Source organism: Drosophila persimilis, unplaced genomic scaffold, assembly GCF_003286085.1.
Source record: "Drosophila persimilis strain 14011-0111.01,24,50 unplaced genomic scaffold, DperRS2 tig00000000-arrow-pilon, whole genome shotgun sequence".
In the NCBI taxonomy this organism is placed as follows: domain Eukaryota; kingdom Metazoa; phylum Arthropoda; class Insecta; order Diptera; family Drosophilidae; genus Drosophila; species Drosophila persimilis.
The window spans coordinates 6,612,186-6,861,932 of NW_020825288.1; the positions used below are offsets into that span (position 1 = coordinate 6,612,186).

The 249,747-nt window shown below is 46.4% G+C and overlaps 39 protein-coding genes and 4 long non-coding RNA genes across 56 annotated transcripts; 20 read left to right on the top strand and 23 right to left on the bottom strand.

The window, feature by feature from the left end:
• Positions 1 to 8,619: 8,619 nt before the first annotated feature.
• On the bottom strand, positions 8,620 to 9,922 carry LOC113564922 (serine/threonine-protein kinase pakD). Its single transcript, XM_026984359.1, has 2 exons — positions 9,905 to 9,922; positions 8,620 to 9,840 (listed from the first exon to the last, which is right to left on the bottom strand). The coding sequence occupies exons 1-2, from the start codon at positions 9,920 to 9,922 to the stop codon at positions 8,620 to 8,622; spliced, it is 1,239 nt and encodes a 412-aa protein (XP_026840160.1).
• Positions 9,923 to 26,347: 16,425 nt separating this feature from the next.
• LOC6587386 lies at positions 26,348 to 27,151 on the top strand. Its single transcript, XM_002012702.2, has 2 exons — positions 26,348 to 26,564; positions 26,624 to 27,151. The coding sequence occupies exons 1-2, from the start codon at positions 26,370 to 26,372 to the stop codon at positions 26,747 to 26,749; spliced, it is 321 nt and encodes a 106-aa protein (XP_002012738.2). The 5' UTR covers positions 26,348 to 26,369; the 3' UTR covers positions 26,750 to 27,151.
• A 1,795-nt stretch (positions 27,152 to 28,946) lies between these two features.
• LOC6587791 (probable serine/threonine-protein kinase DDB_G0282963) lies at positions 28,947 to 57,801 on the bottom strand. 5 transcript variants are annotated; one of them, XM_026984114.1, is made up of 7 exons: positions 36,718 to 37,494; positions 33,741 to 34,579; positions 33,044 to 33,614; positions 32,790 to 32,985; positions 29,860 to 32,394; positions 29,412 to 29,762; positions 28,947 to 29,354 (listed from the first exon to the last, which is right to left on the bottom strand). In XM_026984114.1, the coding sequence occupies exons 1-7, from the start codon at positions 37,397 to 37,399 to the stop codon at positions 29,333 to 29,335; spliced, it is 5,196 nt and encodes a 1,731-aa protein (XP_026839915.1). In that variant the 5' UTR covers positions 37,400 to 37,494; the 3' UTR covers positions 28,947 to 29,332. The 5 variants fall into 5 exon arrangements, with proteins under 5 accessions (XP_026839915.1, XP_026839917.1, XP_026839914.1 ...); XM_026984116.1 differs by lacking the exon at positions 36,718 to 37,494 and adding an exon at positions 57,749 to 57,801 and having other exon boundaries at positions 33,044 to 34,579; XM_026984113.1 differs by having other exon boundaries at positions 33,044 to 34,579; positions 36,718 to 37,499.
• LOC6587856 (ubiquitin carboxyl-terminal hydrolase 12A) lies at positions 48,232 to 57,803 on the bottom strand. Its single transcript, XM_026984117.1, has 2 exons — positions 57,749 to 57,803; positions 48,232 to 49,899 (listed from the first exon to the last, which is right to left on the bottom strand). The coding sequence occupies exon 2, from the start codon at positions 49,678 to 49,680 to the stop codon at positions 48,379 to 48,381; it is 1,302 nt and encodes a 433-aa protein (XP_026839918.1). The 5' UTR covers positions 49,681 to 49,899; positions 57,749 to 57,803; the 3' UTR covers positions 48,232 to 48,378.
• LOC6587723 lies at positions 54,786 to 57,665 on the top strand. 3 transcript variants are annotated; one of them, XR_003408372.1, is made up of 5 exons: positions 54,786 to 54,892; positions 54,955 to 56,436; positions 56,489 to 56,568; positions 56,623 to 57,031; positions 57,283 to 57,665. XR_003408372.1 is itself a non-coding variant. In XM_026984119.1 (4 exons), exons 2-4 carry the CDS (start codon positions 56,419 to 56,421, stop codon positions 56,909 to 56,911), a joined length of 387 nt encoding a protein of 128 aa, XP_026839920.1. In that variant the 5' UTR covers positions 54,786 to 54,892; positions 54,955 to 56,418; the 3' UTR covers positions 56,912 to 57,133. The 3 variants fall into 3 exon arrangements, 2 of the variants coding, with proteins under 2 accessions (XP_026839920.1, XP_026839919.1); XM_026984119.1 differs by lacking the exon at positions 57,283 to 57,665 and having other exon boundaries at positions 56,623 to 57,133; XM_026984118.1 differs by lacking the exons at positions 56,489 to 56,568; positions 56,623 to 57,031; positions 57,283 to 57,665 and having other exon boundaries at positions 54,809 to 54,892; positions 54,955 to 56,054.
• A 520-nt stretch (positions 57,804 to 58,323) lies between the features above and the next one.
• LOC6587718 (phosphate-regulating neutral endopeptidase) lies at positions 58,324 to 60,542 on the top strand. Its single transcript, XM_002012706.2, has one exon. It carries the CDS (start codon positions 58,368 to 58,370, stop codon positions 60,438 to 60,440), a length of 2,073 nt encoding a protein of 690 aa, XP_002012742.2. The 5' UTR covers positions 58,324 to 58,367; the 3' UTR covers positions 60,441 to 60,542.
• Positions 60,543 to 60,679: 137 nt separating this feature from the next.
• Positions 60,680 to 63,118, top strand: LOC6587675 (neprilysin-1). Its single transcript, XM_002012707.2, has one exon. The coding sequence runs from the start codon at positions 60,688 to 60,690 to the stop codon at positions 62,764 to 62,766; it is 2,079 nt and encodes a 692-aa protein (XP_002012743.2). The 5' UTR covers positions 60,680 to 60,687; the 3' UTR covers positions 62,767 to 63,118.
• Positions 63,119 to 64,226: 1,108 nt separating this feature from the next.
• LOC6587267 (endothelin-converting enzyme homolog) lies at positions 64,227 to 66,930 on the top strand. The gene has a single exon (XM_002012708.2). It carries the CDS (start codon positions 64,275 to 64,277, stop codon positions 66,486 to 66,488), a length of 2,214 nt encoding a protein of 737 aa, XP_002012744.2. The 5' UTR covers positions 64,227 to 64,274; the 3' UTR covers positions 66,489 to 66,930.
• A 7,299-nt stretch (positions 66,931 to 74,229) lies between these two features.
• LOC6587843 (O-glucosyltransferase rumi) lies at positions 74,230 to 75,591 on the top strand. Its single transcript, XM_002012709.2, has 2 exons — positions 74,230 to 74,359; positions 74,424 to 75,591. Exons 1-2 carry the CDS (start codon positions 74,230 to 74,232, stop codon positions 75,521 to 75,523), a joined length of 1,230 nt encoding a protein of 409 aa, XP_002012745.1. The 3' UTR covers positions 75,524 to 75,591.
• Positions 75,592 to 75,612: 21 nt separating this feature from the next.
• Positions 75,613 to 76,951, top strand: LOC6587777 (O-glucosyltransferase rumi). Its single transcript, XM_002012710.2, has 2 exons — positions 75,613 to 75,731; positions 75,788 to 76,951. The coding sequence occupies exons 1-2, from the start codon at positions 75,626 to 75,628 to the stop codon at positions 76,939 to 76,941; spliced, it is 1,260 nt and encodes a 419-aa protein (XP_002012746.1). The 5' UTR covers positions 75,613 to 75,625; the 3' UTR covers positions 76,942 to 76,951.
• On the top strand, positions 76,931 to 78,067 carry LOC6587805 (mitochondrial GTPase 1). The gene is made up of 2 exons (XM_002012711.2): positions 76,931 to 77,188; positions 77,246 to 78,067. Exons 1-2 carry the CDS (start codon positions 76,990 to 76,992, stop codon positions 78,007 to 78,009), a joined length of 963 nt encoding a protein of 320 aa, XP_002012747.2. The 5' UTR covers positions 76,931 to 76,989; the 3' UTR covers positions 78,010 to 78,067.
• Positions 78,049 to 78,791, bottom strand: LOC6587731 (chromobox protein homolog 3). Its single transcript, XM_002012712.2, has one exon. It carries the CDS (start codon positions 78,764 to 78,766, stop codon positions 78,077 to 78,079), a length of 690 nt encoding a protein of 229 aa, XP_002012748.1. The 5' UTR covers positions 78,767 to 78,791; the 3' UTR covers positions 78,049 to 78,076.
• A 568-nt stretch (positions 78,792 to 79,359) lies between these two features.
• LOC6587717 (protein vreteno) lies at positions 79,360 to 81,922 on the top strand. The gene is made up of 6 exons (XM_026988858.1): positions 79,360 to 79,716; positions 79,776 to 80,216; positions 80,315 to 81,149; positions 81,209 to 81,393; positions 81,454 to 81,647; positions 81,712 to 81,922. The coding sequence occupies exons 1-6, from the start codon at positions 79,403 to 79,405 to the stop codon at positions 81,858 to 81,860; spliced, it is 2,118 nt and encodes a 705-aa protein (XP_026844659.1). The 5' UTR covers positions 79,360 to 79,402; the 3' UTR covers positions 81,861 to 81,922.
• Positions 81,923 to 81,979: 57 nt separating this feature from the next.
• LOC6587743 lies at positions 81,980 to 83,952 on the bottom strand. 2 transcript variants are annotated; one of them, XM_026988866.1, is made up of 4 exons: positions 83,184 to 83,952; positions 82,541 to 83,134; positions 82,297 to 82,368; positions 81,980 to 82,234 (listed from the first exon to the last, which is right to left on the bottom strand). In XM_026988866.1, the coding sequence occupies exons 1-4, from the start codon at positions 83,922 to 83,924 to the stop codon at positions 82,163 to 82,165; spliced, it is 1,479 nt and encodes a 492-aa protein (XP_026844667.1). In that variant the 5' UTR covers positions 83,925 to 83,952; the 3' UTR covers positions 81,980 to 82,162. The 2 variants fall into 2 exon arrangements, with proteins under 2 accessions (XP_026844667.1, XP_002012750.2); XM_002012714.2 differs by having other exon boundaries at positions 81,981 to 82,234; positions 82,297 to 82,350.
• Positions 83,953 to 85,908: 1,956 nt separating this feature from the next.
• On the top strand, positions 85,909 to 93,304 carry LOC6587702 (endoribonuclease Dcr-1). Its single transcript, XM_002012715.2, has 5 exons — positions 85,909 to 86,882; positions 86,937 to 88,798; positions 88,860 to 90,474; positions 90,531 to 92,668; positions 92,734 to 93,304. The coding sequence occupies exons 1-5, from the start codon at positions 86,072 to 86,074 to the stop codon at positions 93,142 to 93,144; spliced, it is 6,837 nt and encodes a 2,278-aa protein (XP_002012751.1). The 5' UTR covers positions 85,909 to 86,071; the 3' UTR covers positions 93,145 to 93,304.
• A 431-nt stretch (positions 93,305 to 93,735) lies between these two features.
• LOC6587679 (mitogen-activated protein kinase kinase kinase 7) lies at positions 93,736 to 95,106 on the top strand. Its single transcript, XM_002012716.2, has 5 exons — positions 93,736 to 94,005; positions 94,064 to 94,363; positions 94,418 to 94,597; positions 94,663 to 94,798; positions 94,859 to 95,106. Exons 1-5 carry the CDS (start codon positions 93,946 to 93,948, stop codon positions 95,062 to 95,064), a joined length of 882 nt encoding a protein of 293 aa, XP_002012752.1. The 5' UTR covers positions 93,736 to 93,945; the 3' UTR covers positions 95,065 to 95,106.
• A 2,207-nt stretch (positions 95,107 to 97,313) lies between these two features.
• On the bottom strand, positions 97,314 to 99,868 carry LOC6587706 (transmembrane protein 47). The gene is made up of 6 exons (XM_026991072.1): positions 99,372 to 99,868; positions 98,128 to 98,203; positions 97,879 to 98,065; positions 97,663 to 97,812; positions 97,537 to 97,599; positions 97,314 to 97,474 (listed from the first exon to the last, which is right to left on the bottom strand). Exons 1-6 carry the CDS (start codon positions 99,596 to 99,598, stop codon positions 97,314 to 97,316), a joined length of 864 nt encoding a protein of 287 aa, XP_026846873.1. The 5' UTR covers positions 99,599 to 99,868.
• A 427-nt stretch (positions 99,869 to 100,295) lies between these two features.
• Positions 100,296 to 101,761, top strand: LOC6587697 (E3 ubiquitin-protein ligase Rnf220). The gene has a single exon (XM_002012719.2). It carries the CDS (start codon positions 100,417 to 100,419, stop codon positions 101,566 to 101,568), a length of 1,152 nt encoding a protein of 383 aa, XP_002012755.1. The 5' UTR covers positions 100,296 to 100,416; the 3' UTR covers positions 101,569 to 101,761.
• Positions 101,762 to 103,848: 2,087 nt separating this feature from the next.
• Positions 103,849 to 107,020, top strand: LOC6587701 (cytoplasmic aconitate hydratase). The gene is made up of 7 exons (XM_002012720.2): positions 103,849 to 103,909; positions 103,965 to 104,057; positions 104,121 to 104,290; positions 104,348 to 105,074; positions 105,137 to 105,237; positions 105,309 to 106,080; positions 106,135 to 107,020. The coding sequence occupies exons 1-7, from the start codon at positions 103,897 to 103,899 to the stop codon at positions 106,965 to 106,967; spliced, it is 2,709 nt and encodes a 902-aa protein (XP_002012756.1). The 5' UTR covers positions 103,849 to 103,896; the 3' UTR covers positions 106,968 to 107,020.
• A 1,063-nt stretch (positions 107,021 to 108,083) lies between these two features.
• Positions 108,084 to 118,318, top strand: LOC6587714 (protein winged eye). 4 transcript variants are annotated; one of them, XM_026984517.1, is made up of 12 exons: positions 108,084 to 109,135; positions 109,226 to 109,365; positions 109,443 to 109,589; positions 111,784 to 111,897; positions 112,041 to 112,157; positions 112,442 to 114,716; positions 114,785 to 115,397; positions 115,454 to 115,739; positions 115,931 to 116,541; positions 116,606 to 116,785; positions 116,852 to 117,013; positions 117,080 to 118,318. In XM_026984517.1, the coding sequence occupies exons 1-12, from the start codon at positions 108,777 to 108,779 to the stop codon at positions 117,353 to 117,355; spliced, it is 5,280 nt and encodes a 1,759-aa protein (XP_026840318.1). In that variant the 5' UTR covers positions 108,084 to 108,776; the 3' UTR covers positions 117,356 to 118,318. The 4 variants fall into 4 exon arrangements, with proteins under 4 accessions (XP_026840318.1, XP_026840317.1, XP_026840315.1 ...); XM_026984516.1 differs by lacking the exon at positions 108,084 to 109,135 and having other exon boundaries at positions 109,141 to 109,365; positions 112,406 to 114,716; XM_026984514.1 differs by lacking the exon at positions 108,084 to 109,135 and having other exon boundaries at positions 109,201 to 109,365; positions 112,409 to 114,716.
• A 508-nt stretch (positions 118,319 to 118,826) lies between these two features.
• On the top strand, positions 118,827 to 121,649 carry LOC6587724. Its single transcript, XM_026984360.1, has 10 exons — positions 118,827 to 118,970; positions 119,020 to 119,220; positions 119,277 to 119,540; positions 119,598 to 119,952; positions 120,008 to 120,193; positions 120,250 to 120,419; positions 120,481 to 120,628; positions 120,687 to 120,928; positions 120,983 to 121,457; positions 121,519 to 121,649. Exons 1-10 carry the CDS (start codon positions 118,827 to 118,829, stop codon positions 121,647 to 121,649), a joined length of 2,316 nt encoding a protein of 771 aa, XP_026840161.1.
• A 2-nt stretch (positions 121,650 to 121,651) lies between these two features.
• Positions 121,652 to 123,892, bottom strand: LOC6587732. The gene is made up of 6 exons (XM_002012723.2): positions 123,631 to 123,892; positions 122,826 to 122,946; positions 122,423 to 122,761; positions 122,158 to 122,358; positions 121,984 to 122,097; positions 121,652 to 121,903 (listed from the first exon to the last, which is right to left on the bottom strand). The coding sequence occupies exons 2-6, from the start codon at positions 122,937 to 122,939 to the stop codon at positions 121,784 to 121,786; spliced, it is 888 nt and encodes a 295-aa protein (XP_002012759.1). The 5' UTR covers positions 122,940 to 122,946; positions 123,631 to 123,892; the 3' UTR covers positions 121,652 to 121,783.
• Positions 123,893 to 124,505: 613 nt separating this feature from the next.
• On the top strand, positions 124,506 to 125,550 carry LOC6587740 (cardioactive peptide). The gene is made up of 3 exons (XM_002012724.2): positions 124,506 to 124,616; positions 124,942 to 125,005; positions 125,072 to 125,550. The coding sequence occupies exons 1-3, from the start codon at positions 124,506 to 124,508 to the stop codon at positions 125,368 to 125,370; spliced, it is 474 nt and encodes a 157-aa protein (XP_002012760.1). The 3' UTR covers positions 125,371 to 125,550.
• Positions 125,551 to 126,385: 835 nt separating this feature from the next.
• Positions 126,386 to 128,325, bottom strand: LOC6587757 (probable cytochrome P450 6d4). The gene is made up of 3 exons (XM_002012725.2): positions 127,603 to 128,325; positions 127,336 to 127,538; positions 126,386 to 127,272 (listed from the first exon to the last, which is right to left on the bottom strand). The coding sequence occupies exons 1-3, from the start codon at positions 128,289 to 128,291 to the stop codon at positions 126,623 to 126,625; spliced, it is 1,542 nt and encodes a 513-aa protein (XP_002012761.1). The 5' UTR covers positions 128,292 to 128,325; the 3' UTR covers positions 126,386 to 126,622.
• A 232-nt stretch (positions 128,326 to 128,557) lies between these two features.
• Positions 128,558 to 135,722, bottom strand: LOC6587770 (activating signal cointegrator 1 complex subunit 3). The gene is made up of 6 exons (XM_002012726.2): positions 135,549 to 135,722; positions 133,814 to 135,489; positions 132,783 to 133,758; positions 132,314 to 132,722; positions 129,354 to 132,242; positions 128,558 to 129,294 (listed from the first exon to the last, which is right to left on the bottom strand). Exons 1-6 carry the CDS (start codon positions 135,677 to 135,679, stop codon positions 128,827 to 128,829), a joined length of 6,549 nt encoding a protein of 2,182 aa, XP_002012762.1. The 5' UTR covers positions 135,680 to 135,722; the 3' UTR covers positions 128,558 to 128,826.
• Positions 135,723 to 137,002: 1,280 nt separating this feature from the next.
• Positions 137,003 to 137,696, top strand: LOC6587787 (trissin). Its single transcript, XM_002012727.2, has 3 exons — positions 137,003 to 137,135; positions 137,189 to 137,279; positions 137,334 to 137,696. The coding sequence occupies exons 1-3, from the start codon at positions 137,099 to 137,101 to the stop codon at positions 137,518 to 137,520; spliced, it is 315 nt and encodes a 104-aa protein (XP_002012763.2). The 5' UTR covers positions 137,003 to 137,098; the 3' UTR covers positions 137,521 to 137,696.
• A 98-nt stretch (positions 137,697 to 137,794) lies between these two features.
• On the bottom strand, positions 137,795 to 139,287 carry LOC6587789 (opsin Rh6). Its single transcript, XM_002012728.2, has 3 exons — positions 138,455 to 139,287; positions 138,116 to 138,396; positions 137,795 to 138,057 (listed from the first exon to the last, which is right to left on the bottom strand). The coding sequence occupies exons 1-3, from the start codon at positions 139,160 to 139,162 to the stop codon at positions 137,937 to 137,939; spliced, it is 1,110 nt and encodes a 369-aa protein (XP_002012764.1). The 5' UTR covers positions 139,163 to 139,287; the 3' UTR covers positions 137,795 to 137,936.
• A 274-nt stretch (positions 139,288 to 139,561) lies between these two features.
• LOC6587806 (B9 domain-containing protein 1) lies at positions 139,562 to 140,600 on the bottom strand. The gene is made up of 3 exons (XM_002012729.2): positions 140,070 to 140,600; positions 139,763 to 140,008; positions 139,562 to 139,703 (listed from the first exon to the last, which is right to left on the bottom strand). Exons 1-3 carry the CDS (start codon positions 140,446 to 140,448, stop codon positions 139,612 to 139,614), a joined length of 717 nt encoding a protein of 238 aa, XP_002012765.1. The 5' UTR covers positions 140,449 to 140,600; the 3' UTR covers positions 139,562 to 139,611.
• A 5,399-nt stretch (positions 140,601 to 145,999) lies between these two features.
• LOC6587767 (A disintegrin and metalloproteinase with thrombospondin motifs 9) lies at positions 146,000 to 179,655 on the top strand. Of its 3 annotated transcripts, none has more exons than XM_026984426.1 (17): positions 146,000 to 147,268; positions 171,305 to 171,704; positions 171,761 to 172,080; positions 172,223 to 172,743; positions 172,808 to 172,957; positions 173,023 to 173,181; positions 173,240 to 173,820; positions 173,881 to 174,060; positions 174,132 to 174,260; positions 175,623 to 175,846; positions 175,914 to 176,197; positions 176,263 to 176,464; positions 176,528 to 176,692; positions 176,765 to 176,941; positions 176,998 to 177,366; positions 177,424 to 178,077; positions 178,149 to 179,655. In XM_026984426.1, the coding sequence occupies exons 1-17, from the start codon at positions 146,915 to 146,917 to the stop codon at positions 178,245 to 178,247; spliced, it is 4,968 nt and encodes a 1,655-aa protein (XP_026840227.1). In that variant the 5' UTR covers positions 146,000 to 146,914; the 3' UTR covers positions 178,248 to 179,655. The 3 variants fall into 3 exon arrangements, with proteins under 3 accessions (XP_026840227.1, XP_026840229.1, XP_026840228.1); XM_026984428.1 differs by lacking the exon at positions 146,000 to 147,268 and adding an exon at positions 159,867 to 159,916; XM_026984427.1 differs by lacking the exon at positions 146,000 to 147,268 and adding an exon at positions 168,431 to 168,456.
• A 63-nt stretch (positions 179,656 to 179,718) lies between these two features.
• On the bottom strand, positions 179,719 to 181,729 carry LOC6587745 (actin, indirect flight muscle). Its single transcript, XM_026984429.1, has 3 exons — positions 181,646 to 181,729; positions 180,397 to 181,337; positions 179,719 to 180,332 (listed from the first exon to the last, which is right to left on the bottom strand). Exons 2-3 carry the CDS (start codon positions 181,319 to 181,321, stop codon positions 180,127 to 180,129), a joined length of 1,131 nt encoding a protein of 376 aa, XP_026840230.1. The 5' UTR covers positions 181,322 to 181,337; positions 181,646 to 181,729; the 3' UTR covers positions 179,719 to 180,126.
• A 2,070-nt stretch (positions 181,730 to 183,799) lies between these two features.
• Positions 183,800 to 187,234, bottom strand: LOC6587782 (importin-4). The gene is made up of 3 exons (XM_002012732.2): positions 185,739 to 187,234; positions 184,612 to 185,680; positions 183,800 to 184,554 (listed from the first exon to the last, which is right to left on the bottom strand). The coding sequence occupies exons 1-3, from the start codon at positions 187,211 to 187,213 to the stop codon at positions 183,898 to 183,900; spliced, it is 3,201 nt and encodes a 1,066-aa protein (XP_002012768.2). The 5' UTR covers positions 187,214 to 187,234; the 3' UTR covers positions 183,800 to 183,897.
• Positions 187,235 to 187,768: 534 nt separating this feature from the next.
• Positions 187,769 to 189,918, bottom strand: LOC6587841 (fatty-acid amide hydrolase 2-A). The gene is made up of 4 exons (XM_026987200.1): positions 189,696 to 189,918; positions 189,188 to 189,622; positions 188,433 to 189,128; positions 187,769 to 188,363 (listed from the first exon to the last, which is right to left on the bottom strand). The coding sequence occupies exons 1-4, from the start codon at positions 189,873 to 189,875 to the stop codon at positions 188,073 to 188,075; spliced, it is 1,602 nt and encodes a 533-aa protein (XP_026843001.1). The 5' UTR covers positions 189,876 to 189,918; the 3' UTR covers positions 187,769 to 188,072.
• A 3,402-nt stretch (positions 189,919 to 193,320) lies between these two features.
• Positions 193,321 to 195,647, bottom strand: LOC6587814 (fatty-acid amide hydrolase 2-B). Its single transcript, XM_002012734.2, has 6 exons — positions 195,304 to 195,647; positions 194,994 to 195,219; positions 194,427 to 194,938; positions 194,244 to 194,369; positions 193,913 to 194,185; positions 193,321 to 193,843 (listed from the first exon to the last, which is right to left on the bottom strand). Exons 1-6 carry the CDS (start codon positions 195,472 to 195,474, stop codon positions 193,550 to 193,552), a joined length of 1,602 nt encoding a protein of 533 aa, XP_002012770.1. The 5' UTR covers positions 195,475 to 195,647; the 3' UTR covers positions 193,321 to 193,549.
• Positions 195,648 to 195,924: 277 nt separating this feature from the next.
• LOC6587815 lies at positions 195,925 to 200,489 on the bottom strand. The gene is made up of 3 exons (XM_002012736.2): positions 200,359 to 200,489; positions 199,859 to 200,298; positions 195,925 to 199,797 (listed from the first exon to the last, which is right to left on the bottom strand). The coding sequence occupies exons 1-3, from the start codon at positions 200,460 to 200,462 to the stop codon at positions 197,222 to 197,224; spliced, it is 3,120 nt and encodes a 1,039-aa protein (XP_002012772.2). The 5' UTR covers positions 200,463 to 200,489; the 3' UTR covers positions 195,925 to 197,221.
• A 31,425-nt stretch (positions 200,490 to 231,914) lies between these two features.
• LOC113567453 lies at positions 231,915 to 232,360 on the bottom strand. Its single transcript, XR_003409448.1, has 2 exons — positions 232,175 to 232,360; positions 231,915 to 232,101 (listed from the first exon to the last, which is right to left on the bottom strand). It is a non-coding gene; the product is annotated as an uncharacterized LOC113567453 (long non-coding RNA).
• Positions 232,361 to 235,680: 3,320 nt separating this feature from the next.
• LOC6587901 lies at positions 235,681 to 236,212 on the bottom strand. The gene is made up of 2 exons (XM_002012737.2): positions 236,017 to 236,212; positions 235,681 to 235,948 (listed from the first exon to the last, which is right to left on the bottom strand). Exons 1-2 carry the CDS (start codon positions 236,188 to 236,190, stop codon positions 235,811 to 235,813), a joined length of 312 nt encoding a protein of 103 aa, XP_002012773.1. The 5' UTR covers positions 236,191 to 236,212; the 3' UTR covers positions 235,681 to 235,810.
• A 1,238-nt stretch (positions 236,213 to 237,450) lies between these two features.
• Positions 237,451 to 238,153, bottom strand: LOC6587189. The gene is made up of 2 exons (XM_002012738.2): positions 237,947 to 238,153; positions 237,451 to 237,886 (listed from the first exon to the last, which is right to left on the bottom strand). Exons 1-2 carry the CDS (start codon positions 238,139 to 238,141, stop codon positions 237,764 to 237,766), a joined length of 318 nt encoding a protein of 105 aa, XP_002012774.2. The 5' UTR covers positions 238,142 to 238,153; the 3' UTR covers positions 237,451 to 237,763.
• Positions 238,154 to 238,278: 125 nt separating this feature from the next.
• On the bottom strand, positions 238,279 to 238,729 carry LOC6587851. Its single transcript, XM_026984147.1, has 2 exons — positions 238,669 to 238,729; positions 238,279 to 238,606 (listed from the first exon to the last, which is right to left on the bottom strand). Exons 1-2 carry the CDS (start codon positions 238,702 to 238,704, stop codon positions 238,337 to 238,339), a joined length of 306 nt encoding a protein of 101 aa, XP_026839948.1. The 5' UTR covers positions 238,705 to 238,729; the 3' UTR covers positions 238,279 to 238,336.
• A 683-nt stretch (positions 238,730 to 239,412) lies between these two features.
• On the bottom strand, positions 239,413 to 239,870 carry LOC113567448. Its single transcript, XR_003409443.1, has 3 exons — positions 239,858 to 239,870; positions 239,634 to 239,779; positions 239,413 to 239,569 (listed from the first exon to the last, which is right to left on the bottom strand). It is a non-coding gene; the product is annotated as an uncharacterized LOC113567448 (long non-coding RNA).
• A 1,569-nt stretch (positions 239,871 to 241,439) lies between these two features.
• Positions 241,440 to 241,772, bottom strand: LOC113566600. The gene is made up of 2 exons (XR_003409157.1): positions 241,666 to 241,772; positions 241,440 to 241,596 (listed from the first exon to the last, which is right to left on the bottom strand). It is a non-coding gene; the product is annotated as an uncharacterized LOC113566600 (long non-coding RNA).
• A 44-nt stretch (positions 241,773 to 241,816) lies between these two features.
• Positions 241,817 to 242,475, top strand: LOC113566601. Its single transcript, XR_003409158.1, has 2 exons — positions 241,817 to 242,115; positions 242,237 to 242,475. It is a non-coding gene; the product is annotated as an uncharacterized LOC113566601 (long non-coding RNA).
• Positions 242,370 to 244,152, bottom strand: LOC6587721. 2 transcript variants are annotated; one of them, XM_026992958.1, is made up of 4 exons: positions 243,889 to 244,152; positions 243,593 to 243,835; positions 242,632 to 243,524; positions 242,370 to 242,562 (listed from the first exon to the last, which is right to left on the bottom strand). In XM_026992958.1, the coding sequence occupies exons 1-3, from the start codon at positions 243,991 to 243,993 to the stop codon at positions 243,459 to 243,461; spliced, it is 414 nt and encodes a 137-aa protein (XP_026848759.1). In that variant the 5' UTR covers positions 243,994 to 244,152; the 3' UTR covers positions 242,370 to 242,562; positions 242,632 to 243,458. The 2 variants fall into 2 exon arrangements, 1 of the variants encoding a protein (XP_026848759.1); XR_003409156.1 differs by lacking the exons at positions 243,593 to 243,835; positions 243,889 to 244,152 and having other exon boundaries at positions 242,632 to 243,095; positions 243,148 to 243,213.
• Positions 244,153 to 245,022: 870 nt separating this feature from the next.
• On the top strand, positions 245,023 to 249,253 carry LOC6587866 (aminopeptidase N). Its single transcript, XM_002012741.2, has 6 exons — positions 245,023 to 245,589; positions 246,490 to 246,648; positions 246,710 to 247,184; positions 247,245 to 247,483; positions 247,557 to 248,811; positions 248,872 to 249,253. Exons 1-6 carry the CDS (start codon positions 245,093 to 245,095, stop codon positions 249,187 to 249,189), a joined length of 2,943 nt encoding a protein of 980 aa, XP_002012777.1. The 5' UTR covers positions 245,023 to 245,092; the 3' UTR covers positions 249,190 to 249,253.
• The last annotated feature ends 494 nt before the right edge of the window (positions 249,254 to 249,747 follow it).

The window sequence follows — 249,747 nt, forward strand, 5'->3', positions numbered from 1 at the left end:
TGAAAAAAGCTTTCATCCAATAAGCTATCTCTTTGCACCTACAGCTTATCATTACGAAAATATGAGGCTTTAAAAATCTAAATTTTAAATTTAATTGGAAAATTTTTAAAAAAAATTTAATTTTATAATCTGAAGAAAAGCCGAACAAATTTGTTGTTCTATTTGTAAATTTATTATTTTATAAACATTTTTATGTTAATCAACCAAAAGTTGTATTTGATACTCTTTTTTTAAGAAAGTTTTTTTTGTGTTTTATATTTTTTTTTTAATTTGTAATAAAATAAATATTTTCTACTTTTTTTTTGTTTACATTCTATTTTTTAAACTCAAGAATAGTCAAAAATATTATTTGTTGTGTGGTTTATATTTTACTTGTAAATTAATAATTTAAATTTACCAAAATTTGTATTTAAAAAATTATTTTATAAATTTTTTTAAGAAAAGTTGGAAAAAATGTATTTTTTTTGTGTGTTTATATCTTATTTGTAAATTTGTAATAAAAACATAATTTTATACTTTTTTTATTTGATTTTATAAACTCAAGAAAAGTCCAAAAAAATTATTAGTGTAAATTTAAAAAAAAATAATTTATTTAAGAAGTTTTTTCTTTTTTATGTGCATTATCCCATTTGTGGAAAAGACTACCTAAATGACTTGTGGTCCAGCAATTGCCAATTTCTAACCAATAATAACAATATTAATGTTATTTTTAACTATTCCATTCTTCTCCGATTGATTCGTGCCACTGGCCAAAAGGTGGCTCTGCCTCGGCGGCCAACAGAATCGTCCAGTCAGAATGCGCTCAAGTCACCGCCAGGTTTCGGTTTCAACTTCGTTTTCGTGTTTTTTGGTGGACACCAAATGACTTTATAATTTAGGAAATGACTCCACACTTTTGCGGCAGCGACAGCGGCGGGGGGGAGGGGGTAGAGGGGGCGGCAGCAGAGATAAACATTAAAAATTAATCAGCACTTTTACCTCCAAAAACTTTGATAATTGCCGGGCAGCAACGGGCTGGCATTAACTGGTTGAGATCTGTGGGGGGGAGGGGAGGGGGTAGAGGGGGAGGGGGTGCAGGGGTGGCCCGCTTGAAAAATGACAGTCCCGGCCAGCCATCAGTTAGCGCCCAGGAAACGCAAAACTTTTTGAACCCTTTTTTGGTGTTTTTTTTTGTTGGTGCGGCATAAAAATTTGCGACTCAGGTGGCAAGTTGTTATTTTTGATGTGGACTCAAAGGGAGTCCTTAAGAAAACAGTTGACGCCCTGCTTAATTGCCGAATGGCCAAAAGCACTTTCAAGAGCAGCGTGGAACGTGGCGTATGAGTGATATTCCATGTCTGAGAAAAGGTTGGAGGACCCTCTTTTACGATAACCATAAACTATTTACACACAACTTTAATAATCTGGTGCGTGCAGGCAGCAAGCAAAATGTTGCCAAGTATTTTATCCACTCCACTCGAAAGGATTTATGCGGCCAGGATCGTCTGCGGGGGGAGGATACGATGTATGTGGGTCTTGTTTGTCCTGCCTGAACGAAAGTTTGGTAACACAAACAACTGCTCGGGCGTATAATTGCCATTAAAGTGCGCTTAAAACGAGCTGAGAGACCCCTCCAAGGCGGGCTCTGGCCTCCTGCATAAGTATCAATATTTTACAACCTGCCTCCCCACCCCCCCAACTCCCGCTTCCGCCCCCGCCCCTGCGTTTGGGTGGCAATTAAGTGTTGCAACTTTTGGTCGCTCCAAAGCCGTTGGGATGGCCAAGTGCTCATCAAAAATGTCTCTAATTGAAGTCCACTGACGTGTGCTTGAATATCAGGCCCCAGCCTCTCTCTCTTTCTCTCTCTCCGAGACTTTTGATTGACAGCTTTTGCTGGGGAAAATGCAGGGATATGATTACCTTTGGCTAGATGCCTGGAATGTCATCAGAGAGACACACAATGCTCGGGAGAGAAACAGCCCCAGAGACAGCTTCAGTTGACAGAGCATTCAGTTGAGAAATGAAACTAAATATTGCCGTTGAAATGGCAGGCAGCATCCCAGCAGCGTCATCGGATCATATTTCAAGTCCAAAACTGTGAACAGACGGATAAGTTGCAGTTGCCAGGGGCATGCCCCTTCCTAAAGCACATAATGAGCGAAAATCAACAGGAAATCAAGAGCAACAAAGGCTACAATCGAGTGGCTCGACCATGGGATACCCGGTGTGTTTCGGTCTCCAGAATTCAGTAAAAAAAATACACTCAGAATCATAGGGGATGCTCTTTTAGCCAGAATTCAGCAGAGGGGGGCCAGAAAACCCTCTCAAACCATAATCATTCACATGGCATGTATGTGGTTTTTATTAAAAATTCTCTTTTAAAGCACTTATGCCACCGAAACCCGATCTAAGTGATGAAATTGATGACTATGCCAGGTGTGGAGAGCGGAGATCTGTAATTACTAGCCAGAAACACTCAACCAATATACGAGTAGGCCCAAAATACATGTCTCCATCCAGTAACCCTGTAACGAAGCCTCCTTTCCTTGGGTCTAGCGATAATAATGCAATACCAAATTGTATATAAATCTAGCCCTTTAAGAACAACACTTAAAAAATGTCTAGACCTTTCTTTAAAGCTCTAAACAAAATTATGCCCCTGACTGCTTGAAAGTTTCACATGATTGAGGTCAAGAACTAGTCGTATACTCTTTCTTTTTGGTTATGAAAACAATAACCAAATGTGCCGGCCAAAAAAGAGGGAGGGAGAGACAGGGGGTGCCGTTGACATGCTGACAGCACATTATTTACCCGGCATCCCCAGACAAGGCAAAAATTATAAACTCTGTGGCAATATGGCGGCCGTGCGATGAGCTGGAAACTCCTGGGCAAAATATAGCACAAAATCCTGCCTCATATATCCGTTTTTAATAAATTAGTTTTGCAATTTTGACACGCCCCGGGCCGAATCGAGTCGAGTCGAGAGCGCCAGAGTGCCAGAGTGCTGGCCAAAGTGGCAGCAACATAAGAAAGCGGCAGCAGCATTCACCTTCACACAAGCTTCTTCGAGTGCCATAAAAGCCAACTGCAGAGTGCAAGTACATAAGGCTTCTTCGCATGTATCGCATAGATACAGATACAGATACAGATACGGATACGGATACATACGGTTGCACTTCCGTTGCGCAACGCCCACAGCAGTCGTCCATCCCACTCGCTCATCCATTATTGGCCCAGGCAGGCCCGTTGTGGGTGATTCCTATGAAATGGCAGACAATTTTAAGCGATACTGAATGCAAAATTTAACACTAATCCACTTTCTTACATTCTCCTAATATTATGCTCAGTGTATTGTTCCCCCTTTCTTTGTCCTCTTCAGCATTCACCGTTTTGTTTGTCCACTGCCTGTCTCATTGCTGTGCATGTTTATTCTTGTCCACTTGCATGGTAGGTGTCAAAGAGAGAGACAACGCCTTGCTTAGAGAGGATCAAAAGTGACAATCAGAAGAGAGCGCGCGTTGAGCGTGGGTGTGGGTAAGAAAGAGCCAGCATTGCTCATAATTGCGTTGCACAAAATTAGTTTTTTCGAGGCTCGGTTGGGCATTTAAAGGCGTGCATATAAAACCAACTGTAAACCGACTATGGAAAATAGCTTTTGCATCTCTAGATGATCTACCAATAACCCAGCTTAGAACATCCTTTATGGCCAATCAAGGCTTAAACCTACTGCCAAAAAGCCAAAAACCTAAGCCTGTGATGCTGTGGCAATTTCCCAAAAAAAAATTCGCGTACAACAATGGCAAATTGGTAACTGCAGATGGCCGAATGCCGAAAGCCAGTCCATGTGCAGATAAGGAAACACAGACGATGTGTAAATCATTTGAGCAAAACGTAGACATAATCTCGGCGTACGAGGGGCCATTGCGGGCCTCTGCACACGTGCCACAAGGCTTTTATTGTCTGTCTGTCTGAGAGTCCTCTCTGCCTGTGAGTCCTCCCTTTTGTCCCTCTCCGCCTGTGAGTCCTCCCCCTCTGCCCGGGAGTACTTCTTTTGTCCCTCCCTAAGCAAAGACCCTAAAAAATTCATAACATGTAGCGCCGCATATCCACGAAAATCCACACCCGAAGACGCCAGCGACAATGTGTTTGTGTGTTTGTGTGAGTGCGCCCATCATCAGCCATCAGCCACTGAGCCACCGCCATATCGCTGAGTGGCCGCCTTACGTGGCAATGCCATCGAGTGGGAGTGGGCGGGGGAGGAAATAAAAGTATCATTGCTTTTAGAGAGAGTCCTTTTCGATGGGCTCCTCGACCACAATAAAAAATTCGTATACCCATTATATATTTTTGCTGTCTGGAGAGCCCCCTCAAGGGGCAAGAGCAATCAATAAAAAAAAACTTGCTTAAACGAAATAAAATTAAATCTTTTTAATATGCAAAAGTGAATTGTTTTGTGGGCGACACAAAGCCAAAGAGTTGTTCGGTGCATCATAAACACTTCACAAAAAACAAACCACAAAAAAAAATCATTTTTTAGCTAAACTTTTGCAAAAATATTTATATAAATAGCTAAAGTGAACCCGACATAACTTTCCGGGAATTATAAATATATTGCGTCTACAATTCGGAGAGAGAGAGAGCTGGAAAACTTTCATTATGCAAAAGTTTTTTAATAAAAGTGCAAACACAGTGGCAGCTGCCCTTCGAACCCCACCACCCCACCCCCCCGCACCACACACGCCACATATGGGCAGGGCAGGACCGTTCGTTTATTAAAAGCAACAGTTTTTTGTTTTCTACGAGTACTCCTTGAATGTCTGTCGAATGAGAAATCAGCTGCTTTTATTAATAAAGCAAACATTTCCCACAATTACTCCTAGAAGTGGCGAAAATTTCCCATAAAAGGTAAAACGAAAAATCCACTTTTTCAGATAGCCAAGTTTTTAAATGAATTACAATTATTTTTATGGTTAGTGTTTTTTTTTAAAGTAATTTATGGTAAAGTTAATTTTTTTAAAATAATTTGTGCAGATTTCAAGTGCTAGGGGCAACCACGCCTAGTTTTAAACCATTCTGAAAAGCTAATGAATGCCGTTATTAATTAGCTTTAAAAAAGTATAGCTTAAGTTTATCGTTTCGGATTTATTCTAGTTTCCAAATCAAATTTTATCATATTTTAAGGTATTTTTTAACAAAATTTTGATTTTAAAAACTCAGAAAAATTCCAATTAAATTAAATGCTTGGTTTTGCGTATTCTATAGGTATAGAAACAATAGTTAGTAGTCGTTTAAGGTATCGTTTATAAAGATCTATGGATCAGCTTATTTATAATTGTACATATTTATTGACCAGAATCAACACAGGGCTTATGAGATTATTTGATCCTACCCCTTTCAGATCTGACTCTTCACATCAGAATATTTTTTTACGATTCTGGGAAAAAGGCTATATCTTTGTAATTTTGATATAATTTTGAAATTTACTTATTCTTAAAGATTTTCAGGACACCCAAAATTAATTCATTTCGGTCTAAATCTGAGCTAAACAGCATTAAACAGCATAATATTTTATAATTCTGCAAGTGCTCAAGAAACTATAAATCGCCTTGCGGAACAATGTAGGAAATATAATTAAACAATAAAATCTACAATCGATAGAAATCGGTCTTGTAAAAAGGCACCGCAAAACGGTCTGAAAGGGCCTACATATCTTATTAAACCATCATTGCCCTGAATTTTCAAACCCCTTGCCAAAATTTTCACCCATTTTGGGGCGGGTGGCAAACAAATGCAAATAATTACATCCCCTACTTAGAGGATGTTCGGTTGTGTCATTGTCATTGTCAGCGTCGTTGTTGTCTGCCAGCCTCAAATTAAAATTAATTAATTTTGTGGCAAACTTTGCCAGAAACTAGAAATTCTGGCCCACACATTTTCACATAATCATTGCCATTTCTCGCACACAAAAATCTGCAGTTCATTAAATATTATATGGCATATGTTTATGTCAAAACCGAGCCAGAGAATTGGGCCCAATAAAGTGGGTAAATGAAAATCATAAAAATAATAACTAAAATGTTTAATTTTACATAAAAAGTATATGAAACATCTGCTCAAAGGCCACCGGAAGTGGAGTTGCCACCAATATTACGTATACGCATGCACAGGGGAGACGGCAAATACTTTTTTTTTTGTATGCAAAATAAAGTACTTGAAAAGTCACTTAAAGTGTGTCGTCGGTTGCCCCCACTCTCTCTCGCTCTCTCTCATAAAAAGCGTAAAAAATGTTAAATGATAAATAAAATTTACAACCGCAACAACAAAGACGACAACGGAGCTGCCGCGGAGCCATATGTGTGGCAAGCAAAGAGAGAAGTTTTCCTCGAGCGAGCGAGCGACATAATAAAATGCAATTTAGACATCAAAAATACACAGTAAATGGAGCAAGAGTAGCGGAGGCAACTCGAAAGTGGCAGGCAGCAGGCAGCAGGCACCAGCTCGAAGCGGAGGAGCCACAGACAGAGCCGCGTGACTGACAGGCGAAAGGACCACACATCCGCGCGAGCAAACAGTGTCGTGCCACATAGGGACAAAGGACAAGCCAGTCAGCCAGGGGGGGGCAGGGGTAGGGGTAGGGGCAGGGGAGTCTGTGCGTGGCAGAGTCAAGAAGGATTGCTGGCAAGCAACAAATTTACTGTATACGATATGTTACTGGTTGCTCTTCTTGGGGCAGCCACAAATATAACTGGTTTCGTAGGGTAGGCTTTGGTTGAAATTCCCACTAGATCTTTATAAGGGGAACCCATTTAGTTCTCTTCTCTGTTCTCCAAGAAATACCATCTGGAAATCAGTGCAGTACATGCCAGCACGTAGCGGAACAACAAAGGTGTGCACTTAATTTAATTAGACCTGGAAGGTCCTCCTCTCTCTCCTGGCCCCTTAGAAAGCGTCCGAACTGTCGATGTAATGGCCTGGAAATGGCATTTGGCAGAGAGAGAGAGAGAGAGAGACCGGAAGAGCCTTTTGTGAAGATGAATTTCATTTCATTTAACACAAATTTCATTGTGTTTTGTGCGCTTAAAGTGAAATTAAATAAATGTGCTTGGCAAAAGGGTTGGAGTTGGGAGTCGCCGGAGTTGGCGGTTCATGTCCATGATAAATGCACCGTAAAATCACTGCTAAACAAGTATGGGCTTTATGATGGGCGTTTCGGCTGTCAGATACCCGTTAGTCGGTTATTGTCCAATACAAAGTTTTTTATTCACTCGAGAAAGAGCTGGAAAGTGAGCATTTCGAGTGCACTTTTGGGAGCTACAACTTGGAAAGAGCTTGAAAGTTCTTTCTTCGGGCTGTATTTTGATTTTTGATGAATTTCTTTGGATCTGTATATTATAGAGCTCGCAAATAACACCCAATATTTTCAGGGTGTTCAGTGGACGAAAAAAGGAACATTCGATTCTGTTTTTGTTCAAAATACTCTGCTTCACAATTTTATCTATTCTGCGTCGCTTGTTCTTTTTGTCTGTCTTTCTTGATATTGACGGAATTGACGTTTTAAAATTAGAGATTTTTTTTATGATTTTCTTGTATTTTTATTAAATTTTAATCCATTGATCGGGAGTGTATTTGTTTTTGTTTTTGGCACCCACTTTCGTCGATCACTGGCTGCCAAAGGGGCTTGCTTGGGCTTGAGAGATAAGCTCTGCAAATAAAACGAACGACTTCTTTTCTCTCGTTCTTCCCCAAGCACCATACAACGCAAACATCAGCATAGCGGTGTCAGCTTTTTTTCCATTTTGCATCCCTTTTTCGCAGACACTTCTGTCGATCGGAGGCTGCCAAAGGTGTTTTTCTTTTGCTTTTTCTTACGAGATAAGCATTGTAAAGTGAGCGGTGCTTTTTCTGCCGCTCTCTCTCACAATGCACCGAAATGAGCCGCTTATTGTGTGAGACAGACGTGTTCAATCGTGCCCTACCGAAGGCAAGAAACAGAGCACACGAAGTGCAGGTAGAAAAGGTGTTCGGGTCTGTGGGCGATAGGAGCTCGGCTGTGCTTGGTTTCGTTCTCGATCTCGTTCGCAGATCACAAAAAAAACAACATTTATTTGCGTTTATTTGCTAGCTCTGCTGCTGCTGCTGCTGGCATCATAGAAGAGATCGGGCGTGCTTGGTTTTCTGCCGTGTATTTTTTCGCTTTGTATACGAGGCTCGCATAGCTACCTATTTATCTGCCTTTTACATGCTCTTGAATCAACACAAGGCACCCCTTGTACAGGGTATCCTTAGCATAAAAAAAGAGACCTTCCCCCGCGCCCGTCTCCTGCTTCGTGTGTATTTCTGTTTCTGTTTCGTTTCGTGTTTGTATTTTAATGCAAATTGTTGTAATGTTAAATGAGTCACAAAATTGTTGTACAACGCATCACCGAGGATTAAATGAATTTTAAAACTCAAAACGGCATTGAAAATGGAAAACGAATTGCAGTGCTCTGCTCTGCTGAAAGCTGCATAACGACGTTCGCTTCGCTTTGGTTGCTTGCCGAGGCAGGGGGGCGACGAGTGGGGGGGCTGCATAATGTGCTTATAATTATAACAAAATAAACGTGTGCGCTGAATACAAAATGAGAGAGAGAGAGAGAGACTCTACCACCAGCTCTTAACCTTGTGCAGGACTGTCTTGAAGACGGGCACCTTGACGGGAAACGGCTTGGGGACCTTGATGGGCACGTACTTGATCACCTCGTACGGCACATGCTTCTCGACGGGCACGGGTATGTGCTTCTCCACCGGCACACCCACCACCCGCTCCACCGGCACCTTCAGCTCCTTCTCGACGGGCACTTGGATGGTCTTGGTGATCGGTATGTGTATGGGCACGGGCTTGCGGACGGGTATGATCACCGCATGGGAAATGGGTATCTTGACGGGCTTCTCCACCGGCACATGCTGCTTCTTCACATGCTTCACGGGCACATAGTTGATGATGTCCACATGATGCGAGTGCTGGCCGTGTCCCTGACCACCGTGACCGCTTGGCGACTCGGCCAAGTAGTTGGAGCTCTGCTCCTGGCCATCTCCGGGATGCTCTTCATAGTCATCGGCTGCCGAACCGCTCGTTGCCGAGGATGCCGAGCCAGAGGCGGATGTCTCCCCGTGGGGGCTAAAGTAGGTGGAGTGCTGCTGCTCCTGCTGTCGCTGCTGCTGGTAGAGCTCCTCCTGCCGCTGCTGGTAGAGCTCCTCCTGCTTCTGGTAGTGCGCCTCCTGCTGCTGGTAGTTCGCCTCCTGCTGCTGGTAGTTCGCCTCCTGCTGCTGGTAGTGCGCCTCCTGCTGCTGATAGACCTGCTCCTGCTGATGCCCCTCATAGCCGGAATGTGGAAGGAAATTTCCCATTGAAATTTTCTCGTACGCATACGGTTGTTGTTCCTCCGGCGATGATAATCCCCATGATCCATAGCCCCCAAACGCGGGCAGGAATCCGCCACCACCACCACCACCCCCACCAGCTGGATAATTGTAAACAGTAGACTGGGGCTGGTGCTGGTCATGGGCCGTGGCTGCCACAGCCGCCACGGCGGCATCCTCGTTGTGCTCCTCGTAAATCGGTGTCTCCTGCTTGGTGGGCGCCACTGAACCGTAACCGTTGCTAATGTGTCCCAGGCCCGATAGATTTGTGAGCCCATTAAGCACGGCCGTCAGGCCGCGGCCACCCTGATGGCTGCGACGCTCTCCTGCCCCGTGGCGGTGCCATCGGTTGTCATACAATGATGCCACATTGTTCCCATAGCTGGCCGGACTCCGGGCCATGGCTGTGGCACCGACAATCGTCAATATGGTGGTGGCGGCTGCTGCAATGAGCGGAAACTGCTGTTCGAGAACAAAAAACTTAAGAATGTTTAGAGTTCTTTCCCCCTCTCGTCTTGGGACTCACCAAATAAACCTTTGCCATTTCAGAGGGGGGTCTTGGAGCTTCCTGGACGACTGCTCGACTGCAGCACTGGTGGCAATGTGGCTATGTTGGGTCGCTTGCCGCGTTTTTATATGGCCAATAGGACAATGGCCAGGCTAGACCCGGCTCCAGCTCCAGCTCCAAAAAAAAGTGAGTGTCTGACCTCTCACTCTCTACCTGTCTCTGTCCCGCTCTCCCTCTCTTATTTTTGCATTTATGAATTAAGTTACGCGATCAATCCAACAGGAAAATGTTATGGGGGAAAAACCGGCTGCACAATAAAGTTCAAAGTCATTTTCCATGACCAACAACAGCCAACAGCCCCCAAGTACCCAAGGAATTGGTTTGTGCCTGCCACGCGCCTCCATCTGTGGCAGCTTCATTATGATTTCGCCACGATCACGATCGCCGGCCTGTGCTTCGTTTAGCGTTCCGTTGCGGCCTTCACAACACAAATAAACAGCCAGCCTGGAAGTCCGAGTGCCGTCGAGTGCTCCAGGTCTCGTCCGCCTCTTTGAGTGGCGTTCAGTCGAGTGTTCCCGGCTGTCCAGCCTCATCAGTGTCTCCCAATCGAGTGGAGTGGAGTGGAGTTTTTCTTATTTGTGGCAAGTGGTCCAACCGCTTTCGAGCCCACTCAGAGCAGGCTGGCGGACAGAAGCTGGCTGCTAGAACTGGACGTCCACAGGCCTACCTGGGACTTTAGGTTCCCCCAATGGAATAGGAGACCCTCAAAGACGATCGCCAGAGAAAAATGGTCTGAAATTTTCATATTTGCGAGGGATTTTTTTTTTGTAATTTCTTTTATTTTTATCGAAACGGAAATTTTTATTTAGAATAAAAAACACAAAAGATCTGAATATACCAATACACTAAGAAAAATCTTCCCATCTTCACAAAAATATGAATTTTTTTTTGCGAGCCAAAAATTATTATTTTGAATAATAATTAATAATAACTCTTACAAATAAATATTATCTTTTTTCGGTGATAATAATTATTTTTTTTTGTATTATTGTATTCTTAAAGCTTAAAAATAATATTTATTGTGTGATTTTTAATAAAAAATTTTTTGTTTTTAAAATTTTGAATTATATTTCTTAAAAATTTCAAAGCGAGTCCAGGCTTTGAGTTTGGAAATGAATATTATTTTTTTTAATTATTTTAAAATATATATTTTATTAAAAAAAAATTACTTTCATATTTAGATTAAATATATTTTTTTATATTTGAATTGAATACTTTCATGTTTTGATTAAATATATTTTCCATAAATTGTATGTTGAATTCAATTATTTATTATTTTTTTTTATTATTTATTATATTATTATCGTATTATATAATATATATTATCTATTTATTTTATATTGTATTTTTATTATATTATATTTTAATTCTATTTATTTTTAAGTGTTTTATATTTAGTCTAAATACGGACCATATTCAAAAGACGTTTATATTTTATAATGTTATAATTAAATTGATATTAAAATATTTTCATATTAAGTTGGTGTTTAATAATATTTGATATATTTAATTTGATAATATGAAAATATTTTCATATTTAGATATACCTTTTCCATATTTATTTAACTCTGTATATTTTGCAAAAACTTAAAATTATATATATTTTTTTTTTAATTTTTTTTTTTTATTAAATATTCTATTATAAGATTCATTTCCAAACCAAGAATATTTTTTTTTAAATTAATTAAATTTCGGTGTACATATATCTTTGTATTAGGCCCCTTTTCTCTCAGTGCAGGGCATAGATTCAATCACTTTTCTCTTGGCGACTGAGCAAAGCTGGCATCTGTGTGACTCCGATTGCACTCCTTTTTTTTCTGGCGTTTTTCCATCGAACCTTAAACTTTTTCATTTTCCATTTTCCATTGTCTCTGAAGCCTGGGCCCCTGCCTTCCTCCCCGAGACCCTCCAACAAAAAAAAAGGTTAGTTTTAATTGTTTAAACAACTTGTCTATTTTTTTTTTGTGTTTTTTTTTGTTGGATCCATTGTTCGCCTTTGACTGCTCTCCTTTTTTGGGGCGTGGCACGGTGGGGGGGGCAAAAGTGAACGCCTTTTAAGTGCACCTGCAGACATGATGCTGCTGATTATATTTTTCTTGGCAAGCGTAACAGCTCGTTAGTATTTTCAAGTGATTTTCATTTAGGAAAATCCAAGTGGAAAGTCCAGCAAAGAAAACGAAGGCCAAGATGAAGGCCCAGACCGAGACCCAGGCCCAGGCCCAGGAAGGAAGTCTACTGGAGACTGGGTACTGGGTACTGGGGCACTGATTTGAAAGGAAACAAACATTTTGCTGGCCAGAGAGAGAGAGAGAGGCGGGCAGTCACTTTTTCCTGGCTCTGGTTTTAGCCCGTCTCCCCGCCTGGCTATTATTTTTTTTTTGAAATTTACGCTTACTTTATTTCAATTGCAATTACATGATGCCATTTCTCCGGTGGTGATGCAACGGCCAAGAGTCGGAGAGAGTGGCATGCCACTCGATGCCATAGAACACGTTTCAATCGCTTTTTAAATACTGGATTTTTTTTTTTGTTCCATTTTTTATATACATATTTTTTATTTGTTTTTTATTTTGTTTGTGGCACAGTTGCAGTTGCATATTCAGATATAGAAGAGAGCTACAAATAAATATTCAGATAGAGATACAGATACAGATACAAATACAGATACAGATACATCTGCATCTGATGCAAATGCATCAGAAAATAAATAAAAATATTTCATATTTTTGCTGGCAGCTCCCATGCCCCCCTCCCCCCCACCCCCCCTCTGCCCCTCTGCCACCTTTTAAAAACTGTTTCAAATGCCGTGTAATATTTTGAGAGCCCGTATATATATATTTTTGTTTTATTGAAATGCACAATCGAATGTGCGGATACTCCCTGACCCCCCCTTGCCCCCCTGCTCCCCTGCCGCCCCCTGCCCCGCCCCATAAATATGTGTGTTTACATTTGCATTGTGCACAATTTTATTATTGATTATTAAAACTTTTGCGGGAGTTTTGAAACAAAGGCCATGCAAATCTCTCTCTCTCTCTCTCTGTTCAAGTGAAAGTCCTAAAACAAAATGCCGGGGCGGGGGAATTGGGAAATAGAAAAGCCCATGACATGGAGGGGGGGAGAAGGCGGTGGGGGTACATGGAGTTTGGATCCTCCAAAACGCTGACTTTGATAAATGACGAGCAGCAGACACCCCTGCCACCCCTTCGCCACCCCCCTGCCATGCACGTGGGTGAAGGGGAGGAGCCCTGCCATGCAGGGGAGAAGGCGTGGACTCTCCCATACAAATACGTGCATTTGTTGGCATTTATTTTCGGGTTTATTGCATCTATCCCCCCCCCCCTCGCAATGCAATATTATACAAAATATTATACAATAACTAAATACCACAAAAGGCAGCTCATATTACAATTTTTGTATTTATTTTATACTTTTTATCCATGCCAGAGTAAAGCATTGTTAGGTTTTTTTATTTCCAAACATTTCAGAGAAAACAATAAATGTTTCATGTCTCTAAAACGGAGTCGGAACGAACGGATGGTCTGGCTGTTTCTTAAACTATTCAAATCTTATCTAAAACTATTTAAAATTGTAGCCAAAAGTAGCTGAAAATTTGGATTTTTATTGTGAGAAAATTCTGCCATAAAAACGTTTCACTTTTAAAGGAAATTCAATATTTTCAAGCCAAAAACTAGCGTTTATATTTGTCTTTCTTTCATTTTGATCAAGAATGCAAAGAATTGAAATAATTGTTGGGCCATGAAGCTATTTGATGGCTATGATATGATATGATGATATGACATGATATGATATTTGAAGCTTTGCTATCTATTTATTTAAAATGTGACGATTAACCGGTTTTATATACGTACGTACAGTGGCTCAAGGCCTAAATGAACCCGAGCACCTTTCACCTTTCACACTTAAAAGTGCTATAACTTCCAAATCATCTAATCTACAACTAAAAATTAAATGTATACTGATAGATACATATATATAGATATATAGATAGATATATATATATACATATAGATTTAACTTTAATCTAAACCAACCTCATATATTTTTCAACATTTTTGTAAACAAAAATACAGTCATTTTTCATTCCACAGCTTATATGAACCGAATTTCTTAAAAATCCTTTTTTTTTGTATTTATTTTATTTTTAAACTAAAAATTTTAGTTTTTTTTAAACCCTTTACAACCTATTCTGAATCGAGTCGACCGATTTTCCTGTGATTTATCACGTAATTTTCCCCCACTCCTCTGAAAGTGCTGTTTTTAAGAAATTTTTTACGTTTTCAGCCAAAAACTCTCAATTTCTTTTACATATATCCATATGTACATATGTATGTGTGAGTATATATTCCTGATCAGCATTCTGTCTATCTGTTCCTTGCCTGGCGAGGGGAAGCGAGATAGCAATATACACACATTCTGCCTGGGTAGCGGGTATTACGACGTTCCTGTTCGTTTCTGGTTGTTGTGTTTGTTGTCCTTGTCCGACAAGTCCTTGAGCGACCAAAGAGATTGGAGATTCCAACAAACACTCAATAGGAATGGAAGCCACTATATCATTGAGCACTCTTTGGGCTGCGGAGGAGCTGCGATCGATAATCCTCTTGGATTCCTGGTAGCCCTCTTCAGTGCTTCAAAACAGGAATGGAGGCCCTCCAAAAGGCTCTCGAATGGTGACTAAATGCTTGAATGACACCCGAATGTTGACGCTTTTTCCAGCCCTATGTCTATGTCTGCAGGGCTGCTCCCACCATCATCTCCCAATGGAGTCTCTAATCCCCCCAAAAACCCTTTGCTGCTGTGCCACATGGGGTATACTTAAAGGAAATTAGCTCCACCGCTAAATGTGCCTTCGGAGACCTCGACGACCGGGGGGGAAAGAGAGTGATAGAGAGAGAGAGAGAGAGCGAGGGAGAGAGAGCTGAAACTACAAAATTAACTATTACATGTTAAGTGCCATAATTTGTATAAGCTGCCACATGCCACATGCCACAGTGTGTGTGTGTGTGTGTAGCAAACGCACCCATGTCCATAGTGTGTATCCGCATTATTAAAAATGAAAAACCAACTCCTGTCCCTGTCTCTGCCCCTGCCCCATGGCGTGTCCCCTGAGTGCCTGCGTCTGGGTCGGGGGGCGGGGGGGCAGGGGGGTTCGTTCTATGCCACTAACTAATTAAGATAAGTGTGTCTGATTTTCATATTAATGGGGCACAAACGCAACCCATTGTGGCGCTCTTATCTTAAATGTTTGGGGCAAAAGCAAAAGGCAAGCCCCACTGCTTCTTCTTTTCACGAATCAGATTTTTGTGCCCCCCAGTCGAAAAAAAAAACAAAAACATGAAAGAGCCAGCAGCGTGTCGGTTTGTGGGGGCATGGAGGAGGAGTGGGGGCGGGGGGGCTCCTGTAACGGACGTGGCTTACATGAGCATGTGTTTTTAAGCCTCGTTGGGCACCAAACAATTAATATTGCCCACAGAAACCAGCAGGCCGCTCCACAGAGGCCCCTCTGCCGCCCCTCTACAGCAGGGGGTGGCGGATGGCGGGCGGTGGCTAAGCACAAATCAGCCTCCTGTGAAATGTGAAGCATAAAAGCGCGCACTGGCATCAACAGCAACAACCGGAAACGGAAGCGCACAACTCTTTGCGCGAATTAATCACACAGCCACTACAACAGCCAGGAACAGGAACAGGAACAGGCGGGAAAGGGTTGCAAGGGGGGCGGGGAGGGGGGCAAAGAGCAACTCCAAAACAGGGGCCAAGAACATAAGTAAGAACCAGCGGCGGGACAACATGAACATGGACACGCATATAAAATGGAGTCCTTCAAGGGAGGGGGGGTGGAGTGGGGGGTGTGGAGAGTGGAGAGTGGAGTGGGGGGTTCTTATAGCTCATATTCCATTTCATGAGGCACAGCAGAAGAGAAGGGGTACAGTGGAGACAAGCTAAGAAGGAGAATTGGGGCTGAAACGAGGCATAATTCGATGCGTATCTGAAGGTAAGTATCTTTGGAATGTATCTTTGGAACTTTTTATATCTAGTATGTAGTATCTAGTATATTTAGTATCTAGTATCTAGTAACTAGTATCTAGCATCTAGAATGTTTTATTTAGTATCTAATATTTAGTATGTAGTATATACTATCTAGTATCTGGTATCTAGTAACTAGTAACTAGTATCTAGTATCTAGTATCTAGCATATAGTAGTTAGTATCTAGTAACTAGTATCTGGTATCTAGTATCTAGTATCTGGTATCTAGCATCTAGTATCTAGTAACTAGTATCTAGTATCCAGTATCTAGTATCTGGTAGTTAGTATCTGGTATCTAGTATCTAGCATCTAGTATCTAGTTACTAGTATCTAGTATCTGGTAGCTAGTATCTAGTAGTTAGTATCTGGTACCTTGTATCTAGTATCTAGTAACTAGTATCTGGTATCTAGTATCTAGTATTTAGTATCTAGTAGCTAGTATCTGGTATCTAGTATCTAGTAGTTAGTATCTAGTATCTGGTATCTGGTATCTAGTATCTAGTATCTGGTATCTGGAATCTAGTATCTAGTATCTAGTATCTGGTATCTGGTATCTAGTATCTAGTATCTGGTATCTGGTATCTGGTATCTAGTATCTAGTATCTGGTATCTGGTATCTAGTATCTAGTATCTAGTATCCAGTATCTAGTATCTAGCATCTAGTATCTAGTAACTAGTATCTAGTTTCTAGTATCTAGTAGCTAGTATCAGTAACTAGTGTCTGGTATTTAGTATCTAGTAACTAGTATCTAGTATCTAGTACCTAGCATCTAGTATCTAGAATTTAGTATCTAGTAACTAGTATCTAGTATTTAGTATCTAGTATCTAGTTTCTAGTATATAGTAACCATCTATGAATCTATCTATCCATATATCTATCTATCTTTGAATCGATCTATCTATCCATATATCTTTTTATCTATCCATATATCTATTTATCTGTCCATAAATGTATCTATATATCTATCTATCTATCCATACAATCTTTTTATATATCTATCCATCTATGAATCCTTGTATCCTTGTATCCTTGACCCGCCTCATCGATTAACCTTTCAAATCAAATCTGCCTGGAAAAGGTATTCCCCTGGGTGGCGGTACTCACTGTGGCACAGTTCGAGTGCGGTCACTAAACTTATCCGCACACACCCTCCGACCCCGCCCCCTATCACCACTCCCCTACTCCCCTCTTGCCCCTCCCCCACCCCACCCTGGTGCATGGAGCTAATTAAATATGCGTGCTTTGCCTCAATGCCCCGTCCGCACTGGGGCCTTGCGTGCCCCACGGCGTGGCTCAGACCGTACCCACCACCACCCCACCACCCCCCCACCCCCCCACCACCACCACCTGTGTCCCGTACGGACGTTTTATGGCCGAGTAGCGCCTATTCCGAGGGGGGAGGGGGGGCGGCCATACATATTTGTTAATCATTTTACGTGCGCCTGTCACGCCCCCACCGACGCGGGGTTTATTGTTTTTTAAAACGTGGGCGTGGCCGGTCGGAGGTCGGGCGGAGGGGAATTTAACGAGCGGCGGCTGCGACGAGCCCGGGCCGCTTTTTGTGATGTAAATTAAATAAACATGATTTTTATATGATTTTCGCAGTGAATGCATTGCTCGCCCTCCGCCCTCCGCTCCCCACTCCTCCGCCACGTCCTTGAGCAAGTGTCCTGTCGTGCCAGTTGCTTCGGGTGTCAATTTTATGGGCCGTCAGTCATTTGGCCAAAAAAAAAACACACACTGAGCCAGAGCAACGCCTTCCTTCGAGTGTAATTTAATTGAATAATTAAAATTTTTATTGCCTCCGTGTGTGTGTGTGTGTGTGTGTGTGTGTGCTCTCCTCTCTCTCTGAGAGAGAGTGAATATGCAAAGCGTGTCATTTTAATTTACGAGCATGACGTTCGGCAACAGCCAGATAATAAACACGCTCGCCATTAAGTACACGTCGAGGGTGTAGGGGGTGGGGGGTGGGGGAGGGGCTGCATCCAATGCCGCCTTGACATCCCATCACGCAAACACCAAAGTTCAGCCGCACTTTACGGTAAAACTGCCAATTATTGTGCTCAAGGAATGATGATAATTCCAGTCATATAACTCTTAGAGCACACTTTATGCACAATTCTTTTGCAGGAATCGAAACAGTAGCCCCGCAGGCTTTTCCAAGAAACCCCTAGAAGACTGAGAGAACAGGGTGGGCGTCAATCAAGCCCGAGGCGAAATATTTCCCACGAAAAGCCTCCAGATCTGTTTCAATGCCATCCTCCTGCCCCGAGTCCACCCCACCCTGTCGCCCTGTCGCTGTGATTTCAAAGCTTTCTTCGCGTCTTCCAGCTGGTCGCACTTTGTTGGAACGTAACTAATTTCGATGAGAGCCGAGCCGTGTGGATCGTGAGAACACCGAACGAGAGGGAAACAGAGAGCGAAACCGAGAGCAAGCGGGAGCTATTAACAGTCCAAGAGCGGGAGCTGCTAGCAGTGCGCTGTTAATAAATAGAGGACGTCGCTAACAGTGCGCTATTAAGATATAGAGGGAGCTGCTAACAGTGCGCTGTTAAGAAATAGAGGGAGCTGCTAACAGTGCGCTGTTCAGAAATAGAGGGACCTGCTAACACTGCGCTGTTAAGATATAGAGGGAGCTGCTAGCAGTGCGCTGCTAATAAGATCGAAAGCTGTTAACAGTCGCTATCAACGATATCGAAAGCTGTTTATCGTCGCTGTCAACGATAGCAGAAGCTGCCAACAGTTCGTTGCTAAAAAGAGCAGGAGCTGATAACAGTACGCTGTTAACAAGATCGGGAGCTGCTAAAAAGAGCGTGAGCTGCTAACGGCAGCTGATAAAAGTCCGCTGTTAAGAAGAACGTGAGCTGCCAACGAAAACGTAAGCTGCTAAGAGCCCGCTGTTGACAAGATCGGGAGCTGTTAACAGTCGCTGTCAACGATAGTGGAGGTTATTAGCACGAGCGGCAGCTGCTAACAGAGCGCTGTTAAGAAGGGCCTGAGCTGCTAACATTGTGATGTTAAGAAAGAGCGGGAGCTGCTATCAGTGTCCGTTAACAGGAACGGAAGCTGCTAATAGTCATAACTTTCGCTGTTAACAAGAGCAGAGGCTGGTAACATTTCGCTGTTAACAAGAGCAGAGGCTGGTAACAGTGCGCTGTTCAAGCGTCAACAGGCCCTCTGGAGTGCTAACAGCTCTCTGTGGCCACGGAAGAGCTGCTGTACATACGGATACTGCTGTCTCCAAAAATATAAAGAGAACTGTCCCCAATAATGATCGTCAATAAATCAAACTCCTGATTCCCGTAGAATTCGGTGAAAAAAGGCACCTCTTGAGGATTTTAATGGAATTTTATCTTTGGTGGCGGCGAGGAGTGTATTTTGGGTAAGATTCCTTTGCAGGTAAAATTTTAAGCTATAAAATACACAAAATAAGACACACATACATACTATATTTATGTGCCCCAGCTATGGTCTCATATTAAACAATTTCCTTGGAAATTCCACCTATTTACAACCCGTTTTTGTGACGAACATTAAAGCCAAGAACAATGTCCTTTAGAGTGCCATTTTTGTGGGCCGGGTTAACAGCCAAACTCCCACTAAGTGTCCCCCCCTCTCCGAACCACCCCTGAAGTGGAGCTGATTATGTCTCCTGCAGGTCCTGCTGGGAGCGGAGTTCCTGGAAAATGCGAGCAACTAATTTAAAATGTAGTCGGCGGGGAGTCGTCGCTATTTATGGCCATTACCAGGAGGCATTCAACGCAGTCGTTAACTGTTTGCCTGAATGCATAAATTAGCAATTGATTTTTGCTGCATTAAATATTAAACATGCAGTGCCGAGGGGGGGGGGGACCCCTCCGACCCTCAAAGGGGGAGATAAAACGCTACAACTTTGGAGCAACCCTAAAAGAAAGTTGCAGCCCCTCCGACGTCCCCCTCAGAGCCACTTAAGCCAAGCAGTACGTACAATTTTTTATTGCCACAATGTGAGGGGGGGGGGGGCTGGGGTAATATCTATAAACGTAATTGGATATGTGGTTGCAGAGCTGGACTCGAGGGCGCTCTTCAGACACGTCTCTCTCTCTCTCTCTTGCCAAAGAATGGCGTTTGGGCCATAAAAAGTTTCTATGAAAATTTGGCTAAACGCGCGGCCAGAAATTAGGCAATCAATTCCCCAATTACCAGCGATGAGAGCACATGTTATGTGATAAGTGGAGACGCCCCTCCACACCACCCCCCGCCCCCCCAGAGTGTATCTTGTATCTGCCGCCTGTGGGGGTGGCCGCCTGTCAAACTTTCGACAACAGCTGCTGTTACGCTTGCCCCCCCCCCCCCTTCCCCCTCCCCCCTCCTGCTCAAAACTTTTTGGTAAATTTCCTGCGTTAAGCCTTTTGACAGCTGCACAAATTTCAAGTATTTTTCCTTAATTTTTTCCAATAAATTTTTGCTCTTTTGGTTTTTTTTTGCGGTGAAAAACTTGAAAGTAGGAAATGGTTTTTTCACTCTCCACAAAACTTTGGTTTAATGCTGGAGCATTTTATGTACAACCTGGTAGCAACAACTATTTTGCACTTAGTCGCAGTTGAAGCATAAAATTGATTTTTAATTGAAAATTGTTTGCATATTTTGCATTGGTCCGTCCGGCCACCAGACAGCCCGCCCACCCTGATGAAAGTGAGCCTCAGCACGTGAGAATTTACCCCAAAAATGGTCCAAAATTTAACAGGAAAAACGCCTCGACTAGGGAGATACCTGTAGGGTCTTCCTGGACCCCCTCCGAGCTGCCTTGCGCTTTTGTTTTAGTGGAAAATAGACCTCAGGCTCTGGTATTTCTCTGGGCCTCCATATTTCCGTTTGATATCCGATATTTCGTTTGTTTTCCACTGCCCGCTTCCACTTGCTCACAAGTTTCCATGGAAAGCCATTAAAATACACATTTCCTTGCAATTTTGTCTGGCTATTATTTTCGAAATTCATTGAAAATTTACTAAATTACTCATAATCAGCAATAACAGCAAAAGTAAATTTGTTTGGTATTTTTATGGTTATTTTTTTGTATTATTTGCCAAAAGTGTTTTTTCACAGTCTCTTTTAAATTTTAAAATTATCTAAAAATAATTACCAGAAAACTGGAAAAATCTGTTTTTTTTTATTTACCTAAAGAGTTCTTTCACAAAGTCTCCCTTAAATATTTAAATTGTCTAAAAATAAATACCAGAAAAATGGCACAATATCGTTTAGCGGCTTTTTTTAATTTTCATTAGCCAAATAATTTTAGACCCAAGCGAATAAAAATTAAAATAACGATTTAAAATTAAAATTCAATTAAAATTAAATACATTTTAAATTCTTACCTGGAGTCTCTAAAATCGTTGGAGTCGCTGTTTTTAGCTCCTGGGAATTGTGATTTGGGAATTCTTGTGATTTCTTGCAATTATCTGGAACAAAAATTCAAAAAAAATATCAACTTTTGCGGGGCAAAAAATGCGAATATAAATTTAAAAAGAAGTATGCATAAATTTAGGTTAAAATCAAAACCATAATAAATTAAAATTAAAATATCGAATTATCTGACAAAAAAATATTTTTAAATATCAACTTTTTCAGGGCAAATTAAGAGTTTTGTTTTAAACCTATTTTCAAAGTAAAAATGCGTTTTATTTCAACTTTTTCTTTCCCTTAAAAGTTTACAAATTATCTATGCCCACATGTACATGTCGTGTGCATGACTGAGGGCATATTGATACTCGACTGAGGTTCGACTCTAGTCTCACGGATAAAACAAGGAGTTCTTATTGTTCTTGGGAAAATAAGTGAGTAAAAAAGGTACTTGGTAGTCCCTCCTCTCGTTATTTCCCGCCCCAAAAAGACAGTAATAGAGCACATACCCCTGGCCTTTTGCAAGTACCAAAGGTATTAAACAAACAGTTTCTAAAATCAAGTGAAAATAGCCGGACTTGGCGGAGTCTTTGGCGGAGAGATGGATGGGGGGCAAGGCAAGACTTTAGTTTGATTGAAAGACCCAAGGAATCGCATAAAAACAACTGCCAGATGACAGGAAATTGAGTCCTCTCACCCAATTCATGTTTTGTTGTTGTTAAAGGGGGGTGGCGGCGGAGGGGGGGTAGTGGGGATGGGGAGGTCCATTAAAATTGTAAATCAAACAGCCACAACTCAAACACACGCCGGGCAGCCGGGTTGAACTAGGTCAGAGACCCACCACAGCCGAAAAGCGTTGAAAAATTTTCGCCACGCTTCCACTGGCCGTCCGTCGAGCATGCGCCGCCCGCCCCAAGCGATGGCTGCGGCGAATTCAGACAGCGGCAGCGGCAGTGGCAGCGGCAGCGGCAGTGGCAGAGAAACCAATTGTTGTTGGGTGTTTTGTGGAAGTGTTTCTTTTTGTATATCAATTGCATTTTATTTGATGGCCTTTTATTCGTTCGTTTCCCCCCCCGGTGCATCGCGTGTCCCTATGCCCAGGGCTAATGATGCCACTTGCCAGCGGCAGCAGTTACAAAGCAGGCGACCTGCCATGCCTCTCTGGCATTTGTCGTGTCGTGTCCTGGCACTGCCAAAAACCACAAAGACTAAATAAGTATGAGCTCCATTCATAATTTCGACTAAAAGATACCTAAAGTGTTTTTGTTTCTTCATTAAACGAGAGCCAGAGCAGCGCTGGCACTTCAATGTTAAACTGTTAGCGGCTGGAAGTTCACTGTTAGCCGCTGGCACTTCACTATTAACAGTTGGCACTTCTCTGTTAACAGCTGGCACTTCACTGTTAAGCTATTAGCAGCAGGCACTTCACTGTTCAGCTGTTAAGAGCTGGCACTTCACTGTAAATCTGTTAGCAGCTGGATCTTCTCTTTTAAGCTGTTAGCAGCTGGCACTCCACTGTTAAGCGGTTAACACCTGGCACTTCCCTGTTCAGCGGTTAACAGCGCTCTGTTGCCAGCTCACTCTCGCTCTCTTTTTTGCGCTCTCACAAACCACAAGGCGCTCACCATTGCGTTGCTGGCAAGCTAGATCCCGTTCCAACTTCCATTGTGATGATTTCTTCTTCCGACGGACTCATCTTGGATCTCCTGTCGCCCTATCTGTTCTTTCTTCTAACAATCACAAACCCCATATACCCCTTCGAATCCTCCATCGACTAATGGGTACACAAATGGGCTGGCTCATGCTGCGACCGCCTATCTCATGTCCTTGTTGTCGAGGCATGTCTTTAGTCATAACCCAAGCAGAGGATCCCCATGTTGTTGTTGTTTTTTTTTGTTGTGGGGGGGGGGGGGGGGGGGGGTCATGTGCATGTAATTATTTTTAGCACAAAATATGTGAATGCAAATATTGTAGGCCTCATTCTCAGGGCAGTGGTGCATATTTTATGCACTTTTGCTTTTCGCCTGACAGCAAAATTTATTTGACCGACTTATTTACCATGTTTTTTCTGTTGTTCTTAGCCCACCCCCGGCCACCCGGCCGCCCCCCGGGCCTTAAACGAGCACAGCGGCGTTGACAACAGCCGCAGGCATATTGCTCTCGAGAGCCACAGTCACACACACACACAAATATCCAACAGTTTAAACAAAACTTTTAATTACATTTCGAGGAACAGAAACAGAAACAGAAGCACAAACAGTCACTCACTCCCAAAAAAAAAAAAACAACAAAAAATCGGTGGCGCAATAATAAAATAAAAATACAAATAAAATTCCATATATGTACCAGAATTTATGCAAATTTTTGTTGGCAGCACTCGCAGAGACGCAAATGAGCAAACTTAATGGCCAACAAATCTCAATCAAAGACGCGGCCAAAAAAGGGGAAAGTGAAAATATTTGCTAAACAGCAGCCACTTTCCTTCTGCGCTGTGCTTATCCTTGGGATAAGCCATACGGTAGACGTTAAGACGCTCCAGAAGCCGAAAACTGGCACACGGCTAATGATAATTATCAAGCCAGCACACACACACACACACACACGTACCGCCATGCTTTGTAATAAATATTTGAAAATATTTCTGCGTAATTTTATTTTCCAATTTTAAGGCAAATGTGTGAAGAGCGTGTGGGTTAGCTCAAGCTTTGTGTACCCTGTATTTCTAAGAGTATAAAGGGTATGCTGCCAAAGGGGTAATATATGTAACCGGAAAGATCTATAGCCATGAAATCAATCGTACGCAAATCACAACCAAATGATAATCGGAGCCCTAGACACAACGAGCGACAACGAAGATCCCATCGGTAGAAGAACGACGAGAAACGAGCATCCCATCGCTAGGAAAACGACGAGCAGCGAAGAGGCCGTCCCAACGACGCTGAACGAAAGACGAAAATACCACGACGGTTCACAAAAAAACTTAACGAAATACAGTGAGTGTCACTGAAACTCGTACAGCAACCAAATATTCATTCTTTAGTGATTAAAACAATTTTAAAAAATGCATAAAAATATTTAAAAATTAGCCTGAGTTTATTGATATGTTTATTTCATATTCAAATAAAAAAAATAAAGAAAATTATGTAGAAAACATAAAGAAAAATATACTGCATCTTCAGATATAAAAAATCTTTTAAAAAACTAAGTTTTTAGTATATTTTTGGTCCCCTTTGGGCATTTCAGAGCATTCCAAAAAACTGGGAGTGGCAACACTGTTATATTTGTAAATTATTTAGCGCTACCTTTGCTTTAAGACATATTTTGAGGAAAAATATTGTTTACTTTAGAAATTATTAAGCAAATTGTAAATTCTCATTTGTTGTGCGATTTTCAGTGACACTCACTCTATTTATAACAAATTTATTAACTATTAAAGCTTAAATAAATCAAGAACCCCACATTATTAATAAAAAATGGTGGCTTTCCTTTGGCATCATCGAAGATCTCCCCCGTAAAGGGTATCTAGAATGCCTTACCTCCACATGCACCCTGCATATGTGTATATGGTGGTGGTGGGAAAAAGGGTTTTCACCATTCTTGGGTAACTTTTAGAGACGCACTTTCGCGCCTTTTGGCAACTTTTGCGTTTTCATTATTTTATTTAATTAGGTAAATGTATGCAAAGGCACCCAACACGTTCGAGCGCGAGTGTAGGTACGCGGGAGGGGGAGGGGGACGGGTGGGAAGGCGCAACATATGCTTTTGTAATTACAATTACTTTTAATAATGTTGCCAGCCTGTAAATGGGTAGCGGGTTTTGTGCTCATTTTCGTTCAAGGATTTGATGCCCAAAAAAGCTAAGCTTGAAAATTGGCTTTTATGGATAAAGGGGAATTTAATACTTTTGGTTTATAACTCGGCAAGAGGCTCATTAGGGATGACTAGGAAAAATGGCACAAAATTGGCGAATCTCTGTCTCGATATAAACAACCAGCAAATAGAGAAATCACCGCATAACAGAAAGCATAAAGGAGTGAAAATCAAAGAACGCCGCAAACGCACAACAAAGAAAAGCAAGAAAAGAAAAACGCTCTCCCTCTCACGCCCACGATATACGCACATTTTACGCAAGTGCATGTGCCTGCATTGAACGAAAGACAGAGAGAGAGAGAGCGATAAGATCTGTATTGTCTCACCTTAAATTGAGAGCACACTTGGACTTAGAGAGAGCGTGGACTCATTTTGGCCTCTCTTCTTCACTGCGCCGCTTGCATATGGGTGTGGGAAAGGGATAGAACTTGGCGCCTTTTTTGCACATTTTTCACAAACACAAAAAAAATCACCTCATGTGACCAAATGGAAATAAAAACGGGGCTCCGTTGAGCCCGTTTATAACGGCACATACAAAAAATATGAATTTATGGATAAAACAATAAGATATTTATCAAATTCTTATTTTACACTTCACTTTGACTTTTCCTTAGCCGATCAGCCTTTTTTTATGAAACTTTTTCTTCTGTGGCGACCGCGCACTTGGCACGGACACAGTTTCTTGCAAACACAATTGTTTTTCGATTTAATTTATACATATTTAATCACTACACTTCCCTGGACAGCTGCACGACACTTTTTCTCATTTAATTAACCGAATTTACCCGCTTTTCAGGGAGCCGACTGCGAAGCGCACTGAAAAAACAAAACAAATGGCGGCGTGCTGGAAGCTGGGAGAGAGAGCGTAAAGTAGAGAGAGCGGCGTAGGTGGCTCTCGCTCATTCCATTCTCATTCCATAACGGTGACTACCAGGAAAGCCTAGTTTTGGGTAAAGGTAGTGGGTTTTTTGTAATTCGAGCAACATTTGCCGCTGAACAAACAATAAAAAGGAATTGCGTCTGGTTTTGATTTTGTTCACCCTTAGAATGGAGCTGTATATAAAGAAAAGCGTGGGTCCAGTGGCTTTAGTCAAACGATCAACATGAATGCCACCGGTTTATTTTTGCTAATGGGACTGGCTTTGTGCCTGGAACTATTCCTCTTGGGACCTACGAGCTGTGCTCCCCTGTCCGAAGAGCTGGAAGCGCCTTCGCCGATCAAGGAGATAGGCGGCTTAGCGGCGTTTGCCTATTCCCGCAAAAAACTGCCCAAGAAACAAGGCCAGAAAAACCTTATAATGCCTCGTTCGAAAAATATGACACGGGTAAGAATGTAACGCCTATGTAAATCTGTATGAATGTAAATCTTTCACCTGATTATCAGCGCCAGCGTATGGAATATGCCGACAACTGCGAGCCGCTGGGAATGGTGTGCAAATTTGCCGAACAGTGCTGCACCAGAGTATGTATGGTGGCCACAAAGCGGTGTTCCTACGTCGGAAATTCATAGGAATATATGTACATATTTTGTTGTTAGCCATTAATCCATAGATTATAGCCAGAGGTGGAGCAGTTAACTAAATCCCTTTTATTGTACGTTGTTTGCAATGCCCACTGTATCACATTGTCATCTACATATGTACATCCATACATGTATGTATATACATACATATATTTGCTTGCTCACGGCAGCAGCCCTTGCAGCCGCTATCTCGATCTGTCGAGCTTTGGTTAAGCTTCGCTTGCATTAGCACACGTCTGTCCTTCGATAGTTGCATATCGTCGTGGAAAAGCTCTTCGATCCGACACCGTCTTGAATCTGACCCCGTCTTCAATCTGGCCCCGTCTTGAATCGAGCTATCAAACACACAATAAAGTTCGCACATTCTTAAATGAACAATCACCAACTAAATATATACATACATTTTTGTGATGAATAATACAACAGCTGTTGAAGTTGATTTGTTATATCGCATCCCAGTTACATATGTATACCTTATTGGCCTTTATATACTAATATTTTATGTACTGAATGGAATTCAAACCAGCTTAGAAAACATCTGTACATTTATTTCAAAGGGTTGGCCATGAATTTCTCAGAGTCCCCTACGCACCTGGAAACTTGGAAACTGCTGTGTTGTTGTTGGCTCCAAAATGGTGGTGTATATAAAGGCTACATATTCAAAAGCTCTCGCATGTGGCGCTAAAGTCGCTCATTTTCCTTCTCTTTCCCTCTACATGTATATTTACATGTAGAATGCCCATGAATGCGATGTAGATACTATGTATGTATATTACGTTGTAGTGTCAGGTAGATACGAAGTAATAGACATGCATACTTTTCGGTATTTGTTGAGGCAAAAATTGAACCGACGGTATATAATGGTATATTTTGTCAATTTCATCAAACTATTAAATTTTCTTTTCAACTTTATATAAAAATCCAATAAAAGCAAGTATTTAGAATAGGCCAGTCAAGTAGAAAATTGATTAATCAATCGTATAAAACTATGTGGGCATGGCTAAATGTTCTATATAGCTAGTAATATTCGACGGAATAAAGAAATTGAACAATTGGAACGATACTCGTTTGTTTATGCTACTGTTGTATGAGCAAAAGTGCCTTGTGCGTCTGCCTAGAGTGGCTTTAATTGATAGTATGTCCTGGTGTCACAGCGCACTCCCCAAAAACAGCCGCTGTTCCACGGCTATTCCGTGCTTTCCACCTTCTTCGTTGCAGTTGCGATGCCGAAACGACCAGCGGCGCCCTTTGGTGCAGTTGTGGCCCACTACTCCCTGCCTCAGCCCCCAGAAACGAATTTAATGTGCTGAAGTTCTGAAAAATCATCCTACCATATGAGATGTCTGTTACCTTGATTCTCTAAAGGACATTCTCAACAATATTCTGCTTAGACATAGGAATAACATTTCCAATTTCTTTTCGTAATACTTTTTTGCATGTTTATTAATATTTTTTATTGATTTTTGTATTTTTATACAATGTTTTGTTTTTGTTTTGTTTCTGTTGTTGTTGTTGTTTAATACATAATTATACTCCCGCATATCCCGCATTTGGTGATACTTTTTGAAAATCTATAATATGTGTGTGTGTGTGTGTGTTGAACCGCTCCGCACATAATACATAATAGTATATATAGTATATAAGAAATAGCTATACAATTAAGGATAGAAAAGTGTTTTGCTCTGCTCTGTTCTGTTCTGTTCTTACAAATTAGTTTGATGTCTTCCAGCAGTTAAATACAAAATTATATTTATGTCATAGAGATAGAGTGGTTACAGCGGTTAGAGCGCATAGATAGATAGGCTTTAAATAGTTACAAATGAAAGTAAGTGGTAAGTTTAATAGTAATCAATATATCGTACAATTTGAAATCACTTTGAGCGCAGCAAAGGGCTCGTTTCGTCTCGGCATAAAATAAAAGTCACGCAACCAAAAAATACTTGAGCCTGCGATTAAATCATAAATCAAGCTAAAGGCCGTCCGCAAATCCTCGATTATGTATTGTTCTATTGCATCCCGATGTATGCCTTTTTTGGCTGCTGGTCGATTATTTGCTATACGTATAGGCTGCCATTTTATAGAAAATATTTTATACAATTTCTTTATGTATTATGTATTCGCGTATCTTTTGAGTAGCTACTGTGGGGGGTTGGGGGGAAAAGCGTCTATGTATACATATGTTTATGTATATGCTTGTGTCTGTCTGTGTGTGTGTATATACATCAAAATATTTGTTTACGCGTACTTGGCATATGTATAGATTTTCAGTAGAAAATGAAAAATTCAGCTACTTTCCCGCAACAAAAAATATCAATATCAATCTGGAGGTACCTTAGTACTAGCACTGTCGGACCTTTCAATCTTCCCCTCGCTGCCCCTCCATCTCCCCATCTCCAACTCTCCTCTATATATCACTTTCCAGGGGTTTTAAGCAGTAGAGCCGCACGCACACAAAGCCTTAGTCTAGAATTTTACAATGTTTCATTGCGGTTTTTGTTTTTGTTGATTATGTTTTTTTGTTGTTGAGTAATCGCTGACTAATTGGGGTATGACTGGACCTGGTGTGGACGCTCAACGCACTCGCGAGGTGGGTCTGCAACAAAGGAAAGATTAGCATCTTGTGGCATGACTTTCTACACACATTACTCACCTGGGCGATGGGGCAGCTCCCGCCTGACGCTTTGGTGTATTGGGCGCCGTGACTGCCACTCGATTGGTGGGCGTGCGCGCCCTGACTGCTGCTGGGGGTGTGTGTGTCGGGGTGCCCGCCAGGCTGTACCGCTTCGGTTGCACTATGCGACTCGGGGATCGTGTGCTGCTGCCGCCGGCCTTGCCTGACCCATTGGCGGCATCCTGCTGGGCGCTGCTTAGTCTATTCAAACGCGGGGAGGACAAAAGAGACAGAGTTTTGTTGTGGCTTTTAGTGACAGTCTTGGGTGTTGTGGAGGGACTACTGGCCACCGCAGGGGCCGCTGTGCGCGTCGATGTGGGTGTGGAACTTCTGTATTAAAACGTAAAATCATGCAAAAAACGGATAAGAAACGAAAAGAAATCAAAAGTGCAAAAGAATCCTTTGAGACGAGCCTTTGAGTACTAACCTTCCTGCTGGATAGCTGACTGGTCGGGGTATCCTTGATCTTGGCGCCGAATTGGAGCCCGTCGAATTGGTGGATGTGGGCGTGGAGCCGCCACTCTTGGTCGCCGCCTCGCTGGCCAGCTCCTTGAGCATGCTCGAGTCTTTGCTCATCAGTTCCCATTGTATCTGCAGCCGCTTGAAGCGATTGCTCTCGATCTTCCGCTGCTCGAGCACGTCGAGGGTCTCGCGCCGCTGCAGGGCGGCCGCCATGGAAATGTTGGGCGAATTGGGCGGCGTCGAGAAGCGCTTGGCATCCCCAGCGAGGGCCGCCGTCAAGGTGGCCGCCTCATCGGTGAACGACACCTTCTTCTGCTGGCTGAGCACGCGACTCACCTCCTTCTTGAGGGCAGCCGCATCGTATTGCACCTGCTCGCCGGATGTCTCCAGAATGGAGGCAATCTCCGCATAATACTTCAGTTCGGAGCGTGGCAGGCTGGCCAGGAAGTTCTCGGCCCGTGCCCGGGCGTCCAGATCCTTGCGGGAGAGGCGCTGCTTCACGGCCGGTGCCTGGACCTGTGCCTGGCTATGCTCCTCCTCCTCGAACACATCGGCCAGCTCATCGGTGGAGCCCAGGGCGTAGTTGTAGGGCGGCTCCTGCAGGCTGCGTCGCTTCTCCAGCTTGGACATCTTCTGCGTCTGCTGGCCGCCCTCGATCATGGAATTGCGCTTGGTCCGTGCCTGGGCAGAGTTTGCCTTGCGCAAGATGCTCCTCGGCATGGGCTGCGGCGGCGTCGTGTGCTGCTGCTGCTGCTGCTGATCGTACTGGTAGACATACATTTGCTTGAGCGGATCCGCATCGGCGTCCAGCTCGGAGTCGGTTAGCAGCGTGGAAGAGCCCCGATAGCCGGAGCTGGGCGGCTGGCTGGACCCCGAGCTGGAGCCCTCGTCCAGCAGCGGCTGGGTGTGGCCCGTCTGCGTCTGCTGGAAGTACTTGGCACAATCGCAGATGTGTGTGCGGTTCCTGCGCAACGGCGGCGACATACAGAACAGCGGTCGCTGGGCGAGATCCGCATCCAGTTGTCGTACCAGCTGCTTCACCTCGGGAATGTGCTGCAGCCGCCGGCGATACTCCACCGGCAACAGGGTGGCCAGCGACTGCCAGTCGGCTATGTGCTTGTAGTCCAGCGTCTTGAGGAGCTCGTCCTCGTTGAGGCTCTGCCGGCTGCTGCAGCTGTTGCTGCTGCGCTGCTTCTTGAGCGATCCGCTGCTGCTGGCGGCTCCGTCCAGCGTCATCTTGTAGTTGAACGGCGAGAAGATCACGTCCGGGGTGGCCGCCGTGGTCTTTACAAAGCCCAAGTCGGGCAGCGCATAGTTCGGATAGATCACGTAGATGGGCGCCTGCCGCTGCTCCCCCAGGTTGTTCAGCTTCTCCAGGAAGGAGGGCGGCACGCATCGGTATCTCTCGCTCAGGCTGCTCCGGGTGGTGCTCAACGAACCGCAGGATGTCTGCATGGAGCGTGTTATCATCTCCGAACTGGAGGCACAGGACAGGGGGCGCGTGGACGCCGCCTCGGCGCCTGCTCGTCGCGGCACCTGCGTCAACTGCTCCTCGGTGCTGGCCTCCGACGACATCTGGCTGGCCGTCGAGGTCTGGGCTGCCGCCAGCTGATAGAGCTGTGGATTCCGCAACGGCATACTGCGGCGCCGATGGGCCGGCGAATTGGTGGCCGTCAGCGAGCCCGTGGAACTCGAGCTGGCCGCATCGTCATAGAACACCGCCTCGGAACGAGCGCGCAGCTGTCGCTGCTTGGGGGGCGTCTGTTGATCCGCATAGTGGTGGTGCTCCTCCTCCTCCTCGTCGTGACGACTGACCGCCGAACCCTTGCCCGAGTCGTTCATGCTCTTCTTGCGCAGACGCTGCTCCAGCGAGCCACTGCTCGAGCTGGCCGCATCGCTGGAGGGCCAACAGCCCGACGAGACATCCATACAGGTGTGTGCGCTGGCCTGGGCCATTAGCGGCTCCTCGTGGCCGCTGCTGGTGCTCTTCTGTTTGATGAAGAGCTTGACTAGATTGAAGGCCGGCGGATTGGAGGAGTTGCCCGAGGACACAGACCCCGAACAGAAGTTCTGACTCTCGTGGGAGCAACTGCAGCGATGATGCTTGTGACGGTGCTGCTGTTGCTGTTGCTGCTGCTGTTGCTGCTGCTGCAGCTCTGCCTGCTGTTGCAGTCTCTCCGATATGGAAACGCTTATGGATATGGGCATCTGGCACATGGGCAGCAGATTTCTCGATCGCGACTTGCACGACTCCATCGTCGAGGTGCTGATCGCCTGCGAGACATTCAAAGGTGCTCCCTGATCCACTCGCTGTGACTGTGGCTGTTGCTGCTGCTCCTCCTGCTCTGGCCTTGGCACTGCCTCTTCGCTCTGCAGATTCGGCAGACTGCTGCTCTTCCTGACGCTGCACTGCGGCAGATGTCGCGTGATGGTAATGGTCTCCGTGTTGTTGTTGCCCGACGGATATCTGCGTGCGGGCGAAACCAGAAACAACGAGCGTCTTTAGACGAGCGCATGGAAAATACAATTGAGTTTTTGTTGGCGGATTACAGGTAGGAAAGGAAGGAAGAATTGGTCGCCGGCTGGCGTCTAGAACGTCGGGAGTTTCCCGTTTATGAATGAGGTTTTGGTTTTCCTCAAGGATTAACTTCTAGGCCTGCGCCAGAGACACACAAAAACCCAAACAAAAATACCCCTTGACTGTGGAAATCTCCCCCAATTGTGGGGCATTCCGACAGACAGCAAATGAAACTAAATTAAACTCAATTGATGTGACCCCAGAGCTGGTCATACATCCGCCCTGTCAACGACTAGCGACTGCCCTCCCCTCTCTCTAGCTGGTACCAATCCTTCCTTGAGGCTTGTGTGCGTGTCGCGTGTGTCGTGTGGACCTACCGCTGCAGTTTGGCCGTGGCTCCTGCCGCTCCTGTTGCGCCCTTGGGCGACATGGTTGGACCCAGGGGCTGAAAGGCCTGGGCCGAGCGTGACATCGATACCTCCAGGGCCTTGTTGCGCTTCACAATATCCTCCAGATTGCTGTGCAAATTGATGCAGTTCTGTTTGCTCCTCCTCATGGCCATGTCATTGGGTTCTACGGAAAGTTCTAGGCTTTTTTAATTGGTTCTTCTCTGGGAAAACGATCTACTCACCATAGAAACTCTCGTCCGAGTAGAGTACGCTGCCCTCGAAGGCTATGGTATAGTTGTCCTTGTTGCAGGTGAGTATTATCTCGCCCTCATCGGGATACGCGTCCATGTCCAGCGAGTCCACGGAGATGTGCGACTCGCGGACGGGCGAGAACAGCAGCTCGGACTTGCAGAACGAGTTGTCGATCAACTCGTTGGTGGATGTCGTCGATGTCTGCGACATCATGTTGTGCGGCATCATCATCATTGTGTTGTTGCTGTTGCTGCTGTGCTCTAGCTGCTGCTGCTGCTGTTGCAAGTGCTGCTGCTGCTGCTGGTGTAGCAGCGACTGTTGCAGTCGACTATTCGCACCGCCCAGACTCTTGCAGTAGGCCGGCAGCTGTGACAACAGCGAATGTATGTCCTCGGCACGAAAGCTCTCCATATCGACCTCGGCCAGATTGGCGTCCAGATTCTTGGCCAGATCCTCGTAGTAGATGAGATCCCCCATGGCATTGTAGGAGGCCGAAAGGGAGCTGAGAACACTGCGCTGCATGCCGCTGCAGCCATCCCGATAGCCGTAGTCGAGGAACCACTGATAATCGGAATTGTCGTGAGTAAAGTCGTGCGAGGAGGCCAGCGAGCAGTTGCCACCGCCACCGTTAGAGTCCCGTATACCACCACCACCACCACCACCGCCACCACAAAGCGTTGCACCTACCCCAAGTTGTTGCTGTTGCTGTTGCTGATCGCTGCCACTCCTGCCCCCGGGCGTTGTGGCATTGCTGTTGTAGTCCGATTCCGGTGTGGCTGCCATCTTGCCCCACACGTTATGGTTGTTGTTGTTGTTGTTGTTGTTGCAACGCTGATTCGTATCGTTGTCGCAGCCAAAGAGCAGGCTGCTGCTGCTGTTGCTGTCGAGAAAGAGGCTGCTGCTGCCGCCGTCGCCACCGCCGAGGCTGCCACCACCACCGCCGCCGCCGCCGCTCACCTGCTCATTCAGTATTAAGCTGCGCAAAGCGTTGTTGTACCGATCCAGATTGCTCAGGACAATGGCCACATTCTGCTTGAGGCTCTCCTCGCTCAGTTCGTCCTTGGTGTCGTACTCCTCATCGCTGCCGCTGCCGCTGCCGCCGCCGCCGCCGCCACCCAGCGACTGCAATTGCTGTTGCTGGCAGTGTTGCAGATGTTGCTGCTGCAGCAGGCGATCGGTCAGCTGTTGCTGGTAGCGTTTACCCGCCGTATTGCCGGTGGGACTATTGAGGGGATTCCTATAGCCGAGCGGGGAATGTGGCGACGATCCTAGGCCAATGTGGGCAGCCGTGTTGCCGTTCTGTTGCTGGCCTTGGGGCAGGGTCTGCTGAAGAAACTGCTGCTGCTGTTGTTGCTGTTGGGCAAAGCGTTGAAGCGGTTGAGGATGATGATGATGCGGCTTGGGATTAGTCTGGTGAATGGGTGAATTCTGGAGCGGTTTCTGCTGAGATGCGGAGATGAAATGCGGTTGCTTGTGATCGTTGTTGGTTGAGAATTCGGTCATGCCACGTCGAAGTTTCAAGTTTCCTGCAAGAGAAAGAGAAAGGGAATTCCAGGCATTAGTACAGATCCACTATCCCATTAGCCCTGACACTGAATTGCCACTCCCCCCCAGCTAATGATCTGCTTGGCCATAAAACCTGACAGCGGCAGGGCCACGTTTCAATTAGTTTTTACGATCCCCAGGACTAGTCTAGCAAATGGTTAGCCATCGTTCGGATCTTATGGAGAAGTTGTAAAAATTATATTTATATGTCTGAGAGATTTTTACGAGTCGCCGGGTGCCAGGCACCGCCGTCGAAAATGTCACAAACTTGCCGACACATGCCACATGCCACATGCAAGCTGCAACCCCCAAAAGGCAATTAAAGGTACGCGAAGTTATTGCATGTCCAAAGATGGTTACTTTTCTCCCCTGCCGTGCCCCCATTTGCCGCATTTCAATCGATTGCTCCACGGCCCCAGCCGAATTTACATTTAAAATTAACTCGAAAAACAGATCCAATAAACAACTGGGGATCATCGGAGAGGGAGGAGCACCACCCAGCAAGTGCAGACATGAAAGATCTTTCCCTTCTTTCGACAAGTGGCAAAGCTGTCTCTCCAGCCCCACCCCCACCCCCGTCCCTGCTCTTCTCTGCTCTGCCCCATCATTCATTCCAAATCTCCCCCCAAACACACACAAAAAATATGAAATGACTTTCCATTTCATATTTGGGCCACAAATAAAAACTTTTAATGCATTTTGTGTGTAGATAAAAGAATGCAGATACATACAATATACACAAGCATACAGATGTACATATAAATATATACAGAATATATATAGTACAGTCCAACCTCCATATAACGAATCTCGGGGCACATTCTAGGGAAATTTCTTTAAATAAAATTCTTTGTTTTTAAGTTTATTTTGCCTTGAAACAAATCGTTTTCCTTCTCAACAAAGACTTTCAGGTCATTAAGGCAAAGAAATACATATATTTTCAGGCACATTTCACTTCGGGACTTCCCCAAATACGCTTCTACTTTTGTTTTGGTAGTAAAGCACAAGCAAAAATATGGCTCTCCTCCGCCAAACGGCGCGCACATTGCATGACGAAAAGTGTGTGTGAGAGCGAGACGGAAAGTGAGCCACGTGCCTGGCTGGGTTTTGCTTGATCTGTTTCTACTGGCTATAATAATAATCCGATCTGAACCAGATCTGGCAATCTAGTAGATATGGTCTTTATCTATGATTGTGTATCTTCAAAATTGTGGAAGCGAGTTATGGGGGCGAAATTTGGAACTACAGTGACATATCACAGAACTCTGGTTACAAATTGTCGTTGCTGTAGCTCTCATAGTCTCTGAGCACTACAAGCTCATAGGGATGGACGGACAGACAGACAGACATGGCTCTATTGATGTTGATCAAGAATATATATACCTAATAAGGTCGGAAAGGCTTCCTTCTGGACCTTACACACATCCATTTTGTACCACAAATCTAGGATATCGAATCGTGTATAAAGAAGTCCATTATAGGTAGATCAAAGTCGCATGAGGAGTCGAATTATGTGTACAGAAAAAAGGCCTAATAAAGAAATATTCCCCATAAAGAAAGTTGTTATAAGGAGAGCAAAACCTTCTAAAAATGGTACAAAAATTGCATGGTTCTGAAAACTTCGTTGCATGGAAGTTCGTTATGGCGAAGCTCGACTGTAGTGGGCATATATTGCATATTGTAGCTGTCTGCTGAGAGAGGGCAATGGCCATATGCCTGGAGCCACTTGACTCTCCATTAAACTTAATTGAAAATTACAAAAGCCACGTCTCGAGATGTCCCCAGAGCCAGTGCAACGCCAAATGTTGACTATGCTTTTTGCTGTGGCAAATGTTTAATCAAACTGGAACATATTTCCATTATAATAAGATGTTATATAGAAAATTGTTTCATTTGGGATAAACAATGGAAGGAGACGTGGGTTCTGAGGGTGCAACAATCCTCTAAGCGCTTCGTTTGGACGAATGAACAGCCCATCATTGTAAGGACTGATTTGGTGGTTAATTTTGGGTATGAGGAGAGCTCTTTCAAGTATAGTGCACCTGTCATTGCCCTCAGGGCCCTCGCTCGGGACTTTCTTTAAATCTAACATAAATCTAAGACTTAAATACATTCGCACCTTGACCTAGCATCGGATTACTGTTGCGATTGTTAATATTGTTGTTTAGATAGTCATGATCAATGTTGCTGTTGTCCAGATATCGTTGTTGCTGCTGCTGCAGCTGCTGTTGTTGCTGTTGCATCTGCTGTTGCTGTTGCTGCATTCTTTGCTGCCTCAAATACTGTTGATTGCAGGTCAAACCCGCTGTGGTTGTGGTGTGTTTGGCTGGCACACCCTGGTCCCTCAGTTGCTGCTGCAGGCGACGCCGTTGCAGTAGTTGTTGCTGCAACAGTTGCAATTGCTGCTGCTGCATGCGCTGATAGAAGCGTATCTGTTCTAGTTGCTGCGGTGTCACACCCAAATGTTGTTGTTGGTGTTGCAAATGTTGCTGTTGCTGCCTCTGATGTTGCTGTTGCTGCCGCTGGTGCTGCTGCTGCTGCTGTGGTGCATAGTAGTTCTCTTTGGAGGAGCTATTGCTGTCACAGCCGCTGCTGGTGCTGCTGCTGCTGTTGCTGTTGCTGTTGCTCTGGTTGCTGGTGGCAACATGTTGCCAGCAGGCCGCCGTCGCCGCATTGCCATTGGCATCGCTGTGCGCCATGTTGCTGCCGTGCTGGCAATCGATGCCGGCCCTGGAGCAGGCCGCACAGCGTTTGGAAATGTCTACGAATCGCATGATGAAGGCCAACAAGAGCAACAACATTTAGTTGCCGCCGTTGCCGGTGGATTTATTTCTGGTCTCTGGACCAACGCAGTGACGCTCGATGCTGCTGTTGCCAGATTCTGCTGCTTCTGATGATTTTCCTTATTTTTTTTTTGGTTATTTTTGGATATTGGCTTTGGTGATTTTTTAAGGGTTCAAAACTCCATTGATTGGTTACACATTTTGTTGGTATTTGCTGCTGCTGCTGCACTTTTCATTTTGATTTCTTTTGTTGTTTTTTCTTTCCACCGCTCTATTTATAAAAGTTTTTTCCTTCTATACGACATATGTGTTTGAAAAATTATATATATATATATAGATCTGTGTGCTGTACATTGGAAAAAGTTTTCCCCAAATAATTTACGAGTTTTCTGCGGAGTTTCGAAAATATCTAAAATTATCTTTTTGATAATAAACAAAGCTCGGGCGGGATTTATGGCCGCTGCAACCTGAAAACAAGCCTGTCTTTTGGGCCAAATTAACTGCATTCAGGCCGCGTTTAGAGGCTCGTTAGGAGCCGGCCTCGAGGCGGAGGTGCCCCGTGGCACCTAATTTATGCGCATAAATTTCCGGCCAAAGGAAATGTCAGGATGCCAGGGCCTTGGGGGCCCCGGGGTTTTAAATGTTGTCTAAATTTAAGATTTCTTTTCGACCGAATTTGTTAGCCAAGTTCAACAACTGCCTGAATGTGTCATCATAATGTTTGCTATTGAAATCTATCTTGTCGCTTGCCAACAAGACAGAGTGCCAGGTGTTCCACATAATATAGAAGAAATATGTGGCATAGTTGATGATTGACATCACCAAAGAGGTGGTCTTTGAGCATCTCTGGGGCTGAGGAAAAGTGCAATTTGGTTGCAAGAAACAACAGAAAGAAAAACCCCTTTGGACACGCCCAAAACAGATGGCTTCGATGGCAAGACTTTCAGACAAAGAGCCACAGTCGGGGTTTGGGGGCTTGAGGCAGGAGGCAAAGTCCTGTGGGGTGCTTGGGGCAAGAGTCGCAGTCCTGGTGGGTGCTTGGGACAGGAGTCGCAGTCCTGTGGGGTGCTTGAGGCAGGAATCGTAGTCTTGGGTGGTGCTTGGGGCAGGAATCGTAGTCCTGGCGGGGGCTTGGAGCAGGAATCGTAGTCCTGTGGGGTGCTTGGGGTAGGAATCGTAGTCCTGGGGGGTTCTTGGTGGCAGATACAACCGTATAAATGCGCAATAGTGGAAAAATACCCCAATATCGGAAAGAGAAAGTCCCTGCCACACAGCAACACCAACAAGAAACAACGTGAGCCCGGCATCGAGGAGTGCTCAGGCGCACCAAGGACCTGCTGCCGCTGGCAATCAGCCAAGGAGAACCCCCTCTTGCATCCCCCCTCTAAATACACTTAAAGAAAAGAAAAACATTCACGTGGCACCGCCCCCATCCACCGATAAGCATGCGGCATGTGGCACGTTGCATTTGTGCAACTCTTTTGGATTTCTCTTGGCACCTTGCAGCAGCAAATAAACAGTGCGTGCGGCAAGCGGCATGCGGCAAGTACAGTTTTCCCCCCAGTGCTTGAACTTTATTTCCCGGCTGTTTGTTTAGGTGTTTTCCTCAGGAAGAGAGAAGGACGCAACCTGACGTCAGCTTCTGGCACTGGCTGTGGCTGTGGCTGTGGCACTGGCTCCGTTCTGGCTTCTAGTTCAACGCACTTGTTGGCCTACATTGGTAATGGAAAATGCCTAGAAAACAGAGCCCACAATTAAATGAGCCAGCGAAAGGAAAAATGTATCTACAGAAGCACTCGCATTCGCATTCGCACTGGCTGTGGCTGTGGCACTTGCCGCTGCACCGCTGCACTGTCGATGTTGCTGTTGCAAATGCAATGGCAATTACGAAATCATCAAACGCATGTGTGCATGTCGATGCGGAAGTCGAAGAAGAAAAGGTCAAAGCTATTTTCAAAAAAGCTACTGAAAACAGATCCAAAGATACAGTAGCTGCCACTGCAAGATACAGTAGCTACAACTGCCAGATACATTAGCTACAACTGCCAGATACAGTAGCTTTCGGTGAGCATAGATACTATAGCTACGGTGGGGCAAGGGGGGAGATACATAAGCTACAGAAAGACTGAGATAGAGATACAGATACTATTCCTAGGCAAAGGCAGAGATACATTAGAAGAAGCCTGAGGAGAATGTTGAGATACAGCAGCTACTGCCAGGGAGAAGCAGAGGCAGAGATACAGTAGCTACCAATGGAAGATACAATGGGTTTTGGCAGGCAAAGATACATTAGCTACCACTGGAAGATACAATGGGTTTTGGCAGGCAGAGATACAGTGGCTTTCGCTGGAAGATACAGTGGCTTTTGGCAGGCAAAGATACAATGGCTATTACGATACAGATAGGTACAATAGATACTTCAAGGTGTAAATATTCAAAAGCAAGCTAAGATACAGATACAAATACTATAAAACCCACCCCAGGCTCACTCGCTTTACTCACTCGAGCCGATATGAGTAGAATATCATAAAAAGGGTAAAAACTTTTTTATATACGAAATGGGGGCTAATATTACAAGAATACTCAGATACAGATACAGATACAGGCCACTGTCTGATAGAGAAAGATTCAAAGATACCATTGCTAGTGCAGGGTGGATGCAGAGATACAGTAGCTACTGTGAAGCGGAGATACATTTTGTATATCAAGACATGTGCTTAGATACAGATACAAACACTATTGCCAGGCATATGCCGATCAGGAGATCAGGAGAATTCTCAGAGATACAGTAGCCACTGCCAGATTCAAAGATGCAGTATCTACTGCCAGATTCAGAGGTACAGTAGCCAGTAGCCAGATGCAAAGATACAGTATCTACTGCCAGATTCAGGGATACAGTAGCCACTGCTTAGTGGATATCTGGAGATACAGAAGCTTCTACAACGAAGGTTATGGGGAGATACAATAGCTAAATCAAAGCACACATTGAAATACTGTATCTACTATGGAGAAGAGCATCTAGATACAGTAAAAGCATCCTTGTATTTAGTAGCTACTCGAAATAGAATCAAAAACAACAGAAGAGCTGCTATTTTCTTGACGGCATTCTCTTATCAGCCTGTCAAATGCTCCGATTTGGCGTGAATAAACCCGTTTGGCATGCCCTATTACTTTTCACCTGAATATAGCGATAAGATAAGGCTACTTTTTGTGTGCAATCTTTGCGGGGGCACCGAGCCCAGCCCGATGCACAGTGCCACTGACTAGAGATGATCTCATTTCCTACTGCAGAAAACTCGTAAAAAAAAAACACACTATTATGTGTCGCCTGTTTGCTGAAAACAACCAATTTACCCATCCAATTTATAGTATTAGATAATCCAAATATTTGTGGTGTTCAAAGAGCATTCCCTTTGTCGCTTTGTTCGTTTAAAGATACACTGAGGCACAGACACAGAGGCACAGATACACAGATACACAGTGAGCGAGATACATATACGAATGCACTTGAGATAGTGGCCAATCTGTGGCGGATAATTCACTCAGGCATGGCTGCTGGCCCACGCACAATTAGTGCGGCTTCGATTTGGCTAAAGTATCTACAAGATTTCACACGATAGGCGGGCCAATGAGCGCGTAAACAAATTAAACGAAATGAAAATAATATACATATAAAAAAGGTCTCTATTTTCACAATCCACACGACGACGTAGACGACGATGCTCCGCACATTTTCACAGTTGCACAAGCCCAAGGAGACTGACTGACTGACGGGGAAAAAAAAGCGAGCGAGCGAGCCGACGACGGACGACGGACGACAACGGCAGCAACAAAGCAGCAGCGAGGCAACGACTACAAAGCGACGAGACTCTCCGGGTCTGGCTATGTGTGTGGTGTGGCGTGGTGTGGGGATAGGGCGCCGCCTCCCCCAGTATCTTCGGGTTGTATCTGTGAGCGAACCGAAAACGCACGAACTACGGGTACGGGTACGGGTACGGCTACGCCGTAGCCGTAGCCATAGCCTCGCATCGGAATACATTATACAATGTGCAGTCAAGATTTAACCCCAAAAAAAAAAAAAAAGAAGAAAGAAATGCTCGAGGGAAAAGTGAAAACGAGAGCGTACATAAGCGACAAACTTCATGGATACGCTGGCGGAGGAACAAGTGCAGTGTGGCTGTGTGTGCGCCTCATGCTGAGAGCGGTAGAGGCACGAGAGAGCCAAAGAGCTTTTAGACGAGACTTTTGATAGGAGATGGAAGATGATAGAATATACTTCTGATGGAAGATATATGTAATGGAAGATACTTTTGATGGAAGATACTTCTGTTGGAAGATAGTTCTGATAGAAGAAACTTGTAATGGAAGATGCTTCTGATTAAAGATACTTCTGATGGAAGATCATTTCTAAGGGAAGATACCTCGGATGAAAGATACTTCTGATAGAATATACTTCTGATGGAAGATACTTCTGATAGAAGATACTAGTAATGAAAGATACTTTTGATAAAAGATACTTCTGATGGAAGATACTTCTGATGGAAGATTCTTCTCATAGAAGTCACTTATGGTGGAAGATACTTCTGATAAAAAGATACTTTTGATGGAGGATACTTGTGATAGAAGATACTTCTGATGGAAGATACTTGTAGTGGAAGATACTTTTGATAAAAGATACTCCTGATGGAAGATTCTTCTCATAGAAGTCGCTTCTGGTGGAAGATACTTCTGATGGAAGATACTTCTGATAAAAGATACTTCTGTTGGAAGATTCTTCTCATAGAAGTCACTTCTGGTGGAAGATACTTCTGATAAAAGATACTTTTGATAGAGGATACTTGTGATAGAAGATACCTGTGATGGAAGATACTTGTAATGAAAGATACTTCTGATGGAAGATTCTTCTCATAGAAGTCACTTCTGATGGAAGACACTTCCAATGGAAGATCATTTCGGATGAAAGATACTTCTGATGGAAGATACTTCTGATAAAAGATACTTCTGTTGGAAGATTCTTCTCATAGAAGTCACTTATGGTGGAAGATACTTCTGATAAAAAGATACTTTTGATGGAGGATACTTGTGATAGAAGATACTTCTGATGGAAGATCATTTTTGATGGAAGATAACTCTGATAAAAGATACTTCTGTTGGAAGATACTCCTCATAGAAGACACTTCTGATGGAAGATCTTTCTAGTGGGAGATACTTCTGATGGATGATAATTTCTGATAGATCCATCTAATTGAAGATATTTCTGATATAAGATACTTCGGATACCAGAAACGTCTCACAAAAGATACTTTTGATGGAAGATACTACTCAAACAAGTTTTAAAATTAATTCTTTTAATCGAATTTGTTTTATTTAGTGTTCAATAAATCATTTGCCATGCTTTTACCATAAAAGATACTTTTCCAGAGAGCAGCAAAGTGCCGCAGATCATTCAGTTAGAACCAACGAGCTTAGCAGAGAGCACAGATATTATCATAAATCAAATATATACGAATACCAGCCACCGAACGACCATCTGGAAATGAAATCAACTGCAGATTTTGATTTATTCCCCAAGACTAATGAAGCAACTCGAGTGGAAAAGCAAGTGTGTACTCTGTCCGGAGGCAAACAAACACACCCGTCGAATCCCACAAGAGAGATCATCCGCACACTCGAAACTCTTCGAGGGTGGCAAAGGGAAAGATCTGTAGGGCTTCCGGCTTGGGAAGATCGAGTTCCATCGAGCCACCATCTTCGAGGGAGGGTGTGCACGTGCCGCAACAAACATCTGCCCCGACCTGAATGCCACTTGAAACCCAACACCAAAACATAAAATTATATCACAGTTGCCCCTCGATATTCGAGGGGGGGCGATAAAGGCACAAGTGCCTCATTAACAATTACAAGCAGACGATCGATCGGCCAGTCGATAGAGCGTGCAACATTTTTCCAATAAAACTATTAAAAATGCACATAAATTGTAGTTCCCTTTTTCCATTTTCGGAAATCTGTTTCGAATACAATGGAGCTGTGTATTAAATATGCACCCCACCCTGTGGCGGGGGACCCCTAGATTTTCACTCTTTCCAGACCAAAACTCATTCATCCAAGTGCTCTGCTTTACTGAATAAACAACAAACAAAACCGGAGACAACAATTGGCTTGTTTACACGTAGATACGTACGAGTATCTGCGAGATACACATATCATATATTTTTGCAAGCTCTGGCTTTTATTTTTCAATTAATTATTGTCGGTTTCAGACAGAGGAAGAGAGAGTGTGTGGGCGTTGAAGCCGAGTCGCCTGCTCTCATAATCCATAAATTTCAAATACCAAACAGAACAGCAAAGATCGTATAAAGAGAGAGGGAGAGATCTATAAAAGTGCATGAGAACCACTCAGAAACAGAGAGAGAGATAGAGAGAGATACAGCTATCGTTCAGAGCCACGGAGAGATACAGATACCGGACAGAACCAGGGAAAGATACAGCTACCGTTTAGAACCCAGGGAGAGATACAACTACCAGGCAGAACCCAGGGAGAGATACAGCTTCCAGGCAGAACCAGGGAAAGATACAGCTACCGTTTAGAACCCAGAGAGGGAGAGATACATCTACCGTTCAGAGCCCAGAGAGAGATACAGCTATCGTTCAGAACCCAAGGAGAGATACAGCTTCCAGGCAGATCCATAGAGAGATACAGATACCAAACAGAACCAGGGAGAGATACAGCTACCGTTGAGAACCCAGAGAGGGAGAGATACATCTACCGTTCAGAACCCAGGGCATACTTTTAGGTGGCGCCATAAAATGTCATTCAGTTATTGATTGGACTCTGAGTTTTAATTTAATTTAGTTTTATTTTTGCCAATGCAGTCACAGGAATGACTCATCTTTGGAGCCACCCCCCACCAGTCGGACTCGAATTAGCATTAAATCCACTCCCGACCTCCCACATCTTAATAGTCGCGCCACAAAAATAAAGTCGCCAAAGTAAACAAAAAACAAAGGCAGCGTCGGTTCTTTGCCTTGGCGGTGGGTCCATCTCCAGAAACGAGAGGTTGCACTTTGCTGCCTCCTGGGGCAAGGGGCACATCCCATCGCATCCCATGCTGCGCGAATATTTCTGCGCATAACCAAAGACGCAATAAAGAGATGACGCCGAGGAGGTGGGAGGGAGGGCTCTACAAATTTGTAAAACATTCAAAGGTTTCAGGTTACTTTTTTTTTTTTGTCTCGAGTAATTTATCATTTTCCCCAACGCAACGACAGCAAAATATTATTGAAGAACATTTAATGACATATTTAATTTCCTAACAGGCCGTAATTATGTCAGGGGCCGAACACAAAAGAAAGGGGGGCTGGGGGGGAGGGAAGGGGAACGGGTGCAGGCCACATGTGGCAAACGAGCTAATTAAAGACTTCGGGACGACTGTCGTTTTGTTTACTCAGACGCGGGAGAGGCTTCAGTTTTCCCATCCAGAGGGGAGTCCCAGGAGCAGGGGGCACCCGTGGCCCATATGAGATTTTAATGTTTTATTTATAAATATTTTTTGTTGTGGAAAATCTGCTTAAAGAACAGAGAAATTGGTTACAGATACTACTTAGCTTTTTGGGCAGAAAATAAGTCTAGATTTTGGGATACCCTTGATGGTACATCTTTACCATTGGAAGACTTTAGAAGAAGTTATGAATAGAATGGAATATGGTTCCTGCTTTTGGTCTCCTCATTACCAAAAATATCTACAAGATACGCTCGATTCAGTCCAAAAACGCGGTCTTAATTGTGACCCCTCTAGACATCTTCCTTCTTATGAGAGTCGTCTTAAGTATTAACATCCACTCTCTGGAAAGCCTTAGGATCTCCCATGGCATTCTTTTTCTCTACAAACTTCTCTCTGGTGATGTCGAATCCACTGTCCACATCAGTCTCACTGTCTCACGCCCACTATATCTTTCTAAATACTCTGCCGATTAATCATTCCGTACCCTTTGTCCTAAGGATGGTTCTTAACCCATTATTGTCGATCCATATCCAGCCTTATATATTTATATACATTCCCTGGCCAAAGATACTCCTTCTCTTCCTCGATTTTACATCTTTGCAAGAACAGATCCACATTTGATAAACTTTTGTGAGAAAACGTTAGTACCTATATGATATTTATTCCATTATGATCCATTATTGACGATCCATATCCACCTTTATATATTTATATCCATTCTATAGCCTTCTCTTCCCTGATTTATTATAGCAGATCATCTTTTGATGAACTTTTGTTAAAAAACGATGGTATTTAATCCATTATGATCCCTAAATTTCGTTCTCTATCAACCTTAATATATGTATACCCATTCGGTGGTCAAAGATCATCGTCTTTTCTCGATTTTACAAGAGCAGATCAACATTTGATGAACTTTAGTGAGAAAACGATAGTCTCTGTATGATATTTATCCCACTATGATCCATTATAGTCGATCTATATCCACCTTAATATATGTATATTCATTCTTTAGCCAAAGATACTACCTTTAATTCCCTGATTTACTATAGCAGATCACCTTTTGACGAACTTTTGTTAGAAAACGATGGTATTTAATCCATTATGATCCCTAAATTTCGTTCTCTATCAACCTTAATATATGTATGTCCATTCGATGGTCAAAGATCACCGTCTTTTCATCTATTTTACAAGAACAGATCAACATTTGATGAACTTCTGGGAGAAAACGATAGTATCTATATGACATTTATACCATTATAATCCAGTATTGTCGATCTATATCCACTTTAATGTATGTATATCCATTCTTTAGCCAAAGATACTACCTTTGGTTCCTTGATTTATTATAGCAGATCACCTTTTGACGAACTTTTGTTAGAAAACGATGGTATTTAATCCATTATGATCCCTAAATTTCGGTCTCTATTCACCTTAATATATGTATATCCACTCTATACTCAAAAACACTTGCGTTTCTCCATTGCCAGCATCTTCTCAAGCGCCCATTCCGTCCATATTGACAATTTCACAATCTGTGCCCCAGAAAAGCAGCAACCATATGTTTGGTGCGAGGAAAAAGGAAATGTTGCAACATGCCCTGACAACCGCACAGCGACATGTTCCTGCTGTGTTGCCGCCAGCGACAATATGTCAAATGTCGACTGGTATTTGGTCTCAGATCTCCCTCCGAATGGGAGAGATGAAACCGAAAACAAGCCAAAGCAAATACCAGGCATATTTCGATGTCGTGGCACGGGGGTTTTTCCTCTTTGCCACAAAAGTGAAAGTAGAAATCATGCGTAATTATGGCTCGCCATAAAATGCGGAATAGTCTAGCCGGACCATAAGATAAAACCGATCGATCAAGTGCGCCACAAGGCCTCCCCCCCCACCCCTCCAACCAAAGCCTACGCAGCCATCAAATGCGTGCAACTGCCACACGCTTCCAGTTCGATCCGTTCCGCCTCTCCGCTGTCTGGTGGCGGTTGTCAATGGCGTTTAACGCTTGTCTCCATCGTACAAATTGGTAAATCTTTCCAATGACATGCCACAGGGAAATACAGAGAGTGGATGGGAGAAAATTCAACTAAAGAGAAGCGAATTTTGTATGCCCTATAGGGGAGATGGGAGATGGTTTTTATGGCGGTAATTGTCTATGGGTTTTGTGGTGGAGTGGTAGATATTTCAGCTAGATGATGGGCAGTAGAATAAGAGACTCTTTAGGAGAGAGCAAGTCATAATAATGGCTCTTATTCGATGATTCTATGGCCTATAGTTTCGGTTATCTATAAGGACATATGATGCTGCTTTTTGCTGAACTCAGAAGTGCGAGAGTGAAGAGTTGGATCGTTTAGTTTTTCTTGAACACAGCTTTATTCCACCTTCAATCATTTCGAATGATCGAGCGTCGATCTACCTACTTTTTATGTGCCCGTATCCTCAGTATTTTTCTTAGAGTGGCCGTACATTTGTGGATTATTGATCGAAGCTCCTACCACAGAAGAGTTATAGTCCCTGAGATCTAGTAAACTTTTGGCTAATACTTTTGGCTATCTAGAAGACAGATGATCCTGTTTTCTTGTATCTAAAAGAAGAGCTATCAGAAGAGCTATAGTCCCTAAGATCTAGCACACTACCTGGCTTCCCTCTGCCTGTTCCCTATTACTCTTTACCCGCCATATAAATACCCTAACCAGCCCGTCTGCCTGCCTGTCTGTCCCATGTTAGACTTCATTAACAAAACCCATAATACACACACGTAAATCTGCCTTCAGGCTCTCTGTTCAGTTTCATTGAACCTGTTTTATTCATGGCATTTTCGCGGCATTGCCTAACGAGCCTTGATACCAAGCCAAACACAATATTCAGAGAGTTTTCTCTTGCATAATACCTGTAGGAAAAATAAAGGGAAACTACTGATGACACAACCGTAAACCCATTAGCTATGTGGCATGCAACCCACATGATGGATTCGGGGTAAACGATACTCAAACGATAACCGTTTAACGATTAACTAAGAAATGCCATAATTCCAGACAGATATAGAATATATCAAGATTCTCCCTCCTCTCAGTTATGTCACAACAGAATTTCGCAACTTTGGCTATAGGGAGTTGCACGTGCCCCGACGTGACTAACCAACGATGTATCGGCGGGCCACCATCCAAGGTATCGCCATATACAACACCTGTGCTTGGATGAGGTGTTTATGGGGGGGAGAATTCAATGGAATTATCGTAATCGTAAGCGCGACAGATAATTATAGGCTGCCGTTGCTCTGGGGAATCTCACAATTGTAGACGTCCATTAGCCCCTGACCTAGACCAAGAAATTCTTGTTTATCGTGCATGTTTTTTTGTTGTATTTATTGGTAAGCAAAGTTGGTGAATAGATAGATAGATAGATACTCGTAATAGTCTTTAAAATTTTGCTCTTAAAAGTAAAAACATAAACATGAAATAGGATGTGGGATGTAGGATCTATGATCTATGATCCCTAGGCGCAATCCCTTGACTGATAGAATAATATATAGCCCGTCTCCGAGGACTTGTGTATGTCCGAGGTGAGGCCGTAAAAGTCCTCGATGGTGGAGGCCTCAATCTTATCGACCATATCATCGTCGAACAGCAGCCAGAGGCCGTGACTCTTCACGATGCTGATGTAGTGGCCACGATTTGGGCCCGAACCGCAGTGTATGACCACGGCCGTTAGATCGTACAGTCGATCCGGATTGACGGCATCGTCGGAGGTGTTGAACAGCCGCAATTCGAGCGGAAAGACAACGCGATGCGAGACCTTGATGTGGCGATTGAATTGCTCCATGTACTTGAATCGCTTCAGGTGCAGGGCCAATATCATGGGCAGCTTCTTGACGCGCATCCGCTTCTGGGCCTCCTGGTAGCTGCAGCAGTTGTCGCACTTGAATTTGTTGTCCGAACAGAGGGTCTCCGTGTTGCTGAAGCACCGCAGACAGTGCGTGATCGATGTGTTCTGATCGACGTCCACCTGGAGATCAAAGAAGTTCTCGTCCTTGCTGCTCACCGTCTCGCAGTTGAGGCAACGCGTCTCGGACGTCAGAATGCCCTGAAAGATCTCGTGCACCCAGGTGGGCTCCGAATTGGCGCCGTTCGTCTGCACCAGGGGCGTGGTCGTGGCCGTCAGACCGCCGCTGGCATCCAGGACACTCGTGGTGGCGGCGGCGGCGCCGGCGGCGGCATTCAGGGAGCCCGTGGAGTTGCTGCTGTTCCCATTGGTTGTCGTCGAATTGGAGGTCGAATTGGAGTTCGAGTTCGAGTTGGACGTGGAGCTCGATTTGCTGGCCGTGCTGGTGGCCATTTGAGAGGTGCTGGCTCCGCCACCGCTCGACTTTCCATTGCCGTTGCCATTGCCATGCGAGGGTCCGGCGTTCCGTTCGGCCAGGATGATCTCGTTGATGTGATTGATCAGAAAGTTGAGAAACTCGTGGGCATCCTGCTGCATATAGTTGTCGAACTCCTCCTTCTCCTTGCGCAGCCGCGTGATGAACTTCTTGGGGGCAATGGAGCCGACCTTCTTCTTCTGCGTGGCAATGCTGTAGAAGAGATCCGCCAGGCAGGAGAGTAGCGTCTCCTTGGGCCGCTTGTTCTTCGCCTTGTACTCGAGCACCTTCTCGCGGAAGGGCTTGCAAAAGTACAGGGCCTGCAGCACCGAGTTGCTGTAGCAGGTGTTACCGAAGTTCACCAGCCCGAAGTAGTGCTCATTGGCCGGAAACAGATCCGAGCCGATCTCCCGCTCCAGCTGCGAGACGTTGGCGCCCATGCCAGCACCAGGGGCTGCCGTGGCACACCGGTACAGAAAACCCCACACCGTGGCAGGCTTTTTCTCGGATCCCGTCTATGGTTTATGGTTCTTTCATTTACGGTATCCCCTCCCTATATATATATATATATATATGTATCTTTTCTTTATATATTTCTGCTTTGTTTTCTGATCAATATTTTTTTTTGGGGGGGGGCGCAAAACACTTTTATTTTGTGTCTGAAAATAAATAATTTTGAAGAGGGGATACACGTGAGTTTGCTTCGCATAACACAAACAACAACAGAAAAATTATAACAAAATACTCTAAGATTTTCTTTGCTTTGTTCTCTTTTTTTTCTCTCTCTCTCTCTCTTTTGAGACACTAAAAACAAAGCAAAGAATTTTACAACTAAAATGCGCAACGCAAAAGCAAATGAAGAATCAGTTCTTCAAAATATTTTAACTCTTTTTTTTTGTTTTTTGTTTTTTTTTTTTAGCATCCCCTCTTTGAAAATTATTCATTCAAACAAAGTGTTTTTGGGAAAAGTGTTTATAGATACAATCAAAGGTCACATGTTAATAATATTCGAATTTTGGTTAGTTAAGAAATGCAAATGCCAGAGAGTTTGGGATATATATTTTCGGAAGGAAATTTATAACGAATTTATTTCCAAAAAAATGCAATGCTTTATTCGGCAAAAATAAATTAATTTTCCGTTTAACGAATTCCTCTTGAGATTATACTATTATTGTACGCTCAGGGGACTGCCCACTGTACCGAAAATATGGTGCCTGCACAGACACGCAGCCCAAGCTGTACCGTTCTTTCATTCTTGGTCTCGTGTGCCCGTGATTAAATTATACCTGGTGTTGTATTCGCTCTCTTTTCGCCAATCGCCCGCCCTCGTCTTTCGTTTTGCTTACATCTAAGCTCTCTCGCTCTAGCTCTAACGATCTCTAGCTTTCGTTTGACTTCGGCTAGCAGCAGCAGCTCAGCTTTCGGCTGGCAGCAGCAGCATCAGCAGGAGGTACTCCCCCTCCCACTCCCACATATGCGACGGAACGTATATTTTCATACGTTTGCAGTGCGTTTGTGTGCGTGGGCAGCAGGCGAAACGGAACAAGGGAAATGTGTTATATAGAACGCTTTCCTATGGACTGTCGCTGCCGGCGTCCGCTTTAGCAGCAGCTAGCAGAGTGCTCTGCCTCTCCCTCTCCCACTCTTTCAAAGCTTCGTTTTGCATTTAGTGCAGGCGTCGGCACGCATATTTTCACGTTGGTGTGGGTGGGCAGCAGGCAAAACGGAACAAGGGCTATGTGTTATACTGTTATACGTATCCTATGTCTGTCCTATGGACTGTCGCTGCCGGCGCCTGCTTTAGAGCTAGAGCTCCTCTGCCTTTGGAATACGATATTCTGCAACTGTCATCGTGACACTGCAACAAACAATACTGGAACCCTTTTTCTATCTATCTTTATAAATCCATAAATTAAACATATTTAAATCGAAACAATACCCCCCATTCATAAAAAAAACCAAAACAAACATCAGTTAACACATTGCCCATTGTTTTTTCCAGTGTCTCAAAGTCCAGCTGTGAATCAGCACGTACGCTCTCGTCTCAAATTCACATGTAATCCGAAAATTTCTGTTGCAAACCAACGAATTTGAATACCTGTCTTCGATTTCGTGATAGCCCCCATGGAGTTTTCATATCAAATTGTAGCGACAATTGACGAACTATCGGTGCGGTGTCACAGCTAAATATAGCTCCAATTTTATACCGATCGTTCGGTGATTTTTCTCACAACTGGTAATTGGCCGATATGGGGGAAAAATCCAGCCGCTTGGCGTGTGCCATGGGCAATGCACTAGAACAGACGGCAGACAGTATAAAAGCCACAGCGATCGCCACAGACAACTTACAGTTATCAAACGACAGCCAAGAGAAGACAAACAGCACATCGGAGAAGCAATTCAGTCGCCGTAGCAGTCCATAGCAGAAGCACCTAAGACCCCATCAAAGCCTATCCCTCAGGCGGTACCAGATTTAAGGAATCCAAAAGGCTTTCCAAAAGGGCTTTTTGGCAACATATTCGGCCTTTAGGCGCATTGGATAGTCATCTCATACTAGCATCGAACAACCCAAATGCAGGCGAAGGGACTGTGTCGGAACCAATAAACAATCTTTCAGCCAAGTTGCTGAAGATTTTAGCTAAGACTTAGTATATATCTAAGTATCTTAGTATAACTCTAAGTAGCACCAATTAATAGTGCTTTAAAAAATGTGTGGTAAAACGCTTTAATATTTAAAGCTTTTATTCCACAAAAATTATTTATAAGGAATGATATATCCAAAATCTGATACGATTAATAGTCGCGCTTATTTAAAGCACATTTGTACAGTTTATGAGTCTGTGATAATTAAAGTTTCAAACTAAAACAAATACAAATTCTTTTCACTGCGATTTAAATTAGATTACTGATTGATTTGGGGAATTTCCTCACAACGAATTGCGATTACGCTTCGGCTACACCCACTATGCTACACCACACATTTCCACTGCGAACCAAAACTACTTTTCCTGATCAATTTGGGACTTTAAAAAAACATTGCGTGTGCATGATGCAAACATGAATCCCTTACTTGAGTTTCGCTGATAAAGAATGTTTTTTTTTAGCTCCCAATACCCGATACTCAATCCGCCAGAGGGCGCACACATTGCACGACGAAGAGTGTGTGGGAGAGAGACTTTTCTGGCATTCTGGCTATAATAATAGTTCGATCTAATCCAGATTCGGCAATCTAGTAGATGTGGTCAATCTCTAAGATTCTGCGTTTTTGGTCTTCTTGTAACTTCCAAATTTTAGATGGCACAGACTTTACTTAATTCAGTGTGATATCACAAGAGTCTGGATACAAAATTTCTTTGCTCTAGCTCTTATAGTCGCTGAGGACTAGACAGACAGGGCTCAATCGACTCTTCTAATGATGGTGACCAAGAATATATATACTTTATGGGGTCGGAAAGGCTTCCTTCTGGGCACAAATCTAATATATCTACAGCCCTATACTCTCTTTGAGTCTCGGGTATAAAAATACTGCCCAATGCTGCTAAAGATCTTATTCTGATTATACGATAAGGGAATACAGAAAATTATAGATTTGGTTATGAAGTACCCTCAATCAATTAAGAACTGAAGACGTTCTAATGTACTGTTCAATATGAAATATTTAGCCATGGTTCTGCTGTATATTGATAGCATCGAAAGTAGGGGTTAAAGGTTTATAAAGCATTTAGATATTTGCTTAGCAACAAGCACAGTACAGGGAATATTTAATGACTGACACTTAAGTGATATATAATCCATGAATCATGGTCGCGTGCCAAGACCTAAGTATTGAGTTCAACTATGAAATAAAACATTAATTTATGCAAATATTTAGTGTACATCCGAATGAATCAGCAATTGGAATTGATACACTTTAAAAAACCAGAAAGCCCTGAGGGAATGACAGTGGAATCACGTTCTAAATATATAAATACGATATATAGATCAGGGAACCTACGAAAGAGCTCATTGATTTTCCCAATCTAAAAGCAAACGCCCAATGCGAAACTATAGCCCTATAGTCTGGGTAATTTTATGCATTTCCATTCCGACCCGAGGGAATATAAAAGCTCACTGGCAGGTGGGAAATCTAAACAGAACGCAACAGAAAATGCAATCGATTGTAAGTAGAGATCGTTAACGACCATCGCAGAGGATAATAATCGACACTTTTTTCACCATTACAGATTATAGTTTATTTCATTTTGATCAGCATCTTATTTTGGTTGAAGTTAAGTGGGAGTCTTGAGAGTATCAGTGGCCTGGAAACGAATACAGCTACACCTAGGGTACCATCACAGGATACTCCATCAGAGATCAACCACCCCAAATCACCAGCCACAAGAGTCTCAAAGCTATTGACTGTCCTGAAAGGATCTCCAGCTAGGGATAACCTCATTCCACCAACTACTACACCCGCCTTCAACGGCGAGGATACAACCTTCGACTGCTATTCCCTTTACGGAGATGATTGTTTCCTTGTGCCAGACTTTATCGGTCCAAGACTCAGTGCAAAGCTGTTGAAAATTCTCTCTTAGCCTTCCAGATTCCCCAATATGTTCCATCATTTGAATGTTATTTCCCAAAATATACTCAGAATTATTCAACAAACGTCAACGGTATGCATTTATTTAATGATCTTAACCCCCCGTTCCGATTGGCTGTCATTTAACGCCCATTCAGAAATAGGAGACCAGCAGCCCCGCCTGTCTGTCTGGCTGGGAATTTCATGGATTTTTAACGATCAATCGAAGCAAAAATATATAAAGTCTCTGACGTGAGGGAATTCTAAACAGAACTCAACGGAAAATGCAATCGAATGTAAGTACTGATCTGTTAGTACTGATAGTTAGTAGCTAAATAAACATTTTCCCATTTTAGAAGCGGGTAAATCTTCTCTTTCTGTGCAGCTTTGCCTGTTTGGCGGGGATCTATGCACATCCTGTAAGTTCTACAACACCCCGCTTTCAGATATCTACACTTAAGGATCAAAAAACAACTGAATCGACAGGGCGAAATGATTTAAAAACGAATGGATTAAAGGATATGCAAATAAATACAATATCATCTATACAAAAATCAACAAATCTCAAGGGAACAACAGAAAAAACTACACCAATCTACAGAGAAAAATCTACAATAATCTCCACAGAAAAATCAACACCAATTTCCACAGAAAAATTTACACCAATCTCCAAAGGAAAATCCTTACCAATCTCCAGAGAAAAATCTACACCAATCTTTACAGAAAAATCTACTCCAATCTCCACAGAAAAATCCACAATTATCACCACAGAATCCACCACTGAAGGACATGGGTATTCTCAACGAAATCCAGCTAAAATAGGACCAAGACTAAGTGCAACATTACTGAAAGTTCTCACCAAATAAAACACTCTAGAGCCCAGACTACACTCTCTAAAATCCCAGCAAATTCCAACCTACACTCAAAACTATTACAAAATACATTCAATAATTGATTGTGAGAGTATTATTCTCTCTTAACGAATCTTACGACCTGAACCCGTTTGCCCCACTACAACAATTCTATATAGATATAAAACCCAGCTGCAACTGAGATCAGGTCTCAGTGATCGAGTGAAAATGCAGCCGTCTGTAAGTAGAGAATGGCATTCCGCTAAATTTCGATTGAATAGCAATACATCTCGTACATTTAGATGATATTTATGCTACTTGGTGGGGTCACCATCACCAGTTCGTGTGCCATCCCAAATGCTGATCAAACAAAGAATTTCAATGGAAACCAACAGCAGACAAAGTTACCAGAAGTCTCTATAGATCATCCGAATCCGGAATCAAAGTCTCAGTTGAATGCAGAGGAAGATATCGAACTCTTTCGAATGGTACCACAAAGTACCACGATTCCTAGAGAAGATCTTGCGCCCACGCGCTCCACCATTTCAAATAGGGAGCAAAAGAAGACTTCTAATGGAAATAATGGCGAGAAAAACATACCAGAAGTCTCTACAGAGATCACAATATCGGAACCTAAGACCCAGTTGAATGCAGAGGAAGATATCGAACTCTTTCGAATGGTACCACAGCGTACAACCGTTCCTATAGAAGACCTTGCCTCTGAAAAGATTGTGCCTTTGCCCACACGTTCTCCAACGCCTCGAACTTACACCATTTTAAATGGTGAACAAAAAAAGACTTCTAATGGAGCTACAGAGATCACAATATCGGAACCTAAGATCCAGTTGAATGCAGAGGAAGATATTGAACTCTTTCGAATGGTACCACAAAGTACCACGATTCCTAGAGAAGATCTTGGCTCTGAAAAGGTTGTGCCTTTGCCCACCCGTTCTCCAACGCCTCAAACTTATACCATTCTAAATGGTGAACAAAAGAAGACTTCTTCTGAGGAGAATAAGTTACCAGAAGTTGCTACATCGGAACCTAAGACCCAGTTGAATGCAGAGGAAGATATCGAACTCTTTCGAAGCACTACGATTCCTAAAGTAGAAAAGATTGTGCCTTTACCTACTCGTTCACCCACTCCAGGGACTGCGATGATCACCTCCACTTCTCATGAAGAAAACCAAGGGACACAGACCACAGAAGTTATGCCAATAAATATTATGCCTTTACCAATGCCTGGCAATGTTTCGGTCAAGTGTGAGGTCGAGCCATATAGTTTTGGACCTCGTTTGAGTGCACAACTTTTGAAAATACTCACAAGATTGGGCTAAGAAAACAAAATGTAGTTTATATTTAAAAAGAATAAAGCATCAAACCCAACGTAATATCCCAAAAATGTATAGAATTCCCTGATATTTCCCCCACACACAGAGCTGTGATGACACAGCACCCCGCCATAGATCCACTCTCCAATCAACAGCAATTACTGTCAATCAACATGATCATGATCGTCACGTCGGTGTGTGGGGCCGATGCAATTATTAAATCTAGTCAATAATCATAGCCAGACTCGACAGATCTCGCTATATCTATCCTCTAACGGAGGAGAGTAAATGGTGCGGAGGAAAACTCTCAATTTGCAATGCTATCGACCGGTTAAACCTGTTCCGTAGTGCTCTATAGATTGCCGCAAATAAATAAATATCGTATACGAGACAGAAATTTCATTCATTCAGTGCTTTTTAGCATCGGGAACTAGAATGATCAGAACCACTGCAGTGAGTATTACACGATCTGTGAGCTCTTTAAATACAAAGTATGATCTTTCAGTGTCTGTGCGTGTCATTGTTATTGATCTGTCTGTCTATCGAAAGGAATGATGGCGCCACAAAAGTGCTCTACGAATTTCAGTGAGTCGTGCAGTATTTTATTCCCTTCCAATAACCCCAATGATCTGTCCTTAGCATTCGTGAGAGCACAGGCAATCGGGAGGAAAAGGGTGAGCTCAAAGGTAACTCAACTTCCGGTGAAAATGAATCCCGGGCGGAACCCGAACTGATCATCACAGGTAAACGCACTTCCTCTCTGATTCTGCCCGGCTGTGATCCCACCACTGGGGACTATGTCTACAAGGAGGATGCCACCTATGTGGCGGATAACAGCGGCTACCATGTCAAGTACAACTTCAGCATAGAACCCCTCGAGCTGGGCACACGTCTCAATGCGAAAACACTCAAAGTATCCGTCGGTTAGCCATAGGATTAGCATTAGAAGAACCTGAACTAAATATTTATTATAAATCGCCCACGCAGACAGAGCCCACAAATGCACAGAGAAACTGGGAATGGAATGTTTCCCACATTCTTCTGTAAGGTACGATGAAATCTATTGCATGTCGCGTGTTCGATTATATATTTTAAGAGCTTCAACATTGCGATTTTTAAAGTACAAATAATTTTAACCGATAAATGAATCAATTTTCTAAAAGATTAATAGATTTTTAATACAAATTTTGTATGCCTTATCTTGGGCAATTTTTTACAAGTATATTCTTCAATTATTGCAATGTTTTTTGTCACACATTTCACGAATTTTTGAACACAAATTTTCACTGTTTATTAAAGAAACAGAAGACACCAAGTCGAAGCCGGTTAACCGCTGTTCTCAGGCACAAAACCAAGCCCTCCTCCCGCCCAACCGACCGTAGGGCGCTTCCGATGTTAGACTAATATTCGAGGGAAATTACTATAAACTAAAGTTGCCAGATTGCAATAAATTAACAAAATTGTAGCCCATTCAAAAGTTTTTCTCCGCCACTTCTGCAGACCTCTTTTTTGTGTTAACAAGTTCTTTCCAAACTGTTATAAACAGCTGTTTAGCCACTGGCAGCGTTGCCACCTGATTTCTTTGCAAAGTGAAGTTGGTTGCGACTCACTTTTCTGTGTAAAATGTCAGCCTCTTGAGGAAATAATTTTGAAAAAAGGACCATCGTATATACAATGTTTGTCTTACAAGTAAAAATCGTATATATTCTATGAAAAACTAGTCTTGGCTCTGCCCCATTAATTGTAAAAAAGCAAAACCCCTTACCGTGTGTGAAGTTTCCTTTTGTCTGTCTAGTGATGATTGCTGCTGCGACTTCTAGTCAACACTTTCCAGTACTTAAGACGAAAACACAGTCGTCTTCTGGGAACTGTCTCAAGTAATGTGTGTTTATGAAAATGATTGTAGAAGAAAAGCTGTATATCTGCAATGAGAGGGTTGATTAAAGGAAATCATTAGATTAAGACGACAACAAGCCAACGATTAAGTGAGGATAAACAAATTTCAATTTAGAAACAACCTTGGGGAGGCCCGGAAAACTCATTAACAGCGAGTGGGAGGTGTGGAAGAGCAGAACGCCTGCTACCTTGTGGGTCAAGTGCGAGTAGAGCAAAGCGTAGAGAGGGGGAGAGAGAGAGGGTCAGCCAGCATTTTAGGTCAGAGTCGCGTAATTGAGCTGGTGAGCGAATAATATTCACTGCATCGGTTAATGAAACTAATTAACTAATCAAGCGGTCGGTCTCTGGAGGTTGGGGGGGCCCCATGACGATAAGACCCCAGACAGCATCCAGTCAAAAATCGACGCATCTCTCGATTTGAGCTCAGTTTCGTTTCGGCAATCATTCGGAGCACACACAGAACAGCAGACAGACTCTCTGAAGATCGAATGGAATACTCTGGAATGAGGCTGATGGTGCCTTTGCTGCTGCTGGCAGCCTTCTCTGTGGCTGGGGCTGCAGTGACGCATCCTTTTGCCACCAACTACACGAATGACATCCTGCGCCTGGCCAAGGCGGCCCACATCAAGGCCTACATGGGCGAAGATCCGGACAGGGCGTGCGATAACTTTTACGACTTTGCCTGCGGCAATTGGCCGCGTCTGCATCCGGCCAGGATCCACAACCACAAGACCAACTATCTGGAGGAGCTGCAGGAGCTGTACATCCGCAAGAGCGCCGATATGCTCAAGAGTTCGGCGCGCAGTGCCGACAGCAGTGCCGATCGCATCCTCAAGAACTTCTTCAACTCGTGCTGCCTGCAGGCGAACGACACACGGTCCGCCCTGACGGCCGTCCTGCTCGAGGCGACGGACTTCCGCGGCGGCTGGCCCGAGATTCGAGTGCCCTCGTGGTACCAGTACGAGTACGACTGGCTGAAGGTGGTGGCCACCCTGAAGCGGCAGCTGGGCGTGGACATATTCATCGGCCTGGACGTGATAGTCGACTACAAGGAGGAGCATATGCATCGCATCAAGCTGGGTGCCCCCGCATTGCCGCTGGGGCAGCGTCGCCACTATCTGGACGGGCGCTACCAGGGCACACGGGATCTCTACAGACGTTCGATACAGCAAAAACTGATGCTCTACTTTCCCGAACAGTCCAAGCAATGGCTGAAGGAGGTCTCGGAGCAGGTGCTCGGCATTGAGGAGCAGCTGGCCCAGGGCTTGCCCCACAATGCGGCGCTCACGCTCGAGCAGACGACGCGCCAGCGTACGGCGGCCGACATGAAGTCCGCCTACGGTAGCTATGTGGACATAAGCCGCTACCTGCAGCTGATCTTCAGCGACACTCTGTACGTGGACATCTACGAGACGCCCGAGGACTATCTGTCCAATCTGGTGGACGTGATCCGCGGCACGCCCAAGCTGCATCTGGCCAACTACACGATCTGGCGGACACTAGACTTTTTGGATGCGGCAAGGATACCGCAATCCGTGCAGCCCGATATCTGGTGCATCAAGCTCACGCAGCGTCACTTCCCCCAGCAGCTGGAGAGCCTGTTCCACCGGAACTACAACAACATGCAGATGATCAACGAACTGCAGTCGACGTGGACGGACATCAAGCGGGTCTTTCGCGAGGATCTGCAGGCTTCGGAGAGGCTGCACTGGCTCTCGCAGGAGACGCGCCAGAAGGCCATCTCGAAGCTGGAGTCGCTGCAGCTGCAGTTTCGATCGCACGACGATCAACAGCTGATCCGCAAGCTGCACGGCCTCCAGCTGCAGGCCAAACAGTTCTACCCGAATCTCCTGGCCGTGCTGCAGTGGGAGACACAGCGGCGGCTGGCCAAACTGATGCAGGATCCTGTGGCGGAGGATCGGGTGCTGCACAAGCTGCCGCACTACGAACTGAAGAGCAACAAGATCCAGGTGCCCATCACCTTTCTGCAGGCACGCTTCTTCTGGGATCCGGCCTATCCGAATGCCCTGAAGTACGGCACACTGGGCGTGCTCCTGGCCCGCCAAATGCTGCACGGTTTCGACGGTGAGGGCCGGCGTTACGACGCCCATGGCTATCAGAACAACTGGTGGGATTACACGTCGGAGAGCTCGTATGCGCGTCGGAGTCAGTGCTTCCAGGAGCAGTACGCCATCTTTGTGCAGTACCGGGAGAAACCGGTGCAGGATAAGCAGCTGCTGCGTCGCATTGTGGCCGACAATGGGGCCTTGGACATTGCCTATCGGGCGTACACCAAGTGGCTAAAGAACTCCGCGGAGACCATGGCCAGCTATCAGCGGGAGCGTCTCCCCCTGCTGGACTACTCGAACCTGCAGCTGTTTTACCTGGCCTATGCGCAGCTCTACTGCTCGGACTATCCGGATACCCTGGAGCGGTACGAGGAGCTGCCCGAACAGCTGCGCATCAATGCGGCTCTGTCCAACTCGCAGCAGTTCACGAATGCCTACAGCTGCCCCAGCGGTTCCGCGCTGAATGCTCGCTTCAAGTGTACCCTTTACTAGGAGGGTAAATCGATCTATCGATTCCATTTCCATTTCCATTTATGTATTTTACACAAGAGTTTTTGTTGTTCTATAAGTAAAGCACTTGCTGCTGCCCCTTTAGTTTGTGTTTTGATTTACTCTCGAAGGGAGATAACCCCCGGGGATGACCCTCGACAATCTCGACAGCTCTTTTTCGCTCTCAAAAGCGACTCTTGGTAGCTGGGAGGCTGCCTCTTTGTCAGTTGATAGCCAGAGCTCCGGCAGCATGTCGATGTTTCTTCTTGGACTCCTGCTCTTCCTCCTGCTCCAAAGGTGCTCCTCGGCGGCCACCGATGCAGCAGCCACACCGAGCGGCAGCAGCTTCCAGCGCATCTACCAAACCGAGCAGACCCTCCGCAATGCCAAGGGCAAGGAGATGTTTGGTTACCTGAATCTCAGTGCCGATCCCTGTACGGATTTCTACGAGTATGCCTGCGGTGGCTGGCAGGCGGCAGCCACACCCCAACTGCAGTTGGAGCAGCGCACGGACGGGGATCTACTGCGTTTGCTCGAGGAGAGCGCCCATCGGGAGGACAGCGGTGTGGCGCGGCAGGCCAAGGAGTTCTTCAAGTCCTGCCTGGTGGCCCAGACCCAGACCCAGCAGAGCCAGCAGCAGTTCCTCAGCGAGTTAATCCAACAGAATGGCGGCTTTCCCGCCGTGCCCGGCTCCAATTGGGAGGTGCATCATCACGACTACGACTGGCTAAGGGTCCTGGGGGAGCTGCGGCACCGCTTCGGTCTGGACATACTGATCGGCCTGAGGATCGGCTACAACTATGCCAATGTCCATGAGAACAGTCTGTACTTGAGCGAACCGAGCACCGTCATTCCCAGGGCTCTGTGCACCCACAACCGCCTGGATATACGCGACATGGCCTATGAGCCGCTGGAGCGGCGCGTGGCCTCCGAGCTGAAGGCCTGGCTGGCGCTCGACAATGAGGCAGCCGCCCGTCTGGCCGCCGATATCGTGAGCTTCGAGCACGAGCTGTGCGGCGGCATGCAGCAGGACTCTGAGGCGCCGTGGGATGCCGAACGGCAGCTGTACGCCGGAAACTGCACTCGCAAGACCCTCGCCGACTTCTCCAAGATCTACGGCCTCAATCTGGAGTCGTATGTGACCGCCAGCTATGGGCAGGTGATCTTCAAGCCCGTCTACATGGCCGCGCCGAAGTACTACCGCCAGCTGCAGCGCACGGTGGCCGCCCACAACGCCAGCCAAGTGGCCAACTACATCATGTATCGGGCAGTGTCCGCTCTGACCTTTCCCCTGGAGGATCGGCCGCATTTGAGGCGCAACGAGTGCCTGGGGCGCATCAAGCGGCACTTGCCCACGGCCTTGGGGGAGCTGTATGCCCGGCAGTTTGCCAGCGAGGATGCCCGCAAGGATCTGGAGGCACTCTACGGCCAACTGCAGGACGCCCTGAAGCAGAGCCTGAGCGCCGACTGGCTCGAGGAGGGCAGTCGCCGGGTGGCGCTGCGCAAGCTGGTGGATCTGAAGCTCCATTTGCCCCACTACGAGCGGCCGCTGGCCTACAAGCTGCAGCTGGAGCGGAACAACTACTGGTCGAATCTCCGGCAGCTGCTGGGCGCCGTGGAGGCGCAGCAAATGGGTCGCCTCTTCGAGGAGGAGCTGCCCGCGCCCAGTGATCCCGTGGAGGCGTACGAGGCACGGGTGCGGTACCGCCCCGTCCAGCGGCAGATCGACATGGGCCTGGCCCTGCTGCAGGCCCCCTTCTACGATACGCATTACGGCCAGTCGCTGCGCTACGCGACCCTGGGCGTGGCTGTGGCCCGCCAGATGGCCGCGGCCTTCGATGATCCACACTGGTCCCTGGACCTGCTGGAGCGCGACAGCTGGGACGGTTTGACGGCCTGGAGATATCACGATCGGAGCGAGTGCTTCAGCCGCCAGGTGGAGGAGTATCTGCACGCCAATGCCAGTGCCACGCGTCGGCTGATCTCAGACAGCGCCGCCCTCAATGTGGCCTTCGGGGCGTACCTCACGTGGCTGGGCTTCCAGGAGCCGAATAACGACTTCAATCGGCTCGCCAAGGAGACCCTGCCCGGCCTCAACTACTCCAACACGGCGCTCTTCTTTGTGGCCTACGCCCAGCAGCACTGCAGTCGCGAGGAGACGCGTCGTTGGTCGTCAGCCCGAGTGCCGCCTTACAGTGCCCTGCAGGATCACAGCTGGCCCCGAATGGCGGTCAATGGCCCGTTGAGGAATCTCGAGGAGTTTGCCAGGGAGTTTCATTGTCCCATGGGCTCGGCCATGAATCCGGCCACAAAGTGCCAAATCTACTAGGGAGTATTTCGAGGGGAAAACGCGGCCCCAAAGAATTGTATCCATAAGTGTTCAAAATTCACTTCCGCAATATTGTAGAATTTAATTGTGGTCCTATCGGAATGTCGATAACTTGTTGGGCATTCATCGTTTCCCTATCGAATCGCTCGGGGCGAATGGCATTTGCTGGTGTCCTTTTCGTTATGAGACATTTGTACAGTGAATCATATACAGTTATCGTACCGATATTTACTTTTTCTGGTAATTAATCGCATCCCAATTCATCGTTTTTCAATTTGCTCGTGGCGAATGGAATTTTTTGTTTTATTCGCAATAAATGTGTGCTTCCGAATAAAGGACATTTTATAAATATCGCCATATATCTGGTTATTAATCGTATACCAATCGAATCACCCGTGGCGAATGTTCTTTTTGTGTCCTTTCGCTTATGGGAAATTCCCAGAAATCATTTAAAGCACCAGAATTTTTCAAATCGAATTTTTGAAATTTTTTTATAAATATAATTTACTCAAATCGATAAGGAAATATATTCTTCATACTGGGCTTATGAAATCCATTCGGTATATTTTTTTCTTGCAGGAAAAATAATAGCTAGTCTATCAATATTATTTGGTCGTTAAGAAGGAGAAGCTCGCTTGTCTGTAAGGAGAATTTCATCTCTTCTGGACATCTACTCGGACTCGGAGTCTGTGGAACATCCAGGCTTGACTTCGATAATGTAAGGAACAAAATTGGAAAACTTTGTTGGCAATTTGTGTCTTTATAAAAGTAAAGAAGGTCTGAGGGGTTTTCTCAAGTCGAGGTCTCATTTAGAAGTTCCCAAAAACGGCATCGATATTTTCACAAAAGCCAAAGGATCGGTTCTATCGATAATGAAATCGATTGGTTTGAAGAAAGTGTTCTATTGGTAGAACAAATCAATTTCTTCTTCGTTCTTAAAAACCAAAAGAGTCTTTTGGAGGATCCACTACAGAAGAACTTCTCTACAACGAAGTTTTCTATAAATTGAATCTATTTCCAGAACACTTGAATGCTATATTCTCCAAAAATGAAATATTAAGAATTCCCTTTGAGATTGAGTTTTTTTTGTTAGTTTTTCTCAGTGCAGGGAACAGAGGAAACTATAAAACTTTAAGGGAAGGCAAGCCAACATAGACCTTCTCTCGATCGGCTTTGTGTTGTTTTGCTGTCACTGCCAAGATCTTGGCTTGCTGTCCAGCGAGGCCGTCTTTGTTTACGTCTCTCCCAGAGCCAGACACAGAGCCAAAGCCAGAGCCACAGCGCGATAACCCCTCAGGAACCGAGAGGAGAGACAAACTTGACCCAAAAATCGACCAAGTTCATGAGCACGAGTCCGGAGCAGTGCTTATCGCCCACCACGGGCCCGTAGTCTGTCGCTCAGTCGACTTTTCAACGCCAAGATGAAAGCTTCAAGAGCTGCCCGGTGGAATGTGCTAATCCTGCTGCTGCTTCTCGTCCACGTAGACGGGGTCCAGCGGCACAACGGCATGAACCGCATGCCTCTGCAGCAGCAGCAGCAGGGGCCCATGTACGGCGGAGGCCAGCTGCAGCAGATCCCTCCCCACCCGGACAGTCGCGAGGAGTTCAAAGTGCGCCAACTGATGGGCCTGGAGATGCAAAAGTACATGAATCTCAGTGCCGATCCGTGTGTGGATTTCTTCGAGTTTGCCTGCGGCCACTGGGGTGGCTACCACAAGCGCCAGCAGCGCCAGGGGGCAGCCGGGGCCGGTGCCCCACTCGTCACCGCCCAGCAGGTGGTGGAGGCGAAGATTGTGGATCAGCTGCAGCAGCTCCTGACGGCCCCACTGCCGCCGCAGCACCATCCGAACCAGTACAGTGGCGCGACGGCGGCCAATGTGCGGAAGGTGCGCTCCTTCTACGACTCCTGTGTGGCCGTGGAGGCGAATGCCGGCGAGCGACGCCGCTTCCTCATGAAGATCCTCAAGGACAACGGGGGGCTGCGGAACGTGGCCAACTCCAATTGGCAGCACAACCGCCACTGGCTGCAGACGCTCGCCGAGCTGCGCCGCAACTACGGCCTGGACATACTCCTCGGCCTGGAGATCGACCTCAATCTGCAGCAGCTGGGCGGCAACAGCATCTACCTGGGCGAGCCCCGGCTGACCATCATACCGGAGGAGCACTGCAATGTGGTCGCCACCAGGGGGGCCCATGTGCGCGATCTGGTCTACGAGCAGATCCAGCAGCAGGTGGCCGACAATCTGAGGGATTGGCTGGCCCTGGAGACGGGCGAGGCGGCACGCATTGCCGGCGACATCATCCGCTTCGAGTTCGAGCTGTGCAAGCACATGCGGGGGCAGCAGCTCCAGCAGCAGCCGCCGGCCCAGGAGGAGGATCTGCCGCCAGTGGCCTTGCCCTTTGGGGCACGATCGCGCATCGGACAGGATCGGTTGCACCGGCAGAAGGCCAGTGGCATTACGCTCACGGATCTCACCACCGAAATGGGCGGCTTCTTCGACTTCAAGCTGTACGTGGAGGTGATCCTCGAGAGCCTGTACACGAGCGTCGTCTATCTGCGGTCGCCGGACTACATCAAGCATCTGGTGCGCACGGCCAGGGCCAACAATCGGTACACGATCGCCGCCTACATCATGTACGTGGCCCTGAACGAGCTCAACCAGCCGCCGGAGGAGCATCCCTCCCGGAGGGCCCGCCAGTGCGTGCAGGTGATGCAGCGCCTGTTCCCCCAGGTCCTCGGCGAGATGTACCAGCGCCAGGTGCAGCGCGACGATGCCAAGGACGACCTGCAGCAGGTGTTCAGTGATCTGGTGAAGGCCTTCGAGCAGCAGCTGCGTGTCGACTGGCTGGACGACAACGATCGACGGGCGGCCAGGGCGCGTCTGGCCCAGTATCACACACTGCTGCCGGACTACCAGAATCTGGATCTCGCCGAGCTGCAGTTCCAGAAGTCCGACGACTACTGGCACAAGCTGGAGGTGGCCCTGCGCTTCAGGGCCCGCCAGCAGCTGAACGGCCTGCGTGGCAATGACTTTGGCCAGGAGCCCGAGGGCGGCCTGGTGGATGGTTTCGAGGTGCGTGCCGCTCTCGTGGCCCGCCAGCAGGCGGTGCTCGTGGGCTGGGGTCTGCTGCAGGCGCCCTACTACAACTACCACTATCCCAGGGCCCTCAAGTATGCGCAGCTCGGCCAGCGGCTGGCCAGTGCCCTCGTCCAGGCCTTCGATGACGAGGGCTGGAATCGTCATCCGCAGGCCACATCCCCGTGGAACGAGCTGACAATGTCCGGCTATCGGAATGTGACAGAGTGCCAGCGGGCACAGTACAGCAACTATCTGTACAATCAGCCCGCGGAGTTCCGCAATGCCACGCGGCTCAGGGAGATCATGGCCGACAGCAGCGGCCTGAATGTGGCCTTCAATGCGTACCTGGCCTGGCTGGAGCAGCAGGACAACAAGCCACGTCCGCTGCTCTACAAGGAGACCCTCCCGGAGCTGAACTTCACCAACACGCAGCTGTTTTTCCTGTACTTTGCCCAGACCCGCTGCTGGGCGAGATCCAACCAGGAGGCGGTGCCCTTCCTCGAGTCCATGCCGCTGATGCAGCACACGGCCGAGCGCTGGGATGTCAATGGGCCGTTGAGCAATTCCGTGGAGTTTGGACGCGAGTTTGGGTGTGCCCTGGGCACCCAGATGAACAGCGGGGACAAGTGTTTGGTTTACTGAGAGATGACGAGGCGTTAAAGTGGAGTCCGAGGTGCCTCGAAGGTTGCATTGCAGCACACAACAGATTTCTATAAATAATCCCCCAATCGTCAGTCAGGAACGTGCACGATGAGGGCTTTTCTCTGTATGGCTTTCTGTGTCAATCGAAGCACTTGAGCGTGGAGACGACACCCGCCCGACCGCCCGACCGCCGGACGAGACGTGGCCTGGACACAGCCACTCGAGCACGCAGCATGCGGCATGCGGCATGTAAGCGATAGGCCCGTGGCTGAGTATCACTCGGTTCGACCCTGAACCATTCGATCGATCAATATGTGTGGGGGCGATGCATGCCTCATGCCGCACGCATTTCCGCTTAATTTAAGACGAGGCTTACCTGCAACGACACAAGAAATTTTCATAGCATATAAGTATAAATTTTGTATAGGAAAAATAAATATAATTATATATAGAATAAAAACGACTAGAAGATACCCTTCTTACAGGGAGAAGAGTAACTAAAATATTCACGGTTTCTGCCACTGGAATGGTACATCCGACGTTCAAGTGTGACTGACAATTTTTTATTCATTTGAAAAAGACCCAACCCATTTTTTCTTTCCTTCCAAAAAGGTTTTACATCTACTGGCTGTATTTTTGTTCCCATAATATTGGAATATTTCCCTTCTAAACACATAAATATTTGAATTTAAGTCCAAAATGTTTCTTGCTGCCTCTTAAACAACGAATGATGACACTTTTTAGACTTTTACCACTAACAGTATATTATATATAGTATATACTGTATGGTTAGTGCTTTTACTAGTAATCGATATTTTTCGGTATTTGATCGTAAAACGAAAGCTGAGTCGTTCGTGACGAATGGTCACTACTGGTGGCATTTGCAAGGAAAATTACCGTTTGCTAATGGAAGGAACATTTTTACAGGTAATTAATTTGCACTAGTGGAGCGAGGGGTGTAAAAATGATCCCAAATCGATGAATTTTATTAAATTTATATAGACAATATTTATATATTTATAAGAAAGCAAAAGGAGACATATATTCATATGAAATCCCATTTTCTTAAACTAAATTTTCAGAATCTTAGTTTTTTTTTGTTATTTTTGATACATAACTGTACATCGGATAATGGCACTAAGAAAGCCAATTAAAAAAAAATAATAATAATAATACTGTATATAATTAATATATTAATTATGAAAATTCAATTTAAAAAAAAAAACACTAAAATAATTTTTGGAAAATATAAAAAAAAAAAATATGGTTTATATTAATTTTATTATAATTAAGATTTATGAAAATTATGAATTATGAAAATTCAAAAATTCAGTTTAAAAAAAAATACACTAAAAATATTTTTTATTATTATTATTTTTTTTTCATCTGATTTTATTATAGTTAGGATTGTATTTTATATTTTTGATTGCACAAAAAATAGTATCACTGATACAAATTATGTTTTTCAATGACAAAAAAAAAAAAAATAATAATTCTCCTACAGCCCCTGAAATCCAGGAGTTCCTACAGAAAAACCCAACGAATTTATAGAGGGTATTCCATTATCACATTACATACACTTCCACTCATAGGGCATACCCACTTCGTTACAAATTTCCTATTCAAAGGGTATACAAAATGTGCGCAAAATGTGAGACCGAATCTCACAGTCAAGCCCCTCCTCCTCCGGCATTGATTGCAAATGGAACGGAAGTGCCAGACCCCCCATCCCCCCCGCACACACACCACCCATGGCCACTGTAAAATTATTGTTTTAAACGCCGGCTTGATCATCAATTACAGTGGGGCCTCTGTATAAAGACAACGGATAATCACTTGGGATGAAAAACAGCTCGTTAATGAAGGTGTTTTTGAGGGGGGGAAGGGAAGTCAGTTTTATAATCACTTAAGAGAGACACCATCAAAAAGAGAAATATTTTGCATAAATTATAAGCAAACCAGAGAAAAAGATGCCAAGTGCCGCCTGTGGTCCATCATTTGGCGACGGCTCCCACACAGACACACACAATAAATGCTGGAGGAGGTGCTTGGGGCACTAAAATGATGCGGAATTCCAGGCAAACTCTTTCCCTCTCTCTCTGTGTCTCCTCTTTGGACCTTTTAACTATCACGCTTTCCCCATAATTACCAGACTCCCCGCCCGACTCTGACTGCCACACCAACAACAGGGTCTTCAAATCGATGTCGTGGCAAAGTCGTTGGACTTTTGTAGAGGAAACTAATCAGCAAAAGAGAGTAAGAGAGAAACGGAAGCTACAAAGAAGAAAGTCAATAACCATTCATTAAAAGATAATCCACAAAACGCTTAAGCGACTGACAGTGGAAAAGCAGAAGACACCCACGCGACTCCACCTCTTGTAAGCGGATTCCCGTAAGTCCTGAAAAGAGGCTTAAAGAAGGTATCTATATATCCCATGTATATATATTTCTAGAAACAAGACAGCCAGAAATAAACTCAACTGCACGAAACGAATTGATTAATCAACTTAACAAAGTCCCCAATAAATCAGACTGTAGGCGAGGGCATCCGAAGACAGATCTGGATCCCCAGACCCCGAAGACCCTACAGGCAAATGACCCAGTTTTCTATCTATCTATTTGTCTGTTTGTCTGCCTGTCTTTGAAGAGATACAGATAGAGAACTGTGGCTACCCCTTGGGGTATACATTTGTAACCCAAATTCGAAAATGTCTTTACAAAGTGCTTCTAAACACACATGTCGAGCAGCATTCTGAAACAAAATTGATCTTAAAGATGGTCCATTCTCTCTCTCTCCATCGATGAATGGCTAGCAGGTGTGTTGCATGCAACTAATGAGGAAATTCCTCTGTGAGGGGGGGGATGGCTCATATATCATATCAAATCTCTGGGCAAACAAAAACACAGACTTTTGTAACTCAAAACTGTTTACACTCCCCACAACAGAACCCAAGAAAAAAGCTTCAGTTAAAGTACACTCGACACATATTGCCTCTGACTCTGCCCCTGCCCCTGCCTCTGCCTCTCAGAGACTCTTTCTGTTGTGTGGGCGCTGCCTCTCGGGTACTGTCATATATGGCCTCCATTTATCCGCCGGTTTATAAATACTTTACATACGGCTTTGGCAAGCCATAAAGTAATGAAATATTTTTTTGATTTTTTTCGCATTCAATTGAATTTCTGTGGGCTCTGACTCAAAGGTGCGCCCCATATACGTAGGGGCTATACATTTATTGAATGGATCTGAAAAGAGCAATACAAATAATTTGTTGGAGAGGGGATAGTTCTTCCAGACAGAAACTGCATTAAATATATGAGGGGGCGCACTTTTCGCTATAGTTTTTGGGGTTGCAGCAAGTGCCACCCTCTACTGCTTCCGACAGCTGGCAGAATAGTATCTGGAAATCCGCCATAGAGGGGGGGGATACGTGTCAAGGAAACAGCTGAGAAGCGGAAAGAGAGCAACGGTTCTTGCTCTCACAGAAATCGATTTTTCCCCCCAAAACCAATAAGAAACCAATCTGGTGGATACATTTAAGTGGCTGAAAATACACCTTACCTGAATAAATGATATACAATATGTATTACGGGTATGTCTCCAAAATTAATCCGAAACCAAAGTATTCCCTAGCCGTATTCGTGTATAAACTTTTAATGGACTTTGCTGATAATTCTTTATGCTTGGAAGAACAGAACAGATAAAATGTAAAGCACTTGTTGTAAACCACATGGATTTTTCACATAAAAATCATTTCGAAATGCACTTCTTACGCACCAAATGGAAACGCAATACACACCATCGACAGAGAGAGAGGGAGGGAGAGAGAGAGAGAGAGAGAGTCCCGTTGGGGTTCGGGGTTGGGCGGTTGGAAGGGTGAATGGCTGGACGATTGGGTGTGGTGAATTTTCTCGAAAAGCGCGGCCTGCTTCTATCGATTTGGCAATTAGATGCGTGAAAAGTGCACAACACAAACACAACCACAAATTGTAAATTAAATCATAAGCCACAAATGATTTACGCACTTGATACACCAAAGAATTCTGGTAGATATATTTCCAGTACGGATATACACACACGATAAGGCCAGGCACGACCACACGAGCGAGCGAGCGAGCAACGAGAAACCACGTCCGACCGTCTATGTGTGGCGCTGCTGTGTAACTCTTGTGTGGGGCGCCGCTCTTGGGCCACTCACTCACTCCGCCTGCTATGCTGGCGCTGCCAGAGCATTGGCAGAGGCAGCGGCAGCGGCAGAGGCAGCAGCAGAGACTGCGCAGCCAGTGGGAGAACCGTCTTCCAGGCGCATGGATTGACCAACATAAATCACACCAAAAAATACAAAAACAAGTCTTTGGACAACGGGAATACCCTAACATTTGAAAAGTAGGCAATCGCTTTAATTCAGGGGTAGCACAAGGCATATAAATTATCTACAATATTTACATAATACTTTTACCCAAGCTGAAATTTTCTTACTCATATACGCATACCCTCGAAAAGAGTTACTTCCTTCCTCTGTCGCATAGTGTACGCCTAAGACCTTACCACCCATTGAGTGTAGAGTAGAGTGAGAGAGCGGGAGAGCGGTAGATCAGGAGAGTGCGAGTCTGCGTTTGCAAAGAGAGTGCAAATGCAGTGCCGATGGCAACGACGAACGGCATGACACACACAGCCCTAGTTATGGCTGCGTCTGTGTGTTTGTGTGTGTGTGCGTGCTGCTGATAAGCGAATCGTGGGCTCTCCGATCAATTACCAGAAAAACACAAGGAAACACACACACAACACAAAAAGAAAATAAAAACCGATCGGTCACGCATGCGCCCTCCGCCCCGCCCGCCAACGGCCTGTAGGAAACTGGTTTCGGGGGGATTTGACATTTTAAAGACGCTGCTTCCCCTTCCCCTCCTCCGCCGCCGCCACGGCACAACGCATTCTATGCAGATTAGTTAGTTTTGTAATCAAATCGACCGCAAGCTAAATGGCATGCAATTTTCCAATGACAGGCCGCTAGAACCCGTTGTTCCGAGGTTAATGACACGATCTTAATGGCCAGCCATTACGTATGCATTTCCAGTTCAAACCGATCTATTACCCAAGCTAGTAAGAGATAATGATATGGGGATCATGTACGTTTAGATAAGGCAACTGCTGCTGAGTGCAATGCGCAGCTAAATGGATTTTCATGGCAGGGCATTTATTATCACTCGAAAGAAAGTGTGGACAATCCGCACTAACAAGCCCCCAAGAAGTGAAAACTTTTTCGGGGAAATTATAAAATTTCTCAGCTCTCCAAAACGGTAGCGGTCCAACCCTAGCGTTTAGAGAACTCACCACAGCAGTGGCTTTCCAAAGCGCAGGCGCTCTATGCGCTCCAGGAAGTCCCCGTGAGAGAGAGAGAGAGAGAGCGAGCCAGAGTTGAATGAAAAATATGTGTTACAGGCCGAAGGTAAAAGGTAACCAAGAATCTACATAAACGCAGAGTTTGCAGAGTTTTGATGAATCATTTGGTTAGGTTAGGCCTGCCTGCCATTAGGGGGTGGTGGTGGCTGGGGGTTGAGTCACTGCCCAACGAAATACATAATTGATTCGGGACCAGACTGCGTGACTGCGCCTCCAAATGTCAGTAAACAGTAGAACTTTCATTGGCCCGAGGGGGGAGGGACAGTCGAAATGTAACCAATCAACCTATAAGAAGAATTAATGACCAAATTTTGTTGTTGGCCAACTTCCGGCATTACACGAAAGAAGAAACCCGAAAGAAGAACCTCATTCAAGGCAATCAAATGCAGGCGGTACTTCTTTCGTGCCATTGAAATGCAAATTACTACGGTGGGAAGGGGGGGGGCAGCACGCCCTGATAGATAGGAGGGCCCCCGAGCAATCCCATCGATACGTTTGAACGGGCAGCGATGGCACCCAAAGATTTACAAACGTGTGATTTCATCGAAAGCTTAATTATGATGCGATTTCCATAAACAAAGCGACAAAGCTTTTTGTTTTTTTTGTCAGTGCCAAGCTCGAATTATCGCGTATGTTTTTTTTGTATTTCGATATGGGGTCTGGTCTGAAACGAGTTTGAGGAAAAGACAAAACAACACACAGAGAGAGCGAGAGATTTCTTAGTCACTCGAAAAAACAGACCCGACCATATGCCAGAGCTAGAGGATAGAACTCCAAAGGCGCACCTCGCGCCGAGGCATTGGCGATGCGATAATTATCAAGTTAATTACTCGACGCTAATTAGTCGGCAGCGCGTGAGAGGCTGGCAGAGGTGGCCCACGGTGACCCTAGGTCGCGGCTGAAATTAAAACCATTTGCTTGCTGCTGAAAACGAAAGGTAAAATCCAAAAGATAACAGACCCGTGAGGAATGAATGATAAAGACAAATGGCATGCCGAAGCGCATGGGGGCATGGGAAAGACAATATCCAATTGGTACGGAAACTGGAGCTCGAAAGCAAGCCGAAGAGGAGAGCAAAAGCAGCAGCAGCAGCAATGGCAACTGCAAATCAACTTAATGACGACAGGCTGGCAACTTTTCAAACGGTTTTATCTGGTGAGATCGTGAGATGGAAGTGGAGCCGCCGTACCCTGCTCTGAAAGTGGAAATGAATTTAAGTTTGGTTTTATAATCAAACCCAATAAAACCAAATAACAATGGTGGTGGTTGGGGGGGGGTTGGACCCAGCCACACTTGCATGTAGGAAAAAAATCGATGAGTGCTCAATTAACTGTTATTTGCACACACATACACACAAACACACCTACGTGGAGCACGCCCGCACAAACATACTCTTGCAAAAACACCCATACATGCCTAAATGCAGATGAAGTTACCTTTTTCTTTTGAATATTTTTGTTGTTTTTGTTTTATTGGGCAATCTGATCCTCAACAAACATTGGTGGTGGTGTTGCAGCTGGTTCCGCCTGCGCCTCCAAGTGGATTGGCAAATACTGCCACTCCCACACTCCAATTGGCACTTGCAGATTTTTTTTAGGGCGCGTTAGGGCTCACACACACACACACACCTTTTTCGTTGCCAAAATTACTGTCCCCCGTTTCGCGAGTGTGTGGACCACCACTGTTTAATAATTTACTTTTTGCATTTATTAACAGTTATGTCAAGCTTTTTTTTGTTGTTGGCAGCGCGGCGTCTTCGATGCGTCGTCGCTGCTGATTTTTGTTGTTGCAAAATTTTCGTGTAAATTATGTACAATGGGGGTGGATTGTTGCAAGGTGGTCGAATTCACTCGCGTTCGTTGGGTTTTACGTGGTTTCGAATGCACTATGTGCCGCACGCATAATTTGCCCAATGGCAAATCGTCGATTTCGTTAGTAATTTGGCTAATTAATTCTTTTAACACGGAGAAAACTTTCGGTTGATTTTTTTGTTAATATTAGGGATCAGTGTGACCGCGGATTTATCGTCAAGATATACCGTCCGACCCTCAGAAAAATACCAAAATATACCATCTTATTTAAAAAGTATACCGTAAATATACTGACGAACTCAAGTTCAATTATACATATTCCTTGATTTTGAGGAATACTAGCTATCTAGACATGTTTATTAACGAAAAATATTAACTGCAATTGGTGCAAGCTTGGTGGATTGGTCTAACATAAAAACTGGTGAATATTTGGTTTGTGTGGTATGGCATTGTGAAAGCAGTGTTGCATTTCTGAACAAATCGATAAGCGCCGCCGCAATATAAACAAAAGAAATTGTTGTTTATTGAAATGCTTATAAATGTTGTATTAATTATATTGTTAGTGGGCTTGAACGGAAAAGCCAGTGGACAAAATCAAGGACTATGCAGCCCAGATGAAAATGCATCCGGCGCCGACAGCAGTGATACTCAGGATGAATGTAAGCCACTTGTTGCCGGCTCATTTAAACATTTAAATATATGTATGTATTTCCATACTTTTAGTTAGCTTCAATATTCTACGAAAGATAAAGAAGGCCTTGGCCAGCAATCAGCCGTGCAGCAGCGATGCCAATGATGCCAACTGCTCTTGCCACGCGGCGGTTATCAAGAGCGACCTGGCTCCCTACAAGGCAACAGGTGTCAGCCGCCAGATGATCGAGAGCTCCGCCCGGTACGGCACACGATACAAAATATACGAGAAGCGGCTGTACCGCGAAGAGAACTGCATGTTCCCAGCTCGCTGCCAGGGCATCGAACACTTTTTGTTGCCGCTGGTGGCCACGCTGCCCGACATGGATCTGGTGATCAATACGCGCGACTATCCCCAGATAAATATGGCCTGGGGCAATGGCGCACAGGGACCAATTCTCTCCTTCTCCAAGACGAAGGACCATCGTGACATCATGTATCCCGCGTGGACCTTTTGGGCAGGCGGCCCGGCCACCAAACTCCATCCCCGCGGTATTGGGCGGTGGGATCTGATGCGGGAAAAGCTGGAGAAACGGGCGGCAGCCATACCCTGGTCGCAGAAGCGCGAGCTTGGCTTCTTTCGCGGTTCCCGCACTTCAGACGAGCGTGATTCGTTGATCCTGCTGTCGCGGCGCAATCCCGAGCTGGTGGAAGCGCAGTACACAAAGAATCAGGGCTGGAAGTCGCCCAAGGACACGCTGGATGCCCCGCCCGCCGGCGAGGTGTCCTTCGAGGATCACTGCAAGTACAAGTATCTCTTCAATTTCCGTGGCGTGGCGGCCAGCTTTCGGCTGAAGCATTTGTTCCTGTGCCAGTCGCTGGTCTTCCACGTGGGCGACGAGTGGCAGGAGTTCTTCTACGACCAGCTCAAGCCCTGGGTGCACTATGTGCCCCTCAAGAATTACCCCAGCCAGCAGGAGTACGAGGAACTGCTCACGTTCTTCAGGAAAAACGATGCACTAGCCCAGGAGATAGCACAACGTGGCCGGGACTTTATCTGGCAGCATCTGCGCATGAAGGACATCAAGTGCTACTGGCGAAGGCTGCTCAAGAGCTACGTGAAGCTCCTTACCTACGAAGTGCAGCCAGAGGATCAGCTTATACACATTCAACCAGCCAAGGACGAGCTGTAGTTTCGTAATCAAATGAGATTCTTAGGGCTTAGGGCTCTACATGTCGAATATATTTATGTTTTAAGAAATTCTCTTTCGAAAAGTCATTTCAAAATTGTGTAAATGGGAGCTCTGGCTCTTCCCCTCGCCCTCCTGCTGCTGTGCGCGTTTCAGGTCTGCTCCGCATCTGAAGGCAAATGCTGTGCCAACCGTGTGGCGCCATGGAACTGTAAGCCACTGATCGCCGATGAATGACGAACTACTGACTCCCACTTATGTTTCCAGTCAGCTTAGACTTTGTTCCGCACATACTGCATGCCCTGGATCAGTACCGGCCATGCAGCAGCCAGCCAAGCGATCCAGACTGTGAATGCCATGCGCTGACCATCCGAAGGGACTTGGGGCCATATGCGGAAGCTGGAATAACGCGCTCTATGATGGCACAGTCACGACGTTTGGGGGTTGTGTACCAAGTTATTGATGGACGTATCTATCGCCAGCCGGAGGTCCCGCATCCGAAGCGCTGTGCCGATGTCGAGGACATGCTGCTGGGCATCGCCGGAGAGCTGCCGAACGTAGAGTTTATCCTGAATGTACGCGACTGGCCGCAGGTGCCATTTTTGTCGGGTTTCACGGGACCCGTCTTCTCGCACTCGGTCTCCCATCAGCATCTGGATATTATGTGTCCCGCCTGGTCCTTCTCGAGTGTCTCGGGTCCGCCATTGCAGAGATTTCCCCATGGCATTGGTCAGTGGGGCCACATGCGCCGGCACATGGCAGCGGCGGCAGCACAAGTTTCCTGGGAGCACAAGCAGCCCATCGGTTTCTTTCGCGGCACGCGTTCGTCCACCGAACGCGATACTCTTGTGCGGTTGTCAAGGCGATCCCCCGACCTGGTCGATGCCCAATACACGTCAAATGTGGGCGCTGAAACAGTCGACGAGGTGCCGTTCTCCGGCCACTGCCAATACAAATATTTGTTCAACTTTGGCGGCATCACCGCCAGCTTTCGGCTGCGCCACATTTTGCTCTGCAAATCGCTTGTTCTCCATGTGGGCGACCAGTGGCAGGAGTTTTTCTATTCCTCGCTAAAGCCATGGGTGCACTACGTCCCCGCGCCCAGTAATGCCACAGTGGAGAGCTTGGAGCAGCTGCTTGTGTACCTGCGCCTGCACGACGACCTGGCAGAGGAAATAGCCGAGCGGGGATTTCAGTTTGTGTGGCAACATTTGCGCCTGCAGGATGTCCAGTGCTATTGGCGAAACCTGCTGCAGGAATATGCCAAGTTGCTGAAATGTCGAGTGGAGCAGGAGCCGGAGTTCATCGAAGTGCGAAAGCAGACGAAAGCTCTGCAAAAATTTGAATTTCCCGGTCTGTGCCAGTGTGACCCTCTCTTGTCTGGTCAATTGTTACGTCACGAGCAAACAGCTGTTCCTTGAGATTGCCTCGATTTTCTGCGTTTTCCGACCTTTGCGCGGGTTCCTATCATGACAGCACAGTTGAATCCCTTTCGAAATGCTTTCCGGCTGCCAACGAAGCAGCGCATCAACTGGTTCCCCGGCCACATGAACAAGGGCATGCGCCAGATCCAACAGAAGCTACGAAATGTCGATTGCATTGTGGAAATACACGACTCGCGCATACCGCTGGCCGGTCGAAACTCTCAGTTCTTTGACACGATAACCGGTAGGTATGTGTGTGCAGGGAATATACCACCAAGATCTAATCCTTCCGATTCCTCAGGCAGCGGCGTAAAGCCGCATATACTTGTCCTGAACAAGGTTGATCTTCTGGGCCCCAAACAGCAGCGCAGCGTGCTCCAACAGCTCCGCAGGCAGCAGCCGGAACTGAAGAATATTTTGTTTACCAACTGCAAGGATCAGCGGAATCATGGGGTACTGGATATACTGCCTTTGGCCACGCGACTGGTGGGAGATAGCAGTCGCTACAATCGCGCCCAGAGCGCCGAGCACAACATCATGATCATCGGCGTGCCCAATGTGGGCAAGAGCTCCATTATCAATGTCCTGCGGAATGTGCATCTGAAGAAACGCAGTGCCGCTCGTGTCGGAGCAGAGGCTGGGGTGACGCGAGCTGTCGGGGAACGCATCAAGATCCAGGAGAAGCCAGCCGTCTACATGATCGACACGCCTGGCATTCTGCAGCCTTCGGTGACGGACGACGAGATGGGCATGAAGCTGGCCCTGGTTGGATGCCTACCCGATCACATTGTGGGGGAGGATTTGATTGCCGACTACCTGCTCTACTGGCTGAACAAGCACCGACGCTACGAGTATGTGGAAAAGCTCTCCCTCAGCTCCGGGCCCAGCGACAACATTAGCGCCGTACTGGCGGAATACGCCCAGACCCACGGCATGTTCCATCGCGTCAAGCAGTACGACGGGCAGGTGGAGGTGATGACAAATTTATTGGCTGCTGCGCGAAAGTTCATTCAATTCTTTCGCACCGGCCAGCTGGGGAGCATCAATCTGGACGAGCATGCATGAGACTTAGATTAAGGGATTACATGTTAATTGCTAGATAAGTAAATGTCAAACTGTTGAATCATTGGCTTTATTGGCCCTCAGTCATGGGTACATCAATGGCTATGTTGCCAACGCCAGGAACCGGAATGGAGTAGGAAACGTGGCCTAGATCGGCATCTTCGGCCATTTCCATGGGCACATGATCGGGGATGTGTTGGCTCTCCATGATGATGCCACTGGGTGCGGCTGCTGGCTCTGGCGGGGCCTCAATGGACGAACAACTGGCGACGGCGTAGCCCGTGCGGGCAGCCACCATTCGGAGCTCCTCTGGCACGCCCTTCATCCGCTTGGCAATGTTATTGGCGTAGGGGGCCATCTTTTGGTAGTACTCAATGAGCATCTGGGGATCCTTCTCCGCCACTTCGCTGCTGGACACCAAATCGAATTCGTCGCAGTATTGCCAACGGACCAAATACTTGATATCGCCGCTGACATCAGTGGTGCCCATGATCTCGGCCAGGTCGAGGCCGCGCTCGTAGCCGCGCGCCTTTTGGATTTCCTCGCACTTTGGCTTCTTTTCGCCGCGCTTTTTCGACTTGGCACGCGACTCCTCGAACCTTTGTATGAGGGCAGGACAATCGCAGTTTTCCTCGGGCTCCCATGTGTTATCCGTCGATGGATAGCCGCGCCATTTGATGAAATACTCTACCTTGCCATCGCTCGTTATTCGCTTGTCCACGATGCGCTCCACTACGAAATTGGGCTCGTTTTTCACCATTTTAACAGATTCGGTTCGCGTTGTTTACAAAATTTTATTATTTTTTTCAGATGCGACGATATATATCGCGATGAGATGCGATGGCGAAAACTTATCCAGTCGATAGTATCGAATTTATTCTACAAACTTACGTCTTATTCTTTGACCTTTTTCTGTTTAAACATGATTTTTTTAAAAATCAAAAAAAAAAGAGCACCTAAATTAGCCAATCTTGTAGAAAATTAATTCATCATTCGGATAAAATTATGTATTTAGGGCTAGGGGTAATGGCCAGCTAGTAATATGAAACCGAATATCAAAATCGAGAAATATGATTTCCGATCCTGTACGGAGAAGGCTTAACCCATTGTAGACCAGTGGGTATTAAAATACACTCCACGAAAATGATGAATCTTGAACAACAGTTCAGGTGAAAGATATCGTGTTCATTTTGTTTTTAGGGGAAAAAGTAAGGATGGATATTCCAGAATAATATCCAAACAGCAATATTTACCGCGGTCTTACTCAAGTGACCATCCTGTTTAAATAGAGGCGGGTTAAGTGGGTTAAGTTCGTCCACTGAACTTCTTCGATACCGACGCGTCTTTCGAAATTTAGCGCTTCCCAGGTTCAGGTTGTTTTTCTAATTTGTGAGCAATGGAGGAACTTGTAGAGGATTGGTCCAACTGGAATCCAATGGCCTTGGATTATAGCAACGAAAGCCTTAATAAATACATAGATGAGGCTGGGCAAAATTTTGTTGAAAAAGCACGGGCTCCCTTGAAGCCCAGCGAAATGCTTAAAAAAAATGCGGCAAAGAAAAACGCAACCGAATATCCGTACTTGATTCTAAAGAAGAAAGTGAATTTGATCACCTATTCGGTGGCAAATTTCTTTGGCCCGAAGCATGTCCACAAGATCGACCTTCGGCCCAATTCGGAACTATTCAAAGTTTTCTTCAAAGATTTGGGGTAAGTAGGAGTCGCGCAGTATGAGTGTTTTCTAAATACATACATATCTCTCGCTGCAGTTCCTTGGAGGCAGCACTCAGCCAACTGGAAGTTTTTCCGCATTTAATGGAGTTGCATAGAACACGTTTCGGTGGTCAGGAAAAGTCCAAGTCTGAATACATGCCCATGCGGAGGCCCGGCAACAAGATACCCGATTCACCTAAGCTTCCAGCAATTCTGCCAACAGCTCGTGGTCAAATTGATTTGAAATCACGCACTATATACTTTTCGGATAACACCAATAAGCATCCGGAGTTTCTAGTATTTCCGATTGTGGACTCTTCGTGCTATAAAAGCGGCTCTCTGTTGGCCATTCAAGATGTGAAGAAGCGCTACCTGAATGTGAAGTTCGAGTTTAATTTGGAGCGCCACGGGGCCTATGTACTCGAGAAACAATATGAAAAAGAAACGGGGGTGAAGCCGGTGATCCAGCAGCTGCGATGCGGAAGAATATTATATAGGTGAGAATCGATTCGGTTATGCAGGGCTCTAATACGAATGTTTCCGATACCTTAAACGTACGAATATATGGGATTTCAAACAATGTTCAATCTTCCAGGAACGCGGACGTAGATGATGAGGATGTGAATCTGTGTGAAGATGATGACAAGGAGATTCTTATGTCTGGATTCGAAAAATGCGTGAACTGCCAATCTTACACAATGATTGTGTGCAAAATTTGCGAAATGCCCTTTTGCGATGCCATGTGCTGGAGCATTCTCTCCGAGCAGCACGATCAGAAGTGCGGCACGGATCAGAAAGTGGAGTTTAAAGAGGAGAAATTTATGAAATTGTTTCCCAAGTCTGGTTTGCCGCCACGCCGTTCCATGGTCAAGATCACTGCCTTCGAGCAGTCGAATGTCCTGTATGTGCGTCCGGCCGATGTCGTTTCTGATGTGGCCTACCACCGCGTGCTCTCGGAGGTCTGGAAGCATAGCAAAAATGTACCCAAGCTTGACCAGCCGCCGGTCTGTGGCCAGATTGTACTTTACAAGTTCGAGGGACAAGTCGTTCGGGCCATGGTGCTGAATGTGGACAATCCGAAGGATATATGCGTTGTCTGCATTGATTTTGGCAGCGTTGAATACACTGATCCAGGTAAACTGTATCAATGCAGCGATTATTTGAGTAATTTGCCGCGCTACGCGACGCCTGTGAAGCTGCGCGGAGTCCCAACGCGCGCCTTGACCCCCCACCTGCGGGATGCCATGTATGAAGTTCAGACGGATATGGTTTTCGAAATAAGGTACCACAGTCGTGAGTACGATTATGGCAACCACATGCAGACGGCAGTGCTCATCCATCGGGAGAACCATAGAGCCTTAAATAGCTTTATCAAAAAAGTCATGGCCGCCGTGGAGCCCGACTTGCATAAACTTGGATTCAAAGAAGATGTAAGCATTACAGTTCTCTCAGAACGATGGCTGTTTAAAAACCCTATTTTTCTCCAAAGTTTCTGCCGCATGTGGCTGCGCCACCAGGGAAGAACATAGACCTGATTATCACGGACAATTCGTTCCTAAAGGTCGGCATCATTTACTGCACACCCGCGATTTTGGCTGTGGAAATCACGAAGATGCAGCGCACATTCCAAGACTATGGGGAAAACATAGCCAAAGCTGAGACCTACGCCGCTCCGTAAGGAGGACAGCTGGCCAAAAATTTCTTGATTCTAATCATATTCAATTGTATTTGCAGGAAGGGAGAATTGTGCATGGCCAAGTATATGGGAAAATGGTGTCGCGGTGTTTCCATGGAGCTAGTGGGTGATGGCTATCCCAGCATCTTGTTTCTGGACTATGGAAACATTGTTCCGATCCATGTGACGGATATACGTGCATATCCGGAGCAATTTACATACCCCGTATTGACTACGGAATATGTTTTGATGGGTAAGCGAGCGAGCGAGCGATTCAATGCAAGATTGTTTTTAATTTCTATTCGTCTCGTGTTTAGACCTGCCCAAAGAACTCACCGATGCGCAGACTAAACGTCTCGAGAAACACCTGGAAGTAGGTGCAATTGTGACCGTTGATGAGATTGTGAAGAACGAGGAAAACAATTACTCGCTGCGCATTGAGGGGTTGCAGAAACTTTTGTCGTAACGAGCTAACGAGCTTTTGTATGTACATAATGTAACGCGCCAACTTCAAATTAATTCGTATTTTTAGTAATATTTACATATTAATAAAAATATTTAAATTGTTAACCTTTATAAAGTAATTTAATCCTATATTCTATTAAGGGGCGTCAACAGACAACTATCATTATATTTTTACACGGCAAGGCAAGGCCCTACCTTCCATTATTTACAGAATATCTGTATTCAACCAAAACAATGCAGAAAGCATCCAAAAAGTTGTTCAACAACAACGTGAGTTCCCAAACTTCATGTTTTAAGTTTCATTTACTTTACATTTATGTTTTTCTTTATGAAAATGCGACTGAGGCTCTCTAGATTATTGCTGAGAGACGCATCCTGCAAAAGACAAATAAAAAGATTACAAAATTTACAAAAAAAAAATGTGGGTGCAGTGATACCTCGAGAAAGTCTTGGCTGTAAGGGGGCTCTACATTGGTCCAGTCGGCCAGTGCCTGCATGAAGGAAAATTTCTAGTTATAGCAAAGAGAATAGAACACACGATGCATCAGAAACAAGTTCCAAATTTTTTTGTTGCTTTCTTGGGACCGACTTTTGCTCGTCGTCAAAGACTAATTACGCCTTTTCTGCGCCCCACCAAAGACTGTGTATATTGTGGAATTACTAAAACCTCCAAGTACTCACATTCTTTGCTGTGTCATGAAGGTCGCCAAGCTGGTGATCTCCACCAGGGATTAACTGTAGGCTTCTGTGGAACTCCATTTCCTCTGGGCATCCTCCAGAGGTAATCAGTGTATAGACTTTTGTGTCCATTTCGTTTGCCGCCAATAGCTGTTCGGCCTTCGATTTGGCTTCATGATTGTAAATTATGAGATATTTACAGCGAAGCGAATGGATCTCTGTTAAACGACTGGCCAATACCAATGCAATCATTGGCGCCTGATCCTCCGTAGAGTTAAACGATGCCACATCGCAGGCTTTATCCAGCTGCATGTGCGAGATATCATAAGATCGACAGTAGCCTTTGATCAGCTCCAGACAGTCCTGACTGTTGGCCAGAACGCAGCATTTCTGGCCGCGTGCCACCGCCAAGTCATCCAGCATTAGATACACAAACTCAAATTTGGCCGAGTCGTAGAGTCCCATTTCCTGCCAGGGCGGCAGCTGGAGCAACAGCAACTGCACCGCCTTACAGTTTTGCAGCTCAAGAGCTCTGGTTTTCAGCAGCACAGGATGATCGCAAATGTGTTTGGCCATTTCAGCGATGACATCGATCTCCTAGAATATCAAAAGAGTTAGGACTGCCCTCTGACTGATGCTCTCTTACCATATCGGAGCTTTGGCTGAGCTCACAGAGGAACTGGAGAGCTTTATCTTGAAGTTCTGCGGGTTCCAGAAAGCAAATGTACTCAACTTGTGTGTGAGTGGCAGCTGGGGCATTGCCCCTCTTGAGTAGGGATGTCCTTATGGGTTTGGTGGGCTCAATATGGCCACTACCCCCGACTTGGGTAAACGTGGAAGCTGTGGATTCGGTGTTACTCGGCAGCGAGGCCCTGAAGGGTCTCCTGGCATCGCTGGGCACCGTAGGAGTGGCTACATGGCCGTTTAGTGCATCAATTTTTGCACACCAATTTGCAATTTCCAGTTTTCGATAGGCAATGCACTCCTCGATGGTCTTGAACTCATCTTGCAGCTCTACATCCTTGTTGCCAATCTGCAGCTGATCGTTTTCCTTGAAGTTTCTTTGTCGGAAGCATGTCATGCTGTCCACAACCTTTCCTGTATCATCTTTCAATGTGGCCTTCGATTCGGTTATCACCAGGGTACCATTGCCGGTCCAAATTTTGTGCTTTTTGTTGGTCTGATTCCGCCAGAGCACGTGAAAGATGCGGCTGTCCTTCAGTGGGTTTTCGCCGATTTTCAGCTCCCGCGGTCCCTGGCTTTCGTAGCCCTTGGCGGTGCCCCATTCCATGGTCGGTTCGGCGGCGGGCCAAGCAGCTGGCGGCTCCATTTCTTGATATCCGCGCTTGGCTGCCCTACGCACAGACGGAGCCTGCGAGCGTCGCATTTTATTCTTCAAAAATGTGAAATTTGCATAAAAATAAAAGAGTTGCGGGCTGTCTTGAACGATTGCTACGAAGTTGATCGATAACGATACTATCGCATTTGAATCGCTCTTCGAAAATAATCTGCAATATATTTATTTGTGAATAAAATGCACTTGCCATCAGTTACATTTTGGTAAAAGCTTAAATCAGTGAATATAACTGCTGCAAAATATTAACAGGAGCCTCCTCAAAAGTATGTGATTCGCATGTAAATTTCCGCGCGCTTGAACTATCACCGTTGATCGATAGCAATACTATCGAAAAAATGTTGTATCACTTAAATATTTTCCAGCTGTTATTTGCCATTCGCCCAGGAAGGCACGCAAAATCCATTAGCAAGGGATGGGGTGGGAAGCAGTGCTGGCGACTTTTTATTAGAAAAAAATGCTGGAAATTTAAAAAAAATCTAAAAAAAGTGTAAATAATGGTATTAACGTTATATTTTATAAGTATTTTATATACAGCTCTGTGGGGCTAGCTTCTAAATTGAACGACCATTCATGCTTTGGTAATTATGTGGACCTTCGTAGTCAAACCAGAATTCTCCAAGTCATAATAACCGCTGAATTTCCGAGTCTGACAACGGTATTGATAGAATTTCAAGTGCAACAGCTGCCAGGTCGAGAAATCAGAGGTTTTCACCAAAATCTTTATAGAAGTAAGCCTCACTCAAAAACCTAGAGCCACCCTGGCCTATCGTTCCCAGCTAGCTCACGGTGAAATCAGGGGTGTTTCCGACCTGATAAGCCAGGGGACGGATTGATCAAAACAAAAACAAAAAAAAACATACAAAAAAACAAATCTAATTTATAGGACAGACTTGTCCTCGTTGGAACTTTCGTCAGCGGGGATAGTTGGTTTCGTTATCCCTAGCAGGGTCCCACCCTTCCATGAGCGCCACCTTTTGAATTCGCTCCCTTTTCATATTCAGGGTCCCGCTCTTCTTCTCACTCTCGTCCCACCCAACTACCGTTTTCTATTCACTCATGACTCTTTTCAAATTTTCATTTTATATCAATAATATTTTCTTATTTATCTTCTTGATCATTATTAATTAATAATCTAGGTTTATATAAAGGAAACAAATACTCACACAAAAATACTAACAAAAAAAAATAAACCCTATTTCGGCCGAATTGGCAGCCCCCTTTGATAGAGGTTGTTGCTTCCTGATGCTTGCTGATGTTTTCGTTTAATCGTGGTGTTTTTTTGTATGATCGTGATATTTTGTTTAATTGTGGGTTGGTTGGTGTGTGGGGACCCAAACGTGTCTCCAGTCGGTGCTCCGCTGGATTCCTTGGTGCCGGTGCTCCGCTGACGGTTCTCGCACCAGTTTTCCGGCCTGGCCAGTACCGGGATGCTCCTGCCGATGTCCGCCGCTTCTGCTGATGTTGATGCCTGCCGTTGATGTCTTGGAGGGATCTTCGTCTCCACGATCACCAATTTTTTGTGGCCTCCTCTATTTTCTACCAGAAACTTCCTTTTCTTTCTTCCTCGCACCGTTTCCTTTTCTCCCACGCAACTCTGCCACTGCTTCCCAGGATCCACTATAGATGCCGCTGTCTCTTTCTTCTCCAGCCCTGATACCTATCGGTTCTCTCCAAAACCGCGCATAGCAAGCTGTAGCTAATATTTTCTCAATTTATTAAATTAATATAGCTATATTTGCACTCAATTTCGGAATATTTTTAACTTTAGGGTAATCAAAAATTTTGGCTAATTCCATTTTTCTTAGCGTACAAAATTTTGTTGAGGAAAAAGGTTTAGAAAAGGGAAGAATTTCAAAATTATTTTGGAAAATATCGCTAAAAAATAATGATGAACTGGCCACATTTTCTTAATTGTTTAACCAGTTGCAACATTAAAAACTTTAAAAATTATAAAAAATTCAGAACAGAAGTTCCCGCTTCCCGCCTTTGGTCTTCAAAAAGCCAGATATGACGGGAAAAGAGCGTAGTCGGCAGCACTGGTGGGAAGTGTGAGAGAACCAGAAGCATGGTATCGAGACGAGAACAAGCCGGCACTAGGAAGTCTGTTCCATATTAAGCATTCGTTTGAAACAGAGTATATAAAGGAATCACAGGCGTGGTGCAGGCCCACGCCCATTATGGCGTTCCATTGGTGCGACAACAATTTGCACACGACGGTGTTCACGCCGCGCGACTTCCAAGTGGAGCTGCTGGCAGCCGCGTACGAGCGGAACACCATCATCTGCCTGGGACACAGGAGCTCCAAGGAGTTCATTGCCCTGAAGCTACTCCAGGAGCTGTCCAGGCGGGGCCGCCGCCATGGCAAGGTTAGTGTATACCTCAGCTGTCAGGTGGGAATCGACAAGGAGCCAGCGTCCATTTACACGATGCTCACGCACCTGACCGACCTGCGAGTGTGGCAGGAGCAGCCAGACATGCAGACACCCTTTGCCCACAACTGGATGGACTATCATGTGTCCATTTTGCGGCCGGAGGGGTTTCTCTGCCTGCTAGTTTCGGGCGAGCTGCCGCTGACCAGCGTTGAGCTGATTGTTCTGGAAGACTGCCATGACAGCGCCGTCTATCAGCGGATACTGCCCATTTTCTTGGATCACATATTGCCGGCGAGGCCTGCGGACAGACCGAGAATCTTGGGCCTGGCCGGTCCCCTGCACAGCGCTGGCTGCGAGCTGCAGCAGCTGAGCGCCATGCTGGTGACCCTCGAGCAGAATGTCCTCTGTCGCATCGAGACGGCCAGCGACATTGTCACCGTGCTGAGGTACTGCTCGAAGCCCCACGAATACATCGTCCAGTGTGCGCCGTTCGAGATGGATGAGCTGTCGCTGGTTCTGGCGGACATACTGAACACGCACAAGTCCTTTCTGATGGATCATCGATACGATCCCTTCGAGATATACGGCATGGACCAGTTCATGGAGGATCTGAAAGGTAAGTGTGTGCGCGCTTTGGCAGACCTTTCCGGCTAAGTCTCTCCATTGGCAGATATACCCGATCCCAAGCTGGATCCACTGAATGTGATTGACTCCTTGCTGGTCGTTCTGCATGAGATGGGTCCCTGGTGCACGCAGCGGGCCGCCCACCATTTCTATCAGAGCAACGAGAAGCTGAAGGTGAAAACGCCACACGAACGGCACTACCTGCTGTACTGCCTCGTGAGCACGGCCCTCGTGCAGCTGCACTCCCTCTGCGATCACACATTCCAGAAGCAACTAGGAGGAGACCCACGGCAGACCATTGAGCGGTATTCCAGTCCCAAAGTGAAGCGCCTGCTGCAAACGCTGCGCTGCTTCAAGCCGGAGGAGGGTCATGGCCATGGCCATGGACATGGACATGGGCAAGCCGAAGTGCTGCGCAAGATGCGCCATCAAGTGGAGCAGGCGGATTTCAATAAGCTCTCGCATGCGCTGGAGACCAAGTGCCAGGTGGTGGATCAACTGGAGCCGCAGGCAACGGACGCGCGCACTCTGGTGGCCAATCTGGAGCACATGCTGCAGCATCCAGAGGGCAAACCCATGCCGAGGCGCAACAGCCATCGACCCCTGCCATCAGCAGCAACCACGGCTCAGGTGCAGTCGTCCCCAGCGAAGGGAAAGCACAGCTCCAACCCGCACAACCGTGTCCGGAGACGTGTGTACACGCGGCGCCACAACAGGGACCAGCACGATGGTGGGGATACTCTGTGTGCTTTGATCTACTGCAATCAGAACCACACGGCACGTGTGCTGTTCGAGCTGCTGGCGGAGATGGGCAAGCGGGATGCCGATTTGAAGTTCCTGCGCTGCCAGTACACCACAGATCGGGTGGCCGATCCCACCACAGAGCCCAAGGAGGCCGAGCTGGAGCACCGCAGGCAGGAGGAGGTGCTCAAGCGCTTTCGCATGCACGATTGCAATGTTCTGATCGGTACATCGGTCCTCGAGGAGGGCATCGATGTGCCCAAGTGCAATCTCGTTGTCCGCTGGGATCCGCCGACCACCTACCGCAGCTACGTCCAGTGCAAAGGGCGGGCCCGGGCCGCCCCAGCCTACCATGTCATTCTGGTGGCCCCCAGGTATACCAGTCCCGCGATTGGGGTCGTGCAATTGACGGACAAGAGTCATCGCTTTATCTGCGGCGCTGGAGGAGGAGCAGCCGACTCGACGGAAGTGGACAGCGATTCCGATGACTCGGCCATGCCGAATTCCCTTGGCTCCGATCCCTATACGTTTGGCACGGCACGTGGCACGGTAAAGATCCTCAATCCCGAGGTGTTTAGCAGTGTGCCGCCCATGGCATGCGAGATTAAAGAGATCCAGGACGAGACGCCAGCCATTGCCATGGACAGCAGCAATTCCAGCGACGAGGCCGTGAGTCTGAACAACACCCCGCCCAGTGAGAGCCAGTCCAGTGGTGATCCCAAGATCCCCAGGAAGCGCTTTCAATGTGAGGTCCCGCCCGCAGAGGGCGCTGAGGCCAAACCGGAAGCGAATACCTCGGCCGTGGATGGCCTGGCCAGCACCACAAAGGCATTAGTCCATCAGATGGCCCAGTATCGGGAGATCGAACAGATGCTGCTCTCAAAATGTGCCAACACCGAGCCGCCCGAGCAGGAGCAGCAGGAGGCGGAACGCTTCAACAGCTGCCTGGCTGCGTACCGGCCCAAGCCGCAGCTCCTCACGGGCGCCTCTGTAGACCTGAGCACGGCCATAGCGCTGGTCAACAAGTACTGCGCTCGATTGCCCAGCGATACGTTCACCAAGCTGACGGCCCTGTGGCGCTGTGCCCAGAGCGAACGCTCAGGCGTCACCCTCTATCAGTACACACTACGCCTGCCCATCAACTCACCGCTGAAACATGACATTGTGGTACGTAGCTGAGGCTGAGACGTCTTCCCATTGAGTTCTCATTTACCTTATTTTCTCGCAGGGTCTGCCGATGACCACGCAGACGTTGGCGCGACGTCTGGCTGCCCTGCAGGCCTGCGTGGAGCTGCATAAGATCGGCGAACTGGATGATCAACTGCAGCCCATTGGCAAGGAGGGTTTCCGTGCCCTGGAGCCCGACTGGGAATGCTTTGAGCTGGAGCCCGAGGACGAGCAGATCGTGCAGCTCAGCGACGAGCCGCGACCGGGTACGACAAAGCGACGACAGTACTACTACAAGCGCATCGCCTCCGAGTTCTGTGACTGTCGACCGGTGGCCGGGGCACCCTGCTACCTGTACTTCATCAAGCTGACGCTTCAGTGCCCCATACCCGAGGAGCAGAACACCCGGGGCAGGAAGATCTATCCGCCGGAAGATGCCCAGCAGGGCTTCGGCATACTCACCATGAAGCGGATACCCAAGCTGAGTGCCTTCTCGATTTTCACACGGTCCGGGGAGGTGAAGGTCTCGCTGGAGCTGGCCAAGGAGCGTGTGGTGCTGACGCCCGAACAGATTGGCTGCATCAATGTCTTCCTGAACTACACGTTCACCAATGTGCTGCGCCTGCAGAAGTTCCTCATGCTCTTCGATCCCGATTCCACCGAGAACTGTGTCTTCATTGTGCCCACCCTGAAGACGGGGTCGCCGCCGGAGGGCAGCAAAAAGATCGACTGGCAGTTCCTGGAGCTGATCCAAGCCAATGGTAACACCATGCCCAAATCGGTGCCCGACGAGGAGCGCCTGGCGCAGCCCTTCGATGCCCAGCGGTTTCAGGATGCCGTCGTGATGCCCTGGTACCGCAACCAGGACCAGCCGCAGTACTTCTACGTGGCCGAGATCTGTCCGCATCTGTCGCCGCTGAGCTGCTTCCCCGGCGACAACTATCGCACCTTCAAGCACTACTATTTCGTGAAATATGGCCTGACCATACAGAATGCCGCTCAGCCCCTGCTCGACGTCGATCACACGAGTGCGCGGCTCAACTTTCTCACGCCGCGGTATGTCAATCGGAAGGGCGTGGCCCTGCCCACCAGCTCCGAGGAGACGAAGCGCGCCAAGCGGGAGAATCTCGAACAGAAACAGATACTAGTGCCAGAGCTGTGCACCGTGCATCCGTTTCCCGCCTCTCTGTGGCGCACGGCTGTGTGTCTGCCCTGCATCCTGTATCGCATCAATGGGCTGCTCCTGGCGGATGACATACGGAAGCAGGTGTCCGCAGATCTGGGACTGGGTCGGCAGCAGATCGACGACGAGGAGTTTGAGTGGCCCATGCTGGACTTTGGCTGGAGTCTGTCGGAGGTGCTCAAGAAGTCGCGTGAGTCCAAGCAAAAGGATGCCGTCGTCAATGGCAAGGAGCAGGCGAAGGAGAAGGAAAGCGAACCGCCGCCAGTGGAAAGTGAACCCCCCTTAGTGGAGAAGTTGGCCGCCAAGAGCGCCAACGAACTGATCATCGAGGGGGAACAGAAGCTCCAGGATGAGGACGATGATTTCATTGAGATTGGGACTTGGTCGAACGACATGGCCGATGACATAGCCTCCTTCAACGATGACGAGGATGACGAAGACGAAGACGAGGAGTCCACCTATCTGCCCGTACTGCCAGCCAATGTAAAGTTCTGTAAGTTGAAACCGCAATCTCCGGGCGGACACGAGTGTAATAGATCCTTCTTTCAGGCGATCAGCACACCCGCTATGGGTCGCCCACCTTCTGGGACGTGAGCAACGCCGACGGGTCGCTAAAGCAGCCGAAAAACAAGGGCAACCAACAGCAGAGTTCCGCTGGCAAGGGCAAGGGGGCGGGCAAGCCCAGTTTCACCTTCTACGACTCGGACAACTCTTTGGGCTCCAGCTATGGGGACGATGATCACGGGATGCCGCTCAGCTATTTCCATGGCAACTATAGCTCGGATGAGGATGCTGTGGCGGATGATATCGATGCGGGACGCATTGAATTCACATCCAAAAACGAAGCGGAGACGATTGAGACGGCCCAGGATGTGGAGAAGCGACAGAAGCAGATCTCCATTATTCAGGCGACGAACGCGAACGAGCGACAGTACCAGCAGACGAAGAATCTGTTGATTGGCTTCAAATTCGAGGAGCAGCAGCAGCAACAGGAACAGCAGCAGGCGTCTGCAAAGCCCAGCGTGGACTACGAGCAGTCGATCCTCAAGCTGCAGTCGGAGATTGAGAGCTCTGGCATGCTAGTGCCTCACGATCAGCAGCTGGCCCTGAAGCGGGCCGATCCTGCCGAGGCCCATGTGACCCCCTACTCGATGATTGAGCTGCTGAAGCTGTTGCTGCCCTACGTCCCGGAGGACAAGCTGCTGCACAAATTGGGCGAACGGGCAGAGCTTCAGCTGTCGGATCTGATTGATCTAAATGCGGATTGGGTTAGCGGACACTCCGAGGAGGAGATCTACAGCGTATTGGGCTGTGGGGACAGCTTTGACAACTACAACGATCAGCACAGAATGGACCTTGGTGAGAAGCAGCTGCGATTGCAGTATGCTTCGAGGAAGATCAGTGCCGCCAGCCCCGTAAAGGACGCCCTGCCAATGATCCTGCCCGCGGGCTTCAGCTTTGATCTTCAGCCCGAGCTTGTGGGCCATCCCGGACCCAGTCCCAGTGTCATTCTGCAGGCGCTGACCATGTCGAATGCCAACGATGGCATCAATCTGGAGCGCCTGGAGACCATCGGTGACTCGTTCCTCAAGTATGCCATCACCACCTATCTGTACATCACGTACGAGAACGTCCACGAGGGCAAGCTGAGCCACCTGCGGTCCAAGCAGGTGGCCAACCTCAATCTGTACCGCCTGGGCCGGCGCAAGCGGCTGGGCGAATATATGATAGCCACCAAATTCGAGCCGCACGACAATTGGCTGCCGCCGTGCTACTACGTGCCCAAGGAGCTGGAGAAGGCCCTGATCGAGGCCAAGATACCCACCCACCACTGGAAGCTGGCCGATCTGCTGGACATCAAGAATCTGAGCAGCGTCCAGATATGCGAGATGGTGCGCGAGAAGGCCGAGGCCCTGGGACTCCCAGGAAGCGCAGAGCAGGCAACGCCACAGGCGACAACGGTTCCCCTGGACGAATCGAACGACAGCTGCAACGATTTCAGCTGCTTTATACCCTACAATCTGGTGTCGCAGCACAGCATACCGGACAAGTCCATTGCCGATTGTGTGGAGGCCCTGATTGGGGCCTACCTCATCGAGTGCGGACCCCGCGGAGCGCTACTCTTCATGGCCTGGCTGGGAGTGCGTGTGCTGCCGTATAGCCGCCAGCCGGCGCCTGCCAGCGATTCGGAAAGGACGCCCGGCAGCACCACACCCGATGCCAAGCAAATGGTGACGGTATATGGCTCTTGGCCAACGCCACGCAGTCCCCTGCTGCACTATGCCCCCAATGCGGAGAGGGAGCTGGAGCATCTGCTCAGCGGCTTCGAGGAGTTTGAGGCCAGCCTGGGATACAGGTTCCGCGATCGTTCCTACCTGCTGCAGGCCATGACGCACGCCAGCTACACGCCCAATCGGCTGACAGACTGCTACCAGCGGCTGGAATTCCTGGGCGATGCCGTCCTCGACTACTTGATCACACGCCACCTGTACGAGGATCCGCGCCAGCACTCGCCTGGGGCCCTCACCGATCTTCGTTCCGCGTTGGTGAACAACACAATCTTCGCCTCGCTGGCCGTGCGACACGGTTTCCACAAGTTCTTCCGTCATCTATCGCCTGGACTGAACGATGTCATCGATCGGTTTGTGCGCATCCAGCAGGAGAACGGCCACAGCATCAGCGAGGAGGTAACCAATGCCGTCATTTCCATTCAATATTTGAATTCTTGCTTACATTTTCCTCTCCATTTTAGTACTACTTGCTCTCCGAGGAGGAGTGTGACGATGCCGAGGACGTTGAGGTCCCCAAGGCCTTGGGCGATGTCTTCGAGTCGATAGCTGGGGCCATCTTTCTCGATTCGAACATGTCCCTGGATGTGGTCTGGCATGTCTACAGCAATATGATGAGCCCGGAAATCGAGCAGTTCAGCAACTCAGTGCCAAAGTCCCCCATACGGGAACTGCTCGAACTGGAGCCGGAGACGGCCAAATTTGGGAAGCCGGAGAAGCTGGCCGACGGACGCCGGGTGCGCGTCACCGTCGATGTCTTCTGCAAGGGCACCTTCCGTGGCATTGGACGCAACTACCGAATAGCCAAGTGTACGGCAGCCAAGTGCGCACTGCGGCAGCTCAAAAAGCAGGGTCTGATTGCCAAGAAAGACTAAACCCCCCCGCAGCCCAGGGCCAAGAAGCAGCGATGTGTGATGCCAGATTAGGCTTTAATAGATAGGCTACTTATAAACCGTTCAAAAACACATATGCAAGCAAATTAAAGAACATTTTTTCTAAAAAGTAAAAAGTACAAAAAAGTTATATGACAAAAAACTAGGCTGCAGTTGAGTAGATCCCAATGATTAACGATAACGTTATGGGAACGGGAACGGTAACGTTATGAATCTCTACATTTATACCCGATTCTCAGTCCGTCTTGCTTCACGCCTAGTTCTCAGGGACTATAAGAGATAGAGCAACGAAATTGTGTATCCAGACTCCTGTGATATCGCGCCCCCGCAAATCGTCTGTGGCATCCACAATTTTAAAGATACGAGAAACCCGTAAACGCAGATTCATAGAGAATGGACATATCTAGCAGATTGCCGAATCTATATCAGATCGGATTATTATTACAGCCAGAAGGAACAAATCAGTTTTCATGGGCTACGCAGCGCCGTCCACTCACACACTCTTCGTCGTGCAATGTGTGCGCTCTCTGACGGAGTGGCGTCATACTGACTGAGCATCGGGTATCAGAATGAGCGCGAGAGATTGCGAAAGCAGCTTAGATGCTGTTGAGCCAACAATAATGGAGACCTACTAGAAATCCTTTAGTCTTTACACCTGACGCAACCTTCTTTCGATTATACGACCCGTATTTATGGCTCCTCGACTCTTATCGGAATTGCAAAGGCAAAAACGCGAAGCGATGAAGCAGAGAACTTTAGTGATAGCTGGAAAAGAGGCGAAACATGACTGATTCGGCGACAGTACCTGAGATAATTCCATTTGAAGATATCGCACTGGGAGAGGTAAATTGCACACCATAGTAAATCTTTTTGTATGCCACTTGGGACAGTACACTTTTAGATCCTCGGAAGGGGCTACTATGGACAGGTCTATAAAGCAGTGTGGGGCGACCTGTCGATTGCCGTGAAGAGGATAAAAGAGGGCTTCGAGGACAAGGAATTCAAGAGGGAGGTAAACCAGCTGTCGAAGATCAGCCATGAAAATATCATAAAGCTCTATGGCGTCTCAATACACGAGAGAACAGTCCATCTACTCATAGAGTATGTCGATGGTGGATCTCTGCACAATTTCCTGCATGCCGAATGGAAGCCAAGCTATACGTTGGCTCATGCCATCAACTGGGGACTCCAGATCGCAAAGGTGTGTGTACATATCGACAGATAATAAAAGCATACTGATATATCTCTGCCCTAGGGTGTTGCTTATCTTCATGCCATGAAACCCAAAGCGGTGATACATCGCGACATAAAGGCCCTCAATTCACTGCTGGGGCAGAGGGGCCTCCATCTGAAAATCTGTGACTTTGGCACTGTTGTGGACATGACCAATTCGATGTCAACCGATCGAGGCACTGCCCTCTATATGGCACCCGAGGTTCGTCTCATTATTCGTTATATCTCAATCTGCAATCATTCGAATGAGCTTCTTACCCGCAAAAGGTATGCAGGGGCAAACACTACACCGAGAAGTGCGATGTACATAGCTGGGCCATGACCCTCTGGGAGATACTATCGCGTAGGCAGCCGTACGGAAATCTTATTACCCATTATCAGGTCACAATGGCCGTGATCACAGGTAAGAGAAAATACCTTATATAAGAATCCCAAGTAATTCGAATCCTTTTCAATCGACTAGGTGAACGGCCACCATTGGATCAGGTAAGGGTGGACTGTCCTGAGCACATAAAACTCTTGATGAGAGACTGTTGGGATATGGATCCCAGCAGAAGACACTCGATGCAGGATGTCGTCACGGTCTTGAAGGAGTTCATTACGAACAATGAGAATCAACTCAAGCCTTTGGAGTATGTATTCAGGAATCAGGAAGTGCTGCCCTTATAAACTGTATATTAAGGAATAAGAAATACAGAGATTTGTGTATAATTTCAAGAGGTTTTGAATGAATCGTTTCGTTTAGTTTTTAAAAAGGAACCAGCTTTAATTGATCTCTTTCGAACGATATACAAAATGGGGTTTATGTAGTTCTTGGTACGTTTTCATTGTTTTGAAATGACAAAACATAGTTATTGATTATATAAAATGTTGGTTTGTGTGTGTGTTTGTTAATTGTTCTGTAATTAATAAACAAATATTAAATGTGAACGTTAACGCTAATTTATTGTTACTGGAATATTTACATTGAAATGGTGGGTCGGGGGCTCTGAACAGATTATATGTGGATAAGGAGTCAGCGGGGGAAATACCTATTTAGTTTGTTATTCTCGTTAACTGCGGATATAGGAGGGTATGGTATGCTTAAGGAGTTTATAAAATACGATCTGTGCATACAATGTCTTGCAACATTTGGATCACTAGCAATTAACTCATTGAAAAAAAAAAATAGAATTAAATGTTAAAACCTTTTTAAATGTATGTATAAATATAGTTATATGTATATAAATATGTTTTCTTTTTTTGTTACTTAAAAGAAACTGAGCCTCGAATTCGAATCGAGTGTTAATTGTTGGATACTCGTTGGAAAACCTTAACGTAACGTAACGCTTCGTTTGTTGTGGAGTATAATTGCTTTTCCTTTTCGTTTTTTTGTTTACTTATAGATCCTACATATATCTATGTATAAATATGCGTGTATGCAAGCATAGTATGTATAATTAATTCAATTTGTTTGGTATAATTGTTTTTTTCTTTTTTTGTCTTACACTCGCTATTAATTGTGTTTTTTGTTTCGTTTTTTTTCCTTTTTTCACCGCACGTTCCTGCCTACGATTTGTTCCATGTCTTCTCATATATATATATATACTATACGATATATATATATATGGATGTTCAAGCATATATATTCCCTTTTTGTGTTGTTGTAATTTACGTCGCATTAAAAATTTGGTTGCATTTTGCTTCACTTAATTTCGGCTACAAAAACAAATACAGGGAACAAAAACCAAGACAAAAAATACCAAAAAAATAGATGATCAAATGAATGATTGACGGGCTTAAAAGAAAACTTCATTCCAGGCTTATTCTCAAATAAAATACAGAAACAAAAATGTCACTTACTCATACTCGCTCCATTCCAACAACTAAATACTAAGGACTTACATAAATATAGTGTATAGATCAAAATTGATATGGTTACATCCGTTAAACTGTGGTTAACAAAAGCTGTAAGAAACGTTTATTGTTTTGTCATTCGCAGGTGATATGTTTGGTTTTTTGTGTGTGTGGTAAAAACACAAATTAATAAATTATTAAACTATAAAATATTGATCGTTACAGAGAAGAGTACAACTTAAAAAATAATTGAACTGCTCGGGAGGGACATACATAGCGCGGATAGCTCTTGAGTTGAGTGCTGGTTAAACTATTTTACAACAGGGTAAACAGGTGATAAAAGCAACAAATATTCGAGTACACACACAAACAATATTCGATACAGAAAGAACACAAAAATACAACAAAATATACAAATAATTTTTGAAAGCTTAATCGGCGCGGAACAATGATTATGTTTATGTGTGTGGGGTGTCGTCTCCAAAGGCTGAAGCCATGTCCTATACCTAGACTTCTTTCGATTACGTATACATACATACAATTTCTAATTTGGATTCGGTTCACGATTAGTGGAGAGAGCGAGAGATTACATGATGGGAGTACGGGTTACAATTTGTTATGCGTGTGAGTATTTTTAGTGTCTCAATTTCAGGCTTGCCTTCGTCACGTTTCTACCACTAAAACATTGGTTACACTGGGGGCATGCATACAAGTGTTCTATGTATATGGAGGTTAATGCGATTAGCTTTCTCAGTTTTCTAGCTTTATATGTCATGATGTCATGTGTTTTATACCTTTATAACTTTCGAAACTAAATACTAAATCAACTAATTGGGGTTGGAGGGGTGTTGGATGGCTACGGATTTTTGTTTGATTTGAAATGGTTTCCATGATATACACAATCATAATTATAACAAATCTTGTTCTTCAGCTGCAAATTGCTTTTGTTTTTGAGTTCTTGACTTTCTGATTTGAATCGAAATCTATGTGTGTCTGTGTGTGTGTGTGTGTGTGTGTGTGTTGGTTGGTTGCTATATACTTAGAATCTAAAGAACGACGTCAGGCAGGTCGTGCGGCCTTGCCTAGGCGCGCATTTGGTTTTCATGTACGATCTTCCTCTCCTTGTAGTAGATCTCCTCCGATTCCTTGTCACAGAGCAGCAGGACCACGGCGCCAAACAGGAAGATGGCAGCACCCCAGCCCACGCCATAGGCCCAGCCAAACTCCCAAACTCGACGATTGGCTGTGAACGAAATAGAAATTGAAGCAAGTTCAACAAAAGAGGAGGTTTTTGCAGGGCCATACCCATGGTCAGCTCGCCGGCAAAGCACACAGGATACACGATCAAGGCGGACAGTACGGCCAGCACTGAAAAGTATGTAAAAATCGTCAGCTAAGGATTGCCTTGAGCCATTATTGAGCAGTACTTACAGGAAACAAGCATCACCAATACCGCTATGCGATAGAACTTATATTTTAGATTATGATTCTGTGTTTTTAGGCCCATGCCGGTCAGCACTGTGGCAATGACATCTGTTATCAATGTGATAATGCAGAGCGCAGCCGTGGCCTTAATGTAGCCTGTTCAACAAGGAAAATAGGGTTTATATATGCCCAAATCTCCAGACATTATCTATAACTTCTTACCTACGTCCCTGGTCCAGTAGCAACCTGGTGGATCCTGTATGTTAAACGGCAGCGGCGCCACCGAATCATCCTCAATGCAGTGTACAAAGAGGCCCTGCCGCCAGTCAGCGGCCATCAGCCAGTCTGTTGAGGCCAGGGCCATACACATGAGGGCCACCACAATGACGCCACAGATAAATGCAATCACCTGTGGAATACGAACAGTGTAAGGGTGAGAGTTGTAAGGGTGCCGGTGCTCCATACACATACCTTGAGTGGCCTCGTGATTGTGATGGTCTCAATCGTTGTTGTCGGCGCCATTTTCTCCGCTGGTGGACGTAGTACACTGTTCAAAAGTAAACCAGGGATTAGATGGAACGCATTCCGTGGCCCGTCCACGAGAGAACAACCAACTCACCTTAATATCTATGGATATGTATGCAGGCAATAGGCAGGCTGCCTGCAGCTACTAATTGGAATGCGTTTCAATGCGTTTGCTTGGTTAGTTTTTTTTGTTAGGCATGGGTTTTGTCTGGCAGTAACTCTGGCTAGCTATAACAATCTAACGTTTTAGAGTGTGTATCTATAATGTATGTTAATGCTTCAATTGGCTTTTTATTGCTTTTCGTTTGCGCGTTTTGCGGTTTTGGACTGCGACTATCAGTTTTCTGGCGACATCAGCCGTTTCAACATCTGTAGGACAACAAGGATTATTGTTAGTTTTGGGGGGGAGAGAGAGCGAGATATTACAGCATTCATTTGGGTACAGCGAAGCGGTTTCAGCAGCAGCCACATGCAACAAAACAATTTGACAACAACAGCGACAACAATTATAATTTTAAAAAAGTATCTACAGCGGACATTTGACTAAAGCTGTGCAGGTAAGAACAATACTTCTAGGGTCACGGAAGTTCCAAACACCGGAAGACGGAAGCACTGGTGGTGTTTTTTGGGGGCGAGCAGCAGCCGTACAACTGCACATCTCAATGGTTTCATCATTAATTATGCGATGGCGTGAATGAATCCATATGCATGCAGCCAGCTGGATGTCTAAGGAGCGGATGGTTAACTCTTTAATGTATTCGCGGAACTCAGCCCAAGCCATTCCCCCCCGCTAATTTGTAACATCTGCAAATACATTATATGTACATATCTGCGGACTCTTTTTGCTTGTCAGCGGAGAGCAAAATCTTGAAAATTTTGCGGGCCAGACAGAGATTATTTTGGGTTTATTTATAGCGCCTCAGTGGCGGGCTCTTATGAGCACAAAAACCACATTAATTTGCAGATGGATGAGTATGTGTGTGTGTGAGGGAGGGGGGGCGGGCATGGCAACAGGATCAGAATATTTAATGGCTATATAGGACGTAACAGAGCAGGCAGAATTGGGGCACACAACAACAATAACACGGGCAGCGTGATGATGGCGGGTTGGTTTGTGGGAGTGAAACGGAAGCAAAACAAAATGCAGAGCAAAATACAGAGATTGTATAATTCTGTGGGGTGGGGAATACCTCTCCTTGTAATAGTCCAATGTTACCGATTCGGAATCAAATTCTGAGTAATCGGGCAGGGATTCGGCATCAAAGGAGCTCATGCCACTCATCGTGTAATTGGGCAGTACGTTCATTTTGTTGTGGAAGCTACCAAGGCTGTTGTTTTGTGGCTGCTGCTGCTGTTGTTGTTGTTGTTGTTGCTGCTGCTTTTGTTGTGCCGTGAACTTTTCATCAAGTGGCGACATATTGGCTTTTGTTTATCCTAACAATATTGCACATATGTACACACGCATACGAACGCACCGAACAGACTGTGGTCTGTGGAAACTGCGCTACTTTTTCTCTATTCTCTTTTCGCTTTTTCTTTGGCTTTCCCGTCGCGTCGGGTCGGTCGACTGCTTTTCATACGCACGGAAATACACTTACAGTTTGCTAGAAACGCTCGTGGCACTCTGGTTCTCTTTCACATGGTTTTCAGAGCATTTTTCGACTATTTTAAACGCTTAAAACAAAATAAAAACGAGAAAAATAATAATGTTTTCTTCTCATCACAACAACTGAAAATTAGCGATGAGCGATACCTGTGTACCTGTTACTTGTCACGATTATTTTAGCATCATTGAATGCTGTGACCAAATGACGGCAGCAGATTTATTTTTGAATTATTCCTTAAGATGGAAGAATATGCAAGCATAGATAAAATTAATTATAGATTAGTTGTCTAGTTTCATTCTTTATATTATTTTAAAATCAATCCCAAAAATAATTTGCGGTCTGTCACAGTGATTTATAGCCGTGACAAATGCCATCACAGTTCAAAATCACAGATTGCCTTATAAATGCGGTGTATATCGATATATCGAAAGCGGACCATGTCGTGCAAATGGCGAAATCTCAAGTATAGTATGACCGTACTCAAAATATTATTAGGCCGCACCGAAGAACGTAACAAATTGGCGTCGCGTGGCTTTGTGAACAAAAACAATAGCAGACACTAAGGTCCAGGTGAAATTTCGCCAGCTAATTTCTGACAGAAAAGTGCCGCGGAAGGCCTCCAGACACCATGGCCACAGACACAGTGTCCAACGGCGAGAACTATCACCTGCCCAGCGACGACGATGTGATATGCCCCACATGTAATGTCAAAATCAAGCGCTGCCAGGTGGCTGACCACTGCCAGGTGGAAATGGAGCGCCTGCACACAGTGGTTCCACCCATAAGTACACCACCAACATCGACTCATACGACAACCACAACAACATCAACATCACAGTCTGGATCTGGCGGAAGGCAGCCGTGGAGTGTGTTCCAGCGTGTGCAGAAAAATCGCCAGACCCGACAGCGACAACGCACGCGAAAGCGTCCCTCCTCTCCGCCAGCGCCGGTGGCTGCCCCACCTGAACCATCCACCTCCGCCTGTCCCGTGTGCAACAAGAACTTCCCGCAGGGCCGCATCCAGGAGCACGCGAATGAGTGTCTGCGAAACAGTCGCAGAAACGGCCAGGCCAACGGTGAACGCCACTCCAGCGACGATACCGACGACAGCGAGGAGTACGAAGAGTACGAGTGGGCTGGCCAGAAACGCATTCGCGTGTCCACGCTCGTGCAGGGCGGCTATTCGGCCCTGAACATGGGCCAGACCATAAAGTACAATGGCAGCCAGCAGGCCAATGAAGACGAGGACGAGGATCTCAATGTGGATGAGGACGATACGCAGATCTACGGGCCCACACAGTACGGGGAAGCAGATGTGATTCCCACGGTGGACGGAGAATCCGGTGGCGATGTCTCGGAGGCAGATGTCACGAACTACGTCCGCAGACTGATTTCGTCCAACGAAGCACCCAAGTCGAATCATTCCAGCGATGCTACTGCCACTGTGGAGCTTGCCGTTGAGCAGCAGCCAGGGACTGAATCAGCAGCGGCATCCTCCAGGGAGGCGCCATCCACTTCTCGCTCCACACGGTCGGCCTCTCAGAACCAGCAACTGGTCATCGAGGCGCTAAGGGCCAAGCTGCGCCTCTACGAGAACCAGTCGCAGAGCAAGTTCAAGTGCCTGATCTGCCTCGACGACTACAAGAATCCCGCCATCTCTGTCTCCTGCTGGCATGTGCACTGCGAGCAGTGCTGGTTGCAGACGCTCGGTGCCCGCAAGCTATGCCCGCAGTGCAATTCGATCACGACACCGAAAGACCTGCGTCGGATTTACCTGTAGACAGCAAAAGACGTGCGCCGCATATGCCTACAGCACCGACTGGTTACCCCGGAGGCTGCGTCTTAGCTTATGCCGCGCCCTGGCTTTCTTTCTGCAGCAGCTCTAGTTTATAATCCTATACGTATATTATTTATAATAACTATCATACGTGACATAACAATAAGCAGCATTAAAATGTAACTATTACAATAAACCATTGAAAACCCAATGGTTTCCAGGAATTTCAAGGACTCGAGAGGAGGTCTTTCGTGGCATTACGAGAGTTTTCGAGCAGCACACCAGGAACTGATCAGCAATCTTGCGTCTTGGCCTTGAGTAGATTGCAAGAAATGAAACGTAGGTTGAAGCAGAACCTGGCCGCCAAGTGACTGATTGAAAATCCCCAAGGATTAGGCTTTGATTTCATTGGGAAATAGCCATCAATGGGTATTCAATCCATGGATTTTACTGAAAACGGTTTTCTCTGGAATGCTTAAGGAGTTAAGAGCTGACCCTAGCTGATGCGCCGATGCTCCGATGCTCTTCAATCAAACATATATTTTTAATTCAGAGTTCGTTGGTGTTCAACATTATTTTAATATATTTGTTTGTAAGCCTCCGGCACGGATATAGCCATCAAGTGGGGGCTTTTTAGTTGCGTGAAGATTGAGGGGGGCTCTGGAGTTGCGTGGTGATCGAATGGGGGCTCTGAAGTTGCGTGGAGATCGACTGGTGGCTTGTGGTGCGGGTCATGTTGCTGAATTCTGCAGGGGGATAGAACAATCCTTCTCGTCTTACCTTTGTGTTCTTTAGTTCCTTACTTCCCCTGCTATAGTTACTTATATAGTTACTTACATACTTATATATAGATACCTTAGTAGGGGATTTTTCTTCTATGGATTGCAGTGTGGGGTGAGATCTATCAAATCTGTGGGTCACAGTTGAATTCTTGCTATCTTCTTTGCCTCTTACCTTATTTTTTCATTTTCACATATAATACTATGGTTTTTCCCAATATTGGGTGGTCCGAAACCATGGACTTCACCGCAACATTGTCAATTTGTGATAGGATAGTGGCCTTTAACGCATTGCTTCTGCAGTAAATCAGTGGCGAGTGACTTGTGTTATATTTCCGCATGTATTTATATTCAAAGTCGTAGAGCGAGATCGGCTCATCTAACGATTGCAAAAGGCTTGTTGATCGATCGAAAAAATATGGGTCTTCAAGCAGAATTTTGTTCAGCTCATATATCATTTTGACCATTATCACTTTGAGGATAATTCCGTTTTGGGGAGGAGTTTATTCCGTTTTTAAAGATTATTTTGTTGTGCGTATTTTTAGAATCGAGCATAGATTGTGAAATCCGGAAAGTATGGTTTTGTAATAGTTCACTTTGATAAAAAAAATTTTTAACAATTTTTGAGAAATGATAATCAAAGTTTTAACCTTTTGGAACTTTTTTAAAGTTCTTTTGACCTTTTAGGATGAGATTTCAAATGTACTCCTAGAAAGTATCCAGGGAACTGTTCACAACGAGACCTGAACTCAGAGATGTCCTTAAAATAAAGCTACCCATCGTTTTTCTGTACATACCGTTTAGAGGTCCACTCATGCAGATATCAGTGTATGCACCATACCGTTACACGCTAGAAGAAGGCATTATCCTTGTTCTCACAGATCGCTAGAAAGAGAGAACAACAGAGCAATTAAGTCGCTAATTTACAAGTGGAGAGAGGGCTATAACAGACCGATAGTGGCGTATTGTTAGTGCTGATTTTTCTATTTTTTTCTCCGAGATCAGGGTGCGAGGCCTTCCTAGAAGTATCCATGACTCCTACTTGAACAACTTACAGAATTGTACAAAAAAAAAAGACAGCGACATCTGTTGTGTAACGGGACGAGGAGGAAGAAAAGGAGTTTCCGGTAGAAATAGAACTGGCCGCACGTGATCTGGGAGAAAGCTAAGACAAATTTGTGATCGTGGAGACGAAGATCCCTCCAATATATCAGCGGCAGGCATCAACATCAGCAGAAGCGGCACGGTACTGGCCAGGCCGGAAAACTGGTGCGAAGCACCCCTGACTTCCCCGAGAGCTAGCTGGAAACGATAGGCCGGAAAGAGGTCTATAAAAGGTCTATATATAAATATGTAACTATTTGTTTTTGGCCGTTTCCTCAGCCAATAAAAATATGTGCCGTATTTCTCAAAAACCACCGCGTGAAACGGTCTATTACTCGATAGCAACGATATCGATACAGCACCATATCGGCTAAACAGCTGACTTGGAAAAAAAAATTCATTTCAAGAGGTTTTCTGTTTTTGTCGAATTTCCACGACTTTCTTAGTCATGTCCAGCTCCGGTAGGCATTTCTTTGAGTACTCCAAACACTTGATAAAGCTCTAACTGCATTACAGGCGCCAATCCCTTCTCCCATTTCGAGGAATCCTTCACACAAGACGGCAACGTCTACAAGTATTTTGATCTGCCAAAAATTGACAACAAATATGGTAAGCATGGATCCTTTTAAGATCTCCTTGGATGGCAACAGCATTTCTTAATTTATTCGACAGATTCATTACCCTTCTCTATACGCATTCTGCTGGAGTCTGCGGTGCGGAACTGTGACAACTTCCAGGTGCTGGAAAGGGACGTGAAGAGTATTTTGGACTGGACGCCTGCCGTGAGGCAGGGGACCAACGATGTCGAGGTTTCCTTCAAGCCAGCGCGTGTCATACTCCAGGTAGAGAGGTTTCAAATGAGCGCATCAGTCAAATCTCATTACGTTTGATCTGTTCAGGACTTCACCGGAGTGCCGGCAGTGGTGGACTTTGCAGCAATGAGGGATACTGTCCTCGATTTGGGCGGCAATCCCGAGAAGATCAATCCCATCTGCCCCGCCGACCTGGTGGTCGATCATTCCGTTCAGGTTGACTTTGCTCGCGTCTCGGATGCCCTAGCGAAAAACCAATCGCTGGAGTTCGAGCGCAACAAGGAACGATTTACATTCCTCAAGTGGGGCGCCCGGGCGTTCAACAACATGCTGATTGTGCCCCCGGGCTCCGGCATTGTGCATCAGGTGAACTTGGAGTACTTGGCCCGCGTTGTCTTTGAGAACGATGCCACGGATGGCTCGAAGATCCTCTATCCCGACAGCGTCGTTGGCACCGACTCCCACACGACCATGATCAATGGTCTGGGCGTGCTCGGTTGGGGTGTGGGCGGCATTGAGGCGGAGGCCGTGATGTTGGGACAGTCGATCTCCATGCTACTGCCCGAAGTCATTGGCTACAAGCTGGTCGGAAAGCTCGGTCCCCTGGCCACCTCAACCGATTTGGTGCTGACCATTACCAAGCATCTGCGTCAGCTGGGCGTCGTTGGCAAGTTCGTGGAGTTCTATGGTCCCGGTGTGGCTGAGCTGAGCATCGCCGATCGTGCGACCATCAGCAACATGTGCCCCGAGTATGGAGCCACCGTTGGCTACTTCCCCATCGACGAGAACACGCTCAGCTACATGCGGCAGACGAGTCAGTATTGAAAGCAATCGTATAGAAGGAATATACACATATTAATCTGATATCCACTGCAGATCGATCTGAGAAGAAAATCGATATCATTCGGGAGTATCTGAAGGCCACGCGACAGTTGCGAGATTACTCTCTGGAAGATCAGGATCCCACGTACACAGAGGTAGGTGTCCTTTCTGTTTTGTGCGTTTTTTGTTTCTGACTAACCCTTAAATGTGTCGCTATCGTTTGCAGACTGTTACCTTGGATCTTTCCACAGTGGTCACATCGGTTTCGGGCCCCAAACGGCCGCACGATCGCGTCTCCGTTTCGAGCATGTTTGAGGATTTCAAAGCGTGCCTCACCAGTCCCGTGGGCTTTAAGGGATTCGCTATATCGCCAGATGCTTTGGCCGCCAGCGGAGAGTTCCAATGGGATGATGGGAAAACCTACAAGATACGTCATGGGTCCGTGGTCATTGCAGCGATTACTTCCTGTACGAACACATCGAATCCATCCGTGATGCTGGGCGCCGGTCTGCTGGCTAAGAATGCCGTGGAGAAGGGGCTCAGCATTTTGCCGTACATCAAGACATCGCTGTCGCCGGGATCTGGTGTGGTTACCTATTACCTGAAGGAGTCGGGCGTCATTCCATACCTGGAGCAGCTGGGCTTCGACATTGTCGGCTATGGCTGCATGACCTGCATTGGCAACTCGGGACCGCTGGAGGAGAATGTGGTAAACACCATCGAGAAGAACGGTCTCGTTTGCTGCGGTGTTCTGTCCGGCAATAGGAATTTCGAGGGTCGCATACATCCCAACACGCGGGCCAACTATCTGGCCAGTCCCCTGCTGGTGATTGCCTATGCCATAGCTGGACGCGTGGACATTGACTTTGAGACGCAGCCACTGGGCGTGGATAGCAGCGGGAAGAGTGTGTTCCTGCGTGATATTTGGCCGACACGCAGCCAGATTCATGAGGTGGAGCGCAAACACGTCATTCCGGCCATGTTCCAGGAGGTCTACAGTGAGTGTGAGAGATTCAATAAATTATATTCTTTAAACTTCGGTTTTTTCCAAGGCAAAATCGAACTTGGCTCTGAGGATTGGCAAACCCTTGAGGTCTCCGATAGCAACCTGTATCCCTGGAGCGGAGCGTCCACTTATATCAAACGACCTCCCTTCTTTGAGGGCATGACCAGGCAACTGCCGAAGCTGGGTAGCATTGAGAGAGCGCGCTGCCTGCTCTTCCTGGGCGACTCTGTGACCACTGATCACATTTCGCCAGCGGGCTCCATTGCCAGAAATTCTCCGGCTGCGCGCTATTTGGCCGAACGCAATCTTACACCTCGGGACTTCAACTCGTATGGTTCGCGACGCGGCAACGATGCGGTGATGGCCCGTGGAACCTTCGCCAACATACGCCTGGTGAACAAACTGGCCTCAAAGACCGGGCCGCGAACAGTGCACATACCCAGCCAGCAGGAGATGGATATTTTCGATGCCGCCGATCGATATCGGGAGGAGGGAACGCCCTTGGTGTTGGTTGTCGGCAAGGATTACGGCAGTGGCAGCTCCCGCGACTGGGCCGCCAAAGGTCCGTTTCTCCTGGGCATAAAGGCTGTCATTGCGGAGTCGTACGAGCGTATACATCGATCGAATTTGGTCGGCATGGGTATCATTCCCCTGCAGTTCCTGCCGGGCCAAGGCGCAGAGTCCTTGAACCTGACCGGTCGGGAGCTGTATAACATTGCCCTCCCCGAGAGCGGAGAATTGAAGCCGGGCCAGAGAGTTCAAGTCGAGGCCGATGGTATTGTTTTCGAGACGACGCTGCGCTTCGACACCGAGGTGGACATTACGTACTACAAGAATGGCGGTATTCTAAACTACATGATACGAAAGATGCTGGACTAGATCATATTTGTATCTTTTTTTTTTATATTCCAAGTGCATTTCTAACAAAAATATTTTTGTACTATGTGACGTAATAAAATTTAAAATTTTATATGGGCGCGACTGGGACTGCCAATCGGTTTTACTTTGCGTTAGTGAACAGGTATGCAGCAGTGAGAAACGAACTAACGCGTCGGCAGCCAACCGATGTTTTCATAACAAGAAATCGATACACCATCGAAAATTTAAAAATCTTCCGAAATTTCGTTTTTTATATATTGTACCAAAATTCCGAAGGGGATTCCCCAGTCGAGCATGGCAAGAAAAGGATATCAGTATACAGTTTCCTGTTTCTCAGTTTTTTACAGAGAGCTAACCATAAAAGTACTACGTATATCGAGATCGGGATCGAGATACGCAGATATACAGAAAAGAAATCAAATGAATATGAAAAGATAGTATCCTAATATTAAGTTAGCGAAATAGAGTATACAAAAGTTCATACAACCGTTTGACAAGCAACAAGTGTTCAAATAACATCAACATGTACGAAATGACGTGACATTCAATACTCACTACGTTACTTTTCATACCAACTGACGTTTTATGCTTTGACTTCATTTGTTTAAACCTTATTTTAGACACAATCCAAATAAGGGAGTCTTTGAAATCAACCAATTTTGTAGAAAATTGATTCATCATTTGGATAAAATTATGTCTTCAGCACTGAATATCCTAGCCAGCTAGTAATACTAAACCGAATATCAAAATCGAAGAATATGATTTCCGGTCATGGAAAGAGAACGATTAGCCCATTGTCGACCAGTTGGTATTAAAATACACTCCACGAAAGTTATGAATTTTGAAAATTTTAGCGCAGTTTAGGTGAACGATATCGTAGTCGTTCTTCAAGCAAAGATGAAGGATAGGGTGGTCCTAAAAGAGAAATGATTATTATAATTATTCGTATTGTTTTGCGCGGTTTAACTCAAGTAGTTATCCTGTTTAAATAAAGGGGCTTGAGTGGGCTAAGTTCGTTTCTTCATCGGTATATTTCGGTATTTTTCTGAGGGTTAGACGGTATATTTTTATTGATAAGTCCTCTGTCACAGACTTTTTCCAGGGATTTCTAATTCGCAGAAACAATAAAAATAAATAAAAAACCGCGCGGTCGTAAACAGTGTGCCATCTTGTAGATGGAATCCCGTTGGGAATACGTTGAACGCGCCACGACCTATGGAAATATCGCGCTGTCCACACAGCACAACGTCGCGCCTCCACCTTCGCCCGTGCCGTCGCCACCTCCGACTCGACTCGACTCTGCCCAGTGCTTGTGCTTGGGGGACTCTAGCAGCAGAGAGCACACAGGTCCAGTTTTGAACACATAGATATATATTGCAAGTTGCATACGTCGCGTCGTGTGGATTATGTCATTTATTTATAAAAACACAAAGGTACAAAACCGTTGAATGTTGCACCAAAAAGCAGAGAAAACCTGTAAAAATGTAGACTGTGTGTCCGTCTCTCTGCGTGTGTGTGTGCGTGTGTGTGAGTGAGTGTGTGCCGCAGATAATGGATGTTTTAGTTGTGGCCGTTTAAATATATACATAGATATAGAGAGATATATGTACATAGAATAGTCCGTACGCAAAGTATATGCGTCTCAGCACGTCGCCGATTCTGCGAGCCCAAGACCGAGCCTGACCCCAAGTGTCCCCTCCCCGGAGTCCCCAGGGGCCATTGCGCGCGAGCAATGCCGCTGCCCCTCCTCCAAACTAGCAACAGCTCAAAGAATCCAACAATTTTGGAGTAACTAAAAAATATCAACAAATGGCCACATTCAATGGGAACGCCACCAGCAATGCCGCGGATGTCCTGAGTTCCTCGGTGGCCGCTGCCACAGCAACAGCCACATTTCTAGTGCCCACCACAACGACCCAATCAGCAGGAGCCCACATAGGAGTGCCGCCATCGTTGCATCTTGATCAGTTTGGGGGCTATATGAGCACGGGGGCTGTCACGCCGCTCCATCACCACCAGCAGACCAACTCCTCCTACACCTTTGTGCAGATCAAACGCGAGCCTTGCCAGGTATCCGAGATTAGTTCCAACAATTGCCATCAGCAGCAGCATCAGCATCAGCAGAACCACCAGCCGCTAAACCACCACCAGCACCACCACCACCACCAGCAGCAGCAGCAACAGCACCACCACCAGCAGCAGCAGCAGCAGCATCATCATCTTCAATCATCATCTGCATCGCTCACAGCCGCTGGCCTGGGCACAGTGTCCTCTTCTGTAACCGCATCAGCCACTTCCAAGACCATGTCTTCGTCCACACTAACGACTCTCGTTAAGATCGAGGCACCATCCCCCAAAGTGTCCGATCTAGAAAAGTCAAATGGCAATGGCAGCACAAGTAGGTTTCCCCTCATCTTCCCCTCCTCCCCCTTGGTCTCCTCTCAACGCCATTTATTTCGTTATTTTTATGCTTAGGCAATTCCGTGCCCATTGGTATTGCCGTGGCCCGGAAACGGCCGCAGGAAGCCCTGGTGTCGGCACTGACCAACCCGGCAGCGTTGCCTCTGCAGCAACCACTCAGCAAGGACATGAACTGCTTCGGCATACGCGTCGCTGACTTGAGTAAGTGTTGGACGGGGCCTCATCGGCAGCATCTAATTTAATTTAAGAGCTCCAGATTTGTCTGTGTGTGTATGTGTGTGTGTGAGAACCTCTAATGAGCGCTGGCCAGCCGACCCGTCCCCAAGGGCATCGTTATGATGCTTATAAAGCGAGCGACCAGGACACGGCCGTCGTTCAATTATAACGCTAATAAGATTTCAACAAACATTGAAAAATTCCTTCAGTCCGTCCGTCCCTCGCTCCAGTTCTTGAGTTGAGGGTGTCTCCGTGTCGCCGTAAACACCCCGTCAGAGTTGAGAGGGCAGAAATCATATGATGTGAGATGATGGCCGCCTGCTGTGTGGCTGTCGTTGTTGTGACAGCGGCTGACTCGCTGCGACCCACCCCTCACGAATTCTTTAATATTAAAACGTAGATATTGTATATGAAATATATAAGGAAACCGGTGGTAAATCATACGAACTTCTAAAGCGGAAATAAAACGAAAGTGAAACACACATTTTGCGAAACCAAAGAGAGGTCATCATGGACTTGCGAATGCTCTACGAAGGCATTTGCTATTGAGAAACGACAATCAAAACAGATTTGCCTTCTAATATCATTCTATTACAGTCGAAATTCCATATAGCGAATCTCAAGGAGAATTCGTTATAACGAAAATTCGTAATATAGAGTTCAGTTTTCCGGAATATAGCATTACAAGGTTCTGGAAATAAATTCGTTGTACGGAATAGAGACTGTACCATCTTTTCTAACTTTATAAATTCAGTTTTACAAATTTAGATTCTCTTTAGATTCCAATATCATTCATATATCTAAAAAAAAAAACAAAAGACTAACGTAATTTCAGGCGCTTAAGCATTTCTTGGGACCGAGTCGTGTCTTGAGCCTCGTTCCAGCATTCCACTTGTACTTGGGGGTGTCTCTAAAGACTGTGTATTTTGTTATTAGCTTCTGGGCTCCGACTCAGCTGCCCTAGGCATAGAGCAAACCGACGAACCATAGAGGCGAAACGGAGGCAACATAGGCGGAGGAAAATCGCCGCCATATAACCAGCTTTTAGGTGCGTCATGCAACATCTTGGCCATTGCATAGTCATTGGTTTAAAGAACCTTCAGCTAAGCTATAGACCAGCGGCGGCCAGGGTCCCAGCAGTCCAATAGCAGTACAAATAAGCCATTTTGTTGCATCATGCACATGCAATGTATGTAGTTTCTGTAATGTTCTTCCTCTAGCAGCATTCGCTTGAGCATCTCGGTGTAGAGGATCAACAGATCACCCATACAGGGGATCCATAAGTGGATGTACGCTCTCTTTGAACTATCCGACTCCCGAGAAACAGTCTATATAAAGTATAGAAGAATATATGTACAAAGTTTAGGGCACCAATAGATTCGGTGATGGCTTGTACGCTTCAAAAAAACCCGGTCTCGTGTGTGTGAGCGTGGGCGGAGAAGGGCATCGAAGCGCGAATCTAAAGACGGATTACTCATAGGCAGTGCTCTCGGGTGGGTGTTTTCCGACAACTTAGCGACGGCGGCTGCGGCCCCGAGAACAAGAAGAAGAAGGTGGTTGTCGAGGGGAAATGCCACAAGGGATGCTCAAGCTGTGTAGAGTGAACATTGACTGGTTGCTGGCAGGAGCAGGAGCATGGATCCAGGAACACGACACGATGAAAGTGGTTTGGGTAACATGACCATATGGCAATGGTCCCTGGCCGTGGTGCCCTTCCGTACGGATTCTATTTATATCCACTTTTGGTGGGTAGTTTCCAAGACACAGGCTTACGGGCTGACAGGCTGCCCAAAAGATGGAGTCACTTGTCAAATAATGTAGCAGTAATTGCGTTTTTCAAATGGGATCCGAAGGGGAATACAGACACACCCGTGTATCTGTGTGGCTGTCATTATTTAGATGGTTTTTAATAGCTCTCTTGTAATGTAATGCAATTAGAGAGCGGCAGGATGTACGCTTTAATCGAATTGCTTGTGGAATTATTCAGCCACAGGCCATAAAGGGGGTGGGCTCTGGGGGCGGCTGTACTGCATAGTTCAAGGACATTGCAATATTTTCCGTATACATACGAAACAGGACAGGCTGTTCTTGAAGTCCTGCCGGAGTGGAAAAGATAATTGAATTTTTGGACACGAATTATGTATAATCGAATTTGTGTGTGCTTGTGTGTGTGTTGCAGGTGCCACCAGTTGCGGCAATCTGTACTTCACGGGCAACGGCGACCTGATGACCACCGGCACGGCCACAGCGGAGGATCTGAACCGTACCCCATCGACATTCTGGCAATACCCGAGTGAGTAAAGCACCCCTTAACCCCACCCAGAGCACACAAATGCCACATATCCTGCCGATATCCCCCGTATCGTGATTCTCTATCTATCTCCTCCTCTATTTGGGTTCTTTTTCTCTATTCCTTTTTCGTTGCGTTTTTTGTAGATGCATTACCCATTGAATCAGTGATTTCCATGTCCCCCGCCACGGTGGGCCTGCAATATACGCGGGAGGCCAACCGCGGACAGGTGGTGCTGCTGCCGGCCGCACCAGCAGCGCTCGGTAAGTCCTTGTGCCCCATACAGCATACGACATACGACATTCTGCACTCCACATTGCATGCACGGAATTTCCTAGAATTTCTAGAATTTGATTTCGAAAACTGTATCGCCAAAAAGCCAAAACAAAACAAAACTAATTCATGCTTTTATAACTACGCTTCTCTCCTCCTCTCCTCCTCCCCTCCGACGTGTCCTGTATCCGAAATTCAAATCCAAATCCAAATCCAAAAAATGTCTCCATGCACACAGCAGGCATATCAAATTTTCCCCTCTTAACGCCCACAGATCCGTTCCAGCAGGCCGCGGCGGCTGCGGCTGCCACAGCCTTTGTCTGGCCCTCCTACATACCCCAGGCGACAGCTCCAGGCGGCTCTGCGGCCGCTGCCGCAGCGGCTGCTGCTGCTGCCGCCCTCCAGCCGCCGCCCAACTTGTTCTTCAACTCGATGGGCATGGGTGGCCACTCGACGCTGGGCCCCACGCCGTCGTACGCCTCCACGCTGCAGCTGTACCTGGCCGCGGCGGCCAATGCGTCGGGCAGCTCGACCCTGTGCCAGCACAGCAGCAATCAGCAGACGAGCAGCACCACCACCACCAACTCCACGATCAACCTGAGCCTGGCAGCGGCTGTGGCGGCCAGCGCGGGGGTCACGAGCAGCACCAGCAGCCTCAGTTCGAGCAGTTCGCGATTTCTCAGCCTGGCGGCTGCGGCTCAGTCGACGCCCATTGGATCGCTGCTGTGGCCGCCGCAGGGCATGAAAGTGGAGGACTATTCGACGCACCCTCCACTGCCGCTGGCCCTGCCGCCGCTGGTGCCGCTGGAGACGACGACGACGCGCGACAAGGAGCAGGCTCTGAATCTGATGCGTCTGCCCACGCCCCCCACCTCGGCCACCATGGATGGGGCCACGGCTGCTGCGATGGGAACGGGCCATCCGATGCATCATCAAATGTTTCAGTCGATGCCCGGCCACTCCGCCGCAGCCACGCCGGCGCTGCTGAATCTGTCCATGCATGGCGCCGCCAGTGAAATGTCTGCTGCCGGCACACCCATGCCTGGTGGTGCATGCGATGAGGCGGCGGCGGCGGCTGCGCTCAACTTTAAGCTGCACGCGCCCCTGACGCCGCAGACGCCGCCCCGTCTGCCGGAGGTGGCAATGCCACTGTCGCAGGGATCCCTTCTGCCGCAGATGCAGGATGTCAACATCCAAACGGACACGCCCGTGTGCAGCGAGGACGAGAGCTTGAGCTACCCCTGTCCACCCCTGACCAGGACGGGAGTCAATGAGCCAATGACAGAGGAAGCCCTGACGATTTCCCTGGTCCAGCCACTGGAACTGACCAAACCCAGTGAAGTGCCAACCGAGTGCCATACCCAGACCCAAACCCATGCCCATACCCAATCCCAGACCCAGACACAGACCCAGAACCAGACCAATCCAGTGTCCAGTGACATTCAACCCAGTGCCAGTCATGATTCGGCGGAACAGATCCCTCCACCGCCGGCCATGGAAACACCACAGACAGCGCCCGAAGATCTGACGGGGCTGGAGCTGCTCTCGAACATCAGTACCAATAGCACACCGTTTGTGCGTGTGAAACAGGAGCCGATGGAGCACATCGAGCACACTGCACACTCGGTGGCGCCTCCGCCTCCGCCTTCAATGCCGCTGCAGCCCGTGGTGCCGCCGCAGCCAATGATGGAATTGGAGACGACTCCGCAGGAGCCGTTGGGCGGCCTGAAGCTGCTGTGCGCCTTGGCCGAGCAGCGTATCCAGGAAGAGGTGGTGCAGGGCAGCAGCCTCTTTGCCACGCCCTATTCGCGTACGCCCAGTCCCACGCCGACGCCGCCAGCATCAGCGCCGGGCACGCCCACGCCCACGCAGAAGCACATGCACACGCACACGACTGGCGGTGGGCCAGAGGGAAATTCCTGCTTTGGTTTTGTGCCACCACCAGCAGCAGGAGGAGGAGGAGGAGGAGGATCGGTGTTCTCCTCATCATCTTCCTTTCAAATGCCATTAAGCTCGCCAGCATTTCCATCCATGCAAGGCATTGAGCTGCCCACCACGTCGCTGCAGTCCGTCGATCCGAGCCCCCCGAAGCGCAAGAAGCACAAACATTCCAAGTCCTCGTCCACCGAGAGCCGCAAGTCGGCGCGTTGCAGCAAGAAGAGCAAAAAGAAGCATCGGCGGAGCAACAGCCGCCAGCAGCAGTTTGAGCAGCCGTCGCCGATGGATCTCGAAGACGCTGACATCCACCTGCACGACGAGGAGCTGCAGTCGGAGCTAAAGAACGCCCTGCAGACTATGCATCCCTCTTATGCGCAGCGCTTTGGCCACGAGGTGTTCAACATAATGGACAGCAGCATGCGGATGCGTTTGGCCAACGTATCGCGTCAGTATCGCAAGACGAAGAAGAAGCTGGACGAGATATCCAAGCTGAAGAAGAAGCGAAAGGCTCACAAGTTGCAGCAGCAGCAACAGCAGCCAGTCCAGCCAATCCAATCGCCGCTGCAACAGCCACAGCTGACGCTCAGCTCAACGCTGTCCAGTGTCCTGGGGTAAGTGCGGAGGGTTCCAAGTCCAAGCAAGGCATTAATTAAACCCTATCCCCCTTTCAACCCTTTAGAACTTCATCACCGCTGCGCGATTACAAATTCCCGAAATTCTCAAGCAGCAACCTGCAAGCGTCGAGCTTCCTGCGCTTCCCGGAGAAGACGACACACTCGTTTCCGCCACCGCCGCCGCCCCAGCAGCCACAGACAGAGCCCAGTCCCTTGCCGAACAGTGGCTCAACAATTACCTCATCGTTTGTACGCCTCGAGCCCTCGGCGCTAGACGCGGCCGTTGCACCGATTGCCCCCATAGCTACCTCCATATCCTCCTCCACATCCTCCTCGCCGTCGGCTGCGGCGCACAAGCAATCGTCGTCCGCATCTCTGGTGCGCAGGAAGCGGAAGCTAAAGGCGAGCGACTCTGGTGGCGGCGACAGCGGAAACGGCAACGGCCCAACGGCCCCCACAGAGACCAAGCGAAGGGCCAGCGCCACGGATCGCGAGCTGCAGCTGACCAGCGAGCATCTGTACCGCGACGAGACGCGCGTTCTCACCGACATGGGCGGGCTCTTCTATGCGGGCGTGATGAAGCCGCTGCGACCGCCAGATGTCTATGCCATCACGCTGGACGGAGAGCGCGGCAACAAGTCGCATGTGATGTCGCGCGAGGATATACTCAAGGATACGGTGAGTGCGAGTGTTCATCTCTGTTCAGACAATCAATCAATCAATCTTTGTGGCAGATCCTGGAGCTGGCGCCCAAGAGCGTGGAGTGTGTGCCGGTGGGCACGCGTCTGTGTGCCTATTGGAGTCAGCAGTACCGATGCCTTTATCCGGGCCGTGCCATTGAGTCGGAGACAGCTGTGGAGGGAGTCCCGACGGCGGCAGCAGGGGCAGGGGCAGGGGCAGGTGCAGCCAGCACGCCGACCCATACGCCGGACTTTGTCAGCGTGGAGTTCGATGACGGGGACAGCGGCAGGATCCGCTTGCAGAATATACGGCTGCTACTCAGCGACTATCCCATAGCAGGTGTGTATGCAGGGGGTACTACCAGGGGGCATTGCGGGCCATCCATTCTGCCATCTTTCCTGTCATTTGGTTTCTCGTCCACGCGTGCTGTGTGTTATAGTGGTTGTCTTTGTTCGTGCCTTTATTTACTTCTTTGTTATTTTCGTTGATCCTCCCGCCTTTTGCCCCACATCCAACCCACATGGAACCAGAGTACAACGATAATCCCCTCTACTCAGTAGGCAAGCAGAAGCGCGGCGCTCTGCGCAGTGGGGAGATTGGTGGACTTCGCTGCACTTCGCAGGAGCCTGCCCACATTTCCGGCTGCGAGGACTCGCACAGCCATCACAGTGCGGTCATGAATAGTGATAACACCACCTCACTGGCTGCCACCATGGAGCTGTTCACGCAGCGCAGCGAGAAGAAGCGTCTGAAGAAGAGCCTCAAGAAGATTTCGAGGGCACAGAATGGCGCCGGCGGCGCCAGTTCCCGGGCAGTGGCTGCCGCCTCGAACGAAGGCATAGCCGATCTAGCCGCATCTGGCGATGCTGGAGGCGGCGTCGATGAGGCCGCCGGTCGTAAGCACCATAAGCACAAGAAACGCAAGAAGCACAAGAAACATCACCGCAAGAATGGCAGCGAGGAGCCGGAACAACAGCAGGACTTTTCAACGACAGCGGAGGATGTTCCTGAGCCGACGGCGGCGGCGGCTGTCCCTGCGTCAAATACAAACCGTGTCAAGATGGAGGTTAAAGTGAAGACGGAACATTTGGATATGGAAGAGGAGAGTGCCTCCAATCTGATGTCTGAGATATCCGATGAGGTAACTTTCTTAACACAGTATCCAATATCTGCTTCACTTACTCCCCTCCTTTTTTCGCCTGCAGGCCAAGGGCGAGGATCTGGTCGAGCATAACAACTCCAAGGGTAGCAGCAAGATAGCCGCCTTTCTGCCGGAGCGGCAGCTGTGGGGTTGGAATGGCGTTGCCTACCGCAAGGGGGGCGTCAAGGGCCGAGCCAGAAAGCAATTTTACAAAACAATCAAAAGGGGCAAAGAGACCATCACGGTAGGTCCCTGAATTCGGTTCAGTTTCAGTTCAAAGATTGATTCGAATTTTGCGCGGTTCATTTAGGTCGGGGACAGTGCAGTATTTCTATCGACGGGCAGACCGGATCGTCCCTATATCGGACGCATTGAGTCCATGTGGGAGACCAGCACAGGCAATAAGGTGGTGCGAGTGGCGTGGTTCTATCATCCGGAGGAAACGACTGGCTGCCCAAAGTTGAAGTATCCGGTAAGAGTCTTCTTATTTTCAATGAAAGGTAATCAATTCTAATCCACTATTCCTTCCATTTTATAGGGTGCTCTGTTCGAATCGTCGCACGATGATGAGAACGATGTGCAGACCATTTCGCACCGGTGCGAAGTGCTGCAGTTTGGGCACTACTTTGAGAAATTCGGTGCCGATTCGAAGCAATATCAATCCATATACGATAACAATGATACATATTATTTAGCGGGGCACTATAACCCAAGGTTACAAGTGCTAAAACTACAAGACGATATTCCAACTCTCGAAGAGCTGCAGGATACAAATACTACTACTACAACTACAACTACAACTATTGAGGATTAAGCAGAGTGGACGATGAATCATGGCTAGGCATGGCATGATTAGGCATAGTGCATACAAAACTATATATATACAATATATATACACACATTATACATTATATTTTACTATACGCGCGGAACAGCAGAAAAGAGAAAGCATATATATACCTATATGTATACAAATATTATGTACTTCTATATATATTTTAAATGTATTATGTAGTTCAACAAAAAAAAAACAACAAAAACTCGGAAAAAAACAAACAAAAAAAGGACATTTAGCAGCGAAAGTAAACGAGAGAGTTAGAGAGAGAGAGAACAAGGTACTAAGCAACAACCACTAAAATTTATGTGTAGTTACGAGAAGCGCAAGCAATTTTAAGTATAATTTTTTGTATAAAGATGCTGTAAAACGCGCCAGAGAACGACGACGACGACGACGACGACAAAAGAAGATTCACTGAATGTTCATAAATGTTTACAACAACAAAAAGAAAACGATATGTGTGCTCCTGACTTCCTTACATACAACACCCAACACCCAACCCACACAAAACACAACACCCAACATAATACAATTTACAGCTCCAAAAACGGATACGAATACGGGATACGGAATACGGAAATACACTTGTTAACGAATGCGTGTGTATACCGACATGTTTCAGATGAAATTTAAAACGTGTTTTAATGATTTTAAGCAGGCAACATGCAGCAGCAGCAACTACTACTATAAATGTAACAATTCAATGTGATAGCAAAAGAAAACCAGATGATGTTGATGTGTACAGAGGAGGAGAGAGTATAGGCATAGGTTGATTAATTTAGAGAACAGCCAGGCAGAGAGGGTGTACGTGTACCACTCGTATGTATGTGCGGAATATTTACAGCTCGTTTATTCAAAAAGAATCAGCAACAGCAACAGCAACCATCAAATCAAACACCTATCTATAATTATATCAATAAACTTGCCGGATATACTGAACTAGCTACTGTCTGTCTCTGTCTCTGTGGGCCAACTAAATCCTTTCGCTGGGGGTTTTCCCCAGGAATTTGGCAGGTAAAATGGAACCAATGACGACTGCCGTATACCCAACGGGGATCTCTCTATATAGAATGGACTATATAAATGAATGTACCCGTTTTGCCGGAAGCGTAGGAATGACAAATGCGTGTCTGTCGATTCAAAGAGCCATGAATCGAAGCCCCGGCCTGCCCCAGGTGCCCTCCACCCACTGTCAAATGCGTGCGTTGCCTGGCTGCGGGGGTCACGAGTCACGAGTGTGTCCTGGCATCGATCAAACAATAGGAAAATTTGCATTTTGGCCAGTGCCTGGGCCCCAGGCTATTGGAAATAGGATAGACGGTGGAACGACGGATGCGTGCCTGCGAGACACAATAATTAAAAAGCGATTTGTTTAGGGCCAGGCGCAGGCAATCGGTTGTCTTGTGTCAGGGGGTTGCCGCCGCCGGCCAGGCCCCCCACCGAAAAAATGAGCACCACTCCGAAATGGTACTGCCGCAACAAATCCCAGCCGATGCACACGTTCGCGGAAATCGGCAAATTGGGCCTGGAGCTACGCCGGATTAGCAAACGGATCGTGATCGATGTCAATTCAGCGATATTCAGCGAGCATGTAAGTGGATCTCTGAGCTGCGATCACACGAGACTCAAGGCTTTGTTAGGATACCATTTTGGAGGAGTGCGAGCGCGTGGTGGAGCAGTACTGGAACCTGAAGGATGAGACCAAGAACGCCGACTTTCAGTCGCTCTCCAAGAAGATCAAGCGCAGTCCCTACAACCAGCTGCTGATGAAGAAGTTCCATCTGGTGATGGAGCTGAACGACAGGCGCTTCTGTCAGCTGACCTTTGTGCTCAAGCGAACGGTGGGTCCAGCTTTCTGTCTCCTGATCTGAGTGATGATTCCGTTGATCCGTTTCAGTTGAGTTTACTGCTCCGCAAGTCCATGCAGTCGGAGATGTGGCTCAACTGGGCGCTTCACATCACCCAGCTGTACAACAAGTGTCGCAAAGTGGAGAAGCCCCTGTTGCAGCCAGAAGTGGAGCTGGTCGAGGACGATTCGGACGATGGAGAGCCCAAGCTGAGCGGCAAACGGAAGGAGGAGATGCATGCAAATGTGTGCAGCAACATGTTTCCGGGGCTACTACTCACGCTCAAGCCAATCGATTTTGGCTACGTTCTGCAGGTGGGCTTCGCTCTAGACCTATGACCTTTTAGATTGTGTTTTTGGTTTTCCTTGCAGCTTGTTGCCCAGACTCGTGTGGAGCAGAATGCTCTGGATCTGGTGTTCGGTCTGTTTAACATGGGCGAGCAGGATGCCTGGCGAGAGCAGCAGAACCACGAGTCCACTTCCTCCAGCCTGGAGATCTTGCGCACTCTCAACATCTCCTTTGCCGCTGGCGACTATCCGCCGTACTGTGACTCTGCCCAGGACTGCAAGGCCATGCAGATTGCCGATGGCAATCTACAGCTTCAGGATGCCGACCAAGATCACCAGAGTCTGCGCTGCAAGCATACCGAGAGCTTTCTGCAGAAGGAGCGTGTGTTCATAGCCCAGCTGATAGCCAAGGCAACGGAGATAAGTCCGACCATCTTCGGTGGGTAATCACAATAATTCAGAGTATACATCTATATGCCTATAATCCCCAACAGACAATGGCAAGGGCGGCACTGTGGACATGAACGTGTACATTGTGAAGGGATTGCGCTTGCTCTGGTCCTATGTGGGCATCATATTGGACCACATACTCCTCTGGTGGATAGACACGCCGGTATCCTGCTACAGTCTCACCCACATAGACTCCATTCGGAGCTGGCTCTATCATCAGAATGTGCATGGTAAGGCACACCGAAACAAAAAGTCATCTATTTTGAGCTGCATTTCCTTCCATCAGATATACCGGAACCAGTATTCTCTACGCTGCGCGGCATTGGCGAGATCCTGACTGGCTTTGTTTGCAATAACATTTGGGATCAGCTCTTCCGCCTGACTCTCATATCATCGAACGACTCGAAGCGCCTGGTGGATGCGGTTGTGGAACAGTACCGCGATTACCCCAAGAATGTGAGTGTCTGCCATACCCTATACTTTTTTCCCCCTTTGTAACTGTCTATACTGTATACAGGCTTCTGGAACCCCCACTGGCACTGTGTGGATCAGCATATTCGCGAATCTCGTGAATTTGAGCAATCAGTATTTCTCCAACTTGGAGGCCCACAACAACTCCAGCCTGCTGCCAGTGGCCGAGCAGATACCCATATTGCATAGGCTGGGTATTAACGAGAGGTACTCTAGAGGAGATCTGTCACTTATGTGTACGAACAATTTCAGATCACTCTGTCCACTCGATGCGTCTGTGGGTCACCGAACAGGCCAAGCTGCTGTGCTGCGAGTGGCAAATGGATCGCTTCTTCCAGATTTTGGAGCACGATGTGAAGCTCTGCCTGAATGTATTCATCACCTTTAAACTGCCGAAACTCACTGCCGATCTAAGCGATATCCTCATGCTGGTCTGTGTGGCACTGCGGACCAAGCTGATAGCCGAAGTCAATGCCAATATAGACAAGTTAAAGGTACGGCTAGATATCAATCTGTTTCTTTTCTATCATTCTGTTTGTGCTCCATAGAAAACCACCGATGAGTGTGTTCAGATATTGTCAGCGGTCTGTCGAGTCCTTAGTCTGGCCAATTTTACGCTCTGCTTTCCCTCAGCCAACTTTTGGCAGCGCGAGATCTACAACAACGAGGAGAAGAGCCTGTATGTGGGCTATGTGCTGGACGAGATCTACCTGCCCACCATACGTGCCACCAAGGACATTGTCATACTGAAGCTCATCCTGAAGCTGATCTGCGAGGCCTGGCTGGACTTTATCTTCCAGAAGCGCATTCGTTTCAGCATCAATGGAGCCGTGCGACTGCTCAACGACTTTGACGATGTCCGCGAATGGATCTTGGCCTGCACTTTGCTGGACGAACAGCAGCTGGAGAAGCTGAGCAATCACGAGGTGCTGCGCATGTGCAAGGGTGTGGGCAAGATACTCCTGCGAAAGCCAGAGGATGTCATCTCCATTAGCCAATCGCCCAAGTACGACAAGAAGGCGCGTAAGTTAAGTTAAGGTCTTCGGTTTACCTGTTGGCTGATACCCCATTTGCTCCTTTACAGAGGACGCTGCCGGCCAGGACACCCAGCTGCCATCGGAGATGTTCGTCTCCAATCAGAAGCACTGGCTCCAGCTGCGTGCCAGCGGCGGCAGTGGCTTCCCCTTCCTGAAACTGTGCTGCGGCGATCTCTAGGATTGTCTGGGCATACAAATGTGTTTATTGTGTTGCGCAAAATGCTTTACAAAAAGAGAAAGATCTAAAATATACGAGTATATAGAAAAGGGATGTGTTGGGTAGGGGGTGGGTGGGTTCTTGGAAGGATCCGCCTAGGCGGGCACTTTGCGACTAATGATCTTTACTAGCTCATCGACACGCTCGCTCTTGCCGGTAAATTGTTTTGGATGCGGTCCAATCATCTGAATGATCATTGGTACGTCTTGCGAGACCTAAAAACAAAACGAAGAATAATGAAAAATATGCCAATTGTTGACAGCTGTCAACGCGAAATGGGTATATGGGTCAATACCTCGATGAAGCGTGCGAGGGCCTTCAATGTGCGGTAGATCTGATCTTCGTTGGGACTGCTCTGGAAGAACTGCAGAATGGCCATGGCCAGCTCCACGGCGATGTCATCAAAGACCTAATAAAACCCGATCAGATATTAGTAGAGTACTTCTGACGCTGGGGCTTCCTTTCATACCACAGTCTTCACTTCCTTGATGGCAATATTGTAGAGGATCATGCTGCCAATGTTTTTCAACTGCGGGCAATTGGAGAGGATGCAGTGGACGGCCACCTTGGTGGTGACACGTATATTGGAGGTTGTCTGGCCATTGTATTCCCACTCGGAAATGTAGAGCAGCCATTCGGAGGGACCAACGTTCTCAAAGAGGTTGCACATCTATTGAACAGATCATAAATATGTATATGGGATAGAAAATGGTTGCTTTTTGCCCTCTACTCACAAACATGGCCCAGGCCTGCTGCTCCTCGGGTGTGTGCTTGTCAATGTCCTGGGCAAAGTTCATCAGCGTATGATCCCGGCGATCCTGGTGCAAAATAATGATCACATCGTCCTTGAGGGCCGCATAGGCCAATGTCCGTATCAGATGTATCCGTGTGTCTGGGGAAAAGGCCTGAGTATCGCGCAGTACTCGCTGCACGAAGACCAGAAAATTGTCACCCAGTGCCCAGGAGCCATCGTCCTCGATCAAATACTGATGCAGCTCCTCCATGGCCACCTCCTCCTCTTTGTAGATCTTGCCATCCAGCAGTTTCACTAGGCTTTCTAGTTCAGTCTTTATCTGAGACGAAACGATACCAATACCATTTCAAATCCCTTTCCTTCTTCTATTTTAAATGACTTACATCGATGTCTTTGCAGACCAGCGCCGGTTCGCGCGGTATCTCTTTCTCCTCCGTGGACTTGGAGCGCTCCTTGCCATTTTGCGGCTGCTGTTGTTGGGCTGCGGGCTCTGACATCTTTTGTCTATAAATAGGCGAGTGAGGAAATTAATAAAATAAATTTCTGTATTTAAAAATAAGTATCTACATATGTGGATGGGAGAGGGGCCTGCAGCAGAACAGGCCATACGCCATTATGGCCATTAATTGTACTGCTTTTCACCTTTTTATGATGTATGCTTATTTTTTTACGATCCGCACGGCCTCTTCTTTCCATCTCAATGTTGTAATTTAAAGTCCAATTATCGTGCGATCGTGCCGAAATGTTTACAATTTCGACACAAGAAAATATGCGAGGAATTCCCATTTTTCATATGGTAAACAAAGAGGCGGAAAAACTCTCAATGTTGCAAAAATGAACAACGATTTGGGCAATGGGTAAACGGGGAAAATGGCAAAAGCCGGCGGCGACAGCAATTGGTAGAGACAAAACAGGACAGAGAAAACGTTGTCAAACCGAAGTGTGACAGTAAAACTGAGAAAAACTCAAAATAGCCGCGGTATTTATAGGTCTTTTACTTTACGTAGACAAAAAGCCAAATAACAAGGTACAGAAAATTCGAACAGGCAACAGGAAAAACCTATGCAATGCGATACAGAAGGGCCATGGTATGGCATCTCTACTGCACTTATGGATACTCATAATCGTATTATGCATTCGAATTACGTCAATTAATTAGCTTAACTTATACTTTTCCAAATTACTCACATGCTATTTTAGTAGAAGTGACACAGAAATTCCTTCACTTTCGACACCGATTCCGGTCACGGAAAACCGAACAAAAAAACACACACAAAAGGCCAAATCGGAACGTGGCACAGAGTTGCGATTTGTTTATACGAAATTTTACAATATTAATTTATTTTTCCAGATAAAATTTATTTCTATGCTGCTGGGGGCTGTTGCGCTTGTTGCAACTTTTTCTGAGGAGTACGCGAACCGAACCGTTCCCACAGAGAATCGATTCGAAATTGCCTCTGTTTTAGCCGAAAAATCCCGTGAAAGTCTCTGCTGGTGTGGAAATCTTTTCGGAAAATGCACACTTGGCCACGAGAACGTGTGTGATGTACATAGGCATCGGTGAGTATGTTTTCGTTTGCTTCGCATCGGGTTTTTTATAAATAGACGGTCGGTTCTCTCAAATGTGTTCTGCCTATGCAGCTACACTGCTCGAAAATCAGTGGAGATGCTTATGCTCTTTAAGAATTTCAATTTAAATACCCCCCCTGTATGTTGAACCCTTGGCAAGGGCAAGGACCAAGCGCCAAACACCAAGGACCGCAAACGTCAATGCAATGTCGTTCGACTGGGGAATGGGGGATGGAGGGGGGCCATCGTAGAGCTGGGTAAGGTCGGGAAAAACACAAAAAGCTATTAACTGGCAACCAAAATACATTCAACGCTCCGCAGGACGTCCTGTCACACGCTGAAAGCAACAAGTCTCACATTGCGTATCCGACATGTTGACCGAGGCCCAAGCCAGCGCTCCATTCATTTGGCTCTCGAGTGTTAAGCGAATCGGGCGTTGCTCAAACTATAAACGGATCCTAATAATTCACAATATTTTTCATTCTGTCATCATCATGAAGAGTTCTCTTAAAATGTGCCTGGGCCTGGTGGTGCTCCTGATTTGCATGCTCTCGGGCAATGCATCGCTGGAGAGGGAAAACAATGAAGTGAATAACTTGGCGAATGTGAGTTCAACACACTATCAGGATGTGTCTTAGTTCGTTTATTTAGGGAGTTAAACAATGAATAATGCGTATAAGATATGGATCAAATGAAGCGTCCCTGAACTTCACAATCTAAGCTGATAGCACAAAATATTTCATCACCGCTTGTCTATAAGTGAAATTGCACAGTTGTGATAATATTTCGTTGGGTTTGATGGCATTCCATAAAAGAAAATCCCCTGCCGCGGTGTCAGAATTTCACAAAAAACCATTAAACATAAGTGCAGCTTTTAAAAATGACTCAATTGCAGTCCCATTCAAATCGTTTATGTTTTTCTTTGCACAGCACAAACTCAGCGGAGTTATACAGTGGAAGTACGAGAAGCGACCCTTTTGCAATGCCTTCACAGGTAACATTCCCAAGAGTCCCAGATTTCCAGGTGCATTTCATCCCATTCCCATTCCAATATCTGCAGGATGTGGACGCAAGCGTACTTCGTATCCCTCGTATCCGCCCTTTTCGCTGATAAAACGCAACGAGCTTGAAGAAAAGCCCTATAACAATGAGTATTTGTCGGAGGGACTGAGTGATCTGATCGATATCAATGCCGAGCCAGCTGTGGAGAATGTGCAGAAGCAAATAATGTCCCAGGCGAAGATCTTCGAGGCCATCAAGGAGGCCAGCAAGGAGATCTTCAGACAGAAGAGCAACAGACAGAAAATGCTGGAGAACGGACAGCGGCTACAAATGCAGGAGGAGCGTGAGAATATTTAAAGGCCAACGAACTGACGACCCCCCCACGCCAACCCGCCACGACACCACATCGATAGTTATCACAACGGTTCTGTTATTGTATATAATACATACATACATACACTATATATCTATATATTTGACCCTGAATTAAGAGAGAGATTCTACATTGAAAGCATCCAATAAAAATTGTTGACTTGATGTGGACTGTGTTTTGAGTGTTTTTTTAATGGTCCGGAATAAACCTTTGAGAGAATCTAAATGGTGATGGCACAGTGTTAGAAAATGAGAACTTTATAAGAGATACAATTAGTTTATAGGGCCTGGTTGAGTAGGTCTTATAACCACCTTCTGAACTGGTAAAGCAAAAACTTTAATAATAATTCAAAAGCCGTTTTTGGGTGAGTTTTTGCACGGTATATACGATATTATATATATATGATATGTACCGCGCCGATACTGACAAATACTTATGGATCAAAAACAGAAAGATCGGGCCATTCATGTGATGTAAAACTAGGTTTCCACAAAAAGGTTTCCATTCAAACAAAACTGGAAATTTCCTGCCATTTTTTTAAAGGTTTTCCAACTTTGCAATATCTTTATAATATCTTTTTGCAGGGTAAGATATTTTTTTAATATTTTATTTCATTAGGGGCGTTAGTTACAAACCAAATAAGCTACTAATCATTAAAATTGTTCAAAGACTGATAAAGTTATTATATTTTTAGTAAATCAACTTGTGTTGATACTTTCCAAAACTTGATAAATCCAAATCTCGTATAAAAGTAACACAAGAATTCCCTGTTTCATTCAGGAAGCCCAGACCTAAGTCCTACAATAGCTATGTACATACGTGTACCATTCTTGCAAATACAGACTACCATTTACAGAACGTGTACCAATGGAACCGTTTCTCGAAAAGCCCCCACCCTGCAGACCCCACAGCCGGAGCTGTTTGAATATCATTATAATGAAATGATTGGATAGTTATCACAAAGATTTTATTACATTAGTACATAATACAAGTAAATAGTACGTATATAAATATAATTAGAAATAATTTAGTTGGCAGGCACACTACTGACATTGATATTTTTTTTGTTTTTTGTTTGATAATGCTTATCGGTAGTCGCTTTGGGAACCAGAACCGTTGATAATGATAAGACCACCTAATCATTTCACTGCTATCTTAATCTGAATAATCAAAGCAAATCGATAGACTGGCGCACTGGCACTGGTGTAGAATTTCATAATTATGCATAATTTTGGTTCACTTGGGCAGTCTCTTGGACAGACGCACCTTGACCCCATTCTTGGGCAGAAGGGCAATGCCGCTGTTCTCGAACTCGAGCTGGCGTTTGCTCATCACTTCGACGTTGAAGTTCTTGAGGACATTGATAATGGCCAGCTTGGCATTCACGAGTCCCATGCGCTGGGCTATGCAGATCCTGGGTCCTTCGCCGAAGGGCATGAAGGCCGTGGGACTGAAGTTGCGATTCTCCTCCGAGTAGCGATCGGGATCGTACGTTTCGGGCTCCGGGAAGTATTCGGCGTCGTGGTGTATGCCATAGAGAGAGATGACCACCGGAGTGCCCTTCGGGATGACATGATCGGTGTCCGGTACGGTGTAGTCCTGGGTGCATTCGCGATTCAGCATGGGAAGGCCCGGATACTTGCGCAGCGACTCCTGCACGCACAGATCAAGGAACTCCATCTTTTGCAGCGCATCGTAGGTGATGTGTCCATCGTTCTTGGCCAGTGTCTCGTCCACCTCGGTCTGCAGGCGCTCCAGCAGTTCCGGATACTGGGCCAGCTCGAACAGAACGAAGGCAGCCGTGGATCCGGTAGTCTCCTGCCCGGCAATGTAGAATATGAAAGCCTGAGCCGTGATGGCCTCCAAGGAAATGCACTTGATTTGGTCTGAGATCAAAAAGAAACTGCTTCACACAACTGTGTTATGGGAGACGATGGTCAGGCACTCACCGGTAGCGGACTTCTGTATTTTCCATATGTTCTCATCGCTCTCGTCGACTGCGCCTGTATTCCTCAGCTCCATGAGCAGCTGGAGCAAGTCCTTGCGCACAATACCATGCTTTTCGCGGTACTCGATGGTCTCCTTGACAATTTCCAGCATTGCCAGGGCCACCTGGTTCTTGAATCCCAATGAGAACAGGAATTTTGCCACACTGCAAATAAACAAACAGCTCTTTAGCCCTGACTCGGACTGGGATGGGATTGGCATGGACTTACGATGGCACTAGGAATATCATCATTCCAAACATCGTCGTGAAGCGAGTGTTGCGGCGTGCGATTGTCACCAGATTCCGGAACTTGTTGTCCGGTGTCAGGTAGCTGTTCATTTCCAGGCCAAAGATGGTCGACGCAATTATGTCGATGGCATAGGTTTGCATCACGGTCTTCAGATCAACCTCCTGGGAGCCCTGTTCCGGTAGAGTCTTCTGCAAATGGTTGACCATATTGTTGGCGATCTCCTCGGAGGTGCTGAACATTCCCTTGAGCTTGCCGGACGTAAAGCAGGGGGACAGCTTGTGGCGCATGGAACGCCAGCTCTGGCCACGTAGGGCAAATATCGAGCCGGACAACGGATCGTTGACTTCATCGACATACACGCCCCGATCATGGAAGCTGGCGAAATCCTGAGCCAGCACACGTCGTGCCAGGGCCGCATCGCGAACTAAAACAGCCGGACGGAAGAGCAAGTAAATGCCCAGAAAGCGTTCCTTGCTCTTCTGATATGCATCGTAGATGGCCATGCCCATGCCCTTCTCCCGCCGCCAGACACTGTCCAGACATCCGAATGGTATAGTGGAATGCCTATCGAAGGGAAAGCCGCGCCGCTCCCAGTACTGGTAATGGTGCTTCAAATAGAACCAACCCAACGCCAAGAGGGTGCCCGCCAGCACAATGAGGGAAAACATATTGCAACTGAATCTGATTCTTTCTGTATTCTCCAATGCGACGTAACTCGAAGCCCGTTTATAGTCAACTGAAGCGTTGCTCAGACGACTCTTCATTTATAGAGGGAGCGATTCCGTGCCTTAATCGACTCTGTCGGGGCAGGGCAGCGTTCTCTTTTCATAGATAAGCTTTGTAAAGAGCGATAGGTGTGGCGAAATTAAATAAGAGAACCTGTTTGCTGTTCGGAGTAGAGCTGCGTGGCCTTTGAGTATAAAACAAATCTGTATTTCAATTGATCGCTACTTAAACGAAAACCTTTATTCCACAATTTCTACGATTCGGCTGCTCCGTTGCGGAGATAGAAATGTCTTGAGGGATCACACAATAATACAAAAGTTTCATTTCGACTAAAACACTTCAGGGGGATACATTTCTAGCATGTATAAACGGTAGAAAATATTCATCCATCAACAATAGCACTTAACTAATAGAAAAGCCTCGAAACTACAGAATGCTACGTAATTTTTTTAGATATAAATACTCCTCTGGGTCAAACTACAGCACTTTCGCATCGATAATCTCAAATTTGAGGTCGAACTGCTGATCAAAGCCCATCAGACAGTCGGACATCATATACAATGTGAGCTGCAGTCGGCCACGTCGCGGAGTGGCCTGAAAGGAAATGCGATTGGTGGTGCGCTGTCCGCGCACCGTGAGGCGCTTCATTGCCAGAAGCTCGTCGTTGGCCTGTGAGCCCAGTGTCAGGAACCAGGCCTCGTTCTTCGGCTTGGGATACTTTGGACAGTGAACCGTATAGCTGCCTTGTCCGCCGGCTCGACGATGCCCGCTTCCGCTGACATTCAGACGCTGCAGATCAATCCTGAGGACATAGTCCTCGTTCGCATGCAGCTGCATCCATGTGTTGGTCTCCTCAAAGGGCAGCGGTCGCTTGGCGTACTCCTCTTCCATAAAGCGACCTTCCACGGATATTTTTAGCGCTATCTCAGGCAGATCTTGGATGACCTGAAATGGTAAAGGTTTAGAGAAAAAATCTATGGTGGAAGGTGACAACCAATGCATACCTTGTACATCTGCTCAATCTCGTGCTCTTCAAAGGCATCACGCAGCGGTGCAGCCAGCACAGCATACTCTTTCCTGCACAGCTCTTTCAGAACAGGGAGCGTCAAATAGTCGTGCTCCGCATGTGTGATGTTCAAGAAGGCATCCACATTATCCTCATTTACATTGGGTAACGTGAGGAATTCGCTGGCATCGAACCAGCGCGCCTGGATTACACTCTGCATTAGCTGTTGCACCACCAATGTGGTCGAGAGCCAGCCACGCTCCGCCGTGTAGTCCACCATGGCCTGCATCACACGAGTGGCGTTGTCCAGAGCGGACTTTGTGTCCGTCAGGTAGTCCGAATTGGGCAGCGAGTGCCGCGAGAAGTGAGCCTGCAGCAGTAGGAACGTCTTGGTGTAGGGCGAGTCCCAGGTGCCTGACGGCGGCCTGTAGCGACTCGTTTCGGCCATCTGCTCGTTGTACTTGTCCTCGTTGTGACGCACTGGCTGCTGGTCAAATTCGTAGGAGTCGGCTATGGCCAGGAGCACCTCCTTGGTGCCCATTCCTGGCTGGAGATCTTCCAGGAAGTGCTTCATTGTGCGGTACGACAGATAGTAGTAGGAGCTGATTCGCCCCAAGAATGTTGGCACCAGGAAACCGTCGCGCTCCACTAAACAGGCGGCATTCGACAGCTCGTAGATCACTTTCTCCACCAGACTCGACATGAATGCATTCACATTCTCGGGCTCCACGCCCTCCAGTTGGTAGTACGATGGATTCCGCAGCAATCGCCTGAAGAAGTACGTCCACGTAAGATAGTCCAAGGCTCCCTGCTTCGTCTGCACCGTGCCAGCCACGATCTCGGCGTTAATGTGCTCTGGCAGTACGCCCAGCAGACTGGACTCCACGGGGAATGGATCGTAGAGGAATTTCTTGTAGAAGTTTTTCTTCTCGTCATGCACTAGGACAACGGCAACGCCCTCGTTGTCGAACTGTGGCCGTCCGGCACGTCCCATCATCTGCAGGACATCCGTAATGGGCATGTCCACGTACTTCTTCACCTTGCCATCAAAGTACTCGGTGCCCTTGATGACGACCAGATGGGCGGGCAGATTAACGCCCCAGGCGAGCGTGGCGGTGGCTACCAGCACCTGGATCTTGCGGTTCAGGAACAGCTCTTCCACACACTTGCGATCCTGCTCTTGGAGGCCAGCATGATGCAGTCCGATGCCAAAGGCCAGGCAGAATTTCAGGTTCTGATCGCGAATGTTCTGAAGTATCAGCTCCATTGCGTACTCCTTGATGTGCAGGTACTGCTTGGGATTGACGTCGCCGGCCACAAAGGTGATGAGATCCAGGGCCGTGAGGCGGGTCTGCCTGCGCGAGGAGACGAACACAATTGTTGGCTCGCATGGCGAGTAGGTGCGAATGGCCTGGAAGGTGGGTCGGTTCATGGTGGCCATGCGCGGGCAGTAATGTTTGCCCGGGAAGCCATTTATGTGCACTTGCAGTGGCACCGGCCGCACCGACGGTTTGAAGTTGTACAGGCCCATTTTGGTGATGCCCAGCCAATTGGCCAGATCCTGGGCATTGGCCAGGGCCGTGGACAGGCCCACTATGCGAATTTCGCGCCCCGTGTGGGAGCGGATGAAGTTTGTGCGCGAGACAATTACCTCGATGACCGGACCACGATCCTCGCCCAGCAAATGGATCTCATCGATCACAATTAGTGAGACATGCTGCACGTACTCGCGCGTCTGCCAGGACCGACTGATGCCGTCCCATTTCTCCGGTGTGGTAACAATTAGTTGGGACTCCCGTATGGCCTGGATATCCGGCGTGACGTCGCCCGTCAGCTCCACTACCTTGAGGCCAAGCGAGGAGCGGTGGAAGCGCTTCTCCCAGTCGCCTATCCGCTCCTTAACCAAGGCCTTCAGGGGCGCTATGTAGACCACCTTGCATTTGGGGTTCTCGTTTAGTGCCCGGAATATGGCCAGCTCCGCCACGATGGTCTTGCCACTGCCAGTGGGGGCGCCCAAGAGCACGTTGTTGTCCGTGTGGTAGAGGCAGTGGAATATCTGCGTCTGTATGGGGTTGAAGTGCGTGAATCCGTAGAGCGACTCGTACAGTGCGTTGTCCAGAGCGCTAACAGGCAACGGGCGCAAAGGCAGCAGTTCCGTCAACGGCGGATGGTGTTCCGGCAGCACCAGGTGCTGGAACGACAGGGGCACACAGGTGGTGCTGCCCAACCAGCTGTCGCTGGACACTCGAATGTAGTACTGCGGCGGCAGCGGCTCCTTCAGTGGAATGGTCATCACCAGCTGTTGCGGCTGGCCGCTGAACACAAACTTGCGACTCAGCTGGAACAGCTCCGAGTGGTAAATGTAATTGGATTCGGGGTCCTCGATCCACAGCCAGAAGCTCTGGCACGTCTTGCCGTGCACGCGATCGTTCCACGTGAAATTCGCCCAGATATCCACCTTGATGCGCAGCACTGTGCGGGTAATGGGCTGCAGACTGGCCTCCACATCCAGCATTGGGAGCTCTTGGGCCGAGCGAATGACCAGCTCTGCATAGCGATCGCTGCGCAGCCATTCCTTCAACTCGCGTTGATCCATGTCGCGCAATCGATAGACGCTCAGGCCGCGACGCTCCAGCTTGTCTATGGTCTCGTGATTGATCGCCGGGAACTGGCGCAGATGGCAATCGAAGTCCCATTGCCGTCGCTCGAACATCTTGCAGAGCTGCAGCAGGCGGCCCGACAGCACGGCATTATTCTGTCGCAGCACAATGGAGAACAGTGCTCGCGTGATCCTGCCAATGTTCGTTGTAATGTACGACATGTCCGAGCTCAGCGAAAAGGACTTTACATAGCCATTGGAGAGATATGTCTGAATGAGAATGTTGACCTGCCCAGAACAAAGAAGAATGCCTTTAGTGAGGAAAAAGGAAAAGGGGAAGAACTCTTGTGTTTGGCTACCTTTCCGCAGACATTCTCGCTGCCACCGAATGGCTTCAGCTTGCAGTAGTCGGTCCTCAGTTCATCCAGCTCCTCGAGCTCGTCGTCGCGCACTTTTAGCTGCTGGAACTCCTGGGCCTGGGATATCATGGCCAAGATCTCGGCTTCGTTCATGAAGGGTTTCATCAGCTCGTTGAATATCTCCACGGTGTCGTATTTTATGTAGAAATGCGAGGCCGTACGCCCCAAGTCGGTGATGTTCATGTCCATGGTGCGCTGATTGAAACGCATCATTCGCGCCTTGTCCAGACTCATCGATGCGGACATTATGAGAGCCCGGCGACGAGCCTCCAGCGTGGGATCCTTCTGTAGTTCCGCATACTCGATGCCATACACATGGGGATTGATGCGCATTCGCACAAATAAGTACCTTTAAACGGGGGAAAGCAACGATAATTCTATCCCATTTTGTGTGAATTGTTAAACTCACGTGTAACTGAGCCACTCAATGGCCTCCTCCACGTTGGTAATGGTGCCCAGGCCGATCTCCGCATTCAGATTATCGGCCAGACATTGCACAAAGTTCGACTCGATGGGGAATTGATTCGTTAGCAGCGACAGGTAATGATTGAGCTTGTCATAGGCGGTGATAATGGTGCCCACACCGCTCTTGTCGAACTGCGGGCGTCCAGCTCGACCAAAGATCTGCAGCACATCCAGAATGCCCAGGTCCACGAAGCTGCCGTGCTTGGCATCGTAGATGTCTGTGCCCCGTATGATAACCGCGTGCGCCGGCAAATTGACGCCCCACGCCAGAGTGGCAGTGCAGACGAGTACCGAGATGTGGCCCTCGACGAAGTATTTCTCGACCATTTGGCGGTCGGCTCGCAGCATGCCCGCATGATGCATGGCCAGGCCGCAGGAGAATAAGTCCACCAGCTGCTTGTTGCGGCTCTTCTGGACCGAGCGATTGGCCAGGCCAAACGCATTCGAGTCCTTGGGCAGGAAGGCAGCGCTGGTGTTGTTTTGTTGGGCCAGCTCGCGAATAACATTCGCCGTTCGCACGGTGGCATTGCGGGCGTGGACAAAGACCATCACCTGGTGTCCCTGCTGGACCATCTCCACACATTTCTGGTAGCAGCACTGGTCCATGTCGGCGATTTGTTGCAGCGGCTTCACCGACTTGATGCCAATGAAGTTGGTGTCCAGCGGCACAGGTCTGAAGCGGGAGTCGAAGTAGAAGAGTCCCTTCATGGGGTTCACGCGTAGAAAATGCGCCACATCCACGTAGTTGGGCAGCGTGGCGGACAGGCCAACGATGCGTATCATCGACTGGGAGGACTCCACGAGGCGCAGAGTTCGCGCAACGAGTGCCTCCACCACAGGCCCCCGCTCGCCGTGCAGCAGATGCACTTCGTCGATGATGAGCAGCTTGACCAGGCTGATCAAGGCCACATCGCCGCTACCTGCAATGGGATTCCATGAGCAAACGGCTCTTGTGATTAGAAAGTTAATGCTTACCCTTTCTGGTGACCACATCCCACTTCTCTGGCGTGGTCACCAATATCTGGGTGGCTGCCATTTCCGCCTTGGTCAGCTGCATGTCGCCCGTCAGCTCGCGCACCACTATTTGCAAGGACTTCAGCCGCTTGGAGAAGTTCTCAACCATTTCGGCGGCCAGCGCTTTCATTGGGGCTATATAGACGATCTTAAACTCGTCCCGATTGATCACACCCTGCTCCAAATGGCAGCGAATCGTGTGCACAATGCTCAGCATGGCCACGTTGGTCTTGCCGGCACCAGTGGGGGCGCACACCAGCATATTCTCGTTGCTGTGATAGGCCACCGGATAGACCACGGACTGGATGCGGTTCAGCTCCTTGCAGTTGGCAAAGGCCAGCCTTCCGACATCGTCCAGTTCGTCGATTTGGATGCGCTTGTTTCCCACTGTGAGCGGCGGAGGTTCGCTGGCTGGGATCTTGACCTCCTCCCACTGTTTATTGTCGATGCGCTGGGCGTTGTCTGGCAGGGTTATGCGGCTGCCGCCGATAAAGCCAGCGTGCTGTTTCGCCGCCAACTGGCTGTCGAAGACATAGGGATAACGGATGGGGGGCGCCTGGTAGTCCGCCTTAACGGCCTTGGTCGTCAGCAGGAGCGGCTCTCGCTGGGCATTTTCCAGCAGCATTCGCTGGTGCTGCACACGTAGTTGCATGGCGGGAATGGACACGGCACAGCCGGGGTCGTCTTGGTCCTCGTCATCCTTGATGTTGCGCATTATGCGCTGCAGTTTCTTCTCCTCCCGTCGCTGTATTTTTCCAAGCTGTTTCTCCTGTGCGGACTGAACCACCACGGCACTGGCTACAGTGGGTCGTATTTCAGGTCCTCCTCCTCCAGTGGCTGCTGTCTGGAGACGTTTTTGCTTGACCTCCTTGACGCGACGCGTTCTCGTGGCAAACTGTTCCAAATGCTGTCCAATCTTGGCTCTGTCCTGCAGCAGTTTTCCCACCAGCTCGAAGTAGTCAAAGCCCAGCAGTTCCATTAGCTCGTTCTGCAGCTCCTCGCTGCTGCGCTTCGAGCCTAGTATGTCCCCCACGCGTCCCAGCAGATTTTCATCCTCCAGCTTCTCGGCTATGTCCACCAATGACTGCAGCTCTGGACTCAGCTTGGCTCCGTCCGTGCGCTTAATCACTGGCGCTGGTGCGGCCTTCGATTTGTACTTCATGGAGAACTTGTTGACGGTGCGATTCTTCAGCAGAGCATCGGGTGCCAGATTGGTCAACAGGCTGGTGTCCAGCCACACGGCTGGCGTGCATTTAACGTCAATCTCTTCGCCCCAGAGCCGTGCCACATTGTGCGGCTTTCGTTGGGCCTGCTGCCAGCGTTTGAGTTCCATGCGCTCGTGCTCCTCCAGCGAGTGTTCCACAGCCAGGACACATTCGTGAATTTGCGTCATCTTCCGATCGAAGGTCTTGCCAAACATCCCGTGCAACCGATTGGTGGTGGCCACCAGCACTACTCGCTGCTCGTGCAGCAGCCAGAACAGAAAGAGAGCCGCATGCTCTACCACCTGTGGCTGTTCCTCGTAGCCCATACATTCCTGGACCAGATTGCGCAGCTTCTGCATGTGCACCTTGGCGGCGGGCTGTTTCTCGGAAGGCAGCTGTGCCAGCAGCTTGCCTATGGTCTGCTCCTCCTTCCTGTGCAGGCATTGCCATTATCAGTGATATTTCATTAGTGGCGAAATCTCTTGACTTACTCATACGAATTTGTCGTCGTGGATGATGCGTTGGCGGTCCTGGCTTGCCGCTGGCCATTGAAGCGGCGGCTCTTGGCCTCCAACTCGGTTTTGGCACGTAGCGATGCACTTAGTCGAGGCGGCTCCCACATTCTCGTTTGTCCTATGTAAATCCTGCAGAAATTTCATATTTTTTTAAATTCCTCGATCTTGATATTCCGTCGAATATTACTAGCTGTATGGAACATTTAGCCATGCCCACATAATTTTATCCGATTAGTGAATCTATTTTCTAATTGACTGGCTTATCTTAAATACTTGCTTTATTGGATTTCTATACGTTGAAAATAAAATTGGATTGTGCAAAAAAACAAAACAAGAGAACAGCTGATAAAATATACCGTCTGACCCTCAAAATATACCAAAATATACCGTAAATATACTGACGAATTCAAATTCTATTTTACATATTCCTCGTTTTTGATATTCCGTCGAATATTACTAGCTATATAGAGCATTTAGTCATGCCCACATAATTTTATACGATTGATTAATCTTTTTTCTACTTAACTGACTTTTTTAAATCTTGCTTTTATTGGATTTCTAAACGTTGAAGATAAAATTGGATTGTGCAAAAAAAAACAAAACAAGAGAACAGCTGATAAAATATACCGTCTGACCCCTCAAAATATACCGTAAATATACTGACGAATTCCAGTTATAAATATCGATGCTGTTCTTGATTATAAAATTTATATCGATGCTGTTATTGATTATAAAATTGATATCGATGCTGTTATCGATGTTGTTATTGCCGGGGCTGCCACGTCGATGAATAAAGGGTGGTTTATCGTAAAAGATACGTTAACAGGTTAAAGGAATTTAAAAATCAGTTTGAAAATTTATACACCAATTTTTACATGCGATCCATTTAAGGCAGCTGTTATTGAAAAAGTCATGTTATGCGCTTAAACGAATTAAAAATCAAGCTAGAAATTTAAATTTGCATTTGAAATTTGTACACATTTAAGTGAATAATTACATATTTTTTAGAAATTTCCAATTGGCTAATGTCTCAAATGTTTCCATTCTCCATTGTCGATGTTTTCCAGGAATTTTCTTAAGAAAATTAATGCCTTTCGTATGCACAACTTGTCACAGGCAAAACTTTTCAAACCTGATGTTGGTTCCACCACCCCCACATCCTCTCAACCCACCCCAAAAGATAAACTTCCTATAAACTTGTTGCGCAAGCTGCAATTGTCTTCTGCTCTGAGACCCTTGCTTGTATTTATTATGCAGCTCATGTTCACATACTTGGATGAATCCTGTCCGCAACATGCTTCATTGACCACTTTCAAAATGTACATGCCATCCCATTTGGGGGTGTGATGGATATGAATATGGTTATGGATAGGGCTATCCTGGGCGGTATATAAGCCCGGCAACCAGTTGCTCCATCCTTTCAGTTGCGCTTTCTCTGGGACTCGACACAGGCCACAAGACAATTGCAGCTCCTATGAGCGCCATCACCTGTTGAGCAGCATTTCCACGACGACCACAAGACAAGGATGCATTGGCTAGCACATTTTCAGATCATTTTGCTATGTGAGTAGATGGCCAAGGATATATGCAGTTTGAGTTCTACTTTCCTTCCGCAGGCATATGGTTAATGTCCTGCAGCTCAAATGCCATGCCATGCGACTCCTGTGGCAAAGAGTGTGCCAACGCCTGCGGCACTAAGCATTTTCGGTAGGTTTTTGTTTTCTTTTTTTGGAAATATACTTCACTTCACTTCTTCATTAGAACCTGCTGCTTTAACTATCTACGCAAACGCAATGATCCGGATGAGCTGCGTCGCAGCTCCGATCGGAGACTGATTGACTTCATATTGCTGCAGGGCAGGGCCCTGTACACCCAGGAGCTGCGCGAGAGACACCACAATGGCACCCTGATAGACGGCACCCTCGGCCTACAGACCTACTATAACTGAAGACCCCCCCTCACACTGACAATGATACGGATACCCCCCTGATACTGACTCCTCCACGATTCACATGACGATCCACGGCTGAATGCTTGAAATGTTTGAGATGTTAATTTTCCAATAAAGGCGCAAACTTCTTTGGGGCAATATGCTTTATAAAGCATTCTACTAACTCTACTAAACCCAAGTATTCCATTTATTCATTAGGAACTCCGATTAGACTTTGATTTTGTATCAATTGCAGTTTGTATATTTTATCATATTCTATTTTTTTTTTACATTTTTTCATTGCCAACTTTTTTTGTGTGTTTTTGTTTGTTCCTTGGGCTATATGCAAGATAGTCTAAGTCTGAGCCGTGTTTGTAGTACTCTAAAGCTGTCAGTTCCTGTCTGCTGCAGTCGTCGTCTCCTCTTTAATGGGTTTATGCCTGGGATTCGCTGATCTCCGTCGTGGCCTGAGTCCTGGAGTCAGAGGGCAGCTCGTCCTTGCCACAGGCCAAGCACGGTATCTTCTCCTTGAGCACCTGCTTGTACTTGGGGTGGCTGGAAAAAAGACACAAAGATGCCATAATGGACTTCATTTGGGGCAAGATCGACCCACCTCAAGCCGTAGACAATGGGATTGCATACGGCATTGGCTTTGGCAAATACGGATCCGCAAATGGTGCTGAGCGGACTCAGGTGCATGGACTCGAAGATGCCCGCATAGTTGATGATGGTGTAGGGGGTCCAGGCGAAGAACCACAGCGAAATGGTGGTCAGAGCCACCTTGGCCAACTTGATTTCGATGGCCTTGCTCTTGTCGGCCTCGCTGTTGCGGAGCGAAGCCACGTTCATCTTCTTGGCCTGCTCCCTCATGGCCTTTTCATGGGCCGCCACCGCCTGCAAGCAAAGAGAAACACTTGTCGCAGTCTGTAGTCTCATCTGGAGCCGATCCTACCTTCATGATGTGCCAGTAGGAGAATATAATCGTCAGCAGTGGGGTGAGGTACACCCACAGCGAGTAGACAATGATGTAGGAGCGATTCCACCAGTCCTTGGCAAAGTAGTCAGTGCCGCAGGCAGTCATATTGCCCTCGGGCACATACCTGTTCCACCCAAACATCGGCATCAGGGCCCACGCTCCGCAGATGGTCCACACGACCATGAGACGGATCACCGCTGATGTGGTCGTTAGAGGTTTCCTGGCCATGCCCTTGACAATCACACAGTAGCGGTCGTAGGCGATCAGCGTCATCGACCAGATGGAGACACAGCCGAAGAGGGATCCGAACAGGCCGTACAGCTCGCAAAGGAAGGGACCCATGATCCAGGTGCCGTAGAAACCGTTGAGCACCACCGGGGGGAACATCGTGAACATCATCATGAAGTCGGAGAAGGCGAGATTCACCACGAACATGTTGGAGGGCGTGCGCAGACCCTTCGACGAGGTGAAGATGTACATCACGATGAAGTTGCCCGCCAGGGACATGGTACCGAGGATGGCAATCACAAAGCCGATGATTCCGAACCACATGGGCTCGAGGGGGGGCCATTGGTACCAGTAGGGATCCACCATGTGCATGATCTCGGCGGGCACGCTCTCGGCCAGACTGAGATTGCGGCCATCCCGCATGTAAGCGTAGGTCGGCGGATTCAGGCTCAACATGACTCCGCTGGAAAGGCTTCCGGCTTCGGACTTCGGTGGTGGCTTCGTTTGAACTGTGGGTACTCTGCTGTGGCAACTATTTGCTGTCCATAGCAGAATGGCTGACTCTTCTTTGGCGCTGGACTCGGCGCGAATGCCTTGGGCGTAACCGCGGGCCCAGCCTTATATCGGCCACTTGAGTCCAGCCAATCTTAGCCTAATTGCCCTAATCCAATTAGGATGCACTTGGCCAATCCAAAAGCTTTTGGATTTCCACTTGGGCTTTCGATTGCTGCAAATTTGCCGCGTCGGATTAGGCGGTTGGTCGCGTCATTTCCCTGCTGTCTTAGCCGCAAGGCAAGGTCAAGTTTGAGGCAACCACCCACCGGCCAATTAGATTAAGACAAAACGCTTCCCTGATTCGATAAGTTCACGTTTTATTGACACACATCCACGGGCCTGCCACCTGCTCAGGCATGCCACTTGTAGCCCAGTTTGCGGGCTCCCCTCATCATCGTGTGCAGCTGGAACTTCAGGCTGCCGTAGGACTCCATGGAGAGCCCTAGAATAGAGACACAAATGACACACCCACTATCCGGAGAGCTATGTGTGAGGGCTTACCTTTGCACTTCATGCAGTTTAGCAGGACCTTGGGGTCCTTTAGTTCTGGCTCTCGACGCAGCAACCAACTGGTCACATCGGCTATCATGTTTGGGCACTTGGGCAGCAGGATGGAAGCTTCCCGCTCGCAGCTCTCGTCAGTGGCAGGACGACTACCGAACACTGGGAGATGTATGTGGGCATAGCCCAGCAGGACCTCCCGTCCCATGCCACTGCGGCCGAACACGCTCACCAGCAGCTGGGGCCCTGCAACACGTAATAATGTGAGTAAAATGCACGAAAAATCAGTGAAGATATGACTCCTTACAGCCAAAGGGACTTGTGCTCTTGTAGGTCACCTCGATGGGCATATTGAAGACAATCGGTTCGTTGAAGTGTCCATGCTTGTTCGTGGCCAGCTGCGTGAGTCCATGCTGCGGCCCAGAGACCAGTTGCCAGTCGGGCCCGGCCACCAGTTCGTAGCGCAGGAAGACGAACTCCTTGTCGGGGCCCAGTGGAAATGTGGCGGACACTATCTGACCCGTGATGCTGAGACTGAAGTAACTGGCAGTGGCCTTCGAGTCCATCGTCTCCTTGGCACATTTTAATTCTTTCTTTATTTTCTTTGGCTTTTGTTTGGGTTTTTCTTGTTTCGAGCCTGTGGACTGGTTGCCCAGGATACTGTTCCCTGCGCCGTAACCGCTCATTGTTGTTACCGACACGAACACGACACTCGCAAAGGGTGAGTTTTCCACTCCAAATGAATATATTTTCTTTATGACAGGTACCAGCTATCGTTGCATAGTGTTGGAAAGGGTTGGCAATACACAAAAGAGTGTTGGAAAGGGCGAAACAGCTTTAAATCTGAAAAATATATTTTCTAAATTGTATTTGGGTGTAAGAACTAATAAAATTACTATTTTAGTATCAGGGGAGTAATGCTAGAAAGCGCACCAACAAAGAGTGTTGCAAAACCACATTTATATCAATGTTACTGCAATTTCTGCTTACAGCCATAAATTATTGTATTGTTTATAGATAGTATATGGCTTGTTCGTATTTAATTATAGTTAAGATAGGTCTTAAATCGTAATTCTCGCTGATTTAATGATAGAAGCCGGAAAATGCATATCCATAAATCAATTTAATGACATTTTTAGAAAACGATGTGCCTGGGAAGAACATTCACTGGGCAAAGTAGTGGCTGGGCTTTGTCTTATAAATTTAGTTAATATATTGAGGAGACAAACTTATGACTTATGACTCGACTGATAAGCTCTAGGCATGTCGGGCCACGTCGACGCCATGGTAATTTAATACCTTCCACTGCATTACATGCACGTTACATGGACATGGCTTGTGGCTGATTTTCTTGCCCTGGTTCTGCTTTGCATATGTGGATACGACTCAGAGTGGAAGACTTATGTGCGAACGATTAATACGTGACAATTTACATGATATTTATACGTTTTCTGAGTCCGGACACTGGGACACTGGGGCACTGGGCGTGTGCTGGCTGTTCTCGCTGTCGTGGCAAAAGGTCAATTACGATGGACAATGGCCCACACTCCTACGACGAGTCTGTGGATTGTTGGGGGGTTCTTTAGCCGTTGCTGTAACTAATTTTGTAATGGCTATTAGGTAATTTATTGCTGTCAGTGCTGCATGTTTATAAATCATTATGACAATTGTCGGCGCTACCGAAACGGGAAGTAGCGCCTCCGATAACCAGCTTCGGCTGCCGCTGCCACTCCCTCCCGGCATTATGCAACAGCGAGGGCTGAGCTGGTCAACAGCACAGACATTCAGTGTTCAGTGTTCAGTATTTCCATATTACACACAGCCGTAATTAAAACGCGCCACAATAATGTCAATAGTTCAAGGCGACTCCAGCTGCCGGCGGCTGCCGTGGTGGTGGGAGGGGGGTAAACTCCTGTGTCTTCTCGAAGAACAGCACCACGCAAATGAGCTTGTCATGGCAGCTGTGTGTCTGTGCATGGATTCTGCGAAGGTGACTGGTGCAACAGCTGGCCCGAACCTGCACCAAGTGGCATGCCGCAATCGCTGCCTGCCGCCGATCGAGTGGCGTGTACTCGTATTCGTATGTTCTGTGGCATGTGCAGTTCTACGGAATGAGTCCATTTCCAGAGGCGTAAACAAAAGCTTAGGCTTAGCAGCAGCGGGCCATCAGTCGAAAGCCATAAGCCGCTCATGTCAGTTCGTTCTCTTTTGCAATTGGAGATCGGAGAGAGCTGCTGACGCGGCAGCCGTCGACTCGACATAATTTCGGATCAAGTTGTGCGGCAATATGCTAATTTGTCTGCATTTTGGACAGTTTTTCCACATCTAATACGCCCCTGGGGCATTGCACACAAGCAAATATCGCACATACTCGTATGTACATTCTGATGCATTCAATTACGTTTTCGGAATCAATGAGCCAACGAATTATTCAGAAAGATATATACATTTCATTCTTTTATTTTGTGATGTGCTCTTCGCGCTCCTCCCGTATCGAGTTAATGCCTTATATAAAACCGATTCATATCCATTGAATGATTTCAGCCAAAAGCTCGTACGATTTTCAATTGAAGTCTTTCCGTGGCAGTGCATTGCCCAGCGCCAGCAGGAGTGGGGTTGGTTGGGTTGGTTTCCACATTACAGAAATCCGAGAGGTATTCATGTCGACTGCTGCACATGGGCTATGGCATGGTATGGTATGGTATGGTATTTCTGGAACAGTTCAATGTCTTTGGTAAGGCCGGAACCATCTGCAGATGCCTAATGTCTTTCTCCAGCTTGCCGGAGAGTTCAAAGAGCACAAGTGATACGCGTTTATCTAGTTGAATTTTAGTCGATTTTTATGATCTTGCCTTTCAGCGGGCACTCATCTTTTACGATATAGCGGTACTTCCCATTGTACTTTCATATTCAAAAATGTTTTCAATTCCATCCAAAATTCAAGTACTTTCCATATGATACTCATAAATATTTGCAAGCATAGTGGATACAGTTTTTGCATGCTCGAACGTCTCAATCTCTATCTCAAGGAATAGACATACTCGTTCGAGTCTATATAGTCGCGCAGTCGTACGAGTATATACATATGTATGTCTGTATATAAATCTATATATAAACCACTATATTAGTTTATATTTTGCGCATTGCGTGGGCGTTGGTCTCAGGGTCAACGCACGTTGGCCATCTCCCGGTTCCCGGCTCCCAGCTCCATCCCATCCCCCATTTAGATCGCCATCTGTGCGGCTGCTGTCATAGTGACTGGCCAGGCTGCTTGGCTGCTCGGCAGCTCTATGCTGCTCTATGCTGTAGTTGAATGGATGATATATACCATACAGTTAAGTGAAATGTATCTTCGAGATACGCCACGGAACTATGGGAGTACAACAAACGCTTCTTACGCATGTCTCTCTCTCTCTCTCTCTCTGTAGCTTTCGTTTGTCGATTCCGATTCCTGCCGCTGATTGACAGCGCACGTAATTGAGTTTGATTTTTGCGAATTTCCAGAATTTAGACATCACCCATCTGAGGCACAGTTCTTCGATCCGTCCGATCATGTCCATGGCGGCGGCCCAGAGGGGCTGCTGCGGGGACTCTAAAAAAGGTTTCTGTTTAGTTAGCCCAAATATTTGATTCGATTTGATTGAGCAGCTGTCAGAGGAACTTAAAAACCTGAGCTCTTAATAATTTCAGTGGCCTTTGGATCTCTTGCAAGCTCTCCATCATTCAATCAGGATCAATATTTATCAATCAAGTGTGTGGGTGAGCAAAAAAAACGTAGAAAAAAGAATCGCTTGGAGCTGAAATGAAAACGCGCCGAAACTATGGAACAACGCACATACAAAAAAAAAAGAAACTCACACCCATACACACTGCCTCCCATATGTATACGGACGCACGCGGGGAATTGACTAAGAGGCCTGCGCGTGTTGGACGCACGGACGGATAAACAGACAGGGCGTCTGACATACGAAATCTAAAGATTTGATATTGATCCACCGTCTATGGCCCTTCTTTCATTCGTTTTTCCTGTGTGATCTTCAAGTTGCCTTGGAAACCAACCCTCTGCCGATCAAAAATCTATGGGATCTCAGCCAACGAAATTGCATATGCAAGATACTCGTACTGTAGCCGAATATGGGGCGGCTGCGATCTGCTCCATGCCCACCATCGTACTCGTATCTATGCTATTTTGGCATTTACTTTACTGCTAAACAAAAGTTTATGGCTGCGCGTGCTGTCGGCCGGCTAATGATCAAAATGCGTTAATTATTAAGATGATACAATGCGATACAGATCTGGATAGATACCATACATGGATAGATACAGCGTGGTGGCTTGTGGTCTGTGGTCAGCATCGGCATCAGATGGTTCCGCATTGAGTTCTATCCAACTCTTTGAGGAGTCGCTAATCTCATCCATTCATTCGAGTGGATTCGAGGGTATTCGAGTGTTCGGTAAACTGAAAATGATTCTCTCTTGTCTGTGATGTACTTTCCCCACAATTTTATGGTTGTTTTGTAACATTTACATCTTCGGGTGCTGTTTTATGTTGGCTGCCCGGTCTGCCGGCCGTTTGTTGTTAATTACAAAACAAGCGTGGCATAGCTGCTGCCACGATGCAACGCCCTGTTGCCGATCAGTTTTCCCGGAATCTTCGCCTCTGTCGAAGGCTGTTTTTCATTAGCCAAACGCCTCCTCTTCCACCATCCGCACAATTCTACATCATATTTGCTGAGGGTATTTCGATATAATTGCTCCCCGAGGCTGCAGCGGAGAAAATAGCAACAGCGAAATGGATTTTTAATTTCCAACTATACTTTAATTTGGCAAACGAGCTCTCGTCTTTTAATTGATTAATTCTTACTGCTGCGCTTGATTAAAGAAAATATTTAATATACAACAGGGTCAATTGCTACATATGGTAATTTGCCATACAAGACATTTATGTGGAAGAGTTCTCGACGCGATCGAGCAACTATTTTTGTCCACTGACGCGATCAGTAGACGCAGTACGTACGTAGATTGCTCTTGACCGACATCGAATGGTTGTATGACTATATATATGAGAATCCAGCTGTACGATATCATCCTTTTCTTCTTAAGTAACGATAACTCCTGAGACACTTCCTATAGGATTGGTCATGGCTTGACAGTTTTTCAGAAGCATTCATCGTGTCATTGGAGTACGTAGATTGCTCTTAACCGACATCGAATGGTTATGTCCGAATGTATGACTCTTAAGTACGTGAATAGCGGGTAAATCCAGCTCTACGATATCCTCCTTTTCTCCTTAAGTAACTATATCTCTTAATCCTATAGGATTGGTCTTAGTATGATAGTTTTTCAGAAGCATTCATCGTGTCATCTGGGTTTTTTATGCTCACTTATTTATTAGATAGAAAAAGTCATCGCTGATGTACAGTCCTTGGAAAAAGCCAAATTATTTTGATTTTGACCAGTATTACCCTAGAAACCTACTACCCTGGATAGTCTTTCCCATCACTACCAAAACATACCATACTGCAGTCTACCAGATCACATCTCTGCGGTTACTAGGTGAGACTACCTTAAGATATCTGCGTTTATCTTGAGATATACATAGATAACACTTTCAAAAAGGGAAAGTCATTTGCTTGAGAGGTTATAGAACTCTCTGTATGTATGCCTACATGTGCGCAAAGAATCGCCAAAGATTTTGGCTACTTACCCAGATTAAAGCTCTCTTACGCTCTCTCTCTCTCTCTTTAAGCCCCCAAACCGCTGCGAGACTCTCATTGTGTGTCTCTCTCTCTCCCGACTTGGTTCGGCTCGGTTTGCTTCGGGTGGTTCGGGTTTAAGTTTTGTGTTATTCGGGACTACGTGTTCTTGTGGCATTTCAGCTATGCCCAGGTCTTGGACAATCCTGGGCACATGGCACGTTTACCCACAGCACTTCCCTTCTGGCGGGAACACTGTGTAAGATCCCAGTAGCGGGCTATGCCGCGGCTATGTATGTGCCTGTACATACATGTATATTTCATTCATATCAGGGGCTGAGAGAGCAACTTTTTAGTCTTAATGCTGTTGCTTTTGCTGTTGCTGTTGCTGTTGCTGCTGCTTCTGCTGTTTGGGGCTGTGGGTGTATTGGTGATCTTGCCGGCCTGGCCCCGACCGACTGCGTCGAGCTGTCGCTTTTTACTGCGGCACCAGTCCGAAGCGGTATCTCGAGCGAGCCGAAACGCAAACGCTAGAAACACTTTTGTCTGGCGTACGTACATATATTAATTTTTGTTGTCTTCGGTGGCGTTTGTTTATTTTCGCGCGTGTGGCCAGCCTATACCGATCTCGATCTCGATCTCGATCACGGTTCCGATAGCGATTCCATCCGATTCCAGTTCCGACTCTGCTACTCCTCCTCCTGACAACAATGCCAAGAATGCTCGGACTATACGATAATGCCATTGCCATGTGTGTGTATAGATCTCTGTGCGGATGGGTGTGTGTGTCGGCGTGGTCTGGTTAACTTTGACATGGTGTTGTGCAGCTCTGGGACAACCTTCACCGGCACCGAGCAAAAAGAGCCAAAAAACCGACTCGACTCAGAATGTTCAAGTAAATAAATACGGGGTACACGGAATAGCTAAGTGAATGCATCTAAAGCGTCAGAAGTATTTTGCACATAAGAATAAAATGAAATGTGAAATGGAGTAACATTGGAGAATTTCGCGATTCGGCATAAAAGATTTCAGACGAAGGCGACGATGCAGACCACGACCACATAACATAGTGTCTTCATAAACGTTTTATCTAAGCTAATCACTGCCATAGTCATAGCCATGTGCTTGTTCTAAATCTACATTATACGAACTACCACCTCAATGTTGATCTTCGCCCAAGAGGCGGGTGCGTGAGTGCGCGTGCGGCGTCGACGTCAACAGCAACAGCAACAGCAACAACAGCAACGTTAACGGTCTGGAACGGAACGGAACGGAACTGTCGCAATTCAATTAGCAAAATAAGCAAAGCCCCCAGGCCCAAATACATACGTATATACTACGATACTTACCCACACACATACGCAACGTGCGTGGCAACGAACCTGAGCCCGATTTCGCGCGCATTTTTGCACGTGCTGCCACCGATCGATATCTAGATAGCTCTTCCGCATCCAACATGCCGATGACAAGTGCGACAGAGCCCGAGCGATGCGTATCGCTGCTGAACGGTCGCGCAGGCGCCCTGGACGACTATGCGCACGACTGTGGGAGCGCCACTCTCCGATCGACGACATCGGGCCGCAGCAACCGGACGAACAGCACCACGATCTGCGACTCGCCGGAGACGGAGGCGGGTCCGGAGGAGGAGCTGTTCGAAGATGCGAACGATGTCGAGAGCTGTCTGCGTGGGACCCTGCCACCGAACGACCTTGAGGATGCCGGCCTGCGGTACTCCTACAAAGGCATACCGCCGGAGCTCTACTCGCCCAAGAAGGATTTCATTTACAAGCGGCCGCTGGTGGACAGACAGGTAAAGGTTTCTTCTTTTTTTTTTTGTTTTGGGCTGCTCGGCAACGGCAACGGCAACCTGGCCAAATTCTGGTCATATTTCATGGCGTGATGTGGAGCTCGGATTCGGATTCGGGCTCGGGCTCGGAATGGGCTTCCACCGGTTGGCCCGCTGGGCCTTTTGTTTTACGATATTTCATTTATTTCTTCTTGTGTTTTTCCCTCTGTTTGTTTTTTTTTTTGGTTTATTTTTATTTTTATCGAAATCGGCTGGCAAAGCGAAAACCAAATTCAAGTTAATTTATTGCATTGATTCCACAATCGATTTGTCGAGTTCTTTCTTTTCTTTTATAATTTTCGGTTGATTTGTCGCTATTTTTGTGTGCTCGTCTCGTTTTTTGTATTCCACGGTCTGTGTGTGTTTTTTTTTCTGCTCCTCTCTTTTTCGATTTTTGATTAAATACCGAAGAGACACAAAGAAAGCGTCGTCGCTGCGGGGCCATCGCATTTGAATACACACGCTCCATTGCACACCCGGCAACAAGACCTACAAAATGCCCAAAAAAAGAAGGAGAGTAAATTAGCAACATAAACGACATCGCAACAAACCAACAATGCGATGCCAGTGGCAAATAGTTGGATTTTATATTCTGCGACCACACCGGACAGTGGCTGCCGAAAGACTGCAACGGGTAGATGACTTCCTACCTGCTCTGAGAGCATTTCTATACGCGATAACCAAAGAGTTAAGGGGTATATTCGATTTGAGGTGTGTAACACCCAGAAGGAAGCGTTTCGGACCCCATAAAGTATATGTATTCTTCATCAGCATGAATAGTCGAGTCGTTATAGCCATGTCTGTCTGTCCGTCTTACTATAACAGCTAGAGCAACCAAATGGGTGTAGAGACTCTTGTCATATCACACTATATGAAGTTTTCCGCCTGCACAAAAGAAATTAAGTACCTACCAGATCATTACTATAGCCAGAAGATCATTCTCTCTCTATCTCTCACACGCTCTTCGTCGTGCAGTGTGCGCGGGAGCGTTATAGTAACACACATATTGACTGAGTGTGTAGAGCCGCGGCCCTTGCCGCATTTGCTTTCTACTTTGCCCAAGTGAAGGTGATTTTAGAACCCATTATTCTTAGTCAGTAAGGCAAACACATGTATGTAAATTTTGGCAACAATAAGGGCAAAGCTGCCACTGAGTCACTAGCTAGAATGATTTTCACTTGCGTCAAGACTTGCTCCACTGCTGTTTTCTGGACATGTGTTTCCGGAACGCTACGCTTATCATCTTTAAGACAAAAACCTCATTCGCAGAATTGTATCATTGTTGTATCTGCAATAGATGATAAAGATTATCTTTGCCGGCCCAACAGTAGGTGCCAGAGTGATAAAAAATAGTTCTAAAATCATATAAAAAGTGCCCGATCGCATAAGGTGTCTGGACCTCAGCATAGTCAGTGGCAGTGCCTCTAAAAATGCAAATGCAGTCGAGGCCTTCGGGAAATGCCAAGCCACAATAGCAGCTACACGACCTGTGTGAAAAGTGAAGATAATTAAGTTTTAGCTCAGGCCCAACAAGGTGTGAAAAGCGGCTGGACGAGACGTGACAATAACAAAAACGAGTACAATAGTCTGTAGGAAAAAAAAACATGGCTTACAAGTCGTTCAATTAGAATTTTATCAACGTTCGCTTGGAGCGGGGGACAGTGCAAAGTGTCGCAAAAAACACGAACAAATGCACGGTACGTAGGAGTTCATGAATAAATAATGTTGGGGTTGGGTGCGTATTAGGAAGTCGGGGAGCTGTAAGCTCGCCCCGAACTGATAACGATTCGCTGCCATGGCCATGTGAAACGTAACCCCCATGGGATGCCAGGCGATCCAGAGGGGGATGGGGATGGGACCGCTGACAGCTGCCGATAGACTGTCTATATGGCACGGCGCGTACATCTCTGAGATAGAAAAAAATTGAGACAATATATTTTGTTTGTTTTTTTTTTTGTTTCGTTTCGTTTCGAAAATAGATTTTCCCATTTTTTATGTGGCGCTTTGGGTCGCCACGGGATACTTGCTGTAAGTAAGAGGATTGTACGGGTACATGGTATTAGGGGCTGTCCGATTTGTATTTCACCAATGAAATGTGCACAATATGTAGAATTTGAATATTATTTTCTTGTTTTTTATTTTTTTTGAGACGTCCGTCGTTGTCTTGCGCGTGTTTCGCTGTCCCCATGTCTTCAATTTATTTCGTCTACTTTAAATAAAAATGAAGAAAATTTTTAGCGTTCATTGACATTACAAAAGAGACGAAGAAATGAAAAGAAAACGAATCCAAAACGAAAACGAAGTCTACACAAGACAAGACTGAAATTGAACATTTGTCGAGAACCCCTCCTCCCCCCAAGACCGTGCCATATGTGGGTGTTGTCCGATTCGTAGGGGATTCTGTGTCCCCACCCTGTGATGAACCCTGCCCGAAAAATGATCGTGAAATAAGTATTCTGGTCGGCTCTCCGCACTCCATCGCGATGGTTACGATACTTTGCGATACAATGGGTTTTCGTATGCCCATTTGTATGCAAATGAGAAGGGCGCGCCCCCCCCCGGCGGGCCGAGGGCGGGGGGGTGACAAATAACTCTTGTCTGTAACCGCAATATAATTTCAAGTAAAAAAAGTCCAAAAATAAACCTAAATAAATGGAAGTGTGATGCCGGGGCGTGACTTTAGGGTGTTGTGCTGCTGGAGCGCTCTCAAAATTGGCTTTTGTTTTTTTTCGTTTTAATTTATATATATTTTTTTTGTCAAAATATATTTACGTGATCTGCATACAAGACAATTCTCTGAAGGCCCGCATCTGCCGCCCCGCCCCGTCGCGAGCCACCCACGTGCTTCGAAAGAACCAAAGACTCAACTACTCATTTTCTAGCTTAAGAAAACTGTCAAAATGGGGAAAAAATATTTAAGAAATATATGAAGAAAAAACGAAAGAAAGCAGACGAACTTCAGATGCTCTCTAAGAGAATTTTTCTAGGTTTATTCTAGGTGTAAGGCCTGAAAGGTCTGATCTGGTAATGATCTGTAAAGTATTCCTTTTTCGATAGAGTATAGGTAACGATCATCAAAGCTAACCAGACACGACACGACTTGGCCCGAAGTGATTGCTCATTTTAATTAATTCTTTTTTAATTTATCAGTCAAGATTAATGTTGAACATGTTCAATCTGGCCGGCAGTTGGTATTCGAAAACCGAATGGGGAACTCGCTTAGCCGCGGTTTCTGTGTTAATAATTTAAATATGGATTTTAGGCAGACATTTTCGGCAAGGTATTAGCATAATTGGTGACCAATGTCCATCCCGGGACAGGCCGGGCCACTCAAGGCGAAAACACCTTTAATAATTATATCTCCAATTTTTCTTCACATTCGGTTGTTTCTTTTGTATCTTTTTCTGGTCACAGGTCGTGAATGAATTTTGCGGCAAATTATTTGAGTTGTTTTTGGGTTTCCTTTTTTTTTTGGTTAATAAAAATTTGTTTAACTGATTTGTGGGCTTACATCAAAAGGCAGAACCGCCCCTAAGCTGGTTTCTTTTCAGCTCGATTCTGTTTGGGCCTATCTCAATGCTTTATTCGGTGTTTAGTCTGTGGTCCGACCATAATAGGACAGACAACCGACTCTGTTAATGATTTTTTATTTATTTGCTGCCATTTGTTGTGAGCCGGCTTATCGCATCTGTGTCCATTTCCAGCCAGAGCGTGTAACATAACTTTACATAAATCCATTATATTTTAGCTTTACGATACTCGTTTAATTATTTCGCCCTCTCGAATGATATGATGGTGGCATCATCACTCTCATTCCCATCCCATCGCCATGGCAAATGCTGGATCATCGCAGCAGGGCAGGCATTATCTCCACACATTGTCGCTTTGCATATAAATTGGGGATCCGATGGTGGGATCTTTTGGGGACGGGACGGGACGGGGCGGGGCGATGCGGTGCGTCTTTATTCATATGCTAAACTCTTTTGCCTGAATTCAGAAGTCAAAAGTGGTTTCTCGGGGCTTGGAATCTATTTGAAAGCAATTTCGGAACCTTGGGGCATCATCACTTTATCATCGAACTCGAATGGGTGCGGTGCAGCAGTTCCATAAGCCGAACGCAGTTCGAAATCTGAATAAAACAAAAAAATAAAACATAAAAAGAAGAAACCTTCTTAATGGCATGATTTTGTTCCTTTATTTGAAGGAGTGCGGATTGGCTTTGGCTTTGGCTTTGCCTTTGTTTCGATTCCCAGGAATTAGACGAGGCCTTGCGGTTACTATGCGGGGTGCAATTTATACATTCGGGTGGCATGATTTATGAGACAATTGATGCCATTTTGATTGCACATCAAGCATACGGCTAGTAGTCCTGGCCCATCCGGACCTTCTCCGAATTCAACACCAGCCTCCAAGCCCCCGTTCTTCTGGGAAGCCCAAGATACCAAGACATACCTGACATCTATAAATACAACATCTAATCGCATTATGGCCACACGCCCTCCGGTCCGTGGTGAAATCGAATATCTGCCGAGGGGCTTCGACAACTGAGCGGCAACTAGAAACAAAAACCGAACCGAAAATTTGCATGCAAAATCAATTTAAAGTCATTAATAAATCGACCTGTTTTATTTATTATTTATTTACATTTCTCTCCTCGCTTTGGTTAAATATATTTCCGCCTTTGAATATTTGTATCCGATTTGTGATACCCAGTGATGTGCTGGCTGCTAGGGTATGTTGGGTCGCGGAGAGCGAGAGATCAACTAAGAGACTAGATAGCTCTAAGGGTATCTTTCAGTCGGCAGCTGTATCTTTTATGGTTCTATGAAGTTCTCACGAGCGCAATATATCTTGCCTAGACCTAGGACCACACGCGTGTCCGATCCCTAGGCGGCAGCACAGGTTCTTCAGAGCCCTAGCCGAGGCCTACACCCGATCAGCTGTCAGATGATAAATAGATGGATAGATGGATGTTAATTTGCATTGACAAAACTGCACGTCATGGAAGAGTTGATATTTACCCAAATGTTTAGCAAGAAAATAAACAAACTTCTGCTTACACGGCGTCTGAACAAGTGAACAAGTACTATATATGTACATATACCTACGGGGAGACCTGGTCTGTGTACGATCGATCTGATCTGCAAACGATCTGCGAAGCTACGCTAATTAATGCTGATAGCAACAAGCGCCGTACTCTCGTACTCGTACTCGTTCTATGGGCCTTATCTGTCCGGGCTCTCCGAGTCTCTCCGGCACGTTTGCCGGCGTTTTTGGGACCCGGGCTCAGCTGTTCCGATGGAAGACAAACACACTTTTTATTTAGTTTTATGACACTAGCAACAAATTAATAAAAAAAAAAACCTATTTGTATTTCTATTTTCGTCTGGTCCCATGACTTTTATTTTGATAAGAATAATTTTGAATTTTGTATTCGAAAAATTGTGCAACTCCTTCGGGACTGCCATAGAACATTTTTGTCCATATGTATGTATTTTTCGAAGAAGAAATATTGATTAATTGCCGGCGCTGAAGGCCCTGTTTTCAACAATTGTACATTTAACAGGCACGATCTTGGACTGTTTTATTTATTATTTACGCAAGTGCACGAGAATAAATTATTTTAAAAATATACGAGTGCTGGTGTGCGTTTAAAATTGTATATAAAATGCACAAATAAATGAAACATGAAATTCCGTTTACGCAAGTCGAAACATGAGCACTGCCCCCCCCCCCTTCCCATCTCGACTCCAAATAGCCTTTCGACGGTGGCATGGGAAATCAATTGTAGATTAAAATAAATGGCTGGTATATCCCTCGGACTCGTACTATATACAAATACTATGGCTGCCTGTCGGTTTCCATGGGCGCGATTCGTTGGCGTTGGCCGCTGGACAAAGCCGTTGCCTTCATTGCCTTCAGGCATCAGGCACAGTCCGTGAAGATAGCGCGTCGAAAAGTGTCAAAAATCGAATAATACTCCACACTCGGAAACAGCCTAAGCACTCTTATTAATTTTAGCACTCGACTCCATGCCACTCCAGACAATTGCCACAAATTTCGGGGCAGGCAAGTAAAGCAGGCGTGTCAATTGCTAAACAATATAAACACAAATTACTATGTTCGCCGACAGCATCGACAGCAACTTCAACTGTCTTTTTTTTGTGTTGTTTGTTGTTTGTTGGCAGCCGACTCCAAATGATGGCCAAAAAGAGCTGCCAATCCGATCCGTACCGTTAGATGGCGCTGCCGATCGTACATGATTTCCAGCATAGGCATCTCATTTAGCAGATATATATATGTATATACCCTCGTTTGAGGGGGCTCCTTGCCTTGTTATTGTACAATTAGTTGTATTTATGTTGCGGCTGGTGCGGCGACGGCAACGGCTGTCGCTGTCGCTGTCTGTCGTACAATAATTAAACGACCATTAGGCGTATTTAGCGCACAGCAATGAAATTTGGGTCATTACCAAAGCAAAAGTCAGCCCAAAACAGAGGCACACACGTGCTGGCCCCCGTTTTGGATGTGTTTATTATGATTATGATTATGCCCGCTGCCCGCTGCCCACTTGCCAACGCATCTGTTCTTCATAAATATTATGGAATCCATAAATTAGAGCCTGCTGGCCGCCAGTCGATACACCCAGAGTGCCCAGAGGCGCTGGCCAGAAGGCGAAAGTCTAAGGCTGATATGATGATATTTCGAATATTGAGGCGTGCGTGAACAATTTGAGGCGTGGGAACTTCTCAGTCTTCTTGGTCTTTATGTTAGATCCCAGTTTCAATCTCAATGAACGTGGCCGCAAGCTGGCGTTGCTCTTTCGGGCCAGAGAACTGTGGGCTGTTGCCAGGGTTTGTCCAGGTTTGCCCCCAGGGCGCCTGGTTCGTGTTTATGGGCTCACTGACAAACTGACAACTAAACTCAATTATGGCCTAATGAAATCGACAATTGGCGGGAAAGAGACAGCCGGCCAGCCGGCCAAAAATTGAGAGCTGCCAACGCCCCGCCGTACCGCAGAGAGTAACAGAATTAATTATTGGAACCGTAACAGTTTTTGTTTGTAAACCTGCCAGGCATGTGTCAAGGAAATTGGGTCAAACCGTATGCTCTGGGCGCCAGAATTAAAGGTATCCGCAAAAAAGAAAAAAAAGCCAAACTTGTTCGGGGCCCCAAAGTCTTTGCCTTTTGTGTGGGTCCCTCCACAAATGAACTCTTGTTCAATTTGTCATGCCCGATCGTGACAATTGAATCGATCGCCAGTAGATTGATGGCAGACCTCTAGGAAACTAGAATAAGAACGTGTGGTGGTCTCCAATTGGGGGTCATAAATACGCGCGGTTAATGAACGCCGTAAAACAGGGGGACACAATGCAAATCGATAGACAATGCCCGTAAAAAATACATTTGTATGGATAGTACAAGCCATTGATTTCGCAACTTATGGCCCCTGGTGATCGACGATCGACGATCAACGATCAACGATACGATCGTGGTGTGGTGGAAGCTTGGCTCCGATGTGGCAGATGTGCGTCGTCGAGAGCAATGCACATACAGAGTGTGGCACACCTTTTGATTAGGACGGAGGAGCAGAGCTACCCACTAAGAAAACATCGTCTATGTGGCTATGTGGGTCTGCTTTGCTTAGCCAACACAAGAGAGTACACAGACTGCCGCTCAAGTACATCAACCTCGAGTGGATCTCGTTAGGCAACCAAATAGAATACAAAACTGAAAAACTGAATAATTCCGATCATAAATATTAATTTATGCGTATAAATCGCCATATTTGCTGCCCTCTACAGGCCATAATAAAATCGAAAGCCTTCGACTGCACTGGTTAGCCCACTTGCGGGGCCCACAACCCACGGACCGGCTATACTCGGTACTGATTTAAAATAGAGCTCAAGTGGTTCCATTAATCCCAAGCGATGCGCCAAATTCGCATGAAGAGCATGCCGTTCGCTCCTTTTTTGTACTAAACGGCGTACAATTAAAATTAAGTTCCACCAACATTGTCGTGCTCAAATTTCAGCCATTAATAAAACATTATGCGTATAGTTTTAACAAAGCACATTTCCTCCTTTGTGGAAACAAAGGCCTGGGGAAGGCCCTCTTGTCTCCCGGAAGCTGTACAGATTTTTGCCCTTTCCATTGTATTTACAAATCGTTTTGGGGATGGGGTGCGAAGATTGTTTTTTACGCATCGCCTCGTCCCTGGGTGCCTGAGAGAAACCATTTGGGCCAAAGAGCGGTAATTATTGGTCTAGACCAACTGTTTGTTGGCTCTTGTAAACATGTCAAAGCGAAAATAAACTAATTGCCCCGGCATATCCGACAGCTGCAGGAATCTGTATTCAATCGTACATATACACACACGTATATACATATGTAAGTGTAGTCTCGGCCACAAGGTTAACGCGATCCCAAGATACTTTCATATTTTGAATGTCAAGTGTTTTAGGCGATGACTTTTCGAACAGATGCTTGGCAGATTCCGAGCGAATTACAGAGGGCAGACATTAGTTTTGATGGCGTCTAATTGTCAAATATAAAAACGGCATTTGAATGGAGTCCACAGATCTTTCGGATGCGAATACTGCGAATTGTGTCATGTCATGCCCGCGTCAAGCTGTTAGATGATTCTTGTAAAAATTCCCTATGCCACACAATACACAATACAGATAATAATAGCAATTTCAACACATTTTGATGAGAACTGTCAAAAAAATTAAGAAATTCCAGCAGTACAGTGGCCATCATCGACGCCATCGACAGGCCCGGTCCCGGTCGTCCAATCGTCCCGGTCTTGTTGCCGGCCGCTTGCCTAGTTAATAAATATAATCTCTTTTGATGGATTGAACAGCACACCAGCGATCCAAGCTCAAGAAACCAAAGCAAAGCCCCCCCCCCCAACGGAGACCCGGCTTTGAATGGGCCTCCTTCTCCTCCTCCACCTCCTCCACTGACAACTGCCATCGCCATGAACTCTGGCGAGTTTTGTTTTTCGGTTCAATTGTCTTTGGTGGTGTTGTTTCTGGTGCGTAATAAAATAATACCAAAAATTTATTAATTTTTATGGTTTATATTTTGTTGATTTCTTTTGAGAAACGTTCTTTACGCGACAAAAGGCTTTTCACAGATGCTCCAACGAACGAGATCACACTATGTGGTGCTGTACCGAACCAGAGCATACCCTACCTGAGATCGTACCTGCCGAAAGATCAGTTAAGAAGTTCTCGACCAGCCATAGATTGGGGTTCACCATTAGTGATGTGGGGGACTTATCTGATCCTTTCGCTAGGCGCGAAACAATTTGCCAACGTTCCTATCGTTAGACAGTTCCGGTTCAAAGTTTTTTGGCTCGACTTTTCGTGTAGGGCACTTGCCCGGCTCAATTAACTTAGATCTTATCTTGGGGGCCATGCGTGCTCTCTCAGGGGAACCCGTCTTATCGCCTGGGTTTCGGGCAAACCAGTTTTACATAAAAGTAATCTCAGCTTTTGCCTCGTACTCGTCTTCGGCCTCAGCCCCAGCCTCAGCCTCTTGGCTGTCGGTTCGAATCTGCTTTTGTGGGCGCAAACGGAAATTTAATGAAGCGTTAATAAGTACCCAGAAAAGGGCCTTCAAGCCAAAGAGAAAAGGGTTCGCAAATACCTCTTTGGACAAAGGCAAGAATGTCGTGTATGTTGTTAGCTCTCCAGGGCCCCACTTATTTCATTTCTGATGATTACTCGTACATTTTGTTGGTGTTTTCTCGGTTTTCGCATATTCATAAGTTGGAAGGGCCGGCGTCTCATGTGGGGATATGGGGTATGTAAATACTGTGGCATGCTGGGCCTTTGCTTTAACTGGGGATTGTTCTCATTAGTGTTTGTACAGTTGTTGTAATTAAGAGCACCGAATGCTGTCTGTTCTCTGTCGGAAAGCTCTCCAATCAGACCCCAAGACATACATATGAATATCATGGACACAGTAATTATTTCAGCCCATTTTTCATTAAATTGTAATCATAATTCATTAGGGTATTATATACACAGCATCCAAAAAATCGACGCCTGTTGGTGCAGATTGGGGCTGCGCGACAGCGCCCTTCCTTTTCCTTGTCTGGCGTCGTACATGTGGCAATGTGGCAATGTTGCTGTTGTAGCTTTTGCTGCTGTTCTCTTGGGCGCAGCTGTTGCCAGCCAGTCAGCAGCAGCAGCAGCAACAGCAGCAGCAGCAGATTTACCATCAGCATCCGACCAACTCCAGCGTCAAGTGATCTTTCAGTCGCTTGCGTGACGCAGATCCGATCATATTTGCCTGCTCCTACAACGCGGACGCACCGCACCGCACCGCACCGCACCGCACCGCATCGTATTGTATGCAAAGCAAAAGCCAAAGGATTCCTCTGGATCCAATCTGCTTCTCTGTTTATGGCTGTGCCCAATTTGTGCCGAGGCTTGGCCCCGCTTGAACGCATTACAAATCGCGCGCAGGCGCAGCAGTGCAACAGTTTAGTGAACCCGCTGTTCGCGGCCCGATGCACGGGCCTGGCCTGGCCTGGCCTGCTCCTTTTTTGGGCCCTCGTCGCGTGAGGAGACCTTAGTGTGATCTTGCCGTTCCCCCTTCATGCCTCTTGGCCTGCATCCAAGCGGAAATTGCATGTTGGCGTTGCGTCTGCGCGACGGCTCAGTGTTTGTTCATCGGCTCTCCCAAGTGCAGTGAAAACTCAATGAAAGCGAAAAATAAACGCAAAATAAACAGAAAGATGTCGACATCTTCAGGGGACTTTCCACTGGACAGAGAGCCGTTGAAGCCCGGTCCGCCCATGGCTATCCTGGAGATCGTAAAGGTATTCCGTTTTATTTATGAATCCACCTGCAGAAGTACTTAAAGTTTGCTTTATAGTGGTCCAGTGTGGACTGTCACTCTTGGACTGCTTCGACCTCAATCGGTGTGCCATAAAAGAGTGCTGTGATTGTAAAATATGCTCTGAAAGTGCGCAGCATAGTGTTATTGCCTTGTTTTCGCATTCAGTAAGTCGTTGCAGCACTATTACGACCCAATTATGATTTTATATGCCGCTAATTAGGAAATCATTGAAGACAAACGATCGTTTGAGAGCTCTTTTATTGGGGCGTCTGATAGGATCCGCCAGAGACTCTCAGAACGAACCATCATCTCACTTTTGAGTTGCCGAAATACACAGAAAATTGAATTGCCGGTTGAGCAAGTTTAATCGCTCAATAAACAATAGATATACATTTATATATATCGCATTAATGTCACTGATTCAGGGACAATATCATAAATTAGAGTTAATTAAAGTGCAAATAGCCGCAAGACTGAATAGAGCCAGAGCCAGCGTAGAGTTTGCCGTTTGCATAATAAATTGCATACTTCCTGGAAACCAAAGACAAAAGTCAGTGGTCCAAAAATACCCGTGCCCGTACCCGTACCCGTATAACCGCCAGAGATCAACGCACCCACATGTCGAGCGGATTGCAGAATTATTGCCTTATGTCACAGCCTCGCGCGGGCGAGGCACGAGAGTATGTCATAGACTTTTGGCAATTAGAGCCAAAAAAAAAGCCATACATACACGAACCGAAGATAGACCGACGACAATTTTCAGAAAAGTCTCCGAGACTGGGGCAGAGGCGTTCCGTTTTTATTTGGTCATAAATTCGTGCGAATAGGGCAGGGCAGAGCATCGACTCAATGAGCCAAAACCAAACCCCCCATCGAGGACGGTTGGGCCAGGCAGGCACTCCTTGGCGGAACTGCTCTTGGCTTGTGTCAGGGCCAGAGTTCTGCTTGAGCCAGACACTTGAAGAAATATACTTTTCCGGTGGCGCCTACGGTCAAGTGCGAGACGAGGCCCATTGGGCGCCAGAATTGCTGGGATTCTTCTTCTACAGAGATATTTTTGCAAGCATTTGCACTGCATTTATCAGATTGTCACAATCCGTTGCAGATGGTTGCAATCGAGAAGTGCGATATTATTAGTTCTTGGCACAGAACGCCCAGAAGAAATGCAAATAGAAAAAATCAAATAGAAAGCATATTAGAGAGAGAGAGCGAGCAAATGGAGGTATACGTCTGACTGTGCTGGCAAAAAAATATATGAAAAGTAAATTCTAAAATTATTTCCAAGAGAGTAGCAACTTTCGGCTAGATGATAGCCAGCTTTTCTCTTAGATTGTTTACAAATGCCGCGTGAGCGTGAGAACTTGGGATTAGATCGGGAAATTTGTATGTTGGCCGAGAATATGCGATCAGTATGCTTTCGAATTTCGCACAAGATCTGCACAAGAAGCGAAACCAACCGAACGAATATTCGCGGGATTTTACGTCGGGATCGTCGAGTACTGAGCGAAAACTAGAAATATCAAAAATCGTATAGGATTAAATGAAAATAGCATAAGAAGTGCAGCGGAAATGCAAACAAAATTCACATATAAATTCGAATAAAATTGCATAAGTTCTTTTTGATGGGATAAATGTCATATACACAAATTACTCAACGGCGACCGGTGAATTTTCGAATATTTTTCTTCATTTGATCTGAGAAAATTGGGTATAGTTTGTGCAGATAAAAGTGCTCACGGCTGTCATTTACGAGAGGTGAATATATGGGATCTGTTAAGGGACATATATGTATTAATAATTTAAGAAAAGGACCTACCACAACAGCTAATAATATTAAATCACAATTAATAATTTAATACATATTTTATGGGATATATCAAGACACCAAAATTAGATCTATTGGATCGATGGATACATGTTGGGGCCAAAGAAATATATACCTCCTGTGTTTTAGTTTTATTAATTTCCTTCTTTAACGTCTGTTCTTTCTTCTTGTCGATCGGTAGGGTAGATTATATCGGGATCGGTAGGATATCGTTAGAGTATTATGGTTATTGGTTGGGGTACTCATGTGTTGCCCTTCAATACTTCCATATAGTACTGTTGATGGTCTCCTTCTGCTGCTTAGAGGAAAAAAACCACTTGAGGCAATTGCTTATATTAATCGCCAAATTCCAGAGGTTAAAATATTTGCCCATTATTTTGGATTTTGCCCCGACTACTAAGTAGTTTAAGAAATCTATTTTTAATGAATATTTTACACGATTGAAACAAATCGAACTGAATTGTTTATGCAAAACTTTCACACATTTCAGCGGCGCTCGAATCGAAATTCTATACAAATCGAGAATTAAGTAAACATGCCCTTTACTAAAAATAGTACACCCGGCAACGTTCTGCTCGAAGGAAAATCGAGAAAGCTAAATGAAAATAATTAGTTAATATTTTTGGTCCGCGAAACCAAACAAAACACAAGAGAAATGTGCGTGTAGAGAACCTTGAGCAAATAAACAAAAAAAAAAAAAAGCCCAGAAATTGGGCTAAAAAAAAGTTTAGACAAATGATGAGTGAGAGAAGCTTTGAGGTTAGATTTATGGGAAAATAAAATTTCCAAAAGCAACAACGCGCCAAAAAAGAACAGCAAAAAGAAAGGCCGAGCAATACATACCCTTGCGGATAGAAAATTATTTGGGTAACCAGATGATATACCAGTGATTCGATGATGGTTCTTATGAAAGATATGAATATCAGGAAGAGTCATAAAGGTGTATTCTCAAAGGAGTTTGGCCCTCTTGCATATGAAGAGTATATATCGATTATGTCTTTATATGAAATGCTCGAAAACCCGTGTATCGAAAAGAGAGCAATCGAGGATGCCGTTGCCGGTGCCGGGTCCCAAAATAGCTTTAATCTTTATTTACTCTAGCCGTTTTTTGTTGTATTTATTTCACTTTCCTTTTTGTGCACTTACCATTGGGTTTTTTTTTTAACTTTTTGAGCAGACAGAAGCGTGTCAGAATTTTGATATACGAGTATTTGTTTGAGATGAACTCGTGTGTGCAGCGAGTCGAACGGACGATTGTCGGCCATAAAAACTATGATATAATATATTCAGAGTAGCAACAACGAGGAAACAATAAAATTGTTTAATTAATTTACCAAAAAAGCAAAAGAAACCAAGCGAAAGCCAAAAAAACTACAAGTAAAATTGCAATAAAAATTGTGATATATGCAAGGCATAAACAAAAAAATTATAAATATATATACCAGCAATTTGACAATAAATAAAGCACAAAAAAAGAAGAACAGAACATGATATTAAATATGTAAAAATAAAAAAATAAAAATAAATACAAACGAAACACTAAAATAATAACTGTGGCACATGTGGGGGTCGAGAGCTGAGTGCCGTGCCGTGCCGTGCCGTGCCTCTGTCTGGCCGGGAAAATGTTGTCTGATGGATTTATTAGCTGCGACTAGACATCCTTACACAGCCAGATACTGAGACAGATACAGATACAGATACAGAGGCATATATTTCTTGTATTTCTAAGACGCTTGTGACACTATTTCGAGCGATTGGAATTTGGAGAACAGCCGGCGGCAACTGAATAAATGTGTAGGATAAAATGGCGTTAATTTCTTTGCTAAATATCTCTGAACCGTAAATAAATAGCGGAAAATGTGCTCACAGCTAAGTGGGGGGTGTTAAAATATTAAGATGATGTGTATTTGCATTAGCATAATGCATTAGTGGGCTACCATACGAGAAGGGGTCACCACTCGACCTTCCGTTAGCTGCACTGCTTGGCCAGTCATTATGGAAACCGTTAATAGATATGTAAATCTCTCCGCTGACAGACCAGGTTGACTGTTGACGCATATGCAAAACACGAAGAAAGAAAACGTGTCGGAAGTTGCACGACAGCAAAACACGCTGAAATTCTCATAACTCTCGTTTAACATTTATATAACATTCGTATGATTACTTGCTGTTCGTGTTTTTCTTATTTATTTTTTTTGTTTTTTGGTTAATTTTGCCTTTGTTTTGTTGCTCTTTCTTTTGTTTGGGGCACCGGGCCGCACGCGTTGCGATTGCGCTTCCTTTTGCGGGCCATTGTTGCTTCCGTTTACTGTAAAGATCATTTGTTATGTGGAAAGGCTGCCACCTCGCCACCTCGCCACCCCCCCCTTGCAGGGCAGACCAATCAATTTTAATTATCGAACAAATTAATCAGTCGCAACTTTCGTATCATTAAGATTAATGATGTCGGTCAAGTTGGGTGGCAACGGCAATGGCCACACAGGCAACACAGGCAACGCTCTAGAACGATCTAGACGATCTGACGACTTAAGGATACCCGGTATCTATCGATATTTTAATTATAACAGAAATGAATTGAGAATTATTTAATGCAAAATATGAAATTTCATCATTCTGATTATAATTTATTATAATGATAGCCCCTGCGGTGCTATATCTTTAAAATTGTGGATACCACAGCGGGGGAATCACAGAAATATTCTCAATAATTATGTGGCTCTTTCGATATTTCAAGTATTTAAGGCATGCGAGCATACCCCTGTGCTCTTCGAGTACTGGGTATAACAATAGACCTATCTATCGCTAGCACTGGCTATGCAAATACCGCACTTGGCTGAACCCGAACCCGAACTCGAACTCGAACCGAGTGCGAACTCGAACTTGAGTGTATCGCCACGAGCCGTGGCAAATGCGATTAAGGCGCGTATTAATTGCTCGTTTAATTAGGAGCCGAGAGCGATGGGCCAGGAGTATTTCCCAGTCCCTAATGCCAGTTCTCAGTTCCCCATCTTGATTCAAAACAATAAATACTTGTCGCGTTTCGCAGAGTGCACTGACCCCCCGACAAAATAATTTTGATATGCCCGACACACACATACATACACACACACACACATATGTATACCAAAGCATAAAGAAATGCTTATGCCGGCTGATTCATATGTCCCGTTGCCATTGTTTCGGGGAATCGACGGAGAGACGAAAATCAAATTCACAAATGCAGTTGGGTCAGTGACGTGCGTCAACCATTAACCATCAGCCGTCAACGAGGATCCGACGTATCCGACAGATACAAAATGTCTGCGCCTCGAAAGACTCTGCTCTGCGGCGACTGCCTTGTAATGAATAATTTATAAAATGCAGACGCAGGCTGACTCTCATCCGTCTCTCTCTCTGTCTCTGCTCGAAATCTGAATGAATTGCTCTTTTTAGCATGCACTTCATGGACCTGAGTGGAGGAGGAGCAGGAGGGCCTGCTAATGAACCGCTGGCGACTGGCAGACTGAAATACGAGCAGAGCAGGCTCGAGCATATGTTCATGCAAATTTTCAGCGATTAAAAAGCCATAAATTACAGTATCAACGCAAAGCGTTGAGGTTAATTGACAGACGGCCAGACAAACTCGCCCAGCACCAGACCCAGCCACAGACCCAGCCCCATCCCCAGACAGAGACGGAGACAAAGAGAATAGTGCTCTGAAATGAACGTTGCACATAAAATAAAACAAAAACAAAAAATGACAATAATTAGAAAAAATGAAACCGTCCGAAGGTTTCTCAAAAGCTTTTCCGCATTGTTCGAAGCCTGCTCTGCACTCTGCCAGTGTCACATGTTCTTCGGATTACACATCTGCCTCCCTGGTGTCCCCATTGAGTGGCTGGGCTTCGCCGGAACCGAATACAACCCAAAGTCGAGTTGGTCTTTTTCCATGGAAGAGCATTCTAGTGCTGGCCGACGAAATTCCCACAGATATGCTTACTCAGGAGGAATGCCAAGGGTGCCCAACCAATTGACCAGCAACGAAATCGATACAGCTCGGGGAATCTTCCTCAGAATAAGCCGAAGATTGATACTTTTAATGTTTTAATGTTTCCTTAATGCGATGATTGATGTGGCGCCATTCCACGCCAATGAAAAGTGCAGTGCGGCGACAGTGACACTGACAATGACGAGGGACCGCGCCCCCAACCCCACCTTTGACAGACAGACAGACAAATCCACATTCTGAGAGCACTGAGCACTGACAAGATCCTTGGCACGCTCTTGGAATGCTCGCCAGTTGGCTGGATATAAACCAGGCACTTCATAAAATTCGCATAAAATCATAGCAAAATTCCCCAGCGAAACATAACCGATCGATGCTAATGGGGGGCCCATGGGCAGATTCCACATAGCTTTTTATTTCTCTGCTCAGATCCCTCTTCATTGTACTTTGAACGCCTCCCCGCAATGCCAGCATTTAAAATAAATGGCATTGCTCTCACCTGAGGGTATATTTTCTTTATCCCGCTGAAAGTCTTAATTGCCCAAAGTGTGCCTCGTTTTTCAACTCATAATTTCCTAGTGGTATTCGTAGATATTTAAAGAGTGCCCCACCAGCCATCGTGTGAATCAGCCATTGACCATTCACCTGCGAATAGAACTGGGAATTTTGGTCTGTGTGTGGCACAGGGAAAATCATATAAATGTCTGACTATTTTTATTTAATTACCGCGAATATTTCACTCATCAGAGACGTGTGCGTGTGTTTATAGACTTGGAAAATATTGGCTTTATGGACTAGCCCTGCCCAATGACTCAAGTCGGAGACGGGATATTACGAAAGGTGCCAAAAGACGTGTCCGAGGCACCTCACGTGCTCGTCTGGCTGCAGTTAATGGACGAGGCCTCCGTATTTGGCTGACGTTTTTCCAATTCTTTCGTGGAAATGCAATTCATCAAACTACTCGTTTGGCATTCAATTGGGAATTTCTGATTAGCTTGACAGTCAATTTCGCTTCGTCAAAATAAAACCCCTTCAGTTGTAATTTGCCAGCGCATTGTCAACGTCGATGTCGATGTCGATGTCAAGGCAAGGGAAGACCCCCACCAAACATTCAATCCAATCACAATGCTCGTAACGATCAACGAGAGAGTCAACAACATGTTTACACGATCAACAGCCACGACAAGGATGATGGTATCGAATGGGAGTATGGGAATGGATGGGGTCTGGGGTATGGGGTATGGCAATAGCTCAATTGAGATGTCAGACTGTGGCAGCTGCAGCTCGTAACTCAAACGCATAATCAGAGACAATTAAAAAATTGCACTCCCAATGCCGTACAAGGCAGAACAATGCAAAAAACAAATTTAAGAAAAAACGCGTAGTCTTTGGTGACCGAAGCGTGATATACCCTGTATTGGCAGCATCTGTGCAAGGATATGATAATAAGATCGGTAGAAAAAAAGCAAACAGAACGTGGCATGGCGTTGGCGTTTCAAGTTTATTCAAATTTCCTTTCAGCACCCAAACTACGAGTACGTAAACGGTACACGATGTTTGTTTGTTCGACGAAGAGATATGTCTGAGGATAGCACATGGTCAGCCGGCCGGCAAACAGACAAGACAATGATGCTATTGTTGCCACAAGGCAGCCAACCGATACAAAGGCTGAGCGTCTGATCGGTTGAGCGCCGCATCAGGTATGCCCCAGACGTGTCCGTGTCCGTGTGCGCATTTGTTTTCATTGTGGCAAGATTGAGAAGATTTTTGATATATTTATGACACGAACGACAATGCAAATGCTGCTGCTGCTCCTCCTCCTCCAGTCGTGTCATTGACACTGAGACAAGACAAGGATCCCCAGTCGATCTGTGGAGGGGCTCGCTGATACGCCGCGTTTACGCCTACCGCATTCCAAAGGCCAATTACGTTTGTTTAGACTTGGAACAGCTATTATTTAAATTAATAGAGCTGCTGCTTTTAATGTGCAACCTGAGCGAACCACATCGAAAATAAACAACAATAATAGAAGAATGGTTTGTTTTCCGCCGCAGGCATTCCTCCGCCGGTTGCTAGGGCCCTATATACATATATCGACATATCGATATCCACATTCCCATCCACACCTTGTTTCCTCCCATGGGCCATCTGTTCTCTGCAGCACGCCACCCAACCACCACCCACCAGCCCCCAGATTCGGAGAAGCGCCAGCCTTTGAAGTGGCAGCCCCGCAACAAAGTTGAGGGGATTTCGTTAATTTACAGCGTTTTATAAGAATATTAAACGGTTGCTCCCCAGTCGAAGGTGCGACCCCAGGTGCAGAGCAGGTTGGACCCGCAGGGGGGGGGGCTCGTGGCCGGTTCGCACACACCTTCTGGCATCGACTCGGTCTGTCCAAATAAACACGCACACACTTTGTAAGCGTCGGAAAGTGAATAAATATTTGTAATTTATATGTTTTCGGCCGGCGTGGGCAACAAAACTGCAGATACAATAAATAAATCGAACGTGAGAATGTGTTGGGGAACGCATAAGGCTGAATGGCACGCCGAATGCGCTCCGATCCGATCCGCTCCGTTTCGCCGAATCAAGGTTCGAGACGGGAAGTGTGTGCATAGCAAGTTTTTCGGCGAAGCATCCCCCCCCCCACTCCCAGCGGAGGCAGGGGTCACTCACCATATCGTAATTTCACATTCAGCAATCCATGTACAATGTTCACTAATTAATCAATAATATCGGTCTTGAACAACAAAAACCCACTGCCTACTGCCCGTGTACGTGCTGTAGTGCATACAAAATCGAGTCTGAAAATTGCGCATACGCAGCGTATGACCATAGAAACGCTGTGTGTTTGTGTGCTTTTCTTGCCACTCACAAAAGTGTGCCAAATAAATCAAAAGCGAACCCATTAAGGCATGTATTAAATTAACCCAGAATAAACAAACAAAAAACGCAATCAATTCGAATGACAAAAACCGCCATCCAATGGCCAGAGATGCAGTTTAATGGTGCATAAAATCTTTACGATGCCTCTTCGGCTGGAGTCCAGGCTGCCAGGAAAGAGGTGCGCTGAATCATTGTCTATATATTTAATTCAATTGCATCCATCCTGTATACTCGTGCCCTGGTTGGGGGTCTGCTGGCAACAGTTTTTTAATTCTTTCTGTTTTCTTTTATTTTTTGTGCAAATTTTATGAAATTAAAGGTAAACAATGTTTGATTATTTTATAGTTTTGAAACGATCGGAATATACAAACACATATATATACATATATATATATATATATATGCCAGTTAATTTCAAGGTTAAACACGCAATAATTAACTCGGCGAAATTGTGCTGGGGGTCGGCGCGGCCCCAGACGTCTTCGGCCCGCCATGTGCTGTGCTGGGAGCAGTGCTGCCGATTTTTTCTTCAAGTAAGAAATAGCTTTTTTTTCTGATCAAATTTGGCAGCACTGGCCTGGAGGCTCGTGGGCCATAAACAAATGGAGGAGCCGCCGCCTCTCGACACGGGGGGGCACTGGGAACTACGGCAAACATATGGCAGACGGAGGCGTTGTCCAGCCAGCCAGCCAGGCGACCATCCCACCAGACGGCCAAGTACCCCAAGCAGTCAAGCAGTCAAGCAGCCAGCCCCAGACAAGCGACCCCGGTCTAATGCATTTTCTAGCCCATTTTCAATTAAATTTTGTGCGTTCTGGCCAAGGTTAATTGATTGAATTTGCGATGATGGCTTTCAATTGGGAATACTGAAGTTATAAATGCACTTCAGCTGAATGCTGATTTCAATTTAGATACACGGCATCCGGCGCACAGTGCACTGCAAATGCATTTTGTATACAAACGAATGGTTCCATGACAGCATGGTCATATTCGGGCGCTGATCTAACGCCAATGCGTGGGGGATTCACCGGATGACAAGAGTTTTTCCCCAATTTTGGGGCCCGTGGGCCCGTGGGCATTGGCTTTTCCAATGAAGTACACAGAAACAGATTTTATGGGCATGTTTTCATTATCGTTGTATTTCTGTGTGTGTATGTTTTGTTTTTGTTTTCGTCTTGCCAATGTCTGTTTGCCCTGCTTCCAAGGACTCCGCTCGCCGCGATTCTCCGCCCAAAAAGGCAAATGGGAAAAACATTTCCACTGAAATGCTCTGCTGCAAATTGAAAATATTTACAAATAATTTGGCCGGCACTGACCAATGCGCGATTCCACCTAATTCCTGTGTTTGCGAATGTTTGCTTGACCGGTCGGCCGTTGGTCGGTTGTATTTAAGACAATTCCCAATTTGGCGCGCCTTCAATAGGGTTTTCGATTCTGTTTGCGGCAGTCACGCATCGCGCATGCATAACGGCCCCAAGAAGCACGCCCATAAAGTCTACAAGTTTATTTATCATTCGCCAGAAACACACGCGCCCCAAATTCTACAAAGTGCAGTTGGAAAATCGCATTGCAAAATGCATGTTGCATGTTGCATATAAGGTTCGAATGGGCGGCAGGATATAAATAAGTGTGAGACCACGGGTGCCTCCACCCTCCCAAATTGCAGTTGAAATCCAAATCCAAACCGCAATCGAAAACGAATGACGTGCATTCGAGCTATCGAATAATTCTGTGCGCCTGTGATTTATCCCAAATATGTGGCTGCTAATTTGTTAATTTGTAGTTGGGTTCCCCCCATTTTTATGATCGCGTCCATATGTGGTGCGAGGAGCGCATGCGCAAATGCCATGCCATTAAGTGAACACACACAAATGTTGAGTATACGGCGCGTTGGCCAAATGCGGAGCAGGGCGCCTGCTTTTGTCCAGCAGCGTTGCAATTAAGTCATTAAATACAAATTATCAGCGACAATTGCTGCCTCAGCCTCAGCCTCACTCTGGCATCGCCACTAGTCGTGTAATTAAGTGAATATTGCGCATACGCCGCGTTGTCTGACCAGGCCCGTGGCCTGCGCACGCATTCCCCGTCCCAGTACCAGTCGCAGTCACAGTCGTCGAAGCAGACACTTAACACCTCGTCGAACCAGCCAATTAGACGGCCAAAGGTGGTTTACATGAATCGACGATTCGTGTCGGCGAAGAGTGCGGGCCCAGGTCGATTCGATTCGATGCTGCGTGCCCAGGCGGCCTTCACGACGCTCCCGGGGACAGACTGAGCGACGCCGTGGCTCTGCAGACAGTGTGTCGGCCAGAGTTTGTGGCCATTGGCATAAATTATAGCACACGGCAATATAAAGCGATCGGCTGACACACAAATCGCTTGCTTGTTTCCATTCCCAGTCAGGTGTAAACAGGTTTGTCCGAGATGCTTCTCTGTTGCTGTTGCTGTTGGTGTTGCTGCCGCCCCATCGAATTGGTCAATTAGTCAGAGAGCCCAGCAACCACTTCGCCTTAATAATAAATTAAGCCAAGTGGAAATGAACCATCCGAAGATGTGTATACAAAAATATAACACAAGACCCTAAAATAAAGAAGAACGGCACAGGCAAATCCAGGGGCTACTTAACTTGCCGTTGATAAAGGCAGAAGGCAGAAGGCACGCAGACCCATACCCATACGCATTGCATTTGCATATTTATAAGGCTGCCCCGAAACAAGTTAATAAGCAGCTCTTCCAACGCATGCATAACTAACCAATGAGAGATAAAAACAGAGATCGCCAGAACGGCTCTTTAATTAAATACATAAAGAGCCTGAGCCTGGGCCTGAGGAGCGCCGTGAATATCTTTTGGGGCATCTGCGGCATGCGCGATTTGCATTGCAAATCTGCCTGAACAGGCATTTAAGCACTGGATGGAATTTATGATAAGCCTCACACCAAGCAGATACGGCGGAGTCTTTGCCTGGCTATCGATCTGTGGCTTGACCGATAAAAGTGTACCACTCGTGCAGTTCAAACAGTTCTTGAAAAGGAAATACCCGCCCGCAAAAGTATGCAATCATACCCGTGGCTATCTCTATAGATAACCTTTAGATTAGCTATCACACCCACACTGCTTTCATTCATAAACACCCGTACTCGTATATAGTATAAGGGCAACGCATGGCTGGAATTACGTATAAAATGCGGCAGTTCTGATCAATTACGTGACTCTCCCGAGTGTTGCTATCTGTGGCTGGGCGGATTATCTTCTGGTCGGTCGTTAAAATGGTCTCAACTCTAGGACCGGGCGCAAGCATTAAAGTTAATTCGAATTTTATGGCGCATCATCTTGAGCAATTTTCAATAAAAGCTAATTTTTCGATGGTGCTTTCGGTGGCGCTGACAAAGACGGACAGAGAGGTCAATAACTATTGACATTTTGGAGGACAAGTTGAAGGTTTATTCCGTAATTATGATCTCGTTTATATGTATGTAGTATTTCCTCTACATTTGTGGTCTACGGAATCCTAATCTACTCTAGAAACCGCAAAAAAATTGTTTAGAAAAATGCGCTCACATGCCTCACCGGCGGGATCATCAGTGTTCTTTGATCCATACATCTTTTTTGGCAAACAAAAATCGTCTAATCGTCTGGGATGGTACCACAATATTTGACAGGGGGGGGGCGAGGGGCATAACAAATGTGTCGGCGGTCACAGAGTTCACAGAGCTGCCATAAAATTATGTAAAATACTTCGTCTCGTCATTTAGCGGAAATAATTCGCTAATTTCGCGGGGGAATTTTAATTTATTTGCGCTGATACATGAATTGTCTAAGGCAATATCGCAGAGGTGCCAACAAAGAGCTCTCACACAAATTTACAAATTAGTGGCATTTAATTTTTTTCCTTTCCTTTTTTTTTTGTGGCCGGCGGGGTACTTTTTGGTTTTTTTTTTGCATTTGTTTTATGTCTGAAATGTACACAAAAATTGCCGCTGGCACACTTTACACCTCAGCGCTTGAAAATTTTGCTTTAAACAAAAAGTGCAAAATTTTTGGCGGTGCGAGGAAGTGTTTTCAACAGCTTTGCCGGTCGGGGGCTGCAGCCAAAGGCCAGCGCCGGGGGCAGCTATGCCTCTCTGCCTCTGCCGCTGCCTCTGCCGCTGCCTCTGCATTTGTCTGATCTGCGTATCTCACAGGTGGTCAAGGTATCTGGTGGTATCATCAATAATTCTTTCAAAAGTCAATCACTCAAATCAGCCCCCGTCATGATAGGCCGTTGGGGCAGTAGAGCGTGGAACGTGCCCAAGCACTTATCTGGGCAGCTTTCCAGCCACCCATTAATCGAAATCCGCCTCGAAGGTGTGAGAGAATGCTGGGCAGTATGGACGTACAAACCACAGACCACAGACCACAGTCCCGGACTAAACCTCTGTTTTCTCTGTATTTTTCGCTCCGTTACAGCTCGTGCTGAAGAAGAGGTGTGAATGGTGGTTCTACCGGTACAAGTGCAGCCAAAAGATGTCCACACACTGGCGACAACACGCCTGCCTGTACGCCTGTGCGCTCGTCTTCCTGACGGCCCTATTGTTCCTGTTTTTCAACGGCCTGCCGAGCGGCCATAAGGCCAGGCTGGAGCTGCCCAAGGGCAACCAGTCGCCCGCACAGTACCCGCCCGCCGTCACCCCCCTGCTGTTCCCAGTCACGGACCCACCCAACAGCGACGCGGACGGCTTCGAGGACATTGGCAAGGAGGAGCTCAGTGCCTTTGTGGTCCCCACCAAAGTCTACAACTACAGTCTCAACGAAGACGACTTGCTCTTCGAATCGAAGCGAAACAACGACATCAACAGTTTCCTTAAAGGTGAGAGGAGTAACATATCCCCCCTCTTGGACGCCTTCTCATCCTTGCGCTTGCAGACTCCTCGCCCGCATTCAGCATGACGGGCACATTTCGCAGCAGGTCGCACCAGATCTGGGATCCACATCCGGAGTACAATCTGCATGCGTTTGGCCGCGGACTGCATCTGGTGCTGCACCAGGACACCTCGTTCATACCGAACGACATGATACCCCTGATTCGCATACTCAGCAACCGGACAGACGGAGCAGCGTCGGAAGATGGCGACCAGGAGCAGGAACAGGACCAGGAGCAGCAGCACTATCTGGGCTGCTACTACAAGGGCTACGTCGAAGGCGACTCCCACTCGGCGGTGGCCGTTTCGCTCTGTGGCGGCATGGTAAGGCCAACAAGTGGCACAGAATGACCTTCGCAAAGCCATTTGCATCGCATTTACATTTCGCAAATTATGCTTATCAATATATCGCCGAATATGACTACTAATAAGCCCCCCTTAATACCCCCCCCTTAATCCGCGCCAGACTGGTTATATCAAAACGGGTTTCGGCACACTGCTCATTCAGCCGGTCAACCAGACCAGCAGCGACGAGGTCTTGCACCGCGTCTGGCGGCACTCGCAGCGCAATGCCAGACACGCTGTCTCCAAGCTCGAGCTGGGCCTGGACGCACTGGAGCCACTGGAGCTGGAGCTTGAGCGGCAGCTGCGTGACAGCGTGCCCCGCAAGCTGAAGCGCCGCAAGCGCCACTTCACGGACATGGACAATCAGCTGTACACCCTCGAGGTGCTGGTGGCCGTCGACTCCAGCATGGGCCGGTTCCACAAGGACGATCTGTCCGCCTACATTCTGATCCTGCTGTCGATTGTCTCGAAGATCTTCGAGGACGCCAGCATCGGCAACTCCATCCGCATCTCGCTGGTCAACCTGATCCTGCTGCCCGACAGCAATGAACGCCACAACTCCAGCAACGAAATGCTCAAGCACTTCTGCACGTTTGCCAACCAGAAGGGCTACCACTACGACACGGCCATGCTGATAACGCGGTAAGACAGAGGATGAGCTGGCGCTGATCAGCATCTAGAGATAATCGATCTTTCGATCTTCCAGTGAGCCGATCTGCGGGGGAATTCCCGGAAAGAGCTGCCACATGCTGGGTCTGGCCGAGCTGGGGACCGTTTGCAATCCCAGATCCTGCTCCATTGTCCAAGACACTGGCCTGCCCGCTGCCTTTACCATGGCCCACGAGCTGGGTCATATGTGAGTAGTCGCTGCAGTTTTCTTTCGCCAAGATTCTCTTTGACTAATCATTCCTCTATATATAGCCTGAATATGCCCCACGACGATGACAAGCAATGCCAGCCATACAATACGAAATCGGGCAGCAACAAGGAAATGCACATCATGTCCAGCGTTATGGGCATCCACATGCATCCGTGGTCTTGGTCCAAGTGCTCGCAGCATTTTGTGTCCGAGTTCCTAGAGTAAGTGGATCGAAGGGGGGAAGAGTGCTGATTAATATCTGCCATTAATCATCTGCAGAAAGACGGACAAGTCCTGTCTGGAGAACACACCCTCCTCGTACATACCCAACGAGACGAAGAGGCTGCCGGGCGAGATCTACTCGCTGGACAACCAGTGCGAGCTGATTTACGGCAACCAGAGCACCCATTGCTCCATGGAGGAGGAGTGCCAGCGGCTGTGGTGCAACCGGACGCACACGAATCCCCACGACCAGTGTCGTTCCAGCAACCTGCCCTGGGCCGATGGCACGCCGTGCAACCAAAACCGACACTGGTGCCAAAAGGGCAAGTGCGTGCCCCGGAAGGGGGGCCAGCTGCGCAAGGTGAACGGCGGATGGGGGCCTTGGACGGTCTTCACGCCCTGCAGCCTCACCTGCGGCGGTGGAGTTCAGGAGTCGCATCGTGACTGCAACGACCCGGTGCCCGACCACGGCGGCAAGTACTGTGTGGGAAGCCGCAAGAAATACCGCTCGTGCAACACACACGAATGCCCTCTGGGCACGCCCGATCCCCGAGAGCAGCAGTGCTACGATATGAACGGAAGAAACTTCAACATTCAGGGCATCAGCCCAGCCTCAAAGTGGATACCCAAATACGAGAGTAAGTACCGCCCTGGATACATCCATTTTGGGGCACGTCTTTACCGAGTTTTCTTCACAGGAGAACCGTCCAAGCAGTGCAAACTGTTCTGCCGCGTGGATAACAGTATTACGTATTTCAAACTGAAAAGCAAAGTAGCGGATGGCACCACCTGCACCGTGGATAGCTTCGACAAGTGCGTCAACGGCATCTGCAGGCCGGCGGGATGCGACAATGAGCTAAACTCGATTGCCAAGCTGGGTATGTACGCGTCTCATGAGTTGCTCAATGGCTCAGAAATACACCGTCTCCATAAACTTTTCTACATATAGACAAATGCGGCGTTTGCGAGGGGCAAAGCGACACATGCGAGGAAGTAACCGGAAATCTGTACGTCTCCGATCTCCTGAAACTGAAAGACCCCACCAAGACCCTCTACTATGTGACGACAATACCAAAAGGTGTGTACCCCCAATAATTTGCATCCGCTGTTGTCAGCAGCGCAGCACCAAAAAAAAGGGAAACATATATAATTAATGTTTTGGCTAATTTCATAAGTAAATGCTAATGGTAAATGTTCATGCCTTTTGGCCTTAATGTGCAAATCATTTACGTACCCATACACATGTACGTCCGTATGTGCCATCGCCATATTTGTGGAGGCCCGTGACTTGTCGCTGCTCCCCAATCCAATGGCCGTTGATAGTGCTTTCTGAATGGGGTGTTTGTGCTGCTGATCGGCTGGTGGTGGCTGTTGCATCGGCGCCAGGTGATTGCCCCCAAGACCCTCACGTACGCACTGATTACTGAGTAGATTTGCACCACTACGGAAATGGCCAGACCAGACTGCACCAGGTCATCGCACATTAATTACAGCCTATCTCTGGAAATCGCAGTCCTTATCACTTGCTGGCGCCACTGGCAATCTCTTAAATACAATCAATGACACAGCACAGCACAGCACAGCACGTGTTTAAAACTTTTAATTGAATGCACTTCATCTTATGCTAGGTTAACATAACCTAACTTGATATTTTCTTCAGATCGATTTCAAAGAGTTTGCAACACTGACGGCCGTGCTGTTATGTGCAGAAATGCATTTTTTTTTTGCCAACGTTCCGATAACCAAATCGAAGGGCGCCAGCTGTTTTCAAGAAAACAAAAAGTGTTGTTTCCACGACCCATTATTTCCTAGCCAAAATAAGGTTACAAGGAACGGTGGGATTTTTTTCAGATGTGAAACATCGATTTCCACTGCCACCGTCCACCACTACACTTTGAACTACATATATGTGGCGGGAAACATCTTTCTTAACCCAGATGTTCTGTTACGCGTATGTTACGAGCACAGTCTGTGCTGTTATGCGTTAGACGTTTTCACGAAAGCAAAAAGTGTTGTTGCCACGACCAATTATTTCCGAGTCGAATTTGAGGTTGGGTTAAAAGGGTTAAGGCTCAAATGCCATTGTAATGGTGTCAAATGGTGTTAATGATAGCCGTTTCCCACACAGCACATCTACAAGGAACGGTGCATTTGAAAATCATCGGCGAAACTTCGATAGAAGGGTGCGGTTTAGATATATTTCAGGTGAATAGTGGAATAACTAGGAAATTTTCGGAACGGCAAAACCATACGGACCATCCCAGAAATGGATTGTGGATGGTCGCCTGTTTCACCAGTGTTTCACCATCATATAAACGAGTTTTCTCAAAGTTAACATTACAAATAGACTCATGGATTGAATATATATTTTATCCATGGTTCCGATAATACACTGTACACTAATAACACTGTTGGTTTTATTGTTTTTGGACATTTCCAGGTGCGTCAAATATCGTCATCACACAGCCTGGCTACCCGGAGCAAAACTACATAGTCCTGAGCGATGACAAGCGAGCGCCAATTCTAAACAGAGACGTGGTCAAGACATATTCGTTGAAATTTGTTTATGCCGGTGTTACGATAGAGTACAACGGCTCCAACAGCCCAATGGAGCGTGTGAACACGACCTACTCATGGAAGCTGTCTCGTGATCTAGTAGTTGAGGTAAAATAAGCTTGAGGCTTCCCTAAGTGAACTCGCGCATTAATAACTTCCTATCTTTGGGTGCCAGATCATCTCTATTGACCTGAGTCCGGCCAAAAAACACGACACAGTACTGATTTCGTACTCTTACACCATTGACAAGCCGATGACCGCTGAGGCGACGGAGGTCGAGATCTATCGTTGGGAAATGCAGGCGTGGAGCACCTGCGACTCGCTCTGCCAGGGCAGAATGTATCGTCAGCCAGCCTGCGTTAGCACCACAAAGGGACTCAAGGTGGCGCCGCAGTTCTGCGATGCCACAGCCCGACCCATGGCCGAGGATCTCAGCTGCAACATGGATTGTCGTCTAACGTGAGTTGTCGAAATATCCGAAAATCTATATGGATTTCATCTCATTGAGTTCCCTGCACTTCTAGTCTGAATGTCACGAGCATCTCAGAGTGTTCGGCGTCCTGCGGGGAGTTGGGAACGCGCGAGAAGAACTTCAACTGCATACAGACATTCCCGGATATTCAGCGATCAAATATCGTGGATATGTCTTATTGTAAGCTCAAGTTCGAGGTGGTACACCATGAGAAGTGCCGCGAGGGATGCTGGAAGTATTCGGAGTTGACAGCGGTGAGTAGCCCTTGCCATCTCTGAAATTCTCAATCTGACTGTCTCTCATTCCTGGCGGCACAGTGCTCCAAGTCGTGTGGCACAGGCACGCAGAAGCGCGAAGTGCGGTGTTATCTGCACAATGCCCACGTCAGCGACGATCTGTGCAGTCCCCGCACCAAACACCAGTACAATGAGCTGCTCCATTTCTGCAACACCGAGCCCTGTCCTGTCTATACAGAATCGCCGGTAAGTGATATCAGCCGCTCTCCACTTCGTTGAATGCCTATGCTAATGCCAATACACCCAACGCAAATACAGAATGCAGTTTCGGTGAACAACTGGGTGACTGGAGACTGGGGCGACTGCAATGATTGGTGCAAGAAGAGCCGCTCCGTGAGCTGCTCGCATCCCTACGGGATCGGTTGCGACCGAAACAGGAAGCCCAAGGAGGTGCGCAACTGCTGCCAGATCAAATACACCAGCGAGTGGAGTGAGGTGAGTCCTGCTGATGGATAAGTCTCATTGTGAAACTGATTGTACCTCCTCCTCAGTGTTCTGTGCAGTGTGGCGAGGGGCAGAAGAGGAAGCTCCAGCGCTGTACACGTGTGTACAAGCCCGAAGTGCCGGGCTCGCCCAAGCGCAAGGTGTACATCAATGACTCGTACTGTCTAGCCCGAAAGGTTCGGAGGCCAACACTCCGCACAACCACGAAGACGTGTAAGATCAACTGCAAGTGGATTACCTCGAACTGGACGCCTTGCCCGGCGGACTGCTCCGAGGAGTACCAAACGCGCTACGTTCGCTGTGAATCCTGGCAGGGCGACAGCATAGAGGAGGGCCATTGCGCGGCCAAAAAGCGTCCAACCAAGCGTCGCATCTGCAACAACTGTGTGCGTCGCCAGTCGAAGGTCATCTCGGAGGTAAGTCCCGAAAGACTGTAAGACAAATAGGTACTACCTTCAATTCTCTTTTCGCAGTGCAACTGCGATGGCTACGAGACGCGAAGAGTCTTCTGCTTCGACTCTCGAATGGGTCGCATAGCCTGTCCCACCAGATCGAAGCCGCAGAAGCACAAGTGCCTGCCCCCGGCCAGCTGCAGGAGGCGAAGTGTCAGCAGCAGCATGACGAGTGCCCGCCGACCGCAGAGCTGCAAGGATCTGCAGCGCATGCATGGCATCTACAAGGATGGCGAGTACATGCTGATGGTGCGGCTGCAGCAGGTGCGCATCTACTGCCACCACATGAACAGTCTGACGCCGCGCGAATACATAAGCGTGGAGCCGCAGGAGAACTATTCCATTTACTACGAATACAAGACCAAGCTGATGAATAGCTGCCCGCCGGCGTCCCGGGAGCACGAGTACTACAATGACCAGAACTCTGGGCGCACGCACTTCAGCAAGCTGCGCCTGAACATCACCGATCTGCGGATCATCGATAATGATTTCGAGTTCGCCGAGTCGCGAGGTCAACGCCAGAAGCTCGGGTCGGCGGGCGACTGCTACAACCGCAACATGCAATGTCCGCAGGGGGATTTCTCCATAAACCTGGAGCGCACGGGCTTTGCCATGCGCCCCGGCACCGTTTGGAACACACATGGCAACAGGGTGGTCATGAAGCGTAGCAGTGGTGTAAGTACTAGTCTCAGCCACAGAAACTGATCAATGCCGTTCCGTTCTCTAACGACGATCTTTCCCTACAGTTTGACACCGCGAAGCTGACGCGAAGAGCATTCTGCGGGGGCTATTGCGGAGGCTGTTTCATTTCACCCGAGGCGGGACTGTACCTCGACGTGTTATGACGTGTGTGGGACAAATGCACTGAATTTACAAATTTACATTTGAAAGTATTAACCAGTTTTAAAGGTCCGAAACCAACCAGGTCTGGCCGAGGTCCAAAAGTACGTGGTAAATTGTTATTCCTTCCCCCGGTAATCGGGTCTACGTCCCGGGAAGGACCACGAAGGTTAACCTCAGAGCAATGCCCTCCCATTCCAAACGAGTAGCTCCTGCTGCGGAAATGTCCGAGGGTTAACCCTAGCCAAGCATTACCAGCCACCTACAACGATGGACCTCCCGTTTCAAACGAGGACTAGCCGCTGCCAGCCGCAGCACCCACCCACTGACGATCGTTTAAAGTATTCTCGAATATTAGATAAGATTTATCATCATAAGGAATCGGGTCGTGTCAGCGGAGACCGAACAAAGCAAAAACTGCAATATTAACAATTTGGGAGCACGTGTACATATAATATTACTTTGCCCGAAATTAGATCGTAGACATTATGGCCATTTAAAGCAATAAGGTGTGTACATACTTACCTGGGGATATGAGCGTATAATTTATTCGTTAAGATTGAGTTGACCAAAATACAATCCATATGTTGGACAATAACCAATAGATAGTATATTTAACGCTTATTTATGCTTACAATGTTGCAATGCTGGTCTGTACAATAATTGTATTTGTTAAGCTACGCAATTAATTAGTTAAGAAACCCACGTAGAGATATAGAGATATTAATGTACTAGGTGCTTACGAATGGTAACTAAAACGAAATACTCATATTATATAGGAGAAACACCCAACCCAATCCAATGCAAGCCAACCGCACAAGCCAAAACTATTCATCTAACTAACACACTGCTGAAGGAACGAAAAAACAGTTTCAAATAAATAACAGTCACTGCCAAACCTTATACTTTACTTATACCCGGTGCTCGTGGAGTGAAAGGGAATATACGAGTGTGTAAGAAACAGGCATTTACAGGTCCAAAAAAGTATACATAACAAGGATCGATCTAAGCACATACTTAATTGTCAGTCCGTCTGAGATATACCATTCGAAGATCAAGCATTGATATGTGATGCTCAAGTATCTAGATACAAGTTCGCCTTTTGATTCTGCTTCTCTCTTGTGATAGTGATTCATATTTTTCAAATTGAAACTAAATCACTTGCACAGCTGTGACACAGAAAAACAATCTGAGTAACGGGTATCGCATAGTCGGATAACCTCGACCATATCATTCTTACTTGTTAATGTTGAATTCATCATATCCCTATGGCCTAAGTCCCGGTACTAAGTATCCTCGCTGTATGTTTTGATACTTTTCGTATTACATTCTAAGTTATTAGTTATACAAGAACGTCTTTTAACAAAATATTTAATGTGAATTAAAGGAATTTAAAAGCTGTTTACCAACCAATCTGTTCTTGCGCCTTCATTTGTGGGGAAGTACTCGTACACCAGATGGTAATAGAAAAGTTTATCATTTATTTAAAGTATGTATTTCATATTTTTAATGGAAGATATATAATTGGCTTTCATTACACTGACTAGGGGCTGAAAGCTCATTGATATACATTTGATTGTAGATGTTGTCTCATGTTCTTAGACGCTACACACACCGACGATTTCTACTCTACCAAAAGATGTTCTTCATAATAAAAATCCCCGGTTCTGTTGCTGAGTGAATTTCAGTGAAGGATGTGCTCTGGCAACAGGAGGTTGCCTCTGTGCTGTTGTAAATTTGAAATGGATGATAATTGTGCGATGGTATCGCTGCTCTTGTGTATCACTGTGCGAGCCGACGGTGTTCAGGGGCGGCCCGCTGACGTTGAGGGTATTGCTGTTGGTTTTTGTTGCCTTTGGAAGTCTTTCGCCACGTGGGAAAGATTTAAAAGCATTTGCGGTGGACAATGCCGGGGCCGGACTCATCGTACTCCTGTTTCGAGATCCACATCTGCTGGAAAGTGGAGAGAGAGGCCAGGATGGAGCCACCGATCCATACGGAGTACTTTCTCTCAGGTGGCGCAATGATCTTGATCTTGATGGTCGATGGGGCCAGGGCAGTGATCTCCTTTTGCATACGATCAGCAATACCTGGGGGCAAACGGCACAAATAAGCATCAAGGAAGGGCAACGGCAACGGATGAGCAGGGCTTACCTGGATACATGGTGGTACCGCCGGACAGCACAGAGTTGGCATACAGATCCTTACGGATGTCCACATCGCACTTCATGATCGAGTTGTAGACGGTCTCGTGAATACCGCACGACTCCATTCCCAGGAAGGAAGGCTGGAACAGGGCCTCAGGGCAGCGGAAACGCTCGTTGCCAATGGTGATGACCTGTCCGTCGGGCAACTCGTACGACTTCTCCAAGGAGGTGGAGGCGGCAGCGGTGGCCATCTCCTGCTCGAAGTCCAGGGCAACGTAGCACAGCTTCTCCTTGATGTCGCGCACGATCTCACGCTCGGCAGTGGTGGTGAACGAGTAGCCGCGCTCGGTGAGGATCTTCATCAGGTAGTCGGTCAAATCGCGACCGGCCAGATCCAGACGGAGGATGGCATGGGGCAGGGCGAAGCCCTCATAGATGGGCACGGTGTGGGAGACACCGTCACCAGAGTCCAGCACAATACCAGTGGTACGACCGGAGGCGTACAGGGAGAGCACGGCCTGGATGGCGACATACATGGCCGGGGAGTTGAAGGTCTCAAACATGATCTGAGTCATCTTCTCGCGATTGGCCTTGGGATTGAGGGGGGCCTCTGTCAATAATACTGGATGCTCCTCGGGGGCCACACGCAACTCATTGTAGAAGGTGTGATGCCAGATCTTCTCCATGTCATCCCAGTTGGTGATGATGCCGTGCTCAATGGGATATTTCAGAGTGAGGATACCACGCTTGCTCTGAGCCTCATCACCGACGTACGAATCCTTCTGACCCATACCCACCATCACACCCTGGTGGCGTGGGCGACCCACAATCGATGGGAAGACAGCACGTGGGGCGTCATCACCAGCAAAGCCGGCTTTGCACATGCCCGATCCGTTGTCGATAACTAATGCACCCGCATCATCGTCACACATCTTGGCAGTTGATTATCTGGAAACAAAAATGCAATCGCACTGTCAATTTGTTCGTACTTATCGGGCTAAAAGTGTCCTTTACGAAAAGTTCATAGAACCCAAATTGACAAAATCAAACTAATTGGAATTTTCGCGAATGCTGATCTTTTTTTCGTCAATCCGATTAATCTTCACTTTATAAATAGATCATGCCCTTTAGAAGACGATGGATTCTGTGCTTCTTTGGCACCACTTAAATGTTAAGAAATAATCCTGGAATGTATCGGTTCTGTGTGATTCTGTATCCTTGATTCTGTCAGCCTCCCAGCGATAAAACTCACACACCTTTTAGGCGAAGGAAAGGATGTAATTAGAATTAATTCGCACGTTGACGATTCTTGTTGACGGCTAGACTCAACAACAAATGGCACGCCGTGCGGTCTGTAGTGCCTTTATATTGGGGGCTCTCGCTCGAAGAGATTTTGGCTAGCTGGCAGGGCAGTACTCAGAGAAAGAGATGCGCGAAACTAGTGCGAGGCAATCATCTCGAATCGATCCATATAAGCCGTTTTCTTTGTTCTGGTCACAGCATGAGAGAAGTTCGAGATCTTGGGGTGCATGCGACACATGAGGCCCCTTCGATTAGGTAGTTGAAGTTGATGCATTCTACAGTCGAAGTTAATGCTGGATAGTCCATCAAGTAGGGCTATTTCTTAAGGATACTGAGGGAAGTGTAACGTTTAACCCTTTCACCAACCCAAAATACCCATCGTAGGGGAGATGTAGAGAGAGAGCCAGAGTTAGATAAGAGAAAGACACACACACACACTGATACGAATGATAAACAAATGTGCGTGACAAGAATTGGCCAATCAATATGCTTCAGTAGTGGGAAATTTGGGCACCGGCCCCACCACTTCCTTGTCCACTGCGGTGGCCGACGACTCACTCGCATCGCAGAGAGTTCAGAAAATAGAAACGAACCCTAGAAGGACCGACGCAAGACAATTGGCATGCCATGCCATGGTACGTGGACCCTGAGCTAACCGATAGAGATGAGATGCACATGCACAGGGACAACGGGACAACGGGACGCGACACTTGCAGGCAGTGAGAGACGGCACCAAAATAGATGCGCCAAGCAGAGCGGCACCTATTAATCAACATCAAGGTTGATCGAGATCGAGATCTCCGAGCGCGGTGCTCGAGGAAGCGGCATGGCATCCATGTCGTCGCCGCAGTCCCGAAGTTGCGAAATTACCGTGCCGTCCATTTATCAGAGCAATTAACCACAGTCCGCGCCGACACCGATGCATTTTCTCTCATTATTTTTGTTTTCCCCAATCGATGTGTATTTATCCTTTTAAGTACATTTATTTCTTTTTTTTTTCTTCTTTTCTATTTGGATTTTTTTAGAGCTTTGCTAGTTGCTATTTATACTTCGCACGTCTATAAATATTTGCCAATAGTTCGGAAGTGAATAAGTGGCATTCTTTTTAGAAATTGACTTGCCTTCGGGTGTCGAACCTCAAAGTGTTCATGTGCATCAAAGAGGCATGATACTCTTGGCAAGGGTATGGCATATTTGTCCAGAAGCTTGCACAGGAATAAAAAATCCATAAGTACCAATGACCATAAATATCAATATTTGATGGTCTGAAGCGTCGAATTATGATAGAACTCATATTAAAGTTGAGGTCTTTTTGCTCTGCACCTTGGACCTGCCTCTAAGCCTGGGAATCGCCAATTGCAGGCGTGGCCGATAAGAATACACGTCAGTACTTGGGGCAGCTTGTTGGATGGAAAATCGCGATTGATGCAGACATCTACATACATATATGCCCTTGTCCAGCCTGGCGTCCTGCAGTTATATTCTGGGTATAGCAGGCCTTCTTTTCCGCAAGTGTCATGTCTCTCCTTAAACTTAATTTACACGAAGGTAGTTTATGGATTGATCTAGTTAATGTTTGATCGGAGACTTAAAACTTTTCTGATCTAGTTCGGCGTATCATAAGATTGATTAGTTTCAGAATCAGGTTGATCCAAAATGCGAACAAAATGGAGATTTAATTGTTTCCACGTATTCGACATGTATGTTACATGTTCCTTACATGTCATTAGCACAGTGCCGCTGATTGTTGGATATGTGAACTAAAGTTGAGGGCGCCAGTGTAGAATGTAAAATGTAAATTCAATTCAGCCCACTGCACATTGGGCAGACAGCCGATATTTTGGCATCAATTCAAGAATTTCAAAGAATCTATATCTCTAAGCTATTCGAATACCTGGTAATCCAAATTATTTTACTGCTGTTGCTGTTTGTTCAATTGGGTTGGCCCACTATCCATTCAGTATAACATTAGCATTAGCGATTAACTAACGTTCCGCGCAGGCTAGCGGGATTTCTTAGTTCAGGATAGTAACGCAGCGCTCGCCACAGAGCCACTGAACGCACGGTGGGACACGACACAGGAAACTGTGAAAATATAATATCTTCTACTAGTATTTAATGAGAATTATAAATTTAGAAACATGTAACAATTAATTAGAGAATTATATACGAACAGCTACACATATATGACATATTTGGCTTCAGCCTAATTGAGTAGATTCTGAACAATTTCAAATGCCTCCGCACTGTTACACGTGCTGACCACGTTGTTAAAATGGTGCGGATAGTCGTCCTTTAGTTCCTGCACGAAGGAAACAGCACTGGCAGTGGATTCGCTATCGCTTAGTTTCCCATTCACGAGCGCATTAAGGGTGACGGCCACCATCTGGCCAATGAAATCGACAACACTAGGACGCGCATTCATGTAGAGGACGCGGAAAGCCATGAGCACTATGTCATAATCTTCGGTGTCCTTGCGGAGGGGCAGATTGTGCATAAAAACGGGCAGCACGAAACCTAGAGGCACAATATTGCAATTGGTTATAATCAGGCGTGCCAGAGCCCCGCAGATATTATCCACTGCAAAGGCATCAGTCTCCCTGGCGATCGCATCGGAGAGAGCTTGCAAAATCACTGAAAACGAGCCAAAAGAATTTTCTTCAGCATTATAGACGAGTTCGCCCAGGCCGAAGAAGCAGCAATGACGCGCCTTGGATTGGCAGTCGGTTGAGCCTTCTAGGAACACGGGCAAGAGGTCATCGAAATAGGTGACCACACGGATGCCCAGCGGCCGGATGCACTCGGACAGGACGCCGTAAACAAGAGTACGCTGATTTAGATCATCGTTTTTCTTAGCCTTTTCCTGCAAAAACGGAAGGTTATTTAGATCTGCGGATCACCAGCGAAATCTTACGCTTACCAGTTGGGTCAATAATAATTTGTACAGTCGTCCAAAATACATTGAGTATGTCTCCGGGTCGAGAGCGTAGCTAATCGTGACCACGAGATTGGCAGCACTCTCAATAACCATCTCATCGTCCTCGCACTCCTCGGTGTCCGTATCGCCCTCGCCATCGTCCACGGGCTCACTGTACTGACAGGCCGTTTTACTGAGTAGCACATCTGTGATGCCCCCAACGAGATCCTCTGCCAGTTGAGCCAAGGGCAAAGCCGCTTTCTTGACGGTCTTGAATAGCTCGCCGAGGTTTTCCAGTATTGTAGAGACTATGTCCGGCTCCTCGTCTTTCTTGATAAGGTGAGTAAACTGTGGCACAAGGATGGTGCATGCAAGCTTCACGCCGTCTATGTCAGCCGTATAGCCGAGGGCCATCACAAATGCGCAGAGGGCGTCGATGGATGCCTTGCGGATGACTTCCTGGTTATGATCAATATTTTTGTGCACCACATCGAATGCCATCGTAAGGTAGGGCATAAAGGATTTGCTTGAATTCAGAGCAATATCCTTCAAGGCCAATGTGGCCTCCTCCTTCTCAAGGACAAAGTCATTTTCCACCTGCAAGTCATCCGAACCATCGCCCACATTATGATTATTGGATTCATTGTCACATTCGGTAGATGCCACCGACTGAATCATGCGTTCCACAAACCTTGGGAACGCAGTATCCATATTATCAGTCAAAACGAACGATAGTCCGGAAAGCAAAGAGTAGATGGCACGCCTCAGGTCAGGATCATCTGGACCCTGATCCAGCATTGTCAGAGAAAACTGCAGTGTACAATCAGCGAGATGAGTAAAATTCTCTTTTCCCACATAACTGGCGATTGAAGCCAGTGTATCTATGGCCTCAATGCGCAGCGCATTGAGCGGCGCGGAGCATTCATAGACCAGATAGTGCGTCAGTATATGCACAATCGGATTTAAGTACGGCGAGAAATTGGTCTTCGATACACTGGCCACCGTTGAGATGTTGATTAGGGCAAGCTTTCGAATGTGCACGTGGTTCTCTTGGTCCATGCACTCGAAGAGACTGAGAATAATTTGAGATTACTATATGAACACAATGGGCAATAGAAACTATAAATTACCATTCCATCACCACCGGCAAATGTGGTAAAATCTCATCTTCAAGGTGATCACATAAATCTGCCAGAGCATTGAAGATTCGATTTATCTTGTTGGGCTCCACCGAATGGGTCATCTTCGCCTCCACAACCACTTGATGGATGAAATCGAGCACCACGGGCATTATCTGCGGTGCAAATGTGGATATCTCGGGCTGCATATGCTCTGTGAACTGTCCCAGGGCAAAGAAGGCCACGTTATGCACGCGGGGATCCGGATCGATAACGCCCCTCTGGATGATGAGGCTCAGCAATATTTCCAGATTGTTCCGTTTGATGTACTCCGAGCAACCCTCGGAGATGACGGCTATGCACATGAAGGCGCCGCGACGGCGCTGTGGATCGTGACTCTGGAGAGATGGCTCGATAATTGGGAGAAGAGCTCGAAGAAGCTTCTCTGAGGATAGGTCGAAAGCCATGTTATCGAGGGCTTGGGTGGCCGCGCTGCCGGGACTATTGAAGGTTCCCGTGAGGTAGTCATCCTCTTCATCCTCGCTGTCGAATACACTGCAGATCATCTCGAAGATGGCGACCAGGATGGGCCCTAGCAGCTTCTGTTTGACGATTGTCCGCTTCTTTACGCTCACTACGCGTCCAACAAAGTCCACCACCTCAATACGGATGGGAGCATAGAACTGCTTGTTCCTCAAAATCTCCAGGCAGAACTGAACGACGTTCTGTATATTCTTATTGAGCAATTTTGGGGTATTCTCGACCATGGAATCAAGCATGTCAAAGCCGTTATTGAATTCGGACACGACTCCCTTTTGGGCAAATGCCTGCAGGGCAAAAAGCATCAGAGGCACGGTATTTTCCAGCGTCTCCTCTGTGTGGCTGTCAACTAATGGAACCAGGAAACACATTCCCATCATCATATTGGATACAGTGGTTGTGGCCATATCTCCTTTGGCCTGGGCTGCCACCAGTACACAGGAAAAGAGTTCAAAGGCCGCCGGCATGCGGCTGAGAAAATGATCTGGGGCGGCCTCGGTCAGCGTACAGAATATGGATGCCCCCAGCTCACTCTTCTTTGGATCGGGCATGTTGCAGAATTGAAAACTGAGTGCCAGCAAATCAGCCAACCACGAGTCCTCCTTATCCGCCTCATGACGCACCAAAGTTCCAATGAGCTTTCCAATCGCATTCCTTACACCCTTTTGCTCCTCTCCTATCAATGCCTGGAGCATGCAACTCTTTATTTCCTCCTGCTGTTCGGGCGCCACCATCTGCCAGTGATGCAGCTTCTGGAGTCGTTTATTCATCAGGAGAACTGCGAGCTGGCGGACTGGTGCCTCTCGGGGCGACACCAGAATCTGGCAGAACCCTGTCAGGGTCTGCGGATTCCTAAACGCCTGGCCCAAAGCTTCAGTGCACTCGTGGATTCGGCTTGTATCTGTGCACATGATACCGCCAATTATGTCCACCAATGCCGCCTCCATACTTGACTTGAAACTATATATTTTATTTTACTTTTGGATAATAAATTGTAATTTCGTAATGTGGTGCGACCAACTTTTTAGAAAAAACTATTCGAATGTGACCAAATGCTCGATATGCTTCTGACGTTTTTTTCCAAAGCACCTATATTTTTATCGATGAAAACATATATAAACCCCCGTGCTTTCAAGGATTTTCGATGTGTAGGAAAACCGGCAAAATGTTTTTAAAGCAGCGCACACTGGGCGGAATTCCAAAATAAGTGGCATAAAGTCGAAAATTTTTTTGAAGCAAATATTAATTATATTTCAATATATTGAAAGAAGAATCCGTATATAAAAAATCGATACATTTTGTTGCTAAAAATGCAACCCTGTCATTCTGATCAAGCTTCAAAGTCAGTTGATTAGTCAGCTGATTCCTGCGACCAAATTAGCGGGAAATTTTTATTTACTTTTTATTCACCACTGCAGTGGCAGAATCGAGCAGACACTGCGAACATTTGGCCAGATTTTGCAATCTCAACTCTTAACTCAAGTCTCAATCGACAGAACCCGTTTTCTTTATACTGGCAACGCCTAAGGAAAAGTCGTCCCTGTACTCTATGTTTTATTGTTAAGTTTAATTAATAGTTTTAACTGGTTGAAACTGGAATTATGTATTTTACTTTTGCGTTTTTTTTTAACTGCCTGTTTCATATTACAGCCATGTGGCTCTCTAAATATCCTGATAACGCGAGATCCCAGGAATACGAGAAGATGCCATATTCCAGCATATATTGCTATTGGTTTAATTTCATCCACCATTGGGACAGAAACTGTGTTCCGATGGATACTCAAAGAGTTCTTTCTCAACGTTCATTTAATCATCAAACTCGTGTGGAGTGGGTGGCTGCCAGCCGCCAAAGGCCCTCTCCAATTCCACGGCCAGGTGCAGACACAAACGATCCTGATGGGGCGCCGCAATTACGGAGAATCCTATAGGCAGGCCCTGTTTATTAACTCCGACTGGCACATGCGTGACCGGCAGGCCGAGAACGTTGAAGATCAGGGTGTAGTCGATGCCCCACAACGGCAAAACTATCCACTTGTGCCTGGCGGCCGGCGAGCTCATGGTGGGGAATAGGAGAACCCCGTTCTCCCCTAGAAATGTCTGTATGTTGGAATACAAATTGGCATTAGACATCATCGGAGATTGCGTGCACGCTAATTGGCCACTTACACTGAACTCTCCAATGAGCGCCCTGGACTCCGCATGGTATTGTTCCATTTGAGGTCTTCCCACAAACGCCTGGCAGCGGCGCATAAGCTCAAAGATCAGGGCGTTGGTTGTGTAACTCGACTGACCGCGGATGCTGCGAAACAGTTCGCCCAGAGTCTCGCGCACTTTGCCCGACCCCTCCGTTGGCTCTGCCTCCAGCAGGTAGTCCATCTGGTGCATGCCTGCAATCCCGGCCAGGGCCATCTCCATGGAGTTGCCGAGGTTTGGAAGCTTGGCGCGTTGCACATCCAGGCCGAGGGCTTTCAAGTGCACCACAGCCTTGCGAATTGCGTTTTGGATCTCCCCCTCCACCGACTGATGCATCCATCCGTTGATGCCCTCGAACCCCATGGCATAGTGGATCTTCAGTTGGCTTAACTGGAAGGGTTCCCTCAAGCGCAGTGTGGCTGCCTTCTCGCTGCCAGCCATCACCTCGAGGAGATCAGGTAGATCCACGGCGAAGCGACTGATGGGTCCCTCCACCAGATATTGCTCAAAATCCTCGGCGATCGAGTTGGGGAAATGACCGCCCACGGATACCACTCCGCCGGACGGCTTGTGGCCAAAGATGCCGCAGTATAGACTCGGGATGCGAATGGAGCCGCCAATGTCTGAGCCGATGCCGAAGAGGGAGGCGCCAGCGGCATTTAAGGAGCCCTGAAAGGAAACTCTTTCGTTCATCGCAACATAGGGTTGAGGGGAATGTTACTACTCACCTCACCTCCAGAACTGCCACCGGGTGTGCGCTCAAAGTCGTACGGATTGAGGCAGCGGCCATTGAGCAAGGTGTCCGTCTCAATGCTGAAGCAGTACTCGGGCGTGGCAGAGACCAGCAATGGAATGGCTCCCGCAGAACGAATGCGCTTCACGGCGACGCCATCGTTCTGCGCTTTCACATTCCTTCTGGCCAAACTTCCCACGGCAAAGGTCATGCCGCCCAGGGCACAAGATTCTTTCACTGTTAGGGGAAGTCCCAGAAGGGGGCGATCTTTGAACAGCTTCTCCACATCGTTCGAACGGGCTATGAGGTCATCAGCTGACGCTGCTTCCTGCAGAGCTTCGGGAAAACGAGACTCGACCAAAGCATTCAAATGAGGATTGACCGCCTCTATCCGTTCTATGTAGGCCTTAACGAGTTCCACGGAAGTCAACTGAAGTAGCAATAGATTATAAGTCGAACCAAAATATTGATTTGTATTTCTCTTCCTTCATATCGACTCTCACCTGTCGCGTACGCAGACGTTTGCGCAGCTCCTGGACGCTCAGCGTAAGCAGGCGATTCCTTATGGGCGGCAACAGGGTTTTTCGTGGTTTCGGCGGGTACCAGAATCTGTCCAGCAGCGGTCCGACTATCAGGGCGATTGCCTTAACGGCAATCACAATTAAACGCAGAAATAATTCCATTTCAGCCCGCACGCGATGGCGAATGGAGAGGTATTATATGGGGAAGAGAATTCACAAAACTTTCCGGTGTAAAACGTGTATAGCACATACACTGCACATATATATGTATAGTCAGCAGAGGCAGCAGTAAAAGCAGAAACAGAAGAGAGAGACAAACAACAAAGGTAGAAACAGACTGGCAGGAAGAGAGGGAGTGCGAGCGATCACAAGCAAGCGGTAAACGCGAGCGAGAGTGGGCTTGTGTTTACTAAAATACCTCTCACGGCTTCCAGCTGTCACGAATACGAATTTGTAATCTATGTGTTAAGAAGTGTATAATAATAAGGGCTCGCGTACACTGTAGCTGAAAGCTTAACTGATCTGAGAGCTTTTTTCAGGCAGAATCAGCTGGCAGGTGCGTACATTGTACGCTGATCTGATTGCTGAAAGCTGAAAGCTATTACCTCCCTTTGTCTCCCTTCTTAAGTGGCATCAAATAATTATCATGATAATTAATTGGGGTATATTAGATTTGTGATGAAAATGGATTTGTGTAACGTCCAGAAGGAATCGTTTCCGACCCCATAAAGTATATATGTATATTCTTGATCAGCATCAATAGCCGAGTCGATTGAGCCCTGTCTGTCTGTCTGTCTGTCCGTCCGTCCGTCTGTCCATCCCTATCAGCGCTAGGGCTCAAAGACTACAAGAGCTAGAGCAACGACATTTTATATCCAGACTTCTGTGATATGTCACTGTTACAAGTATATTTCAAAACTTGCCCCGCCCACTGCCGCCCCCAAAAAGGGCGAAAATCTGCAGCATCCACAATTTCAAAAATACGAGAAAACAGAAAACGCAGAATCGTAGAGGATGACTTTATCTTCTATATCTTATATCTATATAATTATTCAATACAAATCAAGAATAACAATTATACTAATAATTAAACAATAAAAATCAAGAATAACAATTATAATAATAGTTATTCATAACAATTATAATAATAGTTATTCAATAAAAATCAAGAATAACAATTATAATAATAGTTATTCAATAAAAATCAAGAATAACAATTATATTAATAATTATTCAATAAAAATCAAGAATAACAATTATAATAATAGTTATTCAATAAAAATCAAGAATAACAATTATAATAATAGTTATTCAATAAAAATCAAGAATAACAATTATAATAATAGTTATCCATAACAATTATAATAATAGTTATTCAATAAAAATCAAGAATAACAATTATAATAATAGTTATTCAATAAAATCAAGAATAACAATTATAATAATAGTTATCCATAACAATTATAATAATAGTTATCCATAACAATTATAATAATAGTTATCCATAACAATTATAATAATAGTTATTCAATAAAAATCAAGAATAACAATTATAATAATAGTTATTCAGTAAAAATCAAGAATAATAATTATAATAATAGTTATTCAATAAAAATCAAGAATTAAAAATCAAGAATAACAATTATAATAATAGTTATCCATAACAATTATAATAATAGTTATTCAATAAAAATCAAGAATAACAATTATAATAATAGTTATCCATAACAATTATAATAATAGTTATCCATAACAATTATAATAATAGTTATCCATAACAATTATAATAATAGTTATTCAATAAAAATCAAGAATAACAATTATAATAATAGTTATTCATAACAATTATAATAATAGTTATTCAATAAAAATCAAGAATAACAATTATAATAATAGTTATTCAATAAAAATCAAGAATAACAATTATAATAATAGTTATCCATAACAATTATAATAATAGTTATTCAATAAAAATCAAGAATAACAATTATAATAATAGTTATTCAATAAAAATCAAGAATAACAATTATAATAATAGTTATCCATAACAATTATAATAATAGTTATCCATAACAATTATAATAATAGTTATTCAATAAAAATCAAGAATAACAATTATAATAATAGTTATTCATAACAATTATAATAATAGTTATACAATAAAAATCAAGAATAACAATTATAATAATAGTTATTCAATAAAAATCAAGAATAACAATTATAATAATAGTTATTCATTAAAAATCAAGAATAACAATTATAATAATAGTTATTCAGTAAAAATCAAGAATAACAATTATAATAATAGTTATTCAATAAAAATCAAGAATAACAATTATAATAATAGTTATTCAATAAAATCAAGAATAACAATTATAATAATAGTTATCCATAACAATTATAATAATAGTTATCCATAATAATTATAATAATAGTTATTCAATAAAAATCAAGAATAACAATTATAATAATAGTTATTCAGTAAAAATCAAGAATAACAATTATAATAATAGTTATTCAATAAAAATCAAGAATAACAATTATAATAATAGTTATTCAATAAAAATCAAGAATAACAATTATAATAATAGTTATCCATAACAATTATAATAATAGTTATTCAATAAAATCAAGAATAACAATTATCATAATAGTTATCCATAACAATTATAATAATAGTTATTCAATAAAAATCAAGAATAACAATTATAATAATAGTTATCCATAACAATTATAATAATAGTTATCCATAACAATTATAATAATAGTTATTCAATAAAAATCAAGAATAACAATTATAATAATAGTTATTCATAACAATTATAATAATAGTTATTCAATAAAAATCAAGAATAACAATTATAATAATAGTTATTCAGTAAAAATCAAGAATAACAATTATAATAATAGTTATTCAATAAAAATCAAGAATAACAATTATAATAATAGTTATTCAGTAAAAATCAAGAATAACAATTATAATAATAGTTATTCAGTAAAAATCAAGAATAACAATTATAATAATAGTTATTAAATAAAAATCAAGAATAACAATTATAATAATAGTTATCCATAACAATTATAATAATAGTTATGCAATAAAAATCAAGAATAATAGTTATAACAATAGTTATTCAATAAAAATAAAGAATAATAATCTCCGACGAAACTCAAAACGTTCCGTATTTCAATACATGTCTCCTTTGGATCTTTTAAATTGCCAGCCTGTGCCTATGTGATGAATATTTAAAAGATATTTTAGAAGTATGCACAACAAATTTTAATGTAGTCATTGCTGTAGTCAATGAGATCTAAAAGTTCCATTTTGAAAATTTTTTCTAATTTGTTTTCCTATTTGCACAGCTATTAAGTAGCCCTGATTATTTCTCAATATGTTAGACAGACATTATGGATTAAGAATCCTCAGAAATGAATATATTTAAATGCTTTTTAGCATGGTGGACATCTTTTATCTATAATATCCGCGAAAAAAGATGGTTATTGATAAAAGTTTTTCCTCAAATATCTAAAGAAAAGTCCAGAAAATTGTCCTAACCTTGGCTTACGGTATATCTCTTAACTTTTATTACACCAGAAGCGATTAGAATAATGAAAAAGGTCATAATTTGTCTTTTATTTCGTTGCAATAATTATAATCGTATGATTGTGATGAATTATATGACGGTAGATCGTTAAGATAATGATAATGATAGCAATTACCATTTCGACTTCAAGTGCCGTCTGGCCGCTCGAGTACGAGTATATTAAACAATCCGTCATTGAACTTTTAAACAATCAAATGAACTAAACCACAAACCTTAACTTAACTGGAAATTTCACTTAGAATTAATTGCATGCGGCACTGGTGGCACCCAGCCCTCGAAGACGGCCTCAAGCTCGGCGGCAATCTGCAGACAGAGCTTGTCCTGGTAGGGAGCCGCCACCACCTGGATGCCAATTGGCATGCCGCGCTGGTTAAGGCCCATTGGCACATGGGTGGCCGGCAGACCCAGGATATTGAAGAGCAACATGTTGTCGATGCCCGTCGTATTAAGAACGGAGGTGTGGAAGCAGAGCGCGCTCGTGTGGAAGGTCGGCAGCAGCAGGACACCGCGATCGCCCAAAAGTTGCTGTGAAAGATTTGTGCACAAGCCATCGTATAGGGACATTTTGGATTGTTTCGATTCACTTCAACTTACAATTATGTGTTCTTTGATCTTTTTCACTTCATCGCGGTATTCTTGCATGTTCCCAGAGGCCATAAGTCCATTGAAGCGTTGCATCAACTCCAGGAACATTGCCTCCTTGGTGAACAGCGAGTGCCCGATGAGGCTGTTCATGAACTCCATGATCAAGAGGCGCATGGAGGGCGGACGATCGGGTCGCTGTGTCACAATGCTGGGCAAGCCCTTCAGATCCACCAGAGACACCAAGGCAATCTCCAAGGAGTTACTCAGGAAACTGAAGTCCATCTGTTGGGGTAATTTATAGATTAGATCAAGGCGATAACCTGTTTGGAAGTTTGGTGACCTTTTTGGCGTTGATGCCAGCTTTCTCAAAGCATTTCACTGCTTTCGTGACGGCCATCTTGATCTCAAAGTCCACCACGGGATGGGTGAAAGAGTTCAGGCCCGAATAGCCATAAGAATAGTAGATCTAAGAAGTAGAAGACTATCAGAGAAATGTCTTTGATCTTAGGTGGTGAGTCATAACCTTTATGTCCTTAAGGGGCACGGTTTCTTCCATCTTCAGCTTGTGCTTGTTGTCTCCCGCCATGATCTCGAGGAGCAGCGGCATGTCGCGGGCAAAGCGTGTGATGGGTCCAATCTGCAGCATGTCGGGGAAACTCTTGTCCGTCAGCGAGTAGGGAAAGTGACCCTTGACCGATGTCAGGCCCCCCGTCGGCTTGTGCCCGAAAACTCCACAGAACAACGCGGGCAAACGGATGGAGCCACTAATGTCAGAGCCAACGCCAAAGGTGGTGGCACCGCAGCCATTGAGCGTTCCCTCGCCTCCGGAGGAGCCCGCCGAAGTCCGACGCATGTCGTAGGGATTTAGACAGCGCCCATTGATCACGGTGCTCGTCTCGAAGCTCATGCAGAACTCGGGAGTGGCGGAGACGAGCAGCGGAATGCCGCCGGCGGCACGGAGGAGCTCCACCACATCTCCATCCTTGGCGGCCTTCATGTCCTTGCGGATAATGCTGCCCACGGAATAGGACAGGCCTAAAAGGATAGGGAAATCAGCTGGGAATGGTTTCAAACCTACCTTAATGATTACCCTTAACGCCGCACGATTCCTTGACGGTGAATGGGATACCCAGGATCGGGTATCGCGTGTACAGGGCCACCCGATCGAACTCTGTGCTGGCACGGGCTATGAAGTCATCGGCGAGCCGTGCGTCAGTCAGGGCCGCCTTGAAGCGCTCATCGACCACGGCATTCAGGGAGGGATTCACTTCTCGGACACGTGCGATGTACGCACTGACCAACTGAACCGAACTAATCTGGGGATGAAAATGACATGCAAATGCATGCAAATGTGGCGATTGCTGGGCATGACGTTTGGATCGATTGGAGCAGAGACTAACCTCGCCGCGACGCAATTGGGTGGCCAGCTCAACGACGGATCTGTTCAGCAGGGGATCACTGATGGGCGGACAGTTGGGAGGCCTGCGGACCATCACCAGATCCAGAATTTTGTTCACCAACATGCCGAAGGCATTCAGCGCAAAGGCCAGCAGTCGCAGGATGATCTCCATGTCAAGCGATTACTCCGATGTACAAGAAGGGGGGAGGGCGGTCTGGGGTCACCGAAGGTGGCCTGAATTCAAATCGGAAGAACTTTGAACGGTGTGACGGAAGTGGACTAGCTGGACGTGGAGTAGGGGCTGCTTGATCGGCTCTGGAACACCACCGAACGCATTGACTACGGATCGCGGACTACGCGTGTCGATTCAAAATGAAACGAATTTCATTGTTTCATTGTCTGAATTTGAATTTGAGTTTAGTTTCAGAGTAGCAGGCATTTTCCAGCACTCACTCGAAAAACAGAACAGGGCTGGAGAGAAATGCAGAGGAATGAATGAATGAAGTGAATCATTTCCCAAATGAATAACCGGGTGGAGGGGTTTGTCATGAAAGATGCATTTATTTCTGTATGTTTATTAGTAATCATTTAGTTATTGTTACACTTATCACTTACGTGCTAAAGGAAAGTTCAACAAATGCAAAAACTGTTAGCACATTAACTACTCTTTAAACAAAACAAAAAGTTGAAACGGCTATAAACCCGATCATAACAAATAACAGGGTACTTGGAGACAGTACAGTTGTAGGAGAGACAGCGAATGATTCGTAGAATGAGAGTTAACTCAGTTAGGCAACTTGGTAAAGGCGCGAAAGAGACGTCTATACGTATATGAATATATCTTGTTCTTCTTGGTATTGCTCCAAAATTGACATCTATGTATGTATGCTTAGGTATATGTATGTATGCAGCTATATATGTATATGTATATGTATGATAGATATAGGTATGTATGTATCATTCTCTGGCCGATCTGGGAAACTTGCTTAGCATATTTCAATAGACAATTACGTGGGTATGTTTGCTCGTACTATCTTTCTCCATAGAACACTGAACATGACATCGATACATTTAATCCTAGAACGGCAATGCTTCGTTAAGCTGTAGAAAACTTCTGGTAGTAAAAGAATGTATAAACAACATAAAACTGTGGTTATTCCAGGGAATTTGTCTTCGAAGCATTACCGTTTTGGGATTCAAAGTTACAGAACCCTTTTAAGGCTAAATTCTTCATCTTTCTCTCTACTTTATTTGGTTTCTTGGTTACATCATTCATATGTCTGATTATCATTGATATTTTCTGTAGATTTGTATCTGAGGAGGGGGGATATGTGTCTGTAATCATGTTTGTGGGTTCTAGTCTCGTGTGTTCTGTATAATATTACTATTACTATTATTATAATTATTATTATTATGTATATATTTGTTGTAGTTCTATATGGTATGGTTTAGCATTAAAATATTTATTGTCTAAAACATTTCGCCCCGAGCTTAGTGCCACCCTAGACCTAGATCTATACCTTCCCCCCGAAAATATCTGTCCCCCCAATTCTAACTAGCACACACCTTTGGCTACTTACAGATAACTTTCTTCGCTTTCTTTCCATTTCTAAAACACTGTTTAAATTTATAATTCAATTAGTGTCTTTCTTTCTAATATTTCTACTTATTTTCGGTTGTTCACAGTCTGATTGGATCCAGGAAATTTCGGTTTAGCGGAGCACTTCCCGTGCACACAGAAATCTTATAGGCCTAGGGAGGTTTTCGGGTATCGGCAGGGGGTTCGGGCTCAAAACTCTCGGGGCTCACGAGAGCTTTGGGCCGTCTTCTCTTTACGGGAAGTGCAATGCCAAACCGATCCTGGAATATATACTGTGGATTCACCATATTATTGGATGTGGATGTGGGACTATCCCATCTTAGGTCATGTGCAGATCCCCCTTGAGGATGCGTGTAAAGGTCTTCTTGAACTGCTGGTTGGCCAGGGCGTAGCAGAAGGGGTTCATCGGACTGTTGGCATAGCACAGGAAGTACGAGAACATGTACAGATGCTCGTTGGTGCACGGCGGATTCCGGCAGAATCCCTCGACCAGGGCCAGCACATGGTAGGGCGTCCAGCAGGCCACAAAACAGCCCAAGATGAACGAGATCGTGCGGAACGCTTTGCGGGCACGATTCTCGGACTTGGACTTCTGTCTACCGCCTCCACCTAGCGCCAAGGGTAGGGCCTTCTTGCTCTTGAAGTGCTTGCCAATCGAGTGGATGAAGGCCCGCTTGCTGGAGCCGCGATTCGAGATGCCATCCGTCTTCTGCTGCGACTCCTCCTCCCGATCTCGTCTGCTGCCGCCAGCCAATCCACCCCCGCCAGAGCTGCTGGTGGTGCCCGAGGTGGAGGGCATCTTGTTGGTGTTACTGTCGGAGGTCTCACGCTCCTCGATGCGCTCCAAGGCCGGAGGAGGGGCCGCAGTCTGAGTTGGTGTCCCCGTCGCCGTCGCCAGCGCCTGCTGGGTCTTCACCTTGGGTGAAACCGGCGGCATGGGCGAGTACAGTATGGCATCTTTGCTGCTCGTCTCCATGGGACTGGAGGCCCTCCGATGCGGACAATCCGCCAGAAGTTTGCCACTGGGCACGTCCAGCAGGCAGATGGCCTCGATGCAGCTCTCCCGCCGCACTTTCGCAAAGTCTTCGATGCCTGTGTACGAGACGAGAAGACGTTTTTCAATGGCAACTGCCTCCTGACTTTGACTCTGGTTCTGGCTGTGGTTCAGGCTTAGGCTTAGGTTGAGGCTTTGGCTTTGGCTGGGACTCTGGTTCTTGTTCTGGTTCTGGTTCTGATTTTGGTTATGGTTCTGGCTGGTTGAGTTATCAGCCTTTGGGGGATGCTTGCGTGCGGGTGGCGGCGGTGGGAGGGCGGGATTCGTTGGTCTCACGGAGCAGCTGATGGTGTCGTTGGGGGAGGTGTTGTTGGTGGTGGTGATGGTGGCCAGCATGGCAGAGCTCTCGTCCATGTAGCGCAGCTCGGAGTTGTTGGTCATGAGGTCATAGGTCATGGCCAGCTCGCTGTTGCCCGAGCTATTGCCAAACGGACGATCCGAGTAGTCGTCAGACAGGGGAGTGGGACACTGGAAGGCATCAGGCGGTGGCAAGATGGCCTGCACCAGACCCTGATGCACCTCCTCGCTGGGCACCTCAATGGGGGCCAGGTCGACGGGCGACAGGGGATCGTTGGTGAACTGAGCGGCGGCCTGGGCCTGGGCCTGGAAGTCAATGAGGCGATCATGCTCCGCTATCTGGGAGAGAGTGGAGCAGGAGGTGCGCTTGGGGGGTCGGTCCAGTTGGTGGTGCTGGTTCTGGTTCTGGTTCGGGTTCTGGCTGTGGCTGTGGTGCTGCTGGTGCTGATGATGAAGGCGAGCAATGCCCACCTCTTCCTTGCTCTGGGCCCGCTGCAGACTCGTTTGGTGTGTCGGGTGGTGGTGATGCGGGTGGTGATGCGATGGCGATCGCCCACCGCCCATGGAGTGCATGGCCTCGATGGACTTGGAGTTGGTGGTGCTCTTTTGCAAGTTACCTTTGCCGCGGGTGGCCAGCAGGGCGGCCTGGGCACCGAACACCAGCCCGATGGAGGATCGCTTGCGCATGTTGCTCAGCTTCTGCTGGGTGATCAGCTGCTGGGCCTGGTTCACCGACGACTCCTCGTCCGAGTCGAAGGCCGGGCTGCTGGAACGCTCGCTCTTCTCCGCCTCCACCGCATCGCGCTTGCGCGCCTCCTCGATCTTGGCCGCAGACGCGCGACGCTGCTCCGGGGTCATATTTTCCACCTCCTCGGCGGCCTGGGCCAGAGGATTGGACTGACCGGAGCCGCTCAGACGCTTGATGACCGTCGTACAGGCGGCACTGGCACTGTCCAGATCCGTCTGACCGCCGGCCAACTCCACCTTTGTCTTCAGTATCTTCTCCTCGATGACTCCGATGCCGGCCGCATGTCCTGCCATTCCGGACATGGCCCCGGCACTGAGCGCCACCATGGACTGCATCTTGCGCTGCTTGGCCTCGCTCCGTTTCTGCATGTCGTAGGCCGTTTTGTAGATGCCCGCGTAAAGGACGAAGAGCACAATCAGCGTGGTCCAGTAGTAGCCAATGATCAGGGCCGTGTTGAAGATGGGGTCCTTGAGGAACTGCACTGCGCACTGGCCCGGCAACAGGTCGCGCTTACCCGTAAAGTGCTCCCAACCGAAGATCGAGATGAAGAACAGAAGGGCCGGGATAATCCACGTGATAGTCACCATGTAAATCACACGAGTCCTGGTCCGCCAGCTGCGGTACTTGGCCGCAATCTTCACCGAACAGTACCGATCGATGGTGATCAGCAGCACTGTGTACTGGGACACCAGGCATACCGTGTAGTCCACCGACAGCCACAGATCGCAGAGCACTGGCCCCAGGTCCCAGTAGCCCTTCAGCACATAGATCGTATAGAAGGGCATCGAAACGGTTCCTGTGGACGGATGAGAGAAACCGAATGATCATCAGAAAACCATATCCTTGAGAGCCCTTACCTATCAGCATATCCGTGGCGGCTAGCGAGGCAATGAAGTAGTTACTCGGCTGCCGGATATTCCTGTCCACGATGAAGGCCAGCAGGACGAGGATGTTGCCGCCCACAGTGAGAATGATGCAAATGGCCAGACAGATGGCAATGAAGATCGTCTGCCAGAGGGCGAACGGCGGCAGCACGGGCACCAGGACATTGTCCGAGCTCAGGTCCGTGTCCGTGGCAGTGCCACTCCCCGCCGAGTGGTTCTTCAGGCCCAGCGTGCTCGTGTCGTTGACATCGAAGTTGCGATACCACTGCAGCTGCTCGTTGGCCGACCACGAACTGAAGTCAGTGCTCTCGCCATAGATCTTGGTGGCCTCCAGGAGGCGCTTGCACTCGGCATGGTCTAGGACCCGCTTGAACAGGATGCTGCACAGCTTGTCGCGCTCCTTGTTCAGGCTCCTGCGATAACAAAATAATGATATTGGAAGAGGGGTGTGCAATCAGGGTTTGGAGACTTACCAGTCGGTGATCCATTTGGATTTGATGGTGTATATGGAGTCCGTGGCATTGCCCAGCTCGTCCTCTCCGCCCTGAAGGCCCACCGACTTGTTTAGAGAGCGCATTTCCACTCTCCTCTCTCCGCTCCCCTCTCCGCTCCGCTCTTCAGTCCCCCACTCCACGCGGCGCACTCCTCCCTCCAAGATCCTTTGTGCTCTCGATGGGAATTTCAAGTAATTCCTCCGTAATGTGCTGTCGTCACTGGCTCTTGGAATGCTTACATTGCCTCCTCGGACTCCCACGGCTTGTCTCCAATCGGCAGCAGGTGCAGCATCTGTAAGAGGCAACAAAAGCAGGTCTTGGTCTCGGTCTCGGTCTCGGTACCCATCTTTGCTTCCGCTAAGTTTAAACTAATTTTGCAACCGTTAACTGGCAACCGGCGCTAGGTCGGTCGGCTGGCAACCAATGCAATTTGCTTGTGGCAGTCGCTTCCTGTCTGCCCCTACGGACGGCCTGCCACTTACCTGGCCGCCATCCTACTCGGCCTCATTATGTTACGGCATGATTTGCTTATGCTCCACTTCAGCTACTTGATTTTCAAGTACCCTTCCTACCATTTCTTTCTCTGCCGCTGTCTCTGGCTCTCGCTCTTTCCATGTATTCTGTGATTACACTTTGACATTTTTGATACACTCTCAGAGGGTATAGCAGTTTTCTTTACCCCGAATACGGACTACAAAGCCCGGAGTTCAAAGCCCTCACAATATACCATCCTTTTCTGCCCGAAACCCTCTGCAATCAGCATGGTATTCCATCTATTTGTTAGGGTATCTGATGCTTCGATCTGGCATCCATCTTTTCTTTGCTGTCGTTTATTTAAGTCTAAATATTCACAGGAAACGAAAACTTTCTTCCGCTGAGGTCACTCCGGCCAGAATGTCCCTCCGTCCGTCCGTCCCTCCAACTTCTTGACTGTTGCATTTGGCCCAAGGAACTCACTAAAGTTGTTTCGTGTTATTGTTGCTGCAAACAACGTTAGAAGACCCAGAGTGGGAACTGGAGGGTGCTGGGGGGGCAGCGGCAGCGTAAAATTGAGTTTTCAAGTTTCCAAATATAATTTCAAACAAATCGATAGGAGGACAAACTTCGACAGAAGCATCCACATCCAGCCACTCGCCGCTCGCTTTCTTTTGCAGGCAAAATTACACCAGAGACAATCGAGTTAGCCGTTGTTGCAAGTGTTGCATGCCCTTAGGAAGCCCTTAAATCACGTTGATTGAGTGGAAATGGAATTAGGAGGGACAATTTGTTTTCATTTAATTCCCAAAACATTGCCATTGAGCTGTCCTTATTCTGCACTCAGGAGGGATGCACTCCGTTCTTGTCCGTTGCTGTTTCCTTAATCCGTCAACACATGCGACAATCCTTGGGTGACAGCTGTCAGGCCTTGTGCTGCTCATCCCCTTCCTTGGCCACCATCCTTCTCAAGTCCTTCCCAAACCCAAATCAAACCAAGTCCCCAATTTCTATGCTAATTGAGGGCTATGCCGGGTGTGTGCCTGTGTGTGCGGGTTAAGCGCTTTGATTGCTTGAAATTCTCACCAGAAAGTGCCCAAAATATTGAAGTGGGTTGATATTCCCATAAAGGCCATCAAAAAGGCTTTCAAGCGGCGAGCCAAAGGTGTAGATGGTAGCCTTTCAAATTGGATAGCTTTCCTCTGATGGGTGGTATATTTAGATATGGATTTGATTTATTTTTGGCTCTGGCTTACCAAGAATAACTCAATTTTGAAAATAAAACTTTGTTGATTACTCATTCAATTGGATTTCCATCTACATACATTAAAAGAATATCTAAGAGAGAACGATACTGATTTGATGGACATTCTAACAACCATAACAACCCTGGAACTCCATACATTATTGAATGTTGTCCAATAAGTGTTCGATTATTTCCCTGTTGTCTTGCAATCGCTTCATCTCGCCTTTATGCTTCCACATCTGCCATAACTGTCTTGTCAGAGGATACACCTGGGAGTCTGCACCGCACTGAAACAACATTCTTGTGAAGTAATAATCCCTCTTAAGGGCCTTAAGCCTTTGTCTAGCTGACCACCATGCTGGCGGCTTGCCCCCGTTGCTGTTCCTCGGAAGCCAGAGATGACCGCACGGCAGCAGCAGGTAGATCAAAGCGTGGACTTGGATGGGGGGAAACATTGAGCTGTCGCATGGGTGCTGCATTCTGGCCTCCATCATGGCCATGTGACAGACCTGGGCTTAAAGCAGTAGCGAAACTGCCACACGGAGGACACAAGACAGCCAGGGGGGGGGGGGGGGGGGGGGCTGTGTGGCATGCGTTTTGCTTTGTGGCGTAGCACAGTTTTTGTTTGCTCTGCCTCAAAGTTGTCGGCATTCCTGGCGTTTGCGCTGAAAGTGAAATATGTAAGCAATGTGCTCGCCTCAATGGGTGGGCGTGGGTCGACACAGTGGGGTTTTGCCCCACCAAGGCAGCGCCTTAAATCAGCAATTATGTCGCTCATAGCCAGGTGTGCTTCGGGGAGACAGAGAGAGAGATAAAAACGGGGATTGTGATTTTGAGTCTCCAAACCACCCCTGCCCATGGTTTTGCCCCTCAAGTAGATAAGAATTTCATTTTTCTCCTTTCGCTTGTTGCCATAATAACCCGCTTTTCCTGTGCCATTGTTGCTTTTTTGCTTTTAATAAACTTATTAAATGTGGAAGCCAGCCGTTGTCCTTGCCTCCAGCTCCTGCCTCTGCTCCTGTCTCTGATCCCACACCCTCTGCTGCCTTATGGAGTGCTCGCTCTCTGGTGCGCCTTACCTTTCGGTGCTTTTATTTGGCAAATAATGAAAAGTAATTTAATCAAGCCAACAAAAGGGCTACGAAATTCATCAGAAAAAATAATAGAAAGTCGGGGCAGGCAATCCTTTTCCTTTGCCCAGGCCAAATGCAAATTTGATTGGCACTCATGATTCGAGCACCTATCCTCCGGCATGGGGGTTCCGTCCCCCCAAAGCTGATCCGATCGTGGGGTCTCGGTTAATTGCCCCATGGCCCTGGCACAAAGACCCAGCAATATCTGGTTGACGGTTTTCAATCATGCGCTAATATCCGCATCACCAAAGCTTTGACTCCCACACACAATCCACACCCCGCACCAGGAGCAGGAGCAGCCACAACCACAACCCCATCGTTCCTTAGTTAAGGTATGCCTGGGATTATGATGCTGGTTTGTCTGATTTTTCCTGGCATTCTAGAGCGTCACAGACTGTCAACGGCAATGGCATTCTTTTGTGCGGCAGAATATGAATTTGACAGCATTCCATCTAATGGACAAAGACCAGAGGGACTCGGGGAGTACTACATAATCAACTTGTGCAAGTTTTAATTACAAAACATTGAGGTTGCCTCTGCTTCAAGAAATATTTTTAGCCATAGCTCTAGAGAGGCTGTATTTTTCAGGGTGTTATTCATTCGCTGCGCAACGTATTTTCCCATATTTTCATTTCATGAGTGCCTCATTCAAGCGATATTTTCATCCAATTAGGGGGGATACTTTCTTATCTGGCTCGACGAGTATTAAGTTGTAAGAAGCACAGGCACCACATCAAAAAAGCCCCCACTCTCCACGCTTATAATGGAAGACATTTTCCAGGAGACTTCCGCTTTGGTTAAGCCTTTCTCTGCGCTTCTCATTAAAACCGGCTAAACGCACAATCTTCTTGGCTTACTGCACTCTTCGGGAAGATGCACTGAGGCTCGCCGTCTAATGCCAAGATGTTTGCTCTCATACAGCAAATCGAGCGGCGAGTTGTCAGAGTTTGCTGCCGGCTTCCAGCGGCATTCCGACACTTCACGTACCAAGTGTCGTTTAGCATTTTGTTGATGCTGTGGTCCTGGTGGCTTTTTTTATGCTTTTGCTATCTGGCTGCCGGATATAAAAGCAACAACAGATTGCACAGCAATAAACGAGGCTGTCTACATGTGTGTACCGAGTTTGTAGCATGCGGCATGTGGCATGGGTGGTGGGTGGTGGTTGCCCACAAAAGACAACGCTAAGTGGCCTGGGGCGAAATTTTTGCCATTGGCGCTCTCGTTAAATTTGCATGTGCACGGCACACTCATACATGCCTCTGTGTGTGTGTGTGTGTGTACCTGTGTGAGTGCCGAGGAGCAAAGTAAACGCGCAACAGTATCTGGTAACGATTTGCGGTCTTTTGGTGTCTTCCACCAGCCCCCAACCTTCATTTGGCATGCAGCAGGCGTGTCAAGGACAAGTCTGATGCAGCCATTGCGCTGCCCCATTGCTGGGGCTGTCCCAGCTCCGAACTGACTCCGACTTCGTGTCGCTGAAATTGAAATTGCCCATGCGAGACGGCAGACAATCGGCGGCCCCCAAAAATTATTCATCACGTCGGGCGCGTCTCTAATATTTATTTAAAATTTTACTTTGATTAAAATGCGCGAGCCAAGTAGTTCCTTGGGAGTCGAAAAAGAAGCGAAACGTTCATCTAGATGAATTAAACAGAAGCTGCCTCCCGAGAAGTGGTTACGGTGGAGAAGTGGAAAACTGAAGTGCGGCCCTGGGTTTTGTAATTAAAAGTTTTACAAGTTGATTATGCTCTAGGACTCCGCTATTATACAACTATGTACCTAAACCCCCCTTCCGCCCGCTCGTTTTGCTGACAACTTCGGGGAATGCGGAACAAAAGAATTTCATTGCCGTTGACAGCTGCTAAGCGGGAAAAGGACGCTCAGAGAAGGTCCTTAATGTACTGCAGAGAGAGAGAGAGTATTCAGAGGTCGACTCAGTGGCGGCTCTTCTGACTGAGCAACTGGGTTAATATTCATTTCTGTTTCCTCTCCTTCAATTTGCCTCATTGCAATATGTTTTTATGATTATGACAATGATAATACCGTAATCGTTAGGCGTTGCCTTCTGGCTTAATGCAACAACTGCAAAATGCGTTTGAGGCGACACTTGCAACAAATTGCCCCACACATAGAGACCCCACACACACACACACACATACAGAGCGAGGCACTCACAACGATTCGAGCTGAAAATTGCTTGGCACAGTTTGTCGCATTTGCCTGTCCTTGTGCCAGCCTGCCTTTCTCTGTCATTTAGAGCTCATTTCATGCGAAAAACGAAACGGAATTTAAACAAAAGGCACAGGCAAAAGGCAACGGCAAAAGGCAACGGCAATGGCAGCGCTAGCAAAGACACTGCCAGTGTCACTGGCAACAGTGGCAGCAGGCTACTTCCGTGTGGCAGCAGCAACCATAAAATGACAGAGCAAATGCCTCCTCCTTGGTCATGCCCCCTTCACCTGCCGCCTACTGTGTAACCTCCTCCTAATGAGCTTGATGCGTTTTTGATGATGCTGCCGCCCGGCCACGGCCTGTCGCACTAATTGAATGTTTTACCTGTGCCCCAACCAGCGCTGCGTATGCGCAATGTGCAGCTGCCCGGTTGAATGTTGACTTTTATGAGGCATTTTCGGAATACACAATTACCGTGTAGAATTTATTAATGCCATTAATCATGCAGAGCCGCAGCGTGGTAGAAGGTGGACTGCTGGTGCGGGGGGAGGGAGGGAGAGGGTCCGCAACGTCTAAAGTTCTTCCTGCCTTGTCAACGACTTTAATTATGCTGTCCTGCTGGGGCAGCCTCCCGGGCCCTGGTCCTGGTCCCCGGCCCTGGCCCTGGCCCTTTCCTAGACGTGCTCATATTTTATGCTTTTATAAGCGTCGTTCTTTTTTTATATACGTTTACTCGTATTTTGTGCTACTACATAATTCTGCGTGCTAGGTTCGTCCTTGCTGGAATCTCCTCTCCCTCTCCGTCGCACTCTCCCTGCACTAGTCAGCAGGTTTTCCGGCTCAGAGCTGACAAATGCGTTTGTTTGGAATGACAAAACAACTATTCAAAAGTTTAGTATCAAAGTGTTGTAAAAAAAATGGAAGAAGATGGGAAGTTTCAGAGAGAGATCATGTAATGGTAGCACAATAACAGGTTAAGCTATGAAAAGTGTCTAAATTGTTCTTATTTCTTTATTCTAAAAGATTTATAGCAGAGTATGTGCAAAACTCTTAAATTGTTCCTAAAATTGAATCAGAATTAATTTATTAACTATTCATTTCCAGAAATGTCTTTGTTGCTTAGTGTAATTAACACTGAGGCTTTGTTAATCGATAAGCACTCAATTAACAGGTCTTAAAGGCTTACCACACCACCCCAGACAAAACCCATCGCCCTTAGAAATTTTTGCGTGTGGCATGCCTCAGCCCTCAGCCCTCGGCCGTCAACCCCATCCCCCCCGTACTTTCCGTTCAGGGGCCTCTGCTGGACAACCATTTTGAAGCGGCAAACAGCTGAGGCGTAAATTGATTCAATGAGCTTAATTGTGCTGACATTTTTATGCGGCATCCATCGATCGATCAATCGATGTGAAAGCGAGTGTGTGTGTGTGGGTCCTCTGTGGCGCTGTGTGGCACGCAACTGCACCTCTGTCGTCCTCTCACTCACAGAGCCCACGCCGTAAGCCTAATTTATGCCGTTGCATGGGCCGGGAATTGAATATGACAACTTTATAGAGTTCAGTTTATTATAATCGCATAAAATAGTTGACGTGCCGGGGCAAACGAAACGAGCGTCGGGACTGCCACTGAGTCAGTGCCTGAGCTTGAGCCTCCTTTCCCTCTCCCGGGGGGTGCCCCAGATGAGCGGCAGTGGAGGAGGCAGAGGGTGTGCTGCCTCCCCATTGTTGTGCGTCTCATGCATCTTTCATGGGGCAACAACGTTAATGTGCCTGGCTCCCGGCTCCCGGCTCCGGCCCAAAGTTTATGCAACAGATTTATGAATGCCCAGCTACGTGGCTGAATAAGGCCCAGCTGATGGGACTCCCAGGCCGCGGTACAGTTGGTGGGACTGCGACAAGAACTAGTTAAAATTTGAGATTTTCAGATTCCACCATCGAGTAGGGGAGGTCCCAGTTTTGCTTTGGATCTTTGGAATTCGCTTTTTCAGACCGTTGATTATCTCTAAATCGTACCTTCGATTGGTTACTAGCTCCCCTGGAGAACCCGTTTGCCGCAGTACTGTGAATTATTTCTGCTACGTGAATCCGTGCCGATGTGCAAACCATTCAATGGTTCTGGTGGTGTATGAGTTGCTGGTGGTGGCACCTTTTCGGACCATCTGACTCATGGGTACACTCTTTGTCCACCGATCAGCACTTTCGGATGAGCGGAATAATCAATGTTTGGCTCGTACTCGAGTGCAAGACGAATAAATGAAGGGAATGTAGGTTTTTTCTGCCATTTAATTTGAATGAAAACCTTTCACAGTCACAATCGCGATTAAAAACAGTGGGTACTGGTAGGAAGGTACCACCGTGACACGAGATCTTTGTATTCATCAGATACATACATATATTTGAGGAGCGTATAAACTGTTGGCTCCACTGTTCGCGTACTGGGCTGAGTATCGCGCTGATGAAGATAGCTTTGCATAGAGTTGAGTTCTCAACGGTGAAAAGTTTTCTTCTAATTGTCAACTTCATTAGCCAACTAACTGCTGTCCGCCCCGTCCTTATCTTTGTCTCTCCCCTCTACCCCCCCACACAGAGTGACCTTAGGTCAGATGAAAACTTTTCCCCTTGTTAATTAAGTGCAGCTCAATCTGGTGCTTCTGTTGCCGGGTTACATATATTTCATTGGCAGCAGTTGTTCCTGATTCGAATATTAATGGCCTCTCATTCCGCTGCTTAATCCGGCTCCTGCTTAAATCCGTTTAGCAGGTTTATTTTAGTTTTGGCTTAGTTTTGGTATTGCAATAACTTTGGTTTGTTGATAATTGCATTTGGATGTGGATTAATTACATTTGCACTGTAGTTAAATTAATTATTTACAATTAACAGCTGCTCTGTGGAGTGGCCTCAATTGCTGCCGGCCTGAATTAATGCAAATCCAACAAATTAGTTGCAAAAATTATATGCAGCTGCACTTTTAAATATATGTATGTTAAATAGTATCCAGAGGGGTACTAGTTTTCACTGCCCCGTGCTCTGTTTGTGTGTTTCCAATCAGAGCTCATTAGCAATTCTGAGGGAAAATTATGCCGGTCGGATGGAGGAGCCAACTGTTCTCTGATCCTAGTTGTTTTAATCGATCTGTTACCCTTCAAACGAGTCCTCTATATTGTCTCTCGAACATATGCAAATCTCGACTGAGAGCCAAGCTCCGTTCTGTTTACGGATAGTGTTAGATACTAAAACTTGCTCGTTGTGGATGGATACGGATTGCAGCTAAAATTGTTGTCGTGCGGCTGCATCGCGACTGAATATTTATTCTGGCATAGAAATAAAAACAATGTTGCCCTTGCCATGTATAAATTATTCTAAAGAATAAGCAACCACAGCAACCAACTGAAAAAAAGAGAAATGCAGACATGGAAGTATTTTTAATTTAAAAAATCCGCACGGCAGGCAACAACACGTTTTTGCCCCAAAAAGCGAACACTGAATGCTCTTCAAAGTGTTCTCAAAAATGTGGCTTTAAAAGGAAAACAGCCGTAAATTGTTTGTCTTTTTCCGGGCAGCATCCGAAGGTTTTGCTTGCCTTTTTTGTGGCTGTGGTGCAAAATGCTGTCAACGCATTATGTAATTATGGATGTATCAAATTATGAAAAATGTGCTCAGTATTCTGGTACGTGTTGTGGCAGCATTTTATGACTGTCTCGGTGTTGTTGGTTGTTGGTGTCGCCCTTGCCGCAGCGAATTATGTGACAAAAACGCTTCAGTAAACAGCAGACAGACAAATAGATGGGGCACATGCCATACAAAAACACGGAGAAAGGACACTGGGATGCCGTCCGACATGACAACGACAGCAAGGAGAGCACCCAGAGTGGGTGGGTGGGGGGTGGAGAGTGGCAAACTGGGTAACCGGAGAGTGTTTCTCATGGCTGACACGTGAGTCCTACTACAGGCAGTCCCCAGTGCCGTTCCCAGTGCATCGTTAAAGATTTATTTAGGAATTTTCAGTGGGCACCGTAAACCGCAGCGTGTAATTGTCCATATATGTAGTGGTTCTGCCTCACTCCCTCTCTCCTCCCTGTCTCTTTCTCTGTCTCTTTCCCTGGCTATGGGTGAGCGTAGGCCCTGTCAGCATTGCTTACTTTTATGGTAATAATTTCAGTTTGTGGCATTAAATCAACGGAAACGGAAATGTAAAAACGTGTTGCCAGGAAGTCATATTTTTCAGCTTAGACAAACGAGAGATGCAGTGGGAGAGGGAGAGACAACGACAGAGGGGCGATGAAGCATGTGATAGAGCAACATGCAACACTGTTGTCAGCATTGGTCCGCCACTGTGGAGCCGACTACATCGCATTAATTTGGTTTTACAACACGGCCACACATAAAAATGAGAAATGGCTGCCACACATGCTGCGGCCATGCTGCCACACAGACACGCACACAGACGGATGCGGATGCGGAGAATGAGCGAATGAGCGATAAGTAGAAGAGCATCCAGCCAGACAACAACAGCCATCAACAATATAGTCGAAATTAGCGCAAAATGAATTATAAATGTTGCCCTAATAAAAAGCTAACGCACAAAGCAAGAGCCACAAAGAGCGGAGAGGGGAGAGCCCGGAATGAGGAGGCAAAGAAGTATGCCAACAAAGTAAAATGTGGAATGTGCAGCATCAAAACAGATGCTGGAACAGTAACAGGAGCCTTATCACGGAGAAATTTCCCTAACAAAACAAGAAAACAGAAGTCTTTTTATACCTTGTACTTAGACACTGAACCAGAGAGAGAGAGAGAAACAAGAACGGGGACAACTCAGGGCGACTAAAAAGATAGGAGAGAAAAGTAAACATAGTCAAAGACTAAGAGGATTAACTCTTTACAAGCGGATTGTAACAGATATTTAGTACGCTTTTGTAGAATATCTATGACAAGCAATTCAAATTAAATGGATGCAATTGTGCAGGTTTTCAGCTCAAAGGAAAGGTATATCTTAGTAGAGCGGTTTATGAGCGGCTCAAGGACTAATCCCGACACCAACATCAAGCTTAAATCTCGCCTGAAATCGAAATCTTTAAACCAGATGTCAGTCCCCCTTTGGGCACACCCACTCCCGCGTTGCCTGCCACTGCTACTCCATTGCTGCTGCTGCTGTGGCAATTATCACATCGTGTCGCAGTCGCCACATTCTCCGTTGTCCCCTCAGCAACCAAAAGTGAAGCAAACTGCTGCAAATACAACCAATCAAACCAGCAACAGAACGATGCGCCCCACAACACCCATTTTAATGTGCGCACGACTTAACCGAAGGCGTCGAAGGAAGGCGAACGGAGGCGAAGGGATGGAGGAGGAGGAGAATTGATATTGGTTCCCTCTCTCTCTCTCTCTGTCTCTCTCTGGGTAACTTCATGAATTTTCTTGTGTTTTCAGTGGGGAAACAGCAGTAAATTGACATAAAAACCAAATTGTCCATAAAAATGTATTTCCCTTTAGCCCAGTCGGGGATCTCCCTCCAGCACAATTTCTTATTCTCTTCGTTGTATTTTTTTTTTGTTTTTTTGGATACTGTTCCGTTGTTCCTTTGCCCCGATGCTTATCGATAAAGTTCAATGGCAGCGGGGAGCTGCGGAGCGAGTGCTGGCTGCCGGAATTAGTTTCCTGTGTGTGTGTGTGTGTGTGTCTGTGTGCGTGTATTTGTGCTGGGGGAATCCCCCGGAACGGTTCCGTCAACAATTTAATCAGTTCATCGTCGCCTGGCCTGGCCACAGCAAATCCAAAGGATTTCTTTGCCATTTCTTTGCTTATTTTTTCCCTTCTGGTCCTTCTGTTTATTTTGACACTCTTTGGGGGTCTTTGTGCTATTCTCCGGGGCTTGGCTCTGGCCCAACCCCATTTACACAAAATAAGATGGTTTTAGTTTTTGGTTTTATTGGCCACATTCAGCCTACAGGAAATTAAAAGCCATCTGGCAATGTTTCCATTTCCTTTTAGACAGAGTCACTCCATCATCCGCCACCATAATCGATATTATGCTAATGCCCTTCTAATTATGACTCATTATCGAAATGAACTCAACACATTTCCCATCATCATCAGGATCGTCTGCTGGCGGCCAAATTTCCTGGTCTACCAACTAAACTGCAATTTGAAGATAGATATTCGGGGAGGAGCTATAGATAAAGAAGTTCTTCAAACTTTGGGTCGCTTTATCTTTAGTTGAATCCACTCTATGGACACGAATCAAAAATCCTATGAAAGGTTGGAAAATTCTCTTATCAATCTATTAATATTGAGGGATACCCTTCGCTGTAAATGTCGAGTAAAAATAATAAAAGTGCGCCAAGTCACAGAATGGCGGTTTTTGAATTTTCTACAAATATTTTGACAATATATAGCAAACTCTAAGTATGAGAAATTAATCTACTCATCTAGGCTTAGAACCTAATTTTTGTCTCGTACAAGGTAGAAAATTTATGATTTACTTGGTAAATTTTTTGAGAGGCTCATAAGCTTTCAGATGGCTAAAATAAACATTGTTTTTGCTCAGATCAATCCTTTAAGCACGGTGAAACAACAACATGTTTGTGGGTTAGTGTACAAGCAACAATGATGGTGAAGGGAAGTAAAAACAAGGACAACGCAAGAGTTCGCTGAAGTGAAGAACGAAGCTTGCGGTTGGGTCTAGTCTGGTTGTGAGAGTAACGGACTACAAAGACTAACGACGACAACGTAAATCAAGAGTCGTATTGTATATCAACATTTACTAAACCGTCAACTGTTAAACATTAAAATAAATGACAAACCGCACATGTGTGATCTTTTTCTCCCCTCTTGTTTACCCGCACAGCATTTTGTTTTTCCACTTCTGTCAGCATACTAATTGTTTACCGTCTTTCGACGTGATTCTGTTTTTTGCTTGCGTTAATTATGGAATCAGAAAAACCAGATGCAGAACCCTGCATCCCAGGAGGACACACGAACGGTTTTTTTTTTGCCGTAGGACCTGTCTCTATCTCCTATACACACCGTGCCCTGCCATGCTCGCCCTCCTGTGCGTCCTCCCACACATCGACGTGTGTGGACGGTGGAATGGATTTTTAATAACATTGTCAGGGTGACACAGAAATGGCGTCAACATGTGCACAGCTACCGACCCTGACTGTGATTATCACTTAGCCTCCCTCCCCATCTACTTCGACCTGCCATCATCCTGTGAGCATATACCTCTGACACCATCACTGGCCATCACATGGGGGATTTTTTGTTTGTTTGTTTGGTTTTTTCCGGGTTGTTTGCCCTACGCCTGCTGTTGCTGCTACTGCTGCTGCTGCTCTTTTAGCCCGGTCAACAAGCTTATATTGGAAATGTGGCACTGGCTCTCTCTCGCTTCTCGCTCCTCGCATGGTTCATCCTTTTTCGATGATATGGAGCACACAGAGCAACTAATTTCAGTCGGATGATGATGATGATGATGCTAATGATGGGTAGTCCTCCCCCTTTCATAAGCTTTGATGGCGGGTAATTTACATGGAGTCCGGCGAATTTATTGCCATGAAATAGGCCAACAGCTGCAGCTGGGCAGACGTAGATTTATGGGTACGTGAATGCCTATGAAATGAGTTAACATTTTGCAACCCAGTATCGGTTGACTTCTCGCAGCTGGACCACCCACAGAACACAGCACACACTGCCGTGCAAAGTGTGGTGTATTCATTCATTGAATGTATTCAAACGCAGCCAGACAGTGGCAGGATGTGCCTCGGTCCGACTGCAGATAGGGCCAAAAAAAAAAACGTTTATATGTATGTGTATTCCAATATAGCAACGAGAGTGTCTGGGTAATGAAAGCAGAAGAGAGAGCTGCCAGGGCAACAGCAAAAGCAACAGCAACAGCATCAGAGGCAGGCAAACAAAAGCTGCCGAAAACAAATAATCTCATACTCGTTCTGTGCTTTCTGCCTTCTGTGTGCTGTTTGTCTTTTCCTTTGGAGGCAACCGTTCTGCTCCGCTCCGCTCTGGCTCTGGCTCTGACTCTTATCTGGCTGCAATGCCTGCCTGCCTGCCGTGTGGCATGCTCTTTGTCCGTTTACATGAGCCAGCCACTGCGGCAACATGTCGAGTTGTTGCCAAGTAATAATAACAAAAGGCTAAGACCGAGCAGAGCCGAGTACACAGGCTTAAAAACTCATTGACACGTTCCACCAGCTTCAGCTTCAGCCTCAACACTTTTAGTTTCTCGGCTGCCCTTTGCTGCTCTCTGTTTGTCCTAAGCCATTTACTTAGCCACACTCGGACCGATGTCAATACGAATCTCCGAGTGTAAATGGATGCTTGACTGGTTGAATGAATAAATGAATGAATGTCTGAGTCCATGCACGACTGACTTTATGCCTTTGCCTGTTTGCAGAACACGTCCTTCATGCGGATGCTACATCTGGGATGTTACATCGGCTTTGCTGGCGGGGCAACAGTGCGTATGAGCGACTCCGAATGTGCATTTAATTGCAATTCGATTTGCAATTTTGCAAAGGGCTTGCGCATGTGTCTGCCACAGACAGATCGCCCCCGAACTCCCCGAACTCCAGAACTCTCCCATCGCCACCAACCAATCAAGGGCTTCCGTTTGCAAACAAACCGAATATTCAATTAATAAATTATAAATAAGCTGTTAACGATGTGGGACATTTGATTATGGTGTGGCAGTTGCAGTTGCAGCTGCAACCTAATTTGACAGCCGCAAAGGGTGCCACTTGCCTTCGACAGTGGCAGTGGCTATGTTTGGACTCTCTCTTCAAGCAAATATGTATTTTGCTCCATTGTTTTCCAGCAAGAAATTAATTAAAAACTTTAGGCGGGTTCCAGGCGTGGCTTTGATTGGCATAAAAGCTTCTAATAAGTATAAATTATGAGAAGTCTATAATCAATTCTTGTTTTTATTTGTTTTTTCTTTGTTGTTGTCTAGCTAACATGAAAATTGTTTGCGGCACGCGAGCATATAGAGAGCGAGAAGCAAAAGTGAGGGCAAACCAAAGCAGAAAACACCCTGGACGGTGCAACAAAAGATCCATCCACATAGACCAATGGCTTCAAATGTTAATAAAGATCGTAAGATCCCAAGTTTGAGTTGCCAAAATCAGTAGTGAATAGTTCCTTAGGTACTTCTTCATGCAATATTTTTCATAGGAGTCCAGTTGAAGCTTTTTCCATTATATTCCGAATCTAAATATATCCCAGAAAGGGTAGCGGCTGAATGTCTGAGGTCATTGGGACCAGGTGCGTGCCACTCCATATAGCCATATAGTATCCAGATACCATCCAGATATCCGGATAGTGAGAGGCAGATAACAAAGCTTAACAAGTACCCGACCCGACCCGACCGTTCCAACCAGTTGCAGCTGAAACCCATTCAAGTGAGCAAGCCGTGTAATTATACTCGGAACCAGGCCGAACTGACTGACTGACTGACGGACTGACAGACTGACAGACGGACAGACGGACGGACTGGCTGAGTAAGTCCTGCAATTAGCAGCGCACATAACTCATCCGCCGCGTGGCACCGACAACTGCTACGGGCTCCCACCTGACTGAAAGTAAATGCAATTTGTGAAGTGAAATTGGTTGTACTTGTTAAATTAATCTCTTTCTCTGTCGCTCAGTGGCAGTGGCAGTGCCTGTGCCTGAGCCAATTTCAAGCTCGACTTATTCGACTTGCTCATCAGCCATCCCTCCATCCATGCCCCCATTCATCCAGCCATCCATCCATCCAGTGCTCGAATGTCTGCCACAATCACTGGCATTCTAATTAAACCGCAGCTAATCATTAATTAGACACATTGAATGTTTTTTCCGTTTAATTTATTTATTTTTGTTTTTTTTTAGGGAAGGCCCATTAAAGTTTTGTAATCGCAACAACTTTCCAAAGCCACAAAAGCCAAAAACAAATGTCGCTTTTAATTATGTGCCTGGCAAGGATTCGACAGGAGTACACTTGTCGAAAATGGCAACCGTTTAATTGGGAATATCGTGCGTACTTGAGGGTTTTCGCTGCGTGCAACTGTGGAGCTTCATTTTTTTTGTGCTGATTTCTCTCAGTGTGTGCAGCGGCTCACATTTAGCACCTTAAGGCACGACACTGGCCACACCCAAGGGCAGCCAAGGATGGTTCTAGGCGGCAGGAGGTGCAGAACAGAGGACAGACTGCTGCTGGGTGTGCTCAAGGCTGGAGCCAAATGGCTCACCACCTGGTTAGCCCTCCACAACACCGCCCGACCGACCGACGGACCGACCGTCCGTACAGGACCGTGCCGAATTGACGTGCGCTGATCGACAGGATGTCTGCCAGTGGGTGCCCCTGCTGTGGGGGTTGGGGTGGCTTATTTATAAAACGACCTTCGGGCAAATCAAATGCAAAACTTTTATGCGGCCAGCGACACGCGTTCGCGTCCGCATTCGCCTGCTCATTAAAGGTCAAAGCCGATTTGTCTGCTCCTAGGTGTGTTCCTCCCTCTGTCCTTGGTATAGAATTGCGACACCCACACCCACACACCCCGCCCCACACCATACTCTCGCACAAACACAAACAAATACTTGGAATCACATATAAGGCACATATACTTTTTTGTTTTGTGGCTGCCCCCTGCCCCTGGTGCGGCTCAATAAACATAATTAGCATTTTGGCACTTTACGTGGCTCAGCCACTAATGAATGACTAGTCAAGAAACAGGCAGAGGACAGAGAGTAAGGAAGTGGCAGCAGCAACTTCAATTGGTCTTATTTCATATGCAAAGTGGGGCAAAGAAGTTGATTAAAAATTCAGGAGCAGCTCAACTATTTGACAGTTAGGGCTCAGCGCCATCTGTGGGGCAAATAAATAACACGGTTAACTGTGCAAAGGCCACACACACACACACGCACACACAGGCACAACGGCACATAAACATGTACAACACATGGTGGCATGACACATCAACACTCATAGAGAGAGAGATGTATACAAGTGTCACTCGTGTGTAGCGCACTCAAAAGCCAACACTTGGCAATTGCCATGTTAGCACGCACGCACACCGATATAGGTACACACACACACACACACACACACGTATACAAATGCATGAGGGGCCGGGCAAGCAGGCAGGCAGGCAGGCAAAAGGGCTACTCAGAGTGTCACACATGGCGTATACGTGTTGCCTGGTCGAAAGTGCCACTGCCAGCCTCGTCGCCATCGTCTGTGGGGGGCCTCTGTGCCGCAGAGTGTAATTAAATATTTTACAGGCAATCTACATTCTTGAGATAAACTCAACTTTATAAAATGTGGCAGAGACACAGAGAGCAACCGCATTGGGGAAATGTTTTCGAAACACCAACACAACACAAAAATGGAAAATGCCAAACAAGTGTGTGTTTTTGGCATACTCGTTGAAGCTAACGAAGATGAAATGCTCTAAGAAGAAAGTTAGTGTCAAGGTGGAAGACTTGTAATTATTAAATATTAATTTGTATATTGAATAATAGAGTTCTATCCTAGAGTTATATTATAATTTAATTTCTACATATTCCTTAAGCTTCTTCAAGCCAAAAAAGTCTCTTCTACCCTAAAATCAAACTGTTTTTAGCAGCTGCCATCGAGCCATCAATATGGCTAAAATGCCTGACAAAATCAGAGAACACCGTTCTGCAGCAGGGTTAAAAAAAAGGACAACATCATAAGATACAGGACTAATGTTTGCACCACACACACACACATTTTCACTCGCACTCTGAATGGAGATTCCGCTGAGGCTGCTGTATTTCGAGGGCTCGTCCCCGTCGTGTATACAATTTTTGGGGGGCCGGGCATAAGTCGCTGTTGCCGTTGTGGAATTTAGATTAGTGTCATTTAACTTTTTAGATTTACAAATGTTGCATGAAAAGATAATCGGCTTGCCCTTGTACGCCCAGCAGCCAGCCAGCCAGCCACAGACATGGGATACGAACAGGGATACATAGTCATGGGCAGTTTTGCGGTTCATGGGGCCCTCCGCAGCCCACACTCGCCCACCCTTGCCCTTGCCTCGCTCTGCGTTTGAGTTGCGGCATTGTAACAGGTTTTGAGGCATGCTTTGGGTTTTGCGGCTGCCCAGGCCGGGCCAGGACATGGCCGAAGCTGGAGTCCAACCCAAATAGGATTTCCTATTTGGGAGCACGAGAGCCGCTCTATCATCTCTTTCTCCCCCTGTTTCGGTCTCTGTCTCTTTCTGTGTCTGTGTGGACCCAAACGCGTGTTGGTAATTGCGCTTTGAGTTTGTAATTTGCGAATTGAAACTGTCAGCAGGAAAATGTCGTGCATGTGTTTGGATTTAATAAGCAAATTTTAATACTGGAATCTCAAAGATTGATGGCCGGGATCGTTCCCGGCAATCCTTCCCACCCCCAAACTGAAGCTGTGGGTGGATTTCCCCTTCCCCACACTTGACTTTTTATTGGACTTTCATTGACAATCAACTGGGAATTTAATTTGTTAGTCGTTTGCCGTCTGCAGAGGCTGTGCTGTCGAGCGGTGTAGAGCAGCTAATCATTTTCCGTTTACAAATTTAATTAAAACTGCATTTGCATTGGAATTGCTGCGTTGGCCTTTAATGGTCTTAATTAATAAGTTATGTCTCCCCCCCACTCCCTGCTGAACAACAAGGCGGAATAGGAAGGAGATTGGGGGGTAAAACTGATTTTTAATTGCCTGTTAAAAAGGGTTATGTTAGCTGGCCCGGCCCGCAGGAGGCCCAGGGAGAGATGACCACTTGAGTTGCCCTAATTGGCCGGCCAAGTGTTGGCTATATTGGGCAGAGCAGGCTGCAAGGCCTGACTGGTTGGCCCATAGGTAGACGAAGTAGGACCACAAGTGCCACAAGCTCCGGACTTGTTTAGTTTGGCTTTGGCCTGACTGTTTAGGGACATGGGAGAGGGGCGCCTACTAGGAGTAGAGTCCTTATACGAGGACTCTCACTTCTTTAGCTGTAGAACTTTTAACCTTTAAGCTGAAGAGGCTTACAGGCTTACAGGCTCTCTCTGCCTCTGAAACACTCGCTTCATCCAGCTCTCTGTTGGCCGTCAACATTAGGGAGGGGGGCGTGGCAGTAGCGTGCCCTATCTGCAATGTTTCATTCGAAAAAAACCCAGAGAAACCCAAGGGAAACTCAAATTGTGGCAATGCGTGCGCAAAAAAATCCATCCATCTATCCGCTTGCAGCGGGAAAAGCGGGGCGTTAGAAAGGGTTACGCCCAGCTTTCGGGCGTTTGATGTCGGCCGCGTGGCATACACACACACACACACACACACACACACACAACACACCAAAAGCAGCGGAAACGGAAATGTAAGAGCGTGTTTGAATAAAAGTCCATAATTCTGCATTAGCAGCAGGAGCAACGGCAGGAGCACTAAAAGCAGCAACAAACATCGACAGATAACAGACAGCAGTTCAGTCACATGTGAGCGCACGTGATAAGAATAAACAGGTGGAAACCCCAGGTAGATGGGCAAAATGTAATTTCAAAATTTACTCATCAAATGAATATTTGAAATTGAGAGCAGAGACAGAGATCAAAGATTAGCAGAGCCTTTGCGCTAAGGGCACATGATTTAAATAGTGTTTTGTACTGAATTATGTAACAGGTATTCAATAAATTTAATTCGGAATTAATAGACAAGAAGACAATTAAGGAAAATCATTGAAATACCCATGAACTTTGATTTGGAGAATGCACAAATGGCAAGGAAACCTGAGAACGCAAAGATGGGAAAGAAATTAAGAGAAATTAGTCAAATATCTGTATGATTTCAGGGAAAAATTGTAGCATAATTTGATATTCAGGGGATTAGGCAGGATGAGGGCAAGCAGAGTTTATTCCAAGACATTTGTACTTTGATTTGTTTGGGGGTTTGGGGGAAAACAGATTCGATTTCAATAATCATTACAATTAATTATATGCAAAAATATAGATAAAGAAATGTATCATAGAAAGAGAGATATTTTTTCACAGATATGTTGCTCCAAGAGTTCTCAAAGTCCTCCCTCCCTCGAAGTGGGAGCCCTAAAGCATTGACCTTGGCAAGTTTGCCGTCTTCAGGTCCACCTAGCACCCCCGACGGCTCTTGCCATAAGTATAATTAGTTTTGCACTAACTGGGGCGTAAAACGAAACTCAGACACAACACACACAACGCCCCCAGATCGAAGCCCTTGCCTCGGCCAACCGAAAATCATTAAAAATATTTGCCTGCACGCGCTGAGCCGCCTCGTCATCCAATCAACCATCGACATCGCCACTGCCACCACCGCCGCCACAGACCCACCAGCTCCACCAGCTCCACCCCTTCCCCTCTGACAGGACCATCGCCAGGCGAAGGGAGAGCAAAAAAGGAACCCAATTTAGGGCATAAAAATTGTTGCTTACTTGGCAAAGATGTTTATCACACCGTCGGGTGGCTGGATAAAAAAATAGAGGGGCAGAACTGGCAGCAGATTTCAGGGCAACCACTGCACAGTGGTCCAGAAGATGAAGTGCTACAGGGGATTTAGATGTGGCTAATCTACCCCAAAGTGAAAGAGTATAAGCCACAAATGAACAATGGGGATAGATACTTCAGATGTACCGAAGAAACCAATCGTAAATGGAAAGTCCATTGTCCAAAGAGAATGCAGATCCACCTCTCTGATGCAAACCACTTTGCCTCCACTTTTTGCTATAGCTGAGACCACTGTGCTGTGGCCACTGCGGTTGGCAATGTAAATATTTTGCCATTTGGGCTTTCTCTTGGATTAGTTTCATTTATTTCATCATTTGCGCGTCGCACTAAACGCATGCAGCGCCTTATCCCGTGTCCTGTCTTCCAGAGCATTCGGGGTGGTCGACGGTTGGTTGGGTGGTTCGGTGGGTGGCCGCTGCGGTTCAGGGCGGTGGGCTTGCCAGTGGGGGGATAAGAATTTAATCAGGCCGCTGGGGACTGTAAAGCGCCGCCGCCTGCTGCTAAAACAGAAATGTAGGTCCTGCCCACAGAAAACAGAAAAGCAGCGGCAAAAAACACCGAAACACACAAATTTCCTTGAGCGCAATACAGCGAATGTGAATGTTTCTCCCAAAATGATGACTATGACGATGGCGATGGCGATGACGAGGTCCGCCTGCCAAAAGGAGGAGACTCCGAGACTCCGCTAGTAGTGGAGTTGGCCTCGTTGCTATTTGGTTTCCTTTGGCTCTTTCTTTCTTTCTTTTTTTCGTCTTTTTTCGCTTTTATTATACGTTACAAGTGTGTGAAGTTGTAATTTAAGTGTGTGGGGAGGGGCAGTGACACGCCCACCCGGCAGCGGCAAATGGCGCCTTCAGGACATCGCTGGAGGGTACATTGATTTTTTGTTTCTTTCATTTAATTCATTTTTTTCTTTGGCATGCCTTTAAAGCACATTCCTGTTATCCACGGAAATCATTTTCATTTTCAGTTTCGTTTTGATTCCATGGGGCTTATCCGTCCAAAGAGAGAGAGAGAGATAGAGATCCCATCTCCTTCCCGTCTCCAGCTGACACTGACGAGTGTCAGCCACATGTCCCCCACATAGCCAGGCGATTGACTTGGCTCAAGCGTGGACACAGCTGGACACCGATTGGGAGGGTCGTCGGAAGTGGCGCGAGAGCGGGGCTTATTGGCTGCTCCTGATGGACCACAGGTGGGCATTGGCATGGGCCTGGACAAGGGCACGGGCATCTCCTCCTCCAACTGGCCGGATAGTTGGCCGAAAGTTTTTTTTAGTTCAGTTTGAGTTTGAGTTTGAGTTTGAGTGCAACATTTGTCTGCATATATTGGAAAATTCTGGTGTCGGTTAGCAAAGGGCTGCAACAGGGTAGTCTCTTCTTTCTATGGACATTTACCAATTAGCTTGGCTCTGTTTTTAGGCCAGCAGTTTCGGAATTTGGGATCAAACTATACTTACGAGTAGGCCACATCCACTCTAGTAATTACATACACTATTCCCTTCTTATTTAATGAAGTTGGGATACCTTCTCTCTACCCATCTACACCCAAACTGGACTCAATATACTCTTTAGGATAATATCTCTTTATCTTTACCTAAAACTTTCAATAAGATGGTTTCAAAATCTTTTGATTGCTCAGAGAAACCAACAATCTTTCGCTAAAAATAGTCCTCTGTAAATTCTGAGCTGAATTGAAGCCATAATAATTGTTTTCAACTAGTTGCACCCAGCTCCAATGGCGCAACACAAGGCCTCTTATGCAATTTGAATACAAAGGAGCTCGACTTTCGTAATGGTTACCATATTGCCCTGAACTTTGTTCATAATAAAGCACGGGAAAGGCTTCATCTAGCTTTAGAATGTTTGAAAATGGAATTTTTCAATAATTAAATAATAGTAGCAGGCCAATGTATCCGCTGTGCTGGGAATAGGTTGAACTTTGACTAAAAAAGCACCCCTATTCTCTCCTGTTTTTACCTGTTGAGGGACTATTTGTGGCTTTGTACGGCTTTTATATACTTTCAATATTGTATCTTATGCTCGTATTTATTAGTTTTTTAGTTTAATAAGGCCAGTGTGCACGGGCTGCAGGGTTTGTGGTGGCGGCTTTAAGCCAGGTAAGTCGGTCGGGCATTTGGCTGAGGGTGTGGGGGTGGACAATTATTTTTAGCCCATTGTGTGTATTTGCCTCGACGCGGGGCCTATTCTGGGCCAACTGTCTGGGTCTGGTTGGGCAATTTAGCTGGGAGCGTGGGTGGTTGGGTTCCTGGATTCTTTTGCCAATCAATATTTCACATACTCCAAATCGATACCACTGGGAGTACACGAGGCGTATGATTGATCTAATTGATAGCCAAGATTGATGGCTCAATCTCAGTGCTGGCTCCGGCTCCACAGTGTCCCTGGGTGACCAATAAATTCAGATTTCAACTTACATGAACGACGGAACTGTGCTCAGACGACACTGCAGCAACAGTTGACAGGCCACTGCATCAAGTTCAGACCTGAACTTCGAACTGCACTCGCACTCGCAACCGAAACCGGAAACGGAAACGGAAATGGTAACTTTTCTCTGTTATCACGAAGAGTTGAGTTCTCGATTGTCGAATTTCGGGGAAACACTATGAACTGGCTAACTGGCTAGCTGGACTTCCGTTGGTACCACAACCACATCCAAATTCAAATCCAAATCCACATCCACCAGCGAACGACGAGAACACGACTTGGCAGTCCAAAGGACGAGCGTGGACTGTGACACTGCGCTGGATGTCAGTGTCTATTATGGGGCCACAGCCAGAGTCACAGCCAGAGCCAGAGCCAGAGCCTGCAGAGGCAGCCAGCAGCAACTGTTGGTCGTGCGAATGTCGTACACGGTTAGTCGTTACGATATTCGTGGCTGCTCGGTAAACCGATTCGGTTCGACTCGCCTTCGGCCCGGTCCTGAAAGCCTTTCTTCTTGTGTGGATTTCTGGTGCTGCCTCTGCTTCTGCTTCTGCTTGTGTTTGTGTTGTGGGTATTGTGCAATGGGCATGTCGTCGGCAGCTGTTTAACTATTTTTCGGTTAGTTTTTCGCGCTGCGCTTTGCTTTGCCTTGCTTTTCAATGACAAATTGTTGCATCTGCAAGAAGCGTTTCACTCACTCCCACTCGGCCGCTCGCCTCTTTTTTTGTTCAGGTTTTCTTTCTCATCAGGGACTTGTGTTTTGTATTTCCTTTTGAATCAATATTTCTCTTCTCCCCACTGTTTGCTACGTGTTTTTCGGTTCTCAGCGCCGTATGAGTATTTTTGATTGTTGGCCCGCTCCTGGAGCCTGTCGAATCTTTAGCCAGACATCTTGTTGCCGTGCTGGGGAGGTGTAACATTTAAATTTATTGCACAACACAACATCCAGCATTACTCGCGAGTAGCAACAATAAGAGGAGCCCAGCCGAGCCGAGCAGAGCAGAGCAGATACTGATAGCGCAAAGTTTAATGGGAAATGTAAATGTTACGCCATTGTATGACATACGACAATAAAATGGAATGAAACAGAAACAATAAACCGATGGCTGCCATTCCCAGGGTACAGGGCACAGTGTACCGGGCCTGCACAGGTTGTTGGACCCACTGCATCCATCTCCCTTCTGCCTCAACCTATTTCTCTAGTCTCTGTTCGCTTGCGATTCTTTTTCTCTTTATTTGCTTTTATTTTTCTGCGGCTGCGGCCATAATTTACAATAAAAACACAAACCAGAAGGAGGGCTAGAGAGAATGAGACAGAGAGAGAAATGCGAAGCTGAAAATGAAAGAGCTTCTGGGCTGGCTGCCGTTTGCATTCGATGGAATGGATGAATGGAGAGCCAGGAGCGCAGAGCACGGTGCACGGAAAGGGGGTAAGAGCAGAGTGGGCGCTGGGAAGGGGGCAGGGAGGATAGCGTTACCGTTAGTCGTCTAAAAAGCGACGAAACCATCGAAATCGCGCCATGCAGCTAGACTTCAGAGTCAGATATTGTATTTCATGGCGTCTCGCTCGATATGTCACGGCCTGTGTGTGTGTGTGTCAGTCTCTCTTTCTCTCTCTATGCATATGTGTATGTGTATGTGTGCCATAATTCAATTTCAGAGTAAGCCCATCTCTACATACATATATCCACTTCCACCCATCCTCAGACCCAACCCAGTGCCATGCACATAAGGCATTGATCTGGCCCTAGTAGAGCGCGTTATGTTTTATGCGTGCGGCTGAAAAGTTTAACGAGGCATAAACAAACACGGCCCAGGACTACGGCTATTGTCGTTGCCGGAATGAATGAATGTCCCATATGATATATGGCCAGCGATAGACAGCCCACATTATGGGGCACGGGAGCCACCGTCTTAGGACAGGTAAGCTGCTGGCAAGATGGAAATGGAGGAGGCTAGGGAGAGATTTTCCTTATGCCAAATGAATTGCTTTGTATTATCTTCGGGGTTAGGGCCTTCCAAATCGTTCACGCAATCTGCTGGCCATAAGATCTCTTCCTTAAATCGGAATACTTTTAAAGTTTGTGAATGAATTGGTGGGAAGACAATGTGGAAATTTGTAATATTACTTCCCCAAAAACATGCAATGAAACGTTTTTGATTGCAAATCAGCTGCTCTGTTGCTGTCCCAGAGCTGAGCACGCTCAAATTGGCTTATCCATAACCCAATTAGCCCTGCAGATAGCGCTGTGTCACGGCCACATCCTCTTTACATAAACCATATGTTTCGTCACATGCAATTTCCAAAGCAATTACCCCATATGCACTCCACCTGGCTGATGCAACATCCTTCGCACAAAATCGACGTTCCTGCAAGACCCCTACCCCCCTGCCCCCTGCTCCTTGATTTGCCAGCCTGTTGCCTGCTCTTATGAATGTGCCCCAGTGTCTGTGTGTTAGAGGGTTAGTATCTGTATCTGTATCTGTATCTGTGTGTGGGTCTGTGCCAACGAATTGAATTTGTCGCGCATCGAACAAACTTGGCCAATTCCATCAACAGGCCTCCACTACCCTTCCCTGCTCTTTTCGACCATGAACCTGACCAACGACCAACGACCATTGGGATCTGAATAGAGCAGTTGTCGGTAAAACATGAGCTTTGACTAGCGCTGGTTCTGCTCCTGCTAATTGAATTGGCTTGGTTGTCGCCCGATTTAAGGTTGGAGGGCAACAGAACCTTCGCAGAGTCCAAAATTACGCATACGCCCGGTATGGCAGGCATTAAGCCGTTACGGCTAATGAAGCGGCAGCTTCTCCTGACTGCCTGCCGACCTGACGGCTCACTGGGGGCAATTACAACGATGATGGCATCGTTTTCATTGGCCATTGTTTCGCTCCTCAATTGAATTACATTGAAAAGCTCGTTTGGCTCGTTAGTCGAACGAGTTTCAGCCGATAAACATGTTCAGCAACTTAAAATGCAATCAACGGGAGTCGCGGCAGCCAAGTGAGCAAGAAGTTAAGATAATCTCGATCCAATTGTTTTATATTGAAGCCGAGAACCGACAGGCACGTATCCCCATACATCTATGCACATATTCCCGCGAATTGCCACAATTTGAGGCACTTAAGCGGAAAATAATCTGATGGACGTTACCATCACGAAGGTTAACAAACAGCCAAGAGTGCTTCCCTCTATCCCCTAGAAGAGACAAAGCTAGGCTTTTCCCTCCCTTTTTTGTGTACTCTTTCTCCAGATTTTACTACAATTTTAAGCTTATGTTTGAAGGGAAGAAGCAACGGTCTAGCAAGCATAATACGCTGAAAGCTTGCTGCCTTCGACAGGGATTGATTTGCCAGAGTATCTTAATATTCGCCTACCAACAAAACGCTTTCTTTCGTGGTGTTTTTGTACTATTTTTAATTGGTGTTCTGTGCTGATTGGTTTTCCATCAGCTTGGTGGGATTAAGTTGAGCGTTTTCAATTTGCGGAAATAAAAATAACAAAAGCGAGAGGCAGGGGCAGAGGCAGAGGCAGAGCGCAAAGTTGGACGGGACTGTCAGTGGCACTGCCACTGCCACTGCCACTGCACACCGACAATCTCAATTGAATGCCAATTTGATTTTATTGGCATGCAGCAACTTGTTGGGTCTGGGCCTGGGCCTGTGCCTGTGCCTGTGCCCTGTCAATGCAGCGGCCAGACATAATATTTCAGCTGACCAAGCAAGGAAGAGGCAAAGGCACTGCGGGTGGGGAAGCAGCGGGGGAGCTGGAAGCCAAATCAGGTCTACTTTTTGCTTCTTTGGTATTTCTCTCAAGCTTTTTTGGCTTTCTCTTTTCATGCGCAGCGACGCTTGCGGCACGTACTCGGCTTTTGTGGGGCAACATTGTCAGGCGGCGTGGAGAGCATGAATCATCGTGTTGAAAATATAATTAAAGTTTTTGACAGTTATTTTTGAGCCGAGCAATGAATGAGTGTCACTTCTACAAGTGCGTGATTAATGATGTTGGATTTCCTAGGATTTCAATTTCCATGATTATGATAATCATTTGGCAAAATGGACAGCCGCCGAAAAACACGTCCAAAATGTTTTACCCACAAATTGCGAATCCCCTAACAACTTGTTTCCATCCATTTCGAATGAAAATGATTTTGCATTTGTCCAGTGCGGCTGCGGTCGCGGTAAAATGAGTGCGGCACATCACGAAATCACTGAAATATAATTTGAACACATCTGTTTTTCCATCCAATTTAAAGATACATTAGGTGCTGTTTAAGCCAATGTCGCTTTTCATTTAACAAAATGATTGATGGTAACCAAGCCCGCAGTCAGGCAACCCTTTGGGCTCGCTTACCTTTGGTTTCTGTTGCAGTTTCAGTTTCAGTTTCAGTTGCTTTGAGAATTAAAAAATCTCTTGGAAATTAAACAAGTCAGATATACAGGTAATTAGAACTGGCAGCACACACACGCTCCGTCTCGAATGGCGTCTATCCTGGCCAGGGTTTGCAGTTAATTGCTTGCCGTAACTTGGCAACTGCCACAGCAGCTGCGATAAGTGCAACGGGAGGATTGAACACAAATCCCAAGCATCCACAAGGACACCAGGACACACAAGGAGTTTGGGGAAACGGAGAACTTTTAAAGCAAACTCTGTCAAAGCTAAAACTCATCCAGGCCGTGCAACACGCTTAAAAATTGTCGACTTTCGCAAGGCAGAAGAGTGGGGAGGGGCTCTAAATGGATTTTGGTCGCCACAAAAATAATTGAATTATTTACCGAAAACAGCAACATTTTTGGGCCAATGTGTAACAGATAATTTCATTAAAACAGTCCGCACAGAAGCTTCCGCTTCTGTTGCTGACACTGGCCTACACTGCGTATGCGCAATGTGGCTTTCTGTGGATTTATCTTGGACTTTGGCAGTCCTTCTGTGGATGTTCCGAGTGTTTCGTTTCGGATGTGTGTGCCCGTTTAATATGCAATGCCTAGACCTTCTCTCCCAGACAAGGCCTTTGTACAAGGAAATCCTTTTACACCACATTGAGTTTTGTTGTTGTCGTGGCTTGTGGCAGTCTCATTAGACATTAGGACACAGTTAAAGGTAGAAGCAGTACGAGTATATGATTAAAACACGTTGCGGCTGCAGTTAATTTGAAATATTTATGCCTAACGCTGGCAGCTGGCGGCAGTCGGAAGTCAAGTGTCAATATACTGGTACTCCCAGGTTTGCATCTCATTGGGATTGAATTACACAGAGGGGAACTCTTTTGAGAACCCGAAGGGGGAATTGAAAAGTTTCTGGAAAACCGTAAGAGATCCTTAAAGCTGCTTCTTCGATTTGGGATATCAAATCGCCCACAAAAAGTTTCCTTCTCCGTCTGCCAGGGTTTAGATCGCTGAAACATTCCCCAAACAATTAGCAACCAAAAGTGGGCCAAGCAAAGTGTCAAGCAGAGAAAACATCGAATTGGACTAACGAATTGAAATAGAAACTCAAATGGAAATGGAAATACAAGCAACAACTGTGAATGCGAGCAAAACAACAGAAAACTAAAAACGAAACTTGTGTTTTGCATTTGGTTTTTTCCTCTGTTGCCTGTTGACCCACACAAACCACACAGAGTCCCAGAAGGCCAAGCCTAGGAGGGGGAACACCAGCTCTAAACACAAGGGATCCGAATAGTCGTCGACTACACCCATGGATGGATGGATCATCAGATTTTGTTGATCTCTTCAACTGTTGGCTTGTAGCTCACATAAAATCACGAAAAGTTCTGCGCCTTTTTCAAGGCCAACTCCAAAAATTATTCCACCAGCGATAATGGGCTCCAAAATCCTAGATCCAGTACAGGGTGTCAACGAAATGAGCTCTAACGTTTTTTGTTAGTTATAATAATGCCGATGGTAATGATTTCAAGGGGCGAATGTGGGCGTGGTGTTGCATGTGTTGGAGCTGCGGTCAGTGGCATGGAGTGGAGCATGTTCCTGTGCGTTTGCACAACGCGGACAAGTGGCCATCTAAGGCTGCCCGTGGGCATACAAAGGCATTGCGGACGCTTGTCGTTTCGTCGATTCAATTAATGCGACAACTGAAAACAAAGCGAGACAACACGGCAGCTAAACAAAGCGCAAAGTGGACAAATCAGGGAGTTAAGGACCCGCCTCCACTCACGTTCAAGGGGCAATTACATTTTAATGAGAGATGCTTCCCCGACCATCCGAATGCTTGTCGATATATGCAAATTTGGTTGGGGTCTTGGTTGGGGTCTGGTTCTGGGGCTGGTGGACACACCTCGTGCACTTAAAGCGTCCAAAGGTCGCTTTAAAGCTAGCCTCGTTTAGATCTCCCCTCCCCTAACTCTGATTACATTGTCTGTGCCAGCGTCCGCCTTTGTATGCAAATTTCACGATTCAGCGTTATTAATTTTGAGCCCAGTTTACTGTGCTGGCTGCTGGGTATCCCCTATTGAACGGCCGGCACATCAAAGCGCGCCGGCTGACAAAAGCACACTCGCCTTTTTCATGTTAATATGCGTGTGCGCTTAAAAAACAAATACACATATACACAATATAACAGAAAATATAAACTGAAACGGAAACTGAGTCAAACAAATGTTAAAGGGACGCCCGGCGCTTTCAATTGGAAAAAAAAACCGAAGAATCCAAAGGAGGCAAGCGGAAATATAATGAGTTTTGCTCAGTGCCCAAAGCCAGGGGCTGGCCCTGGCCAAGAGCTGACACTCCTTTCACCAGAGAGGCAGAGGGAGGCAGAGAGTGCGACAGTGTGACAATGTTTGTATGCTTAAGCAGACATAGGCTCCGGGTCTAGCTTTGGCTTTGCCTTCCGTTGAAAGTCTCATAAAGTGGAGGGACATTCGCTTTGATTTGCTGTTGCTGTTGCTGTTGCTGCTGTTTGTGTGGCTTTTTCTTTTGCCAGTCGAATCCGCACTAACGACTTGCCAGTTGATGTCATACGTGCGGTGCGAGGACAACGACACCGTGTGGCAGCATCCAGTACTCGTATCATCCTCATCATCATCGTCACCGTGGACTGTTTGCCCTGTCCTTTGACTCAGTATGTCCCCCTCTCTTTAGGCAGCGTCACATTTAAAATCAATTTCATGGCCTGTGCCAGGGAGGACACAAACACAAACACACTCGCACACATATACAGACGGAGGGGCACGTGCCACAAGCCTGTCCCCTGTCAACCACAAATGCAAATATAAACATATGCGAAGCCCACAAAAAAGAAATCCCTTTCAAGCTGTAAATACTTCCCTCTTTTGGGGAAGGGTAAATCCGCTTTTTCTAGTTGCTTGACTGGGTCACAGGCGATATCCGTGCCTAAGAAGGATATCCTTATCCTAAAAACCTGTACAGAATTTACATACTTTAATTAATGTATTGGCAATAATTTGAACTGAGAACAGACACTGGTTGCTGCAGAGCATTCCATATTCGAAGGCCACCTGTAACTTTTCCGCATATTTATTTATGTTCCTTTCATAAGCCTTTGGCTCTCGAATGTACGTACGTCGGAGAGCCACAGCCACCAGGGAAGGTCATTACTGATAAGTCAGCCAATAAAGTCAGTTGGCCAGTCCTCACGCCAGAGCATTCAGTATACGCCCCGTGTTCGGGCGTTCCCCACTGTTCGGTGCAGTGTGTGGACAGAGCAATGCACTCCAGTGCTGGGACTTCCGGGAAGACAGTTCTGCTAGAAAACCCACAATTAAACATCTGGAAGAAGGCGGACTGCTTTAACTTATTATGCCATCTCGGGGCAGGTGTTCGAGCAGAGAGCCTCCTCATTCCAGAGAGCAATAAAACTTCGCCGCCTGGCCGTGGCATGCGGAATAATTCATTCGACATTTAAGTGTCTGCCGACACGTGCAATGTAAAAGTTTTACGCACTCACATACGCACACACAGAGCTGCTTGCATTATGTAATTCCGCATAAGCCGTTGAAGAGAGGCGCTGCCAGAAGACGCTTTCAGCAAAGTCCTTTGGCGGATGACGGATGACGGATGGCGAATGGCAAATTGGTCGCGTTTCATTTGCCGCTGCATACATACATTTGAGCAAATGAATCTGCATATGTCTGAAGCGTTCTCTGATGGCCAAAAGCAATCGATTTTCTTCTCCTTTTTTGGCAAGCGAAAGTGATTTCCTGCCCATTGCCGCCAAACTTCATCAAGGCAACATCTCTTATCAGCGGAGGGTTGGGAGGGAGCGGCTGCAAGCCTGGAATATCTTCCGGTTCCGCAGTTTTTGATGTCTTCCTCTCACTGGGTCGCAAAAGATGGCGCGTGGTGGGAAGAGGAGAGCAATGGAGTGCTCGAAGTGGAGCCAGAATCAGTAACGTTGCTGCGTTACGGCGTAAATGTTGCACGGCTCCCTTTTGAAAGAAAATCAATTGCAAATGGATACACACACTTGAACATTCCTCGGTGCATATTTGATACGAATACATGCATATGATCCTACATGTCTATATTCAACTCTGTTCAACTATGAATGCGAATTCCATGCATATCCCGCGAGATTTGGCACGTGCTGCTTCAACCATTCGAGCAGCCACAAATTCGGGCCTAAGCAGGTCGTAAAAAGAAACAATTTAGATCCCATTATAGCAGAATACATACGTGGAACGACCCACGTGCGGTCAACAGAAACCATTGAAAACGCATTTAAAAACGTGTGAAAAAGGGAACATTTTTCGCTGCATACTTTCAGGAGCTTAGTGAAAATTAGAAATCATATGAAAGGCCCAACTGGGGTAAGCGGGTACTGTTGATCCCATAAGAACTGCAGAATTATTTTCTTGACACTCAGAGAGCGGTGGGGCATGGGTATGGGCGCCGGTTGGCATAGCGATAGGGAGCGTGACAACAACAAAGGACCAGAAAGGCAGCTAACACAACAAGAAAACCGAACAATTGCTGTCTAAATTCATTGTGTGCGCTTTGTCTGATACGCGGATGGGGTATGGCAGGGGCTTAAAGGGGAAAGGATCACTTGGAGACCAACACACACGCACACTCGCACACATATCGCATTCGTGTCAATGGAAATGTCTATGAATGTACAATTTACATTGATGCCGCATTGTGGCATTGTCTGCTGAATACTGGTATATTCGTATTCCCAGAGCTATGTATATGCGGAAATATTGTTTATGTCTCTCTCTCGCTCTCTCTCTCTCCGTCTGTCTCTTTGGCTGCCTGCCCGCCGACAAACACAAACACATGTAAGTTGATTGTGTGCAGTCAAACACCTCACTTCCCTTTGCCATCGATAGCTGAAATGTTGTGGAGTGTGGAGAGTGTAGAGTGGATGGTGCGCGTGGCTGATGTGTGATGGGTTTGTCATTCGATACAGTTTATTATTGCCAGACGATTGAATGTCTAACCAGATGACGCTGACGTGCAGGATGAGGCATTGCAGTTGCCACAGTTGCAAGCCTCATTATCAGACAAATCAAATTTCTCATCGTTTCCAAATACAAGCCGCAATTAATGGGAATATGCAACTACATCCTATTTGTAATTAAAATTTAAGTTTTGGAAGAGCGCACAATATATTTATTTATCTGTTTAAGTGCCGTATGGAAAACAAGAACCTAAAACGCAGAAGTTTTAGAGCAACGCTTGAAGTGTAGGCATATACTGCTGCAGCACTGCTCGTCCTCAGTACAAGTCCTTCCCGATAGACGACAGCTCGCTTCGCCTTCATTTTCATTTTCGTTCTGCCAATGAACGAGAAAATGATCATTAGGTAACTTTTAAAATATTATCATCTGATTTTGATTCGGGTCGTACTCGGGTCAAATTGTTTGGTGGCATCGATTTGCGATTACCAGGGCCAGAACTGCGATTCCACGATTCTTTGAAACGCGACGGATTGTAGCTCTTGCTTCGTACGAAAGCTTGTGTTGTGCTTGTGTTTTCGGTAAGAATAATACCCAGAACCAGGGCAAGACCCAGTAGAACGAGTGAAACGATCGAAGTCATGCTGGATCTTTAACTATTGGAACTATCCAGACTGGTTCCTTTATATACACCTCTATTTTGTTGCCTAACTTTACAATCTGGTCTTGTAAAGCCCAGTTCTTTTTTTAAGTATGTTGTTATTCTATCTGTTTTGGCAAAAAACATATGCGAATAAATTACAGGAACGAAGGCGGTGACTAAATTGGTAGTCGGCAGAATACGCTGGGGAACATATTGACTGGGTTCATTTACGTTGTAATATTCGAAGAATCGACATCATTGAAGCAGCTACATGCTCATAATTCACGCCGGTTAAGAGACACTGGACTTACTGTGAAGAAAACCAAGTGATGGAAGATCTTAAGGTTTTCAAATGTCGTACCTACAAGATGGCACAAGGTCATTGTTCAGCAGCTCAAACAGAGCAACAACAGTGTTGACACACCAGGTTAACAGCCTGTTATTGCGCTCCGTTTACAGACTGTTACTGCGCTTCCCAAACAGACTGTTACTGCACTTCTTTAACAGGCTGATGCTGCTCACCGTTTACAGCTCTGCGCGAACTGCCTGTTACATTACTACTCTGCTTTACCAACCTGTTACAGCTCTTCGTTACAGCGCACTGTTAAGATCTGCACGGCTCTCCAGGGCCCTTAGCTTGTGAGCTGGTAATAATTACGCACCAGCCGCCAATTTGAACAGAAGGAAAATATACAGGGTACTACAAGTTACAAGTACTCATCGTTGGAGAACGCCTACATCTAAAACTTTGACCACCAATCCTCCTGCAAACAGTCATGACTTCTCCTTTTAACATTCGCCTTGGATTGGAATGTGTTTAATTGGCTACAGCAGTGGGGACACCACGCAAATCGAGTCCAAAACAAAAAGAATGTACTTTGAAAAGTATTAAGACTAAACTCCAGGGGTTAATCATAACGATCATCAATGTATAACGCCTTTCCCTATTAATAGACAACCAGAAGGGAATACTGGAGAGATGCCCGCAGCCGATCGTATCTACAACATTCACACATCAGATATTTTTCCGTTTAACTGCAAATATCTTCAGATAAAAAACGGTGCAGCGATATACAACGTAACTATCATAAGAGTAAAACATTTGAATTTAGATGTGCGTAAAAAATGTTTATAGTTTTTAGCTATAACTTAGAAAAACATATTAATTATTAATTTATATAGACATATATAATAATTAAATATAATAATTATTATTATTATAATAAAAAATTATCCCAATAAACCTATTTGATACGCAATTGAACTCGGCATGCACTTCTTTGAGCCAATTAGACATTTTTTGTTGCAACAATGCTCGGCTATGCTGCAATGTTTTCCATCCGATACGCATTTTGTAAAATACTCAAGGCGATCGTTCTGTGAAGGAAACACTTGGATAATCTATGAAAAGCTCACATTCCATTCATACCTGTGTAAGATTTGTGAGTAATGGAAAAAGGTCGAAGTCCCACCCCGGCCCGAACCCCTTCACGGGTTTGGGAATTCTGCCGTGGCGAGCGGTAGTCATCGTCGTGCTCGTGCTATTGCGAATTTTAGCTGTGGTCGTGGTAGTACTGATCGTTGTATTGGGAACGGAAGTTACGTGGAATCTCCTTCCAAAGAGACCTACTCTTGTTCTATTGAGAAGAGAAAAACTGCTAGCGGTTTCAATTAGAACTAGACCCAGTCCAAGGGCCAGTGCCAGTACCGCGGTTGTTACGATGTAATTCATGTTGAATGTTTGACTGATACAAATCCCCAGTCGTTCGTCTCTTTATAAACCATTCTGTGCCCTTACAAAACAATACTCGAATCAATAATGGTGTTTATAAATCACATGGTTTTCTATCTGTAAAAAGCGAAAAACATGTGCGTCTTGAATTATAAGAACTAGCGCGCTAGTAGGCTAGTAGGTGACTAAGTATGGTCCACAATGGTTGGACACTGGACCTTAACTTCAGCACAGGCCGGCAGGTTTTTGTCATTAAATTATTGATTTAATTCCAACCCATTAAATATCTAGGAGTCAATTTAAAGGAGGTGCACATGTTTGTCCCAGTCATACATTTTTTGTTGCAACAATGCTCGGCTGCACTGCAAGGCTGACCCTCCGAAAGACATTTTTCAAAATATTCAAGGCGCTCCATCTGTAAACGAAACATTTAAATCTGAACATTATTTAAAACTAGGAAACGATCAAATCCACATTCCATTCCTACCTGGGTAAGATTTGTGGATAGTGGCATAATATGATGATAAAACCACGCCTTAACCCTGCGCAACTTCTTGCGCCTGGAACCAGCGTTATGTACACGCAATTTGCGAGTGGGAGGCGTGCTGTTGAGAGCGCGTGTGGTGTCCATGTGTATGGCAGTCGTGGTGGCACTGATTCTTCTGCTGGGAACAGGAAAAGTGCTCGTGGTTTCAATAAGAATTACACCCAATCCCAGGCCGAGACCCAGTACCAAGAGAAAGACGATAGAATTCATGTTGAATGAGTGCCAGGCCCAGTCGTGCATCTCTTTATAAACCATTCTGTGTCCTTACAAGACAAGACTAGAAACAATAATCGTTTTTTAAAGCACATTGTTTTCCATCTGTACATATATTTTGCGAAAAACACTTGCGGCATTAATAAAAAGAGGCAGCTAGTTCGCGAATTAGCGGTGACTAATGCTGGGACTCTGGCACCTTATTTCCATTAAATTGAAAGTGACTATAGATGCACACTTGTGGCTGTCAAGCCCCCACCCAAAGCAAGACCATAGAAACCTTTCTTATGCGTTAATCATTACATTAGTATTTTCTTTATGGAAACCTAATTTTTAGCATCATTATGTACATAAGTGCACCGCTTCGCAGATTTTAGGCACATCTTTGTGCAACATTGCTCGGCCAGGTGGCACACGAGGCCAATCCCCACACAGATTTCGGAATACTCAATACGTTCTTCCTATTAATAATCAAAAGGGCGACACTTAGTTGAATCGTTAACTAACATTCAATTCAATTCAATTTCAATTCATACTTCTGTCAGATTTTTGCTTAGTGGCATTAAAGCGAGCCGACGACTGCCTTGTTTCCTGTCCAAGCCCATGCCATGCAACGGTCCATCAAATCTCTTGACCATCGAAGACATCTGCAGCTCATGAATCACTGGAGAACCGTTTGCAGCTCCAATGAGAATTAGTGCTAGGATTGAGACGATGGAGTTCATTTTGGCTCTTTGACTAATGAAACTGCCTGTTTCCGAACCTTTATATATGTCCCATTGGTACCCATTGTAGTGGTCACCAAAACAAAAGCAGACCCTGTTGTGTTTTCTTACTGCAGCTGTTTTTGTTATTTGTTTATTTAAGCCATAAGTCAACGCATCCATGTTTTCATATCCGAAAGGCTATACCTTTCGGCTATACATATATGTATATGACGGAGCTAAAGGAGCTACCAAGGTTTAATTGGGACAGCTGGGGCACCGCACTCCCTGGTAGCCACCAGGCATATTCTCGTGCAGCATTGCTCAGCCATTTCGCACGGTGTTCCATAGAGCTCGCAATTCTTGTTCCATTCAATACGTTGCTCCTATAAGTAAGAGCAAGAACGATCCTTAGATTAACTATAACGTGGCCCGCTATCTAGACCCTACTTACACGTGTCATGTTTTTGGACAGTGGCATCTGTCTAGGGGGCTTTCTCCGCTGGGAAAAAAATTCCGCCAGTCCGCCAAATTCCTTGATGACTGACGGTGAGTCCAGCTCATCAAGAACGGGTGCTCCGCTCGTAGATCGATTGAGGATTACTCCCAGAAACAGGACCAAGCCCATTACCAATAGTATTCCGCCAGAATTCATGTAGATTGTTTGACTAATGAAGCTGCCTAGTCCCCTAGAAGCCCCTTATATACAGCTCCATTCTGGGTCTGACCAGAATGTCTGACAAAAGCAGACACAACAGCAGTTTTTACATTTCCAGATGTCGCGAGGGAAACACATCCAACCCTTTGACACACATACACATACATATCTTTAATCAACCATCCAAAACCAGGCACAAGCTCCACCAGTCACAGCTATATAATAAAACATAAAAGCTGTATTTCATAAGTACTGAGCAATTATCAAATTTAAATTGAAAACCATTATTTGCTCTCAGAATAAAAATGTGAAAAAGAAGCCAGAGATCTTGAAAACTAGTATCTCCGTAGATATATCATTGATATGTCCAAATATCGTTTTATTTTCATTTTAAAATAAAGTGCATACTAGGTACTGCTATGATCGGGGAACTAATCAATAGAGCTGACGCAGAACAATTCGTCTGCCCAGTTGTCTAACGATTGATCGAAAAATATAGGTTTTCAAGCACCATCCAGTGCTGATGAAATCAATGGTGATTTGCAATTGGGAGGACAAATCAATTGCGATAACTGCCAAGTACCCAAGGCCTAAGACAAACCAAAAGTACATACAAAAAAACAGGTTCTGGGAGTGTACATTATATTCAAAATATCCTTTAATTAGATTTTCTTAAAATATAGGGACACCACATCGCATGTTTGCCAACAGGCATACTTTGGTGCAGCACTGTTCAGCCAATTTGCAATCGGCTCCTATTGAATCGCAGTCATCGCCAAAGTGCAGACGCTCATGCTGCCAAAAGAATTAAACAAAAAAGATTACAGACTCGTTAACTCTGATCAACGTTCAATTCATACAAGTGTAAGGTTTTTGGACAATGGCATCTGTCTTGCGGCTATCTGCGCTTTGAATCTCCTCTCCGCATTCGCCCTGTGATGCGGAACTCCGCTTGTAGGGCTCATGAGCATTAGTCCCACATACAGGACTAGACCCAGTACCAAGAGTGAGACGATAGAATTCATGCTGAATGATTGACTGGGGAACCACCCGGTCTGCCTTCTTTATATACACAACCATTCTGAAGAAAACCACATCAAATTCACACACAACAGCAGTTTCCAAGCTTTCAGATGTACAGCCAAAGGTGGAGCCTCATAGCCAGCCCTTGTACAGATGTTTTCCTAGCTTTTGTCAGTCTATAAGGCTTTGTCGAATGCTTAAGGCTGTTGTATATTTATCACACAAATCGGTTACTTTGTTGCGCTACTGAGATTTTTCAGTTTGGTGTTTTTAATACAGCGAAGTTCATTGTGGTGTTTAAAATGCAATACAGGGTTACCTCGATCCAAGACGGGGTCAGATCGAGGCTGTTGCCGTGAGTAAGCAAATATATGTAATATGTATGTATGTAGATGACAATTTGATACAGTGGGCATTGCAAACAACGAACAATAACAGGGATTTACGTTACTGCTCCACCTCTGGCTATAATCTATGGATTAATGGCTAAGATCAGGCCAACAAAATAATTTCTTATGTCTCAACTTCCGACGTAGGCGCACCGCCTTGTGGCCACCATACAGGCTTTGGTACAGCACTGTTCGGCGAATTTGCACACCATTCCCAGTGGCTCGCAGTCGTCGGCGTATTCCATACGCTGGCGCTGGTAATAATATGAAAGGTTTACATTCATACTGAATTCGATTAGACGTTACACTCTTACCCGTGTCATATTTTTTGAAGGAGGCATTATAAGGTTTGTCTTGGGTTGTGTCTTTGCCACTTTTTTGCGGGTGTAGGCAAACGCCGCTAAGCCGCCTATCTCCTTGATCGACGAAGGCGATTCCAGCTCATCGGACATGGGAGCACAGCTCGTAGGTCCCATAAGGATAAGTTGCAGAGACAACGCCAGTCCCATCAGCAAAAGTAAGCCGGTGGCATTCATGTGGATCGTTTGACTAATGCAACTGGACTAACGCTTTCTTTATATACAGCTCCATTCTGAGGGTGAACGAAATCAAAACCAGACGCAACAGAGGCTTGTCTTTAAGCACTTCGTTTTTATTGTTTGTTCAGCGAGAACTGTTGCGGATCGCATTACAAAAAGCCAATGCTAGGCGGCGAAGAGTCGGTGACTGAGGCCCACAATGGGTGGACTCTGCCACACACTCTGAACGGTTTCTGCGGCCACCTGATTCCGCCAATCGCCTATTCCTCTGAATAGGCTTAGGAACATGTTGGTGAATACTGTAATGTCCTCGGCGTTGAGTGGATTCATCTGCTGCCCGGGAACTGACGAAATCGAAGGAAGTTTGGCATCTACAGATGCCCCCTTGCCAGGGGGCAGGGGCAGACACTCAACGGGAATGTGAACCTGGACAGCCTGTGAAGAAAAAAACACGCGATGCAGAAAATTTGGGTGGACCAAAGTCACGTCTCGCTTACTGCAATGACCAGAAATATAATGGGCCACATTCTCATTTGTACAAGTAGTGTGGTGTCCGACTCGCAGTGCCCTGGCGATAGAATGGCTTTTAAAGCAACGCCATTGTTGACTCAATGACCCCGCGGCCCTAATTAACTGGGTTGCTTTGAGCTGATGGACCTCCCCGTCTGTTTGCCAAGTCAAGAAGTTGGGTTACATTTGTGTCAAGACGCGCTCGAGATAATTGAAAATTGCCGCTGTCAATATTTAATGTCAATGCTTCAGATACATATACTGATATCGATACAGATACGAGTAGATATATGTAGGTTATGCTGACATACATGCATCTCAGGGCTCCACTAAGGTTGTGCATGTAGCATGTGCTTGGAAAATAGGTTGCACGAGTAGTGCGTCATGATTTCGTTTGCGGGAAAGACAACAACAACAAATTTCCTTTGAAAATATGCACAAATTGTTCCCGAAATCGATTGCGATAGGAAAAGTCAAAAGGTTCAAAAATAAATACGAGACGAATTTGATGAATCCATAACAACGAGATTGCCGAGCAAATGAAAGGTTTTTTCGCTATGTACATATAGCTGACCAATGTGTTTTTTGATGCAAATCCCGCTTCGTTATATCTTTTGAATGTCGTATAGTGAGATATACAAATTTGTGGACCAACAGTAGTAGGTTCTCATGGGCAGCACAGTAAAATAGACCCAAAGAAAAGGTCTGTCGTAATAGGTTCAAATAAAGCGTTAAATAAATATTCCATACATTTGTATTTTACATTCGGATAAGCGATACTTTATTTAATTTAATTAGCTCTGTATTGTATTGTGCGACATCTCTTTAGGAACAACTGTTGGTCTCGACGGGGCAATAAGAAGAACAGCATTGCCGGCTGTACGTGCACTGGAGAAGGAATGTGTAAAGAGAGAAAGTTAGCTGACTCTGGCTCTGATACACTGACTCTTACCAGTGCACCGTCGGGCCTGCATGCACCCGACACCAAGGCCAGGATACCCAAATAAAATCCCAAACGGGCGATCGACAGAGGATTCGACATCAGCATGCTGACGCTTAGGCTGTAAAGCGTTGACTGAAGGATTATGCGCTGATTTTCTACAATTTGCTATGGATAAGCTATACTATTTTCTAAAGATTTAGTTAGCTTTGGTTATAAGCATTTACATAATATACCTGTATGTACACCTGTGCCAGTGGAAGTGGCAACGTTTTGTGCTGTTTAAAAAGCAAAAGCTATACAGCTATTAAATTCGATATTTCATTCTAGATAGATCTAGAACAATTCCCTTAAGTAAACATAAAGTGCCCATCCCATGATTGGTTTTTTTTTCGCTATGACAAATGTGTTTTTTTGAGGCGTATCAGCGTCAGTCGGCAGAAAGTCCCGCATATAGTATGAACATGTATATTTATTGAACGACGTACAGTGAGATACAAAAATGTGTGGACCGACATATCCAAGCGCAGTGCCCTTTACCGCTTTTAACACATTTACATTTACAGTACTTGTTTCTTATGTTTTCAATCTACAAAACCAGATCCGATGCTATAAGATAGATCCAAGGAAAAAGCCTGTTGTTATGGTTTTTATACCCGATACTCAAAATGAGTATTGGGGTATATTAGATTTGTGGTAAAAGTGGATGTGTGTAACGTCCAGAAGGAATCGTTTCCGACCCTATAAAGTATATATATTCTTGATCAGCATCAATAGCCGAGTCGATTGAGCCATGTCTGTCTGTCCGTCTGTCCGTCCGTCCGTCTGTCCGTCTGTCCGTCCCCTTCAGCGCCTAATGCTCAAATACTATAAGAGCTAGAGCAACGATGTTTTGGATCCAGACTTCTGTGATATGTCACTGCTACAAAAATATTTCAAAACTTTGCCCCGCCCACTTCCGCCCCCACAAAGGACGAAAATCTGTGGCATCCACATTTTTAAAGATACGATAAAACCAAAAACGCAGAATCGTAGAGAATGACCATATCTTTTAGACTGCAGAATCTGAATTGGATCGTATTATTATTATAGCCAGCATCAAGAAAACAATTTCATTTTTTCTCGCCCTGTCTCTCTCTAACACACACGTAGCATAGGCGCCTTTGCTTAGAGTAAAACATTAGCGCCTAGATCTCAGAGACTATAAAAGCTAGAGCAACCAAATTTGGTATCCACACTCCTAATATATCGGACCGAGACGAGTTTGTTTCAAAATTTCGCCACACCCCCTTCCGCCCCCGCAAAGGATGCAAATCTGGGGATATTCACAAATCTCAGAGACTATTAACGCTAGAGTAACCAAATTTGGAATCCGCACTCCTCTTAGATCTCACTATAAAACGTGTATCTCAAAATTTCGCCCCACCCCCTTCCGCCCACACAAAGGACGAAAAACTGTTGCATCCATAATATTGAGGATACAAGAAAACTAAAAACGCAGAATCATAGATAATGATCATATCTATCAGATTGCTGAACCTGGATTAGATCAGATCATTTTTATAGCCAACAGGAACAAATCAATTTGCAGTGGCTACGCAGCGCCCGACGTCACGCTCAGACTGATTTTCTGTCTCTCTCGCACGCACTCTTTGTCGTGTCGTTTAATATTAGCGCCGTCTGCTGGAGGAGAGCCATACTGGTAAGGCTAAGTATCGGGTATAACTGTAGAGTTGCTGTGTCCGCAGCAACTCACAACGTTCCCCCTCGTTTATTTCTTGTTTTACAAAAAGAGGTAAAGCGCTAGATGATAAGCGATTCGGATTTGCGATACTTTATTTCATTTTTTAGCTTTAGTGATCAAATGTAATCAAATCTATCATTATTCTTCGTATTGTGCGACATCTCTTTCGGTGACACACTTGTGAGCGTAGAAGTGGCAGCGCCGAGAGCAGCACACCTTGCCGACATGGCACTGGAGATAAAATGTGTAAAGAGAGAAGGTTACCTATGGGCTCGAGGTGAGATCCACACTGACTCTTACCCTTCCACCAATGGGCATGCACGCCCCCACCAAGCCCAAGATACACAAAAAAAGTCCCAAACGGGCGATCGACAGAGGATTCGACATTAACATGCTGTTGCTTAGGCTGTAAAGCGTTGACTGCAGGACTATGCGCTACGATTTTCTACGATTTGCAACGGATAAGCGATACTATTTTTTTAATTTAATTAGCTTTGGTGATAGGCATTTACACGTATGTATGTATCGAGAGAAATTTAGCTATGGGCTCAAGGTGAGATCCACACTGACTCTTACCAGTCCACCGTCGGGGCTGCACTGCCTGCCCTACTCCTCCTGTGGTGTCCGGACTGACTTCTTGTCAGGAAATTGATGAGCAGACTGCTTGGCATCGTTTTTCTGGGTACTGTTGGACTGGGGCAGCACCGCCCGGGAAAATGCACGGGCTATCTTCTTGGCGCAGACACTCAGGTATGTCATGCATTTCCTCGAGCAGCAGTCCCAATGCACCTGGCACTGAAACTCGGGTGTGGAGAGATGATCTCAGCTGGAGTAGGATGCATTTGTCCATTCGCTCGGCAACTCGTGGCAGCCGCCACCAAGCCCAAGATACACAAATAAAATCCCAAACGGGTGATCGACATGCTGGCCCCTTCAATGTAAAGCGTTGAGTGAAGCATTTTGCCCTGGATCGCGGCTAAGCGTAGTAGAGATAAACAGAGATATTCTGCCTTCCAGAGCCTTTATTTAATTTAATTAGCTTTGGTGATAAGCAATTACATATTGTACATGTATGTATCGAATTAGTAATAATCCGAGCTATTATTATTACTCGTTTTGTCTGACATCTCTTTAGGTGACACACTTGTGAGCGTAGAAGTGGCAGCGCCGAGAGCAGCACGCCTCGCCGACATAGCACTGGAGATAAAATGTGTAAAGAGAGAAGGTTACCTATGGGCTCAAGGTGAGATCCACACTGACTCTTACCCGTCCACCAATGGGCATGCACGCCCGCACCAAGCCCAAGATACACAAATAAAGTCCCAAACGGGCGATCGACAGAGGATTCGACATTAACATGCTGTTTCTTAGGCTGTAAAGCGTTGACTGAAGGATTATGCGCTACGATTTTCTACGATTTGCAACGGATAAGCGTTACTATTTTTCTATTTAATTAGCTTTGGTGATAAGCATTTACATGGGCTCAAGGTGAGATCCACACTGACTGTTACCAGTCCACCGTCGGGGCTGCACTGCCTGCCCTACTCCTCCTGTGGTGTCCGGACTGACTTCTTGTCAGGAAATTGATGAGCAGACTGCTTGGCATCGTTTTTCTGGGTACTGTTGGACTGGGGCAGCACCGCCCGGGAAAATGCACGGGCTATCTTCTTGGCGCAGACACTCAGGTATGTCATGCATTTCCTCGAGCAGCAGTCCCAATGCACCTGGCACTGAAACTCGGGTGTGGAGAGATGATCTCAGCTGGAGTAAGATGCAACTCACATTTTGTCCATTCGCTCGGCAACTCGTGGCAGCCGCCACCAAGCCCAAGATACACAAATAAAATCCCAAACGGCTGATCGACATGCTGGCCCCTTCAATGTAAAGCGTGGAGCTAGGCGTAGTGGAGATAAACAGAGATATTCTGCCTTCCAGAGCCGAAAAGTAGACATATTACTGAACTTTGCTACGGATAAGCGATACTTTATTTAACTTAATTAGCTTTGGTGATAAGCAATTACATATTGTACATGTATGTATCGAATGAGTAATAATCCGAGCTATTATTATTACTCGTTTTGTCTGACATCTCTTTAGGTGACACACTTGTGAGCGTAGGAGTGGCAACGTTTCGTACAGCACTCCTCGCCGACAGAGCACTGGAGAAAAGTGCGTAACGAGAGAAAGTTAACACTGGGCTCAAGCTGAGATCCACACTGACTCTTACCTGTCCACCGACCGGCTGGCACTGCCTGCCCTGCTCCGTCTGTGGTGTCTGCTTTGACTCCGTGGCGAGCGTTACGATGTCCACGATGTCAGGAAATTCTTTGGAAGACTGCTTCACATCGATGTCATAGATACTGTTTGACTGGTGTGGAGTCTCTAGGGAAAAGCCTTCGTCTATCCTCCTGGCGCAGACATTCAGGTATGTCATGCATTTCCTCGAGCAGCAGTCCGAATGCATCTGGCACTGAATACTCGGGCTTGAAGTGATGATCTTAGCTGGAGTAGGATGCAACTCACATATTCTCCATTCGCTTTGCAGGTGAGGCCCTCCCTCTCAAAGTGGGCCGCCACCAAGCCCAAGATACACAAATAAAATCCGAAACGGGCGATCGACATCGACATGCTGGCGCTGGCACTGTAAAGCTATGACTGAAGCATTATGCGCTGGATCGCGGTTTTATACCTAAGCTCAGTAGAGATAAACAGAGAAATTCTGCCTTCCAGAGCCTAAAAGTAGACCTATTGCTAAGCTTCTGCCAATACGTATGGCATTATGATTAAAAATACTTTAATGATTAAAAATTGTATTGTTTGGGGTGATTAAGGTCTTGACCGCGACCTAAAAGCAGACAAAAGTCTCCGCATTTCCATCCAGAATGAGAGCCTAAGAAAGAGCCTAAAAGAGTCGAACAAATTCTCTCTCATCACTAGGGGACTCGAGGGGAGCGTTGTGGCAACGGCAAGGGCCGTGGCTCTACATTCATACCCCATACTCAATTATTATAGTTATGTGAGAGCTTTTTTTTTACATCTGTCTCTTTTTCTCTCGTTCCCCTCGGACAGAGCGCGCACACTGCACGCGGAAGGATGCGTGTGAGAGAGAGAGAGAATGATACAAATTCGCTCTTATAGTCTCTAGGCGCTAATCAAGGCGGATAGGTGGACAAACGGACGGCTATATCGTCTCGGCTATGGATTCTGATCAAGAATACATGTATACTTATACTTTATGGGGTCGGAAACGCTTCCATCTGGGAGTTACACAGACATACACTACCACCTGAAATCGAATATACCCCTAATTCTCTTCGAGTTTCGGGTATAAAAAGGGTAATGAAACCGCGGCAGAGGGGGTGATGTATAAAGCCCGCATCAGGGCGTGAGAGTGAGCCGTTTTTTTTGTGTGCCAAGGACCGCACCGTGACCTGCCACAACTGTACCACTCAACGGCTGCTCGCTCGAGTGGCTCTCGGCCTGGAATGAGTTTGTTTGCTCGGCTGCTTGCTCATCGTGTGCCAGCGCTCTTATACGCATCGATCAGCCAGCCAGCCAGCCAGCCGCTTATCTTATCGAGGGAGGGAGGCTTTAGCTCTATAGGTACGAGTATAACCTGAACCCGCAATCGTAGCGGTCGCTCAGTTGAGTTTCGGTTGCCAACGCCGCGTGGTGGAACAGTAACAGACCCAGTCCCAGTTCCAGTCCCGGTCATCGATCAGTTGCCATGATTACGCCTTTGAGTGGATTTGCGGGGCTTGTGCTGGTAGTGGCGCTGGCCCTGGCCCTGTCCGGGGTCGATGGGTCCCTGCCCACTCGCGATCGTTCGCTGCGGCTGCCCAACGAGACCTATCCGCTGGGCTACGAGCTGCACATCTCGAGCAACATCCATCTGGGGAGCCTGCTCTTCAGCGGAAATGCCACCATTGACGTAGCGATCAGGCAGTCGACGAACGAGATAGTTCTACACGCCAAGAACCTCAGCGACATCCAGATTACTGTGCGACAAGTGACATATTCGGGATCCATGGAAGTTGTCGATGACCTTATCCACACATACAATCCGCAAGCCGCCTTCCTCATCATCCATCCCCGCGAGAACTATCAGGCCTTCGAGGCGGGACAGCGGTATCGCGTGGAGATTCTATACACGGCCATAATGAGATCCCGGCCCATGGGCCTGTACTGGATGGACTACGTGGATGAGTCGACCAATCGGACCGCGTGAGTAGCGCGCTTAGAGCAGCTGGTGTGGATTGGATCACTAAAGTGGACATTTCCGCTGGCTGTCATCGAGAGGAGGCACGCGCCTTTTACTTCCCTTACATAATTGGGAGATAGACCCCGGCGATAGCTGTGCACTTTGTATGGCTCATTTGACTTTGGCGGCGCTCTCACTTTTATTTTCTTTCTTTCCCCATCTGTTTGTTGTGTTTGGCTCTCGTTGTTCCATCGTTTTAATTAATATTTGACGCTGGCACAGACAGCAAGCGGCTTATCATCGCACATTTGGCCAGCTATCGTAGCAGCGGCGTCTCATCAGAATACACACTCGTATACGCGCCTATCAGAATCACTCATTCCGGCAGCGTTGCCGGGGTGACGATGTAAACAATACCACAGACACATATTCACATATAAATCATGCGAGTTGTGCAAGGGGAATTCTTCATAAGGGGTCATGACTGTGATCACAACAATAGTCAGCCCGCAGTGATTACGAACCGAATCTTATCAGCCCCCTCCACACCCCGATTAGTTTTGGGCGCGTGAACTCGCGGGTTTGTTTATTTTGATTTTATTCGAGCAATGCCCATTGTTGATTCCCTCGAATCTGGGAAAGTCGTACAATAAACCACAATTGTTCTGAAGACGTGAGAGAGAGAAGGCTCTGCAAATCAGCATGTCATACCGGCTGCCTCAGGCTCCAACTGGTTTTATTCGGCGTTCAATGATCTGCGAAGTGGGATTTTTTTGAAATCGAACACGATTTTGATTACAAATAATTATTATTTGGCTTTGCTCTTTGAATACAGCTTACAAGTCATCCGAATCTTTCGACTGTCAATGCTGCTGACTCTCCACTTTAAAATACTCATGAAATTCCCAATTCCCAATTCCCAGATATGTGGCCGCCACGCAATCAGAGCCGACATATGCGCGTCTAATCTTTCCCTGCTACGATGAGCCCGGCTTCAAGTCGAATTTCAGCATCCGGCTGACCCACGGTATCAACCACTCGGCCATATCTAATATGCCCGTCAAAGAGATGCAGCATCATGGGTAAGCCTATCATCTTAAAGGTGCTCTCTCTCCTCAGTTATTAAATTCTCTTGGTTTGCAGAGAGCTGACGACGACCCTGTTCGAGACAACGCCGCCGATGTCTACCTATTTGGTGGCATTTGTGATCTCCGACTTTGAGCACATTTCGGAGACGTATCGCGGGGTCACGCAGCGCATCTACTCCTCGCCCAGATCGAAGGAGAAGGGTCAGAGTGCGCTCAAGAATGCCGTGCGCACGGTGGCCGCTATGGAGGATTACTTCGGTGTGAGCTATCCGCTGCAGAAGCTGGATCACATAGCGCTGAAGAAGAACTACGGGGCTGCCATGGAAAACTGGGGTCTGATCACCTTCAAGGAGGGCAACCTCCTGCAGCAGGACACGGGGGATGTGCACAAGCGCGTCAAGGACAAGATCACGCAGAACCACGAGATCGCCCATCAATGGTTTGGCAACTTGGTGTCGCCCGAATGGTGGTCCTATGCCTGGATGAACGAGGGCTTTGCCACCTACTTTGCCTACGTCATCACGGATCTGGTGAGTCCAGTCTCAGAGTTATATCCCAAAATGATAAATAATGCAATTTATGATCTGTAGCTCTACCCCGAAGACAAGGTGATGGATATGTTCGTGTCGGATGAGGCGGACCGCGCCTACAGCTACAACAGCTTTTTCGAGGTCCGCCCGATGACCTCCTACGTGGAGACCGAGAAGGAGATCATGGCCATCTTCGATATCATCACATACAAGCGAGCCGCCTGCGTCATCAAGATGTTCCACCACGCCTTCCGTCAGAAGATCTTTGTGCGCGGAATAAGTCGCTACCTGGAAAAATAGTAAGTGCTAATCGGACTGCTCCTGGAACCGATCAATTGGAATTCATGGGCCAAAGTGTATCGTTCTTTCCAGCAAGTACAGCGTGGCCAACGAGCTGAACCTTTTCGACTACCTGCAAGCGGAGCTCCTTGAGGACGAGTATTTCCGGCAGCAGCCGTGGGTGCACCGGGTGCGTGAGATCATGCTCTCCTGGACGCATAGCGAATGGATGCCCATTGTGCTGGTGACTCGCAACTACGAGAACGACACGATCACCTTCAGCCAGCGGTCGATCCACTCCAAGAGCGAGCACTGGTGGATACCGCTGAACTTTGCCACCGCTCAGGAGCCGTGCTTCGAGGACACGCAAGCCGACCTCTTCATCCTGCCCCAGACGCAGCACTCCCTCACTCTGGCAGAGCTGAATCTGCAGCTGACCGGCCGGGACTGGCTGATCGTGAACAAACAGCAGACGGGCTTCTACCATGTCCACTACGACTCCGACAATCTTCGGGCCATTGCTCGTCAGCTGCAGCACAACCACTCGCTCATCCATCCGGTGAACCGGGCTGCCCTGTTCCGGGACCTGAAGCCGCAGGTCGAGCACACCGAGCTCGAGGACATCGAAGTCGTCTTCGATATGCTGAAGTACATGGAGCTCGAGGAGGATCTGCTGCCCTGGAAACAGGTGGCCGATACCATAGACTTTGTGCGACGAAATCTCTTTGGCACCGCCTCGCTGGAGCTGTTTAACGAGTTTGTGCGCCACCTGGTCACGCCCATGTTCCGGCGACTGTTTCGTGACAAAGCGTCTGGGGATGTGTCCAACAGTGCCCTGGAGGCGGGTCAGGAGATCCTCCTGACGGCCTGTCTGGCCGACCTGCCCGAGTGCCAGGACTATACGCGGAGCCTGGCCAAGGAATACATCTTCAAGAAGGTCAATGTGACCAACGAATCCGAGTACTATGCCATGTACGACACCATACTCTGTCTGGGTGTGCGCTACCTGAGCGACAAAGAGTTCTACGGGGTCATTGGCATGATGCAGGCTGCCGATCGGAGCTCCATCTACTACGATGACTTGATCTACTCCCTGCGCTGTACTCAGAGCCACAGCCATCTGCTGTACTACTTGGATCTGCTGCTGGGCGAGAACTCGACGCATCAAATACTGAGCGACCCGGAGTCAATGATGTATCTCTCATATCTGTACAAATCGAATATGGAAGCTCGGTCTGTGATCTGGCAGTACATCGATCGCAGCTACAAGCTGCTTTGTAGGTCGCCGAGCTTTGTGGAGAATTTCAATCAGATAGCCGAGTTTGTGCCGCGACAACAAACACCTCAGGTAGGATAAGCCAAGGATATCCCAAGGACCACTTAACCATCCATTTCCATTTCCTTTCAGTTTGCTATGTTGCGCCAGAGAATAGCTCGATACATGGAGGCACAGAGCCTCAACGCAGGTGAGGCACTGATCGACATCGACTCTGGCCTGGTGGGCAAGAAGATGAAAAACACCGAAGTCTTCGTCGACAAATACGAGCACAAGATCCACAATTGGCTGATCGCCGAGGTCCCGCCAATGTCTGTCCAGAACGAAGCCATTCATTCAGAGCCCCTCAGTGTGGGCAATGGCTCGAATCGCCCTCAGAGCCTCCTGAATACGGCCAGTGAAGTGGTTCAAAAAGCGTTACGATCCATAGATCGATCGTTATATAGATGATAATGATTTATTGCCTTAAGCAATGGCAGACTTAATTACAAATAAATTAATTCTAATACAACAAGTCATTCAGCGTTATCAATCAAGCACCCGCGAGCTTTCCACCATACCATCGATGAATGATAAGCGAAAATGATTTTGGCCCAGACAGAGATGTGGGGAATAGCAAAACAAGTCATCGTCAATAAATGGCTAACCGATCAACAGTTCTATATATATACCCTTTCCTTGCAGGCGGTATTGCAATTTTAACATGAATTATTTATGATTATAGTCTCGAAAAACGGCTTGACTGTTTTAGTGGGGTTTCAAGTACGTGCCGCATAAATCAAGTACAAAAAGTACTTATTCTTTCAACTAAATTTCTAATAAATTAAGTTAATACTTAAAGTTAATGAATCATTCGAGTGAGTGGTGTTTTACGAAACAGTTTTTGCACTAGACAATTACATTTTGTACCCATTTTATTTTAGTTTTAAGCTTTTGCTCAATAGTTCAATAGCTCAATAGAAATACTCGTCACTACACGCTCTGTGCCTAGATGATGTACTCCAAATT

Excerpts from the sequence above, each read along its gene's own strand:
- LOC6587814 (XM_002012734.2), bottom strand. The coding sequence starts at position 195,474 with ATGGAGATCATCCTGCGACTGCTGGCCTTTGCGCTGAATGCCTTCGGC. Across the intron at positions 195,220-195,303 it reads CCCAATTGCGTCGCGGCGAG|ATTAGTTCGGTTCAGTTGGT; the intron begins GTTAGTCTCTGC and ends TTTCATCCCCAG. Across the intron at positions 194,939-194,993 it reads GGAATCGTGCGGCGTTAAGG|GCCTGTCCTATTCCGTGGGC; the intron begins GTAATCATTAAG and ends CTATCCTTTTAG.
- LOC6587717 (XM_026988858.1), top strand. The coding sequence starts at position 79,403 with ATGGAGGAACTTGTAGAGGATTGGTCCAACTGGAATCCAATGGCCTTG. Across the intron at positions 81,150-81,208 it reads AACTTGGATTCAAAGAAGAT|TTTCTGCCGCATGTGGCTGC; the intron begins GTAAGCATTACA and ends TTTTCTCCAAAG. Across the intron at positions 81,648-81,711 it reads TACGGAATATGTTTTGATGG|ACCTGCCCAAAGAACTCACC; the intron begins GTAAGCGAGCGA and ends TCTCGTGTTTAG.
- LOC6587777 (XM_002012710.2), top strand. The coding sequence starts at position 75,626 with ATGGGAGCTCTGGCTCTTCCCCTCGCCCTCCTGCTGCTGTGCGCGTTT. Across the intron at positions 75,732-75,787 it reads CCGTGTGGCGCCATGGAACT|TCAGCTTAGACTTTGTTCCG; the intron begins GTAAGCCACTGA and ends TTATGTTTCCAG.
- LOC6587791 (XM_026984113.1), bottom strand. The coding sequence starts at position 37,399 with ATGTTGTTGCTCTTGTTGGCCTTCATCATGCGATTCGTAGACATTTCC. Across the intron at positions 32,395-32,789 it reads GCCACGGCCAAACTGCAGCG|ACGCTCGTTGTTTCTGGTTT; the intron begins GTAGGTCCACAC and ends GCTCGTCTAAAG. Across the intron at positions 29,355-29,411 it reads GGAGCTGCCCCATCGCCCAG|ACCCACCTCGCGAGTGCGTT; the intron begins GTGAGTAATGTG and ends CCTTTGTTGCAG.
- LOC6587789 (XM_002012728.2), bottom strand. The coding sequence starts at position 139,162 with ATGTTGAGCCTGAATCCGCCGACCTACGCTTACATGCGGGATGGCCGC. Across the intron at positions 138,397-138,454 it reads CCTACTGGCACATCATGAAG|GCGGTGGCGGCCCATGAAAA; the intron begins GTAGGATCGGCT and ends CTTTGCTTGCAG. Across the intron at positions 138,058-138,115 it reads CCCATTGTCTACGGCTTGAG|CCACCCCAAGTACAAGCAGG; the intron begins GTGGGTCGATCT and ends TCTTTTTTCCAG.
- LOC6587745 (XM_026984429.1), bottom strand. The coding sequence starts at position 181,321 with ATGTGTGACGATGATGCGGGTGCATTAGTTATCGACAACGGATCGGGC. Across the intron at positions 180,333-180,396 it reads CGGTACCACCATGTATCCAG|GTATTGCTGATCGTATGCAA; the intron begins GTAAGCCCTGCT and ends GTTTGCCCCCAG.
- LOC6587701 (XM_002012720.2), top strand. Across the intron at positions 105,075-105,136 it reads CAGCTACATGCGGCAGACGA|ATCGATCTGAGAAGAAAATC; the intron begins GTCAGTATTGAA and ends TATCCACTGCAG. Across the intron at positions 105,238-105,308 it reads AGGATCCCACGTACACAGAG|ACTGTTACCTTGGATCTTTC; the intron begins GTAGGTGTCCTT and ends TATCGTTTGCAG.
- LOC6587732 (XM_002012723.2), bottom strand. The coding sequence starts at position 122,939 with ATGTCAGAGCCCGCAGCCCAACAACAGCAGCCGCAAAATGGCAAGGAG. Across the intron at positions 122,762-122,825 it reads TGGTCTGCAAAGACATCGAT|ATAAAGACTGAACTAGAAAG; the intron begins GTAAGTCATTTA and ends GTTTCGTCTCAG. Across the intron at positions 122,359-122,422 it reads AGCAGGCCTGGGCCATGTTT|ATGTGCAACCTCTTTGAGAA; the intron begins GTGAGTAGAGGG and ends TCTGTTCAATAG.
- LOC6587714 (XM_026984517.1), top strand. The coding sequence starts at position 108,777 with ATGGCCACATTCAATGGGAACGCCACCAGCAATGCCGCGGATGTCCTG. Across the intron at positions 115,398-115,453 it reads AGGATATACTCAAGGATACG|ATCCTGGAGCTGGCGCCCAA; the intron begins GTGAGTGCGAGT and ends TCTTTGTGGCAG. Across the intron at positions 116,542-116,605 it reads TGTCTGAGATATCCGATGAG|GCCAAGGGCGAGGATCTGGT; the intron begins GTAACTTTCTTA and ends TTTCGCCTGCAG.
- LOC6587724 (XM_026984360.1), top strand. The coding sequence starts at position 118,827 with ATGAGCACCACTCCGAAATGGTACTGCCGCAACAAATCCCAGCCGATG. Across the intron at positions 118,971-119,019 it reads CAGCGATATTCAGCGAGCAT|GATACCATTTTGGAGGAGTG; the intron begins GTAAGTGGATCT and ends AGGCTTTGTTAG. Across the intron at positions 120,629-120,686 it reads ACCCATATTGCATAGGCTGG|ATCACTCTGTCCACTCGATG; the intron begins GTATTAACGAGA and ends GAACAATTTCAG.
- LOC6587805 (XM_002012711.2), top strand. The coding sequence starts at position 76,990 with ATGACAGCACAGTTGAATCCCTTTCGAAATGCTTTCCGGCTGCCAACG. Across the intron at positions 77,189-77,245 it reads GTTCTTTGACACGATAACCG|GCAGCGGCGTAAAGCCGCAT; the intron begins GTAGGTATGTGT and ends CCGATTCCTCAG.
- LOC6587702 (XM_002012715.2), top strand. The coding sequence starts at position 86,072 with ATGGCGTTCCATTGGTGCGACAACAATTTGCACACGACGGTGTTCACG. Across the intron at positions 86,883-86,936 it reads GTTCATGGAGGATCTGAAAG|ATATACCCGATCCCAAGCTG; the intron begins GTAAGTGTGTGC and ends CTCCATTGGCAG. Across the intron at positions 92,669-92,733 it reads GCCACAGCATCAGCGAGGAG|TACTACTTGCTCTCCGAGGA; the intron begins GTAACCAATGCC and ends TCTCCATTTTAG.
- LOC6587675 (XM_002012707.2), top strand. The coding sequence starts at position 60,688 with ATGTCGATGTTTCTTCTTGGACTCCTGCTCTTCCTCCTGCTCCAAAGG.
- LOC6587757 (XM_002012725.2), bottom strand. The coding sequence starts at position 128,291 with ATGTTTTCCCTCATTGTGCTGGCGGGCACCCTCTTGGCGTTGGGTTGG. Across the intron at positions 127,539-127,602 it reads ATGATATTCCTAGTGCCATC|TGTGGCAAAATTCCTGTTCT; the intron begins GTAAGTCCATGC and ends GTTTATTTGCAG. Across the intron at positions 127,273-127,335 it reads AATACAGAAGTCCGCTACCG|ACCAAATCAAGTGCATTTCC; the intron begins GTGAGTGCCTGA and ends TTTTGATCTCAG.
- LOC6587841 (XM_026987200.1), bottom strand. The coding sequence starts at position 189,875 with ATGGAATTATTTCTGCGTTTAATTGTGATTGCCGTTAAGGCAATCGCC. Across the intron at positions 189,623-189,695 it reads AACGTCTGCGTACGCGACAG|TTGACTTCCGTGGAACTCGT; the intron begins GTGAGAGTCGAT and ends TTGCTACTTCAG. Across the intron at positions 189,129-189,187 it reads GTGGCAGTTCTGGAGGTGAG|GGCTCCTTAAATGCCGCTGG; the intron begins GTGAGTAGTAAC and ends GTTTCCTTTCAG.
- LOC6587721 (XM_026992958.1), bottom strand. The coding sequence starts at position 243,993 with ATGTCGATGTCGATCGCCCGTTTCGGATTTTATTTGTGTATCTTGGGC. Across the intron at positions 243,836-243,888 it reads GCAAAGCGAATGGAGAATAT|TGCCAGATGCATTCGGACTG; the intron begins GTGAGTTGCATC and ends CCGAGTATTCAG. Across the intron at positions 243,525-243,592 it reads GCCAGCCGGTCGGTGGACAG|TGCTCTGTCGGCGAGGAGTG; the intron begins GTAAGAGTCAGT and ends ACTTTTCTCCAG.
- LOC6587767 (XM_026984426.1), top strand. The coding sequence starts at position 146,915 with ATGCCGATGACAAGTGCGACAGAGCCCGAGCGATGCGTATCGCTGCTG. Across the intron at positions 174,061-174,131 it reads AAACTCGATTGCCAAGCTGG|ACAAATGCGGCGTTTGCGAG; the intron begins GTATGTACGCGT and ends TTCTACATATAG. Across the intron at positions 174,261-175,622 it reads TGTGACGACAATACCAAAAG|GTGCGTCAAATATCGTCATC; the intron begins GTGTGTACCCCC and ends GGACATTTCCAG.
- LOC6587386 (XM_002012702.2), top strand. The coding sequence starts at position 26,370 with ATGGGACTGGCTTTGTGCCTGGAACTATTCCTCTTGGGACCTACGAGC. Across the intron at positions 26,565-26,623 it reads GTTCGAAAAATATGACACGG|CGCCAGCGTATGGAATATGC; the intron begins GTAAGAATGTAA and ends CCTGATTATCAG.
- LOC6587706 (XM_026991072.1), bottom strand. The coding sequence starts at position 99,598 with ATGTCGCCACTTGATGAAAAGTTCACGGCACAACAAAAGCAGCAGCAA. Across the intron at positions 98,204-99,371 it reads TTGGACTATTACAAGGAGAG|TGTACTACGTCCACCAGCGG; the intron begins GTATTCCCCACC and ends ACTTTTGAACAG. Across the intron at positions 97,813-97,878 it reads CTACTGGACCAGGGACGTAG|GCTACATTAAGGCCACGGCT; the intron begins GTAAGAAGTTAT and ends CTTGTTGAACAG.
- LOC6587851 (XM_026984147.1), bottom strand. The coding sequence starts at position 238,704 with ATGAGAATGTGGCCCATTATATTTCTGGTCATTGCA. Across the intron at positions 238,607-238,668 it reads TTATATTTCTGGTCATTGCA|GCTGTCCAGGTTCACATTCC; the intron begins GTAAGCGAGACG and ends TTTTCTTCACAG.
- LOC6587697 (XM_002012719.2), top strand. The coding sequence starts at position 100,417 with ATGGCCACAGACACAGTGTCCAACGGCGAGAACTATCACCTGCCCAGC.
- LOC6587815 (XM_002012736.2), bottom strand. The coding sequence starts at position 200,462 with ATGCGCTCTCTAAACAAGTCGGTGGGCCTTCAGGGCGGAGAGGACGAG. Across the intron at positions 200,299-200,358 it reads TCCAAATGGATCACCGACTG|GAGCCTGAACAAGGAGCGCG; the intron begins GTAAGTCTCCAA and ends TTGTTATCGCAG. Across the intron at positions 199,798-199,858 it reads CGCCACGGATATGCTGATAG|GAACCGTTTCGATGCCCTTC; the intron begins GTAAGGGCTCTC and ends ATCCGTCCACAG.
- LOC6587731 (XM_002012712.2), bottom strand. The coding sequence starts at position 78,766 with ATGGTGAAAAACGAGCCCAATTTCGTAGTGGAGCGCATCGTGGACAAG.
- LOC6587679 (XM_002012716.2), top strand. The coding sequence starts at position 93,946 with ATGACTGATTCGGCGACAGTACCTGAGATAATTCCATTTGAAGATATC. Across the intron at positions 94,006-94,063 it reads AAGATATCGCACTGGGAGAG|ATCCTCGGAAGGGGCTACTA; the intron begins GTAAATTGCACA and ends GTACACTTTTAG. Across the intron at positions 94,364-94,417 it reads GGGGACTCCAGATCGCAAAG|GGTGTTGCTTATCTTCATGC; the intron begins GTGTGTGTACAT and ends TCTCTGCCCTAG.
- LOC6587782 (XM_002012732.2), bottom strand. The coding sequence starts at position 187,213 with ATGGAGGCGGCATTGGTGGACATAATTGGCGGTATCATGTGCACAGAT. Across the intron at positions 185,681-185,738 it reads TTGCCGGTGGTGATGGAATG|TCTCTTCGAGTGCATGGACC; the intron begins GTAATTTATAGT and ends AATTATTCTCAG. Across the intron at positions 184,555-184,611 it reads AATTATTATTGACCCAACTG|GAAAAGGCTAAGAAAAACGA; the intron begins GTAAGCGTAAGA and ends CCGTTTTTGCAG.
- LOC6587718 (XM_002012706.2), top strand. The coding sequence starts at position 58,368 with ATGGAATACTCTGGAATGAGGCTGATGGTGCCTTTGCTGCTGCTGGCA.
- LOC6587267 (XM_002012708.2), top strand. The coding sequence starts at position 64,275 with ATGAACCGCATGCCTCTGCAGCAGCAGCAGCAGGGGCCCATGTACGGC.
- LOC6587901 (XM_002012737.2), bottom strand. The coding sequence starts at position 236,190 with ATGGGCTTGGTCCTGTTTCTGGGAGTAATCCTCAATCGATCTACGAGC. Across the intron at positions 235,949-236,016 it reads TGTCCAAAAACATGACACGT|GAGCAACGTATTGAATGGAA; the intron begins GTAAGTAGGGTC and ends TCTTACTTATAG.
- LOC6587806 (XM_002012729.2), bottom strand. The coding sequence starts at position 140,448 with ATGAGCGGTTACGGCGCAGGGAACAGTATCCTGGGCAACCAGTCCACA. Across the intron at positions 140,009-140,069 it reads GAGCACAAGTCCCTTTGGCT|GGCCCCAGCTGCTGGTGAGC; the intron begins GTAAGGAGTCAT and ends TACGTGTTGCAG. Across the intron at positions 139,704-139,762 it reads AAACTGCATGAAGTGCAAAG|GGCTCTCCATGGAGTCCTAC; the intron begins GTAAGCCCTCAC and ends TCTCTATTCTAG.
- LOC6587787 (XM_002012727.2), top strand. The coding sequence starts at position 137,099 with ATGCATTGGCTAGCACATTTTCAGATCATTTTGCTAT. Across the intron at positions 137,136-137,188 it reads TTTTCAGATCATTTTGCTAT|GCATATGGTTAATGTCCTGC; the intron begins GTGAGTAGATGG and ends TTCCTTCCGCAG. Across the intron at positions 137,280-137,333 it reads TGCGGCACTAAGCATTTTCG|AACCTGCTGCTTTAACTATC; the intron begins GTAGGTTTTTGT and ends CTTCTTCATTAG.
- LOC6587866 (XM_002012741.2), top strand. The coding sequence starts at position 245,093 with ATGATTACGCCTTTGAGTGGATTTGCGGGGCTTGTGCTGGTAGTGGCG. Across the intron at positions 245,590-246,489 it reads GAGTCGACCAATCGGACCGC|ATATGTGGCCGCCACGCAAT; the intron begins GTGAGTAGCGCG and ends CCCAATTCCCAG. Across the intron at positions 247,185-247,244 it reads CCTACGTCATCACGGATCTG|CTCTACCCCGAAGACAAGGT; the intron begins GTGAGTCCAGTC and ends TATGATCTGTAG.
- LOC6587843 (XM_002012709.2), top strand. The coding sequence starts at position 74,230 with ATGCTTATAAATGTTGTATTAATTATATTGTTAGTGGGCTTGAACGGA. Across the intron at positions 74,360-74,423 it reads CAGTGATACTCAGGATGAAT|TTAGCTTCAATATTCTACGA; the intron begins GTAAGCCACTTG and ends CCATACTTTTAG.
- LOC6587189 (XM_002012738.2), bottom strand. The coding sequence starts at position 238,141 with ATGGGACTGGCGTTGTCTCTGCAACTTATCCTTATGGGACCTACGAGC. Across the intron at positions 237,887-237,946 it reads CTTCAAAAAATATGACACGG|CGCCAGCGTATGGAATACGC; the intron begins GTAAGAGTGTAA and ends TATTATTACCAG.
- LOC6587740 (XM_002012724.2), top strand. The coding sequence starts at position 124,506 with ATGAAGAGTTCTCTTAAAATGTGCCTGGGCCTGGTGGTGCTCCTGATT. Across the intron at positions 124,617-124,941 it reads AAGTGAATAACTTGGCGAAT|CACAAACTCAGCGGAGTTAT; the intron begins GTGAGTTCAACA and ends TTCTTTGCACAG. Across the intron at positions 125,006-125,071 it reads CTTTTGCAATGCCTTCACAG|GATGTGGACGCAAGCGTACT; the intron begins GTAACATTCCCA and ends CAATATCTGCAG.
- LOC6587743 (XM_026988866.1), bottom strand. The coding sequence starts at position 83,924 with ATGCGACGCTCGCAGGCTCCGTCTGTGCGTAGGGCAGCCAAGCGCGGA. Across the intron at positions 83,135-83,183 it reads TCAGCCAAAGCTCCGATATG|GAGATCGATGTCATCGCTGA; the intron begins GTAAGAGAGCAT and ends TTGATATTCTAG. Across the intron at positions 82,235-82,296 it reads ACAGCCAAGACTTTCTCGAG|GATGCGTCTCTCAGCAATAA; the intron begins GTATCACTGCAC and ends TGTCTTTTGCAG.
- LOC6587856 (XM_026984117.1), bottom strand. The coding sequence starts at position 49,680 with ATGGGCGCCAACGTCTCGCAGCTGGAGCGGGAGATCGGCTCGGATCTG.
- LOC6587770 (XM_002012726.2), bottom strand. The coding sequence starts at position 135,679 with ATGTGGGAGCCGCCTCGACTAAGTGCATCGCTACGTGCCAAAACCGAG. Across the intron at positions 135,490-135,548 it reads ACGACGACAAATTCGTATGA|GAAGGAGGAGCAGACCATAG; the intron begins GTAAGTCAAGAG and ends ATGCCTGCACAG. Across the intron at positions 129,295-129,353 it reads AGATTGAGCAGATGTACAAG|GTCATCCAAGATCTGCCTGA; the intron begins GTATGCATTGGT and ends TTACCATTTCAG.